Consider the following 288,358-nt stretch of genomic DNA (forward strand, 5'->3'; position numbering starts at 1 on the left):
TACGAAAGAAGTAATTAGGGATTTGGGGACCCACGTAAATAGTAATCTCTCCTTTGATAATCACGTTGCCAAAGTGGTTAGGAAGACCTTCTATATAGCCCACCTTATCACAAAAGGGTTCGCATCTAGATCAAGAGAGGTCATTGTGCCCCTCTACTCATCACTCATCAGGCCCATAATTGAATACAATGCCCCTTTTGGGATGTACCTTACCTGACACCTGCAGCAACTGAAGAGACCCCAAAAGTACCTCACCAAGAGGATCATGGGCCACAAACAGATGTCCTATGCAGCCCGACTAAAGAAACTCCAGCTCTACTCAGTTGCTTACCGCCTACTCAGAGGCAATCTATGCCTGACGTACAAAGCCATGTCTAACCCAGAATTAATGGACATGCTCCACCTCAAAAAATCCAAATCCCTTAGAGCTACACGCTCCAGGGACTAAAACCTCAGCACAAAAATAAATAGAACATCCTGGAGGGACAGATTCATTTCCCAGAGGCTCCCCTCACTCTGGAATAGAATCCCAATTCATGTTAGACATAGCCCCTCACTGACCCTCTTCAAGCGAAATCTGGATGCGTGGATGGGAAATCGTAAATTCACCCCTGGGATCTCTTCTGTGTTTCTGCTTGACAGAGGCACAGTAAACTAATCCTAAAGGGCTACCTTCTGTGACCTACTATACAGAGGCACAGTAGGCTAATCTAATAGGGAGGCGAAAGCCAAATACACTCTGGCTAAGCTTATAAATGGCCTAGGGCAGATAGCCTAGTATCTACCTATGAACCTATGAACCTATAATAGTATTACTTGTGTTATACACCTTATGCATTGTTTTGCAAATAGTATTACTTGTATTATACACCTTATACATTGATTGATTTTAGCTGTTCGAAGGCAAATGTCCTGCATCCAAGGACTCAATCATCGTGTAGCTCACATAGGCTGCCTCTCATGCTGTAACTCAAATAATGAGATCCGGTGAGCTGCTGCAGCCATGCAGAGAGACTAGAGATGCTACACCTTGTCTGAACATGTTATTTGGCTTTGACTAAGGTAAATGTGTCTGCTGTGAGGAGGGACTGAGAAGGGCTGTGGGAGTAGTTTTTGGTTTTAGGCAGTGATTAGAAAGGGAATTTTATTTCAGGAAGTGGCAGGAAAATTTAGGGTTAGGGAGCATGAGGGATGTTTTAAATTTAGGGAAGAGGAGGAGGAGTGGAGTTTTAATTTTAAGAAGCAATCAGGGACCTTATAAGGAGGGAGAATGGAATTTTGGGTTTAGCGAAGAGGGAAAAAATTAGGGTAGCGAGTGACCTACCCTAAATTTAGGATGGGTCAGGGAGTCTCACTGTTAGGTTTAGGCAGAAAAGATTCAGGTTAAGGTTAGGGATTGGGTGGGAAATAGGGTCAGAGTTAGGGCACCGGTCAGTTGGGACGGTGATGGATGTGCCATGTGATTAAGTAGGATTAGGCTGGTAGGAGTTAGGACATTTACTGTTTAGAATAGGTGTACTGTGAGCTACTGGCATGCAAACACTTATAGTAGATCCATTTCTACTACCTTATGCCCTGAGTATCAGCCTACTTTTTGCATTATTTTTGCTCTAGTTGTATTCAGATTTTAGCAAAGTTAAATAAAACCTGCTGTAACCATTAAGATCAAAGTTAAATAAAACCTGCTGTAGCCATTAAGGTATCAGTCAAGTTAATTAAAACCTACCTTAACCACTGACCTTTGGTAGCCTTCAGCCTGGTAACCATTTGAAATGTCAGGACTCACATCAATGAGTCCTGAAATATGGAGATTAAAAGGCTGAAAGAACAGACTTACATATAGGAAGTCCAAGATGCCATTTCTTGGCATATTCCTCTTTCTCTGAGGTATTGTGATTTTGGAGTTGGTATATATAATTCCACCTGTTGTGGGGGGAGGGGCTTGCCCCCATGCAAAAAGAAGTTTAAAGGAGAAGAGCAATTTTTGAGATTTCTTCTTCTGTGTTGTCAATCATTTTTTTTTTGGCTTGTTTGCACTCAGCATTTTGACTGCCGACATTTCGGTAAGGAACCATTCAGTCTATGCATCGAGTATGGAAACTGAGTCTGTTTTCCCTTTCCTTAACTATCCTTTTAGTACAAAAATTATTGTGCGGTGTAGTAACTGTCTAATGTTTCTTAATAAGCAACTATTATTAGAGCAACATGATAACATTTGGGGATAAAAAAGTATCTACACAACCAAGAAGTCACCCTTTCACTCATATTGGCCAAAGCCTTTGCTACCTCTATAGTGCAAAATTCCAATCTAATGGACATCTCAACAAAGCAAAAAAACCTTCACAAGATCTCAGTCTTGACTATATCAGGTTACTTTACTTAATGCAATGTCTAAATAATAGATTGCCTAATTTCAAGCCTCTCTTGTAACTTCAGCCTATAGAAGTGATGTCATTTCAAAGCTAATACTCATTCTGTGTCAGGGTTTGGTGCCTAGCAGACTTTCAGAACTGCAGTTAGCTGCTTTGTGTCTCAATATTTGTCTAAGACATTATTGCCTTCAGACTAATTCTCTGTGGCACTCAAACACAACTTATTGAAGTTTCAATCAGGCTAAACAAAGTAAATTACCACTTCATAGCCTGCTATTGATCACCTTCCATATAACCTGATGGCATGAAAAGTTTCTAAATGTGCTACCTGAATTACCAATAAATCACAATACATTTAAGGTGGGGATTTCCATTATCTAGCTATTAATTAGAAGGCGTACACTACCAGAGGTAAGTATACTCAGTGATTATTTAACATAATATCTGTAAACCCTGCGGAACAAATAATCAGCTCTCCCACCAGGGTTCTGATATTTTTGATTTTGTCCAAATGCATAACCGTCTTCTGCACCCCACCTGTTGTATTTACATCCTTGATCAAATCCAGTCACACAGCAGTGGTCTTCTCTGTGAAAACTACAAATACCTTTGTGAGTAACCTAAACAAATAAAATAAAATAATAATAAGAAAGAAAAAGACTAAATGTGAAGATCAAACTGCAATCTCTCCTTTAAAGGACTCTATCAAAAATCAGTAAAGTGCTTAAGATCTCCACTTAAAGACCAAAGCTAAACACAAATTGAAAATAGTACCATAAAAATGGTACTTACAAACTGCTCTTCAGCTATGCTAAGATACTAAAAAACAACTCCCCAAAATGCTCTGAGCTAATAAGCAATGTCAGCACCCACTCCATCCCAAAGTCTGTTGTCAGCATACTAGTAGTTAAATTTAGTGTTAATTTCACAATGGATACCATAATAGAAATTCTACAAAACCCTGAGCCCCAATCTCTCCAAGGGCTACCATTCATCATATCATAACTATCCTCACCAAAGCCAAAAAAGGTCCCCAAAAATTCCTTGATTTATAATTACTAGTATCAAGTATGTGTATCAGGGGATCTTCCAAGCCTTTTCATTCTATGCCTCTCCACTGAGTACATTTGTAAAACATGACAAATGACTTTTGTAATGCCCTAATAGTAAGGCAGCTATGTTTCTAACCCTGGTAGGTAAAGACCCAGTAGTACAAGTAGAGATTGAAAAACCCAATTGCTCTATCCACTCATCAATTTGGCTTCAACAAGGATAAGTCATTCCTACACATCCAGGTAAACTTCTTCAAAATGGTAATGGAAGCTATGGATGATGGCCATGCACTTCACAAAGCACATATTAATCAGGCTAAAGCACTGGACACAGCAAACTGACTGCCATACAGAAAACATACAACTAAAATGGCTGGATTTAGCACAGAACATAAGAAAGTGGCCAGTGGTATCCCTTGGCCTCCATGATGGGACATCTCCTATTCAATAGCTACTTCTCTGATATTCTCTGTCTAGATGTTTCTGTCTGTGGCTTCCATCAGAGGCACTAGTGGTTTTGCAGCAGCATGTCTAACCATTTTGGTATAGTCCCATATAAAACAAGATAACTCTTACTTGCCTCTGTTTCCTCAACTTCATCACCATCTATTAAAATGTAAACAAGAAACACATGTTGTATGTTCCCAGGTGTCTGTTTTAATAAGCATTTTTATAGTACATTTTGTCTTGAGCTTATTAATAGATATATGCAGCTGATCTTTTATTTTGCTTTGTCCTAGTACAAAAGTCATTCATATGAGAAGCCTTTAGTGGATGAATACAGCTAGTAGACACTCATATTTTTGAAACTACTATGTACCCAAGAGAGCAGCAACATTTTCCATATAGTCTATGTTCACTGAAAGAGGAAAAGCTATGAGAAAGCAGATACATCTGACATTTAGACAGTGATGACAAGATTCTTTTGCCTAGCTAAAGGTGGTATTTCTCCTCTTTAGCAAAATGTGACTACACATTATACTGAAGATTTTAAAACCAGTTAGAGAAAAATGGTTTCTTTAATGTACTAATATAAGAAAGTCAAGCAATATGTCTGACAAACATTTCTGAATTAAACATAATTAAGACAGATGACATTTAGTTTCAAAGCAGTTTATAATTTTAAGATACAGCATAAGAGGATTTTATACATTTTGGTTACAATGTGTTTCTGTTCTATAAGGCAAAATAAATGTAATTACTTAAGGATCTAGAATAGCAAGATGGTGATCTGTTTTTCAAACCATACCGGAATAAATATTAGTGTTTGAATGGAATTCAAAACTGAATTTCCTTGCAGGTAAAGGGGTCCATGATGATTAGTCAATATGCACACGTATCATGCTGCAGGACATTGCAAATATAATATCTTAAGTCATACAGTAATGAAAGTACACAAAGTTGCAACACAAAATGTTGACACAATACAAAAAAATATTTTTTGAGGAGCTGTTCCCCCCCAACATGGTGTATCTGCACCACACCAATAAACTTTAGACATGCTACTTCCAAGGTTCCACAAACTGAATGAAAGTGGAGCATTTAGCTCTTGTACCCCCAACATGAGAGATCTTTCCCCACACCAAAGCACTCTTAATATAGTACCTCCAAATTCATACTACCTCAAAGAAAGTAAAATATTTTTAAAAAGTCAGATTCACCTCTTCCTTTTTCTATGACCTTGCTATCTCAGTTATATTATAATGTAATATTATATTCAACAACAAATCACTGTCATACTGAGAGATCAACAATATAATAAAGCAAAAGTGATTGTATAGCTATGGAAATTCAAGTGTCAATAAAGTAGTGGATGACAACCCTTAGAGAAAATGGACAAACCCTTTCATACTCAGATATAGGGAGCTTTTCTTCATGTGTTCCATTTCCATTGACTATACAATGCACTCAGGCTCTGTAGTGAAGTGGTTAAGGTGTTGGTTTTATAATATAAAGATTCTAAGTTCAAGCCTTCCTCTCATATTACATCCCTTCTGTAACACATGTAGTCAGAGGGGTTGTGTTACTTGTTGATCTCTGTCTGTATTTGATTTTGCATTGGAGTTATTCATTTGAGGTTTGATTACTTCCATTTTTCATCTTTACTCTTATATTATGTGTCGTGTTTTAGTTTTTTTGTTCTTTTTGGAGTTTTAAGAAGTCTTGGCTAGGGTCAGGTAGAAAATAAATCTTTTGCAGACAGTAAATAAAATCCAGCTAATTATTTGGAGGAGCTGGGAAGTAGCATTCTTCATTTAACCACTGTAGTGCTGTGTGACTTTTTGTTCTCTGCTTGACTATTGCGGATCTCTGTCTGCAGTTGATTTTTCCTACCATCCCATCCTACTCCTGTTGTGCTTTTCAACTAGATGGCTTTTGAGTTGCCTACCCATGCAATAAATTTGACTTTGGATACTCCTCCTGGTATCATCTCATCAGCTCATTCTACTGAGCACTGAGAGCTCAACTGGGAAGCCCCCTGCCCCACATCTCTTAAACTTGAATTATTTATTGTTTCTTACCTTTCCACTTATTAAAAATGCACTGTATTCATCTGCTTTAACTGCATTTGTGCTTATTCCTACTCTACCTATCTTTTTGCTGCATGTACTTAAAGTGATCAGTTGTATTTAATCAGCTGCATTATTGCACTTACTAGTATCCTGATTACAATAAAACTGTTATTCTAAACCTCTTAGTTTTGATTTATGTGCTTGGGTCCCAAACTAATTATCTCACATTAGGAAGGTTTGAGATCTACACTCTTGTGGCAGGAGAGGTAGCTTAAAACCTTCTGAGTTGGGAATTGCCAGCTGAAGCTTATTGTCTCTGTTATTTTAAAAGTGCCTTTATTCTGCTTTAAGCACTTGGGCTCCAAACCAGTTATTTTACAGTAAGAAGATTTGTGGTCTACACTCATGTGGGAGGAGAGGGTAACCTCCAACCTTCTGAGCTGGGAATTGCTGGTGAAGACCTATTGTGCCTGTTATTCTAAGTGTCTTTGTTCTGGATTATGCACTTGGGCTCCAAACCAGCTATTTTACATTGGGAAGGTTTGTGGTCTGAAAAAAAATATGAACAGCAAACAAACTCCAGAATACCAAAGCAACCAGAAACAGAGACCAAAGAGTAAAGCCCAGCCTTTATTCCAAATGAGACAAGCACTTTTGTCTCAATTATATCCAAAACAAGACTTCATCAAATCTAGAATATCATAAGCACAAAATAAATAATGACAAATGATCACATGTCAATGATTAACATAAAACACAATAAGGGTAATAAGGACGAATACAAAGTATATGATTAAAGAATTCTTAAAAAAATCTAAACAATATTATAAAACATACAAGTAATTCACAAAGACATTTTAAATTCATCTCTTTAATGATTTAAGCTTTAAAAGGCATCCAGTGGATGCCAAATCATTAATACCAGGCCAACCTGCAGCATTAAAATGTAATATCTAAAACAATTCTTGTTTATTCAAAAATAAAGACCAAGGGCCACCCCTAATGTTATGAGCATCTTGTTTGATAACAAAAATGTTAAAACAGTGTTCTGTATATTTGGGAAGATGTTAGAAAAATGCATTTGTAGCTTTTTTCTTTTTAATTTCATACTTGTGTGCATACATCCTGTCTCTTAACCTTCACTCTGTCTTATCAATATAAAAAGCTGAACATTGTTGACACAGTGCAGTGCATACAATATCCCCAGTATTACAATTAAACTTACCTCTCATCTTGAAAGAAAAAATATTGGTATCAAAATGTTCAAATAACAAAATATATTTACAAAATGGTGCATTGTTTCTCCACTCATGGTGCTTTTTGGATTTACAAAAAGGGCACCACTGACATTTATTCACAGAATTGCCAGAACTCACCATGTGTACTGAGCCCTGTTCAATTAGATTCATAAAACGGGGGCCTTTTTTATACACAAAAGTGTTTTTTTTTCCCCTAGTTTTTTTCTTAATATTCAATCCCCATTTAATAGGGCCCAATTATTTATAATAATATTCCAAACTATACAACTATCACTACTGAAGCTGGTAATAAAGGAAGTTGTAAAGTTCCTTTTGTCAACTTGATCTAAAAATAAGTGACGGACTGATGTCATTTGCATAACATCAGACTGAGGGCAGGTTTCAGCAGCTAAAATGCGGGTAAAATAATAATTCTGTCTCTTTCATACAATGGATATAATTGAGATGAAAGTGCTTATCTCTTTTGGAATAAAGGTTGGGCTTTACTCTTTGGTCTTTGATTCGGGCTGCTTTGGTATTCTGAAGAAGGTTTGTGGTCGCCAATCTTGAGGCAGGAGAAGATAGCCTACACTCTTCTGAGTTGGGAATTGCTAGTGTAAGTCTTATTGTGCCTTTATTTGATTGGCTAGAGGGCTAGCTTTTTCAAAATCTGAATCTATCCTTGAGACATTTGGCCACGTTTGGTGAAAACATTACTTGAGATGAAGAGTGTTGTTGGTTTCAGCTAAATTCTACAAAAGCTAAGACTTACATTATCATATCCACTGTTTTAAGACTTGTTTTTTTGCTGCATTAATTGCCTCTTTTTGTGCTGAATATCTATATTTTTTACCTTTTTTACAGACTTTAGTTAGAAATTTATTGGTTCCACTTCAGTGAGAGTACATAGTCCTGAGTCATTTTTTGGCCTGGGATTGCATAAAGAAAAGAAGACTGCTTTGTTTTTGATTGGCTAGTAGGGCAGAGCCTATCACAGTGTAAGTTTCCCTTAAAATGACCTTACATTCTAGACAGATTTTATCTACTAGAACATCTAGTATGCACATAGCTGAACATTGCTCAAGTTCCTTGACCTGTTCAGTATTTAAATTTCCGTCACTCCTCTCTAGTAGATCAGTAGCTATGGATATGGGCTTCTAGACCCTCTCTGTAACCAGTCTGGTTGAGATGGATATTCTGAGGCAATCGCCTTATGTACACTGGCAACCAACTTATATTTAATAAAACAGATAACGTATGTGAGAGGTATAAATACACTTTAACTCTGGAGGCAAAACTCTCTCATACAACCAAAACTAATCCTATAGTGACTGTCAGCAACACTTGCACCATGCCTACTGTACAGGGTAAAGAGCCTACACATAAAACTACTTATGCTGACGCAATTACAGGTAACCTTCCCAAATCACTAAACTCCCCTGCACAACACAATCAAAAAAGGTCCTCAGCCATCACTTAAATACTCTGTTAAATCACCACCCACAGCTCCACACAGTAGCACTGTAGCCAATGCCTCTACTGCTAAGCTCTTAAGGCACACCAGTACACAACCAAATTTCCTCGACATTAGTGATTCTGTAGTGAGGGAACACCAATATCCCTTTTATAAGATTGAGTAAGGAAACCATCACAGTTAACTGCCTTACCAGGGCTATGATCCATCAAGCACATAAGCGCTCAGGTCATTGAACCACAGGTACCAGTATGACTCTGTCACAGTCCATGTAGGTGTTAATGACCTGAGACATACGTCCCTTGATCATATGAAGTGAGACATGATCAAGATCACTGATTATGTGTCCTAGGCAGGCTTGAGCCTATCACTGAGCAGCATATGACCTTCTCCAAGGATAATACCACATTCCCCAATGAAAATGATTGATTTTAACAATTGGCTTAGCTTCTAGGTCATTTCAGTGGGCTACAATATCTGATGGCCTGGGAGGACATGGTTAACAGACCACGCTGCTTTGCCAGTGATGGTCTGCACTTATCTCCTCTAGGCTTTCAGATATTGTCAAAAACCATTTCCACGTCTAAACCTCCATAGTGCTTTTTTAGGCAATGTCAAACTGATAAACCTCTCAAATTAATTGAACATACAAAAGAATATCTGAGGGTGGTGTTGCTCAAGTCTTTACAAAAATCTCCACTCCTTGCAAGCCTTTCTCCCTGCAAAGTGTAAACATCTGTATAGTAACACAAACAGGGTTTAAAGTTGGGAAGAGTGCCCCATCAGTGTAAAAATATAATGCCTTTCACACCTCTGACCAGCTACTGCAAAGGGGAGAACTAAAGGTGATGGAGTCTCCGTCTATATTAAAAAAAACTCCCATCCAGACTAGTTAAAGTGTATGACCCACTGGAACTAGCACATGTGCAAGTCACCATAAGCAGGTTCTCATAACATATCCTTGTAAGCTATAGGTTCCCCTCCATGTCCCAGGAAACCCATGCTACCAGTCTCAATGTACTAGACTCCCTCACCATTCAACTCAATATGATCTTTATGGGGGATCTCAACTACCCCTCTATAGACTGAGAATCCTACACCACTTCTAATGCACAATCCAATTGATTCCTAAATGCCATTAATACCAACAACCTAGAGCAGATGGTCTATTCTCCTACCAGGGGTACAAATGTCCTTGACCTTGTACTCGTGAACATGGGAGAGCAATGTTCCTCACCCAATGTAATGTCCTTGTTTGTCAGATCTGGCCATAAGGCAGCATTGCTGGAAATAAAAATTAAATTTGTGGACCCATTGAAACCAAAAAAACTTTAGGAACTATTCCAATGCTAACCTCTCTCTACTAAGTGACACCTTGGCTAGATTCAAAGCACCCCCAAACCCAATAAACACTATAGCATATGCTGAGCTATTTAAAAAATTCCTGTACAACTATATCAATAGCTGTACAGAGTAAGTTGTGCCCAGTCATATTAAGAGTAAGACAAACTTAAAAGACAAGCCACCCTGGTGGAATCATGATATCAATCTGTTATACAACAAAAGAGAAAAAATCTTGGTCGACCACAGGAGGAACAAAACCCAACATACTAAACGTCCCCTGACCAATCTAAACAAGCAGCTAAGAGGGTTAATTAATTCTTCAAAGGTTAATTTGAAGAAAAAAATAGCTTTTCAGGAAAGGACAACCACAAAGTTTTCTAAGCAAAATCACAAAATGAACAATGTATAGGGAAAAACAACAAACAGAGTCATGAAGGAGAGTGCCACCAGTTTAATCCATCCTGATACCTCGGCTTATCGCCTTCAAGGCCCTTGAAGGTGATAAGCCAAGGTATCAGGATGGATTAAAGTGGTGGCACTCACCTTTGTGACTCTGTTTGTTTTTCTACAGCTATGTCCGTAACCTTAAGGGAAATATGTAACAATGTGAAGAACTTATTGTAAATGGTATCACCCACACTGAACCAGAGGCCATTGCTCCCTACCCTGATAGTCCAAAGGAAAGACTACATACCACAATTCCCCCCAACCATTACTAGGGAATAGGTCATCAATCCGCATTCTAAGGCCTCTCTAGTCCACTTGAATCACTTTTCAATTGGAGCCTACAGTCAGGTTTTGTGTCCAAGGAATGGATGATGGCTACAGTCATTCCCCTTCACAAAGGAGGTACACCCACCAATCCGAGTAAATACAGGCCCATAAGTCTGACCAGCCTCATATGTAAGGCCATGGGAAGAATCATCACGGACATGATAAATGAGGACATAGATAACCTGCAAATGCTGGACCCATCACAGTTCAGCTTGTTAAAGGAAGGTCATACCTATTAAATCTAGTGGACATCTTTAAGAGAGTCACCAAAGCAATGGATGAGGGCAAAACTGTACACACAGCTTACCTCGACTTGGCCAGGGCTTTTGATACAATACTCCACTCAGAAATTATAGACAAGCTCAGTAAATTAGGTAGAAACCCTTTTATCACCCATTGGATAGCCATCTGGCTCACTGATAGGACGCAGGAGGTCAAAATAAGTGAAGCCACCTCCACCAAGAGGCCAATCACTAGCTGAGTCCCTCAGGGCTCAGTACTGGGCCTGCTTCTTTTTGACATCTACTTCTCTGAAGCAGAAGCAAATGTTGAGGGTTTATGATTGACAAAAGTTTGCACAATTGCAAACTGGGGGTTATCATCGACTCCCCCACAGACACTAGCATTTTTCAAGAAGGCCATTCTCTATCAAATGGTGCCATGGTCTTAAATTTAGTGCTAATAAATCCATAATTGTACCCTTTGGGAAAACAACCATCCCAGCTAATTACCATGTTGATAATACTTCCCTAAGAGTTGACCCAGTGCTCAGGGATCTGGATATGCACATGGACAGTAGCCTTACCTTTGACTATGGTCAAAGTGGAATGAAATCCTTTTACATTGTGCAACTTACAAGTAAGGGCATGGCATCTACGTCAAAAGAGGTCATTATCTCACTATACCCTGCTCTTCTCAGACTGATCATAGAGTACAATGCTCCCTTTGTTATGTACCTGGCCAGGCATATGCAGCAACTAGAGCAGCCTAAGAAGTACTTTACAAAAAGAATGCAGGGCTAACAAACCTGCCATATGAGGGACACCTTACAGCTCTTTCCCTCTACTCAGTCTCCAATAGATTGCTGAGGTGTGATCTATGCCTGGCTTACAAGGCATCCACAAACCCAACACTTATTAATCTCATGCAAATTTATAAGTGAAACAGTGCCAGAAATACAAGGTCTATGGATCTGAAATTTGTCTGTGACTTAAACAAAATATGCCAGAGAGACAGATATGTATCCCAGAGAGTGCCCCGCCTATGGAACAGGCTTGTCATCCATGTGATGTTGAGTTCATTTGTTATCCAATTTAAGCACAAGCAGTGGATGGAGAATAGGAAATTTACACCAGGCCTGACACCCATGTCCTTTATGGACCAAGGTAGCTTATAAATGCCTGCCGTCAGTGTCCAGTTTGGAAACAGGATGTCATTATTCTTTTGGTAAAACCTGACTAGGCTTAGAAAACACCCCACCAGGTCATTAGCCTAGTAACAATCTATGAATCTACTAATCAAAGCATCTGAGCCATGTTGCCATTTATACCTTACCAGTATCCACTCGTAGATCTTTTATTCTTTTTCAAGGTGTGATTGGCCTATCATACCTAGGGTAATTTTATGAGTACCCATCCAGTTGTTTAATTCCTTCTTAACAGAAAACAGTGTGTCACATTGCTTGATTTAGAGAGGAAGTTTATTCCAGAGAAGCAGTCACTGCATAACAAATATATCTCTCATCATGATTTGCTTATTTGCTAAAGCAGGGTCATATGTCTGGATCTAGTCTTGACTGGACTGTTTGATTTATAGAAGAATAAGAGGTCTTGGCCTGACAGATCCCTAACAAAACAGAAATCAATGTACAGATTGCTCTAATGAGTCTGTAGGATACTGAATACAGGGAAAGGCCTACAACCTCTCTTGATAGATCAGGTCCTTTGGTCCCATTATCTTTTGTGTCATGCACCTTGAGGGTTTCTCTCTAAGTGTTGATACATTTAGTAAAATTTACTTCAAAGACATCATAATTTTCTGTAATGAGCCTGATCAGTGCAGAATATAGAAGGGTTGCAATTTGTTTAAACCAAGAAGAAATTCCCTTTGTGATCAGTTGTGCTGGACAGAAGGATTTCCTGACCATTGTTGCAACATGATGGTCAAAGGAGAGGAAATTATCTACTCATGTTCCAAGGTCTCTCTCAGCATCATCATTTTGGAGTGAGGTACTTTCTACACTACAAGCTGGGCAGAGAGTTGGTTTGCCAAATGCAACAAAGTTGCATTTATTATCAATTATTTGTGCGTCTATATCATGTTGTTGAAAGACTAAAATGTCGGATGGCAATATGATCATAAATGCCATACATCTAAACTGTTCTTATGGGGGGCTGCACCCCCCCACACACACCCCTCACTAATTATATATACCAACTCCATGATCGCAATACATTGAGGAAAGAGCAAATTTCCTGATCATCACTGTACCACGATCCCGCAACAACACTCTCGATGTACGGCATTTACGATATTATTGCCGTTCGACATTTTCAAAATTCGATAACATGAAGTAGACCCATTATTTGTAGCCCATTTTTAGCACACTATCTATTAGCACGTGTAAGTTCACTTTATAGATTCTACATATCAGAAGGGGATTCAAGTATAACATCCAATTTGCAATCATCAACAAACGTGGTAACCAGAGAACAGCAAAGGTCATAGCATGGAACCCTGTAGTACCACACTGGCTACTTTCATGCTCTGTAAAGACACTTCTGATACCCTTGCAGTACTAATTAAGAAAATCCTTACTTAATGTCTTTTAAAGGCAATGAAATTACAATTACAAGATGTTCGGGATGAAGAAAATAATGCAGTTATTCAATTTCTTTCCAGTAATATATTATCTAAACAGGAATTATAAATGCACATTTAAAATGGCTTTTAGTACAGTATTTGAAACTGACGGCCAACATCCATTTTTGGTGGTCTGGTGTAGCTATTTAGGACACAATTTCTGTTGGCTCCATTCTCTTTTATAAAAGTTTGTGGGCACTTTGACCTTTCAGATAACAATCTCAATATGTTTACTGCAATTCCAAGCTCTAAGAGACTGACCACAGAAAAATGAAACTGAGTCATGTTGAATTTTTTGCATAAAAAAGTGAAATATGAATTACATTACATGTGCATCTCACTTCTGCACAAATTAGCATGTCACAAATGCAAGCAGAGTTTGTGTTTGATGACTTTCTGTCGAGGAACAAAAGTGTCATGGTCCTTGCATCGATAAAAGTACAATTACCCAGGTTCCAACAACTGATTAAAAACATTAATCCTGTGTGCTTGGTCTAGTAAGGAAACGTTGCATACTTCAATGTCACAATTAACTACTAGTTAGCTTTTATCCCCCCTGACATCCTAACACTGAACTTATTATTTGTGCAAGGGAAGCAGGTGATTTCTTATTCTTCTTGATATCAGAAAGTAACCTTTGTTTCACATAATATTGTAATGTGTTTGTGGGAGTTAACTAATCACATCAAGATTATTATGCAAGCATTTATAACATAAACACTTACATGTTCATTAATGTATTATTTGTACCCTCCCAGGCTAAGCGTTAAAATGGAGACCTGTGATCAGTGGTATACTCAAGTTATCAAATGTAAATAAATACATACGTACATACATACATAAACACCTACGTATGTGCAAACATATATCGGGACAATTTTCAGTGGGTGAGAATTAATGTATTTACTGATAAAATGCTACATCAAAGTTCTTTAAATGAGATCATTCATAGGGCTGTTATTAGTCTTGTATGATCCTTGTATGATTTGGAGATGTTATTGCAATACACAACTAAAGCCACAAAATGCTCCCTGTGCAGTGTCACAGCTGAGTGCCTCCAACATTTTGTGTTAGTTCTGTCCTATGGCTGTTCTGTTCTATAAAATTATTATAGTATTATGAACAAAACACATCAGTGTGGAGGTATACTCCGTTTATTTTGCCATATATACATATATTGGAAGCAGATATTTTCCAGCTCTTATAACAGGTCTGTGTCTGAATTTATTTTGAAACTGTACAAGCCACAACTCACAATTTGCATGTGTTCATGATTTAAATGGCTGAATAATACACAATTCCGTGTGCATTCTGGGTTTTATTCTGTTTTTTTTTTCTCTCATACAGACATGATTCAAAAATCAGTAACGTCTGTGAGAGCTTTCCCTTACTTTCAACAAAACAAATTTATTTTGATCTGTGATTCTACATCTGGGAATACTTTGGAAACTATATAAATATAAACTTTTATTTCCTGAATTTACCTGCCAAAGACATTACAGTTGCAAACAGGATCATTTGTCCTTTTGGTATTTTGTTTTTGGCCTTCTTGTCTTTACATGATGTCATAACCCTTGGCATGTTATATAGTAATCCATTACTTGGGCGGCAACTGGGATTCTTAAATCATGGTTAGGAAATTAATAAAAAAGAATCTTGGCTCCTACTTAACCAAATTTATTTCATGCTACTGCCACAAGAGAAATATTCATTTCATTCACTCATTTCTGATACCTACTTTACCACACTAAGGGTGATGGGGGAGCTGGAGTACTGCTTAGCACTCTATAGGCTAAAGCAGAGAATTAGTCCTGGTCTAGATGCCAGTCTATCATAAATAGCAGAAGTACTTGATTAAAAATAACAAACCATGTATGTACATAGTAATATACACATCATACTAAAAAATGCATGTTTCATATTCAACATTCTCTTAATGTCTCTAACAGTGAGTTAACGGTTATACCATTTGACTACATCATATATGATGTTCATTGTGCATCTCATATTATTGCATGTGGTCTGCCAACAGGGACTGAACTTCATCTATGGGTTTTCATTGAGATTAGATTTCAGAGATCTGGGAAAATATATATGTATAGCTTTGTATAGGTTTGCGCAGATCTGAAAGTATTCAACATAATCATAATACAAGAAATTTTCAAAAATTCAATACAAAAATAATCAACATAATCATTATGATAAACATCTAAACAATATGCAGAAAGTAATATACAGGTGGTTAACATGAGATAATGATACACATTTAAGTATCATGCATGTTGCAATTGTAGAACTTTATCATGTATGTGACACTGCCAGCCCAGCTGTCTGGAATTTTGTAAATAATTCTATGTCATTTGTGCATATTAATATGATTCATATGCTTGTATTACAAATGTAAGAGAACTATATGCTATGTGTATATTAAATTATTGGTGCAGAAGTGTGTGTTGAACAGGGTTTGTACAGTACTGAGCTTCAAGGATGTGTCCACAGTGTTCCCTACTGGAAAAGAACAGAAATGTATATAAACTATATACCTGTGCAAATGTATGTTTTAATAGTAGAAGCTGGAACATGCAGAGCTAACTTACAAAAATTCAAGAAAATAAGTTGAAATTGTTTTATGATTGTGTTATCTCCTAGTTTCAGTGAAACAGACACAATATCTAGAGCTAGAGGTTTTTCTATTGTCTCAGAGAGAAGTAATTACTATGTCTAAAATGTAAAAGTGTTTGTTTTACGATGTATAGTTCTTAGCAAACATCTGAGAGATATGTATTTTTAACACAGAGATATTAGTTTTTGTTAGCCTGGGAACTGAAGGCAGGTGACAAAGAGTGGTGTCATCCAAGCTGACCCAGGAGTAATGTTTGATAGTAATTTGAGAGCTCTCTCAGAGACAGACTATGTGCATTTTATATTTTGTCTTTGACCTGGAAAGATCCATCATCAGTATTTTTGTCTGTGTGTTATATGTAAATAAGACTTAGGGCATAGTAGCTGTCTTAGATATAGATAGGAATAAAGCAAATATTAGTTTAGAGGTTTTATATATTTATTTGAGACTGTCCTGCAATGTTGTTTTAAAATATTTCCTGTGATTCTGAACTCTGTAGTTACTGTGTTGGCTGAGTATTGTCTTGTTCTTTTATTATTCATTATTAAATATATTTAAACCTATCTTTGTGGCTGATATTTGTGAGACATATTTAAACTCTTAGAGTACTTGCGTTAGTACGTGGTGACACTGTACATTCCCCCCTAAATAGCCTTGCTCTTGGTCACACTTACCATTTGGATAATAGTGACATTACACAGTAGGATTGGTCTCCCTTTGGGAAGGGCGTTAAAGTAGCTGATAAGGAGTTCTGGTGACAGTGATAACTACCTTATAGTCTGGGCATAAGGGGGCATAGCTAGTAAGCCTTTGCCAACCTTTCCCAGGTCTGTGTTTGTGTATAACCCAAATCTCAAAGTGTGTATATGTGTCAGCTACTTGAGCAGGGACATGAAAAACTGATTGGACAGAGAGAGTGTTGGGAGGACTCAACTTGGGACCCTGGTTCTCTATAACTATGCCAGTGGGCAGTCTTATTGAGGATCTGCAGAAAGAGGGAAAACCAGCCCCAGACTGAGTGTGATCTCTGTGTGCTTTTAAGGGAAATTGTACTTTACTGTGTGTGTACTTGTCATCCTCCCATTGTGTATGCCCCTTACTTTTGCCAGTGGTGAGGATTGAGGCTCCTTCATTACTGGGCCAGTGCAGGGGTGTCACAATGTAAAGCACCATTTGCAGTTAATATCAGAAAAGAATTCGTTTTTTATTAAGTTAGTTTAGGTCTTGACAGTTACAAAGAAACAGTACACAACACAAATCATACTACAATAACATTATGACAACTTATATTCACTTAAATACCAGACACCCAAGTCAGCTGCAAAATGTTCACTGCCAAATCACCAGTAGAAGCAAAGATCTCAAATTAGCATTCTTTAGTATTGCCAATAATAAATAAAGAAAGAAATGATTCACTACTGAAATTTGGTTAACATTGGGAAAAGCTACAAATATTATCTATCATTGAAGCATGGCTTATGGATACATTCAGTCCACTGTTTTACATTTGTTCTAATTACATGACATATAGTGACATGAGATGATAGAAGACTGGGGGAGAGGGTACTTATTAGACTTAGAAACAATACACTAAACGTAACAAAATTACTACTGCTAACATGCAGAATGTCAAAAGCTCTAATAGGGTTTGTTTCACTTTTTTAGTAGGAAAATAACCTCTCCCTCTTTGATCTCAGCAATGGAAAAAGTTATTAAAGTGTGCTGTTACACTTCTTATGCATCTGTCTTTTCTACTTCATTCATTTCTGGGTATACTCCTGATGTTAAAGCTGCAAGTAGTTTGAAACTAAAACAAAAATGGCATGTTTTTTGATGTTTTTAGTTTCACTATCGACTCAGTTTTTTTTTCTTATAACCAGACTCATGAAATGATGCTAACTTATACACTGGCTATGAATTACATATAGCAGCAAAGCATGATTAGTAATCAACAGCTGCATACTGCTTTAGCAGAACAGCTACTTATTACTATATAGCTTCACAAATAAATCATCATATGTGTTCATTTTCAATGTAGGATGCTTCACTTGACAGACATAGTGGACAGTTTGCCTTACTAGGGTAGAAATCTCAACTATTCTTACACTTAGCATAGAGAAAAGTAACTTATACAAAAACACAGGTAGTGAGGCATTATGGGTTCAGTCTTTCAAGATTTCATGTCAGGAGTTTTCTGCTTCAAAAAAATTTTAAAGGGACATCCTTATAAATAAAATTAATTATAAAAATAGCACACTTCTTGCATCAAACATTGGTCAATTTGATATTGTACATGGTCGGAGGATTACTCCCATCTCTAAGGGTTTGTTATCTGAGTAAACACTTTAAGCAAAACTTCCCTTCTGGTTCCGTCCAAAAACTCTGATTCTGCTAGGAGACTTTAGTAGTAATGTTTCAGGCTCAAAAATCACTCTGCTGGACAATGCTTACTGTAACAGGGTCTAAACTGAAGAGTCAAGCAAGCAACTAGGCTAGAAAAACTGATTGGAAATCACACAATCCTGGATCTCATTATAACTAATGAAGCAAAGAAATGTGTATAGATAAAAGTCCTTCCAAGTAACCTCAGTGACCACTGTCCTATAATTTCACCATACTCATATAAGACACCAACAAAGCCATCACATATAGAAATGGAGAGACTAATCTCAGAATAATAGCAAGACACCCCTGAAATCCTAAAAAACAGTTGATTGTTTAATTCTTTATTCTGAACACAATCTAGGCATAGCATGAACACAATCTAAGCATAGCATGAGTCTGCTTTACCAATCCACTTTCACTGATATGAAACTCACTATTCAATTTAATACGAAGGCATGTTGGGGACAAATGTGCCACTGATAACCTTTTTTTCTAATAAAATTAATGACGTAAATAGATGCTTTATGAAAACTCTAGAAGCAAAATCTAGACAATGACATAACCCAGTAAAGGTACTTGGAATGTAGAATGAAATCTAAAGTAGTGAAAAATTCAGCTAAGGCCATGTACCTTAGAAAAAGTCAAGAAACACTCTTCCTAAAACACTTCTGGCATACAATAAAATGACTAACCAGCCAAATCACTGACAAAAGCTACATAGGTAAAGCTTCATAGGTATTCCTTCATCTCAAAGCAATGATAACTACTTCTCTACAAATTATTAAAAAAATGCTTTTCATAACCAGTTGACATCTCAGTCTGAAAGAGATTGGGACACCCCCCGCCCAAGTGCAGTGCCACTTTCTATTTTAAAGAACTTAGAGTTAAAGAAACTAAAGAACAGCTATTGAAAAAAAATGGCAACATCCTTTACAGCAAAAGTCCATATATGCATCTTCAGACTTTCCCTAACAATTAGTATAGTCTCTTCCCTATTCAAGCATCCTATCATTATCCCCCTGCTTAAACTATCATCCCACAAAGAATACAAGGGCTTTGATGAAAATATTTACAAAATGCTAAATAAACAACAAATAGGCAATACAAACAGTTATGAACCACTCTATGACTAACATCATGTGTTTCAAAAATGCTTTCATTACCATGACCCCATTATTTACTGCCAGGAAATATTATATACTCTAGTATGAACAATGTACTTCTTACAGGAGGTGCTCTTTACTGAATTGACAAGAGCCTTCAAAACTGTTAACCTCAATTTATGCAAACTCAGCACTCATTTTTGGTCAAAATATTGTACAAAGGTTTAAAGGCTAGCTCGAAAACAGAACATTTTAGGTTTATATTCACAACACATTCTCTGAAACTGGTATACTCAGCATACGGGTGCCACAAGGGACCGTGTATGGTCTTTTAATATTCTCTCTCTCTCTCTCTCTCTATTAACAATATTCCCCTGGATCTCTCTCTCTCAACTCAGCTTAGTTATGTATGATTATATCAACTTATTTTTTTACTTCAATAAAAAATAACATCCATAAGCTACAAGAAAATCTACAAAGTAAATTCTTAAATCTTTGCGGTTGGACCAACAGCAAACAGCTTATCATCAACCCCAATAACTTATCATCAACTGACTAAATCTAGCTCAGTGATGTTCAACTTCTTCTTCTTCTTCTTCTTCTTCTTTCGGCTTTATCCCGGTTAGGGGTCGCCACAGCGGATCACCTGTCCGCACATTGAATGGCAGTGGAGTTTTACGGTGTTGAGTTGCCAGCCCGGCGCCCAACCTTCCACAGAAGGCACACTCACGCACACCTAAGGCCAATTTAGAGTGTCCAATCCACCTGCAGCATGTCTTTGGGATGTGGGAGGAAACCGGAGCACCCGGAGGAAACCCACGCGACCACAGGGAGGACATGCAGACTCCGCACAGAAGGCACCCCAGCCGAGGATCGAACCGGAGCTCAGTGATGTTCAACACTGATCATAAATTGGCAAAGCTTCCACCACCAGCTGAGAGAAACAGTAACTCAGTCAATGCTCTAAAGAGCATCACATTGCAGAAGTATGTAGGGTTCACTTCTGACCCCACACTATCCTTCAGCCATCACGCTGAGGCTGCTGCATGAGAATAATAACATAGTTAAATCTTAGCTGACATGGTTGCTATCCCCCCCACACACACACACACACACACACACATACACACATGGCTTGGCAAGTCATAGCCAAAAATGTTCCCATACCCTAAATGCAGTGTAGGCTGCCTCTACTGTCACTACGTTCTGTTAATAACAACGTGAAACTCCAAGTAGTAGAAAATAAAATCTGCCTTCTTTTAATTTACTGGATTTAAATGGCTCCCTGAACATACCAGGTCCATGGTTATTCTGAATACATTGATCTTTAAAATTGTAAATCTACAGAAATTCTCCCCTAAGGGCAACTTTAACCATTAAGGACCCAAGTTACACACTTACAGACAACAGTGAAAATGCAATCTCCATAATAAGACAATGATTGAAAACCACAGTAAGTAAAAGAGTTTTTGCAAAACTAGATCCTGCCTCATGGGACCATTTTCCAATACAAAAAAGATCTCAATAAATAAAGCATTAAGAGCAAAATGAGATGTCTTCTAATTGATTGCTATTATGATGCTGGATAACTGCTCCCAAGATGTGTAAGTTTGTAGCTGTGCTCCTGCAAAATTTTTCATTTCACTTTCGTTGGTGTTGCACATATTGTAAATCATGTAAAGAGCCATTTGTATATTTTTATTGTTTTACTGCCTTTTCATTATAGATTCTATTATATATTATAACTCAATCTTGAACTGTTCATTTTTGACTGAATATTCTTCAATACGGAATTTCCTAAACTTTACTGTTTTCAGTTATGTACTGTGCTGTTTGTTATTCAATTGTTTTTATGTATTGTATACTGTTGCCCAACTTGAGTATGGCTTATGGCTGAAAAGGCTCAGTGGACTAGCATACCAACCTGCTTCACAAATTGCAGTTAAATAAGTTTTGCTGTTAATTCTTCATTAGCTGAAATCCACACAGTATGCATCAGGAAACTGAGGGAATCCAATCTAAATATACAGACTGAAGCTCATTGCCATCTGATGGCTTTAGCTTCCTGCTTTAACACTGACTAGACCATTAACTAACTGCCATTGTATATTGCTAATTTCACCAGTATATAACTGTAAAGTGCATCATTCTGACACTAATGACTGGAAGTTTTTCTTGTACTTGTTAGTACAGCTTGCGATGGCACCATAACTGTTACAATGACTAGAATCTTGGGATATCAATAAATTGCCAAAATCTCTGCAAAACTCTGTTGAAAGTATCGATTTAGGATATTTAGGAACATATTAATCCTTTAGTGCAGCGTTTCAGTTAGCTGCTGGATTTACCTTCAAACCAATTTACAGGCTGGTTGCAGGCCACCTTGAGAAAAAGCTTCCTATGTCATGTTCTTTAGCATGCACTTCAACTTGTAGACAGGTAAGCCACTCAAGAGTTCAAATGCATGTTTAGAAGCAGCAGGGAAGCAGATGTACGTTTATGTAGCTCTTGTCTATGGAAATCTCTACCACAGCAGATTGCACAACTCATGTTCGTCGAAAATTTTAACAGGTATGTTCGAACTCTTCTTTTCAGAAAACCAACTTATTTCATTGTACTGATGTTGCTTTCATGTTTCCTGACACTTTTGTTAATGTTTTTCTGTTATATTGGAGTGTAATCATGTTTTCACAAATTTTAAAGGAGCCCTGCTAGCACGCTGCTACTGACTCCTTAAATTTTACAGGTAAATTATCTGGATGCTGTAGCATGCAACTGTGATGCTTTAGGGAAAGGGGTCTGGAATGCAGGAAGCTAAATAGATCTGAAATTGATGAATCTGTGCTTTGCCTTGAGGAATGCTATCAACAAATTCACAGCAGATGCACTACTTCTGTAACAGGCTGTCTCCAGAGATCGAACTGACCTCTTCAACTCACATCTCATATGCATTGCATGAAGCTAGTTCATCAGGTCTAGATACATTAAACAGAAATCAAAATGCTCTTAGCACAAAAGGCCTCCTTCCTTGTCACCCACCAATGAATTTATATAAACTGTTAAAATTCTGCAGGCCTTCTGTATCCTGACCTCAGCAGGTTTTATTTAGTAGAACAATTCAATGCAAATGTATTTCTTGGGAACCTTTACACTGCTCCCTATGCTCCATGTGCTACAAATGCCACTATTTACTAGATGAAAATAAGTATTAAGGATTAAGTAGAGTGTTCCAAAGATCCAGAACTATTTGCCTATATTGATTATGTCCTCTTTGAGTGGGATTTTACTATAACTGCATTTTAAGAAGAATATGTGATAACTTAGATATGGAAAACCAGGAGTGGATAGAAAAATAAAGAGGTTTCATAAAACTTATCAGGAATATTATGTGGCTCAAGTACACTTTTCTTTTAATAATAATGATAATAATAATAATTATTATAATAACAAAAATAATTATTATTATAATAATAACAATAATAAAAGGTATAACATACTTACTTGAACATATAGCTGTATCCCTTGAAAGTTCTACTACAATGGAATGTTTAGAAAACTGGCTCTCTTATTTCTAGCCTGATTCATGGCTGATATAGCACACCAGACCAGAAAAGAAACCTAATACATAAAAAAATTAGCATCTGCAAAAGCTTTAAAGATGTTGGCCATCCTTGGCACAGATAAGTGTGTGTGTGTGTGTGTGTGTGCGTGTGTGTGTGTGTGTGTGTGTGTGTGTGTGTGTGTGTGTGTGTGTGTGTGTGTGTGTGTGTGTATATATATATATATATATATATATATATATATATATATATATATATATATATATTCACAGACAATGAGAGAGTGGGAAACAATCCTGTCCATGTATATATATGTATATATATATATATATATATATATATATATATATATATGCAGAGAGGTGGATGTACACAGATAGACAGGCAGACAGACATATTTTATATAAATAGACAAAGATGCCATCGTATTCTAAATTGCATATAGTTAGATTGAAGATGTGAAAGCAAATATTCTGAAATATTCTGGTATACCTTTTGACTTCCAGAATAGCCTTCACTGTAGATACTACATAAAGGAAGGAAAGATACTATTCACATATGATTCTTTTATGCTGTGAGTAGTATATTTTCAAAATTAGAAACAAAAAGAGCATTATAAAATGGTACTTTTCCCTTCTAGGGCATCTTTGGAAGTGCGATACAAATTCTCAGAAACCATAACTTATAGAATGCTGGCAACGCAGATTGCTTATTGGCTTAGTTAGTTAATTAGTTAATTAATTACTTAAATGTACTTATTAATTTGGTAGAACACTGTTCCACATGCACATTTTTTAGTCTCAGCACCTCTAGTTAAATATGTCACTAATAATATGGTTATAAAAGACTTATGCTGTTTTTATAGCTCTGTGCGGATTTTACTGCTTGGTACATAGGTAAGATCCAGAGATTCACCTGTAACTTTTCTTCTTCAACAGGAGTTGTGGATAGTTATATTACTTAGCTTCTACACGTTGTGAGTCTTCCACACAAAATCAAGTTATAAACACAAAGTAGAGTGATTATATGTAGTATGATTATATCTAGAATCACAAATGCTAAGTGTTAACACAGTCTTTCTGCACAAAGTCACATTTAAAAAGGCATCAAGAATGTTCAAAGTGTTTCAGTGGAATTTGTATTTCAAAGTATTTTCCAAATTCTATTTTTAATAAAATTTCAAACAGCATTCAGAATCTCACAGCTGTTTAAGTTAAACACATTATGAGCAACAGTTTGTTTATCTAAGTGTGATATATTGTAAGCCAGAGTTTTGATGATGCTTGTTTATAGAGATATGGTGAATGATGAGCAACATGTAATTCATTAAAGTGTATTTCATTTACCCAGGCTGTGATAGGCTGATATAAAGTAATTACTAATGCTGTCCATTTTATTTTCAGCAATATCTCTTGGTAAAACAGCCTACATTAGACAAATGTACAATGCACTGATTAAGCACATACACAGGAATTCAATAATCCCTATATGGTCATTTTTCACCATGTGCACACCGTGGAGCGATGTGCACATTGGTGTGGACAGCTTTAGATTCAGTAAGCACCGTGTAGAGGCGCGCACTCCTACATACAAATTACAACATAAGCAGTTGAATTGCATGATAATCAACCAATCATAACTGTGAAGTGATTTGACAAGCTATAAATCAACTGTGGAGAGTCCGTGTTGTTTTTTCTTTTGAACTTCAAAACCTTTGAATGCAGCCACAGAAAGGAGTCTGCATGGACAGAATGTTAGGGGCTACTGCTGCTTTGATTCATTTGTATGTTCTATAGGCCAGAGCCAATGCTGCTGCTGACAATAAGCCTAGGCTGAGATGGAGAAGAGTTTTCAGGCCCCATTTAACATTTCACAACCTACATATAGTGGAAATTGTAGAGTACTACAGGGTAGATAGGGGCACACTACAGGAACTCTGTGACCTCTGCCGTCCTCAACTCAGAGCCAGAGCCAGCAAAGGAGAACCCATCCCAGTGGAGACAAAGACATGTGTAGCACTTAGAATCTTAGCTACAGGTACCTTTTAGAAACCAACAGGCGACACACTGGGGGTGTCACAGGCATCAGCATCTGGGATCCTGCACCAGTTCCGTCCTGAATGCTATGCTCCAATATAACAGTGACCACATATAATTTCCCTGTAGGTCTGAGGAGAGAGCCAGAAATATGCAAGAGTTCTACTGAGTAGCACACTACCCTGAAGTTCTGGGTGCCATACATTGCACATACATAGAAATTAAGGCATCACCCAGAGAACAGAGTAGGCTCTATATAAGCAGGAAGGGCTACCACTCTATCAACTGCCATGTCGTGTGTAATGCCAAGGGAATCATCTTGAACGTATTTGCTGGCAGCAAAGGCAGTTACCACAACTCACATATCTGGCACACATCCCAACTGTACCAAATGTTTGCTAAGGGGGATATCCCACAAGATCATTTACTGTGGGACGCAGGCTATGCACTGGAACTATGGCTGATGACACCCATCAGAAATGCACACACACCAACAGAAGAATTCCATAATAAGGCACATCCACAAACCAGAAATATCATAGAGCATGTATTTGGGCTCCTGAAGTCACAGTTCCAGTGCCTAGATACATCTGGGGGGAGCCCTGCTGTACAATCCATGGACATGTACAGAAATATTCACAGTATGTGCCATGCTACACAACATAATCTTAAGGAAACAGCTTCAGCAGAATCATCAGTGGGAAGGAGCACACATCCCACCATAGTCGCCACAGCCACAGGCAGATGAGAAGTCAGAGGGGGAACCACCACTAGCTGTGGGTGTAAGCAAATGTATGCATGCTCAGTATGCCCTTGTACTGGCTAAAAGACAATGCATAGCACACTCACTCTCCACCTAGTGGCCTAAAACCTTCCTCCTGCTCACATACATATAGTAACACCGATGCCGGGCAACTCACATAACCTTTACCTCCCCATGCATTGGCTGTGTACTACTTGCATTAGACAAAGTCAGTCAAGAACTGAAATGGTGGCAACTGCTGCAGTTACAAGGTAAGTCCTGAACTTGGAGTGTATTGTTTAATAATATGAATGTGTGGCATATCCTTATATTTGATTACTTGGTCCAGTAAGCAAGTAAAAGGTGGGATATTTGAACAGAACATACCTCAACATGTGACAGCAGAGACTTATTTGGCTTATATGCATGCATTACTAAGTAGTAGGCTTCAGGCATCAAAGATTCACAGTCATACCTCTCAAAAGTACTGATTATCACTGCATGCCCTTAGTTTAGCAACATATGTTTCTACTGGAAAATCATTAATGAGAGAAGTTAGAAAGTAATGATACATATTGCAGTTTCTGACTTCACAACCTTCACAAGATCATTCACTATAAAGTTGGGAAATTTGACAGGGACAGCTCATGCTATAGGACTGCAGGACAGCAGCCCCCCAGCTGTAAAAGTAAAGAAAAAAACAGCTGTAAAACAAATGCGAGTCCCGGAACTTTACACATGCACACTCGCAGCATTTCCCAATAACTGGACTGCTAGTGAACCAGTCCAGAGCATGCACATTGAATCTGGACTGCTGCTGACACAGTCCATATTAGGAAGAAAGCCTTAAACAGCAGAGATCCCAGAAGTCTATGCAGTTACAACTGCATAGACTGTAAGGGGATCAGACTGCAATGTCTGCAGGCTGGGTAGCAGCTTGCTCTTGCAGGAAGGAGAAGGACTTTGCTCTCACAGATCAGATGGACAAACTTGCCGCAATGGAGCTAGAGGGAAAGGACTTTGCCTCACAGAGCAGATTGACAAACTTGCAGCACTGGAGCTGTGGTCTTATCAATGGATGGATGAACTTGCAGCTGGTCTGTTATCTACTCAGGTAGGGTGTGTGTGTATGTGTGAAATGCCCCAGTTAAATATACCTGGTGGCTAGACAACTCAGGAAATATACTGGTGGCTAGACTCAAACCCTGCACCTTGGGAGCAGGTTGCAAGAGCTTGAACTCCCTACCCACCACCACTTGTGAAATTTCTGCCTCATATATTTGTTCTTTTGAAATTAAATAATGACAAGCATTTGAATTTCAGACTTTATATTCTTCAGAAAGTACATGGTAACACAAAACCTTTTATTCTACAAATTTTCTGTTTATAAAATCAATATTTGAAATTTGTCCCTATTTCTGGGGCTGAATTCCTCCATTTTTGGCTCTGTCCAGGTTTTTTGTGCTAAGAGGTTGAGAGCTATGGTGAGAACTGAATTCACTGAATGTGTTTGGGAGCTGTATTCCCCCAATATTGGCTTTGTCTAGGTGTTTTGTGCTAAGAGGTTGAGAGCTATGGTGAGAACTGAATCCACTAAATGATAGCCATTTAAGTTTCAGTCCACCTGTCTTTCAAGGAACAGTTGGTTTGGCATAATGGTATGTTGCTCTGACTGTAGTGCACAGGGTTCTGGGTTCAAGTCTTGGCAGTGAAATGCATGGTAGTAATACAGCATTTATTCTAGCAACTTTCCAAGATTATACAAGTAATGTTTAAAATGTGTCCCTAGTTTTGGGACTTTTGCCCCACCCCCCCATAAATGTTGTCTTTTTCCAGATTTCTAGTGCTTCAAAGTTGAAAGGTACAGTTGAGTGTCAAGTGGATTTTACAAGGATCTGAGAGCTTGAAGAGAAATTTAATGCTGGTTATGCTGATCCTGCTTGTATTGTTAACAGTAAAACAGGTAATGTACTTGCTTTTGATGCAGAAGGCTGTGGGTTCTACTCCCACAGTATATAGATGCGTTGCTGATTCTATACTTTGTTGTACTTTAAAAAGGGTGGATGCTGCAGTCCTGAGAATGTCCTCTTTGGTGGAGATACCTAGTAATGATGAACCTGTTGTCAGTTTGCCATCCATTCCCTATTGCAATATTACTAGCTTATCATTTTTTCAATGTAACATAGGAAATTTATTCCTCAATGGCAACAGGCACTTTATTTGCTAGCAGCATCCTCTTCATTAGTTACAGATCTCTTTAATGCGGAATTATTTAGATGACTTTTACTTCTGCAGAGGTTGTGCATATTTACTGATACTGGTGTATTGTAGATGTTTGAGTAGACTTTTATGATGGAAATGTTCTAAACTGGGCAGTTTTGTCATTATTGGTGCATGCATTTTGTTTCATTGTTTACTGGAAAAATGTTCAAAACAATAAATGGAAAATGCTGTCTAACAGCTGTACTGTATTATACAAGGAATATAGTTTAATACAATCAGGAAGGTGTATCAAAGAACACATGTGTTTCCTGTGCAAGGGGCCTATGACATGAAAACAGCCCAAAGTTAATCTTTATTTGCCACTGGCCAGATGAATTTTCTTTGAATGTGGGTTTCAATGCTGTTTCAATGAATGTGAGTTTCAAGGGCAGAGAAGTTTTAATGCTAAGTTTATTTTCATTGTGAGACTGCATTGCTTTCTTTAGCAGATGTCTATTAGTGTTTGTGTTGTAAAATGTAAAAACTTTTAAATGAAATCCAAATCATCATAGTAGTAAAGCAGAATGCACATTACAGTGTTTATGGTAAATAGGGCGAAATAGCCAAGTAATGGGCAATTGGAATAGCTGCAGCAGGAAGGCCCCATTTGACCATGATTTTGTGAGGGGGGGAAGGGTGGCAAAATCAGACACCCCGGCTTAACTATACATCTTAACTGTCCAGATTTTTGCAGAATGAATAGATTTTTGTTTCTTATTTTTGGTTTGTTACTCATAAAATTTGTGGTTTTCTTGCAAATCATTTAAGAATGAAGTCATTAAATAATGATAGACATTGAGTTTCAGACTTCACACTCTTCAGAAAAATGCATGGTAAAGCAAGAACTCTTGTTCTGTCAACTGTCTAAGTTTATACAAGAGCAATTTTAGTACTGTTTGTATGTTCTCCCAATATATTTGGCCTTGTCCAGATTTCCTGAGTTAAGATGATGAGAGGTACACACAAATAAATCACTTTATAGAATTAGGTATATCCAAACCTCTCAATGGTCCCTGATTTTGGCTCAAGATGTTGCTCTCCCCCTAATAATCCCTCCACAAAATGGCAAATTTGGAAGAAAACATGGAGGGTTTACAATTAATAAATAATTGTAACAATCAGAGTTATAGATTATTTTTAATTTCAGAAATGCAAGTAGAGTCTCTTTTTTGTCAGCTGCTCAAGTTAACAGTACCAATATTAAAAAAGTGTCCCTTCTTTGACAGGTTCCCAGCTGTATTGTATGGCTATTTTATATTTTTGCATCACATTTTGGTCCTTTTCTCATAAAATTGTGGTTTTCTGGCAAATTAGTGGCAAATCATTAAAGATTATAGTTAGAAAATAATGACAGACATTTCAGTTTCAGATTTCATACCCTTCAGAAAATTCATACTAATGCAGGACCTACTTATTCTATTATCTTTCTAAGTTTATAAGAGCAATATTTAAACATTTTCCTTATTTTTGGGCCTTTGCCCCACTTCTGTTTATGGCTTTGTCCAGATTTCTTGCTCTGAGGCTGAAAGGAATGACAAATGTGTCAGGGCCATCACCGTCAGCCAGAGACATTTCAAATTGTGACATACTTGTTGCACCCCACTCCCCCACGTAGTGACTCTGGATCTGTCCAAGCAAGGCAAGGAGCAGTTATGCAGTGTAAGTGTGCAGAGTATCCACCCATCCAAGGTAGACACAAGTACTACAGTGGCTTTTCATCTGTCCTTGATTTTGCAGAATGTCCTGGTTTCCTGTCATATTTTATATTGTTGATTTATGCTTCTTCTTCAGAAAATGCATGTTGTTGCAGTGCCTGTTGCTCTGCGTTTAAGTAGCAATGCTTTAATGACAATCATGTAAGCTTGTCTGAGACTGTAAGATGCAAGTATGCAAGTAAGCTTTAATAAGCATACTGTTAAAGAATTACCAACATTGAAAGCATTTTTGTTGTTGCCACGCAGACAATATTTACATAACTAGATAGCGTATAAGCCTTAGGTATTGAAATGCATATGACAGTATTTGTAATAAAGGACAGGATTACAGTATTTTCAGAAGCTCATTACATTTGTTGGAGACTTGCAGTCATCTTTGCATGCTTTACCTGTAAACTAAACAGAATGCCGATCTATCATGTGTGGTCCATAGCCTGTGCAGTAATCCTTTAAGTCATTTTTCTTGAGCTTGTTTCTTGCTTGCCGTTCATTTTTACTTTGATCATGTTTTCCCCATAAAACAAGTAGATAGTTGTCAGGCAGCAGGTCATTTTTGGAAAAGAAACATTTTTACAAGTGGGGGTATCACAGAGATTGCTACTTTCAGCATGTTACTTGGTACTTTTATAAAACTGTATATCAATTATAATTAGAACTGCAGTTCAAGGATAAGTGGTTTGAGTTGAGTGCTGCTTGTTTTTTATACTTGATTTTGACTGGCATTCCAGTAATGTATTTAAAAAGTAATTTATTTTTGTCATGCCTCGCAACCTTTTTGTTTCCATCTAGATATTAAGCAAGCTGTCATGTAGCCAGTGCACTGAAATATTTTTTTCTTCTACAATTCATTTGTCTTGATATCAACCATTTGTCACACATAGTTAGGGTCTGTGTTCCACACTTGCCACTTAAGAGGTTGAAACCTATGACCATAGCAGCGTATTTAATTAAAGTCCCATTTTTTGAAGTTGTTAGCATAGCCCCACCCCCTTCTAGATGGCCACCCCTTCCCATTGGCCCCACCCATTCAGATGTCTCCTGCAGCCCCCCCCTTTGATTTGAAGTCACCAGCCCCCACTGAAATTTGATGCTATCAGCTGTCTGACTTTCCATGGCCAATCTATGTCAAAGGCACAATTAACAGTTCAACACCACAAATGCAGATATACCAAACACTAAGTTAGCTATGAACCCATGAGCATCAGGCACAAAGCTTATGTATCCCTGAATCAAAAAATAGAAAACAGGATATGGCACAGTTCTCATCACTTTCACAGGGTGTTGTGTGTGTGGGGGGGATAGGTTGAGACAAAGGATTGGTGAGTGTGTGTGATTAAGAAAGAGAAGCAGACAGACAGTTAGATATACCAACAAATGGGCCAGTGAGACAAAATGAGTAACTGTTGTGTGTGTGTGTCTGTACAGGTTCTTCAGGTGACATTAGTGTGTGAGTGTCTACCTCTTGGTATGTCGGACAGGTGTGAGCTGTTCATGGTAGAGGTGGCAGTTCATCATCATCATCCTAACTACAAGAACTGGCTCTACCAGGAGTTGCACTAGTATAACCACTACAACAATCAGATGCAGTGCTGCTACCTGAATGTGACTGATGTCTGCTAGATGAGCTCCCTTCATGGGGATGCCCAGGACCATGACCCCATGGCTTGCTATGTTTGGGTGTGGACAACACATCCACTGACAGAGCAGTGGAAGTACTGCCACTATCTGAGCATGATCGGGCATGGCCATGTTTGCTAACAGCTGATGATGTGGGTCACATATGCCCACAACCACAAAGATGCCATTCCCCTCTCAGCAGATGTGCCATCACAGACAATGCTTGTTCTATGACATACACCCCTACTTCCATCACAGATATCCCTTGTTCCAATGTGTCATTCATCAGATCCATTGAATCGGCAACATGGTGGATGCAGTCATGCATGTCAGACTGTGCAGCATCTACTCCCCTGAGCATTTGTCCAGAGTATCTATGGGACTGTGCCTGTGCCTCTTTGATGGCCCTAAACATATGTTGAGTGGCATGGGAAGAGATACCTGCACCAGATGGAGGAGGGATAGCAGCCCCCTTCTAAGCACCCCTATCAACCCTCCTGCATGACATCTCATCATCACTTTGGCTATGGCCAGACTCAACAGGCATTGAAGCTGAACTAGCTACACTTCTCTGATCAAGGGCCTTGCCCTCCACCTGTACAATATATGTGGCCTCAGTGGAATGGGTAGGCATAGGCCTACTGGCTGTGTTAGATGGAAGTGAAGGGGATGCCTGTATGTCAACCTCAGTATCAGATTCAACCTCTACACCCCCAAATGTTCCTCAGTTTGGCCACTGTGATCATCAGAGTCTGGTGATACACTGACATCAGGTGGCAGAGGGCCACACTCCCACTGTCATGATCACCTGTGATAAAAAGCACCAAACACATGAATACACTAATACCTACACTACTATACTGCAATATATGCTAACAAAGTAACAGTGATGCCACTATTGTAATCAGTACAGCAATATACACAACAGGCCTGACATCAACAGCACATGCTAAATATTTCTTTAAATTGCTCAGCAGTACTGACATAAAAATGGTTGGTTACCATCTATCAAAGACATTCTCCTCTATAATCCAGATGATCCTGGAAGTAGTTAAGCAGGAGGTAAAAGCAACATCATCACTATAAACAGTAACACTCGGGGTAATACCTTTACCCCTTTATATGTCCATTAAGCATACTTTCAACAAGAACATGGCTTTCAACTGAAACTTAACCTAATAACTGTAGCAATCTTTAATACCCCCCCAAATACATGTGACACAGAAATAATGTATTCATTGCAATTGTTTTACTATACACCAATCTTCAATTGTTGAGATGCAAAACCTACCTGGAAGCTCCTCCTGGGAGTCCTTGCTGTCTCTGACACTGTTGCTCCCACATCCAGGACATGCTGCACTACACTCTCTTGTGAGATGGCTGGATCCCTGATATTGGCCAGGAACTCTTCATTAGGTGTTAGTGGTGGTTGCTTAGCAGGCCTTCCCCTGGTAACCATGTGGTCATGGCCTACTGCAATTGCTCTCCTCCATGCAGATGTAATCATGTCAGTGGCCCTGTGGTGCACCTGCTCATATGACCTGCCATGGCCCACCATGGCATTCAGATCAGAAATATCTGTTGCCAAATTTGTATCTGACATACCATATCTCCCCATCCCCTTTCCAGCAGAAAAGCACCATGTTGCCTAAAGGCATCCATAATGACTTGGTTCTCAGCATCGGTGATGGAGGGTCTCCGAGGACTGGCACTCCTGGATGGCATACTCCTATGTGTCTTAAAAGAGAACAGAAGGATAATACACATAAATATTGGATAATTGATTCCAGATAAAACAGAAGAGGTAGCCACTCAGTATTACCCCCTGTAGAAACATACTGCTGTCTACAGATGTGAAATGCAAACAACAGGCAGGATGAAAAACTAGGAGAGTAACAAGAGCAACATATCCTTGTTTTGTCATAACAGAAACTCACCTTTGTTTCCCCAACAAAAGTTCAAGCTATCCTTATTCATGCCATAATAATAACTCATCTTTTCTCCTCCTCCCACAAAAGAACAGTCTATCTTTGCTCTCCCGAAAAGAACAGGAAATTGATACATTTTTCTAACAAACCATCTTTAAAATGCTAAATGTGCTATTAAAGGAACTGTCCCTGAAACATTTGTACATATTTATCACACAGCATTCCATTTTCATGTATTGGCAATCATGTACACCTCCAAAATGGCTTGGCAAACATGTGCATGCCATCAGTATACTTCTAACTAATTCATACAGATAAAACTGTAAAAGCCTTCACTTCAGGTTGGTGTTAAATAGATTCCAGCATATGTAGTATGACAACAAAATGCAAATATACCTTCTCAAGTGTAGTAATCCTTTGTGCACATATATCCCAAAGTAATAGCCTCTGTTCAGTTTTCTGGAGATAAACAAGTCTCCTCAACCTTAGTTTGTCTATCTACATGCTTGCCTTTTTATATGGGGTAGATTCAGGGTTGTTAACATGGTGAAGATTCAAATGAGATGTGAACTCATTAGAATTGCTAAATCCCAAAAAAATGGATCCATGTAGGAGATGTAAACATAGTGCAGGCACTCCCTCAGTGTTTGTTGTTAATGGATTGCAACTGTGAATGATTAGTGGTTGGGAGAAGGAAACATAACAGTACTGCAAGCTAACTTATTTCTTCTGGGTGAGTCAGGTTAGATTTACAAAGTGTTAGATATAAGGCTGGAAATGTAAGTAAGCAGCACACAAGTAACATGTTGTGTTCCTTAACATACAATATACCCTTACTTTGTTGGCAACTGCATATGACATTATTATCAGTTAAAATTCTCTCACATTTTAAGGGCAATGATATAGAATGCCTTATGCACTGCATGTCTCAGATTACTGCTCAGATAAATGAAGAATGGCCAACAAACATGGAAATGTAAGGCAGAGGTTTATATCTGCAAGCAATAATCATGACAGGTTGTGTGATCACTAGGTGCACTACATCCAAAACTAATATATGTGCAATAACACTTGTATGATTTAACATCAGTGTAAATGCTGTTGTAGTTGATTGTGTGCATATTGATTTAAGTTCTTTGCTCCAAAGCTGTTTGTGTGGCAAAGAGGGATAAGGCACCCATCCTGTGTTCTAAAGGTGCATTGAAGTGTGAGTTCAAATCCAGACCTATGTGGAAATATCTCATGTGTGCTAACAGTTTGTACTCTGTACATTATAGACTGATAGTCTTCATTTCAACTACCTCTTTCTTTTCATTTTTTTTATTTGACAGTATTTGATGAATGAGACACTTAGCACAAACATGAGAAATGGAGAAAAATGAATGTCAGATTTGGCTATACTCATCTGGTTTGCAAGAAGCACAGCAATGCACAAACTGGACAAGTGGACAACCCAGGAAGCGGACAGGACCCAGACAACTAAAAATTGAAACCAGATGCATTCAAGTAATACCATTGGACATAGCACAAACTGTGAAGCGACATTGTGCTGTGGTTAACAACAAGACCTTAAGAATGATTATAAAATAGGAAATCTCATGTAACTATTCCTGTGGCAGCAGGTATAACTATAAGGCTGGAATTCAGATGGCTCTGGGTTTTAATACAAGCTGTGCAAACTTTGTTTTACTGTTGTCACATTGCAGTTTATAGCAATAAACTGCAACATAGACAACTGTTTTCTCAACCTTTATGTGGCAACAGGTATAAATGTAAGACTGCCATACACATGGTTCTGGGTTCAAATGCAGCCTCTGCCATGCACTTTTGCTGTTTTTCTACTTTCCATTATTGTCACTATCACTTATAATATTTTACATAATGGAGCTGATATGAATTATACCAGTGAGGGCTAACATACTAGTACTGTATCAGTTATTTCAGTATATAGCTATGTATTATCACATATATTATCAGATGTATGACTGTGGGTATACTGTGTACTATATTCCTGTAAGGATATTCCTGTTATCAGGATTGGCATGGTGTTCACATCTGGCTAGCATGCACACACATACACACACACACACACACACACACACACACACACACACACACACACACACACGTAATGTCTCACTGCTTTGCAATTTTGCACTTTGATTACCATTGCACAAACATGGTGTTTGGTGGTGTGCACTGTGTTTGCACAATGGTAAGCAGAGCATAACAGTTTCAAACAGTGTGCACACTCCCAGTAAGTGCAATAATAGGAACCGGTGGGAATCTGTCACTGTCCATTTTTCTTGATCCTTGGTAGACATGGCAGGCTTTGGTTGAGAAGGTGTCAGGTTTAGGGCACAGAGATGGGGTGTCCAGGAGTCCAAGATTTTTATTGGACTCCAAGTTAAGCACCACAGTGACCAGCTCCTGCAGGGGGACTCTTCTGGCTCCCAGTATGTCAGGAGCTTGGGATAGTTTAGCCTGGGCTGTATCCAGTGCCATCGGTATCCTGTACACCGGTGAACAATGTAGGCATCATTATAATGACCTATGGAACAGGACGAGGGATACTCTTGATCACTGGATAAAGGAAAATGAAATTTCGGATATCCCAAAGCTGTGTAGGTATACACTACAGGAAGTACTTTTGAGACTTAAAAGCTGAATATAGGAAAGACTGGTATACATGATGGTATTCTGGTCTGTTCTGTTTTTCTAAAGCTGCTATGGCCTGCAAGATGAATGTGCGAACCCATGGGGCTAGGCTGGTGAGGATGAGGGAAGCATGTGGTATATATATGCAGTAGAAGAGTACTGTTATTGTATCATTAAAAGTTAAAGATAATGGTTTTGGTATTTTATAGACTTGTATCACATTGAGCATGCATATCTCAACTGTAAAAGCAAGTATGCATACATTAGTTTGCAACATAAACCAAAACCAAAAGTGCACTATTAGACTTTAGTCAGAAGTTGTGGGGACAAATACCACACTTCCCAACTATTCAATACAGTTAAATTATTCAATTATATATAACTAAATTAAAGCCTCTATACCAGTGGCACAAATGCCCATGGACATGTCAAGGAGTACTTTCTGCAATCTGTAGTATAGTGTGCATCTGTTAGGAGTTGGTAGTCTTAAAGGTAAAAGTTATCTGTTAGGAGATGTTAGTCTTAAAAGCAAAGGTTAAAATAATAAAATAAAATAATTGTATTAATGCATTCAGTGTAACATATGAAGGTAGTAATGTTATCTCTTGTTTTAATCTCACCACAACCCTTATCACTGTTTTTTATTTATATTTTATTATTTTATATATATATATATATATATATATATATATATATTTTTTTTTTTTTTTTTAATTTTATTACGTGTTGTCAAAATGTGTTCATGTCATCCATGTGTACCACATTACTGAATGCTCCACAGCACACTGAGGTAGGCCTGCCCACAGTATCTGACTGCCCCCCTCCACCAGCTTTAGCACCATTGCCCAGCATGTCTGAGACCCGACCTGGCAACACCATCAGTTTACTATCATATTGTCGAGTGCACATTGCTTGACTCTGCATATGAGTGACTTTTGTCAGCAAATCCCGTAATGCCAAACAGTCAAAATGTCACAAAAACACTGAAATCAACATTTCCAGCCACTCTACACCCCAAAACAAGTGCTAACATGGGTCAAAAGGGGAACGGGATTTTGTGATTCACAATTTTGGGATGTTGCCACACTCCTTTCATACATAGTCGCTCGACCATCCACCTGGTCAACATTATGATGGTAAACCACACCATTTCTGCTGCCCCTGCACTACCAGTCCCTTCAGGTAGTCCTGCCTTGGTGTCTCGTCCAGTGGTTCCCTAAAGGAGCAGTAGCAGACGTGGTGATTTTATCACCAGCACCAGGTTGCCAGGGATGTTGCATAGGCTAGTGTGCTGCACTGTTGGTACACATCTATGCCAGCTGGAGAGGCTGATTTCCCTCATTTTGCAGAGTACCAGGAGGAGGAGAAGGCAACATCAAGCACTCTAGTCATCTGTGGACTGAGGTGACAGTAATGACATCCCAGTGGGTGAGGACTCGATTCCCACTGTCACCCAGCTTGATGACCATGGGTTCTTAATTTTCCCACCCTCACCCCAGTCATGGTGTCCCCCAGCCTTTTGTGTTCATCACCATTCTTATCTCTTGTCTTGTTTGTCTTGTCTGTCTGCAATTGCTTCCTCACCTACCCAACTTACCTGACCTAGACATACCTATGTCTCTTCCCCAACATTTCTCTCTCTCTCAAAAAAAAAAATGGGTGCATGATATGATGGCATGACTTATGATGTGCATAATATAGGTATTCAATACCACTATGGACACTTGGTGGTCAAAGTTCAGATTGCTATCTGCATGTATTCCCAGTGCTTGCATCACTGGGTTTCTGCATAGCAGGACTGCTGTCAATGCTGTGGTTAACATGGAATTCTACTTTTCAGACAGACAACATTACAAACTCACATTTCTGCATTTATTTGTAGATTGTGTGCCTTTGTCACTATTCAGTTATGTGTGTTAGTTCCTCCTGTACTATGTTATCACCAATGGTGGACTCAATGATTGCACACAATATGCAAGAATTAGCAAACTTGGTAAACCAAATGGCATATACTTTAGCTTGCAATGTAGAAAAATAGAGTTCAAAGAATGAAGGGCCAAGCATAGATCCCTTGGGTTTGCCAATGATGAATGGTCTAATGGTACAGGTTGATTCACCAGCTGACACTTGATGTGTTCTGTTAGTGAGCCATTTTGTTACCCAATAACTGTCATAAAGCTGAATTCCCAGCTTAAAGGTTTTCTCACTGATACCTGTGTGAAGAATTATGCCAAAACCCTAGGCCAGATCACGACAGGCATTATTCACTTTCTTACCTTCATCTAGCCCTATCACACTGAATCACTGGGCTGTGACAACATCAAAAATCACATATAGTGTGACTCGGTACAGACACCTTCTTGATACAATTGAAAACACAGTTCAGCACACCCTCCACACAACCTATGTTGCCATACAAGGGCATACATCAACATCCATCTATCTGAGTTGCGGGGACAGCACCTATGCATGCATATATAGAGAACTCCAGGCTCTCCTCAACCATGTGGTAGACCAACATGTCATCATGGACCTCTTCTACAAGTACACTAGTAATATTTCAGGTGTTTGAAACAGACTGTGTGAGTTATTAATGCTACATCAAGTGTGTTACAGCTGCTAGATGTCCTCAGAGAGGTCATCGAGTGAATGCATAATAACAACAGCATCATCTTGTGGAACTTGACCAGGTCAAGGCATTTGATACAAATCTACACTGAGGTATTAAATAAACACTGTCATATATGGCCATAAACAGCAATATCACCAAATGGGTAGACCAGTGTATTACATATGTGGTATCTCACTATGTTGAAATGTGTGACATGCCCTAAATCACAGGTCCAGTGATCAGGTCGATACATCAGAGTTGTGTGCTAGGCCCTATCCTGCCCATTGGTTAAGGGATGGACATCATAGATGACATATACATGTGTGTCCAAACAGCTGCATTAAGGACTACAGACTGTGGGCAATTGCTGACTCCAACTGTGAAATTAGTATAATGCAGACAGTATTAACACATACCAAACACTGCTGCCTCATCCATGACAACACAAAAACATGGAGGGATTCGTTGAATCAGGAAAGAAACACATCACCCAAGTATAATGTAGATATCACAGCCTATAATCAGACCAATAGATATGTAACCCATGTCATGGAGTAGATAGTAGTTGGTACATCCACCAGCATGTTGTCAGAGTGCTGGCTAATCCCTTGAATGTAACACAAGTAGTGGGTATGTGAAGGATATGCACATCAGAGGCCATAATACCTTCATGGTTCCCAGTCTTCATCATACCAACATCTGTGTACAATGCACCCTTCTTCATGTACACCCTACACACCTTCCAGTGATGTGTAACTGAAGAGTGCCACCTTTGTCATAGTGCACTGTCACACAGCGTATTGGCCATACCTTGGTATTGTTTCTGTGGAATATACATGACTGATGGTGCGGAACATCAATCAAGTTGTAATGCCACATGCATGTTTGCTACCTGCTCTGCCTATGCACACACTACATACATAGGTGTTTGACAACATTAATTGTGTGTATATCACTAGTGACAGTGTGGACTGTACTATATATATATATATATATATATATATATATATATATATATATATATATATATATACATATATATATATATATATATATATATATATATGGATCTACTTGACATGGTCGACATTTCACAATGTCAAAATTCATATGGCTGAGACCATATGATCGACATTCGAAATGTTGACCATGTTGTTGTTGTACAAGTAAAAAATAAAAAACACAAAAAAACTTACCTTCACACTGCTATATATATATATATATATATATATATATATTTGTATATATATATATATATATATATATATATATATATATATCCTTGATGGAGTTGCTGCATATCCGTAAGTCAAACTCCACTCGAGCAACCTGCAAACAAGGCCTCAACCTGGTCTGTAACACTAATAGAAATTGTTGACAGGATAAATTTGTATCCCAAAGACTTTACCATTTGTGGAATAGACTCTGTCTCCATGTCAAGCAGAGTAACTCTGTAGCCCTCTTTAAGAGGAACCTGGATGACTGGATTGAAAATAGAAAACACACCCCTGGGATCTACTGAACACAGGAAACAAGTGCAACATTTTGGAAACATGGGCAAAATTCTTGGCTAGGCTTATAAGGGCCTCTGGGCCAATAGCACAGTATCATACTATGAACATATATATATGTAGTGTGACAAAGCGAGATACTGCCAGCACAGCTATCTGAAATTTTGTAAAGAATTATATATCATTTGTGAATATCAACATGATTCATATAAGATGCGTGTGTTACAACTGTATTAGAACTGTATGTCATGTGTATATCAAACAGACGTGTTGAAAAGGGTCTTTGCAAAGTGCTTGAAATTTGTCTACAGTGTGCCCTACTGGAATAGAACAGAAATGTACATGCACTATTGTAACTGTTTAAATGTATATATTTTAACAGTGGAAACTGGAACATATGGGGGATAACTTCAGTCCACCAAAATGTCAGAAAATAGCTGAAATTAAATTACTTTGTGGCTATACAATAAAAGATGATATCTTTCAGTTTCAATGCAGCAAGAACACACAATGTCTAAAACTAAGGAGCTTTCTGTATTGTCTTGGAAGTGGTTTATTGTTTTCTTACTTCCAGCATCTGCCAAAGATCTGAGGAAAAGCCATTGTCTATGTATTTGTATAGGTAGATGCTAAATGCTACCAGCTGTTATCAGTGGTTGTTTTGGGCCTGGGAACTAGGAGTCAGATGACAAGACATTGTCACTCTGCAAGCTATCCAACCGTAATACTTGAGATATTAATTTAAGAATTATCAGATAGAGACCCAGCATTCTGTAGTCTGTCTTTGACATGAAAACAACTAGAAGATCTATTCATCACATTTGCCTTGCTCTGATGAAGTAAGTTTCTAAGGCATAGTAATTCTCTTACATACACTCAGGAATATAGCAAAGTTTAGTTTAGATATTTTTCTTTCTTTATTTGACACTGTCCTGCAATATTGTTTTAAATACTTCAAGAAGTGTCCCAGACACCGAATGAAGCAACCAATGATTAAAAGTAGATACTGTCCAAAAGAAATATACATTGGTCACACACAGCTATAAAAATCCTTTAATATAGAAACAAACAAACAGAGTGAGTGCTTTCACTGAGTCAATCCATTTCATCAGACTAATACAAAACACCATGAGACATTTCATTAAAAAGGCTCAAGAGTCCAAATGCACCAATCAAATAAAAACATAAATCAAATCCACATACTGCTTAGAGACAAACCATACATATGAAATACATAACACTATATTTAAAATACACTGATAAAATAAATTGTCAAAGATGTAATATATGAATAGACATAAAAATATTTAACTAATAACTTAATGTTTAAGGGGTCTAGTCCTTAAGAAGGGTTTTAATGACACCATACTATTTAAACCTGGTGGTTTATCAGCTTGAAGTTGAATGATCTACTTTTGCTCTTCAGCCTCAGTCCGATTTTTAAAGTTACCCACTCTCTTGTTCTCAGACACTATCTGTAAAATGAAAAAAATTGAATTTATGTAAAGGACCATCTCTACTTACATGCATAGCTATTGCGTTATTTTCTTTTACATTTTTAATATCCCTTTGATGTTCCAAGATTCTGTCTTTGGAAAGGTGATTCATCTTACCAATGTAGAAGGCATAACATACTTTGCAAAAACCAAAATACACAACATTCTCAGAGCAGTAATCTGCATATCATGTAGCCTCAAACTTAAACCCTGTATGGGGATGCATAAACTGCCTCCCTGTATAAATGGAGGAACATGCCATACATCTCCTACAAGTACAGGTGCCTATTCTATGAGACATCATGTGCTTTTGGGCATCCACTGCCTTGTAACATAGATGTTTTTTCAGTGATCTATTCTTCTTAAAAGAAAAGGAAGGTATGTCACTTATCTTTCCATCCAGTTCTTTCACCATAGAGAGAATATCCCAATTGCTCTTAATGACCTCACAGACTATTTGTATGTTGCTAGCAAAGGTCAAAGGCATTCTAATCATACCATCTTGCCTACCCTTAATATCACACAGAATACTTTCACTGTTTTCATCAGGTCTAGATACTAGTACCTGTCCATCATTATAATATGGTCATCTCCCTTGTCCCTCCCTCCATGCCATTCCAATCTGTCTATCTATATCTTGTTCTTTATAGCCCTTCTCCATAAATTCATTTTTTATTGAAAGTAAAGCCTCATGTAAAAGTTCATCATCATTATAAAGGCACATGATTCGAAAAATCTGCCCCTTCAATACATTCTGTTTAGTATGCTTAGGATGCATACTTCCATTGTGTAAAACATTATGTTTCCTGACTGGTTTCCTATATAGGGAAGTAGAGAGTATGCCAACTGCATCTCTTTTAACCCTAACATCAAGAAATTCAATCTCATATAAAGAGTACTTACATGTAAACCTAAGAAAATTTGTAACAGTATTGAGATAATGTAAGAACTCATTCAGGCTTTGCTCAGTGCCTTGCACAAAATAAAAATGTTGTCTGCAAATCTTTTATACCATTTGATGGAGTTAATAAAGCCATTGCCAGAAAGAACAAAATTCATCTCCCATTGTGCTAGAGAAAGGTTGGCATAGCTATTGGCACATGCTGTGCCCATAGCCATGCCAACTCTCTGTATGTAATATTCATCGTTAAACATACAAACATTGTTGTCTAGAATGATCTCCTGCAATGCACATAACAGTCTGACTTTCCTAGGGCACATATTTTTGTCAATTAGTAGTTCTCAAATGTTTTCTATCCCCCAAGTATTGGGAATTACAGTGAACAGTGAGTCAATGTCAAGAGTCACAAACCAACAAGGGCTATCTAATTATTATACTTGCATTCCTAACTCACTTAAAAATTCTTGGTATCTTTAAGAACAGTGACACAATCATTTAACACAGGGTGCAGGTTCTTTTCTACAAAAATGGAGATGGGCTCAGTTACCCACCCCCTACCCAACACAATTGGATGCATTGGGGGATTAAGCAGGTCTTTATGCACTTTGGGTAGACCGTATATTATAGGCATGGTGGGAGAATCAACCTTAAAATAGTCAAACAGAGAATCTGATATCATACCAGTTAAAAGTAAATCAAATACAAAAAATTGTGTTCTAGCAATAACTGCATTAACTGTCTGTAAAGTTATACATTCATAGGTATTACCATCTTGCACAAATTTCATTATACCTGCTATGTGCAAATCTCTATCTAGGATGACAATACTCCCTCCTTTATTGGCAGGGTGTATTTCAATGCATGTCAGTCCTTTAAGTTTGTATAGAGCCTGTTGTTCCACTGCAGTTAAATTGTGGAATATAATACTGTTGTTCTCAACAAATTTGTTCCTAATTTGTTTTTCACACACATACACAAATAAATCAATTACTGCATTACTAGGTGGGATAAACACACTAGGTTTCTTAAAGGCATTGTATTCATATAAGTCCCCTTGAAACATAGCTTTCAATGTTAACGTTCTTCCAAATAACTTAAGATCCTTCAGTACATCAACTAATTCTGCTCTTTGTGCCAGAACGAAACTCAACCCTCTATTTAACAGTCTCAAATACATTTCAGTTAAAGGAAAAATGGAAATGTTAAAAACTAAATCTGTTTGGCCCTGCTTTCCAGTCCTAGTGTGCTCGTCCATGCTGTGTGGGTGTCGTATCTTTCCGTTGGTAATTCAGCTCCTGGACCTCCCTCAAACAGGTAAAGGATTCTGTAATAAAAATTTTCGTTGTGATGAAGAAGCACCAACAGCCCCTTGTTGTACATTGTTAAATCCTGTCCGCATCATCGGAGCTTGTTTATGTTTTACTCCTGGTAGGGCATCATTACTTGAATGGCATGTATCTATGTCTTGGCCACATTTGAATGTGGTTGCTGAAATTTCTTCTGGCTTATTGATTGCCTTCAATGAATCATCTAATGTATTAGGAGCATCCCCCAATGATGGTATGGCTGTCTCAATAGGAGGGACAGCTGGTCCAATGGTTAAGTTCGTATCAGTGTTGCTCAGCCCATTTCCTGGTACTCGCCAAACTCCCTCTGCATTATGTGTTTCTCTAGACCACGAAAACACATTCCCTGTTCGAAAATCATTCAAATCCCTATGTATTTTCCTGGTTTTAGTGATAGAAAGTCTTTGCTGATACAGATAAATATTCTGATGTAGACTGTCAAGTTTGTCCCCATAGATGTCTACATTATAATTGTCATATATATCATTCTGTATACGGTAAATCTCACTGAGAAGATCGCTCTCCTCATGCTGGAAGAAATCAATAAACAGCTGCATATATTTTGTGCTGCATTCCAAATTGAGCATTTGCCAGTGCCAAAGTAGGTTTGGAAATGTTTGGCCATAACTTGGCATAGGCAATACTCTGAGCCCTTTCGGTACGATGTTAAATTTGAGGGAGGCTTCAAAGTGGAAGCGCTGCCACTGCAGACGCTTGTACTTGTAAAGTTTATTCTCCAACATATGGAATTCTTTTAAAAAATGTTCATACTGATTATAATCCACTGTCACCATACCTTGCTGAACCTGTAAGTCCTCGGTTAGCAGTGGATTAGCTTGCAGGTTTAAAAGGGAATCTAACAGTTCGGTCATCCTCTTCCCATTCGTAGCTGTAGCAGCTCGCATGTTATCAATAAAAATCTCAGCTCACTGAGTCTCATCTATTCCTTCAGCCATGTTCAGTGGGGGATAAAAGAGCAAAAGTGCAAAACAAGAAGTGTCCCAGACACTGAATGAAGCAACCAATGATAAAAAGTAGATACTGTCCAAAAGAAATATACGTTGGTCACACACGGCTATAAAAATCCTTTAATGTAGAAACAAACAAACAGCATGAGCGCTTTCATGGAGTCAATCCGCTTCTTCAGACTAATACAAAATACCATGAGACATCTCATTAAAAAGGCTCAAGAGTTCAAATGCACCAATCATATAAAAACATAAATCAAATCCACATACTGCTTAGAGACAAACTATGAAATAAATAACATATTTAAAATACATTGATAAAACAAATTGTCAAAAATGTAATATATGAACAGACATAAAATAATTAACTAATAACTTAATGTTTAAGGGGTCTAGTCCTTAAGAAAGGTTTTAATGGCACCATACTATTTAAACCTGGTGGTTTATCAGCTTGAAGTTGAATGATCCACTTTTGCTCTTCAGCCTCAGTCCGATTTTTAAAGTTACACCCTCTCTTGTTGTCAGGCACTATCTGCAAAATAAAAAAAACTTGAATTTATGTAAAGGACCCTCTCTACTTACATGCATAGCTAATGCGTTATTTTCTTTTACATTTTTAATATCCCTGAGATGTTCCAGGATTCTGACTTTGAAAAGACGATTCATCTTACCTACATAGAAGACATAGCATACTGTGCAAAAACCAAAATACACAACATTCTCAGTACGGCAATCCGCATAGAATGTAACCTCCAACTTAAACCCTGTATGGGGATGCATAAACTGCCTCCCTGTATAAATGGAGGAACATGCCATACATCTCCTACAAGTATAGGTGCCTAATCTATCAGACGTCATGTGCTTTTGGCGATCCACTACCTTGTAACAAAGATGATTTTTCAGCGACCTATTCTTCTTAAAAGAAAAGGAAGGTGTGTCACTTATCTTTCCATCCAGTTCTTTCACCATAGAGAGAATATCCCATTTACTCTTAATGACCTCACAAACTATCTGTATGTTGCTAGCAACCTTCAAACACTGGACCCCACCCAGTTTGGGTTTGTGAAGGGACGATCTTGTCTCCTGAACCTGATTGACTTCTTTGAATCAGTCTCCAGAGCCATGGACAAGGGTAAGGTGGTCCACACAGCCTATCTAGACCTTGCCAAGGCCTTTGATACCATCCCCCACTCTGGAATCATAGATAAACTTACTAAGTTGGGCATTAATCCCTATGTCACCCAATGGGTTGCTAAATGGCTTACTGATAGAACCCACACTGTAAAAGTAGCCGACTCCAAATCCAGCTCTAGACAAGTGACAAGTGGAGTACCTCAGGGTTCAGTCCTGGGGCCGCTCTTGTTTGGCATCTACTTCTCTGAAGTACAGGTCAACACTAAGGGACTCTGGCTAACAAAGTTTGCAGATGACTGCAAACTGGGAGCCATTATTGAATCCCCAAATGATGTGGATACTCTACAAAAGGGCCTTACAGAAACAGATGCTTGGTGCCAGAGCCATGGGCTCAAGCTCAGTGCCAAGAAATGTATTGTTATCCCCTTTGGGAAAAAACATGTATCCATGAATTACCATATAGATGGCAGTACACTAAACACAGAAAGTGTGATAAGAGACTTAGGGACACAGGTGGACAGTGGTCTCACCTTCGATAACCACATCGCCACAACAGTCAGGAAATCCTTCTATGTGGCACACCTCATCACGAAGGGCTTTTCATCCAGAAAAAAGGAGGTCATTGTCCTACTGTACTCATCCCTCATTAGACCCATTATAGAATACAACGCCCCATTTGGTATGTACCTCTCAAGACATCTGCAACAACTGGAAAGGCCTCAGAAATACCTCACTAAAAGAATCACAGGCCTAAAGCAGATGCCCTACGCTGACCGCCTTAAAAAACTCCAGCTAAACTCTGTCGCATATCGTCTACTCAGAGGCGATCTCTGCTTAACATACAAAGCCATGTCAAACCCAGAGCTGTTGGACATGCTACACTTAAAGAAATCCCAATCCCTCAGAGCTACACGCTCCAGAGATCTAAACCTCGTCATCACAATAAACAAAACATGCTGGAGGGATAGGTTCCTGACCCAGAGACTCCCAGACTCTGGAATAGATTGCCCATACATGTCAAGCAGAGTGCCTCTTTGGACCTCTTCAAGAGGAACCTTGATGATTGGATGGGAGAAAGGAAATTCACCCCAGGGATCACGTCAGTCGCCCTGCTAGACAGGGGTCCAGGGAAGTAAATAATGTGGGAAGAAATAGACAGGGAATTGTTATGGCTAGGCTTGTATAGGCCCTAGGGCTGATAGCCTAGTACCAACCTATGAACCTATGAACCTATGAACCTATGAGCAAAGGTCAAAGGCATTCTAATCGTACCATCTTGCCTACACTTAATATCACACAGAATACTTTGACTGCTTTCATCAGGTCTAGATACTAGAACCTGTCCATCATTATAATATGGTCGACATCTCCTTTGTCTCTCCCTCCATGCCATTCCAATCTGTCTATCTATATCTTGTTCTGTATAGCTCCTCTCCATAAATTCCTTCTTTATTGAAAGTAAAGCCTCATGTAAGAATTCATCATCATTATAAAGGCGCATGATTCAAAAAATCTGCCCCTTTAATACATTCTGTTTAGTATGCTTAGGATGTGTAAAACATTATTTTTCCTGACTGGTTTCCTATATAGGAAAGTAGTGAGTACGCCAACTGCATCTCTTTTAACCCTAACATCAAGAAATTCAATCTCGTATAAAGAGTACTTACATGTAAATCTAAGAAAATTAGGAACAGTACTGAGATAATGTAAGAACTCATTCAGGCTTTGCTCAGTGCCCTTCCACAAAAGAAAAATGTTGTCCACAAATCTTTTATACCATTTGATGGAGTCAATAAAGCCATTGCCAGAAAGAACAAAATTTGTCTCCCATTGTACTAGGGAAAGGTTGGCGTAGCTATTGGCACATGCTGTGTCCATAGTTATGCCAACTTTCTGTATGTAATATTCATCATTAAACATACAAACATTGTTGTCTAGAATGATCTCCTGCAATGCACATAACAGTCTGATTTTCCTAGGGCACATATTTTTGTCAGTTAGTAGTTCTCGAATGTTTTCTATCCCCCAAATATTGGGGATTACAGTGAATAGTGACTCAATGTCAAGAGTCACAAACCAACAAGGGCTATCTAACAATTGTACTTGCATACCTAACTCACTTAAAAAAATCTTGGTATCTTTAAGAACAGTGACACAATCATTTAACACAGGGTGCAGGTTCTTTTCTACAAAAATGGAGATGGGCTCAGTTACCCACCCCCTACCCAACACAATTGGATGCATTGGGGGATTAAGCAGGTCTTTATGCACTTTGGGTAGACCGTATATTATAGGGATGGTGGGAGAATCACCCTTAAAATATTCAAACAGAGAATCTGATATCATACCAGTTAAAAGTAATTCAAAGACAAAAAAATGTGTTCTATCAATAACTGCATTAACTGTCTGTAAAGTTATACATTCATAGGTATTACCATTTTGCACAAGCTTCATCATACCTGCTACGTACATATCTCCATCTAGGATGACAATACCCCCTCCTTTATTGGCAGGCTGTATTTCAATGCATGTCAGACCTTTAAGTTCATAGAGAACCTGTTGTTCCACTGCAGTTAAATTATGGAACATAGTACTGTTGTTCTCAGCAAATTTGTCCCTAATTTGTTTTTCACACACGTCCACAAATAAATCAATGACTGGATTACTAGGTGGGATAAACACACTAGGTTTCTTAAAGGCATTGTATTCATATAAGTCCCCTTGAAACATAGCTTTCAATGTTAACGTTCTTTCAAATAGTTTCATTCCGGCACAAAGAGCGGAATTAGTTGATGTACTGAAGGATCTTAAGTTATTTGGAAGAATGTTAACATTGACATTTAACTGCACTGGAACAACAGGCTCTCTATGAACTTAAAGGTATGACATGCACTGAAATAGACCCTGCCGATAAAGGAGGGGGTATTGTCATCCTAGATAGATATTTGTACGTAGCAGGTATGATGAAACTTGTGCAGATGGTAATACCTATGTATCTATAACTTTACAGACAGTTAATGCGGTTATTGATAGAACACATTTTTTTTGTCTTTGATTTACTTTTAACTGGTATGATATCAGATTCTCTGAATATTTTAAGGTTGATTCTCCCACCATCGCTATAATATACGGTCTACCAAAAGATCATAAAGACCTACTTAATCCCCCCATGCATCCAATTGTGTTGGGTAGGGGAAGGGTAACTGAGCCCCTCTCCATTTTTGTAGAAAAGAACCTGCACGCTGTGTTAAATGATTGTGTCACTGTTATTAAAGATACCAAAAAATTTTTAAAGTGAGTTAGATATGCAAGTCAATTGTTAGATAGCCCTTGTTGGTTTGTGACTCTTGACATTGAGTCACTTTTCACTGTAATCCCCAATACTTGGGGGATAGAAAACATTTGAAAACTACTAACTGACAAAGATATGTGCCCTAGGAAAATCAGACTGTTATGTGCATTGCAGGAGATCATTCTAGACAACAATGTTTGTATGTTTAATGATGAATATCACATACAGAAAGCTGGCATAGCTATGGGCACAGCATGTGCCAATAGCTACGCCAACCTTTCTATAGTACAATGGGAGAAGAATTTTGTTCTTTCTGGCAATGGCTTTATTGACTCCATCAAATGGTATAAAAGATTTGTGGATGACATTTTTCTTTTGTGGCAGGGCACTGAGCAAAGCCAGAATGAGTTATTACATTATCTCAGTACTGTTACTAATTTTCTTAGGTTTACACGTAAGTACTCTTTATACGAGATTGAATTTCTTGATGTTAGGGTTAAAAGAGATGCAGTTGGCGTACTCACTACTACCCTATATAGGAAACCAGTCAGGAAAAATAATGTTTTACACAATGGAAGTATGCATCATAAGCATACTAAACAGAATGTATTGAAGGGGCAGATTTTTTGAATCCTGTGTCTTTATAATGATGATGAACTCTTACATGAGGCTTTGCTTTCAATGAAGAAGGAATTTATGGAGAGGAGCTATAAAGAACGAGATATAGATAGACAGACTGGAATGGCATGGAGGGAGAGACAAAGGAGTTGTCGACCATATTATAATGATGGACAGGTTCTAGTATCTAGGCCTGATGAAAACAGTGAAAGTATTCTGTGTGATATTAAGGGTAGGCAAGATAGTACGATTAGAATGCCTTTGACCTTTGCTAGCAACATACAGGTAGTCTGTGAGGTCATTAAGAGCAATTAGGATATTTTCTCTATGGTGAAAGAACTGGATGGAAAGATAAGTGACACACCCTCCTTTTCTTTTAAGAAGAATAGATCACTGAAAAAAACATCTATGTTACAAGGCAGTGGATGCCCAAAAGCATATGATATCTGATAGAATAGGCACTTATACTTGTAGGAGATGTATGGCATGTTCCTCCATTTATACAGGGAGGCAGTTTATGCATCCCCATACAGGGTTTAAGTTTGAGGCTACATTCTATGCGGATTGCTGCACTGAGAATGTGGTGTATTTTGGTTTTTGCACAGTATGCTATATCTTCTATGTAGGTAAGACGAATCGTCTTTTCAAAGATAGAATCCTGGAAAATCTCAGGGATATTAACAATGTAAAAGAAAATAATGCATTAGCTATGCATGTAAGTACAGAGGGTCCTTTACATAAATTCAAGTTTTTTATTTTTACAGATAGTGCCTGAGAACAAGAGAGGGGGGTAACTTTAAAAATCGGACTGAGACTGAAGAGCAAAAGTGGATCATTTAACTTCAAGCTGATAAAACACCAGGTTTAAATAGTATGGTGTCATTAAAACCTTTCTTAAGGACTAGACCCCTTAAATATTAAGTTATTAGTTAATTATTTTTATGTCTATTCATATATTACATCTTTGACAATTTGTTTTATCAGTGCATTTTAAATATGTTATTTATGTCATATGTATGGTTTGTTTCTAAGCAGTATGTGGATTTGATTTATGTTTTTATTTGATTGATGCATTTTGACTCTTGAGCCTTTTTAATGAGATGTCTCATGGTGTTTTGTATTAGTCTGAAGAAGTATATATATATATATATATGTATATATATATATATTTAGTAGTGTCTTTTTCTTTTATTTATTATTAATTATATTTAAACCTTTCATTGTGGCTGATCTGTGTAGAGATATTTAAGTTCTGAGAGTACTTGCATATTTATTAGGTGACATTGTGTAGGCCACTCCTAATAGCCTTGTTTTGGTTAACTATCATTTGCATTAATATTATTCAGTATATTGGCTGCCCCTGGAAGGGCTTTAAGGTAGCTGGCAGGAGTGACTGGTGGCAGTGAAAACTACCTTATAGTCTGGGCAGAAGGGGGTATAACTAGCAAACCTGTGCCAGCCTTTCCCATGTGTGCATGTCAATCAAACCTCAAAGGGTCTGTGTGTCTACTATTTGGGCAGGGACACAAAGTACTGGCTGGACCGAGTGAGTGCTGGAAATCTTGGCTTGGTCACTCGGCTTAGCTCTCAACTCTATAGCTGTAGCAGTGGGGAGTCTTATTGGGGATCTGGAGAAAGAGGGAGAAACCAGCCCAGACTGATTGTGGTCTCTGTGTCCTCTTAAGGGGAAATTGCACTTGATGCAGAGAGCTGAATCTGGAAATAGTGTGTGTGTACTTGTCATCCTCCCAGTGTACGTCCCCCACTGTTGCCAGTGGTGAGGATTGAGGCTCCTTGATTAATGGTCCAATGGTGGAGCATCACATATATATGTATCTATATATATATTTATATATATATATATATATATATATATATATATATATATATATATATATATATATATATATATACATATATATATATATATATATATATATATATATATATATATATACATACACACACACACACACACACACACACACACACACACACACACACACACACACACACACACACATATATATATGTATATATATATATATATATATATATATATATATATATATATATATATATATATATATATATATAAATATCTATATGGGTTCCCTACCTTAGAGCGAAAGCTCGGAAGATCGACACTGACATCACCAATGCCAGAAGACTGATGGAGCAGATAACTGACAACTTGGAATCCCAAAAGCAAAAACAACGACACAGGAAATGTGTGAGCATGACTAGGTTAGTGTGCGATAGTGAGGGATTTAGGGTTAGGGTGCGTGTAAGGTGTGTGTGCAATAGTGAGGGATTTAGGGTTAGGGTGCATGTAAGGTAAGTGTGCGATAGTGAAGGACTTGAGGGTTGGGGCGGATTAAGTGAGTTAGGGTTAGTGTGCGGGTAAGGTAAGTGACGATAGTGAGGGACTTGAGGTTTAGGGGTGGATTAAGTGAGTTAGGGTTAGGGTTGCTGGTAAGGTAAGTGTGCGATAGTGATGGACCTTAGGGTTAGGGTTTGGGTTAAGGTTATTGCATAGATAGTTGTGTGTAAGGTGTAGTGTAGGTTTTCAGGTTGTTGGTGTGCTTGTGTTGTGTGTGTGATGTGTGGAACAGCGAACGTTTTGTTTTGTTAGCTGTCGGTATTGTGGTTTGTCGGGCATGTGAGCGTTCGTGTTTTTGTGGTTTCATTCTTGTGGTGTCAGTGTTGTGGACTGTTGGTCTAACGTAGTAGACCCATATATATATATATATATATATATATATATATATATATATATATATATATATATATGGATCTAGGACATTTGATCGAAAGAGCAAACGTCCGAATCAATTTAGGGAGAGCATACTTACACGAAAGTGCTTTTCACCAAAGAAGCACTTTCCCATAAGTATGCCTGTTGCTGACATCATACTATGGTGCGGATAAGGGAAAATTCCCTTTTCCTCAATGTAGTGCGGTCTCGGAGGGAGAATATTAAAGTAGGGGGTGTGGGGTTCACAGCCCCCCACATGGGGGGGGGGTGCAGGTGGCGAAACCTCCTTGCAGAAACATAAATGTAGTGTTTTTTTTTAACACTCTTTAACGAAAGCACTTTTTCAGTGAAAGCACTTTCATTAAAGTGTGTTCGGTGGTTATGGATTCAGACGTTTGATCTTTCGATCAAACATCCTAGATCCATATATATATATATATATATATATATATATATATATATATATATATATTTATATACTTAAATATTTATTTTACATTTGTTAACCAGGAAAGTCTGACTTAGAATGAGCCAATTTTCAGTGAAGGTCCATGGAGAAACCCTCCATATGCATGTTTTGTAACATGTAGGGAAACCGGAGCACCTGGAGGAAACCCACATGAATGCAGGGAGGACATGCAGACTCCGCACAGAAGGCACCCCAGCCGAGATTCAAACTGGAGAATCTCTTGCTGTGAGGTGACAATGCTACTGCTGAACCACTGCACAGATATAGATATAGATGTATATAGATAGATAAATATATATGCCATGCAAACTAGGCAACTAGCCTGCATTGCCATACTGTTGCAGACAGGTATAGCAGTGTCTCTCCTAACACTTCCTGCAGGTATTGCAGCACGAGGACAGTGTGCATGGTCACCTTATCACCCTCACAGAGTGTGGATGTTATCATAATAGTTGGTCGTGTGTGTGTGTGTGTGTGTGTGTGTGTGTGTGTGTGTGTGTGTGTGTGTGTGTGTGTGTGTGTGTGTGTGTGTGTGTGTGTGTGTGTGTGCAGTCTCTTCTCTTATCACTCTAAATCACATATGTTATGTCAGAGGCATAGGATTAGTGGTGGTATGATTCTGATATTGTCCACAATTTTGGTTGGTTCTTGTAATGTTTTCAAAGATCTTTTACCTGTGGCCACCTGGCTGAAGACCTCTGCTGTGAGTACACTCATATTCAGGCATTTTGGTTTGCACAACTTCACGGTGTACACCTTACACCTATTGTATGTCACATCCCTGATAGATGTCCTCTGCATTATTCATGTAAGGATGCTTATCTCACTCAAGTATCTTCCCCATTGTTATGTCACTTTCTGTGACAGTCACTAACAACACATTTTCACTGTGAAGGACATACTGTACCAAACAGATATGTGATTGGTGTTGCTGCTACAACCATATTCCATTGACATGCCCTCCACTGCTGTACATGAGGGAGTTTCACTTGTCCTCTTTCCATGGGTTCATTCCTACAATTCATCTGTGTGTCCCTATTCAATATACATGCTTCCCCTAACTGATCATTTTACATGGCAGTCTACATCCTGTTACAGATCATTAACAGAGCTCCAGTACCGAATGCCAGGAATGGGCTATCACAATACTCTGCACTGTAGGTACACTGTCCTATACTGTGTTTGGACCATATACTTCACATTCATACCGCTCAACTATCCATACTGTATATTCCCAGGATGTCTAGATGTTTTTCTTATCAGATTTGTGGCTTTCTGCCTTGTCACTGGGATGATCTCTGGAGTGATGTGACTCAGTATTACATACATTTGAGTGCATACCTCTCAGCTGTCCTGATTTGTGCAGAATGTCCAGTTTCAGTCACATATTTCTGATCTTTTCCTCATAGCATTTTTGTTTCTGGAAAATCATTGGCATTCCAACTAATGTCTGATTTTTGAGTTTCAAACCTCATGCTCAACAGAAAGTTCATGCTAATGTACAATGTATCTATTCTGCCAACCATCTAAGTTTGGAAGTGCAATATTACAAAATTGTCCTGTTTTGGTATTTTGTCCCCCCACTATGTATGCCTTTGTCCACATATGTTGCTCAAAGGGGATAACAGGTATTTTAAGTTTAATTCTATTACATATCTATGTGACATCTATGGCAAATATATCCTTATTTCTGATTAAATGTCCCCAAATTATGTTGGCCTTTGTGGAAATATGTTGCACTAATAGATTCACAGCATACCTCTCAAGTGTACAAATCTAATTTTTGCAGGATGTCCATATTTTTGGAACATTTCTCCTAAAATTGTGATTTTCTACAAATCACTGACAAATTATTGAAGGTTGAAGTCAGAAAATAATGACAGATATTTGAGTTTCAGGCTTCCTACCATTCAGAAAATTCATGTTAATGCAAAACATATTATTCAGTCAATTTTCTACATTTGTAAGAGCAATATTTTAAAAAAGACTCCCTTTATTTGGCCTTTTGTCCCCCCAATATTGATGTCTTTGTCCAGATTTCTTGCTCTTAGATGTTGAGAGGTATGATTCACAGCTGTCTATGAAGTCCTGGTGGTCATTGTTGCATTCTCCACAAATTTGCCAACCATAGGTGCTCTGCTTTCAGCAAAATTGTATCTGCATTCGCTTACATGGTTTTCTGTCTGGCAACACTGTTGCTGGCCATGAAACCTAACTTAGACACATCGCATTCGCCGGGGAGCATTTAAACCATAATTTTGCTGTTAATATCTCAGACATACAATAATGTCTGAGAAGTGTATGAACTCAGCTGAGGTAGGCTTTCTGACAAATTACAGTGTTCAGCAGTAAGAAACTAGAAAATTTAGAAAAAGTAAAAGATTTAAAATGCAGTCTACTAACCTAACCAGATTAGTAAAGTAAGAATTGAGAATTGCAACTTGTAGAAATAGCTCTTAGTTTTAAATATAGTAAATGAATTGTAAAGGGGACTTGAAATGACACGGAACAGTCTGAAATTATCTGGTTTATAAATCAAGGGGGAAACATGCCTATACAGGGACCCCAGGTCACATAAAAGGCTAGAGGAATATATAAACAGTTCCATCTAGATGCTGCAGAAGAACAGTGTGATGCAAAGCCCAGTTGTTTTTTCTAGTAAGGAGATGATTTTCATATTAACAGGTTACATAGGCAGCACAATCAGAAGACTAATGAGCCAGTCATGGAAAACTTTAAAAAAATGGTACAGGGAGTATTCACCTGAAAAACTTAGGAGTTCTGATGAGACACACATTTTCTGAAAGAAGATAACTAAGATAATATAATTAACTGTCTAGATAAGAAAAATCAGCCCTTGACTATAAAGTGAGAAAAGACTATTTGTCATCAGTTTTGTGCAGTACATTTGCTCTCACTACATATTTAAATCCTCATTCTTTTCTTTTCTTTTGTATGATTTTTTTTACCCCTGTGCCTACTAAACACCAAGCCCCCTAGTCTTATATTATGCTATCTGAGGAGGCTGTCAGCCAGCAGACATCAAGGCGCTTTGTGCTCTGATAAACATCCCTGTAAACAGATAATGTTTCATTTTGTGGCCTAGCCACACCCAAACATCACTGCAAAGGCCACCTATGTCCCTTGATTCATGAATGCATCCTCTTGAAATGTGCTAAGAGTTTTATCACTACTGGCTTTGGTGGCTACACCCACATCTTCCTGGTGCCTACTTCATGCATCATGACAGGCCTCAGTTCTCCAGATGGGGCCCTGCTATTAGAGTACTAATATTAGTCTGGAGGAAACCATACTTTCCTACACCCCAGGTTGGGATCACCAATCCTCTCATCTTCTGCCATCAAATATCCAAACCACTAGTAGAACTCAGATCACCTGAGTTGTAGTCAGGTATTTATCCCTGTGTACTGCTGTCACCATACTTCTCAACCTCTTAGCACAAGAAATCTGAAAAAAAGCCAAAAATAATGGCGGGGACAAAACCCCCCCAAAATAGGTATAGATTTTCAATATTGCTCTTATAAGCTTAAAACACTTTTAGAATAACAGGATTTGTGCTTGCATGCAGTTTCTGAAGGATATGAAATCTGACACTCAATTGTATATCATTACTTAGTGACTTCAACTGTCAGTGATTTGCCAGAAAAACACAACTTTTATGAGGAACAGATCAAAAGTATGAAGCAAAAATCTGGACAGTTGGGGGATTTGACTGTCAGAGCCTTAAATCCTCATCCTTTTGTAAATGCATTCATGTTAACTGCTTTTAAAGCTATTTCAGTAGTATGATATTGTCCCAGCATGTTGCTGTCTGGTTTAACATTTGCTTTGTGGCCAGAAGAAACCAATATCTTCTTTCCTTAGATCAGCTTGAATAGCTTTTTGGTTCTGGTTAGTGGGTAAAATTCATAAACATGATATAGACTAGTTAAGTAAGATAAACAGAATGATTGAAGTTTTGACACAATGCAAAGAAAGACTAGGAAGCCTATCACATAAGAATTCACCATAAGTAAAGAAATACTGCATGGTTAAGATGAGAGTTATTATAATTCAAAAAAGAACAAGAAGCTATAGGCTTTTATTATATAATGTAGAGTGAATACCAGTTACTTTACCAATCAATGTCACATCCAAATAATCATGCAATTAGATATTTCATAAGTAAAGACCAGAGGGAAAGTATTATTTAGAATTCTTTGAAAAAAATCATAAACCCCCTATAGTCTCTGACCCCACCCCACACTGAAATACACTGAAATAGTTAATCACCTATATATAGTAGGCAAACACATTATTTTTTAAGAAAGTATGAGTGTGCATACATCCTCTCACATAGCCCCATCATTAAATTTGCCTAAATAGATAAATCACTAATATTAACAACTATGTAGTATCCTTGTTGCCTACCTTGGTACTCTGCTGCCCTCAAGTTGCCACTCTCTGTTCGGGAAACACAAGTTAAGCACACATCAAGATGGCTATGTTGCAAAAACATGCATACACTTCTAATTGCTCCCCAAATGTTCCAGGTTAAACATATTTTCAGAGAGTATATTAAATAGTATCACTTGTCTATCTGCCCCTCCCAAGCTTATATCAATTCTTCAGTCTCTAGCTCCTCCGCTTTCCCTCTTATGCTGTCTGCTTCCAAGGCTGACATCTGTAAGACATTTTTTAATTTATAGATATGTGTAGTATAACTCCATCCTACAATTATTTACCTAATTCGTGTTTACCAATGCAGGACTGTTATTTCTTTTCCTTCCTTCTCCCTCTTTCTCTCTAGTAGGGTGTAAAGGAGTTACATGGTTCACTGGAAACATCCCTAAAGCATACACACAGTAGGCTCATCCAAAAGGCAGCCTGAATGCACTCAATCCACCCACCATTTATTTAGGACTAGCATTGTATCGCCTCTGCCCTTGTGCTTTAAGTAAGTGTTTGAGGTATCCAATATTTCTGCATATGTTTTAGCCTGCACAATGACTAGTCTGAAGACAAGTGCTTCAGTGTCCTGGTCTGTAAGCAACAACCTTATAGTCTGTAAACCCTCCTCCACTGACATCCTGCTGGTCAGCTTTTACTCTTTACATCCCAACAGACACTAACATTTACTTATACTGCTCTTACTCAAACTATTTTTTTCTGTTATATTTACTTCACTTCTTCTAGACTTGGTACTCCCATTATTTATATCTGCCTGTCTTGTCTTTCTTCAGTGGAACTGCATGCCTAGAAGAAGTCACTCTTGCCCCCCCCCCCTCTGCTTTCTTATTTCTCCTTGCCAGGAACAGTTATTAAACCACTTTCAGCTCTGAGCTAGTATTTGTACACAGTCACTATTGACTCAGTGCACTCAACTCTGGCTCTTTAGTGTGTTTTTATGTTTATTTTTTTATAGACTTGTCCCTCCAAGCAAATAGATATGTATGTAACAGTAAAGTCTGCAGTTTGAACACCAGTCTGTGTGCTTTATTTTTATGTAAATTTTAACTATTATAACAGCCTAAAACAAAGAACTTTGTCCACTATAATAGTTCCATTTTCTTAGACCACACCAGTCCCACTGGTACTTTCTTCCTCAACTGCACTCAGTTGATTGTTTCTGTTGTCCTCTGTCTCCCTTCCTTAAGTTTTTTTCTACTTTGCCCCAGCTGCTTGTGTAACTAATATCAGTTCTCCTTACCACTGGACAGTTATTCAGTTAAGTAATTTTTTTTATAATTATATATCACCATTAGTCAGGTCAAGGAGATATTGGACTAACTCTACTACTAAAACTGCGTCCTACAGCAACAAACTCAAGACTTTCATCTTCTAGCATAGAGGCCTTTTAAACTGCATTATTCCTTTTACTTATCTCTCTCAGCAGATTTGTGGCTGTTTAAGTTCAGTCACTGATTGCTTTTCTCTATCCCTTTGCCAAGTGTTCAACCCACTTCATTCACCTTTGCTAATGATTGTGCTCACTCCACTCCTCTATCCTACCCCCAATTCCAACCTACCCCCTCTTACTCTACAATTAAACTTCCATAGCACCAGCCACATATTCCTCAAACCAATAATATTGGTTCCCTCCAGAAGAAAAACAATCAGTAAAATTACTCCCAGTAGTAACACCCACTCTAGTTTACCAAGCAACACTCTCTCCCAAACTGTCCTACTCTTAGCCCTCTGTGACTATCACATTTCATCTCTTCTACCAACCCAGTACCCTCCTAACATTTCTAATCCTAATTTACAAGAAAGATAAAACCCAAGTTAAATAAGATGCCCCAACTCAGATTATTTTACTATTCCTCCTCACTCTACTAGCCTTCATCATCAATTATCAAATCCACCTCCTTCAAATACTTAGGACTTCAAACAAATCCTGATAAAGAATATCAACATCTACCTAGCCTATCTTCATCCATAACGTCCTATATCTACAAACCACATGTGATTTATCTATAAATATCTCAAACCTACCTGTACAACAGGGTGTTCCACTCAAAACTGGTAATCTAGTTCAATTTAGGGGGTGAAGGAACAGTCAGCATGAAAAGTTCAAAATATAAAGTGTATTTATTTAACCATTTAAAAATAAAAAAATAACCAGGATTAAGCACGTTCGTATTTCTCAAGAGATTTCATCAGAATAACAAGTATACAGTTTCCCTCCCTCCCTTTATATCTTCACTGAAATTAGTGTGAACTTAAAAACAAAATTAGGCATTACAATTTTAAAGGAACACACAAAAACTCTGTGCCTCCCCAGAATTACAAAAGAGCTTCAAACATTACTTATGTGACTTATAAAGTGTTAAAAATCCTTTAAAAACAGTTTCAATGTTTTAAACATAGTAATAAAAATGAAAATGTGAAAATGTAAACAAATATAAATAAAAATAAAAACTAGGTTACAACTCAAATTTCTTAAAATTACTTGAGAAGAAAAAAAATCCAGGGCTATGCATGATCTTAAAATTCTAAAAGCACTATTAAAAGACATACACACATATAAAAATGCTTCAGTTAAAATAATTTAAAACCAAATTCATATTTTCATGACTCTAAGCTTCAGTGCTAGTTGAAAAGCAGTGTTGTCATCCAGACCAGACCGGAGGGGGAGTTACTTCTTTATACTGAAGGAAATTTTCCCAATTGTCTCCTAGAGATTCTTTCAACAATTTCAATAATTCCGAATAAAAATATGTTGCTATTATTACAAGTTTCTCTCAAATACAATCACTTCCTGTTGTCACAGAAATTGCTGCTGTCAAAGGAGAGCTTAGCAAACTGATTGAGTTCCTTACACAAACATGCAACAGAATTATTAACGGAGACACCCTCCTTATGGGATGCCAGCAGAATTATTAATGCAGATGAGCATGAAGCAGACAGGCAAATGAACGAGTGTAATTTTTGTGCTGGTGTAACCCCTCAAAGTAAGAGGAATACAAAAGAGAACAATGGTTGGCGGTATGAATGCAATCGAACATTCGACTGTGCAAACCAATAGAAGCCATGTTAAAGGTACTATAAATAATTTTAATACTTTTGCTGGGGATACTATCAGTTTTTAATTAATTCAGTGAAGATATATAGTGAGGAGGAGAAGCTGTACACTTGTCATTCTGATGAAATCTCCTGAGAGAGAAAAAAACACTTAGTCCTGGTTATTTATTTATTTTTATTTTTAAATGGTTAAGGTTGGAAGGCAAAGACAGAAAGATAAAGAAAATTGTCAGACACCCTTCACAAGGGATGCCAGCAACAACCTGCTCACCAATCTACAGGACATTAAAGGCTGATGGAAGGAGTATTTCCAGCAGATTCTGAATGAAGAAAACCTCACAAAAGCTATACTGTCCCAGAAAAGCCTATGATCAGATAAGAAGAGGAGCCCACCTTAGAAGACATAAGAATAGCACTAAGGAAAATGAAGTCAGGGAAAGTGGCAGGCTCAGACAAGGTCATAGCAGATATGATAAAGATGCTGCATGAGATAGGGGAGAAATGCCTCCTAAGGGTACTCATAGCAGTGTGGACAGAAAGGTATATCTCAGATGACTGAAGAATAAGAATACTAGTGACAGTGTTCAAGAATAAACAGGACATTCACAACTGTGGGCAGTACAGTGGCATCAAACTCCTATTACATTGCATGAAAGTACTGGAGAAGGTGATTGACAAATGGATATGCAGAGTAGTAGAAAGTAAGAAGGGAAATGAGCAGTTCAGATTCAGATCAGGGTGCAGCACAACTGATCCTATGTTTGCAGTGAGACAAATGGTTGAGAAGACGCTAGAGATGAGAAAAGAGTCCATCTGGGCATTCCTAGACTAGGAGAAAGAATATGACAAGCTCCTAAGAAAGCTGATTTGGGCAGTACTGCAGTGGTTCTAAGTCCCAGAAACATTGATAGAAGTAGTGTAGGCTATGTACAAGGACCCAATGACTCAAATACGGACAGTGTTCAGCCAAACAGAGGGGTTAGCAGTGAGACTGGGTGCGCACCAGGGTTCAACACTGAGCCCACTGCTGTTCATACTGGTGATGGACTACATTAGCAAACAGGCTGGAGGGGGATAGATCAACAAATTTGATTTATGCAGACAATGTGACATTACAGACAGACTCTGAACAACAACTTCAGCAAAGGATAAGGGAATGGAATGCAAGACAGAAGGCTCATTGAATGAAACTAAGCAAAGATAACACAGTGGTAATGGCAACAAACTGGGGAAATCAGAAGAATATGAGAATTGAGATAGAAGGGAAGATAGTGGAACAGGTAAATAGCTTCAAGTATCTGAGAGGGGTGGTTCAGGTCAAAGCTAGAATAAGAGGGACTGCTGCCAATTGGCATAGAGTCTCAGGTTTAGTCTGTGACAGAAGAATGCCAAAGAAGCTGAAAAGTAAGGTTTACATGAGAGTGGTGCAACCAATACTACCGTATGGTACAGAAACCTGGGCAGTAAAGGCATAGTGGATGAGGAATCTATAGGTGATGGAAATGAAATGCCTGAGAAGGGTAGTAGGATGCACACTGTGGGACAGATGAAGAAATGAGTAGCTCCAATTGTTGAAAAGATCAAAGAGAACAGATCATGGTGGTTCAGACACTTGTACAGAAAAGCAGAGGACAACCTGGTGAAGAAGATTTGGGACAGACAGGAAGAAGGTAAGAGGAAATTAGGACATCCAGCATAGAGGTGGATGGACTGTGTGAAAGAAGATCTGCGACAGTCAGATATGAGTGTCCAAGAAGGCAGGAGTGTGATATTGAATTGAAAGAGATGGTAACAGTTAACATGATACCCCAACCCTATGAAGAAAAAAAAAATGAGAAAAACAGGACTGATGATGATGATGATTTTAAATGGTTAAATAAATACAGTTTATATTTTGAACTTCTTTATGCTGCCTGCTCCTTTATCCACTCATTTTAAGTTTTTTTCAAAACTTTGTATCCAAATTTAAGATCAAATGCCAAACCAAGACAAAAATATAATTGTCCACACTCTTCCCTCTGTAAAATATCAATGCAGAAAATTGGCAGAGATATTTACCCCAACCCAGGTCCCACTATTCATAAAACCATCACTTCCAACCCCAAAATTTACCAGTCACCTAATACCTTTCAAAAAAAAAACCCAAGCACACCTTACTAAATATGAACCTAAGATGTATATGCAATAAAATCCATGACATACACATCTACCTTGCCACATTCACTCCTGATGTAGTCATAGCTACCAAAAACTGGTTAAAAAAAGAAATAAAGGATAATAAGATCAACCTTAGCAGGAAACAGTATACTGAGGTATGACAGACAAAACAAGTGTGCAGGTAGTGCAGCAATCATCTGAAAAAATTCCCTAACCATTACCTCACTCCCACAGGAAAGAAAAAGAAGCTGAAATGTACAGGATATGAAATGGGATGAAGTAATTGCTAGAGAGATTGAAACAAAGTTAAAAAAACTCTTAACTGGAAACCCGCAGGCCCAGATGCAGTACCTAACTTCTTGCTAAAAGTATTAACATCTTTATATGAAGATTTAGCCATGAGTAAGAACAATTTATATGCACACCCTGAACAGACACCAAACTGGTTAACAACAGGAAAAACAATACATTTACTTAAGAGTGAACCTGCAAGCTATCCTAAAAACTATAGACCAATAACTTGCCTTTCAACGACATATAAATTATACACTGGAACTGATGCAGATAGACTTTATAGTCATTTAGAAGAAAACTCATTCATGGCAGTAGAACAAAAGGGAAATAAAAGAAAGTCACATGGAACAAAGGATTATTTGTTGTTAAATAAAGTCATGGTGGAGAACTGTAATAGGAGAAGAATCTAAGTATGGTATGGATAGACTACAAAAAAATCATTTGACAATATCCCACATTCATGGATAAAAAAAGTGCTTAAAATGTATAAGATACATTATACACTGGTTGTTTACATTACAATGACCATGAAATTGTGACAAACCACTTTGCAGTTAAGCCATGATAAAGGACAAATTATTATTCCAGGGATAAAAATTCAAAGGGGGATATTCCAGGGTGACTCTTTGTCACAGCTATTAATTTGTCTTGCTCTTAAACCATTAAGCTGGCTACGTAATAGATTAGGTGATGGCTTCAATTTGGCTTCACAGAAAACAACAAAGTGAAAACACTTTTCATATTCTTTTTGTGGATGTTTTAAAACTGTATAGTTCATCAGATGAGGAACTAAAAGCACAACTGCAAGTGGTCAAAACTTTTTTAGATGATATAAGAATGTTATTTGGTCTTGCTAAATGTGCAAAATCTACCTTTAAAGCAGGAAAGCTGCAGCACCAAAAAAAGACATCAGTTTGGGACAGGAATGTGATATAAAACAAACTTGAACAAAAGGCAGTGGATAAATATTTGGAAATTGATGAACAATCAACAATAAAACATAAACAAATGTGAATAAAACGTAGTAAAGAATATTATAGAAGGCTAAAATTAATACTGAAAACAGCATTGGCATCTAGGAACAAAGTCCAAACTATAAATTTGCTCTTCCTGTCCTAACTTACAGTTTTGGAGTTATTGGCTGGCGCCAAATTGTGTTTAATCATTTGGACAGGAAAACAAGAAGGATGCTTCATGTTCATCAAAGGATGTATAAAAATCAGTGTATACCCAAAACTATATATTCCATGTTCTGAAGGAGGTATGGGCCTCCTTGAAATTGATTACATGTTGCAATCATAGGACTGCATACATATCTGCTGACCTCACAAGACCCAAATGTAGTAACATTTTAAAACTTGAGGAGAATAAGTTTAAGATGACTTCTATGGTTAGTTTAGCAAAAGCATATTGGTGTCAACTGGGAATGTAAAACAAACCAGAAGTACATAAGGCAGCAATTGAATGTGCCAAAAAACAAAAGAAAGAATATAAGGTGATGGAAGGCAAGAAATGTGGAAAATGCCTAAGTATAGTTGCAAGTACTGAAAACTCTTAGAACAATCTCATGTGGATCAAGATCGAAAACAGGAAAGGATAAGAAGAGGTGAATTTAAACCAAAAGACGAAAGGTTAATATTGGCGGCCCAAGATAGTGGATTATGTACACAATGCTTTACAAAGTCCATTGAACATGTGAGAAAAACAGATGAATGTATCTTTTGTAAAACAGAACTGGAAACAGATGCACACCTTGTTGCTGGTTGTGATATACTAATGGCAGAAGGACTGTATAATAAAAGGCATAATAATGTGGCAAGACTGTTGCATTGAGGATTATGCAAACATTATAATACTTAAGTAGCTGAAAAACATTGGAAACATGAAGCATTATAGACCATGATAAAGTTTATATCACATGGGATCACCCATTACCAACAGTTCAAAAAATAAATGTGAGAAAACCAGACATAGTAGTCCATGAAAAGAAGACAAAATTAGCATCGATCATTGAAATTGCTAAACCCAGTGACTACAATGTCTTATTTACAGAGAAACAGAAAGTCATAAAATACAAGGATTTGCGGGCATAAATGAGGGCAATGTGGAAATAGGATACCCAGACAGTTCCAGTAGTAGTAGGAGAATGTACAATCGTACTTTGGTATGTTACCGATACATGTAACTCCATAAGAATTGCAGAAGGAGTCAATACTGGGCACAATGCAGGTGCTGCGAAGAGCACTTCTAGCTAACATCAAGGATTGAAACAATACTAATTTCATGAACTTTAATCATACGTTAACTTAGGAATCGGGTCCATTCCCATCATGGTATTGGAAACCTAAAAACTTGGAGAAATTAAAAAGAAAAATACCCAAAATTTAACAATGCTGAACTTCTAATAACACTCCTAAAAATCGACAATAGGTAAACTCTATGTTTAACAGTCATATATGTATACCACCAGAGAATAACACTAATACTGCTGAAAACATCCTGTACTGGATATCCAAACAAATTAACCATGAAACTATAATACTTGGAGACTTAAATATAGACATCATAGCAACTCTAGCAGGGGTGCTTTTCCAGTATTTATTTGTTTATTTTTTTGTTGTAAAGAAAGTTTCTTTAAAATGTGTTGAATGCAAGCAGGGACAACTGAAAGTAAGACAACCTGTGAGAAAACTGAAGAAAAAAAGTAATATGGATGGTGGAGGTAAGGCCAAGAAGGGGGCACTGGGTGGGGCAGCAGGGGTGCTTTGGAACCCTTTTGCCTAGGGCACTAGTTGACAAAAGGTTGGCCCTGCCTCTGAGATAGCATAAGTGACCACATACAAACATATGCCATTAAAACTCACCATAAACTAGATAAATATATATATATATATATATATATATATATATATATATATATATATATATATATATATATATATATATATATATATATATATAAATATATATATATGGGTCCCCTTCACATGGTCAACTTTTCAGAAAGTCGACTTTCATATGGCCGAGACCATATGATTGACTTTTGAAAAAGCCGACCATGGGGAATCGCTATCTCCATACTGTGCAGAATGGGAAAATTCCTTCTTCCACACTGTAGTGCGATCTCGGAGTTGGTATATTTATGTTACGGGGGTGTGGGGGTGGATCCCCCCATGTGGAGTGCAGGAGGGCTTGCCTCCCTGCTAACAGTTGAAATGTGTTTGTTGTGTGTTTTGTGTTTATTTTACATGGTCGGCTTTTTGAAAGTTGATCATATGGTCTTGGCCATATGAAAGTCACCTTTTTGAAAAGTCAACCATTTAAAGTAGACCTATACACACACACACACATATATATATATATATATATATATATATATATATATATATATATATATATATATAAAATATGAAATACAACCAATTTCAGTTAATATATTTTCAATGAAACACTAAAATAATATAACTGGATTGTACTTAGAACAATGCTGCTAAATACTTCTGTAGAACACTTTAATAACATATTCTTATAGACCTTAAATAATCTAGCACCAGTATATAATAAAAGAGTGAAGTCCAACTCCACACCATATCTAACAAAAGAAACCAAAAACTCAGGATAAAAAGGATAAAGCCCAGAAAATATATAAAAATAGAACTCAAAATTCCTTCCAGCAATTTAGACATCTTGCAAAACTCCATGTCAAACATGGCACACAAACATACTATTGAAAAAATGGAAAAGTGCTTGACCCAAGACTTCACAATGAGCCCCAAACACAGTCCAAAATCAATCAAAAACAGTTTAATAGAAATTTATCCAAAAAAAAAAAATCAGAGTTAAGCACTGTCATCTCTCCACTAAAACTCAGGAACATCATCAGAATGGAGTAAAAAGGAAATGTCACCTTTAAATAGTTGAGAGCATTAATTGATACATTAATTCACAACAACAGCGCCTCTACTTAAATTCAAGAATTATATAAAATGAAAAATAGCATAAAAAACATATAAAAATACATTTACAAATAAAATTTGTATGATGTATAAACATATAAACTCTCTAGTTTCAAGGATTTACTTTTTAATATCGGTGCTAGAGACAGAAACTCCTTAAGACCTGGGGCATTGGTGACGTTCAATTTTATAATCCAAAATATTTCTCTGAGTTCAATACTCAACTCCCACCAACTGCCCCTAGGACTTCTAGGAACAACTTCTAAAATACCAAACTTGAAATTCACAAAATCCTGACATGTTAATGTGTGCTTAAATAACATTTTTTATCATTTCCTGTCAAGATGGCATAATGGTGTTCATAAATTCTAGATTTTAGTGCCCTTTCCGTCTTGCCAACATAAAATTGTTGACAGGTTTGACAGATAGCTAAATACACTACACCTTTGCTGTTGCAGTTACCTTTTTGTAACCTAACAGGTCTGGACCTTCCTTGAACATAAACAGAGTCACTGTTTAAAATAAAGGCACACTGCTTACAGGCTCCACATTTTTTTGTTCCCGTTGTGCACAAAGGCCATTGTAAAATATTGTGCTCAACAAAATATTTGATGTTTCTACCTGTTTTAAAAATAAACTGTGGACCATCACCCAGTAAATTTAAAACGTCAGAATAAAGCTTAAAAATATTCCAGTGTTTCTTAATAATCGATTTTAAAACCTTATTCCCTTCACCATAAGGGATAATCATACTTGAACTAAAACCAGAATTTCATGTGGTAGCTGTAACATTAGAAATAGCCAAATCACTGCAAAAAAGGGGGATGTATTTATTTCCCCATAAATCAACATCTCCAGTGATTTCCGACAATAATTTGTCAGGATAACCCCTGGTCCTAAACATACCAGTAATCATTTCCATCTCCTTCAGAAACAATTCTTTTGTGGAACACATTCTCGCAGCCCTGATAATTTGCCCCCTGAATATATTCCACTTTTGTCGATAAGTGTGACAGCTGTGAAAGTCTAAGTAGGGATTAGAAAAAGTAGCTTTTCTAAATATACTTGAAGTGAATCCTGTTTTATCATTGTCCATGGAGATGACAACATCAAGAAAATTTATACTATATTATGAATGTTGTGAAGTGAAGGCGAAGAAAGGGGAATTCTCATTAATATAATCCATGAACTCCTTAGCTCTCCCTTCACCAATTTTCCAAATGATAAAAATGTCGTCCAGATAGCAGAAATAATCATACCAATCATTCTTAAAGGGGCTGTTAAAAACGTGTTTCTTTTCCCAGGCGTATAAGACTAAATTAGCGTAAATCGGGGCACACGTAGCTCCCATAGCCATGCCTTGGGTCTGTTTATAATATTCCCCTTCAAACAAAAAATAATTGTTAGAGAGAGTAATATCCATGGCTGACATGATGAAATTAATCATATTATTGCTGAAAAGAGTTAAATCCCTGATGGCCTCATGGAACAATTCTAAACCTTCTGTGTGTGGGATGGAGGTAAATAAATCCACCACATCCACTGTACTGAAGACCCCTTCTATAGAAAACCATTCCCTTTTAAACTTAGACAAAAAATCCCACGAATCAGATAATAAAGTCAACATCTTTAATTACATTTTTAACATTCTGTCAATAAAGACACTTAAAGAATATGTGCTACTGTATCTTGCAGAAATGATAACTCTAAAGGATAATTTTTCAACACAGTTATGCACCTTTGGAATGCCGAACGCCACAGGTGTAGTAGGATGTTGGACTGACAAAAAGTTTAAAAGGTCTTCAGAGATAGCTCCTTGAAATAAGGTGTCCTCAAGGAAAAGATAAATTTTTCTATGTGCTATTGCAACCTCGTTGATGGAAGCAACCTGATATTTATCTGTCTGTAAAAATTTTAATAAGTTGACTAACATAATCAATGTTATTAAAAAGGACAACACCCCCACCCTTATCCGGTTTCATAATCCTAATGGAGTTGTCTTGATGTAACTTGTCCATTAGGAAATGTTCTTCACTACTAAAACTGAAAAACTTCTTTGTTAACTTTGAAGGCCCATTAAAAGTACAGTGTATTTCAGTTTCACATGCTTTCTCAAAAGCAAATACTAGTGGGTGTAGAGGGGGGGTTGTAACAACTCTTCGTCTTCATACTACATAACTGTGTGGTGTCATTGTTTCTTTTAAACAAAATTTTAAAATTTAACTTCCTAGTATACAACTTAAAGTCGGTGATCATATCACATATATTCAACTTGAAACTAGGGACAAATTTGAAACGTTTCTTAAAAATAGAAAACATTGTGAGGTCAACATCGTGGTCTGTGTAATTAAAAATATTATAACCTTCATGTGTATGACAATTGCCAACAACTTTAATCCCTGAAGTGATATCCTTGGTTTTGCTCACCTGTAGTTGTTTTTGTAACCTCCTCTGTTCTTCCCCCTGTATACTCTGGGGGAATGTTGGTGCCCTCAAAAAAGTTTCTGTTTGTTCTGGTTCTCTATACATTCAGATCTCCTTAGAGGTGGATAGTTATTATCATAATTTACATTGGTGTCATTGAGTACCCGAAAATTATTGTCATACTCAGGAAGATTATCATCGTTCTGAAAAGAATCATTCTGATAGGTGTTAGTATGTGTCACACAAGCACCCCTTCTTTCATCAATGTTACCATTAGTTGTATAATCATTTTCAACAGATGTGAAATGTTTGGCTAAAAAATACACCTCCTTTTTGGAATAATCAACATCATCTCATAGTAACTTCCTACTCTTCCTTTCCAAATTCATACTAACATTTTTTTCAACCCTTACAAAAACATTTTCATAATACACCTTATTTGTGTTGAACAACAAATCATTCATCAACACGTTATTAAGTTTGTCAATTTCTTCAAACAAATTTTTGATATGCTTGTTGTTAATTTTAACAATATAGTCCATAAATTCTAGTCCAAAACAGTCAAACATTGCAAAAAGTTCCTCAATCTCACAATCGGCCTCAGTCATCCCGTTAGGGAACTTAAAGATTCTCAGCCCTTTAGGTACGTGTTTTCTCCTGATACTCTCTTGGAGAAACAAACTGTCACACTGGATATTACGTACCTTAAACAAAAGGGGCTCAAAATCCCTTAAGGAAGCATTGAAAGTTTTGAATTCGCATCCTACAAAACATTTAGCCTCGCCATTAGGAAATTGTATGTCTTTAGTAATCCATTCACGTAAGGAGGCAAAACAGTTAGCAGAAGTTAATTCACCTTCAGTCCCAGTATTAGAGCCAGATTTACTTGTCCCTGCCAAGTTAGCATGCAAATTCTGCATAATTGGAGCAAGGCTAGGTGCCGGTACGTCCATCCTTCTGGCGTCCAATGATCGATCAAGATTTTAGTGTTTTGAAGTGAATCCACTTTCCTGTTCAACTCCGATACTTGTTCTGAGAGGAATGCAATAACCCTGACTAAATCAAGCCAAAGAATAGCAGGAGTTTTGTCAAAAGTCAAAGATGATCCACCTTCCGAAGTAGAGCTAGTCTTGTCCATACTATTCAAAGACCAGTAGACTGTGTCAGCTGTGGAGTTCGGGAACCAAACGGAAAATAAACGAATAAAAATCCAAATAACCATTTGAAACAAGCACCGAAAAACGAACCAGTGAAAAAATAGAAAAGTGCTTCACCCAAGACTTCACAATGAGCCCCAAACCCAGTCCAAAATCAATCAAAACAGTTTAATAGAAATATATCCAAAAAACCTCAGAGTTAAGTGCTTTCATCCCTCCACAAAAACAGGGGCATCCTCAGAACTGAGTACAAAGGAAATGAAGTCACCTTAATTATTTGTTTATTTTTTTGTTGTAAAGAAAGTTGCTTTAAAATGTGTTGAATGCAAGCTGGGAAAACTGAAGAGTAAGACAACCTGTGAGAAAACTGAAGAAAAAAAATAATCTGGATGGTGGAGGTAAGACCAAGATGGGGGCACTGGGTGGTGCAGCAGGGGTGCTTTGGAGCCCTTTTGCCTAGAGCACTAGTTGACAAAAGGTTGGCCCTGCCTCTGACATAGCATAAGTGACCACATACAAACATATGCCATTAAAACTCACCATAAACTAGATAAACATATATATATATATATATATATATATATATATATATATATATATATATATATATATATATATATATATATATATATGTGTGTGTGTGTGTGTGTGTGTGTGTATATATATATATATATATATATATATATATATATATATATATATATATATATGGGTCCCCTTCACATGGTCGACTTTTCAGAAAGTCGACTTTCATATGGCCGAGATCATATGATCGACTTTCAAAAAGCAGACCACGGGGAATCACTATCTCCATACTATGCGGAATGGGAAAATTCCTTCTTCCACATTGTAGTACGAACTCGGAGTTGGTATATTTATGTTACGGGGGTGTGGGGGGTGGAGCCCCCCACAGGGGGTGTAGGGGGGCTTGCCTCCCTGCTAATAGTTGAAACGTAAGTGTTTGTTGTGTGTTTTGTGTTTATTTTACATGGTCGGCTTTTCGAAAGTTGATCATATGGTCTCGGCCATATGAAAGTCACCTTTGTGAAAAGTCGACCATGTAAAGTAGACCCATATATATATATATATATATATATATATATATATATATATATATATATATATATATATATATATATATGTGTGTGTGTGTGTGTGTGTGTGTGTGTGTGTGTATGGGTTCCATACACTAGATCGAATTTTCACTAATTCAAAATAGTGCATGGAATGCTCACTGCAGCGAAAATGCACTTAATTGAAAGTGCACTTACGCAAAGTTCAGTACAACGAACGGGTGTTGTACTGAACTTCTGTGCAATACTCATGGACCTTAGGGTTAGGGCATGGGTCATAGTAAGGGGATGGAAAGTAAAGGGACGTACCATGACCCGTGCCCTAACCCTAAGGTCCGTGATGACTGCAGCGCAGTGAAGGAAATAGCAATGTCCTCCACTATGGTGCGATAGTCACGAACCTTAGGGTTAGGTAATGGGTTAGGGTAAGGGGATAGCTTTACTAACTATCCCCTTACCCTAACCTGTGCCCTAACCCTAAGGTCCGTGACTATCGCACGATAGTGGAGGACATAGCTTGTTTTTTATGTCATCCACTCTACTGAGGTGTTTTCGGTGAAGTGCACTTATGCAAAAGTTCACTTTCATTAAAGTGAACGTTCGCAGAAGTGAGGCTTCCTATTACAAGTTCGAAGTAGTGAACTTTCGTTCTTGTAATAGGAATCCATATATATATATATATTATATTATATATATATTATATTATATATATATATATATATATATATATATATATATTATATATATATATATACATATATATATATATATATATAATTTAACCAATTTCAGTTAATATATTTTCAGTGAAACACTAAAATAATATAACTGGATTGTACTTAGAACAATGCTGATAAATACTTCTGTAGAACACTTTAATAACATATTCTTACAGACCTTAAATAATCTAGCACACAGTATATAATAAAAGAGTAAATTCCAATTCCACACCATATCTAAAAAAAGAAATCAAAAACTCAGGATAAAAAGGATAAAGCCCAACAAATATATAAAAATAGAACTCAAAATGCCTTCCAGCAATTTAGACATCTTGCAAAACTCCATGACAACCATAGCACACAAACATACTATACCAACCTACAAGACAGACATTAATATAACCCAAAATGTTTCTGGTCATCAATAATGAACGACTCCACCCTGGCAAACCACTCCCTCTCCAAAAGCAGACAATACAACAGACTCTTTCCCCAGAAAGTTCTAGTCCTACTTTATACAATCAATATTCTCTCTCTTAGACACTAATACATCTGGCCCCCTCTCTCTATCCATGTCCAAACAAACCCACCTACAGCTATTCAGTTTTAGTCCAGTACCCACCTTGAGCATAATGAAGTTGCTCATTAAACTAAAAAAAAACACTTCTGTAGCTGTAGACCAACTGCCATCAGATTACGTAAAACTGGCTACAACAGTCATATCATTCCATGTGTCCCTACTAACTAATAAGTCAACAGCAGAAAGAGATGCCTCCCATCACTGTGGAAAAATCCTATATTATACCACTGCACAGAAACAGCAGAGCTACAGAGTTTAATAACTATAGACCAGCAGCAGTTCTCTTCCCCCTCTCCAAAATATTAGAGAAATGCATCCATATGCAGCTGATGCAATATCTAACTTCAAATAACCTGCTCTCAAAAACACAACATGGCTTTAGTCCTCAGCACAGCACCACTCCTGCTCATTTTATCAATATAATAAACCAACAAAGAAACAATTTCCTGCTTTTGTCCACCATGTTAGACTTGTCAAAGGCATTTGATACTGTCTTGCACCAGCAACTGCTCATTCAAGTCATTTCAGTAGGACTTTCACAATTTTCCTTGTCATGGTTTCTTAGTTACTTATCTTGAAGACAACAAGCCATTAAATAGCAACAAACCTACTTGTTCTTTAAACCAGTTACTACAGGAGTCCTTCGGGGCTCTATCCTGGGTCCTATCCTATTTAATATATTTAATAACATCCACCCCTCCACTCACCATGCTAGTTTAGTTCAGCAGGCAGATAACTCAGCATTAGTATGTGCAGCCTCAACAATAAATAAGCTCCAAGACATTACCTACAAATCTTTCTCCTCTGTAGAAACCTGGCTCAAAGAATCAAACCTCCTACTCAACCCAGGAAAACTAAGTTAATGCTTTTACATCAAAAAGTTGCTTTTATATAAAGTCAGCAAATAATAATGTCATTAAAACTGTAACTCACTGTAAACTTAAAGACATTATAATAGATGACAATCTCAAATACGACCAGCATATACTGCACACCATTAAATCTGCACACCAGAAACTAGTCTGCCTTAATAGGATTAATGGATTTCTTAAAGATACTGCAAGAAAAACTGTAGCCACCACCTTCTAACTGCCAACTCTCTTATACGCCGCTCCTGTCCTAACAAATGCTACACAAAGAAAGAAACTTGTCTCCTGCTGCAATAAAGTAGCTAAATTTACCACCAACCTTTCTCATAAGACTCACCATTCATCATGATCATCTTCTTTTGGCTGTTCCCGTTAGGGGTCGCCACAGCAGATTACCTGTTTCCATTTCTTCCTGTCCTCTGCATCTTGTTCTGTAGCACCAACCACCTGCATGTCCTCTTTCACCACATCCATAAACCTTATCTTAGGCCTTCCTCTTTTCCTTTTACCTGGTAGCTTCATCCTTAGCATCTTTTTCCCAATATACTCAGCATCCCTCCTCAGCACATGTCCAAACCAACGTAATTGTGCCTCTCTGGCTTTATCTCCAAACCTTCCAACCTGGGCTGACCCTCTAATATACTTATTTCTAATCCTGTCCACCCTCGTCACACCCAGTGCAAATCTTAACATCTTTAATTCTGCCACATCCAGCTCAAATACCTGCCTTTTTGTCAATGCCACTGTCTCCAACCCATATAACATAGCTGGTCTCACTACCCTCTTGTAGACCTTCCCTTTCACTCTTACAGGTACTCGTCTGTCACAAAACTCATAAGACTCACTATTGTCATACCTTAAAACAATTAAACTGTCTTGAACTGCACAACTATCTAACACATTCACAACTAACTACAACACACAAACTCATTCATCATCTAGAAAATTGCCCTGCACTGCAAAAGTTATTACTGAACTACTGTCCAGAGAAGGACCTCCATTCTAGTAACAAATTCTTACTACTCACCAATAAGTCAAATAATGTTGCAGGAGTCTCCCTCTATTCCCAATACTCTCTGCAATAGTATCCCTACACAATATAAACTGTTTGACAGACTGAATAGTTTTAAATCACTGCTTAAACAACATCTTAACTAGTCCTGGTCCTGCACATGCTCATTTCCAGGTGAAGACGTTGTGCTCACTGTACAATACCCTTCAAATACTCTCCCTAAACAGAATATGCTCAACCTCTCACCGAAATGACTAAACAATTTTTATATATGACTGCTGCCTGTACAATGCACTAAGCTGCATGTGGGCTTTCTCTTTAGTAACTTCTACCTCTGTAAAATCTTAGAATGTATAAATGTAACTACTGTTTGTTTATAAATATAAACAGAAATGTAACAACTCTGTGTTTAACTGGAACCAAGTATAATGCAATGTCAACATACGGAGCTTTTCTCCCTGGGCCTCTACTGAAAATGGGAATTACCCAGTCAGACTTTCCCAGTAAACAAATACAAATAAATAAATAACTACATTTTCTTTGTGGTATTCTCTGAACAATGGGGCTGAGCCTGAAATAGGTCCAAATGAATGTGTGCTCTACCCTTGTAAAAATACTTCCATACACACACATATACAGACAGCTATTTAAATAAAGACGTACATACATGCAGGCATAAACAAATAAACAATAAATATTACATCAAATTCATGCACTCAAGCACAGAGACACACCTGCATTTATTTCCATGGTTGTGTGAGTGTGTGTATGTACATATCTGAATAAGTGTATGCATACCACAGCTGTCAGCAGTGCTACAGATGCTATGCCAGATTGCAGCACACATCCTGTTATGCTTTGTGCCATTACCTGGGAATCAGTTCTGAGCCTGTGCTCTTTATGCTCTATCCTGCTACAGGACACTTATCCTACCATACTATGTACTCTCCCTTATGTGTTCACTGGTAAGGAATGATGAGTGCATTTGGAGCACTATTCCCATATAAATCACATTGATCTTGCTTAGTGTGCTGTACATGTAACACAACACCTAATGACCACATGTAACACAACACCCAATGACCACATATAACACAACACCCAATGACCACATGTAACACAACACCCAATGACCACATGTAACACAACACCCAGTGACCACATGTAACACAACACCCAATGACCACATGTAACACAACACCCAGTGACCACATGTAACACAACACACAATGACCATTGCACTATGCACCTCATGATGCAATTCATGAATTATGCTGCAGCTACTGCAGAAATGAACATTCACGCTCTCGGTATCTAATACACTGCTACAGTGTGTTTATGAATCACAGTTTCCATTCCTTCCACCTTTTTAGGCTAATTTCTGCAACTTTCTGCATGAAGATGTCTCCTACATATACTTGTCTGCCTCAGTTAATTGTGTGCCACTACAAATAAAATAGAGTTAATGATCACACAGAGTCAGCCATCATGTGTGCATCCTTTACTTACTACATCATTTGTACATCTGCCATGACCATCAGGTATACCCATGTACATAAGAAAACATGTTATTAGTTCATGTCCTACAAGAACTCCTGATATGATGAAAAAATATTCTGATAATATCTCAGCAAAATTATCATTTCAGTGTATAAAGAGCATAGCATTTTCATAATAATAGATATTGTAGAACAAAGAGTATCACGTACATAAGCCATAGTGCCTCAAAACAGAATGTTTAAGAAAAATACATAGCAGACAATCATTCTCCCTGTGTCTTCAAAATACTAATAAAATATGCTATTTTGTATTTTCATTTATTTTAACATTTGCTTATTGAGAAAGTCCGACTGGTACAGAGCTCATTTTAAGTGGAGGCCTTGGGAAAAACATTCCAGTTTCATGTCTTTAGAATTATTTTTTATATATATTATTTAGAACTACTATCTCAGACATATTTTGTTGTTTTTCTCCTGAATGAATCAGTGATGGTATTCTCATAGCTTTAGACACGGATGTAATGGGGCAGTTTTAAGATGCCCTTCTACTGTTTCTAGACCATATTAATGGCAAGTAGTAGAAGTATAAGGTAGTATAACATCATTTGTGGCAAGTAATTTATCAAAAAGAAGTGTAATATTATTATTAGACTAGTACACAGGAAACTAGGCACCCCTTATCACTGTAAGAAGTTCCTTACCTCCATGGCACGAATAGATATTGCTAGAACACACCTCCTGTCCACACTAGTTTACGTATCTCTAGTACTTACTAACCTAAATAAAACTGACCTAAACAAACTTTCTACCTGTTATAACAAAATTGCAAGGTTCACAGCCTCTACCAAATCCTGCTCCCATCACTGCCAATTCCTAAAAATATTACACTGGCTTGAATTCCCCAATCTATTACACTATCACCAACTTAATCCTGACAACTAACTATTATACTATCCTGGCAAAATCCCTGCCCTGGCTGGCCTCCTTAACTTTTACATCTCAAACAGATTCCTATGACAGAGTAACAAAGCCCTGATCACTACTATCCCTTGCAAAAATAGCTCAGGCAATTCTCTCTTCTTACATGAAGTCGCAAAAATATGAAACACCCTGCTCCCTGACCGCAGAATGCAAAACCAAACTTTTGCATTCAAAAACCTCCTTAAAACCTACCTCTACAGCAACCATTTATGCAACTGCAATCCACCCCCCTGAATTCACACCAACTCCTTAACTGAACCTTTAAACAGTCCCTACTGTTACTCCCTTATGCTCTGGGTTTTTCACAAACTTGTCTACTAATCAATGATTACTGCACATAGTGTATATATTACTACAATCTGACAAACGCTTGTTACACTATCTTTTATATATGCCGAGTAAGTTTTCTGTATAACTTCATGTTTCTTATTATACTACTGTATAACTTTTTTTCATTTTCTTTTTATACTATATTAAACTTTGTAACTAATTATTGTCATTACTTTACTTAACTTTACTTTACTTTCTGTAATGTCTGGAGCTTTTCTCCCCAGAACTTTACTGAAAATGGACACCGGTTGTCCAGCTGGATTATTCTGGTAAATACATGTTAAATAAATAATAAAATAAATAATTATTATGGCAGAGTGGCCAGTTAGTCTAGCAGACTAAAGCAAGCAGCTCAGCAACAACCCGTGCTGTTCCCATGGCACAGGGTTTGATTCCTTCCACCTTCTTTTGCCTACTGTGTGACTGAGCAAATCACTTCATCTAGGTATGCTCCTTGGTTGCTCTGAAATGGGCATATCTGTCCAGTGGGCTTATCCTGCTTCCAAATAGGTAAAAGTAACAAAAACACTGTGTACAAATGTGTTTGAGTCCTTTATGTATGTTACTATTACTATTTGGTAAATAAAATCTAAAGCCAAGGACATTGAATTCTTTCATGTGTGCAGTACCTGATACATTTAGTGGTATAATTGTATTAATGGGATCAGTATTTCAGTGTAACACTGACAAAACATAATAAATATATTGAACCTTTGGATTCATAGCCAATAAAGTCATATTCTACTTTATTATGATTTTCATGAGCAGAAAATCTGCTGTGATAGGGATTCATAAGGGTTACGACAATGTAGATGAGAAAAAGGCTGAACACATCAGTCAAACAAGACTAAGCCTTAGCAAAGAATCAAATGTAACTACATGATGGCAGTGAAACATTACAAATTGTGACTTGTTCCTTCACTGTTTAATTATGCATTGATTTCACACATGCAAACAGCACTGCTGGCACCATACAGTTTCATCAAAAAGGTTGGTTGTGCATAAATTTCATTAAGCAAGTAACTGGAAAATCCTACTACAAGGTGATGTATTACTTACACAGGATTGCTGCATGCCCTGTTTAATCAGTTTGCAGGACAATTCTTTGGGGTAATTTTACTACATGCTTAAAACTGCAGCATTTACTCTTTAATCTAATTGTGATTTCACTTATATAATTTTGCACTGTTTGCTTATATGGTTTTAACATAAAAGCTAGAAATAATTGAAGCAACTGAAATGTATTTAACTGAAATGGAAAAATACATTAGTTCAGAGCTTATGAAGTTTACTTGCACTATTACATAGAGGTGCTTTTATTAATGCCATGTACACTATTTTCTTTGATTTTAAGAAGAAAAAGAACAACTTCATTTAAAGCAAAAAAATTGTGATTGCTAAGCAGATAAATCAGAGATTTTACTTCTTCTTCTTCTTCTTCTTTCGGCTGCTCCCATTAGGGGTCACCACAGCAGATCAACTGTTACCATTTCTTCCTGTCCTCTGCATCTTGCTCTGTCACACCAACCACCTGCATGTCCTCTTTCACCACATCCATAAACCTTATCTTAGGCCTCCCTCTTTTCCTGTTACCTGGCAGCTTCATCCTTAGCATCTTTTTCCCAATATACTCTGCATCCCTCCTCAGTACATGTCCAAACCAATGTAATCTTGCCTCTCTGGCTTTGTCTCCAAACCTTCCAACCTGGGCTGACCCTCTCATATACTTATTCCTAATCCTGTCCATCCTTGTGACATCCAGTGCAAATCTTAACATATTCAACTCTGCCACGTCAAGCTCTGACTCCTGCCTTTTTGTCAGTGCCACTGTCTCCATCCCATATAACATAGCTGGTCTCACTACCCTCTTGTAGACCTTCCCTTTCACTCTTACATGTACTCGTCTGTCACAAATCACTCCTGACACTCTTCTCCACCCACTCCATCCTGCCTGTACTCTCTTGTTCACCTCTCTTCCACACTCACCATTACTCTGTACTGTTGATCCCAAGTACTTAAACTCATCCACCTTTGCCACCTCTACTCCCTGCATGCTCACCATTCCTCTATCCTCCCTCTCATTCACACACATATATTCTGTCTTAATCCTGCTGACCTTCATTCCTCTTCTCTCTCTAGAGCATATCTCCACCTCTCCAGGGTCTCCTCCACCTGTTCCCTACTCTCACTACAGATCACAATGTCATCTGCAAACATCATAGTCCACAGGGACTCCTGTCTGATCTCGTCTGTCAACCTGTCTATCACTATTGCAAATAAAAAAGGGCTCAGAGTAGATCCTTGATGTAATCCCACCTCCACCTTAAACGCATCTGTCACTCCCACCGCAAACCTCACTGCTGTCACACTACCCTCGTACATATCCTGTACCACTCTTACATACTTCTCTGACACTCCCATCTTCCTCATACAATACCACAACTCCTCTCTAGACACCCTGTCATATGCTTTCTCTAAATCCACAAAGACACAATGCAACTCCTTCTGACCTTCTCTGTACTTCTCCATCAACACTCTCAGAGCAAACATCGCATCTGTAGTGCTCTTTCCTGGCATGAAACCATACTGCTGATCAGTAATCTTCACCTCCCTTCTTAACCTAGCTTCCTCTACTCTTTCCCATAACTTCATGCCTTGACTGATCAGTGTAATCCCTCTGTAGTTACTACAGCTCTGCACATCACCCTTATTCATAAAAATCGGTACCAAAACACTTTTTCTCCATTCCTCAGGCATCCTCTCACTTTCCAAGATTTCATTAAACAATCTAGTTAAAAACTCCACTGCCGTTTCACCTAAACACCTCCATGCTTCCACAGGTATGTCATCTGGACCAACAGCCTTTCCATTTTTCATCCTTTTCATAGCTATCCTTACTTCCTCCTTGCTAATCCACTGCACTTCATGATTCACTATCCACACATCATCCAACCTTCTCTCCCTCTCATTCTCTTCATTCATCAACCCCCTCAAAGTACTCTTTCTATCTGCTCAACACACACTCCTCACTTGTGAGTATGTTTCGCTAATTGGCCTTTATCACCCTTACCTGCTGCACATCTTTACTAGCTTGGTCCCTCTGTCTAGCCAATCGGTACAGGTCCTTTTCTCCCTCCTTAGTGTCCATCCTTTTATTTAAATCAGAGATTTTACAATCTGTGCAAATAAGACTGACCTGTATGTGTGATTGTACTAAGTAAACAGCTTTGTGGCCTGCACTGATTTGCTTAGAGCAATGAAACATATTTACTAAGCAGGCACATCAGAGATTTTGCAGTGCATACAGGACTGTGCTGGCCATTGTTTAAGTTTGCTTTTGGTTTACACATCCACTTTTATACAACTTGTTCTATGACCTTAATAGGAAGACAACCCATGTTTAAAATCATTCAGATCATAAACAGGATGTTTACTACAATAAGACAAGAAGACTGCCTTCATGTAAATTAATAAAATGTGTCATTAGGATCATAGGAAATGCTAGGCAATTGAGTAACAAGGCCAGTTAGACTTTGTCAATATCCACACTCATGCTATATCCCCCTTCTCAAGAAGGGTAAATCAAGTCAGTTGCAGAGTAAATTCTGGGTAAACATGCAATCAAACCCTAAAGGTGGTGACATCAGAAATCTCCTAGAATACAAAGAATTATGCTAACAAATTAGATTAAATGCCAGCCAACCACCAGGGTTGAATGATAATCTTTCTTTAAAAAATGTTTTAAAAATGAGTTTGTTTAATATTTGAAACATAGATTTCTTAGGCATTTCAGTCTTTTAAAGTTTCATTTTAATTAATTTTTGGAATTATTAGTATTATTTTATTTGTGTTTTGAACACTACATATCTTAGCAACACCTCTTATGTTAATGGATTTCATTAATTATTTAAAAGTGTAGTAATGCGACTTGCTTACTATTCATTACATGTGCTCTGTGATTGGTGTTTTTAAACTTTAAATAGCAGTTCTACCTTGTTATCCAATTTTACTCTGATGAAGTCCCATGTCTAAGTTAGTAAGGGGCAAAAATGCTTAATAAAGTGGATTGTTTGACAGTTTGTTTCCACCTGTTTTTTTGCTCCCGGCCCTAGTTCTTAGTCATGCAATCATCCCTGTTTAATTTGAAGGATGCTGGAGTATTACTTTGCTTAACTTGCAGGGGAAGTTTGTTCTACAGATAGGGCAGGCATTAAGTACCAAATATTTCTCACTAGTACATTTTATTTGTGTGCTGGTAGAGATTTAAATCCTAGTTTTCATATTAGTGGAGCCATTTAACTTGAAAAGATGCAGGAGGTTAAGGAGGATGGGGTCCTTAATGGCATGGAATGCAAGGCGTTGATAACCCCCAAAACAGCCTTTAAGAAACTGAGCTAAGAGACAGTACTTGAAGCATTTTCTCATAGCTCAGGGACTTCAGGCCAGCAACCTTCTTAGATAGGAGCTTCTTCAGCCTTTCACATTGCTTAATATGTCTAGAAATGTCCATCCCAAAGGGAATCTTGAACTCAACAATTTTTCTATTTAGGGCTACATAAAGAGGTATGATAACTTCTTTTGACCTAGATGATATGTTTTAGATATTAGTTATGCTTAATAAAGGATTTTCTGGCTATCAGTGCTACATGGGGATTGAAGAAGGAATTCTCAAACAAACAAGTTTCCTAAATTCCTGACTAACATTATCATTCTGGAGGGAGTTGTTGGTTGTATCGCATTATTAAGGGATTAATAATAGATGTTAATGTATTTGTGTGAAGGAAGTGAAGAAATCTGGCATGTTCCTTAAAGGTAAAGATCCCACCAGGAAGTAAAGAACATGGCATAGCCCAGTACACAAAGCATGGCTGATTGATGAAATGTACTACACTCCTTGTATAATGTTAATTGAACCAATCAAGACCATTAATTATAAGTGCTCGTTAAGTCCAGGAGGGAATAATCCCCCAAGTTTAATAATCCATTTCTTCACTTTTTTGTTCAAAATATCATGCCAGCCCATTTTGTTGTGTCTGCGAGCTCTAATTTTATCAATAATTATAAAATTAAAAAAAGCACTTGGATGTGAAAGAGTATGTTTATACAATGCATTGGTAACTTTGGCATTTCTGATTTCACTAAGATGCTCCCCCACCCTGAATTTTACAGGACGTAAGGTTTGCCCTACATAAAATGTTCGGCCCTCCTGGACTTAACGAGCACTTATAATTAATGGTCTTGATTGGTGCAATTAACATTATATTAGGAGTGTATTACATTTTATCAACTTGACACTGAGGAAGGCACTGTAATCATTTGCCGAAACCGGTTTGTTGTGCACTCATTTTATTTGATTGATATGTAGTTTGTACTACTAACAGATTAAAGTTATCTGGATGCTACAGCTGCTGGTCATATTTTTTCCTTTAGTCATCCTTGTTTGGGCCAAAAGTCAAAGAGATGCTAACCAGGTGTGAATAAGAAGGAAAAACTCTCTCTGCTGTAGGAGTCCATTTTTCTGTACCTTCAAGGTCTTATCCTAAAGGCCAGAAGAGGGGAAAGATGTGGTTCTGGAAATCTCAGAGAGTTTTTCAAGACACACATGGTGACTCTTCCCCCAGGGGCAGAGGGGGAAATACTAATGGAAGATGCCACCCACATGGCAGAGGGGGTCTGCACAATCAGGGTGACAGGGATTCTTTCTGTGGCAGGCCCTTTCAGCACTCCTGAGAGGAGGCCCATCTGTCCAGCTCTGGAGGCAGTCAGGGGAGGCTTATCTTTGTACCCAGAAGCCTGGCTAGAAATAACAAGAGACAGGTGGGTGCAAAGAATCATATCCAGAGGCTACTCTATACCCTTTTCTCTTCCCATCCCAAACATAAGGAAAACCCCAGACGTTCCACCCAGTCAGAGGGTTCAAGCATCCCTAGAAATTCAAAAGTTGCTAGAAAAAAAAGTCATCCAAAAGGTCCCCACAGACCAAATAGAATCCAGAACTTACTCAAGATTCCTTTTAGTGACAAATGGAACAGGGGATTTGAGACCGATTTTGGATCTCAGAAAACTAAACAAATCAGTGAAAAAGACCAAATTTGGGATGGTAACACTGCAGTCAATCCTTCTCTTTTAGAGAAAAGACAATTGGATGTGCTCTATAGAGCTCCAGATGGACAGTCCATCCAGAAGTCATTTGTGCTTCCAGCTGGGAGCCAGTCATTACCAGTTCAGAGCTTTGCCCTTTGGTCTCACTACAGCCCCCAGAGTGTTCACCAAATGTATAGCAGTAGTCACGGCTCACCTGAGACATCTAGGATTCCGAGTGTTTCTGTATATAGATGACTGACTCCTAACTGCCACCAACAAGCAACTACTACTGGAAGTGAGAGACACCACTTTATCTCTTTGCTCTTGCCTAGGAATCACGATAAACTAAAAAAATCTGCCTTGTTGCCATCGCAACATATCGTATTTATAGGAGCAGACTTAGACACTGTAAACATTATGGCAAAACTACCTGCAGAAAGAGTTTCAGTTCTCATGCAACAAGTCTTCATGCTTCTCTCCAAGACAAAAGTTCAGGCGAGAACAGTTTTAAAGGTCTTGGGAACCATGGCAGCAGCTATAAGTTTAGGTCCACTAGCATGCATGCACATGAGAATTCAACAATGGCTACTTACCACCCAGTGGTCTTTACAAGACCTACCCATGTCTTACCAGATTTTGTTAACAGAGTCATGCAAGAAGGACCTTTGCTGGTGGCTTCACTCCACCCATGCTACAGCAGGTCAACCCTTTCTTCCACCACAGCCGGTGGTAACAGTGACCACAGACACCTCCCAGATACAGTGTGGGAGCATTATCTGTGCAGGACAGTTGAAGGTACTTGGCAGGATCATGAGGCCCATTTGCATGTCAATGTCCTAGAGATAAGAGCAGTGCTTTTGATGTTGCAAGCACTCCAACACTCTCTCCTGTTAGGAACAGTTGCGATACAGACAGACAACATGTCAGTTGTTTGGTACATAAGCAAACAAGAAGGAACCAGGTCTTATCCCCTTTGTCGAGAGGCCCTCAGAGAATGGCAGTGGGCAATTTCCTCCCAATGCTTTCTCATAGCAATGCACATCCTGGGGAGATCCAACATGAGAGTAGACAAGCTCAGCAGAGCGATTCTCATGCCTCACGAGTGGTCCCTAAATCAAGAAGTAGTGGAGAGGATTTTCCACAAATGGGGCCAGCCTTGCTGTGACCTTTTTGCCACATCCATGAATGCCAAATGCAGCAACCATTTTGCCCTGATCCCTCCTCTGGGGGAGTCACCAAGGGATGCACTTGTACATGATTGGCCCTCGGGACTCATTTATACTTTCCCTTCCTTCCCTTTGATTCTCAAGGTTCTCCAGAAAGCCATCTCATTGGGAAGCAAGCTTATTCTCATTGCACCCTACTGGCCTCATCAGATTTGGTTCCCCATCCTTTGGCCTCATCTTCACAGGAGGAGCCATGGGTTCTGGACGCAGTTCTAGACCTTCTGACACATACGTCCGGAGCACTCCGTACTTCTCTTCAAACCCTCAAATTGACAGCTTGGCTGCTCCAATTCCCAAGATAGCCAGGCTGACTAATCTCCCTCATTCAGTCAAACATATCTTAATATCTTCTCATAAGGCTTCAACCAGAAGATTATATATCAGCAAATGGAAAAGGTTTTCTTCCTGGGCAATGACAAAACATATTGACCCTTTTTCTGCACTCATAACTGTTATTCTTGAATTTCTGGATAAATTGTTTAATTAAGGTGTGGCTGCAGCTACCATTCCTGTTCAACTAGCAGCTATATCTAATTTCCATATGAGCGATCTCGTCCCTAACCTTATGTCCCACAAACTTTGTAAAGCCTTTTTGAAGAGAACTGTTTTGTTAAGGCCTCCCATCAGAGCTCCTTTACCTCTATGGGACCTAAATGTTGTTCTGTCCTATTTGATCCTTCCCCCTTTTAAACCCATCTCATCTTGCAATTTAAAACTTTTAAGTTGGAAAACAGTTTTCTTGACTGCTATCCCTTCTGCTAGAAGAGTTTTAGAACTGCAAGCATTGTGCATCAAGCCTCCATATATGATTTTTCATGAAGACAGAGTCTCCCTCAGAACAAATCCATCATTTCTTCCAAATGTATGTTCAGAGTCAAACCTAAATCAGTCCATTGAGTTACCTGTTTCTTTCCCAAACCATGGGAACAAGGTAGAATATATGCTTCACCAGCTGAATGTACATAGACAATTGCGTTTTTACTTACATACAACAAAAACCTTCAGGAAATCTGATCACTTATTAGAGTCATTTTCAGAAGCAAAAAAAAGGTGCCCCCATTTTTAAGGTCACACTCTCGAAATGGCTCTCAGATTGTATAAGTTATATATAATATATCTATATATATATATATATATATATATATATATATATATATATATATATATATATATAAAATGACAAAGCTCTCTTATTTAGAGTCAAAGGCCATTCTACAAGAGCCATGGCAACCTCTTCTGCTTTTCGAGCTAGACTGACTCTTGATAGCATTTGTGCTGCAGCAACTTGGGCAACGCCTCATAGCTTTATCACTCATTACAAAGTTGATTTGGCCTCCAGGGACAGGGCCTCTTTTTAATCCACTGTCCTGGAAAATATACTCCCATGAGCCACCCAGGAAATATGATGCTAGGGACGGTGTCCCAACCACTAAGAAGGAAGGCGAGATAGGACAACATAACATAAAGAAGTTATGCACTTACCATAATGTCAATGTTTGTTGTCCATCTCGCCTTCATTTTTATATCCCACCCTCCTTCCCCCTACCTATGACTCCTGGAGAACAAAGAGGTTTTTTTCTTGCCAGCAGTGTCTCTGACCTTCTTCATTGTCTTCATATGATGATTGGATAATACCTAAGGTACCTATAATTATCAGAAAACAAGATCTAGGGAGTTGCATTAGAGCAGGATGGGATAGGGATACAGCCAAGTGCTAGTGGAAGACCTTGAGCTTCAGTAATGCAGCCAAGTTCTGAAGCCAACTGGTAAGAATGAAGGGGAGATGGACAACAAACATGGAAGGGTATGGTGAGTACATAACTTCTTTTTTCTTTTATAACCCATATGCTTCTAGAGATATGAACATTTGTTTGAAATGTAAGGACATAATTGGATTCTGTCAAAAGGTTTAGGCTCCACCCATTGGAAGTTACAGTGCAAACTTCCTGAGCTCCATTGGAGTGAATGAGATAATAAAATAACTAAATTTGCAGCAAACTATAATGACAGAACACACCACTACCCAGCCCTCGGGGAATTAAATTGGTTTGAACTACCACATCACCTAATTCTTTCTCAGCTGACTACTATACACTGATTTCTGTATAAGCCAAAAAATTGCACAACCATTAACAATTTAATACAGCACTACTTCCCCAGTAGAATTATACACTCTAGAGAAAAAAAAATCATTATTCACTGTAACCATATCATCTAATGCTGCAAGTGGATTCAAATATTGTAGCTAAACTATGGAACCACATCCCACTACCACTGAAATCCATTCAGAATATAAACTCATTTAAAATAAAACTAACACTTTACCTGTGAAATCAATGGATCTGCTCCTGTATATACCCAAGATAAATGCCACTGCAATCTTCAGTTTGCTGTATCATCAAACAATTTCTCTTCATTCAGAATCATATGCCCCACAAACAGTCTTCAGCATACCCGAATAGTTTTACTAGCATCTCCCAGTCATATACATAGTCTTGTGACACTGCTCACCCCTCACTTCTATATTTCTAGCATACTTATAATATACTTATAATATACTAATATAATTCCATACTTCTAATATAAGCCTTATGATATCTTTTTATGTAATTGTCACTGAACCTGCTTTACACCCCACTGCTTAACTAACATTTTCGGCCTTACCCAGTTCCTTCTGCCACCTCCATTTCTTTGAATTTCTAAGCACTGATCACATATTCTGCTATGACAAACCCACTAATGCACCTCTTCAGATGTTCAATATTCAACATCTATTAATGCATAAGTATCTTTTATACTGTAATAGTCAATTTTATTTCATATGAATGTAATGTAATTAGCAAATGAATGTGTAATTATTAATGTATATTATTTAACGTCTGTTCATGTACATTACTGAATGTCTGTTTAAAACTGTTTATTAGAGCTTTTCCCCACAGGCCTCTGCTAAAAAGTTGTTTTTTTTTTTACTAATCCCAGTTAGACAAACCTGGTAAAAAAACAAAAAACAAAATAAATAACCAAACTAACATTCCTGGTACTACACATGCTGCAGCAATGAGTAAATTATAGCAGATACATTGGCCTTCAGTCCATTCTGCAGATAATCCCTTCGTAGGATCTAATATTTAATATTTCCTACTGCCAATTCAGGGCAGGCTTTCTCTGTTAAACAGAAATGAATATCTGAGAAAAGCTTATTTTGGCTTACATGTGAATTTAAGTAAAAAGATCAAAGACAGAGAGCACACCTGGTCCAAAAACCAACCCTTCTGCACTAACAAAGGTAAACTAAATAGAGAGATACAAACAACAGTACTAATGCTTGAAATGAAGCATTCCTTAAGCACAATCAGGAGCAGCAACGTGGAAATTTTAAACCATTCTGGAAAGACATTAAGCAAATCAACAAAGGCAATGACAAAGGGTACGGGAAAAAGTGATCTTATTGATGACAGTTCTTCCCCCACCTACACAACCAAATAAGGTATTTAATATATCCACTGTATCATCAATCCTCCTACACCAGTATCTAGATTATCCATGTTTTTTCTTTTCTAAACCATCACCATAAAGTCAGTTGAAAACTTGCTATGAAATTTACATTGCAGCTACAATCTACACTTTCACTAGCTTTATCCTAGGCTGCAGGACGTTTGCCAGTTTTTTTTTTCTGATAGGACACTCACATTTTTAACCTTGACTTAACAATAAAATTGTTACACTAACTTTTAAGCCTTCTCTTGTAATACTCCTCCCCAAAGTATTTCACTCCACCTCAGTTAACAATTGTAGGCCTATAGCAAATGTTTGTCCACTGGGAAAAATCATTGAGAAAAATCAATGTATTGTAATTAGTTGAGGAAGGACTAGATGATGTGGTAGTTCTAGCCAGTTGTATTCCCTGAGGGCTAGATACAGTGTCATGAATGCCTTACACAAATTGGCTGAACAAGTATATCATAATATGGAAAAAGAAAACTGATAGTAGCAAAATTTTTAGACCTTAAATGTACATTTGAAAATATTGATCACGGTTTGTTTAGGAACAAGCTGAAAGACATTGCCATTAAGTTTGTTCCTGTAGTATTGCCATGGTTTGCTAGCTACTTGTCTAACAAAATGTTTACAGTTCACACAAATAACAAAAGCTCAGACTTTGGCAGTACCCCAAAAGATGTACCACAGGGATCTGTACATAGACCACTTTTGTTCTCACTTTTTATTGTAGATTGTATACTGTAGAGTGGTGACTTAATAACACTGAAAGCCTATAAAAATCCTAAATAACTTAACTCTGAGCTATAAAATGATTTCTCTGCTACTTGAAACTGGCTTTGTAGAAACAGATTAACTATTAGCAATATCAAGCTATGGACCAGGATTCACAGACAGACCTAACCATGAGTGGTAGGGCTGTAGCAAAAAGGATCTGTCAGAACAATCTTGGAAACCAGTGATTCAGAGACACACTGGCCACAATGAGGAAAGACCTCATTATGAGTTAATTTGCATGTCTCCGAATCACTCTGTGATTACCCCAAGCAGTAACTGTCCCTTTTCTGCTGCCTTTACAGTAATCACAGTTGGTATCTGATGCATTATATAATCACAAGTAACCCCCCTCATTAATTCCCCCACAAATATCCACACATCCAAATACACATTTACAACACACACACACACACACACACACACACACACACACACACACACACACACACACACCCACACACACACACTCACACATCCAAATGAACATTTATAACTCCAGCACATACATACGCAAACATATCTAAATGAACATTTATAACGCACACACACGCATGCACACACGCACACACACATTCCATCATACCTCTTACCTGTCCCTGTGTTTACTGAACACCACTGATATTGCCTCTTCTTTTTCCTTCGTACTTTGTAACTCACATATGATTGCAGTCAGTCAGTCAGTCAATAATGCCATTGATTATAGTTTTATTCTTCTGATTGTTCAGGAAATGCATCATGATGCAAGACTTGTTGCACTATTAACTTTTTAAGTGGATTAGAGAGATATGTGTAAAGACTCCCTGGTTTTGTCTAGTGTTCTTACCCCAGGCTTTGTCTACAAATCATGAATACAGCCTACATATACCACAGACGCTTACATGATGCCAGGCATTAGAGTTTGAAATGTTGTTTTATTCAGTAAATTCATCTTGATGCAAGGCCTGCTGCTCTAATCACTTTTTTAAGTGGCTTAGAGTAATATGCAATCTCTATTTCTGCATCAGATAATACCCCTATCTTCCCCATCACACACACCATATTACTAGGGGTCATTACTGACAATAATATGAAATTTGGCCAACACATAGCTCATACAATAACCAAAGTCAACAAAAAACGAGGTAATCTTTACAGATGTAAAAACTTCCTAACCAGCAACAGTGAAGTTACCCTAGCTCATACCCATCATCTCTCTACCTTATTGTATGCTTCTCCTGTCCTAATTAATCTAAACAAGATCAATTTAAACAAGCTATCAGTATGTTAAAACAAAATAGCAAAATTCACCACAAACTCCTCGTACCACACCCACCAGTGTCAAGCCCTAAAACAGCTTTCCTGGCTGGAACTCCCAAACACCTTAGCTCTAAACCAACTTCTTCCAGCTCACAAATGCTGTACCATCCTGACAAAACTCCAGCCTTACAAGACCTGATCACCCTCTACCCCAATAATGGAGAACGTAGATCCACCAACAAGGCACTAATCACAATCTCAAAAAGACATTACTGCCCTCTTGACTCCATGTATTCTGGCAACATTGCCAAGACTTAGAACTTCATACCACTGCAAATCAGGGGGCAACCTAACAAAACCATCTTCAAAAAACAGTTTATTTCCCACCTAAACAACTGCTGGACATGCAATTGCCTAACACCTGGCTGACATATTCTAACACCTTTCTCCTGCCCACTATCCAACCTCTTCTTTAAAATTCCCACAGATGCACTATATATGTTATCACAAGTTACTTACCATCTCACCACCACCTGCTCCCCACTATCCCATCTATACCCACTAACTCTGCCATAGACTAAGTTGAAAAGCTTTTCCTTAAAATGTCAATGAACCTCATATGAACTTGTCTATATTCTCTTCTTTTGACAAACTGGCTAGTATTTTTAGTTTTTCCTTTCTTCTCTTATTTTCATTATATCTTTAAGATTATTTGGCTAGTATTTTTTAGTTTTTCCTTTCTTGTCTTATCTTCCCTACATCTTCAAGATTATCTCTACTAAACATACTGTATGAACAACAATCATACGTTACTACCTGCTATACTTTTAATTGTATGTCTAAACTACTATGCTTATATAAATATCTTATGCAATCATAAGTTATCTGCTATATTTTATAACTGTATGTCTAAACCGCTATGCTCATGTAAATATCTTATATATAGCATGCTATCAATAATTGTTCTTGAGCTTTTCTCCCCGGGCCTCTGCTGAAAACAGACAGCTCTGTCGAGTTGGACCTCCCCGGTAAACAAATGTAAAATAAATAAATAATGCCCAACAGAGTGTGTGACCCCAGGAAGGGTGTTATTTGCACACAATAACATACATCCTGGAGGGCATTATTGCACTGAGAGAATGGGCTGCCTGTAAAATTGTTGTGTTTTACTTACTTATTTTTTTATTACTATATTATTTTTTTATATATTTTTGACGTAAAATGGTTCCTCCATCAAATGTGTTGAACTACAGCAGCATCTGTTGATGATGTTGGAATAAACATTTTACATCCAAAATATAACATTTTAAAAATATCCAGTATTTACTTTATTTTTTTGGTCCCTTACTCCTAAAAACATGCGGCTTGTTGCCAGTAATTGGAGATTGAAGTTATAGGTTCATAGGTTCATAGGTTCATACTAAGCTATCTGCCCGAGGGCATTTACAAGCCTAGCCCATAGTTTGTGGCTTACGCCACCCCTTTAGTATGGGGAACTATACCCATTATTTTGCTGTGCCTCTGTCGAGCAGTGACACTGAGGTAATCCCTGGGGTATATCTGCGATCTCCCATCCATTGGTCAAGATTTCTCTTGAACAAGGCCAGCGAGGTGCTCTGCCTCACATATACCGGGATTTTGTTCCACAGCATAGGGAGTCTTTGGGTGATGAATCTATCCCTCCAGCACGTCCTATTAATAGCCGTGTCGAGGTTTAAGTCTCCCGCCCTTGTGGCTCTGACGGATCTAGATTTTTTGAGGTGAAGCATATTCATCAAATCTGGGTTTGACATGGCCTTGTATGTCAGGCAAAGGTCACCTCTGAGCAAGCGGTGGCGACTGAATAGAGCTGGAGTTCTTTCAGTCGGGCAGCATAGGACAGATTTTTGAGACCCTTTATCCTTTTGGTGAGGAACTTTTGTGGCCTCTCCAGCTGCTGCAAGTGTCGGGTCAGATACATTCTGAATGGGGCATTGTACTCAATCATTGGTCTGATGAGTGATGAGTATAGGGAGACTATGACCTCCCTTGATCTAGATGTGAATCCCTTCATGATGAGGTGGGCAATGTAGAAGGTCTTCCTAACTACTTTAGCTACATGGGTGTCGAATGACAGGCTACTGTCAACCTGGGTCCCCAGGTCCCTGATAACTTCTTCTGTGCTCAGTGGATTGCTACCTATATGGTAGCTAGGGGTAACCTTGTTTTTCTCGAAGGGTATGACTATGCATTTTTTGGCATTTAACTTTAGGCCATGGCTCTGGCACCAGTTATCCGTTTCTGTGAGACCCTTCTGAAGGATATCTGTGTCAGATGTGTTTTCGACTCTGGCGCCCAGTTTGCAGTCATCTGCAAACTTTGTCAGCCATAACCCTCCTGTGTTTGCTTGTACTTCGGAAAAGTAGATGCCAAACAAGAGTGGGCCCAGGACTGAGCCCTGTGGGACACCACTTGTGACAGGCTTTGAGTCTGACATGGCGCCAGCAACTCTGACCCTGTGGGTCTGTCACTCAGCCAGTTTGCAACCCATCTTGTGATGTATGGGTTAACATTTAAGCTGATGAGTTTTTCAATGATACCCGAGTGGGGTATTGTATCGAAGGCCTTCGCCAGATCGAGGTAGGCTGTATGGACTGCCTTTCCCTCATCAATGGCTTTGGTGACTGTTTCGAAAAAGTCAACCAAGTTTAAAAGGGATGATCTGCCTTTGACAAAGCCAAACTGGGTTGGATCCAAAGTCTGCAAATTCCCTATGTCTTTATTTATGAGGTCCATTATGATCCTCTCCATGGCTTTGCAGATAAGGCTTGTCAAGCTAATGGGCCGGTAATTTCCAGGGTCGGTGGAGGCACCGCCTTTGTGAAGTGGGACCACAGTCACAGTGCGCCACTCCCTGGGTACGTATCCAGAGGTGAGACTATGATTAAACAGCTGTCCTAGCTGTGGGTTTAATTCCTCGTTGCGTTCGTGGAGCACACAGCCGGGGACACCATCAGGTCCCATGGATGCTGTGTTTTTTGCTTTGGAGAGAGCAGTTCACACTTGGGCATTAGAGATGTTTGGGGGGCTGCAATCGTTTGGTATAGATATCTCTCCTTTTGGGGGGGAGAAGTTTGCACTGAACCTGTCAGCCAGTATGTTGGCAATGTCTGTAGGATCAGTAATCTTCACATCATTTTGAACTAGTTCTGAGCATATCTGGGAGTTTCCTCCCAGGTTTCTAACATAGCTAAAGAAGGCCTTATGATTGTCTTTTGAGTCTTTAGCTATTTTTCTCTCAAAATTTGCTTTGGATGATTTTATGAGAGCTCTTAGTTTTTTACTTATAGTGATCAAAGGTGTCTTACCTTTTAAGGATTTTGCTCTATCTTGTAGTAGCTTCCTCCTTTTGTTGTAGAGTTTGTTTATGGCTGGGGTCCACCAGACTGGACTCTTGCCTTTGGTACAAAGAGTCTTTGTTTTGCTTGGGATTGCCTTATCCATGCAGTCCTGCAGGTGCTGGTAGAAGGCATTTGTAAGTGATTCAGCGGCTTGAATACTGTTTTCCGCCGGCTTGGGGGCCTTAAAGGAGACCACACTAGTCTTTAGAAGTGTGAAGTCAGCTTTCGAGAAGTTCTTTACTGTGGTCTTTTTTATTTCAGGTGGGGATGGGATGAGGACCTCCAGCGAGATTAGTTTGTGATCTGATCTCACCAGTGAGGGGTATACTTCCGGTGTTGAACATTGTGCTCCCATGTTCGTGATGATGAGATCAAGTATGTTTTCTCCTCTTGTGGGGATGGTGACTAGTTGTTCCATGGCATTTGAGTTTATGAATTCCAGGAACTTTTGGGCTAGGGTGTTTGGGCTCGAGTAGTGTTCCCAGTCTATATTAGGGTAATTGAAGTCACCTAGTATGATGGTGTTTGGAGATACATTTATCCCCTCCAGTGTTTTCAGGAAAGCCATGTGAGGTTCCTGAGTTTGTGAGGGTGGCCTGTAACATGCTACAATTTGCAGAGCAGTCTTGCCTATGGTTAATTGCACCTGGATGGTCTCCGATGCATCGTGCGTTGCCACCAATCTTAAGGTGTGGGTGTCCTTGATGAATATGGATACCCCCCCTCCTTTCTTGGTATTGTCCGGATTTTGGGGCCGGAACGCATGATATGAGGTAAAACCTGATAGTGCTGGGGTGCTCTCAGGAGCCTTGAACCAGGTTTCTGTCACAGCACAGACATCGATGTTCTCCATACTGAGAAGGGCCTCGAGTGCGTGCATTTTGAGATTTAGACTTCTGGCATTGAGCAGCATTACCCTTAGTTTTTCCTTTTTGTGTTCTAGGGAGGTAGGTTTAGAATTTGAGCCTTGCCTAAAAAAGGCACTATGGGGGTGGCAAGAGCCTTTGCCAATATCCAGAATCCCAGGGGTGACAGGTGCAAGCCTTCCCTTGCGAAGCAGCGTGGCTTGTCCAGCATGTCATCCCAGGCAGACAGACATTGGATCCCCTTTGAATGACACCAGAGTTTAAGCCAATTGTTAAAGCTGATCATCTTATCTCTGTATTGTGGCATCATTCTTGGTGAAGGTAGGATACTGCTCAAGGTCAGGGTCATACCTGCCTGGGCTACATAATCAGAGAGCTCCTCAATGTCTCTTTTCATGTAGTCCAAGGAGGTACGTCTCAGGTCGTTTACACCAGCGTGGACAATGACTGAGTCGTATTTGTACCTGCTGTTGAGAGACCTGAGTGCTTGCGTTATGTGGTGGATTCTAGCGCCCGACAGGCAGCTTACTGTAACTCTCTCCCTACTCAGTCTGGTGAGCGGGACGTCAGTGTGTCTGACTATGGAGTCACCAATGACTAGTGTGTCTGGCATTGTGTTTGGCCCTAAGGGCTGTGACTGTTTGACACTCTGACTGTGAGGTCTATGTGTTGCAGGTGTTGTGTTCTGAGGTGGTGGTTGTTTGGGTGTCTGCTTTGGTGGCCTCTGCTGTTTTGGTAGATTTTTGATCAGAGCCTCCGAGTATGTCTTTGTGTGTTTATGTGTATGATTTGAGGTTGTGATGGTACTATGTGAGGCTGGGTCTATAGTGTGTGTGGTAACCTTCTCCTCCTGTCTGGTCTTGCCAGTCCTATGTTGAGAGAGCTCAGCCTCCAGTTTGGCCGTATAGTTGCATCTCTCGCATGTATTTGTGTTTTGTGGGAGGAGGAGAGGGTTGTCTGTGTACATGAGGCAATTGTAACATTGCCTCAATATTCCCAGGTTCACCAGCTGAGCAGGAGAGGACACTAGCAACTGATCCCTCGACATGCTAGAAGGAATAGACAAAAAAACTTTAAAAGAGATTCCGGGGGGTGTGGGTGACCGAGAAATGGGGGGTTGCCTTTTTGGGGTACTATCTATGACAAGAGTGCTGTATCAAGGTGATAAGTACTGTAGGAGCAAGTGCTAGGTTTAACAGATAGAGAATAGTCTACTTGGAGTTATAGGATACGCTGATTAGATCAGTAGTATAGTTCGAGGAAGGTAGTTTTAAGGGAAAATTTGAAGAGTGGACTTTAGGTAGCCCGAATAGTTTAAACCTGCTTAACCGGCGCTGCCCTAGTGTGCAACAGTGGCAACTCCACGCTAAAGTGCGATAAAATGCGCTTTATAGCAGGGGGCTGGAAAAGACAGGAAATGACTCACTAAATGATGACATAGATTTCCTTCAGAAAATTCATGTGAACACAAATCCTTTTATTTAAGCAAATTTGTAATTTTATTAGAGCAATAATTAAAATATGTTCCTATTTTTGAGCCTTTCTTCCCCCTTTAATTTAAGCATTATACAGATTTATTCAAATGAAATGTCCAGAGGTATGTAAACCTCTTTATGGCTGCTGGTCCTGCTGCTGCCAGTGGTTGATCTCACTTACTTACTCTCTTTCTCTCTCTCTCAAACACACACACACACACACACACACACACACACACACACACACACACACACACACACACACACACCTCGGCTTCAGAAAATGCATGCTAACACAAATCCTAATATTCAAGTAACTTAGTGATTTTCTTACAGCAACTTAAAATATGCTCCTATCTTGATCCTTTATGCCCTGTTTATTTTAGGCTTATCCAGATATCTTGAGGGAAATGGTTGAGAAGTATATAAACCTCTTAACTGCTGCTGTTGCCAGGATCGCTAGATCACTCTCACTCTCACTCTTCACTCTCTCTTTCTCTCTCTCTCTCTCTCCCGCACACACATACACACACAGTCTCTTTTGTTTTTATGCATGCATTCACTCACACAAGCAAACATAAACACAAACACACACTGTGATGCCCACCATTGCTGCCAATAGGTGATGGCCACCAATATATGTCATCCTCATGCTGGGCCAGTAATCAAGGAGCCTGAATCCTTACCACTGACACTGCAAAGGGATGTGCACTTGGAGTACAAACGGATACACTCATTATTTTCAGATGTAGACCTCTCCTGCATCTAATATAATTTCCCTTAGGAGCACAGAGGGAACATACTCATCCCAGGGTCTGGATATCTCTATATATCTGTCTCCCTCCAGGAACCCAATAAGACTCCCCACTGCTACAGCTGTAGGGTTAGGTCCTCAACCAAGTGTCAAAGCAAAGTTCTCCAGCATCCCCTCTGTAAACCCAGTGCTTCATATCCCTGCCTCAAGTGGATGACACACACAAACACACACACACACACACACACACACACACTGAGAGGTTTGATTTGCACGCACACACACACACACACACACACACACACACACACACACACACACACACACACACACCAGGGAAAGGCTGGCACAGGTTTACTAGCTATGCCCCCTTTTGCCCAGATTAGTTATCACTGTCACCAGGCACTCCCTGGTCAGCAACTCCAAGGCCCTTAACAAATGGTGTCCAATTATACTGTGTAATATTAGTACTAATACAAATGGTAGTAGTTCACCAAGATGGCTAGGCCTTCTGGAGTGGCTCACACAGTGTCACCAAATAACTGTAAGTACTCAAAGGTTAGATGTTTATTACAAGGACAAGACACAATAAAAGTTTAAATATATTTAATAATAAATAATAAAAGAACCTAAAGATATTGAATATGTATTTACAGCAAACCACAGAGTTTAAATAACAGAAAATTTTGAAATTAACATTGATGGACAGACTTATACAAATAATTTTTATTTTATTTATTTCACATTTGTTGTCCGGGAATGCCCGACTAGGTTCCACAGAGCCTGCTTTCAGTGGAGGCCCGGGGAGAAATGCTCCAGATGCATGTTTTTGGAATGTGGGAGGAAACCGGAGTACCCAGAGGAAACCCACGCGAACACAGGGAGAACATGCAAACTCCACACAGAAGGCACCCCAGCCGAGAATCGAACCGGAGAACCTCTTGCTGTGAGGTGACAGCGTTAACTGCTGCACCACTGCGCCACCCGGTGTTAGCTTAGAGAGAAAAACACTCTCTAAACTAACACTTTCTAAACTAAGCTTCACTATATTCCTGACTGAATCTAAAATAATTACATTTCTATAGTCAAGTTACTTACTACTGCAAGGCAAGATGCTGTGGGTGAGGGTCTTTCTAGTCAGGCTTCCCAAACAGAATACTCTGACATTTCTCTTTATAATATCTAAAATATAATTACAAGAGGCCTGGCAGAATGATCTCATCTGATCACCTGACTCTAGGTTTTCCCAGTATTCCCCTTTGAAGCTAAGACAGGAATTTAGCACAGACTGCCACAATATGCATCCAAATGTTTATGGCAGTACCTGGGGTCTCCTGTCTTTTCACTGAGCTAAAGAACAAAGGCTCTTTCCCAGACCTATCATCTCTCGTCCTATTCAGCACTGTGGGGTACTGTTTTAATAGTTTAATAGCTCATACATTTCCCTTACTTTTCTTAAAGTTAACCTCTGATGTGCCAGTATCCTCTATAAAAACATATACATTTAATTCAGTTACAATAATGTATTTTAGCAGGGTGCACTGTTGATACATTTCAACACAAGCAAAGCTCACAAGTACATTTTCCGCAGAAGCATCTGTGCAAAATCAGTTTGATATACAAATAAAATACAGTTCTAATATATTTGTAACACAAGCATCTTGTATAAATCAGTTTGATATTCAAAGGACATATCATTCTTTACAGAAGACCATGCTGGCAGTTGTCCATATTATTGCAAACACACACACATTTTTTTTGTTTTATTTATATTTTTACACTGGCTAAACAGCAAAAGCACTGCTTAACGGATGTAAAACAATAGTTTAATCAATCTCTATCTCACTCTCATACATGCATATATAAACACACACACACACACACATATACACATACACACACACACTCACACACACACACACACACACACACACACACACACACACACACACACACACACACACACACACACACACACACACACGCACACACACTTTTTTATTTTAATTTTGTCTTTTTTATTTAACACTCGCTCAACAGTAAAAAAACTGTTTAGTGAGCATTACATACTGGTGGGCATTAGGTTTTTTCAGTCAAAGCTCTGTGGCAGCCTGGTATGCTGTTGTGAAGTGGTGGACTTGTTTTTCAGTGGGCATTACCTGTAGAGTAACACCCTGCTGGAGAGCATCTGTTCTCCAATCAGGGAGAGATTTACATGTTGCCCATTCTCTAAGTAGAAATAATCCCTAGAGTCTAGTGGCCTTACAAGTGTTTTGTGCTGAAAAACCTGCTGTTCTATCAGCTTTATGGTGATTAAAATAATGGAGACTACCCCTGGTATCTATTACCCCAATTATGTGCGCTGCTCATTAGTCAAGGGGAAGTTAAAAAATATGACAGCCCCCTCACACACACTCACACACACACACACACACACACACACACACACACACACACACACACACACACACACACACACACACACACACACACACACACACACACACACACACACGCACACACTCACCAGCAATACCTCTGTTAAACTCCTTGGCACTTACCTGTAATGTGATCTTATCCATAGCAAACTAAGTGGATGCTTGAGGAGGCTAGTGCTAATTTTTTTAGCCAGTAACCTCCATTTTCAAACATATTGTATGTTTTGCCCTCCACTTAGAAATAAGTTCTTTATTATAAACCCCCATAAACTTCAAGGAGACAGGAGAGCTACTAGTTGCAAAGAGGTCTATATCATTTCATCGAAGCCCCAATTTGCCAAACATATATTCATCGAACTTAAACCATTGAATACCATTTCAGTGAAGAATTATATTGCTGAAAACATTTCTCAGGGAAAAAAACTGCTTGGCTACCACAGTGATTGTAACACAAATTACATTATTTTAAACTGACCAAGTTTGAACCCCCAATTACATATTCCATCTACGTGATTGCACTACATTGTGGAAAAGGGCAAATTTGTTATAACAGCCAACTAGCTCCCTTTCCCAGGAAAAAAATTTGATGATGTAATCCTTCACTGAAATAGTATTCAATCCTTTAAGTATGATAAATAGACATTTGGTGAATGGAGCTTCAATGAAATGATAGGTACCCAATGCAAAGAAGTCCGTGCACCTTAGCTACCAAAGAGAAAGCATTTATAATGTTTGTCCTAGCATCTGGATGCTTTGCCATAAAATGTGAAGAACAGTATGAGTCTCCCAGTATTTCACAACCTGGAAAAATCTCACCTTGCAGATTGATACAAGTGTAGCTATCACAGGGATCCTGGTTAGGCCACGTATACAAATACTCCACTCTATATATATATATATATATATATATATATATATATATATATATATATTTACCCTTACAAGCTTCATCACTTGCTTACAACCCAGGAACTCATTCAATAAATGCTGATACAAGTTTGAAACTTTCTAAACATTTGTTTAATTAAGGCATATATTGGAGGATAACTGTAATTAACCATCATCATCATCATCATTCATTACTATGATTGCTTTCTTTTTGATGTAATTGTTAATGAATGATTTTATTATTTTTAAAATGTATTAAGGAATGTATGCTTATTTAGTGTAAATTAAATACTGAGGTAATAACTTCTTATGTATGTAGTTCAATACTGTGTATCTATATAACTTATTTTGTCTATACACACACAATCATACATACACACACACACACACACACACACACACACACTCACACACATACATATATATTTTTTATTTTATTTTTTTTTATAAGTAGTTAATATAAAATATATATATTTTATATATATATATATATATATATATATATATATATATATATATATATATATATATATATATATAAAATGGGTCTACTTTTTCTTATCAAAAAATGATTCTTTCAAAAAGAAAAAGTATGAGTCCAATTAAGCGAAAGTGCACTTAAAAGCACACTTTCATGACTACTGGTTCAATAAACCAGTAATATTAAAAACAAACACTTAAAAGTCATTTTTGCAGGGGTGGCAAGCTCCCCTTTCACCCCCACACCCCCGTTACTTTAGATATACTAACTCGGAGATCACACTACAGTGGGGAAACAGGTATATTTCCTTATCCCCACTGTAGTGTGAAGCGATGCTGCAGTGTTTTTTTTTTAATATTACAGGTACGTTGAACTAGTAGTCTCAAAAGGGCACTTTCGTTTAAGTATACTTTTGCTTAATTAGGCTTGTACTTTTTCTTTTCGAAAGAACGATCATTTCAATAAGAAAAAGTAGACCCTATATATATATATATATATATATATATATATATATATATATATATATATATATATATATATATATATATATATAGATATATATATATATATATATATATATATATCTATATATATATATATATATATATATATATATATATATATATATATATATATATATATATATATATATATATATATATATATATATTCACTTTTAAATGATGTAGGGTGTACATGGGAGCTTGCCCCCTGCAAACAGTCTCTTTTACTTTATTTTTTTTAACCTACTTTTAAATGTCAAGATTCTGAAATCTCGATGTTTCGGGTACGTTGTTTTAAAAGTCGAGATTTCGGAATTTCGACATTTAAAAGTAGACCCATATACATATATATATATATATATATATATATATATATATATATATGTATGTGTGTGTGTGTGTGTGTGTGAGTGCATGTATATATATATATATATATATATATATATATATATATATATATATATATGTTGCAAAAGCTCACCAAGACTCTGACTCAACTTGGTGTGAGGGAAAGGTTAGTTTGCTTTTGATTTCTTGCATTTTGTATTACTTTATTGCCTTCTTCCATTTTGTATACTGTGATTTGCTTTCCTTACACTGTGTTTTACTTGTATTCTGCTTTGAATTGCATATTAAAACTTGGAAAGAGACTACACCAATGTCTCTTGTGAGTCATACTTTAGAACAGGTCAATTAAGGAGTCACACAGAAGTCAGAACAGGTTGGTTAAGGTGAATTATCCATGAAATGAGGGGTGGAGCTAGTAACTAAACCTTCTCTTTATGAGGTAAAATAAAAGATTTCAAAGCTTTACTGAAAAAGCTCACCAAGACGCTGACACAACTTGCTATGAGGGAAACGTTAGTTTGCTTTTGATTTCTTGTATTTTGTATTACTTTATTGTCTTCTTCTATTTTGTATACTGTGATTTGTTTTCCTTACACTGTGTTTTACTTGTATTCTGCTTTGAATTGAATATTAAAACTTGGAAAGAGACTACACCAATGTCTCTTGTGAGTCATACTTTAGAACAGGTCAATTAAGGAGTCACACAGAAGTCAGAACAGGTTGGTTAAGGTGAATTATCCGTGAAATGAGGGGTGGAGCTAGTAACTAAACCTTCTCTTTATGAGGTAAAATAAAACATTTCAAAGCTTTACTGAAAAAGCTCACCAAGACGCTGACACAACTTGCTATGAGGGAAACGTTAGTTTGCTTTTGATTTCTTGTATTTTGTATTACTTTATTGTCTTCTTCTATTTTGTATACTGTGATTTGTTTTCCTTACACTGTGTTTTACTTGTATTCTGCTTTGAATTGCATATTAAAACTTGGAAAGAGAACACAGTTGTGTCTCTTGTGAGTCACACTTTAGAACAGATCAGGTAAGGAGTCACACAGAAGTCAGAACAGTTCAGTTAAACAAACAATAATGCCTGGCAGGGTGTGTTAATGTATAATTAATGCCTGCCCAGGGGTGTTATGAGGCCCTACTCTTAATCTTGTCTGGATGAAGAGTAAAACGTAAAGTGCTTTTTACAGGTGGCTGCCACATCTTGAAGGAATCACTGCCAATGTTGATACCAAGAAACTATATCAACAATGATTTCATGTAGAAAACAGCAATTAGAAAGTTCAGCTTCACCAGGATGAACTCATTCAGATGGCATTTTATCCAGTTAAAGCTTCACAATGTGTAGAAAAATCAAGTTTAATAGCAATATATAGCATATCCATCAGGTCTCCAATAGATGTTGTGCATTAGAGATATAGCATTAGAGTTTCTGGGAAGAAGCTATCAGTTTCTCCTGTTTATCACATCCTTCCTGCTATGACAAGATTGACAAATTGTTCTTGAGTCTACCAACCCCCTTTTAGATAACCTGTCTTAATGAGCTTCAAGCTTGAGCCACCTGATCTGTCTTAAATTGATAGCCTTAATCAGAGGGTCACCTGGACATGGAGTTAGTCTGGCTTCTGTGACTAGTGTTTTATCTAGCATTTTCATAGTTTTTATCCCACTTATGTTGCTGTTTTGCAGTGAGTATCAGAACACCTAAGAGAACAAAAACATATTACCTATATGGCTTAATTATGTTTCTGTCTCCCAGTGATCAGCTACATCATATTTTCATTATATTTTCACGTGTTCTTTTCTCACTGTAAATTTTTCTATTTTGCTAAGAATTACTCAGTCCATCTACTTCTGCTTACAATCAATGTCACTTTGCAATACATATTATCAATACAACATTTTTCAAAGCAGTTGCTGCTGAAGGAAAAAATGTAATTATTGATATGTTGGGCTCCAACACCATTATCTTTGGTTCAGAAAGAACAAGAAGATCATCTCTGGATTATCCAAGTGAAAGTTGGATTATTTGTGTTCCATTATACAGCCATGGAAGTTATCGCTGTTAAAATGAGATTCGTGCACTCCTGTTCCTCCAACCCTACATTCCTACTCTTAGAACATTGCTTATAACATTGTAAGACATGAAAAGCTATTCTTATCACTACTGGTCCTATAGAACTGTGTGCCACTTTTTCTACACGCCAGCCATATTAAACAGCTGCCCAGGTTGTTCGCCTATTGTAAGGCCTGTTGAAATATCAGTGATTAATTGTCACAAATTAAGTTTATTAGAACTCTTATTTTACTTTAATAATCTGCTTTTGGAGAAAATGACGTATGTAAAAATATAAATGTAATTCATAGGATCATAAGAAGTTACTAGGTTAATGGGTCTAGGCTCTTACATGCCTAGCCAAGTTCTAACCTTATTTCCATGATCAGCACCTATAGCCCCTGTCCAAGATGGACACAGGTGGAACCCTCCAGGGTGAATTTACATTTACCCATCCAATCGTCCAGACTGCGTTTGAAGAGGGACAATGAGGTGCTCTGTTTGACAAGAAGTAGGAGTCTGTTCCAAAGGTGTCATAACCTCTGGAAGACAATTTCTCCCTCCAGAATGTCACATGCCAGGTTAAGGTCTTTAGAACAAGTAACCTGTGTACCATTTGACTTGTGGATATGTAGCATTTCCAATAAAGCAGGGTCAAAGATTGCCTTATATGCAAGGCAGAGCTCACCTCTGAGTAATCTGTATGAAACAGAATAAAGTGGCAGTGATTTTGGATGATCCACATAGGACAAATGCTGAAAACCTTGACTGTTCCTTGTGAGGAATCTTTGTGGTATCTCCAATCGCTGAAGGTGCATACCAAAAGGGGCGGTATACTCAATTATTGGCCTGATGAGGGAAGAGTACAGGGAGCTTATAACTTCTTTTTTTTCTTGAGGCAATGCCCTTAATTATGTGATGAGCAATATAGAATGCCCTTCTTACCACTGTGGAGATATGGTAGTCAAAGGCAAGGTTGCTGTCAACCTGTGTGCCCAGGTCTCTCACCACTGAGTGCATAATTAAGGTGTTGGTATTGATGTTGTAGTTTTCAAGAACACTGTCCTTAATGAAAGGGATGATAATACATTTTTTTTGCATTGAGTTTAAGGCCATGACTTTGGCAATATTCATTTGTTTGTGTAAGACCCTCTTGTAGGATGTTGGCATCATTTGGAGTTTCAGTGACAGCTCCCAGTTTACAGTCATCAGCAAACTTTGTCAGCCACAGAACTTTAGCTTTTGCTTGTACTTAGAAGAAATAGATTCCAAACAGTTAAGGTGTTAGAACTTATCTCTGTGGAACACCACTGGTTACACATCTGCTGTTGGAGGTGTATTCCCCTATTTTGACTATATGGATTCTATCAGTGTGCCAGTTAATGACCCATCTAACTATATAAGGGTTGATATTTAGCTGGGTGAGTTGTCAATGATGCTTGAGTGGGGGATAGTGTCAAAATCCTTGGCTAAGTCTAGGTAGGCTGTATTCAGATTTCCCCTCATCCAGTGCCTTGGTAACTGTCTCAAAGAAGTCCACCAGGTTTAACAGGCATGATCGCCCTTTGACAAATCAAAACTGAGTTGGGTCAAGTGAATGGAGATTACCTATATCTTTGTTGATAAGGTCCATGATGATTTGCTCCATGGCCTTGCAGATAAGGCTATTCAGGCTAATAGGTGTATAGTTCCTGGGGTCAGTGGAAGCACCACCTTTATGCAAGGGAATAACAGTGGCTGTTTTCCATTCATCTGGATGAAGCCAGTGCTTAGACTATGATTGAAAAGAGTACCCAATGGTGTTTTTAATTTTTGTTAGAGCCCATGTAGAATGCAGTCTGGGATATTATCAGGTGCCATAGATGCTGTGTTTTTGGCCTTAGAGAGGACATTAATAACCTGCTCTTTAAAGATACAAGGTAGGAGACAGGTGATAGGGATGTCATGGGGTATGGGTGTCAGGGACAGGGGAGTGAAGGTTTCACAGAACCTGTCGGCCAACAGATTAGCTATGTCCACAGGGCCAGTATATGTGGTATCATTAACTACCAGTTTGGTACAAATCTGGGCCTTTCCTTTTAGGTTATTGATGTAATTTTATTGTGTATTTTTTTCTCTCTTTTGCTTTACCATTTTCTGCCCTTCTAACCCAGGATGTTATTCTTTCTTTATCCTAAGTTATAATTTCTGCGTCACTGCTTCTTCATACTTCTTGGCTGTGTAACAGCTGGTAGGAGTTGTGTAATTCCTGTTTGTTTTAATGCATCTAGTCTCTATCACAAGTGAGAAGGCCATTAAACATTTGGTACCTCATCTCTTACACTGATCCCACTGGATGACATCTGGATACCAGTGAATGTGGTATTTCTGTTTATTGTTATTCTCAAGATACTAGACACCTGAGAAAGAGATGTAAGTAATTCCTCTGCAACCACCCCATGAATGCATTTCCCTTGATCGTTCCTTATACTTGGCCTTACAGTCAAGTCTTCTCATAGTGCTGGGAAGTTCTAATTTTATTTGTTCCCTGATCTGTATACCTCAATAACCAACTGTCTAAATTCCCCTTCTGAATTATACCCAGTCATCTACTTTTTTCTTAATTTCCATTCAATTTTTAGTTAGTAAAATTAATAAGCATCCATACAGACCACTGGGGTACTCACAAAACATTTACTTATCAGAACGGCCTTTATGCATCTCCTGAACAGGACACAACAAGGAATAAACAAATAAAAATATATAGACAAATAAATAAACATGAACAGGATATTTATATATCTGTTACCTTAGTCATCCACCTTGTAGTCATTCATTCCAAACAGATTCATGTTGACTTGCCAAAGGAAATTTCAGATACAAAACAGTGAAATGAAATCACTGAAAGACACATTCAGTGAATCTCAAAGTATGTGTATATTTGTGTGTGTGTGTGTGTGTGTGTGTGTGTGTGTGTGTGTGTGTGTGTGTGTGTGTGTGTGTGTGTGTGTGTGCGTGTGTGCGTGTGTGTGTGTGTGTGTGTGTGTGTGTGTGTGTGTGTGTGTGTGTGTGTGTGTGTGTGTGTAGGAAAAGAAAACTAAAGTTTTCTGGCAAGATGGCATTTAATACAAACTACAGCTTCAAAGCTTTTTGTTGAACTGTTAATTTCGTACTATGAAGAGAACTTAACAAATGTTAAACAACAAGTAGATGATTGTTTAGAACTGGTACAAAAATATAATGAAATGGAAGAATTTAAGGGTTTGTTTAACAAATATATGGAAGACATGAATGTTTTTGAAAATGATGTAAAAACAAAAATCTTAAGAAGTTTAATAGAGATATGGGTGATGCTAAAAATGATAAAACCTATACCTGGAAACAATTTAAAAGAGCGGTGAGATTTAGAGACACTGATAAACCCAAATGAATCAAACGTAAGAGAAACAAGTCGATTCTAAATCCACTCATAGTATGGACAATTTTGAATCCAGTACATCTGAAATGTCTTCTAATGCATTGAGCACTGACACTGATTTGGAAGTAAGGTGCAATCACCTACACATAAGAGGGTAGACCTAGGGGGGGGGCCTTTAGAAGGGGTGGAAAGAAACATCGAAAGAGAGAACCTGAGAGTGAAGGAAGAAAGATTTGAGAGACTGGTGAAGGAGAAGTAAATGATGAAGGACTTATAGTAAATCTTATTGAATACCAGCTTAATGATGATGAGAAAGCTGTGTTAAATAAAGGATTTAACTATGTACCTTCTTTTTTTCTGTCTCAGCATGATATGTGTATGGATGTTAAAAGATTTTGTAGGAATTTGATTTTAAAGTACTTTTTTCATGCTAAAAGTGATTTTTCTGTTACTTCTGAATTTAGATTAAAAAAAGTAACTTTGTACCCCCTTATCATCAAAGGGTGAAGTAGTTTGAAGAAAGTGTACTATGTGAATTACATAAAAATCAAAATAATATTTTTAGACACCACGGTTGTAATTTGACAGTTAAAGAAAGGGTTGCTCTAAAAGGTCTAATGGAAAACAAAGATTTAGTTATACTTAAGGCAGATAAGGGTGGAACATTAGTAGTGTGGGATATTAAAGGTTATACCAATGAGGTTAAAAAACAGTTAGGTGATAACAGGTTTTATTTAAAACTTGTTTTAGATCCCACTGTTGACCTTAAATTTAATATTGATAATACCCTAAAAGATTATAAGTCTAGGGGTTTATTAATGACACTTTACTAAAAGAATTAATGGTGGATAACCCGAAATCTCAACTATTTTATATTTTACCAAAAATACATAAAAATATTTTTCCTCCCCCAGGTAGGCCTATAGTATCAGGAATTGGGTCTCTAACTGAGCCTATTTCAGCATACTTAGAATTATAGTTGAAACCATTATTAACCCTTATTAGATCCAGAATTAAAGATACAAGTTTTTGCAACTGATGGATTTTATAATGTTATCTGGTGACTGTTGTATTTGTACACTTGATGTACATTCACTGTACACTAGTATTCCTCATCATGGGGGAACAGAAGCAATTAAATATTGGTTGTCACAATCTGGACAATATTCTGTTGAACATTGTTCTTTTTTGATAGATCTGATCAAAATTGTGCTGGAGAATAATGTGCTCTTTTTTGGAAATTAATGTTATTTGCAGTTAAATGGAACTGCAATGGGTACTAAATTTGCACCAATATATGCAGATCTTTTCATGGGGTACTTGGAATGTAGTTTGATTTATGAAGATAGTGTTCCTTTTAAATCTAAATTGATAATGTGGTATCAATATCTTGATGATTGCTGAGCTATATGGTCCGGTTCTTCAAGTGACTGGAACACATTTGTTGATCATTTAAATTTCAATGTGTTTGACATAGGGCCAGATTCAGGAAGCCTCCGTGTAAGAGTTATAACTCTTACACGGAGGCTGCAGTTAAACTGTGTGATGTCAGCATGTCATGCATATGCATGAGGTGCATGAGGCATGCTGAATCACACTAGTAACTCTTACACGGTCCGTGTAAGAGAGTAGAAGCGTGTCTGTAGGCTAAGCCCTGCAAGCGGACACGCCCGGAAGACTAGAATGGCTGAAAGTAAACAGCCACGAGAAAGGCCATGAAAATGTGAATAAACACACTACACAACACATGCCCCGATAGACCATCACTGTATAAAGTGAAGAGATGTTATAAAATTAAATTAAAACCTTTTTTTTTTTTTAAACCCGTAAATGTTTGCTACTGTGTGCGCTCGTGTCGGGTGTGCTACTAAGCGCAATCACAGTCAGCAGTCAGTGGAAAAGGATATAAGAACTAAATATGCAAAGCAAGCCAAGAAATAATAGCTTAGCGGTAGAGTTGCCGGCCTAAGAGTAGGCAGGCAGGGTTCGAGCCCCTACAACAACCTTTTTTTTTTGTAAATAAGCACTAAAATGCCCCCTGACAGTATTGTACAAATGTAAATGTATTCCCTTTTGTAAAATGGAATGAAATAGAGCATATATTTTGAAGTAACATAATAATAAAAATAGTCAGAAATGTACTGATAGCTAAGCTGTTGTGAAACAGAGTGCCCGTAGCTGAGTAGTGTTTCAGAAGCTGCAAACTGCATGCCCGTTGCCAAGCTGCAGTTAGACAGACTGAAACTGTGTGCAATTAGCTTAACATGTGTGTCAGTAGCCAATTAGGATTTATCCCAGCGCACACCGTTTGCGCGGCGCTCCCACAAGCTAACTGCCAGTGCGCATGCGTTACCTCCGCGCAAACGAGCGCAGACCAGGTTTAAAGTGCTTAAAAGTGCTTTTGGCATGTTTGATTGACAGGTCCTCAACTCATTCCTGTCAGGAAAATGAAAAATCAGTTGCCAGATTCGAACCCAGGATACCATGCACTAGAGTCAAGGAACTAAACCACCAAGCCATGACAGCAATACCTAGAAATGCAGAAATAGCATATATATGGGATAAAACCCAGAATGGAGCATGAGAAAGCATTTTCAGTGAAGTAGATACAATTCCAAAACGGCCAATCAGAGAAATGTGCGTGAAAAGCGGCATATATAAGCCCCATAGGCGGGAATACACAGCATAACTGATTGTAGAACAGACTTGCAGTCAGCATGAGTGGAGTAGGTGAGGGACGTTGCTTTCGAGCACAGCGTTGGGGCGTTGTGGAGTCCAGATACATGGTCTGGCTCCTTGTCCATAATCACGAGGCCCAACTCATGCAGGGCCAGGTCTCATGGGGAGTATATAGGGCAGAGGCGTGGGACCAGTTGGCTCGTGATCTGACCAGTGCTACTGGCATTCCACGCACTGGTGAGCAGGTCCGTCACCACCATGCGGACCTGAAGAGACGCAAGCAGGACCAATTGAACCGTTGGATCCAGGAGGCCCGGCAAATGCCCAACGCCCCACTACTGAGTAAGTCACATTTTACTCATGTATGTAAGGATTTCAACCAGCTGATACCATGGAGATGTGTAGTCCAATATTATTCCCTTTGTATTACAGCTGCAGGTGTCCGCTCTGCGAATCGTGAGATGCACGCCAGAAGGCTGGTGCGGCTGCGCCACCATGCAGGTTAGTAACCCCACCCAGTACTTGTAAATAAATATTATTATGTACCATGTATCAGAACAGTGCAGTGTATTGATTAAAAGTAATATAATGTGCAAGCAGGAATTGAAAGTCTGCAGGTATGGCTGCAACAAGTTCATCAGTATGCAAGTGTAACTGGAAATATAATTGATAGAATTAAACAGTGCTGTAATACAGATGTCCCATCATTAATTAAATATACTGTAACCTGCAGTAGTCTCAAGAGTACAGCTTCAGAATCTGAGGTAGTCACATGTGAGATATATCCCTGTTCAAATGCTGAATCATGACAGAAGTGAGGCTGTTGGAAAGTGTTTGAATCACCACAGGTCTAATATGTGAACAAAGCCTAGAAGTACCAACCTGAACTGTGAAGTTGCAGAATGTGTGAGAGTGACAGAAAGGCTCATGTATGAATAAATAAAGTAGTAATAACCCCTGAATATATAAGCCTCAGTGTGTTTCTACAGAACTAAATGCATGTGGGAAGTACAAATTAACATCCCAAACTGATTTCAGTGTGTCTGAATCTGGAATGTCTAGCTCAAAATCTGTATATGGTGATAACAGTAAACAATTTGCAGATAGAATGAATGATTATCTGACAGACTAAACAGCCATAGTTGTCCCCTGTCCTGTCATCAAAGTGTAGCAGGATGATGTATCTGATCAAATTCAAAATAAGTAGGATAGTGATGTATGTGTAACAGGTGTAGCATGACAGTCAAATAAAGATTATTTTGAAACATCAGCCTCAACTTAATTGTGTACCTATGAGAAATGTGAATCAATGTGTAACATATGAATGTGTCATCACTTTCTATCCCCACCCAACCCTATAATTCCATATAACAACATCCACTAAATAATGGTATGTGAACATTTCATTAATCATGGACATTTGTCCGTTTCAAACATATATGCATGTCTGTTCGTGCATGTGCCCTGTTCATACCTGCAAATCTGATGGCCTGTTGCCATTAATCAACCCTGCATGTCGTTTGACTGTGTTTTGCTGTTCAAATAATGCATGTGATATTGATATGCCCCTTGTTCAATGGTGTTCATATCTGGGTGTTTGTTTGATGGGAATACCAATGCATGCTGTTACAACTAATCTGAATGGAATAAAATGCCACTAACCCAAACTAACATAACTACTCACAAACCTAGAACGCTTGGGAAGGCAGGTCCCAGCGGACCCACCTCTCCCACCTCAGCTGGCGACTGCACCTGGCACTAGTGCCCAGGCAAGACCCCCCTCCGGTGGCCCTGTGCCACCTTCGCGTGGAAGCGCTGCAGGGGATGGGGCCCGTCCCCCCTCTGCAAGTGTGGCCGGAGGGGTTCGTGCACTCACCCTCCAAGGTGTCCGGCCTGTGGTGCGTGGGGAGATCCAAGACACTGTTCTTGGACCCCTCGCCAGCTTGAGGCTCGTGTGGCACAGCTAACGGCCCGGCCATTGCCCGCCTACACAGCCCCCAGCACAGCCCGTCCTGGGCTGTGAAGGAACAGTGGCAACTGCCTATGGGTGGGGATATCAGTTCCACTGTTGCCATCTGTGGGCTCGTGCATCTCGGATATCCCAACCTCCGTCCCGTCAATTGTGTAACCCCCACGTGTGTCATACACCGTCCCTGTATGCGTCTTGTCTGTCTTGTCTGTTAACCTACCCAACCTACCTCCCCAGCTTTACCGACTTCCTTCACCTGTCATACCACTCTCACCTGTAAAAAAAAAAGGGCACTCTGTCCCACAAAAATTACGCCCCATACATAGCTGTCCATGTCGCACACATGTCCGCTGGACATCTAAACTATTAATTACAATTGGCTGTACAACAAATATTAATGTTGTCCTGACACCTCTCTCAGAGGTGGAAGGTTTCAAATGTCTCACCAAAATACATAGAAATATACAGCTGTTGCTGCAAAAGACATGGGCATCTATGGGCCTTACCTACACACTTCCTGCAAATCCCACGCTTCTTTCCCTACTGTCTTACCCTCTTTGTGACCCCTTTTTCAACACTTTCCTGTCACCCCTTTTTCTTTTCTTTCAAAGAAAATAGCACGGGTGTGCGCTTGTGTTAGCGGAGCTCACCGCCAGTGCGTCACGTGAGCTCCAGCAAAGCAGCATACCTGGTTTAAAGTGCTTAAAAGTGCCTTTATGGCACTTTGATTGACAGGTCCTGTACTCAGTTTGAAAGTTTGCTAAGAAAAATAAATTCCCACTGTCAGTCTCGAACCCAGGACCTTGGTAACATTAGTCTGTATGACCTACCACTAAGCCATGCCTGCTTTACAAGAGTACAGTGCTAAAATAAATATAACATGTAATAGTAGGAATCAGTATAAAGGCAATATAGGAGATGTACTATCCAAAGCATGTCAGGTAGAGTTGTAATGGCCAAATTACTGGATTCCCATACTAGTTCAGTGTGAACAGAAACAGCACTGCTACCTGTTAGCTTGTACATAATAATGTAAGCTAATGTACATATGTGAAGGTATGTATATCTACACATACATATATATAAATATATATTAATACATATGAAATATAATCGTAGGTCTCAGTAGCCATACACACTCACTACAGGAAAAAGTTAACATAATTGCTGCAACCTGAATCTGCAACACAGCCTGACCCCTGTGTGACCTACTTACCCTTCTAACTGCTTACAGGTGGCCTCAGCACTTTGATTGACAGGTTCTGTACTCAGTTGGAAAGTTTGCAAAGTAAAAAATTCCCACTGTCAGTCTCGAAACCAGGACCTAGGTAACATTAGTCTGTTTGACCTACCACTAAGCCATGCCTGCTTTGGAAGAACACACTGCTAAAATAAATATAACATGTAATAGTAGGAATCAGTATAAAGGTAATATAGGAGATGTACTATCCAAAGCATGTTTGGTAGAGTTTTAATGGCCAAATGACTGGATTCCCATACTAGTTCAGTGTGAGCAGAAACAGCCCTGCTACCTGTTAGCTTGTACATAATAATGTAAGGTAATGTACATATGTGAAGGTATGTATATCTACACATACATATATATAAATATATATTAATACATATGAAATATAGTTGTAGGTCTCAGTAGCCATACACACTCACTACAGGAAACAGTGAAGATATATGCAGCAACCAGAATCTGCAACACAGCCTGGCTCCTGTGAGACCTACTAAGCCCTTTAACTGCTTAAAGGTGCCTCCAGCACTGTGAATGATAGGCCCTATACTCAACTCAAAAGCAGAATATGAGCATACTAGTAGGCCCTACCACAAGACCATTGTAACACTAGTCTGTATGACCTACCACTAAGCCATGACTCTCATACAGGAATATAGTGCTAAATAAGTGGAACATGTAATAGTAGGAATGAAGATAAAGGCAATATAGTATGTCTACTACCCAAAGCATGTCAGGCAGACTTTTATAGTCCCAATTACTGGATTCCCATACTAGAGTAGTGGTAACGGAAACAGCCCTGCTAACTGTTAGCTTGTACCCAATAATGTCAGCTAATGTACATATATGAAAGTATGTATATGTACACAGATATATATATATATATATTTATATAGCAATACATATGACATATAGTTGTAGGTGTCAGTATGCATACACACTCACTACAGGGAACAGGCAAGATAAATGCAGCAACCTGAATCTACAACACAGCATGAAGCATGGGAGATGTACTAACCTTCACACTCACAGAACACTGTCAACAGCATACCAGCATGGTCCACGCCCTACAATTTGAAAGGGCAACGCCTATCTCACATACCCTTTTATAGCAGTGTCCTGAAATCACAGTGAGACATGCAATTAGTACACACCCAGCTGCTTGCAATTAGCAAATGCTGCCTTACAATTGGTGCAGAGGCCATCACATGGACCTATGCAGATACCTACAAAATTATTCAGTACCCACACTCCACTCATGCAATACAGTCATTGCACAAACCTAATGAGAAAGAGAGAGACAGAGAGAGAAGACAAAATATACAGACAGCCAACAGCAGCAGCAGCAGCAACAGCAGCAAAATTCAAGCAGCACGAGTGACACACAAAAGCTGCCACAAACACAGGTAATGCAAAGTAGCAGGTTAATCCTGTGTATACTGTGACACCTCCAAATGTATCATAGTTCACTATCTATAGGTATGTCCATGAGATAGGTTGTGTGTAGATAGTCATGAAATATAAACATATGTAATATTGTTGTACATGTGGGCCATAACTAACACTTCCATAGCTTAGAACACAAGGCCAGTTGTGCATATGATGCAGTAGTTCCCAGGGTCAGTAGAGGTTCCTCCTCATTGGTGTGGGACCACTGTGTATGTATGGCACTGTTCAGGTACATATCCTGTAGTATGGCCAGGGATTAATATCAGTCTGTCATGTGGTGCTATGTCCTCCAGGGGTGAATGTAGCACACATCCAGGGATACCATTTCGTAACAGTGATGATATGTGTTCTGCAATGATGAGGGTGGCTCTCACCTGGACATGTGAGAGGATAGGGAGGTTACAGTCATCTGGGATAACTAATAACACGTGTGTAGGACAATGGGGGTACCTGCACCTAAACTGTCTGCAACATTGTTGGCAATATCTGTGCATTTGGTGAATGTGAAGCATCTTAACACTGCAGACAACAGATGCCTTCCCATCATGTGAATCTGCCCTGTGCTGCAGTAGCCTCCTACTATTGTTATACAATATGCCTGTATCTGTAGTCCACTGGACAGGATTAATAAGTGGTGTGCAGTTGTTCTGGGTTAGATAACTGTGTGCACAGTACATGCAGTATGTGGGATGTCTGTGGTAAGCATATGCAAAGGTGCCCTGGGCAGATATCCCTGTATGAACCTATGGACCTATGTCTCTTTTTCACCATTGGCCCTATGTGCTGTCAATCACCAATGTAATCTCAATACTCCGGTAGCATGTGCAAAGGTCAGTTGTCAGTCACCTCTATGGTACAGTTGTGGGATATGTGTGTCATGTAGTAATGTCACAGCTGCCACATGTACACAGTCAACCCTATCCCCTACCCATTGATGTACATCACATGTATGAGATGGAAACACATGGCCAAACTGTAACAGCAACATACAAGTCAGTCAGATGCATGGACATATATGACTCAGTCATTGTCCATGCCACCACAGCTGATGTGGGATGTCGCTCACTGGGATACGTGATAGGGAACATGGAAGGGATCACTGAGCAAGTGACACAGGCTGGTAGACCCCTGACCTTGGTTGGCATCAGACCCTCACCAGGGATTCCGACAAATTACTGAATGCTAATGAATAAGTGTATCTACAACACCATAGCTGAATGGTTCTTAGCATGCAGTCACTGCATTGCTATGGAATACTGTCTTACCACTCCCACAAAGGTGAGAACATGCAGCTCCTGTACATTAACAACATGTAGACTTTATGCCCCAGAGCAGGTGTGCATCCCTCACTACTAGGCTGATAGCATCTACATCTCACACTGTATATACACATCCCACATGCAGCATCTGCACAGAAGACCACGGTCATAATGTTACCCTGTGCAAATACCATGTATTCACATGTGGCAGGCATCACACATGGTAACTATTGAAAGTCTCAGGTACATATGTGTATTTGGCACACACATACATCATGTGTTCATTGCCATAACCGTGTAATCAATGTCATGCATTATTGTGAGGGACAACCCACACACATGGGCATTCTGTGTGTGCACAACACACATGGCATGTCTGTAATCAAAAGCCATACATAATTGTGATATCGTTTAGAAATGGGTATGTGCATCCTGTAGTGTGTTTTCCCAGTTGCCAAAAGGGATGTTTCTTTCATACACACTTACCCCCCTTCACACACACTTGCCACCTGCTGGATTCAAACCCTACCTAACTATGTTATGACACTAGAGACGGACGCATTAGCACAGCGCGCTATTCGCATTACTGGGGCATGTTCTTTCCCCGATATACTTGTAGGGTGCTGACATCATCAGAGTTTAGAAAGTGGAATGATCATCCTGTGGTGTGTTTTCCCAGTTGCCAAAAGGGATGTTTCTTTCATACACACTTACACACACACTTAACCCCCCTTCACACACACTTGCCACCTGGTGGATTCAAACCCCTACCTAACTATGTTATGACACTAGAGACGGACGCATTAGCACAGCGCGCTATTCGGATTACTGAACGAATCCTTTTCTCCAATATACTTATAGGGTGCTTACATGATCAGTGTCTAGAAAGGGGGATGAGCATCCTCTGGTGTGTTTTCACATTTGCTAGGGGTAACATTTGGACCAAGTGTGTGAGCATGCCCAGTTCAGCCTTCCTGTGGCATGTTGTGTGAAAGATGTCTCATTTATCTAAGTGTGTGAGCATGCCCAGTGTGGGCTTTACATATGTTGAACTCTGCAGCCCATCACATTTGTGGATGAGTGTGACCTTCAACAAATACCTCCAGTTTATGGTTGTGTGTTCTGTGCCATGTTGTGTAGTTACTGTCCGAATGCTTTTGTGTGAACAAAACTGGGAGTATACTGTGCCTGCAGGTTTTGCATGGGATACTTTGCACACAATTGTCAACATCCGTTCATACTGACCTAACACTGTAGCACTGTCTAGTGTAGTGTTTCAGTACTTTCACTGTGGTGGTCAGTATCCTGGGCTTCAGTCCTATCACTGATTTACATTTTCATAGTGTGCACAACAGGCTGGTTAGGGTCCAGTTGTGCACATCTGCACAAAGGCAGTGCCTCTACAGACCCTGTTAATTGCTGCCCCATAAGCTTAACAAGTGTAGTCTGCAAATCTATGGAGAGGATCATAATTGAGCTCATAAACAAAGATATAGGGGACATGCAGACATTGTACCCATCCCATTTTGGCTTGGTCAGGGGCAGATCATGCCTTTTGTACTGTGTTGACATCTTCAAATTGGTCACTTAGGCCATTGTTGGGGAAAGGCAGTCCATACAGCCTACCTTGGCCTTGCTAACACTTTCAACACAATACCCCACTCAGGTATTGTGGAAAACCCTAACAACTGAAATGTAAACCCATATGTCACAAGATGGGTTGCAAACTGGCTTAAGGACGGGACCCACAGGGTTAGAGTTGCTGGCACTATGTTAGACTCCAGGCTGGTCACAGGTGGTGTCACACAGGGCTCAGTCCTTGGCCACCATTGTTTGTCATGTACTTCCCAGGAGTACAGGCCAACATGGGAGGGCTTTGGATGACAATGTTAGCAGATGACTGCACACTGGGCACCATAGTGGACAGTGCATCACACACAGATATCATTCAGAAGGGACTCACAGTAACTGATAGCTGGTGCCAGGGCCATGGCCTGAAGTCAGAGTGCACAACATGTGTAGACATACCCTTCAGGAAAAACAAGGTGACCCCAAGCTACCATATAGGTGGCAATCCTCTAAGCACAGAGGAGGTTATCATGGACCTGGGGACCCAGGTTGACATTCGCCATTCTTCTGAGACTCACATTGCTAAAGTGGCTAGGAAGACCTTCTACATTGCCCACCTGATAAGGATGGGATTCACATCCAGCTCTAGTGGGTCATTGTTCCCCTGTACTCTTCAGTTATCAGACCGGTGATCGAGTCAAATGCCCTATTGTGGCTGTATCTCACCCAACATCTGCAGCAATTGGAGACACCCTGACTGTCCCCACCTAAAGGATCAAGGAACCACAACAGCTGTCATATGCTGCCAGATTGAAGACACTCACACTCTATTCACTCACATACTGTCTGCTTAGAGGTGACATGTGCCTGACATGCGAGGCCATGTCCAAACAGGGATTAATGGACATGCTCCACCTCAGACTCAGAAGATCCACCTGAACCACTAGTGCAGGTGACTGACACCTTAGCAGGGATGTATGTTGGACATACAGGAGGGATGGAGTTATCACTCGGAGACTCCTATGCTGTGGAATACAATCCTGGTCCATTTGAGGCAGAGCACCTTGCTGGCTGTGTTCAAGAGGTATCTTGACCTAATGCTAGTCGGAGAATGTGTTTGTCCATCAACACATTGTGCGTAGTTTGACATGTCATATGTCTTGTTTAGTATACTGTGCCTCTGTCTACCTGTGACATAACATTGATACCCAGGGTAAACCTCCCATCTCCCATCCACTCATTAGGATTCCTGTTGCGGGGTCTCAACAAGTGTCTTTAGGGACAACCTGTACTGGTAGTTTACTCATGTGGGGGTGGCTTCTGTGTTTTGGATAATGCAGTACAGCCTGTCCTATATATGTCAGTGCTGGGGTTCAGGTCCCTCATGTGCATAGCTCCCTGACATTCAGATTGTACAAGGTGCAGCATGTGCATTGATTCCAGCTTGGACATGGCTTTCTACATCAGGCACAGCTTGCATCTGGGTGGACAGCATGGCAGTGTGTGGAGCTGCACTCTGTTTAATCAGACTACACATTACATGTGTTCCAGCTCTGTCATACTCCTGGTGAGGTACTGTTGTGGACTTTACAGGTGCTGGATGTGTGTGCATGAGGTACACCTACAGGGGCTGTTGTGGTCATTTCTACTGCTGATGAAAGATAACTGCAAAACCGGAATGACCTCCCCTTAGCTAGATGTCAGACAGCATGGACCATACAATCACAACTGGAAACAGGACCCTCTCCACAAAGGGAAAGTGTCCTGTCTGGTGGACCCCAGCCATAAACAAACTGTATGACAGATGAGGGTTACTAATGCAAGACAGAGCTACATCTCCAAAGGGAAGACAGCTGAGATCAGCACTAGTAGAAAGCTACATTATCTCATGAAGACATGCAAGGTCAACTTGGGGACATAAATCACCAAAGACAATGAAGGTAACCACACTGCTTTCTTCAGTTATGTCAGACACCTGGTTGTGAACCCTCGGATATGCTCAGAGTTGGTACACAACAACATATATTCCAGTGACCTGACAGATATTGGCAACATTCCGGCGGACAGCTTCAGTGCGATGTACCCCCTCCCTCACCCCCAAAACAAGATAGTTATCACTGCTGTATGTAACCTCACTGTCATCTTGGATGTCCATGTGAGAGCCACACTCAGCAAAGACAAGTACACAGCATCCATGGGACCTGCTGGTATCTCCAGTTGCATGCTATGTGAACTCCAGAAGGGGCTGGACCCATATATACAACTGCTAGTTAACCTTAGTCTTGCTACAGGATATGTACCTGAACACTGGCATACGGCAACAGTGGTCCCACTCCACAAGGGAGATGCCTCCACAGACCATGGCAACTACCACCACACAGGCTTAACCAGCCTTGTCTGCAAAGATATGGGAGGAGTCATGGAGCTCTTACACAGACACATTACTGACCTACAGACCCTTGTTCCCACCTAGTTCAGCTTTGTACAGGGCAGATCCTGCCTTTTGCACCTTTGCACCCGAAAAGTACCTACCATGAAGATCAGGGTTCTTCAACACATGTCATATGCTTCCGGAATAGAGGAAGTCCAGCTTTGTTCAGTGTCATACCGCATACTTACAGGTGACCTATGCCTGACATACAAGACCATGTCCAATCAGGATTTGGTAGACATGCTCCACTGCAAGCAATCCAAATCCACCAGAGCCATGAAAGCTGAGTATTTGAACCTCACCACATACATGTATAGGACATGCTGGAGGGACAGAGCCATAACTCAGAGGCATCTCACACTCTAGCAGAGTATCCCAGTTCATGTTTGACAGAGTCCCTCACTGACTCTCTTCAGGAGACATCTGGACAACTGCATATGAGACGGAGGCACAGACTAGACAGAGACACAGTCATGTTATTCAATTACGTAAGGGGTCATAATGTGTCACTACTAAGTCAGAGGCACAATATTCAGAATCTATTCTGTACACTTATTACCACTATAAGGGGTGGCAATAGCCACATCACTATGGCTAGGCTTATACATGCAGTAGGGCAGATAGCCTAGTATGAACCTGTGAACATAGGCCTGGGGCAGTTCCTGCTATTAGGGCAGTGGTCTGCAGCAAGCTATATAGTAGTAGTCGGTTTTAGCCATTGGTTTTTGACCATGGCTATTCCATGTTGCTTCTTGTTGTGGTACAAACATGGGTGTGTGGTTATCCATGCTATTTATTGCTAGTCACCCTCATTTTGTATCTTGTTCCATGTTTTTGCACATGTACATCACTGTATGACGTGCAGCTGTTTCCACAGGGTCATATGCGTGGATATGGATGTTAGTTGGGGTCCTCAGGTGTGCATATTGTACATGATATTACATTACTTAACACATGGCATTCATGCCTCAGGTGGTGCTGCAGGGCCACCTCTGTCGGATACACATACTACACTCCCTGTACGTTTGGAAGCAGGTTGTGTCATGTTAGGCATCCCTGTTACTGTATGAGTGAGTCAGAGCGGGTATCAGTCCCAGTGTTCCTACTGACCAAGCATATGTGCTATGCGTTGCCTCTTTGCCAAGGCCAGGTCATACTGGGCATGCCTCCTTCTTCATTTATGCTAACGAGTGCAGACCTGGTTTAAAGTGCTTAAAAGTGCCTTTATGGCACTTTGATTGACAGGTCTTGTACTCATTTTGAAAGTCTGGAGACAAAAATAAATTCCCACTGCCAGTCTCGAACCCAGGACCTTGGTAACATTAGTCTGTATGACCTACCACTAAGCCATGACAGCCATACAAAATCACTCTGCTAAAATAAATATAACAGTCAATAGTAGGAATTAGTATAAAGGCAATATAGGAGATGTACCATCAAAGCATGTGAGGTAAAGTTTTAATGGCCAAATCACTGGATTCCCATACTAACCTTCACACTCACAGAACACTGTCAACAGCATACCAGCATGGTCCACGCCCTACAATCTGAAAGCGCAACGCCAATCTCACATACCTTTTTATAGCAGTGTCCTGAAATCACAGTGAGACATGCAATCAACACACACCTGGCTGCATGCAATTAGCAAATGCTGCCTTACAATTGGTGCAGGGGCCATCACATGGACCTATGCAGATACCTACAAAAGTATTCAGTACCCACACTCCACTCATGCAATACAGTCATTGCACAAACCTAATGAGAAAGAGAGAGAGACAGAGAGAGAAGAGAAAATATACAGACAGCCAGCAGCAAAACCATGAGTAGCAAACAGCAAGCAGCAAGCAAGCACCACTGACACAGCAACAGCTGCCACAAACACAGGTAATGCAAAGTAGCAGGTTAATACTGTGTTTACTGTGACACCTCAAATGTATCATAGTTCACTATCTATAGCTCTGTCCATGAGATAGGTTTTGTGTGCATAGTCCTGAAATATATACATATGTAATATTGCTGTACATGTTGCCCATACGTGAAACTTCCGTAGCTTAGAACAGAAGGCCAGTTGTGCATATGATGCAGTAGATACCAGGGTCAGTAGAGGTTACTCCTCATTGGTGTGGGACCACTGTGTCTGTATGGCACTCTTCAGGTACACATCCTGTAGTATGGCCAGGGAGCAGTATTAGTCTGTAATGTGGTGCCATGTCCTCCAGGGGTGAATGTAGCACACATCCAGGGATACCATTCTGTAACAGTGATGCTATGTGTCCTGCAATGTTGAGGGTGGCCCTCACCTGGACATGTGAGAGGATAGGGAGGTTACAGTCATCTGTGATAACTAATTCCACTTGTGTAGGAGAATGGGGGGGGGGAATATCTGCACCTAAGCTGTCTGCAACAATATTGCCAATATCTCAAACATGTTTTCCATACGGAAATGCACACACAGTAACATCCCACATCCACACACTTGCCACATTCAGGCTTCAAAACACTATCTAGGTATATTCTGGTACATCTGCATGTTACAGTAGCATGTAGCACTATATTGAGTAGTGGCAGTTGTCTGTTGCCATGTTGTTTGGATAGAGTAAAAGGAGCATTTGTTTATCCTACTTTGTTTTGTGGACATTAGTTGAAGTGTAACCTTACATGCATCATTGGTACCAACACCTTCTGTGTTGTTGTTCTGTTTGTACAGGGTGCTGTCAACATCACTGTTTGTTAAGGGAAATGTGCACCCTGCAGTGCATAGCCCCATTTGGCAAAAGAGACATCCCACCCCCACCATTGTGCACACACACCAACCCCACCCACAGTAAAATGCATACTTTCCATTTGCAAGATCCAAACCCCTACCTAGATGTGTTATGACTCTAAAGGCAGACACATTAGCAGAGTGTGCTATTTGCATTAGTAGGAGCAATCTTTTCCAATGCTGTACTTAGAGGGTGCTGACATCATCTGTGTTTACGAAGAGGGATGTGCACCCTGTAGTGTGTTCTCCCAGTTGGCAAAAGGCACTTTCCCTTCACAGCGTTTTGCACACACACAAACCCCACTCATACTAACACACATACATTCCCTTTGCAGGATTCAAACCCCTACCTAACTATGTTATGACATTAGAGACGGACGTATTAGCAGAGCGCGTTATTCGCATTACTGGGAGATTTCATTTCAGTTGATCTACTTATAGGGTGCTGACATCATCAGTGTTTAGAAAGTGGAATGAGCTCCCTGTGGTGTGTTTCCACAGTTGCCAAAAGGGATGTACTTCTCATACACACACTTACCCCAATTCATACACACACATGCCACTTGCTGGATTCAAACCCCTACCTAACTATGTTATGACACTAGAGACGGCCGTATTAGCAGAGCGCGCTATTCGCATTACTGGGAGATTTCGTTTCAGTTCATCTACTTATAGGGTGCTGACATCATCAGTGTTTAGAAAGTGGAATGAGCTCCCTGTGGTGTGTTTCCACAGTTCCTATGCATCCAACTGTTAACCTTTTTTTGCGAAGTGTACTTAATGAGTTACATTTTCAGCACAGCCATGACATACCTATGTCCAACAACATGACTGTTGGTGAAAAATCTTGTTTAGAGGAACTTGTACGTAATAAAGATTTGGTAATTATCAACGCAGATAAAGGAGGGGCAGTGGTAGTGTTAGACTGGAGTGACTATGATATTGAAGCACATAAACAACTTAATGATGCGAAGTATTATACAAAAATGCCACTGGACCCCACCTCAGTATTTAAAAAGGATATTGATGATTTTCTGATGTGTAAGGATGCTATAATGCTATTTGTGTAGTTTTTATTAAACTACTTTTTGCTTCAACTTAGTCTACTTGCTGCTGGCTTACTTTTTCTTTTTGGGTGTTTCCACAGTTGCCAAAAGGGATGTTTTTCTCATACACACTTATACACACACTTACCCCCATTCACACACACACATGCCACTTGCTGGATTCAAACCCCTACCTAACTATGTTATGACACTAGAGACAGACGCATTAGCAGAGCGCGCTATTCGGATTACTGGGAGGTAGCATTTCTACTGATCTACTTATAGGGTGCTGACATCTTCATTGTTTGGAATGGGGAATGTGCATCCTGTGGTGTGTTTTCACAGTTGTTAAGAGAAACATTTGAACTAAGTGTGTGAGCATGCCCAGTTCAGCCTTCCCATGGCATGTTGTGTGAATGATGTCTCATTTATCAAAGTGTGTGAGCATGCCCAGTGTGAGCTTTCCATATGTTGAACTATGCAGCCCATCACAGTTGTGGATGAGTGTGAACTCCAAAAATAACTCCTGTTTAAGGTTGTGTGTTCTGTGACATGTTGTGTAGTTACTGTCCAGATGCTTCCTGTGAACACAACAGGGATTATACTGTGCCTGCAGGTTTTGCATGGGATACTTTGCATACAATTGTTAACATCCATTCCTACTGACCTAGCACTGTAGTACTGTATAGTGTAGTGGTTCAGTACTTTCACTGTGGTGGACAGTATCCTGGGCTTTAGTCCTATCACTGATTTACATTTCCATACTGTGTACAACAGCCTCTTTAGGGTCCAGTTGTGCACGTCTGCACAAAGGCAGTGCCTCTATGGACTCTGGTAATTACTGCCCCATAAGCTTAACAAGTGTAGTCTGCAAAGCTATGGAGAGGATCATAATGGAGCTCATAAAGAAAGATATGAGGGACATGCAGACATTGTACCTGTCCCAGTTTGTGTTGATCAAGGGCAAGTCATGCCTTTTGTACTTGGTTGACATTATCAAAACAGTAACTAAGGCCATTGATGAGGAAAGGCAGTCCATAGAGCCTACCTTGCCCTTGAAAACACTTTCAACGCAATACCCCACTCAGGTATTGTAGGAAACCCTACCAACAGAAATGTACACCCATATGTCACAAGATCAGGTTGCAAACTGTCTGACGGACAGGACCCACAGGGTTAGAGTTGCTGGCACTATGTCAGACACCAGGCCAGTCACATGTGGTCTCACACAGGGCTCAGTCCTTGGCCCCTATTGTTTGTTATCTACTTCTCAGAAGTACAGGCCAACATGGGAGGACTTTGGCTGACAAAGTTTGCAGATGACTGCACACTGGGTGCCATAGTGGACAGTGCATCAGACACGGATATCCTTCAGAAGGGACTCACGGACACTGATAGCTGGTGCCAGAGCCATGGCCTGAAGTCAACTTGCAAAACATGTGTAGTCATACCCTTCAGGGAAAGCAAGGTAACCCCAAGCTACCATATAGGTGGCAATCCTCTAAGCACAGAGGAGGTTATCATGGACCTGGGGACCCAGGTTGACAGTCACTGTTCTGATGACACTCACATTGCTAAAGTGGCTAGTAGGACCTTCTACATTGTCCACATGATCAGGAAGGGATCCACATCCAGATCTAGTGGGTCATTGTTCCCCTGTACTCTTCACTTATCGGACCGGTGATCTGGTACACTGCCTTATCTGGATGTATCTCGCCTGACATCTGCAGCAAGTGGAGAGACCCTGAATGTCCCCAACAAAGGATAAAGGGTCTCCAACATCTGTCATATGCTGCCAGATTGAAGACACTACAGCTCTATTCAGTCACATACTGTCTGCTTACAGGTGACATGTGCATGACATGCAAGCATGTCCAACCAGGGATTAATGGACATGCTCCACCTCAAAATCGTCAGATCCACCTGAACCACTAGTGCAAGTGACTTACACCATAGCAGGGATGTACATTGGACATGTTGGAGGGTGGATTTATCACTCGGAGACTCCTATGCTGTGGAATACAATCACGGTCCATGTGAGTCACAGCACCTTGCTGGCTCTGTTCAAGAGGTATCCTGACCTGTGGATGGGAAATCATAGGTTTACCCCGGGGATCGTCACTGTGTCACTGCTGGAGACAGGCACGTCCAACTAATGGGCACAGTACTGTTTCCATATAAGGGGTGGCGCAACCAGACTCTGGGCTAGGCTTAGAACTGCCTTGGGGCAGATAGCCTAGTATGAACCTATGAACCTATGAACCTATCTGACCATGTTGCATTATGTTCATATGTGAACTACTTACAACGGCCTAATCCAACATCAGTAGTGTATTCCACAACATGGGTGTACATTGGCAAACACTACCGATGTGCCCAAGGCCATTTCTAATGCTTATTGGATAGTGTGTTTGTCCATCAACACATCGTAAGTGCAGTTTGACATGACATATGTCTTGTTTTGTATACTGTGCCTCTGTCTACCTGTGACACAACATTGATACCCAGGGTATACCTACCATCTCCCATCCACTCGTTAGGATCCCTGTTGAGTAGAATCAATGAGTGACTCTATGGATAACCTGTACTGGTAGTTTACTCATGCGTGGGGTGGCTTCTGTGTTTTGGATAATGCAGTACAGCTTGTCCTATGTATGTCAGTGCTGGGGTTCAGGTCCCTCATGTGCATATCTCCCTGCCATTCACATTGTACAAGGTGCGGCATGTGCATTGCTGCCAGCTTGGACATGGCTTTCTACATCAGGCACAGCTTGTGTCTGGGTGGCCAGCATGGCAGTGTGTGGAGCTGAATTCTGTTTAATCAGGCGACACATTACATGTGTTCCAGCTCTTTGATACTCCTGGTGAGGTACTGTTGTGGACTTTACAGTTGCTGAATGTATCTGCTGAGGTACACTCCACAGGCGCTGTTGTGGTCATTTGTAATGCTGCTGAAAGATAACTGCAAAACCACAATGACCTCCCGTTAGCTAGATGTCATAACCCTCATGATTAGGTTGGTATACGGATTGTTTCTGTTAACCCTACAGCCACATTTTTGTCCAATGCAGGATATCTATCACCTTGTGTCCCTCATTCTGGCATTACATGTTAGGTATGTCATGGGTCGACACCTATGTGGGAATTGGTGGTCACTTACTGGATATCCACAGAGGCTGACTATACTGTTTTCACCATTTAACATGCTGACATGGCTATGGCACCAGTTGTCTGTTTCTATGTGGCCCTTTTATTGGATGCTTGTGTCAGCTGGTGTATCGGATATGTCAGGTGGCTTGTTGTCCTCTACAAACATGTTCCAGCACAGTCCTTACTTGTTGGCCTGTACCTATGGGGCATATATACCAGATGGTGAAGGTCCCAGGACCAAGCTTTGTGGGATGCCTGTTATATGTGGTTTGTAGTCTGACATGGCTGCTGCATGTCTGACCATGTCAGTTCTGTCGTTGGTCTGGTTTGCAACCCTCTCATGACATTGGGGTGTATATATCAGCTGGTGAGCAAATCTATCGGAACACATAGGGTATTGTACAGAAGGCTTTGCAAGGTCCAGCTACACTGTGTGGACCACATTGCCCTCATCACTGACTTCAAGTACTGTTTCAACTGAGTCACACATGTTTAGGGGTGGGGTCTGCACTTTGTAAACCCACACTGGGTAGGGTCGGGTGTCAATAGATCCACAATATCATTATGTCTGTGGTACATGCTGGTCCTTTCCATAGCTGTGCAGACCAAACCTCTCATGATTCTGTGGTGGTTGTTTTACTATCCATTCAGGAGACACCTTTGTTGAGAACACCCACTGTTGTTGTACACTGCTCTTTGGGTGCATTACCCTGTGGTAAGGGTGACATAATGTCAGGGAGGCGGCAGTCTGCTGGGGAAGGTATTTGGCATTATGGGGGGGGGTTTGCACTGCACATGTCAGGATGTATGTTGGCCATACCTGTGCGTGTCTGGTATGTTGTTTGTAATATCTGTGTGATCCGGAGCATATCCAGGAATCAACAACATGCTTACTACCATCATTTGCAACAGCCTTGGGGTTATCTGTAGTGCCCTGTACAATCTGTATCATAATGGGTTCATACTAGGCTACCCCCCTAGGGCATCTGTAAGCCTGCATGTCCATTTTGTTTGATGGATTCTGGGGAATTGTCTACACCTGTGTCAGTGCTAGTATGATACTAGGGGTATAGTGACAAACAGCTCAGAAGCTGACTTCACACTTCTTCGGACTGAGATGGTATCCATTAAGCCCACTGGGCCAGTGGAAACCACAACACACAATGGTGACTCCTGCACAGACACTTTCTACGGACATCTCCGAGTAAGCATGGACCATGCAATCACAAATGAGAATGAGACCCTCACCACCAAGGGAAAGTGGCCTGTCTGGTGGACCCCAGCCATAAACGAACTGTATAACAGATGAAGGATACTAATGCAAGACAGAGCTACATCTCCAGAATGTAAGGCAGCTGTGATCAGCAGTAGTAGAAAGCTACATTCTCACATAAAGACACCCAAGTTCAACTTGGGGACATAAATCACCACAGACGATGAAGGTAACCACACTGCTTTCTTCAGTTATGTCTGACGCCTGGGTGGGAACCCTCATATATGCTCAGATTTGGTACACAACAACTTATATTCCAGGGACCTGACAGATATTAGTGACACCCTGACAGACCAGTTCAGTGCAATGTACCCCCTCCCTCACCCCCAAAACATGATAGTTATCACAGCTGTATGTAACCTCACTGTCATCCTGGATGTCCATGTGAGAGCCGCAGTCAGCAAAGGCAGTACACAGCATCAATGGGACCTGATGGTATCCCCAGTTGCATGCTATGTGAACTACAGATGGAGCTAAACCTGTATATGCAGATGCTATTTAACCTTAGCCTTGCTACAGGATCTGTACCTGAACACTGGCGTACGGCAACAGTGGTCCCACTCCACAAAGGAGATGCCTCCACAGACCCTGGCAGCTCCCACCACACAAGCTTAAACAGCCTTGTCTGCAAAGCTTTGTGAAGGGTCATTATGGAGCTTCCACACAGAGACATTGGTGTCCTACAGACCCTTGATCCCACCCAATTCAGCTTTGTACAGGGCAGATCCTGCGTTTTGCACCAAGTTGACTACTTTGAAACTGTCAGTAGAGCCGTTGATGAGGGCTACACAGTACACACAACCTACCTGCGCTTGGCTAAGGCCTTTGACACAATACCCCACTCAGGCATCATAGACAAGCTCAACAGCTGAAATATAACACCATATGTCACAGCATAGGTTGCAAAATGGCTCAGAAACAGAACCCATAATGTCAACATTGCAGGTGCCTTGTCAGGTTCAAAGCCAGTCACAAGTGGTGTCCCACAAGGTTGTGTCCTGGGACCTCTCTTATTTGGTATTTACTTTTCAGATGTGAAAGCAAACATAGGAGGGTTGTGGCTGACAAAGTTTACAGATGACTGCAACCTGGGCACCATAGTGAATACATCAGCCAGCACACACATCCTACAGACTGCCGTCACACAGACAGATAGCTGGTGCTGGACTCATGGCCTGAAACTGACTGCAACTGATGTGTAGCCATCCCCTTTGGGAGGAACACAGTACCCACAGATCTGTACATAGACAGCAACCCAATGAGTACAGGAAACAAATCAGACAGCTGGGGACACATGTAGATAGTGACATCTCATTTGACACCCATGTTGCCAAAGTTGTTTGACAGACTTTCTATCTTGGCCACCTTATCATGGAGGGTATTCCATCCAGACCATAGGAGGTCATTGTACCACTATACTTCTCCCTTATCAGGCCCATGCTTGAATACAACGCCCCATTTGGTATGTACCTCAACCAGCACTTACAGCAGCTGGAGAGACCCCACAAGTACCTTACCATGAAGATCAGGGATCTACAACACGTCATATACTTCAAGAATAACTAAAAACAAGCTTTTTTCAGTGTCATACCACATACGTACAGGTGACCTATGCCTGACATACAAGACCATGTCCAATCAGGATTTGGTAGACATGCTCCACTGCAAGCAATCCACATCCACCAGAAACATGGGAGCTAAAGATTTGAACCTCAGCACATACATGTATAGGACATGCTGAAGGGACAGAGTCATAACTCAGAGGCATCTCAAACTCTAGCAGAGTATCCCAGTTCATGTTAGACAGAGTACCTCACTGACTCTCTTCAAGAGACATCTGGACAGCTGCATGTGGACAGGGGCACAGACTAGACAGAGGCATAGTCACATTATTCAATTATGTAAGGTGGTCATAATGTGTCACTACTAAGTCAGAGGCACAATATTTCGTATCTATGCAGTACACATATTACCACTATGAGGGGTGGCAATAGCAATATTCATCAAGGACACCCTCACCTCATGGTTGGTGGCAACACACGATGCATTGGACACCATCCGGTGCAATTAACCATAGGCAAGACTGCTCTGCAGTTTGTAGCATGTTACAGGCCATCCTCTGAAACTCAGGTACCTCACAGAGCTTTCATGAAAACAGTGGCGGGATACATGTACCTGCAAACACCATCACACTGGGTGATCCCAACTATCCAAATATAGACTGGGATCAGTACTACAGCCCCAACACTCTAGCCCACAGGTTCCTAGAGTTCATACACTCACATGCCATGGAAGAACTAGTCACCATCCCCACAAGAGGAGACAACATAGTAGATCTCATCATCACAAACATGGGCTCACAATGTTCAACACCAGAGGTATACCCATCATTGGTGAGATCAGATCATAACCTACTCTCAGTGGAAGTCCACATCCCACCCCCACCCCAGATAGAAAAGACCACAGTGCAGAACTTCTCAGAAGCCGACTACACACTTCTAATGACTGGTGTGGTCTCTTTCAAAGCCCCCAAGCCAGCAGACACCATTACCCAAGCCACTGTATCACTTACAACTGCCTTCTACCAGCACCTTCAGGACTGCATGGATGAGGCAATCCCAAACAAAACACAGATTCGTTGTACCAGAGGCAAGCGTCCAGTGTGGTGGACCTCAGCCATAAACAAGCACTACAACACAAGGAAGGAGGTACTACAAGATAGAGCGATATCCGTGGAAGGGTAGACACCCTGCTCAATATAGGTGAAACACTGAGTTCTCCCATGAAATCATCCAAGGCGAATATTGGGAGTAAACCCACTAAGGACTCACGGGACAACCATGAGGCCTTTTATACATCGTTACACACCTGGGAGGAAACTCCCAGATATGCTCAGAATAGGCTCAGAATGCTGTAAATATCACTGAACCTACAGACATTGCCAACATACTGGCTGACAGGTTCAGTGCAGATCTGTCTCCCCACCCCTCCACCACAACTGGAGAGATATGTATGAAAGAGGATTGTAGCCCCAAACATCTCAAATGCTCAGGTGGGAACTGCTCTATCCAAGGGAAAGAACGCAGCATCCATGGGACCAGATGGTGTCCCTGGTTTTGTGCTCCATGAACTCACTCAAGAATTAAACCCGCAGTCAGGGCAGCTGTTTGATCTTAGCCTCAACTCAGGATATGTTCCCAAGGAGTGGCATATGTCAATGGTGGACCCACTTCACATGGGCTGCCTCCACCAACCACGGAAACTACCATCCCATCAGCTTGACAAGCAGGGTCTGCTAAGCTATGGAGAAGATCATAATGGAAGTCATAGATGAGGACATAGGGGACTTGCAGACATTAGATCCAACCCAGTTAGGCTTTGTCGAGGGCAGATCATGCCTTTTAAACTTGGTTGACTGTTTCATAACAGACACCAAGGCCATTGACAAGGGCAAGGCACTCCACACAGCCTACCTTGACCTGGCAAAGGCTTTCAACACAATACCCCACTCGGGTATCATTGAAAACATCACCAGCTTAAATGTGAACCCATACATCACAAGATGGGTTGCAAACTGGCTACGTGACAGAACAGACAGGTTCAGACTTGCTGGTGCCATGTCACACTCCACAACTGTCACAAGTGGTGTCCCACAGGGCTCAGTCCTGGGCCCACTATTGCTCAGCATCTACTTTTCAGAAGTACAAGCAAACACAGCAGGATTATGGCTGACAAAGTTTGAAGATGACTGCAAACTGGGAACCATAGTTGGATACCCATCTGACACAGACATCCTTCAGAAGGGTGTCATAGACACGGATAACTGGTGCCAGAGCCATGGCCTTACATTAAACACTAAAGAATGCATAGCCATACCCTTTGGGAAGAACAAGGTTACCACTAGTTCCCATGTAGGTGGCAATCCTCTAAGCACACAGGAGGTTATCAGGGACCTGGGCACCCAGGTTGACAGTAACCTTTTGTTTGACACTCACGTTGCCAGGGTAGTTAGGTAGAACTTCTACATTGCCCACGTCATCATGCAGGGATTCACATCTAGATCCAGGGAGGTCATTGTTCCCCTGTACTCTTCACTCATCGGACCATTGATTGAGTGCAATGCCCCATTCAGCATGTATATGACCCGACACCTATGGCAATTGGATGGGCCCACAAATTCCTCGACAGGAGGAGAAAGGGTCTCAAACATATTTCTTATGCTGCCCAACTGAAGGAATTCCAGCTTGATTCCGTGACTTACCGTCTGCTCAGAGGTGACCTGTGCCTGACATCCAAGCCCATGTCCAAACCTGAGTTAATGTACACGCTTCACCTCAAGACCTCTACATCCATCAGAACTACAGTGGCAGGAGATTTAAACCTCAACACAGATATTAATAGGATGTGCTGGAGGGACAGATTCTTCAACCAGAGAGTCCCTATGCTGTGGAACAACATCCTGGTACATGTGAGGCTGAGTACCTCACTGGCTTTGTTCAAGTGAGATCTTAATCAATGGATGGGAGATTGCAGGTATGCCCCAGGGATAACCTCAGTATCACTGCTTGTCAGAGGCACAGCAATATAATGAGCAAATTATCCGTCAGAGTGAAGGCGGCAGACTCCACGGAACTCTGGTCTAGGCTTATAAATGCCCTAGGGCAGATAGCCTAGTATGAACCTGTGAACCTGTGAACATAGGCCTGGGGCAGTTCCTGCTATTAGGACAGTGGTCTGCAGCAAGCTATATAGTAGTAGTCAGTTTTAGCCATTGGTGTTTGACCATGGCTAATGCATGTTGCTTCTTGTTGTGGTAACAACAGGGGTGTGTGGTTATCCATGCCATTTATTGGTAGTCACCCTCATTTTGTATCTTGTTCCATGTTTTTGCACATGTACATCACTGTATGAGGTGTGACCCTGGTAGTGTCAGGGTGCTGATGTGCGCTTTGACCCTGTTTTCTATTACAGCACTGATATGTGCATTCCCTATACTGTGTGCATTTACACTGCACACATCTTGCTGTTTATACCTTTGGCATTGGGTAGCATTACATCTAGGTTCCTATCCCTTGTGATAGCTATGAGGTGGGTTTGGGTTTTTGTGGTTTATGATTGGTGAGGGTGGATGTTAGTCATGGTCCTCAGGTGTGCATATGATACATGGTGTTACATTACTTAACACATGGCATTCATGCCTCGGGTGGTGCTGCAGGGCTGCCTCTGTCGGATGCACATACTACACTCCCTGTACGTTTGGAAGCAGGTTGTGTCATGTTAGGCATCCCTGTTACTGTATGAGTGAGTCAGAGCGGGTATCAGTCCCAGTATTCCTACTGACCAAGCATATGTGCTATGCGTTGCCTCTTTGCCAAGGCCAGGGCATACTGGGCACACCTCCTTCTGCCTACTGGGACAAGGTCAGGTTGTTCCTCTTCCAAGTCACCCCCTGCCTGTGGTGGCCTTGGCAATGGTGGGGGGATGTTTGGCCCAGCCCTGTGCTGGTCCTGCTGCAGCTGTTTCCGCAGGATCATATTATGTAGCATAGCACATATCATGATCATTTGGGTACATGTAGTTGGTGTGTACTGCAAAGCTCCACCAGACGTGTCCAGACACCGGAACCGTGACTTGAGCAGCCCAAACACACGCTCTATGATATTACGTGTTTGTGCGTGTGCCTCATTATGGCGTTCCTGTTCGGGTGTGTGTGCATTTCTGATGGGTGTCATCAGCCACGGCTCAAGTGCATAACCAGCATCCCCCACTAGGTGTCCGTGTGGGAAGTCCCCATTGGCAAATGATTGGTACAGCTGCGTCAGATGCCAGATGTGGGAATCGTGGTAGCTCCCAGGGCAGCCAGCACACACATTCATTATTATGCCCTGGCCATCACACACGACCTGGCAGTTGATGGAGGGGTATCCCTTGCGGTTAATGTAGACTCTACTCCGCTCACCGGCTGGTGCCTTGATGCGTATGTGCGTGCAGTCTATTGCACCCAGCACCTCAGGGTATCCCGCTATTTGCTGGAAGAGACGCATATTGCTGGCCACAACCTCACGGTCATTAGGGACATATATATGATCACTGACATGTGGTGACATGGCATCCAGGAACTGGTGCAGTACCCTGGAGGCTGATGCCTGTGATATCCCCATCATATCGCCAGTTGGTCTCTGGAAGGTACCTGTTGCTAGTATTCTTAGGCCAACACATACCTTGGTTTCCACTGGGATGGGTTCCCCTCTGTTGGTTCTGTGTGTGAGGCGTGGCCTGCACAGCTCAACAATCTGCTGCAGGAGCTCTCTGTCCACTCTATAGCACTCTACTATCTCCAGCTCATGTAACCCATGGTAGGTGACCCTGGGCCTGTATACTCTTCTCCTTCTCCTCACTCTGGGTTGTCTGTCAGCATCTGCATTATCACCACCCTCAGCAATTCGCCTATGTCTGATTATAACAGCTATGGCAGCCCCTAGCATTTCTGCTCTGAGTTCAGCTTTTTTTCAGTTTTCAATTCTGATAGCTTAGTTTCTGGCAGTATCTCTTGTGAGAAACAGCCTGCACTGCTCTCTGTTGTGTTTTAAGTGCTGGGTTGGGTTTCTAGTCTGCCTGTGTAATTGCCTGCTTCCAATTGTTTCCACCAATTAACTCCAGCAGTATTCCCTGGCAGTTTCCCTGTATTTTGGTTGTTTCCTGCTTCCTCTCTGTTTCCTGAGGGGGAGCAATGTGCACACCAGCTTAAACACGCTCACAGTCACTTAAACGCGCGTACACATCCCTACACGGTGTTACACGCGCGCACACATCCTTACACGGTGTTAGCTAGGCTGATTCATGCTAAAACGCGCGCACACTGCCTTACACACGTGCACGCCCGCGCAAACCGTTGTAAACAGTTTGCAACACGCTCCCACATGTTGAACCTGCCTTACACTCGCGCACACGCGCGCATGCACGTATATCAAGAAACTTTGAGTGTAGGGATAGCGTATGCCCTCAATTTCTTCACTTTCCTAGTGTTCTGTTGGGACACACCTCCCTCCCTGATGTCTGTCTGTCATCTCTTACCTTACATTGCCCTCCAATCTGGTACATTTCTTTATATCCTTCCCCCCCATGATGTCACCTACCTCTTACTCTGTTCCTCCCCCTTCTCTAACTCTTACACTACTCAGAAAGTGCTCATTACCTATGTGGCAGTGTGATTCAGTATTGTAACCCTCATTTACATAGGATTGCCTAGTAATGCTTAGTTACATATCTTACACGGAGCTACCCCCGCTTGACAACCACTAACCAGAGGCCATATTGTTTTGCTCTGCAAGTCCCTCCATTGACATTTCATGTAATACATAAATCCCACAATTGTGGGCTTATAAGCTTCGGTTTTCAGTTTTAGGTAGCGCACCCGTTTGCGGGTGTGCGCTTCAGTTAAACACATAAATCCGTGAAAAAAAAAAAGTTATATAACTTTTTGCAACACTTTCATGCCAATGGCCACATATTTGGCCATTGGCATGCTTACTGTAACAAATGCACCCTTTATTTGGAGCTGACATAGCTCCGTTTTTAATTTTGCAGAAATGTACTCAGTTGTCAGCTGAGTACATTTCTGCAGCTAACACGTCCGTTACACGGACTGGTTTGGGCTTCGTGGATTGCTCACATACCTCATTTGCATATCTTGGAGCTGCAAATGAGGTATTGAGCATTTCCACGCCCACTCCGTGTAAGAGACGTGTTAGCTGTCTCTTACACGGAGATTTGGGCTGTTGCTGAATCAGGAGGCTTACACGGAGGCTTACACTACTCTTAAACTCCGTGTAAGCCTTCCTGAATCTGGCCCATAGTCTTTGCTGATAAGAAAGAAAAAATGGCTATTGATTTTTTTGATGTGCATGTAGTTAAGAATAAGGATGGTACTTTAAGTACAAGTTTATTTAGAAAAAACATTCACAAAAAATTAATTACTGAGGGCAGATAGTTGCCATCCAAAACATGTTATATCTAATATACCTAAAAATCAATTCCAAAGACTTAGACATATATGTAGTAATGAAGTAGAATTTAAGGAAGAGGTTAAACACATGGGGAATAGATTTAAACAAAGAGGATACAATAAAAACATTATAGATCAGGAGATACTGAAGGTATCCAGCATGAAAAGAAGTTTAAATTCTGAATCTGAGTTTCATGATAAGAACACTGGAAGAATAGTTCCTTTAAGGTTTATTACTACATTTGGAAATAATACCTATAAATTTTGAGGTATAATTAATAACTTTTGGCATATTTTGAAACAGGATCCATTTTTTGGTAGTTATCTTACGGAATATTGTAAATTTAGGTATAGAAGAGGTAGAAACATAGGGGAATCACTTTCATGGTATAAAAAAATGGAGTGTAAAAAAATAAAATTGGGTACCACAAGAAGGTGTAACCCTTATGGTAGATGTACATATTGTAAAATTATTCCTAAAACTAAATCTTTTACATCCATTAATATATCCAAGGTTTATGACATACAACATCTAATAACTTGTAGGACAGAATGGATAGTATATATGGCAGTATGTCAATGTGGGGCCTTTTATGTTGGCCAAACATCAAGATCTTTCAAAAGTAGAGTGGCACTGCATATAAGTGACATTAAATGTCAGTGGGTACGAAGTGCCCTATATAAACATAAAATGGATCATGTCACAGCACACTTTATATTTATAGGGATCGATACAATATGTAGCATTAATATGAGGGAGACTGAGAAACATTTATTGTTGGATAAAAATGAAAAAATGTGGATTTTGAATTTAGGAGCTTTATATAAACCTGGTTTAAATGAGTTTCTTTAAAAAGTAAGGTTTATGGGTGAATAAAACAAAAAGGTTACTAAGGATAGTGATATACATAGGTGTATATGTGTATTAATTGCATTAATGATATGATATTTGTATTTTTCTGTATATTTTTTCTGTACTTTTTATTTTTATTTATATATTGGTGCTAGTTTAGAATTTGGGCATGTCTCTTTAAGGGGGACATATTTAATGTTGTAATGAAGGCACTTGGTATAATCCACTGATGACACCTAAGAGGTGAAACCTGTTTTGAGTGTGCATTTTTACTGTCTGCAAGCTATTAAAGTTATTTGCTCCTTCTGCTGTATTTAGAGCTTATTTTTGGCTGATGGTGTTATGGTGCAGTGCTGGATTTACGTTTTTGTTTATATATATATATATATATATATATATATATATATATATATATATATAGGGTCTATTTTAAAAGACTGAATTAACACAACATCAAAATTTACAATATCAAGACAAGTATGTCATAATGGCAAAAGAACAAAACCTGACGGTGAATGTATGCAACCACCCCAACACCATTATTCTGTGAAAACTTTAAACAGAAACTCAACTAGTAACAAATAAGCAACATAGTCTGCAATATAAGACTGTTTTATACATGTACAATGTATAAATTCACATCCGTGTATAACCATAGTAAATACTGCAGTGAAATACTATAATTCAAGAAATTGTACATTGAAAAGATGCAGAGTAAATGAGTCACATCCCACCATCAAGTACTTTGTAATTATGCCTGACTTATTCTTGTCCAAATATGATGAAAAAGTGTTATTTATATTTCTGTAAATAGTACTAGTATACCATTTCAAACAGCATTGTGTATGTGTGCAATCAGACAGTGAAAGAACATCTTAATTTTGTAATGCATATAGTAAATACATATAGTGTTACCCAACCTGGTAAACGTCTATTTTATAGTACTCCCTGTATAATTAATCTCATGGTCATTTCCTCATCACTGCCAGTTTTAATTTTATAGTATGCACTGCTACTTAACAACCTCCCAAGTCATGTCTTAGAATTCTCCTTAAAGGGATTACGTGGTCCACATGCACAAGTGATACAGAGAATATCAATGCACTGCATGACAACAAACTTTCATACACAAAAGAAACCCTTCGCATTCATCCAGCAAGTCAGTATGAGCAGCTTGCCTTTCTAAGACTTTTGCATATTATACACAGAACCAAGGGTGGAGGTGTATGATATATAACATCAGCCAATCTTTCATGTAAGTACATAGCGCAAGCTATGAGCCGCTGGGATATTTCAGTTAATTTATAGCATTTACAAACTACTTCACATACCCTGTCACATGCAACATTTTGGGTTTCGTTCTTTTGACTTCTCATTCTTGTGCCTTTTTGGCATACTCGTGTTGATAATTGTAAGTTTCGAGGTTGTGGTAATTCAATCTTTTAAAGCAGACCCACACACACACACACACACACACACACACACACACACACACACACATATATATATCTATATATATATATATATATATATATATATATATATATGGATTCACTTCATAACATTGAAATATCAAAATACTGAAACTCAAAACACTGAAACCAAAATACTGAAAGCTCAAAATACTGAATACTCAAAATACTGAAACTCAAAATACTGAAAACACATATTATGCGTAAACTCAGCTTAAACAACATAAATCATAACAATTTCTACAAATATATGCAGGGGCAAGCCCCTGCAACCACCCTGCTAATTAAATATATCAACTCCAAGATTGCACATAGTGTAGTTAAGTGCAATCTTGGAGTAGATATATAATTAGCAGGGGTGGGGTGCAGGGGCTTGCCCCCTGCATATATTTGTAGAAATTGTTATGATTTATGTTGTTTGCTGAGTTTACAATATGTGTTTTCAATTTTGAGTATTCAGTATTTTGAGCTTTCAGTATTTTGGTCTTCAGTATTATGAAGTTTTGTCATTTTCAGTATTTTGAAGATTCAGTGTTATGAAGTGAATCCATATATATATATATATATATATATATATATATATATATATATATATATATATATACATATATATAGATGTACTTCATATGTTCGATGCTTCAGAATGCTAAAATTCATATGGCCGAGACCATATGATCAACATTCGAAATGTCGAACTTATGAAAAACAAAACAAAAATACAACAAACACTTACGTAAACACTGCTAGCAGGGGGCAAGCCCCTCCACACCCCCGTAACTTAAATATACCAACTCCAAGATCGCACTACAGTGCAGGAATGGAAATCTTTCTATTCCTCACTGTACGGAGATGCCAGTTCCACATTGTCGGCATTTCAGTGTCGATCATATGGTCTCGGCCATATGAATTTCACCATTTTGAAGTGTCGACAATGTGAAAGGGACTCATATACAGCATATATGTATATATATATATATATATATATATATATATATATATATATATATATATATAGGGGTGCTGGTACATGGGCATCCCCCATCCCCAAATGTATATATGCATTTCCATTGTCACAAAGCAGTAGGGAAAATGCATATTGAAGTACAGTGGCTTTGACTGAAATTATTTTGAGGTTTTGTGGTTTTGGCACTTGCTGAAAGTGCTTTCATGTACCTCTCTGGTTTCCCTCCAAGCAAACTCTTGGAATATTCAGTGAGTTTATAGATGTTACTTCCCATCTAATATCTGGAAACCTCCTCTAAAATTCTCCATACTCTATTATATTTAAGTTACCTCTTTTTTCTATCTTACCTCATAGCTTTTCTCCCATCACCTAGTCCTGCCTGTGTTTTTTCTTATTACACTTTGTTTATATGTATTCCTTTTCTTTTAAAAAATAAATTAATACCTGAATATCATAGTAAAAAACTCCATGCATCAGCTACTGACATGCCACAACCTTGACATACCACAACCTTGACATGCCATGACCTTGCCTCCCACTACTTCTCTAATACGTCTAATCTGTAATCCCCAACCTTTGTATTTTTTTTCTACCCATATATTCCCCATTCTCATATTCTATCCACTGTTCTTGTTCCTCACTATCTTCCATCTTCACCTTTTTATTCATAATATATTCCAAGAATTTTATCTACCAGTCTGCCATGAGCTATCCCAGTTGCCACACTTCATTCCCCATAAAAAATGATACACATAGGATTTCCACCAGGCTTCAGTTCCAAAAGTCATCTTCTCAGTATTTTGCAGTTTGCTTCTTCACCTAACCAGAATCAGATCTATCATTTATGCTATGTTGCTGGGGGGGGGGGGGAGCAAGAGGGGAGGTCTGCCCCGGGTGGTACTTTTTGTCACATCTACTGGCATTCTTCTTTAAGAACTCATGTCATGTCTCAGATGTCTGGTTCTTCTCATGCACATTAAACAATCCTTTAATGTTTATGGAACTGTAAGTGTTTTTCACTGCTTTGCTGAACTAGGGTGTATGTGTCAATCCCAGTTAACATTCACAGAACTGTAAGTATTATTCACTGCTTTGCTGAACTGGGGGGGGTGTGATCTCAGTTAACATTCACAGAAGTATGTGTGTGTAATGCCCCAGCTAGGGATACCTTGCGATTAGGGTTAATCAGGCTCAGACCCTGTACCCAATTCTCTACCCCTACCACAACTTGTAATTTAAGAAGTTTAGTCCATAACAGTTGAGATACCTGGTGGTTAGGGTAACTCAGGCTCAACCCTCGTACCTTAGGTACAAAAGTCTGAATTCTCTATCCCTACCACCACTTGTGATTCAAGAAAATGAGTCCATAGCTCTCAACTGTCCAGATTTCTACAGAATGTCTGGAAGTTTTGGCTCTTACTTTTGGTATGTTTCTCTTAAATTTTTTGGTTTTCTGTCACATCAGTGAGGACTGAATTCACTAAATAATGTCAACCATTTATTTCAGTCTTCCTATCTTTCAGGAAATGCATGATAACACAAACCATTTTATTCTAGCTACTGTCTAAGGTTATACAAGCAATGATTAAAATGTGTCCCTGGTTTTGGGCCTTTGCCCCCCCCCCCATACATTTTGACTTTTTCCAGATTTCTTGTGCTGAAAATTTGAGAGATATAGTTGAGTGTCAAGTGCATTTTACAAGGAGCTGAGAGCTTCAGGGGAAGACAAGTTTATTGCTGCTTAGGCCAAGTCATGCAATGTGCAACTGTTGTTTTAGCAAGTGATGTCATTATTGTGCTCAAGTCTTTACAAGCATTGTTAGTAGCACAACAGGTAGTATACTTGACTTTAATGCTGACAGATGTGGGTTCTACTCCCAGAGTACATATATGGATTGCTGATATTGTACTGTGTTGTACTTTAAAGGGGTGAATGTTACAGCCCTGAGAATGTCCTCTTTTGGAGGAAATACCTGCTAACTATAAACTTGTTATTAGTTTGCCAACCATTCCCTATTGCAGTATTACCAGCTTATCATTTTTTAATGTAACATAAGCATTTTATTCTTCAAGAGCAGCAGGCATTTTATTTGCAGATGAAACAATGACATATAAAGTTGTTTGTTAACAGCAACCTCTTCATTAGTTACAGATGCCTTTAATGTGGAAATATTTAGATGACTTTTATGTCTGCAGAGATTGTACATATTTACTGATATTGGTGGATTGTAATGACTTTTATGATGGAAATGTTCTGAATTGGGCAGTTTTGTCATTATTGGTTCATACTTTTTGTTTAATTGTTTTCTAGAAAAATGTTTAAATCAAATTTAAAACATGCTGTAACAAGTGTGCTGTATTATACAAGAAATATAATTTAACACACTCAGGAAGGTGAATGAAAGAACACGTGTGTTTGCATGGTCCTAAATATGTCTGCAAGGGGCCTATGATATGAAAACAGCCCAAAGGTAAACTTTATCTGCCACTGGCCAGATGCATTTTGTTTGAATGTGGGGTGGGTTTCAATGCTGTTTCAATTAATGTGAATTTCAAGGGCAGAGAAGTTTTAATGCTAAGTCTGTTTTCATTGTGAAACTGCATTGCTTTGTTTGGCAGATGTCTATCAGTGTTTGTGCTGTAAATTTTAAATTAAAAGTTTTTAAATTAAATTCAAATAATCATTGTAGAAGTAAAGCATAAAACTGTATGCACATTACAGTGTTTATGGTAAATGGAGAGAAATAGCCAAGTAATGGGACACTGGAATGGCTGCAGGGGGGAGGACTGTGTGTGAGTTTGTGAAGTGGGAGGGGTGCCATATTCAAAGACAGCCCTGGGTGGCACAAACTCTAGCTATGCCACTGATGCTACCCTGCACATATTCACCTTCAGCTATCCAAAACATTCAAAATCAACATTCCTTGTCCATCTTTTTCGGACATTTTTAATTTTACAGCTCTATCTTTGCCAAGTCACACAAACATTTGTATGACCCCACCACATACTGAGGTTATTTGCATCTCCAACAAGCATTTCCAGCAGCATCTCATTCAGCCACCCTTCTGTCTTTAATCTGATGTTTAGTAGACATTTGTGTAAGCCCACCACCGATTGACCATTCCCCCAGTTTTTTTTCAGATCTCCCACACTTCCTTGCAGATGTCCACCTCCTTGTAAATATCACTGTTCACAGTGCCACTAAGCCTTATAAATCATTTCCATTCTGCACATTCATTTTCCTTAAGATCCCAATGTATTTCAACAATCCCAGCCCAGCAATCCATGGTAACCATTTGGAATGTTGGGACTTCTAGACCAAGTCTCAAAATAGGGAGACTAAATTGCCGAACGAGTGGACTTACAGTTACTAATTCCAAGATGACATTTCTGGGACTATTCCCTTTTCTCCTGGGTATGGCAATCTCGAAGTTGGTATATATGTAAGTTCAGGGTGTGGGGGGAGCCTGACCCCCCCAACCACAAAAAGATGTTTAAAGGAAAAGAGCAATTTTCAAAATTTGCTCTTGTCCTGTGTTTTTGGACTTTTTTTGGCTTGTCAGCACTTGGCATTTTGAGTGCCAACATTTCAATAGGGAGCCATCCTTCCCTTTTTATCAGGTGACCATTGCACTTTTATTCCAGTCTGTCTCCCTTACTTCCGTGCTTTTTCCAGCACTCATTCCTATACACGATATTGCCTTTGCTATAGGGCAATTTCTGGATTATGATACACTGCAGGGTTAGTATTTACAGACCTTCCACTGTCCTGCTGCTAGTGACCAGTCATCTGCCCTTTTTCCTCTTACTCTGTGGTGATGTTGTTATACCAGTTAGTTTTTATTTCTTGAATGTGCAAAATTATAGGAAAAATTGATACTGGAAAATTTGCATATCAATATAAGGAAAAGTGGATTGGTTAATATCACACAGTATGACTACATACCAAACAAATCTACCTCTCCTTGTAATTGAGGCTTTTATGCAAAAGAAAATTTACAGGTACATGTGGTGTGCATGTGCTGGTAGATGTGGTCTGCACTGACTTTTCTCAAGACTTTGATGAAATCAGTTATAAAACCCGTATATTAAAACTGATAAACTTAGGGCTGAGATTATCTCTTGTCTCATAGATCCACAATCAGCTAACTATCCAGCTTTGGGCTGTATGAGATGGCATTCCACCAGAGTGATTTATGATCAGTTCAGAGCATACCTCAGTTCTTTCTTTAAGGAACATATCTACTTAATCTTTATTTACTCATCTGAACTTTAAAAAGGCTATCTTCTGAATCATGTACACAGGTGACATCAAGCTAGAGAAAATTATAGTAATTTAATAATGCATAATCAGCCTTCAAAAGGACATGCAAAATGTATTAGTTTAAGTGGGATAACAACATGAGTACAACAAATCAAACATATGTATTGCAGACCTCATAAGTTGTGCTGTTATTATTACATCAGTGGCCAAGGGTTTGAAGCAGTATCTACATTCAAAGATCTAGACAATCACTGAGGAAAAACTCAAGTTTGGGTAATTAGATAAATGACGTATATCATTGTGCCTTAAAATAAACGGTATATAAGTAGCTTTGTAAAATCCTATTGTAAAGATTTGGTAATTCAGTTATTTTTACCAACATAGTCAGGTCAAATCTGGATTACAGGTGTGCTGTGCGCTATCCATCTGGTAAAACCAATTACAAGATGTTGGTGAAACCTCAGAGAAGGATTAAAAAAATAAGACAGCTTAAGCTCTTTAATATATTGTGACAGACTTAGAAGCAAGCATTCATTGTCTACAGAAGACTCAGGAGATTTAATTTTGATGTCATTACAGCCAAGTGACATCTCCAGGCATTTCTGCAGTTACCTCCTACTGCACCTCTAGGCGTCAAATATTGCCTGTTCATATTTGCATTAATAATTCGAAAACAATGTTACATACAAGGTATCAGAATATTTTTATGTTGAAGCATACATTATGGCAAACACAATTGTATTGATATATGACTTCTATTAATTAGTATTGGTTAGAACTGTAAGGTGATAACTTCATTTTTCTAAAGGCTGAAGCCACAGCCACTGAAAGTTAAAGGTATATACTCCAAAGAGCTCTACTGGAGGGAATGAGTTAAGGTTAGGAAGGATGATCTCATGTTTCAGCAATTATGTTTAAGACCCTCAGAGATTCATTTGAGGATGGCATCCTGATGTATGTCACTGATCCCAAAACAGACCTGCAAGACAATTTGAAACTTGGGGAAATAACCTTCAATGAAAGAAAAACAAAAGTATGATTACAGATTATACACTTACCCATGAGTTGCTCCCGTCTTTCCCTCAAATTTAGAGCGATAAGGGATTGAAGAATTTGGGTGCATAGGTCAATCAGGATGTTAAGCAAGCAGCACAGGAAATGTGGAAAGAAATGGCCCAAAAGACCATAGCTAATTTAAGAAAATGGCTATGCTGTTCATGGAAGGGTATGATAAAATATAAGCAATCAAAATGTTTGTGGTTCATTTAATATTATATCTAGGCCATTCAAATTTTTATGAATGGGATGTGGGCTGTGGAATAAGTTACTGAAAGAAGTGAAGAGATTCTTCTGAGAAGAGAAAAGAGAGAAGGTCAAATGGGGAAAAAGTTGTCTTACCTGTGAAGACAGGAGTATTGGATATGCAGGATATAAAATTGTATTCCCAAACTACTTAGCTTAGAGTCATCTGTTTATTACAAATGGGGAATATCAGGGCAACTGGAAATAACTGTTTAGCCCCCAGCAGTCACTAGATAGTGTGACAAAAGGAGATACTGCCAGCACAGCTAGCTGGAATTTTGTAAATAATTATGTCATTGGTGAATATCGAAATGATTTATACAGGATGCTTGTGTTACAAATGTATTAGAATTGTATGCCATGTGTATATCAAACTGCTTGTACAGACATGTGTGTTGAAAACATATTTGCAAAGTGGTGTTTGAAATGTAATCAAAGTGTGCCCTACTGGAAGGGAAAAGAAATGTACATGCACTATTGTAACTGTTTAAATGTATATATTTTAACAGTGGAAACTGGAATACAGGAGGTTACTGTCCGTTAAGCAAACTTTAGAAACATAACTGAAATTAAATTACTCTATAGGCTACGCATTATAAAGAGGCAATCACTCATGTTTTCAATGTAGCCAGAGACACGTCTGTACTAGGAAGCTTTTTGTGTTGCCCTTGGGTCACTGGAGTGAACTAATTGCTACTTTGAAGCATGAAGGATGCAATTGTTTTACGACTTCCAGCAACTGCCCATAATCTGAGGAAAAGCCCTTCCGCAGGATTTACTAATCTTCCATGCAGGACTAGTCTAGTCCTGCATGGAAGTGGCAGTTTAGGAATAGGACGGCAGCGTGCCATGCATATTAATGAAGGCATGCTGCCTGACCTCCTAATCCTACACGGAGCGTGTATGAGTGCAGGGGGCGTGTCTGAGAGCAGAGCTCTCAGAATAAACATGTCCATGCAATATAGAACAGCAGAAAGTGGAAATAAATGAGCAAGGCTGCTCATAGGTGTCTGCATATCCCAACAAACAGTCCCCCATGTGTACAACAGCAACAGTACATATAAATAAACCTAAGAAAACCCATTACATTTATTGAAATCCGAGTACAGTTAACCGTAGGTGTGCGGGTGTGCCCATCGCTGACCTACGTTAAAGCAGCTTAAAAGGCTGAAGAGGATAACAAGGAAGATATATGCAAATGAAGCAGCACAGCAATAGTGTAGTGGGCAGAGCATCCACCTAACGAGCATGCATTCCCGGTTTGAGTCCCACTGCAGCACATACCATTTTCCATGTGAAATCCATATATGAACATTTTTTCATGTTGCTTGCTGTATAACCTACATGTGAACTGGAGTACTGCATTAAATGCACATGTGAAGTGTCAGTGTCATAATGAATAACGCACTAGTAAGCAGGTTTAAGCACAAATATATAAGCACTAGTAAGTGTGTTGAAGTGCGGTTGTGCGGGGGTAATCATTACCTACACAGATTAAGCAAAGTAGAAGCTAACTGATTGTAAGATACTGTAACCAGAAGTTGGCAGTGCATACCTCCACACAAACCCTCACAAACCCGCTTACAACTGCTTTAAAGTGCCTTAATCCCTCAGTATCCAACCACTGGAGTTCTGCACCACCAACAAAATAAGCAGCTCCTCCAAAGCTCAAACCAAGGACCCTGCACATGATAGACAATGGAATTTACCACTAAGCCAGACCAATACAAATAATGTCACTGTTGTCAGAAGCATATCCAGTCCAGTCATTAAACAGTATAGAGAATATATACTTACAGCTAGATGGACGTGTGTGTGCAAATATATCTAAACAGATACAACATATCTATAGATGTAGTCACACACACACACACACACACACACATATATATATATATATATATATATATATATATATATATTTGTCAGTGTGTATATTACTATAATTTCATTTTTTTATTTCTTTAATTTTTTTATGTTAACAGTATGTTGTGGAGCTTATCTCCCTGGGCCTCTACTGAAAATGGACATATATCCAGTTAGACTAGCCCAGTCAACAAATGTAAAATAAATAAATGTAAATATATATAAATATCCAGAGATATATACAAATATATGAACAGATATGCATGCAAATGCCGACAACTTCACATATATATGTCAACATCCATACGTCCACATACACAAAGCAAGTTACACATATGTATGCAGATAAATGTCCCCATAGGTATATACAGACATAGTTAGAAATATTTAAGCAAATATACACACCCAGAGAGGTATATATGGCCAGACATCTGTAGATAGCAATGGTAGATTAACAGACACATATATGTCCACATGCACTGTGAAAGGCCTTGACAGGCCCCAAGCAATATACGTCAAATACGAACTGGCATACCCCCCCCCCCACCCAGACAAACACATCTTCCCTGCAAAACACTACCAAGCTCAATGTAATGTACATGTGCCATTGAAATAGGGATTTAAATTAGCCCTCGGTCATGTTCAGATGTTGACATCATGTCCCCCTCTCCCCAACTCACTAGGCAGCCCAAGCAGTACAGGCCCATGCAACCAAGGCCATCCCGACCCATATATTCATTACCCACAGTTCCGCTTCCCTCCACCCACTGCACACATGCAGCCACCATCTCAACCCTGGTTACCGGCCCGTAGCTACCACACCACCACTTATTTCCCCCCTCCACACACACTCCCTCGGGGCCCATCCCATATGTTGTCTTGACCCAAGTATCCTAGGTCTGGCACACACTGTAGTCCATGTACATAGCCATGAGTACCTATGTAATTCTGGGTGTAGATGAAAGTTTTATACCCAATGTTCGGGCTGTCCCACATGGGATGAATGATTACCTGGTACTAACAATAGATGTCATGTGTGACTCTGTGTACACTAACAGATTTAGTTGTAGGTATTGCAAAGCATATGTGGCATGCAAGGTTGGCCAGTATGCACATGAAACAGTACGCAGCAATGACAGGCAACATGACAGGATATGTAGCTACATATGTAGAGGTATTTGTATGTATATATACCCATAACTACATGGATATATACCTCTTCCTCTCTGTAGTACAGATGTATACATGCATAGACAGACATATATATAGATACCCACATATAGATATATACATATGCAGACACCCATACATCCACATGTCATTATATATATATATATATATATATATATATATATATATATATATATATATATAGATATAGATATATATATATATATATATATATATATATATATATATATATATATATATATATATATCTGTGTATGTGTGTGTGTGTGTGTGTGTGTGTGTGTGTGTGTGTGTGTGTGTGTGTGTGTATGTAAATATACACAGATATATGGGTAGGATATGGTACAGCATGTTAAGACTTACATATGTTCACAGGCCATGCCAATGGGGGTGAGAGGCCCAATCAACAAACGTGTAACACGTAGCATCAACCCCACCCCCAGCTAGACAGGTGAAACATACAAACTCACAATAAAAGTATACAAACCACTGCTTCCCAGACTACAGGCAGGATACTACCAGTGGGAGAGACCCGCCATGTCTAACCTTGAAACAAAGACAAGAATGTATCTTGTGGGACAGCCCAAAAATTAAATGGCTATTCGGGCTTCCAGCCATTACACGGATAACCTATGGCAGGGCACGCATGTTCCCAGACTACAAGGTTGGGGAAGCCTGATGGCCCATGGGGTGAGACAACGTACATGATGGGTCCCGAGAAGTGGAGAGTGGGCAGTGTGTAGTTGTGTGTTTAGACCCGACCTACACCCGGAGTAAGGAAGAGTGCTGAAGAGGATGTTCGTAATGGGAACTATGGGTATGTAATTATGGGCCTAGCCGTGCAGGTGTTGGCTGGAGCAGTTCTGTGTGGACCACCCCAGGGATGTAAACAACAGTGTGCATTGGGCAGAGACAATGCCTAACAAGCAGCCACACCTGGTACGAGTCCCACTGCAGCAATGTTTAGTATACATGACAAAGGATGGTATAACCAGATGTGTTATTGCAAACCCACTAAATGACACCAAAGAACACATGGTCGCAACACCCCACTGCAGGCATGTAAGCCAGACTAATTGGCATCACAAGGTATTATTGCTGTTGTGACAACCATGCCCTGGCCCAGCAATCAAGGAGCCTCAATCCTCACCACCAACACCAGGGAAGTCATCTCCTAGAAGAGGAAAGGATAACTAATACACACAGTAAAGTACAATTTCCCTTAAGTGCACACAGAGATCACAGTCAGTCTGGGGCTGGTTGATTCCTTGCTCTCCAGATCCCCAGTAAGACTCCCCACTGGCACAGCTATAGGGTCGAGATCTCAGCCTAGCTGGTAAGCTAACCTCCAGTACCCTCTCTGTCCAACCAGTGCTTCATGTCCCTGCCCAGGTAGCTGACACACCACACACACTTTGAGATAAGTATTTATACAACTTCACAGACTCTCCTGGGAAAGGCTGACACAGATTCTCCAGCTGTGCCCCTTTACCCAGACTATATGGTAGTAATTACTGCCACCATCAGCTTAATAATTTATCAGCTACCCAAAGACCCTTGAAAGGGTGTCCAATTATTACTGTGCAATATTATTATCCAATTGGTAATGTGATTATTCAGTCTAAGGCTTATTAGAGTGGCCTATTACAGTAAACTCTATAAATATGCAATGTACTCTAGAGAATACTCTACACAAACTAGCCACAGGTAAAGGTTTTTAAAATATTTAATAATAAATAATTAAAACACAAGACAATGCCACTATACCACAGAGATATCTAAGAGTTCAGAGATCAAACAGAAACTTAAAACAATACAGTATGACAGGTCTGATGTCAAAGAAAAACACTTAATCTAACTTTCTAATCTTTAGCTATTCTTAAGAGAAAACACAGTGCTACAATCTTTTGTACATACATAAAGAGCAAGCAGTGCTGGGATTGATGGTCCAAGACAAATGTTTTTTAGTCTCTCACTGAACAATAGTTTTTAAAACACTAACAAACAGCTCTGCTAAGGCCCTCCCACATTACATCATTTTGACACTTAGTCTGGAGTTCCCAGGCAAACAAACTGCATTATTTATCAAGCTAACACCTGTTTAGGAAACTACAACAATAAAAGACATTTCACATGTATACTCTAACAATTATTCCTTAAATTAAGAGAATAGAAAGAATGTGTTCAGCCAGTCGCTTTGGCACCATTTTTTAGATAATTGTAACTTCAAAGAACATTTGAAATGCTTGGCTTGATTTTCCTTATAGCAGATGGCAATGTTGCAACAATCTTGAAGTTCACATTTTACAGTGTTTTCTTTCATTTAAAAACACAAGCCTGTATTTTACATTTATTTATACAAATAATACAAATATGTATCAAATTCTATTTGACTAGGTTGGCAGCCTTCGCCCATCTTTTCCCAATATTCACATCTCTTCCCCCCTGGAGAACGCAAGCTAGTTTTTCAAGTGACCCTTGAAAAATGCCGCTTGAGAGGGTTAGGTCTATCTGAGATTACCTCACCCCATTTCCTGTCTTGAGAGCCCATCTGCATTTGCATTGCTAATCCCACTGTGGTGCTGCACTGACATATCATATGCTTGCAACCCCAGGGTCCATCTTAGCAATTTGGCATTTTGCTGACTGGCTCTGTTTAACCGTATTAGAGGGTTGTGATCTGTCATTACAATTAATTTTCTTCCATACAGATAAGGCTGAAGTTTCTGCAATGCCCACACTATAGCTAGACATTCATTTTCTACAGCTGCATAGCATTCCTCCCTGGCTTGGAGCCTACGACTGAGATAAACCACTGGGTGCTCTTCTCCCTGTGAAGAAATCTGGCTAAGTACAGCCCCCATCACATGGTTCAAAGCTAGACTGGCTATCACAGGGGGTCCTCCCAAAACTTCTTTAAGCTTCTGAAATGCCTGCTCACATGCTGGAGTCCATACTACCTTATTTGGCCTGTTCTTCCTTGTCAGGGCTGTGAGGGGAGAGCTATGGTACTATAACTATGGATGAACTTTCTGTACTACCCTGCTGTTCCTAAGAATGCCCTCATCTGCTTTCTGGTAACAGGTGCAGGCCATGCCTGAATAGCTTCCACTTTGGCCGGTTCTGGCCTTATCTTACCACTCCCCACCCTATGTCGTAAGTAGAAGATCTCTGCCATACCCACCTGACATTTGCTCGGCTTAATGGTCAACCCTGCCCTCTTTAGTCTGCCCAGCACACCCCTGACATGCTGAAGGTGTTTTTGCCAGGAATGGCTGTAGATGGCAATATAATCTAGGTAAGCAAGGGCAAACCCTCCTGCTCCTGCTAGGATATGATCCACCAGCCTCTGGAAAGTCACTGTGGCATTCCTCATCCCAAAGGGCATCTTTGTGAACTCGTACAAGCCAAAAGGAGTCACAAAGACTAACTTCTCTCTAGCGCTGGGAGTCAAGGGCACCTGCCAGTAGCCCTTGGTAAGATCAATGGTTGTAAGATACTTAGCCCCACTCAGCTGCTCCAGGGTCTCATCTGTCCTAGGCATGGGGTAAGTATCCGACTCTGTGTGACTATTTAATTTCCGGTAATCCACACAGAACCTGGTGCTGCCATCCTTCATTGGCACCAACACCACTGGTGAGGCCCAGGGACTGTTGGGCTCTTGAATAACCCCTAGTTACAATATCTCCTGTACCTCCTCCCTCAGAGTCTGTTTGACTCTCTCAGGCACCCTATAAGGGGCCTGTCTAATAGGCCTTTGTGGTCCTGTATCCACCTGGTGCTGCACCATGTGGGTGCTCCCTGGTTTCCCAGTGAACATGTCCCGAAATTCCTGCAACACTGCTTGGATTAATTGAAGCTGGGTAGGAGATAGCCGCTGGGACATTGCTACCCATTCCACCAAGGTGTCAGCATGAGCCTCACTGAGGAGATCAGTCCCCAGATCTCCCACAGACTCCTCCTGCAATTCACTACAAACACTCAGCACAAGAGCCTCCCTATCATGGTAAGGTTTCATCATGTTAACATGGTACAATTTGTGCCCCTGCTGTCTGCCTAGCACTTCCACCATGTAGTTAACATCACTTACCTTTCTTACCACCTTGTAGGGTCCCTCCCAAGCTACTTGCAGCTTGTTGTGTCTGACAGGAATGAAAACCAGTACCTGCTGCACCACAGCATATTCTCTAGCTCGAGCATTCCTGTCATACCACACCTTTTTCTGTTGTTGGGCTTTCACCAGGTTCTCCTGGGCCAAGCCCATGAGTTCCCTGAGCCTTATCCTGAGGTTTAGGACGTATGCCACAACAGACTCCTTGTGAGACTCACACTCACCTTCCCACTCATCTCAAATTAAATCTAGAGGTCACCTCACCCTATGCCAATACAACAACTCAAAGGGTGAAAAACCCATGGATTCCTGGGGAACCTCTCTGTAAGCAAACAACAGATAGGGCAAATATTTCTCCCACTCCCTCTTAAACTGATCTGCAAATGCCCATAGCATAGACATGATTGTAGAGTTTAACCTTTCGACAAGACCATTAGTCTGGGGATGGTAGGGGGTGGTCTTCATGTGCTTCACCCCACAGGACTTCCACAGACAAGCCAGCAGGTCTAACATGAAATTCGCACCTTGGTCAGTCAGTATTTATTTTGGGAAACCTACCCTGCTGAAAATCTGTAACAAAGCATTTGCCACCTTCTCTGCCTCAATGGATGTCAAAGCCACTGCTTCAGGGTATTGTGTAGCATAATCCACTACCACTAGGATATAATTTTTCCCTGTAAAACTTGAGGGACTCAGAGGACCAACAATATCCATAGCTACCCTCTGAAATGGCTCCTCAATCACAGGCAGAGGCATCAAAAGAGCTCTCACCTCGTCTCCTGCCTTGCCTACCTTTTGGCACTGCTCACAGGTCCTGCAGTACCCTGTTACATCTCTGGAAATCCCAGGCCAATAGAAATTCTGCATAATATGCCTCTTTGTATGTTTTATGCCCATATGACCTGCAAAGGGAATATCATGGGCTATGGCTAGAAGTGCCAGATGGTAAGCTCTAGGCACTACTAACTGCTGTACTCTCTCACCTTCTAGCCCTCCCTCAGGGGTCCACTCTGTGTACAGTAACCCTTTGTCCCAGTATACAGATTTCCCCTTCTCTTGAGAATCAGGTGCCTCCCTAGCTACCTGCCTCAGGCCTTGCAATGTAGGGTCTGAGAGCTGAGCCTGTCTCAACCCTCTCCTTGCAACCCTTCCCAGCTCCCCTTCTACAGGAAGTCTGGCAACCTCTGACAGTGGTGCCTCATTGTCAGCCTGGGTACTACTACTCACCTCTACCTTTGCAGTTACCCTGCCCAAGGGAACATCAGTACCCACAAGCAGCTGTGGCTCACATTCAGTCTCACTACTGCAAAGTATCTCCCTCCCTGAAGTAACCACCTCAGCAGTCCTGGCTGCAAGTATGCAGTCTGTCTGGGTCTCCCCCAGGCTACCAAACCCACATGCTTGTCTCCTAGCCTCACTGAGTGTAACTGCATAAGTACATAGTACTGCCTCATCCAAATCCTTCCCTCTCAGGACATCTGCAGGATGGTAGTTCTGTACCCCTGTTGTCTTTGTCTCAAGACAACCTACTGTTGGTATTTTGTCTTTCCCACTTTCTGGCTCCCTCACCTTTGGTTCCCCACCTTGCCTCCATGGACATCTGTATGCCACATGGCCCCACTGGTTGCATTCATAACATTTCACCCTAGGTCCTGGACGTGTACCTGGACTAGTGGCTTCCCCTGCTACTGGTGGATTCTGTTGGGGCAGTCTGTGCTGCCCATCATGGGTTCCTTTAGACCCATGAGCAGTACTGGGGGTCACCTTCCTGTGCAGGGCTGCCCTGCTGATCAGGCATAGGTCTCCCTTCTTCCCCAACTCATCTGAAGTAGCACATTGTCTATCAGCTAACCAGATCCTCATGTCCTCAAGCAATGTGCTAAGGGCTTGTTCCCTCACCAAAAAGTCTGCCAGCCCTTCAAAAGTGGTGACCTGACATCCACTCACCCAGCTATGAAAATAAGTGCTCAGTTCAGCAACATAATCACATACATTTTCATCTGCCTTGTGTCTATGCTCACAAAACTTTTTCCTATACATTTCAGGTGTTAGCTTAAAACATTTTAAAAGACATTTCCTTACAGCAGTATAATCAAAACAGACAGAGTCAGGCATTTGTGATATACAAGTTACAGCTTTCCCATGGAATAAGGGGGTCAGGAACCATACCCAGAGCCTTTGGTCAACACTATACTGTTTGCATACCCTTTCAAACATGTGAATGAAACTATAAAAATTATCCCCCTCTTTAAATTGCGGAAGAAATTTACTGACCTGTTGTGCTTCTGGGGTCCAGTTACTCCGTTCACCATTACCTCCAAGACTCTGGCAAAGCGTCAGCATTTCCCTCTCATGCTTCCTCTGATGCTCCTTTTCTTCAGCTTCTATCTCCAAATGCCTGGCCTCGAACTCAAGTCTCTGTAGCTCCAGTGGGATTTTTAAGTCCACTGCAGAAAGGTTGAGCTGTCCATTCTCCGAGGATATTGTATTTCCACTGCCAGTCCAATTGTCCTTTACAGAAATGTTGAGCTGTCCATTCTCTGAGGATATTGTATCTCCACTGCCAGTCTGATTGTCCTCCTGGATGCTGTTTTCTGATGCAGCTGTAATGAAGGCTGCAATCAGGTCTGCCTTAGTCAGGTTTCCATGCACCAGTCCCGTAGCATGGCACATCTCCACCAGCTGGCTCCTTGTTAGCTTTCCATACTCCTGTGCTGACATACTGCCTGCTAATCCTGACTAACTAAGCTAACAAAAGGAATAGAACAATTGTGATCTGAACTCTGAGTATACATTGTGTGGCTGATTTAGAGTGCAAACCACTTTCAGAGATCACTGTACATAAGCTACAGGATTCACTCTACCCACACCACTGCCAAACACTTGTGAGGATATCTTATCCCAACCACTGCCACCACTAGGTTATGACCGTGTCCTGGCCAAGTAATCAAGGAGCCTCAATCCTCACCACCAACACCAGGGAGGTTGAATACACACAGTAAAGTACAATTTCCCTTAAGTGCACACAGAGATCACAGTCAGTCTGGGGCTGGTTGCTCCCTTGCTCTCCAGGTCCCCAATAAATCTCCCCACTGGCACAGCTACATGGTCCAGATCTCAGCCTAGCTGGCAAGCTAACCTCCAGTACCCTCTCTGTCCAACCAGTGCTTCGTGTCCCTGCCCAGGTAGCTGACACACCACACACACTTTGAGATAAGTATTTATACAACTTCACAGACTCTCCTGGGAAAGGCTGACACAGATTCTCCAGCTGTGCCCCTTTACCCAGACTATACGGTAGTAATTATTGCCAACACCAGCTTAATAATTTATCAGCTACCCAAAGGCCCTTGAAAGGGTGTCCAATTATTACTGTGCAAAATTATTAACCAATTGGTAATGTGACTATTCAGTCTAAGGCTTATTAGAGTGGCCTATTACGGTAAACTCTATAAATATGCAATGTACTCTAGAGCCTACTCTACAAAAAACAGCCACAGGTAAAGGTTTTTAAAATATTTAATAATAAATAATTAAAACACAAGACAATACTACTACACCACATAGATACCTAAGAGTTCAGAGATCACACAGAAACTTAAAACAATACAGGACAGGTCTGATGTCAAAGAAAAACACTTAATCTAACTTTCTAATCTTTAGCCATTCTTAAAAGAAAACACAGTGCTATACTCTTACTTACATACATAAAGAGTAAGCAGTGCTGGGGTTGATGGTCCAAGACAAATGCTTTTTAGTCTCTCACTGAACAATTTTTAAAACACTAACAAACAGCTCTGCTTAGGCCCTCCCAAATTACATCATTTTGACACTAAGTCTGGAGTTCCTAGGCCACAAACTGCATTATTTAGCAAGCTAACACATGCTCAGGAAACTACAACCATAAAAGACATTTCACATGTATACTCTAACAATTATTACTTAAATTAAGTGAATAGAAAGAATGTGTTAAGCCAGTCACTTTGGCACCATTTTTTAGATAATTGTAACTTCAAAGAACATTTGAAATACTTGGTTTGATTTTCCTTATAGGAGATGGCAATGTTGCAACAATCTTGAAGTTCACATTTTACAGTGTTTTCTTTCATTTAAAAACACAAGCCTGTATTTTACATTTATTTATAGAAATAATAGAATTATGTATCAAATTCTATTTGACTAGGCTGGCAGCCTTCACCCATCTTTCCCCAATCTTCACAGCTGTTCTCACCCCCACCCAGGGGTATGAGTGTCTAAACCTAACCCCAAATGCAGGGTATATACACAGCTGTCACTGTAGATGAAATGGCTAGCTGTGAACCTTCCCATCAGCCTTCTTGCACGTTCCTGGACATGTCTGCTACTATCAGCCCCTCTGTGTGGCCCAATAACACCACTTACCTATCGACCCCTGTTTCATGACTGGTAATCTTAACAGTCACAAGTAGGTGACAACCTCCTCACACTTATATTGGCAGAATCTGGAACCCCTAACCCACGTGTATTACCGCAGTTGTCCCACACAACACATGTAAATAACTCATGAAGGGAAACCTCAAGCATACTTGGATCACCACCTGCTCAGCACCTGGCAAAGTCCACCCCCTCAACTAACACTCCATACCCCTACACCAACTAGTGGCACCGACATCTCCAGTCCTGCCTCGCATACAAATACCAGCATCCTGCAAACCTGCACTACTGCTCCCCAACCAATCAGTCCACCGACCTACTATACAGTTAAAATGTCCCCCTCAACCTACCTACCTACCTACACCCTCACTATTCACATCTACTCTACAGCATAGGTATAGCATAACTAAACCTAACCTGAATACCTGAGTGTAACCTATCCAGAACTGCTAAACTGGAATCCTACTTCACCATACACTGACCTTCATCACCAGTCAAACCTAACATGTACACCTGACTTATAGCATGTATAATACCGACATGTTAATGAAGTAGCATGGGTGTATGTGGCAGCAAGCGGGATTACACACTGGTTAAGCAATGTGGAGGCCAACCCAGTGTAAGATGCCATAATCGGAGGTCAGCAAGTCTGAGTCTCCAGCACACCACCACATACCTGCCTACACTTCCCCCACAGTGCCTTAGGCACTCTGTAGGCAACAGCTCTCGTCGTGCCCAGTAACAAAATAATCAGCACTCCCAGGCCCCCCCCCCCCCCCACCCTGCACACTATAGTCCAAGTGAGTTACCATGAAGGCATGGCAGATATTCAGTCAGCTGCTGTTATCACTAACATATCATCCAGCACAGTCAGTCAACAATATAGGAAATGTATGTGATTATGTAGATTAATGCTAGCAAACTTGTGCACATTGCTCAATCACAGTATTCTGAGCAGTCTATGAGTATCAATGAACAGTGTCTGCCCACACATACTGTGAGAACAGTAGTCTTGCATAATACTAAAGAGAGGAATGAAAAACAGGGCACGTCATGGGGGCATGCTTCATCCGCACAACTGGGAGATGAGGCTGGTCTGGTATGTGAGCAAACTGCTGCATCTCAAACCCCTGTCAGGATGCTACCAGTGGGAGAAACAGTGTAGACCAGCAAAGTCTACTTGTGACACAGTAACAGGTCCATCCCTGGTGGGACGAACCAGAATTTGTGGGTCACAAGGATGTCTCCACCAATATCGGAGGAGGCTCAAGGAAAGTCTCAAATGTACGTGGACTAAACGGATGAATAGCCTGCAGAAGGTTGCATTGAGACAGTATAATGGAGGAGTACCGAGACGTGCAGAGAGGGAAATGTGTGGAGGTGTGGTATGGCAGGGCTAGCAACTGGAGAATGGATGGATCATGTGTATGTGGAGCTCAAGGGCTGAGGAAAGGGAGCATTGGTATGACATTAAGGTAGATATGTGCAAATGAAGCAGAATAGCAATAGTGTAGTGGGCAGAGTATCCACCTAATGAGCAGGCACTCCCGATTCGAGTCCCACTGCAGCATATTCTATTTTCCATGGGAAAACTGTATATCAACATCGTTGTGCTGTATAACCTACTAAATAACATTTATATTTGAACAGTGGTACTGCATTAAGTGCACATCCAAGTGCACAGCCCTCTCCAAAGCAAAAAACACTGCTTCAATGGGACCAGACGGTGTCCCGGGTTGCGTCCTACATGAACTCCAAGAAGAACTAAACCCTCACGTAAAACTGCTTTACTATCTCAGCCTCACTACAGGATATGTACCCAAAGAATGGTGTACAGCAACAGTGGTCCCACTATACAAAGGTGGTGCCTCAACGGACCCTGGTAACTATTGGCCCATAAGCCTAACTAGCCTTATCTGCAAGGCCATGGAGAGGATCATCATGGAACTCATAAACAAAAAAGGAAACTGTCAAAGTCCCAAAAACCAAAGAAAAAATGCACAGGACCTAAATACTTCGTCCGGAAAGTTTGCTATCTAACCACATACAATAAAATGTAGTTGCTGATGGAAAATGCAGCTTCAATAAGAAGTAAAAAATGCAAGTTTGCAGTCCAAGTAAAATCCAAAGGAAACGCTTTATTCACACACCTTCAAACACGAGCGCTTTCACCCGGTATTACCAGGCTTTATCAAGTGTGTCAAAAACATCTGCACATAGTGCTTTTAAAGTGCTTTACCTTAAAACTATTGGTTAATTAGTTAAAAGCATTAATTAACTAAATTGATCAACTTCTAGTTAGTTTTAAAGAAATGTGAAATACAATACATAAAATGCTTTGTTCATTTAGAAGTGCTCATATTCATTCACAACATTTTTAGTTACAGAGTTGATAGTTGTTTTATGCTGTTGCCGTAGTAATCTTTATTTATAAAATAGGTTTAAAACCACATAAATACGATGTGTATGTGCTTGTCAAGCCATAAAAATGTTAAAAAATTAAAAAATCCATTCCATCCCAAAGTGAAAACTATCAATTGATGTTCCTCTAAGGGCTTGTACCAAAAAAGATGTTATAGGTCCTATAGAGTGGGGATGCCTAAAACCTAACATTAACATATTGAATGTTAAAAATACTTATGCTGGGATAATAGATGTCTAGTTTGAAACAGAAAAGGAAAGAAAGATTTTTAAAACTGTCCTGTTAAATATCAAGGATATAAACTATGACCTTGACTTGTGGTATGTCAAATTTATAATGCATTTCTCTTGGCTTTAAGAATGCTGGCCAAACTTAAACTGTCGTTCAGACCTGGGTTCTTTGTGGCATTCAATCTTAATTGCCACATCAGTTCTCTGGTACTAAGTGTAGTTTCCCAGTCCCCTCCTCTCTGGTCTTGGATTACTTTCTCTAAGACAAAAAAATGAATGGACATGTTGGGACAAACCAAGGAATGTTTGAAAAAAGCATTTGTTTCTTTCTTACATTTAATGTCGTATAGATGCTCGTATATCCTTTGTTTCAGTGACCTTTCTGTTTTGCCCACATAAAATGATGTGCAAACCTTGCAAAAACCTAGGTATACCATGCCCGAAGAATAACAGGAGTAGTAGTCTCTGGCTGTCAAAGTGGTGTTGCGAGCAGAAATGTACACCTGGTTAGTGTCTGCAATGAAGGGGCACTGGTGGCATCTGCCGCAATGAAAGGTCCCTTTCTTTTTGGTGCTAAGGAGATGTTCTGACTTTTCTGTGATGCCCATATTTTGTTCAAAAATACCCTTCAAGTTGGTGTTCCTTTTTCTAATAAAGGAAATGTTGGTGGGGAAAATGTTAACAAATTCTTCATGAGAAGTAACCACAGGCCAGAAATTTTTAATAGTCTTTTCAATGAAAAATGCAGCTTCTGAGTATGTGTATACAAAATTGTTGCGGACATTAAGATCCGTAACTGCTTGGGTTCTAGGGAGAAGTGCTCCTGTACCTATTAATGGAGGAAAAAACTGGTCTCTTTTGACTAAAATCTCACTGAGGATGTCTTGAAAAAATGGAAGTGGGTAGCCTCTTTCTAAAAATAAAGTTCTAAGAAACTCAGTCTCCTCCAGAAATAAATCTGTGGTACTGCACATTCTGGAGGCTCGAACTAGTTGTCCCTTGATTATTCCTTTCTTGATATAAAGGGGATGCCCACTGTCAAAATGTAGAAAGGAGTTGGAGTATGTGTCTTTTCTAAAAACCTTAGAGAGAAAACCTTTCTCATTTGGGTTTTTTGTTAAATGAATGTCTAAGTAGTGTAAAGTTGTGTTACTTATTACATAGGTAAATTTGAGAAAATCAGTGGTGTTATTCAGGTTGTCTATGAATAGGAGAAACTGTTCTTCTGAACCCGCCCAAAGAATGCAGATATCATCAAGATATCTTTTGTAGAATCTGATGTGTTGTTTCCAGTTGGTGGAATGAATGTGTTCAGTTCCCACTTGTACAAAACTATATTTGCGTATGCACTAGCGCAAGGTGCGCCCACGGCTACTCCACTTTTTTGACAAAAAAATTCCCCGTTGAAATAAATAAAGTTGTTGGATAAGACTATAGTCATGAATTCTATGACTAGGTTAATTAAACCATTGTTCAAACCAGATTCTTTACTTAACATTTCACTAAACCATTGCATCCCTGTGCAATGAGGGATGCTGGGGAACAATTCGACTATGTCAATGGTTACCATGAACAAGTTTGAGTTGTCAATTTCCTGGTCCAAACAAGTTAAAAATTCCCAGGAATCTTTACAGACAAATCTTAACCTAGAGACATAGTTCTTTAAATGGAAGTCAGCAAATTTGCCAAAAGGTTCTGTTATGCTCCCTGCTCCTGCTACAGTCAGGCGGAATTTCAAAGGATCAACGCCTTTATGTACCTTAGGTATACCAAATAAAATAGGAGTTTTTGGTTTGGAAACGAATAAATAATTATAGGACTTTTCATCAATAGCACCTTGCATCAAAAGATCGTATATAGAATATTTTATGCTGGCAAGTGCAATGTTTAACTCATTGAGGGAGATGGATTCGTAGGTGTTAGTGTCTTGCAACAAATCATGGATGTAGTTTTCATAATCCAGTTGTTGCATTAATACTATCCCCCCTCCCTTGTCAGGTTTCATCACCTGAATCTTTTCCTTTTTTAGTTTGTCTATTATTAACAGTAGTCTTTGTGGAAAGTTAGAAGGATGCGATGCCTGTTTTCTACCAAGATTCTCTCTCCAAACATTCTCAATTAACTCTTCAAATATTTTTAAAGTGGGATGGGTGGGAGGGTTGAAAATGCTACTTCTGTTAAGCGAATGGTCATGTACAACCTGATTTTTAAAATGTGATGTTAAATTCAAGTTTCTAATAAATAATTTCAACTCAATCAGAAGCTTAGGGAGATAACTGGCTCTGTGGGGAACATAATGTAACCCTTTTGTAAACAATTCAAAAAAATGAGGAGTGATTTCTAACTCAGTGTAATTGTAAATAGTGAAATTGTCAATAGTCATAATTCTGCATATTCCTTGTTCTTCTTCAATGAAAAACTCTGAAGTGCTGTTTTGCAAAGTTCTGTTTCCACTGTTTAGTGTCTCTTCCCCCAAGCATTCTGTTGGAAATGATTTGTTTTCCCCTGTGGTCTGCCCTGGGGAACTTGAAAACCCTGTTGTGTGTTAACAGCACCTTTTTGTGCCAACCGCTCGCTTCTTCTAGGGATTTCAGGGTGGGAATAATCATAGTCATCATTTATAACTTGTGTTTCACTAGGGCCTAAATCATTAAAATTTGATCTTTGGCGCCCAGCTGATGCTGGATAAGCCCTACCCTCACTATATTTGATTAAATCCCTTTCTAACTTTTTAGCCTTTCTGTTTAATACTTTAAAACAATATGCATCAACTTCCTTAAATGTGTCGTCATATTTCTTTTTAAAACCATTAAATTTGTCATCTTTGATAATAACATCATGTAAACGTTTAACTCTTTTAAAATACTATTGCCTTTGTTAACATAATCATCCACCATCAGTTTTAACATTTCTAATCCAGTTTTATTAAACAGCTCCGTTAACTGAGAGTGCAGAAACGAGCCCATGTGAGCGTTGTTTGCGAACCGAAAACAATGCAACCCCTTGGGAACACGTTCTACTTTTATGCATTCTCTTAAATAGTTAATTTCAAGTTGTGAGTTCTTATATACGTAAAGTTTGTTTTTAAAAGCATCAAACTTGTTATCTAAATGCTCGAATTGAGCATTCACAGTACCTGTTGCAAAATGTGGTTGTTGTTCTGTCCACGCTTTAAAGTTAAAATTGTTGTCAATGCGAGAATCTAGGCAGTCATTTTTGCTGTTAGGCATGTTGCCCTGCAAAGAACCCATAAGATGATCCACAATAACCGGTTGTTTTGGCATAGATGTACCTCTCGGCTCTTTGTGATGATCTCCGTTACGCTCTCTCTCCTTATTGTGTTGTTGGTTACCAGGTAAGCCCGAAGAGTTGAAATTGTTGGCTTGAACCAAAGTTTTGTTGAGCTGAGCTAGGAGGGCAATGACTTGGTTGAATTCTTTCCTCGTCACCGGCGTGTCATCTGGTTCTTCCCTTAGCAAAAGGGGCGTGTCAGCAAAATCCAGAAAAGATAGGTCCTCAGCCATATCAGATAAACACGAAACTGTCAAAGTCCCAAAAACCAAAGAAAAAAATGCACAGGACCTAAATACTTAGTCCAGAAAGTTTGCTGTCTAACCACATACAATAAAATGTAGTTGCTGATGGAAAATGCAGCTTCAATAAGAAGTAAAAAATGCAAGTTTGCAGTCCAAGTAAAATCCAAAGGAAACGCTTTATTCACACACCTTCAAACACGAGCGCTTTCGCCCGGTATTACCAGGCTTTATCAAGTGTGTCAAAAACATCTGCACATAGTGCTTTTAAAGTGCTTTACCTTAAAACTATTGGTTAATTAGTTAAAAGCATTAATTAACTAAATTGATCAACTTCTAGTTAGTTTTAAAGACAAATGTGAAATACAATACATAAAATGCGTTGTACATTTAGAAGTGCTCATATTCATTCACAACATTTTTAGTTACAGAGTTGATAGTTGTTTTATGCTGTTGCCGTAGTAATCTTTATTTATAAAATAGGTTTAAAACCACATAAATACGATGTGTATGTGCTTGTCAAGCCATAAAAATGTTAAAAAATTAAAAAATCCATTCCATCCCAAAGTGAAAATTATCAATTGATGTTCCTCTAAGGGCTTGTACCAAAAAAGATGTTATAGGTCCTATAGAGTGGGGATGCCTAAAACCTAACATTAACATATTGAATGTTAAAAATACTTATGTTGGGATAATAGATGTCTAGTTTGAAACAGAAAAGGAAAGAAAGATTTTTAAAACTGTCCTGTTAAATATCAAGGATATAAACTATGACCTTGACTTGTGGTATGTCAAATTTATAATGCATTTCTCTTGGCTTTAAGAATGCTGGCCAAACTTAAACTGTCGTCCAGACCTGGGTTCTTTGTGGCATTCAATCTTAATTGCCACATCAGTTCTCTGGTACTAAGTGTAGTTTCCCAGTCCCCTCCTCTCTGGTCTTGGATTACTTTCTCTAAGACAAAAAAACAAATGGACATGTTGGGACAAACCAAGGAATGTTTGAAAAAAGCATTTGTTTCTTTCTTACATTTAATGGTCATAACTCATAAACAAAGACATTGGGGACTTACAGACACTAGATCCTACCCAATTCGGCTTTGTCAAGGGCAGATCCTGCCTCTTGAACCTGGTCGACTTTTTCAAAACAGTCACCAAGGCCATAGATGAAGGGAAGGTAGTCCACACAGCCTATCTGGAGCTTGCAAAGGCATTTGACACAATACCCCACTCGGGCAACATAGATAAGCTATCCAGCTTAAATATAAACCCCTATGTCACAAGATGGGTTGCTAACTGTCTCAAAAACAGAACCCAGAGAGTCAGAGTTGCCGGAGCCATGTCAGATTCAAAACCGGTTACAAGTGGTGTCCCACAAGGCTCTGTCCTGGGACCTCTCTTGTTTGGCATATACTTCTCTGAGGTACAGGCCAACGTGGGAGGACTATGGCTGGCCAAGTTCGCAGATGACTGCAAACTGGGTGCCATAATTGACTCTCCAGCTGACACGAACATCCTCCAAAAAGGTCTCACAGAGATGGATAACTGGTGCCAGAGCCATGGCCTAAAGCTAAATGCCAAAAAGTGTATAGTCATACCCTTTGGCAAAAACAAAGTGCCCACAAATTACCACATAGGTGGTAACCCATTAAGTACAGAAGAAGTAATTAGAGACTGGGGGACCCAAGTTGATAGCAATCTCTCCTTTGACAACCACATTGTCACAGTGGTCAGAAAGACCTTCTACATAGCCCACCTTATTACGAAAGGATTCACATCCAGATCAAGTGAGGTAATAGTGCCCCTTTATTCATCCCTCATCTGGCCCATCATAGAATACATTGCCCCTTTTGGGATGTACCTTACCTGACACCTGCAGCAACTAGAAAGACCCCAAAAGTACCTCAAAAAGAGGATCAAGGGACTCAAACAGATCCAATATGTTGCCCGGTTAAAAAAACTCCAGCTCTACTCAGTTGCATACCGCCTACTTCGAGGCGATCTATGCCTGACATTCAAAGCTATGTCCAACCCAGAATTAATGGACATGCTTCACCTCAGAAAATCTAAATCCCTTAGAACCACACACTTGAGGGACTTGAACCTCAGCACAGAAATAAATAGAACATGCTGGAGGGGCAGATTCATAACCCAGAGGCTCCCCTCACTCTGGAATAAAATCCCAGTCCATGTTAGGCAGAGCACCTCACTGGCTCTCTTCAAGAGGAATCTTGATGAGTGGATGGGAGATCGTAGGTTTACCCCAGGGATTACTTCTGTGTCACTACTAGACAGAGGCACAGTAAACTAACCTTAAAAAGGGCACAGCAAACTCAAATTAAAGGGTGGTGAAAGCCAAACACGTCGGGCTAGGCTTATAAATGCCCCAGGGCGGATAGCCTAGTATGAACCTATGAACCTATGAACCCATGAACCTATAATGAATAAGGCACTAGTAAGCAGGTTTAAGCACAAATAAGCAGTAGTTAGAATAAATAAGTACTAGTAAGCGTGTTTAACTGCATTTGCATGGAGGTAAGCATTGCCTGCACAGATCAAGCAAAGTAGAAGCTAACTGAGTGTAAGAAACTGTAACTGGAGGTTACCATTGTTTAGCTCCACACAAACCCATGCACACCCACTTACAACAGCTTTAAAGTGCTTTAATCACTCTGTACCCAATGGCCTGTGTTCTGCCCAACAACAAAATAAACAGCTTCTGCAAGGCTCAAACTCAGGACCCTGTACATCACAGGCACAGTAGTTAACTGCAAAGCCATCATAGCAATACATACAAATGAGGTACCAGCAAACTAATTCTCACCACAGAAAAATCAAACCAAACGTGAACTGAATCTATGTACAGTGTGATGTTGTATAACCTGCCACAGAACATAAATATGTGAATTGGAGTACTGCAGTAAGCATAGATCTGAGGTGTTATTATAGTAAAATGTAGAAGTCCCCAGGACCCCATACAGTGTATGTACACATGAAACACGGATACCAGAAAGAGATATAACCCGTAATGAATAATAAATCACTGCCAAAAGGAAAATATAGTGCTAATTAACTATTAAGCAATGCTAACCGCAGCACAGCTCAACTCAGTAAGTGTAAGCAATGTGTAGGAGAGCCAATTCAATCTGCCTAGTGGTATACCTCTTTAAGTACTGCCAACCATAGGTAAGCAGGTGTGCCCATAGCTTAGCTTTTTCAAACTGGCCAATCACAGAAAAGTGCGGGTAATTGGATGCATTTAAACCCCACAGGCTAGAATACTTCCTACTGCAGGCAGAATGGCTGGTGTGGGTCAAGGCACTCAATTTAGAGCACAGCGCTGGGGCATCCAGGAGTCACAATTGATGGTATGGCTCCTGGTAAAACACCATGAGCAGAGACTACTGCAGGGCCAATACCAGGGCTTGCAGTACAAAACAGAGGCCAGGGACAGTCTTGCCCGTGACCTCCCCACTGCCACAGGTATTCCCCAGACTGGTGAGCAGGTCAGGCACCACCATGCTGACCTGAAGCGGCAGAGGGGGGATGTACTGGAACAGTGGATCCAGGAGTCTTGGCAGATGCCTAATGCCCTAGTACTGAGTAAGTACTCATTCTACTAAGTAGGTAATAATTGTCTAGCTTGTGTATACTATGGATAGGTATGGCTAAATATCACTGTATTTCATTGACAGCTGCAGATGAGTGGGTTGTGAACCAGCAAGCCCATGATGCTAGGTTGCATCGGCTGTGTCGCAAGGCAGGTTAGTAATCATTCAGCATGTAATGTCATAACAAATAAATATAAGAGCCTTAGAAAGTGTTGTACCAGTAGAAATAAATGTGTAATATTTTGTGAATAAAGGTATAACCCCTGGAGTTCTTTTGTTTACTCTTCTGTCATATGTTGTTGAACTGCTGCATACTATAAATAGTACTGTTGTATTAAGCAGTGGTACCCACACTGTGGTATGCAGATAAATTGTGTATGAAGTTCAGTATAGCAATGTTGGAAGTGCCAAGTGGTCAGTAATATTGTACACGTGAGGGAGCCTTACACAGAAAACAGTAGAAAGCTTCACATCAATTCCCTGATAGCACAGTATACTGTGATGTTAACTGTACTGTGCTAGTAAGTTGTATGCATAATCATACCCCACAACTGTACAGATTTTGTTACAATGTTCAGATAGAAAGCTGTATGCATAACTACACCCAACAATTTTACAGAATTTGCTAGAAAGTTCAAATAGAAAGTTGTACGACTATTCATACCCCACAACTGTTCCGATCTGTACAGCATGTCTTGACCATTGGGTCATGTAATAATATATGTAAGGGACAGATCACTGCAGTGATTAAGAATGTTGTGAAAACTACAAGGATATATTAGTTGTTAATTGAATTCTCTCTCTCACCCCTACCATATGTGCAAAAATAACACAATGACACACCTCAACTAGTATGTGTACACTCCAGACTTATTTTGGGACATATGCCCTAATGGTTGATAAATATTCATATTTGTTTCTATGCATGTGCCATGTTAAAATACACTCATATTGGTGGCTTGTTGCCATCAATGAAACCTGCATGCTGTTGTAATAGCCACTGTTGTTCCATATATGCATGTGTTCTGCTTGCTCTGCAACTGTGTTACATCTGGAGTTTTGGGTTAATGGGAATACCTATGCATGCTGTTATAACTAATCCTGAATGCTGTTGACTATTACTAACCCATATCTGTCATAAACCTGCTACAACATAGCTCATATGGGAAGGCTGGTCCCAGTGGACCCACCTGTCCCACCTCAGCTGGCCATGGCACTGGGAACCAGCATGTCTGGGACCCAGCTTGGGACCTGCTCCTCTGTTGGCCCTGCGCCACCTTCGAGTGGAACCGCTGCAGGGGATGGGGCTCGCCCTCCCCAGAGCAGGCGTGGAGAGGAACATGTCACTCATCGTCAGGTCCTGGCCTTGGTGCATAGGGAGCTCGATATGAAGTTTCAAGACTGGCTACGCCAGCTTGAGGGCTGATTGGCACAATTAGAGGGTGAGCCTGCCCCTCCTACACAACCCTCAGCACAGCCACCTTTGGGGCGATGAAGGTATAGTGGTGGCTGCCCTTGGATGGGGACCTCAGTCCCACTGTTTCCATTTGGGAACTCATGGGCTTGAGACTTCCAAACACCCCTCCCCATCCAAGGTCCCCCCCCCACATGTGTCATATACCACCCCTGTATGCTGTCTTGTCTGTCTTGTCTGTCATCCTACCCAACTTATTCTCCCCGAGCATACCTACTCTCCTTCCCCAACATCCCACCCTCACCTTAAAAAAAGAAAAAAGGGCAATCTGTTCCCAAAAAAATCCCTAGCTATCTTGCCTACTGTCTTTCCCTCTTTGTGCCCTTTTTTCACCGCTTTCCTATCACCCCTTTTTCATTTCTTTTAACGAAATTAGGGCAGGGATGAGTGGGAGTAGGCACTTTTAAGCAGAATTAAGCGGGTTTCAGCCTGTTTGCATAGCGGTAAGCACTGCCTACACAGGTTAAGCAATATAGAAGCTAACTGACTGTAAGAAACTGTAACCGGCAGTTGGCAGTGCTTAGCTCCATGCATACCTGTGCAAAGCTGCTTACAGCTGCTTTAAAGTGCCTTAATCACTCTGTATCCAACGGCCCATGTTCTGCCCAGCAACAAAATAAGCTGCCTTTGCAAGTCTTGAACCTAAGACCCTACACTCCATACACAAAGTGATTTATCACTAAACCATAGCAGATATACATAGCCCTGATGTTTTCACAAACATATCATCCAGCACAATCAGTCAACAGTACAGAAAATGTAGTAATATCATACCACACAGCCTGTTAATGGAAGATGTCTGGACAAAGTGTGCCACAATGTGAGTACAAATAGGGATATATGTCAACTACTGCTCTAATACACTTAAATGTTGCTAGTTACACAGTTATATGCATTAGAACACATATGTCAAAGGAGATGAAGTCTGAAACAAAAGTGTCGGGACTAGTTACTGACTTCAATGCTGCGATCATCCATGTCAATTGCCAAGAGAATGAGGTACAGGCCAAAATATGGACCGAACATGCATGGACATATGGTCAAATATATATCTGCAAATGTAGACAGCTATATGTAGATATATATATATATATGACTCACAAATAATCATATAACATCAGTTGTATATAGATAGATAGATAAATATGTTCATATGTATATATATATATATATATATATATATATATATATATATATATATAGATATAGATACATATATAGATACATATATATAGCTATATGAGATATATATAAATATATATATATATATATATATATATATATATATATATATATATATATATATATATATATATATATATATATATATATATATATATATATATATATATATAGGTACATACACATATACACAGACAAAAGGTATTAGTAGCCATACATATGTATAAGTAGTATGGAAGTACTGGGTGCAAAGTATAGCCCTCAGTCACAAGCCCTGTAACTGGCACCTGTGAAATGTGTACTGTGGCAACCATTTCCACAAATGAGAATACTTACATTAAACATATACCCTCTCACAATTCAAAGGACATGACAAGACACACAGGCATGCATACACAGAAAACCTTTATTTGTGTACTATACAATAATGTATGCCAGTACTGACACCACATAAACTTTGAAATATGTATTCAGTGATGAATTCAAGACCCACACATAACAGTAGATGCAAGCAATGTGGATATATACCATACTATGCTGTCCAGGCCAAGGCCTTCAATTAGTACAACAGTAGACACAGGATTTGCCTTCAAGATAAGTAACAATCAACAATTACAGATGTAGTTCAGTAGCCTCCAATTACACCCTGTAGTCAAGCCCTAAAGGGAAATGTAGCACTTGTGGTAATGTCACAGTATCTTGTACATAGCATTGCTTAACCTAACATCTCACTATCATACTGAATGACCCTTGTCTTAACACTTATATCCCTGACAAGGTGTCACAGCCTAGGTTAATGGCATTGAACCCACACCCATAAAAGGATGTACAAGGGCAAGGAACACTGTGTACCACACACTGACCTCTGGAATGTACAAGGGCACATATGTGCTGTCCAGCTGTTGCCCCCATATATATGGACTTTGCCCAACAGTTGGTGTGGGAGTCCATGACATGACTGGGATGATAGCAGTAATGCTAGCAGTAAATAATGATAGACCATTAACTAACAACCCCTGTCTGTATCACAGCAGGACAAAGACTGACATATATGTGGAGGACAGAGGCAGGAACATAGGGCCATATTTGCATTACTGCTGCTACACACCCTGGAAATTGCTGGTGTTACAGGATTTGTTGCAACATACCCATATGCAGGAATAGGACATCGAAATACAAATGGATGTAGCCTTGTACTGATAACACTCAACAGACAGAATGCCACTGATATATCAGGGACAGTACTTGTGTGGTGCACAGACAAAACCTTACAGCCAGTCCTCTGGGTCTCATATGGATGGGCCCTCAGTTGAGAGCGAGACACAACATCACCATTGGCCCATAACACTACTCAGCCCCCCCCACACACACACACACACAAACACACCCACACGTTGTCAATTGTATGGCTCAGCCTAGGCCTCTGGCAAACCAACAACACACTCTGTGCATATGATGATACCTGTGCCACACCCTGTCATCTATAACATCGATACAGGAACAGGCTAACATAGTGCTGATGCACAGGGTGACTGTACAACAGTGTAGCAATGGAATGCTGTGTAGCATGTTGTCAGCAGCAAAGTGAAATGCTAACATCGTGTAAGGTGTAGCTGTGCAGCCATGATGCATTATAGCTGTAAGTGTAAATGTTGTACTGTTCTGATTGTGTTGTGGTAGTCCAGGTGCCACATGGCTGATGGGTGTAGTGGTTTCAGCAGGCCTTCTGCAGTGGGCACCAGTAAGGGTAGTGGGTGCTACACATGACATGGCTGGGTACAACACACAGAGCCTTTGGTTTGGATGTAGCACAGATACAAGACTGTACACATGGAAGTATGTCCCCATGCAGGTAACACATCTGTTGCCCATGTAATCCTACCAAGACAGGATAGGCACAACCACACATTGGTATAAATGCAGTCTGCTATTTGAATGACATTGAACATGCCATCAGCAAGGGTGTATGTCCCTTTCCCCACTCTGCTGTGATCCTCACCTCAGTAAATGGGTGTGCCAATGCCGGTGGCATAGTCCTACCCTTAGGAGGGTGTGAGGCACTCTACTACTGTGAATGGTGTAAACAGCAGCTAACCAACCTGATAACATACACTCTACAGTATTACTGACAGCTATGTGGGGGGGATAGACGCAACAGTAACTGCAATGATGGTGGATGTGTCCACAACAGTCACACTCAGTGAGTTATAGCAACCCCAGTATTACTGCACACCTCTACAGTGTGGAGGAGTGTATTAACATATTTATGACCTGTGAAGGACTGTATGTCCACGGGATGGTACCTGTGGGATGTTGGCATTTGCCAAGCAGTCCTGGGGGAAACATATTCTGTGAACGGAAGTAGATTCCTTAACATCTACACACATTGCTACATGTGGGATGGTGTACAAAAGCCTGCTATGATCTACATAGGCTGTGTGCACCTCCTAACCCTCATCTACAACTGTCAAGATTGTGTCAAGGAGGTATACCAGGTTCAGGTTGTATTCTCTGTCTTTGACAAGTCCAACATTGTCGAGGTCCAGGGTTTTAAGATTACCAGTGACACTGGCCATGGGTTCATTGTTGATATGATCCATGTCCCTGCAGACCAGGCTCATCAGGCTACTGGGTGGTAGTTCCCAGCTGACATGGTGGATTTGTGGTTGACCTTGCCAACACTGGTGAATACATTGTCAGCTGTAGGCCTGTTGGATCGTATGAGTGTTCCCAGCTATTACTGCGCCTGCCCAGGGGGTTCCCCCAAGCATGACACTTCACTTGACTGTATTGAATGATATGTTAGCAATGCCAGCCTGATATTCTACAGGTGGGATGGAGTACTGTTAACATGTACTGCCCTTGCCATGTAGGGTCCTGGTTATGGGATCTGCTAAGTCTGGCAGTGTATTGCAGGCCAGACGTGTTTGGCTGTGGGGGGGATATCTATCCGTGCCAGACGTATGTTGCTTGGGTCTTTTAAACTCATTACTGGTGCATGTGGACATATTTGTTTTGGTTATGTTCCCAATTTCATCTACAGATGTATGTTCATATATACCTATATAGATATATATGGTTTTACCTTTGAAAGGGAATCAATCATTTCTCCTCACGGCCCTTTCTGGGAATCAAAAGGACGAATCGGTCATTTCGTAGTACGCCGAAGTTCAAAACTCAGCAAATCGAAAAGCAGATTTGCTGAATTTTGAACTATAAGTTGGAATACATATCGTAATGCAGGGGGGCTGCACCCCCCTGCACCCCACACACCCCCCTACTTTAATATTCTAACTCTAAGATTGCACTACAGTGGGGAAAGGGACATTTTTCCCGATCCCCACTATAGTGCAATCCACACACAAAATGCCAAATCTGCAATGAGTGAATACATAGTGACATTCACTCGCTGCACATTCAATGCATTTATTCCAAGATTGTACAATGTTGAAAACCTACTTTCGACCTTTCAGTTTTCTGTGAAATGATCTTCTTCCTTTGAAAGGAGAGCCATATATATGCCTACATATATCTATATATATATATATATATATATATATATATATATATATATACATATATATATATATATATATATATATATATATATATATATATATATATATATATATATATATATTCCTGTATATATGTGGACATATGGATGTATACATATATATCTATAGATGTATACATATCTATGTATATATGTATATATTGGCATACATATAAGTATATATTTCTATATCTATATCTACATATATAGCTATGTTATATCCATTTAAATATATATATATATATATATATATATATATGGTTCTACCTGACTTCGTCGACAGCGCAGAAGACCGACATCGGAATCCGGAGCTCCAGAAGATCGAAAGTGAAGAAGACCGACGCGAATCGCGAGTGGCAGAACATCGACAATGCAGAAGACCGACACGGATGACAACACCGCCGAGGATGCCGACATGGGGAAAGGCTGTGTGAGTATGCGGTAGTGACGGACGTTAGGGTGCGAGGCAGGTAAGTGTGGAGATTGACGGTCTGTGGGGATAGGGGTGGGTTAAGTGAGTTAGGGTTAGGGAGCGATAGGGGTGGGTTAAGTGAGTTAGGGTTAGGGAGGCGATAGGGGTGGGTTAAGTGAGTTAGGGTTAGGGAGGCGATAGGGGTGGGTTAAGTGAGTTAGGGTTAGGGGGCGATAGGGCGGGTTAAGTGAGTTAGGGTTAGGGAGGTAGGTAAGTGCGATAGTGACGGACCTTAGGGTTAGGGTAAGGTTTAGTGTGGGCTTGTAAGGATTTTGGTGTGCTTGTGTTGTGTGTGTGGTTTGTGGAATGGGGATGTGTTTTGTTTTTAATAATTGTTATTGTGGTGTGTGCAGTGTATGGGGTTTCGTGTTTGTGTACCGTCGGTTATTTCGTTGTCGGTTATGTGTGGTTTCGTGTTTATGGACTGTCGAATATGTGGTGTCGGTGATGTGGTTGTCGGTGTTGTGTGGTTTCGGCTATGTCAGGTAGAACCATATATATATATATATATATATATATATATATACATACACACACACAGACATACATTTATAGTTTATTTTGTTGCTGGGCAGAACACAGGCTGTTGGATACAGAGTGATTAAGGCACTTTAAAGCAGTTTTAAGTGGTTTTGTGAATGGGCCATGTTCTGCCCAGCAACAAAGCAAACAGCTCCTGCAAGGATCTAACCAAGGACCCTGCAAACCATACACAAAGTGATTTACCACTAAGTCATGGCAGATATATGCAATCCTGATGTTTTCACAAACATATTATCCAGTCCAGTAATGCAATAGTACAGAGAATGTATACCATCATCTAGATGTATGTGTGGAAATATATGAATCTGTAAACAGATGCAACATATCTATATATGACATGTGTATATATATATATATGGTTCTACCTGACATAGTCGAAACCACACAACACCGACAACCACATCACCGACACCACATATTCGACAGTCCATAAACACGAAACCACACATAACCGACAACGAAATAACCGACGGTACAAACACAAACCCCATACACTGCACACCACAATAACAATTATTAAAACAAAACACATCCCCATTCCACAAACCACACACAACACAAGCACACCAAAATCTTACAAGCCCACACTAAACCTTACCTAACCCTAAGGTCCGTCACTATCGCACACTTACCTACCGCTCCTAACCTAACTCACTTAACCCGCCCTATAAACCCTAACCTAACTCACTTAACCCACCCCTATCGCTCCTAACCTAACTCACTTAACCCCACTATCGCCTCCTACCCTAACTCACTTAACCCACCCCTATCGCTCTAACCCTAACTCACTTAACCCACCCCTATCCCCACAGACCGTCAATCTCCACACTTACCTGCCTCGCACCCTAACGTCCGTCACTACCGCATACTCACACAGCCTTTCCCCATGTCGGCATCCTCGGCGTTGGTGTTGTCATCCGTCGTGTCGGTCTTCTGCATTGTCGATGTTCTGCCACTCGCGATTCGCGTCGGTCTTCTTCGTTTTCGATCTTCTGGAGCTCCGAATTCCGCTGTCGGTCTTCTGCGCTGTCGACGAAGTCAGGTAGAACCATATATATATATATATATATATATATATATATTTATATATCTATATATACATGTCATATATAGACATGTATGTGTATGGCCTTAGGAACATGTACGCTAATACAGAACCATGCAGTGGGGCAGCATGTAACATCAGATAGGAGGGGAGCTAGGACAATGACATCTACCGCAGTCTGTACTCAGGCTAAAGTACATATTAACAATACACACACTGCTGACATTCACCATAAGTGCACAGACCTCAGTACTGTACAGTCATCCACAGAATGTCCAGGTTATGTCATGAAATATAACCTCTACTGTACATAACATGTGTAGCAGTCTGATACATCACTGGTTTGTTATCAGATATGATGACACTAATTATGGTGTTGACAGATGTATAAAGGTTGACAGAGGTGTGGCTTGAAGCACATATTCAGGGCCAATATTGACATGTTGCTGTGATACCCTCATACATTTACTGCTGTAACAGGGTTTGTTGGAACATATGCCCTATGAGGGATATGAAGTCAGTATCTGTCATGGCCTTCACCATTTGCAGACTGAAATCCTCACACTACCTTCTGCAGTCCACAGATAGATTACCTGTGGTTAATACATAAAACCAAAGGCACACCACTGGCCAGTCTGCAGATGACCCTGCCAATGGGGATTCCTCATAAACATGGAACTGACAAAGTAGGTATTGCAACATGTACAATAGCCATATCCAGACAAGCACTGTTAAACCAACACTACTCCAATTGCAGTATAGCAGCACTTACAGTCTGTAGTCAGGTCAGGCACATCCCCCTCCAGTTTGTTGCCCTCTTTCCACAGTGTATGTTGTTAGAAGTAAATTCCATTCCATCTGAGATGCTGTTTGGCAAACAACACATCAAGTTTCTGCTCACAGTGAATGAAAAGGGTCAACGCCACCATGACGTTTCTAGATATTGGAGTGTGTTTCCATGCAATTGGCTATAGGAATGTTACTACATCTGTTCCACATACAATCAGCTTGGGGAGGGCTGCAATTCATGCAGAGGCCATCAGCTGATCCTGAGCATTACTTAAAATACACATGCTGTTGTCTAAGCATAGCAGGTGTGGGTCTCCACATCCACCAGAGAGGGGGTGGGAGAAGCAGACAGAGGCAAATACATGTCAGGGAGGGGCAGTAGAGTAAAACTGTAGCATGTTTGTGTCACACACCTACCAGTACAGGGTATCAAACCCCTGACAACTATGTAGTGCTATCACAGTTAGATGCAGTTATTGGATGTGCCACATGGCTTACCTGATGTGGAGCACTCAGAACATATATGTGATGGTGAGTACGGTATATATATATAAGGTAGGTGATGTACATGTTCCTGTCTGCATGAACAGCTGCCAGCTTCAACACAGCCACAGTCTCACAGTGATGCACACACATTGACACACTTGGCAGGGCCAGGAGTACAACTCATCAGTAGTGGGATTGCCACAATACATCACTATGCAGGTATCACATGCACCACATGGATCATATGGAGGTTGAAAGGGCAAAGATTATGAGGAGGTGTCAGACATTGGACAGCATGCTTCAGTATACCCATGGGCGTTGTAGTGAGTGTGGGTTTGGCCATACACACCATACAACACACACACAAACACACTGGGTGCCAGTACTGACATGCATGAGTACATGTCTGCACAGGTGTGTGGTGGTCAGCTGTGCCAGAAGGCTATACAAGGGTAGGTGATGGGTATACCTTGGCATCAGTTCACATGACAATGGTCTGCATTGTGGCTCAGGGCTATTGTTTCTGCATTTGCCCACACAAGGTGGGCATTGTATCCCCCATCCAGTCACTAGGGTGACTGTTGTGTGTGGCCAATGCTGTGCATTGCCTGCAATGTATGTGTTTCTTAGTCCATAACATGGATGGTGTCTAGGATGTGCACACCTCCCACATGCAAGTACAGTGACATGTGGAACTGTACCTGGGGTGTCTGGCCCATGTTGTGAACATGGATTATCATCAGATGTGCCAGTCTTGCCCACCTGTGGCAGGAACTGGTAATGGGCAGCAGCTTTACCCTGCACCTACATTGATAGCATGCTAACAGCATTTCCTGGTGTCAGTGGCATCTGTCCATACAGGGCATGTTGTCAGGCATGGTATGTCCATTGTGGGTCACATGTGAAGGCACCAAAGTTGGTGCAGGTGTCCATTGGGTAACATGGGGGAGGTGCACTGTCTGCATGTACGTGCATATTGGACAGATGGGCAAGGTGACATGCCCTCTGAAGCCCACTGCTATCACTCCATAGTCACTATCCATGGCCAATATGCAGTGTACTACCCATATATTGGCTGTTGCCTAGGTATGTGTGTGTATGACACATGAGTAGAGAATGTGATCTGGGTAACACTGGGGTTGCTAACTGTAATTGCCTGGCTTTGATGTCACATGTATGGGTATGGCGTTGCACCCCAGCCTCTCAGCTATTTTGCATCTGTTATCCCAGCATGGTTGACATTGTGATATATAGCAAGGCCGCCATATAAGAAATATGCAAAACCTGCTCCACATTGGCCACAGGTGTCACACACTCACAACCACCACTACACAGCTTATGGGCCTACAAACATACACACAAACACCTGTCATGTCTTGGAGTAGAACCCCTACCTAACTAGTTTATTACACTACAGCACTATGCAGTTATAGTAAGCACCACAGACATTACTGGAGTGTTCCTTCCCCAAAGGTGTATATCACAATGGATGACATCAGCAGGATTACCAAAGTAGGGCATTTCAAATGTACTGCGTGTGACTAGCCTATACTGCATTGCTCTGTACACAGACATTGGAACATGCATAAAACATCCAGAACTGCCACACTCCACAGTTACCGGATGTGCTACAACCTTCCCAGAGGTGTATTTCTAGGGTGGTGACATCAGCAGCCTTGGCAAAGTTGAGTATATGAATTATAAGGAGTGTGAGTACCCTATAAAGCATTGCTCTCTAAACAGTGACAGACAGACAGGCACACACACACAATTGCCATGTCTGGGATTGGAACACCTACCTAACTACTTTATCACACTACAGCATTACGCAGTTATAGCACATGTCACAGAGATTACTGGAGTGCTTCTTCCCCAAAGGTGTGCATCACATTGGATGACATCAGCAGCCTTGGCAAAGTTGAGTATATGAATTGTAAGGTGTGTGAGCAACCTAAAAAGCATTGCTCTCTACACAGGCAGAGACAGACAAACACGCACACAAACTCACATACTCACAGTTAAAAAAATCTGGGGTTAGAACACCTATCTAAGTGCTTTATCACACTACAGCAGTGCACAGTTACAGGACACACTACAGAGATTACTGGGCTACTACTATGCAGGCACACATGGGGTCATATGTCACAGGTATGTTTATACAGCTGCTAGATGACTACTTCCTTATACAGACATGTTGCACAGCTGGCAAGTGCACCACATAGTCTGTAATGCTGACAGATACTGATGGCTAGTATCTGCAGTGAGTGACATCTGCACATCATGTGTTTGGGGCCCTCTGACTGTGTGCTCTGTGGGACAGGCCTGGATGGCTCCTTGTCACAGTCACCCTCTTCCACACATCTATGTACATCTATATTTGGCTTTTTATAGTTTGTTGTCCTGACATATATGTCGGTATTCCTATCCACAGTGTGTGCAAGGCATGAGCAGTGCATACAGATGAGTGTCCGCAATGACAACTGCAACTGCCAGATATGTCTGGTCCACTGGTGTTTGCATTCATGGCCTTCATGTGTTTAAGTGTGTGAGCATGCCCAGTATGACCTTTCAGTATGTTGTTGACTGACATTGCCTTCATTTCTCTAAGTGTATGAGCATGCCCAGTATGGCCGTCTGTATTAAATGTGTGGATTGTGTCCAGGTAGTTTGTGCTGCAGTGCTGACCTTTGTGTTGTACACCAACCGGTAGCATGCTGTCTCTGCAGGGTATTCATCAATCATTCGGCTTTGACTGTTACTACATTTCTGCATAGTGGGGAGGAGGGCACACCTGACTATTTCTACATTTCTGCACAGGGTTGGGGGGCACACCTGACTGTTTTTACATTACTATGTAGGATGTGGGGGGCACACGTGACACTTGTACACATTTGCTATGACTGTACTGGTATGTCAGGTATGCCATTTCATTCTGTACTGCTAACTATCATGCTGACTAGAGGCATGCCAGTGTACTAGAGATCGTGCCTTTGGTTGCCCTACATATTATTGTCTGACTTCCTACCCTTCAGAACTAACATTCCACTGCCTTCCCTGCTGTGGTCTGTCTGTGTAGGCCTGGGGGGGAGGTTAACCATAGCCATCATTCAGAGGCCATGGCACAGGCTCTGCTTGGGTTTGTCTACACATGTCCTGCTGGCTGAGACTGTTGTTGGGTATGTGAACCATCCTGACTGGTATGTGTGGGTCATATGGACACACATGTCGCTGAGCACATTTCCTGCATTGGGTTTTGTCACCCTGTGTAATACTGGCTACTATGGAGACTCCAGTATGTGTTACAGATGTCATGGTGCCACTATGGGTGTCTACTGTCTGTTGCCATAACATTCGGCCACCCAATTCCCTTGCATGCTCACATCCATACCATAGCTACAGGTAACAACACATTCTACTCCATGCGGCAATTTGTAGGTTGATTGACTTACCTTGAGGGTGTGCCAGACCTGTGGATGGTGCTGGGGTGCTGCCAATGTCGGATGCACATAGTACACTCCCTATACATGGTTGAGCACAGGTAGTGTCATGTTTGGCATCCCTTTTACTGTATGTGCGAGTCAGAGAGAGGTGTCATTCCCTGGGTCCCTAATGTGTCAGTGCATATGCTATGTGTCGCCTCTTTGCCAAGGCCAGGGCATACTGAACACACCTCCTTCTGCCTACTGGGGCAGGCTCAGGTTGTTCCTCATCCGAGTCACTCTGTGCCTGTGCAGGCCTTGGCATTGGTGGGAGACTGTGTGGCCTACCCCATGCTGCTCCTGCTGCAGCTGTTTCCACAGGATCATATTGTGTAGCATAGCACATACCATAGCAATGTTGGTAGATGTAACTAGTGAATACTGCAAGGCTCCACCGGATGTGTCCAGATACTGGAACTGTGACCTGAGCATCCTAAACACATGATCTATTATATTTCTGGCCTGTGCGTGTGCCTCATTATGGCATTGCTGTACAGGTGTGTGTGCATTTCTGAAGGGTGTCATCAGCCATAGCTCCAGTGTGTACCCAGCATCCCCCACTAGGTGACCGTAGGGGATATCCACATTGGCAAAACCTCTGGTACAGCTGCATCAGATGCCATATGTGGGAATCGTCATAGCTTCCAGGGCAGCCAGCACACACATTCATTATAATGCCCTGGGCATCACATACGACCTGGCAGTTGATGGAGGGGATGCCTCTGCGGTTGATGTAGGCCATACCCTGCTCACAGGGGGGGCTGCTTTGATGTGTATGGGCGTACAGTCTATAGCACCCACCACCCCAGCGTATTCTGCTATTTGGTGGTCAACACCTCACGTGTGTTGAGGAAATATACATGCTCATTGGCATGTGTTGACATGGCATCCAGGAACTGGTGGAATACTCTGGATGCCGATGTCTGTGAGATCCCCATGATATCCCCAGTTGTGCTTTGGGAGGTACCTGTGGCTAGTATATCTAGGCCTACACACACCGTGCTATCCACTGGGATGGGTTCCCCTCGATCAGTTTGGTGTGTCAGGTGTGGCCGGCACAGCTCAACAATTTGCTGTAGGAGGCCTATGTCCACCCTATAGTGCTCCACTATCTCCTGCTCATGTATCCTCTGGTAGGTTACCCTGGGTCTGTACACTCTACTCTGTCTCCTCACTGTGGATTATTCGGCAGCATTGACATCTTCACCACCCTCAGCCTTTTGCACATGTTGTTCTATGTTGCCTGCTGCAGCCCTTCTCATTTTGTGGGTTTGTTTGTTAAAATTTCCCCACTTGTATACACTGGTGGTGTAGAGTGTGGGAAAAAACAGAGGGGAAGGTGTTTTCTTAGTTTATAGTAGTGTTCTGGGCCTGGCTGGTCTGCTGCCGGTGTAATTGGCTGATTCTGATGCATTTCACCTGCCAGCTATGCTAGTTCTTCTTGATTATCTTCCTACTGCTGTTTTCCCTTCCCATTGTCTTCCTGTTTAAGGCCAGGGGTGTGCTGTGCAAACAGAGTGCTCAAATGTGCACAGAGTTACCATTTCCTGGTTTACTTTTTTTTTCTTTACAACCCGATGCGTGGTGCGCACACCTGCTTGGCTTTGTGAAGAGTGCTATGCAGGTTTAGACACACACCCCCTGGCTTTGCTATGCTAAGCTAGGAGCAATCCCGAGCCACAGGGCTCCAATCCACTTACAGTATGCCTGACACACACACACCCATGATGTCACCTATATCTTAGTCTTGCACACAGCTATTTATACTCTTACACTGTTGGGACATGGCTCACATGCTGGGAAAAACTGGGATACACTATCCTTCCCCTCATTTGTATAGGATTGCCTGCTAATGCATAGTTACATGTCTCACACTGAGTCTCCCCTCTTGGCAATCATTACTCACTGGCCAGGCTGTCTTCTGCCTGCCATTGACTTGCATGGCAGAATACTGATTTTAGTTAGAATGCTTATCTTAGGTTTATTTTATTATTTTCCCCGATCCTGTTTGTGCGCCACTGCCCAATGCTTAAATAGCCGAGATCAGTGAAAAAAAAAGTTTTTTTATTTATTTTATTGTTTCAATGCCAATGGCCTTATATTTGGCCATTGGCATACTTCCTCAATGATATGCAGCCTTTATTTGGAGCTGTCATAGCTCCATTTCAGATTTTGCATAAATGTAATCGGTTACTAACCGAGTAGTTTTCTGGAGATAGCACTTGTCTTGTACAGACTATTGCAAGCTTCCTGGATTGCAAAATCACCTCATTTGCATGAATTTCTCCTGCAAATGAGGTGATTTGCATATCAGGGCTTAGTCCGTGGTTGATTAGTGCAGGGGCTCTCGTGCACGCCTCTGCAGGCTGTTCCTGTATCGCACGGCAGACATATTGCCTGTTAGGGCTCCTACACTAATCATGCATGCCATGCAGGGCATCGAGAATCCGGGGTCTTGTCTATATATTTTTTCAAGTAAATGCTAAATGCTGCCAGCTTCTAGTAATGTTTTTTTTTGCCTGGGAACTAGAAGTCAGATGACCAGAAATGTAATTCTGCAAGCTATCCCAGCAGTAATATTTTAGATATTAATTTGAGAAGTCTTCGTGAGATAGCGCTTTCTGCATTCTGTCTTGGACATGACAACAACAACAAGACCCATTCACCACACATCTACTTTGCTCTAATGAAGTAAGTTTCCAGGAAATAGTATAATTCTCTTAGATTCAGTCAGGAATATAGTGAAACTTAGTTTAGATGTTAATGTTTTTCTTTATATGTGTGAGCCTGTACTGCAATGTTATTTAAAATATTTTCTGTAGTTTTGAACTCTGATGTCACTGTGAATATATATTTAGTATTGTCTCTTTTTTTATTATTTATTATTAAATATATTTAAACATTTCATTGTGGCTGACCTATGTAGAGATATTTACCTTTTGAGAGTACTTGCGTATTTATTTGGTGAAAACTGCCATTAAACTACCATTTGTGTTAGTATTAATATTACACAGTAAGATTGGACACCCTTTGTTAAAGGCCTTAAAGTAGCCGATAAGGGGTGACTGGTGGTAGTGGAAACTACCTTATTGTCTGGGCAGAAGGAAGCATAGCTAGTAAACCTGTGCCAGCCTTTCCCAGGTGCGTGTGTGTGTGTGTGTGTGTGTGTGTGTGTGTGTGTGTGTGTGTGTGTGTGTGTGTGTGTGTGTGTGTGTGTGTGTGTGTGTGTGTGTGTGTGTGTGTGTGTGTGTGTGTGTGTGTAAAACAAATCTCCAAGACTGTGTGTATCAGCTACTTGGGCAGAGACACAAAGCACTAGTTGGACAGAGAGAGTGTTGGAGGACTTGGCTTGGAACACTGGCTAAGGACTCAACAACTCTATAGCTGTGCCACTGTAGAGTCTTACTGGGGATCTGGAGAAAGAGGGAGAAATGAGCCCTGGACTGACTGTTGTCTCTGTGTGCTCTGGGAAATTGCACTTGATGAAGATAGCTACATCCGGAAATACTGTATTTGCACCTATCATCCCAGTGAACATCCCCCACTGTTGCCAGTGGTGAGAATTGTGGCTCCTTGATTACTGGTCCAGTGGTGGGTCATCACAGACAGGATCAGCAAGCACTAGAAATGTGGAGGAGTCCGGAGAAACCTTGGCCACTGGGTGAAGCCTTGGGAACAGTATTTATAAGACTTAAGAAAATGTGAATTTTGCCTGTAGGTGTTGTTCCCTGAGTTAATACAGATGGAGCACATGCACGGACCTCCATAGTTAGACAGAGAAAAAGTACTAACCTTAGATTCTTTGGAACAGTTGGTGTCAGCAGGCGAATCAAAAAGCTGGCAAAACATCAGAACAATGTAACTTTGGTGATCAAGACTTCCTTGACTACTGTGGGTTAATCTCTGAATTTAGAGAGTATAAAAGACAGGTCCCTCATTCGGATAACAGATGTGGTGAGTATGTCTGTGGCTAGCTCACAAACTGCAATGAAAATTATGTTGCTTAGTAGACTATACAAACCACTTCTGGAGACAACATATCAAAGTAATTTATCCATAGTCTCAGGGTGGTCAAAGAGAGGCTTATGAGACTTATCTCAGAAGGACTTGTGAGAGATAGCTTTAGCCCCCAGATATTCAGCCAAGTCCAGGCATTTTAGAATATTTGCCTGAAAATGCCTCCACTGATATTTTTATGCATGAGATAGAATCAACAGGATTTTTTCCCAGGTATCAGGGAGTTTCAAGGCATATGCACCTCCTTAGCCAGGTACCAGGGAAAACATTTTCTGGAATTGCAGTGGCATACAAAACTTCAAGCAGGATTTAAATGAAGCAGTTTCAAAGATAGGGGAGGCAAGGTACATCTTAGTAAAGGAATGTTCTTGCTGAGTTGGGTGAGAAGTAGGGCAGTTAAATCGATGGGCACACTCCTCTCTTTATTAATGATAGTAGTAAAAGAAACAACAACTAAGTTATGGAAGAGCAAGTAATAAGCGGTTTTGTGTCAGTGATGAATGAGCTTAGGTTTATAGAAACAAGGGTTCAAGAGCAGGATAACAGTAAATTTGTGTTACACATGGCATTTATGGAATAGATATCTGGAAGAAAAACTAATGGTTTCCCTTCTATCTGGTGTTAGGTTTATGTGGTTTGCCTGAATAAATCTATGTAAATAGTTTCAAGCTGTTGCAGTATGCTATAAGTTACTGTTTTTATTATTAGGTTATATTTTTATGGTGCTAATAAAGGTTAAGGATAATCATTTTGGCTTAATTTTGAGAGCTTAAATAACAAATGATACAGTCTTTGAAGAAGTAGTTTGTGTTATCTACATGATCAGGGTCTATATCAGTTTGTCACAATGCAATTGCAGTGAACAGTGGCCCCTGGATTTACAAAGCCCTGTAGAACCTGCAGGATTACTCTAAGAGTTATTCTCGGCAATATGGCCGACGTGCGATCCAGGAACGAGCTCCCGGGACATGTACGTGAGCTCTTAGACTAATCCTGCATGGACTGAGCTCTTGCATGCAAATTACCCTCATTTGCAGGTGAAAACTATGCAAATGAGGGTAATATGCCATCTAGGAAACTGACACCTGTCTGTGCAGGACTAGTGCAGTGTGCAGAAATGTACTCGGTTAGCAACAGAGTACATTTCTGCAAACTGTAAAACAGAAATATGACAGCTCCAAATAAAGGCTGTATATCATTGAAGAAGCATGTCAGTGGCCAAGTAGAAGGCCATTGGCATTGCAAACTGTTTAAAAAAAATAAACAACTTTTATTTTTTTTTCGCCAATCTCGCCTGTTTAAGCATAGGGCAGCAGCGCACAAATGAGATCAGGGGGAAAATAATAAAATAAACCTAAAATAAACATTCTAACTAAAATTAGTATTCTGCCATGCAAGTCAATGGCAGGCAAAAGACAACCTGGCCAGTGAGTAATGGTTGCTAAGGGGGGAGGCTCAGTGTGGAACATGTAACTATGCATTAGCAGGCAATCCTATACAAATGAAGGAAAGGTTAGTGAATCCCAGATTTTCCCAGGGTGTGAGGCAGGTCCCAAGAGTGTAAGAGTATAAATAGCTGGGTGCAAGACTAGGATATAGGTGACATCATGAGGGGGTGTGTCAGGCATAGTGGACTGGAGACCTGTGGCTCGGGATTGCTCCTAGCTTAGCACAGCTAAGCTAGAAGTGTGTCTAAACCTGCCTAGCACTCTTTACAAAGTACAAGTGGGTGTGCATGCCGTGCACTGGGTTTTACAGGAAGAAAAAGGAAGTTAAACCAGGAAAAAGCAGCTCTGTGCACATTTGAGCACTCCGTTTGCATGGCGCACACACAGGCTTAAGCAGGGAGGCAATGGGAAGGGAAAACAGCAGTAGGAAGGTAATCAAGGAGAACTAGCTTAGCTGACAGGTGAAATGTATCAGAATCAGCCAATTGCACAGGCAACAGACCAGCCCAGCACACCACTATAAACTACGCAAACACCTTTCCCCCTTGGTTTTCCCAAAAACTTTGCACTACCAGTGTATACAGATGGGGAAACTTTACAAAACAAAAGCAAGAGAAAAATGTTAGGGGCTGCTTTTGCTATCATAAACCAGCATGTGCAAGAGGCTGAGGGTGATGAGGATGTGAATGCTGCTGAGCAACCCACAGTGAGGAGACGGAGAAGAGTGTATAGACCCAGGGTAACCTACCAAGGGCTACATGAGCTGGAGATAGTGGAGTACTATAGGGTGGATAGGGACCTCCTACAGCAAATTATTGAGCTGTGCCGGCCATGCCTGACACACAGAACTAACTGAGGGGAACCCATCCCAGTGGATACCAAGGTATGTGTAGGCCTAAGAATACTAGCCACAGATACCTTCCAAAGGCCAACTGGGGATATGATGGGTATTTCACAGGCATCAGCATCCAGGGTACTCCACCAGTTCCTGGATGCCATGTCAGCACATGTTGGTGAGCATATATATTTCCCCATCACCAGTGAGGCGTTGGTCAGCAATATGCATCTCTTCCACCAAATAGCAGAATACCCTGAGGCAGTGGGTGCAATAGACTGCACTCACATATGCATTAAAGCACCACCAGGTGAGTGAGGTAGGGTCTACATCAACCACAAGGGCTTACCCTCCATCAACTGCCAGGTCATGTGCGATGCCCAAGGCATAATAATGAATGTGTGTGCTGGCTGCTCTGGAAGCTACCACGATTCCCACATCTGGCATCTGACACAGCTGTGCCAGACATTTGCCAATGGAGACATCCCACAAGGTCACCTAGTGAAGGATACTGGATACGCACTGGAGCCATGGCTGATGACACCCATCAGAAATGCACACACACCTGAACAAGAAGTCCATAATGAGGCACACGCACAAACACGAATCATAATAGAGTGTGTGTTTGGGATGCTGAAGTCACGGTTCTGGTGACTGGACACATCGGGTGGAGCCTTGCAGTACTCACCAACTACATGTACCCAAATTGTCCTTGTATGTGCTATGCTACACAATATGATCCTGCGGAAACAGCTGCAGCAGGAACAGCATGGGGCAGAGCCACACAGCCCCCAACCAGTGCCAAGGCCTGCACAGGTGCAGAGTGACAGGTAGGAGGAACAACCTGAGCCTGCCCCAGTAGGCAGAAGGAGGCATGCCCAGTATGCCCTGGCCTTGGCAAAGAGGCAATGCATAGCACATGTACTGACACAGTAGGGACCCAGGGAATGACACCTCTCTCTGACTTGCACATACAGTAAAAGGGATGCCAAACATGACACTACCTGTGCTCAGCCATGTATAGGGAGTGTACTATGTGCATCTGACATAGACAGCCCTGCAGCACCACCCTCAATACTGGGACACCCACAAGGGAAGTGACTCACACATGCCAGTTGGGGGGGCACATACCCAACAACAGTCACAGCCAGCAGGATAGGTGTAGACAAACACAAACAAATACTGTACTATGGCCTCTGAATGAGCCCCATGGGTAACCCCTACCCCAGGCCTACACAGACAGACTACAGCAGGCCAGCCAGTTGGATGTAAGTTGTGAAGGCTAGGAAGTCAGAAACTAATATGTAGGTAGTTAAAGCTAATGTCTGTAAGTACGCTGGTATGCCTCTAGCCAGCATGATAGGTAAGACTACAGACTGAAATGGTGTACCCGACATACCAGTACAGTCCTAACAAATGTGTAAAAGTGTAAGGTGTGCCCCACCATCCTACGTACACTTATAGTAACAGACAGGTGTGCCCCCCACCTCTGTGTAGAAATGTAGAAACAGTCAAGTGTCCCCCCCCGACTATGCAAAAATGTAGCAACAGTCAATGCCAAATGGCCGATGTATACCCTGCAGACACAGAATGCTACCTGCCGCTGTACAGCATAAAGGTCAGCACCGCAGTATAAACTACCTGGACTTGATCCACACATGCAATATAGATGGCCATACTGGGCATGCTCACACACTTAAACACATGAAGGCCATGTCAGCAAACACCAGTGGACCAGACATATCTGGCAGTTGCAGTTGTTAGTGCAGACATATGTCAGTATGCACCACTCCTGCCTTGCACACACAGTGGATAGGAATACAGACGTATATGTAAGGAGAACACACTATAATAAGCCAAAGGTAGACAGACATAGATGTGTGGAAGAGGGTGACTGTGACAAGGAGCCATCTGAGCCTGTCCCACCCAGCACACAGGCAAAGGGATCCAAACATATGAGGTGCAGGTGTCACTCACTGCAGATATGAGCCACCAGTATCTGTAAGCATGACAGCATGTTGCACGTGCCAGCTGTGCAACATGACTGTACAAGGAAGTAGTCATCTAGTAGCTGTATACATGTACTTGTGGCATATGACCCTGTGTGTGCCAGCATTCGGCATGTCAACCCCTACATGAATGGGTTACGGCCCATGCACACACCGTCCTCCCCATAGCAGTATCTTGACAAGCCTGTTGAGGTCATCCAATGTGAAATTTACCTTTGGGAGAGCTGTAGCTCAGTAATCCCCATGGCATGTCCCATAACTGCATACTGCTGTAGTAATGAACTAGTTAAGTAGTAGTTCTAACACTAGACTTGCTGAGTGTGCATTTGTATGCGTGTCTCTCTGTCACTGACTGTGCAGAGAGAAATGCTTTTTAGGCTACTCACACTCTGTACAGTTCATATACACAACTTTGGCAAGGCTGCTGATGTCAATCACCTAGAAATACACCTCCGGAGAAATCATCACTCAGTGATTTTTGTAGCGTGTCCTGTAACTGCATACTGCTGCAGTGTGATAACATTGTTAGGTAGGTGTTCTAACCCCAGACCTGGCTTGTGTGTGTCTGACGGAATAGAGAGCAATGCTTTTTAGGCCACTCACACCCTGTACAATTCATATACTCAGCTTTGGTAAGGCTGCTGATGTCACTCACCTAGATATACACCTCTGGGGAGATCATAGCCTAGTAATCTCCGTAGTACATCCTGTAAGTGCATACTGCTGTAATGTGAAAATGTAGTTAGGCAGGTGTTCTATTTTGTGTGTGTGTGTGTGTGTGTGTGTGTGTGTGTGTGTGTGTGTGTGTGTGTGTGTGTGTGTGTGTGTGTGTGTGTCTGTCTGTCTGACTGAGTAGAAAGCAATGCTTTTTAGGCCACTCACACCCCATGCAATTCATATACTCAAATTTGGCAAGGCTGCTGATGTCACTCACCAAGAAATACACCTCTGGGGAAGTCATAGCCCAGTAATCTCTGTAATGCATCCTGTAACTGCGCACTGCTGTAGTGTGAGAGAGTAGTTAGGTAGGTGTTCTAACCCCAGACCTGGCTTGTGTGTGTCTGACTGAGTGGAGAGCAATGTTTGTTAGGCCACTCACACCCCGTACAATTCATATACTCAACTTTGGCAAGGCTGCTGATGTCACTCACCTAGAAATACACCTCTGGGGAAATCATAGCCTAGTAATCTCTGTAGTGTATCCTGTAACTGTGTACTGCTGTAGTGTAAGAAAGTAGTTAGTAAGTGTTCTAACTCCAGACTTGGAAACTGTGTGTAAATCTGCATGTCTCTGTCTATTTATGACTGAGTGATGAACAATGCTTTTTAGGTCACACACACTCCTTAGAATTCATATACCCAACGGTGGCAAGGCTGCTGGTGTCACGCACCTAGAAATACACCTCTGGGAAAGTCATAGCCCAGTAATGTCTGTAGCGTGTCCTGTAACTGTGTACTGCTGTAGTGTGATTTAGAACTGTGGTAGAGTTCCATCACCACCCATGGCAGTTCTGATTGTTTTGCGTGAGTTTCAATGTTTGTGTATGGAGCAATGCTTCGTAGGCTACTCACTTGCAGTACATTTTAAATGCTCTACTTTGCCAATCCTGCTGATGTCATTCATTGTGAAATACAACTTTGAGGAGGAAGCTTCCAGTAATTCCTGTGGTGTGACCTATAACTGTTCCATGTTGTAGTGTGATATAGGCCTTGATCAGAGGTTCTATACCCACACATGACAGTTGTGGATGTTTTGTGTGTCTCACTGTCTGTGTAGGTAACAATGCATTTTAGGCTAGTCACTCGCAGTACAGGTGAAATGCCCTACCTTGATAAACATGCTTATGTCACTGAGTGTGAAATACACCTTGGGGTAAGAACATCTCTAGTAATCCCTGTGGTGTGTCCTATAACAGCTCCATGCTGTAGTGTGATGTAGGCCTTTGTCAGGGGTGCTATGCCCACACATGACAGTTGTGGATGTTTTGTGTGTGTTTCACTGTCTGTGTAGGGAGCAATGCATTTTAGGCTAGTCATTTACAGTACAGGTGAAATGCCCTACTTTGGTAATCCTGCTGATGTCAGTCAATGTGAAATACACCTTTGGGAAAGACATGCTCCAGTAATGTCCATGGTGCATACTATAACTATGTAGTGCTGTTGTGCAATAAACTAATTAGGTAGGGGTTCAACTCCCAGACATGACAGGTGTGTGTGTGTGTGTCTGTGTGTGTAACTTGTATCTTATGGAAATGTGAATGCATGACACTTGTGGCCAATGTGGAGGGGGTTTGATTATTACTTTTATGGTGGCCCTACTATATACCACAATGTCAACCATACAGGGATAACAGATGTAAATTAGCTGGGAGGCTGGGGTGCAAAGCCATACCCATACATGTGACATCAAAGCCAGCCAATCCAAATAAGCAACCCCACTATAACCCAGAGCAGACACTCAACCCATGTGTCATACCCACACACATGCCTAGGCAACAGCCAATATGTGGGTAGTACACTAATATTGGCCATTGATAGTAACTATGCAGTGATAGCACTGGGCTACAGAGGGCATGTCACCCTGCCCATCTGTCCAATATGCACATACATGCAGACAGTGCACTTCCACCATGTTCCCCAATGGACACCTGCACAACCTGTGGTGCCTTCACATGTGACTCACAATGGACATACCATGCCTGACAACATGCCCTGTATGGACAGATGACACTGACATCAGGGAATGCTGTTGGCATGCTATCAATGTAGGTGAAGGGTAAACCTACTACTCATTACCAGTTTCTGCCACAGGTGGGCAAGAATGGCACATTTGATGATAATCTGTGTTCACAACATGGGCCATACACCCCACCCCAGGTACAGTTCCACATGTCACTGTACATGCATGTGGGAGGTGTGCACATCCCAGTCACCATCCATGTCATGGACTAAGGGACACATAATGGCATGTGGTGTACAGCATTGACCACAACCAGTACTCACCCAGCTGACTGGATGGGGATGCAATACCCACCTGTGTGGGCAAATGCAGTAACTACAGGCCTGAGCCACAATGCAGACCGTTGTCATGTGACCTGATGCCATGGTATACTCATTGCCTACCCTTGTATAGCCTGCTGGCACAGTTGACCACCCCACACCTGTGTAGACATGCACCCATGCATGTCAGAACTAGCACCCTGTGTGTTCATGTGTTTGTTGTATGGTGCATATGTCCATATCCACAATCACTACAACCCCCCAGGGCATACTGAAGCATGCTGTCTGATGTCTGACATCTCCTCATACTATTTGCCCATATGGCCTCCGTATGACCTGTGTGGTGCATGTGATACCTGCACATTGATGTGTTGTGGCAATCCCACTACTGATGAGTTGCACTCCTGGACCTGCCAAGTGTGTCAATGTGTGTGCGTCCCTGTGTGAGTGTGCCTGTATTGATGCTGGCACCTGTCCATGCAGATAGGCATGTGTATGACACCTACAGTATATCTACCATATCCCTGTTGCAGATGTCACTCACCCTCTCATATATGTTCTGAGTGGTCCACATCAGGTAACCCATGTGGTGCATCCAATAACTGCATCGAACTATGATAACACTGCATAATTGTTGGGGGTTTGATACCCAGTGCTGGTAGGTGTGTGACACAAACATGCTTCAGTTTTACCCAACCTGACATGTATCTGCCTCTGTCTACCTCCCCCACTCCCTCTCTGGGGGATGTGGAGACCCACACCTGCCTTGCTTAGGCAGCAGCATGTGTATTTTACGTGATGCTCATGATCAGCTGATGGCCTCTGCATGAATTGCAGCCCTCCCCTACCTGATTGCATGTGGAACAGCTGTAGTAACAATCCCATAGCCAATTGCAAGGAAACACACTCCAATGTCTAGGAACATCATGGTGGTGTTGGGCCTTTGCAGTCACTGTGAGCAAGAATTAGATCTGATGTTTGGCAAACAGCATCCCAGATGGATTGGGGATTTACCTCTAACAACATACAATGTGGAAAGAGTGCAACAAACAGGAGGGGGATGTGCCTGACCTGACTACAGACTGTAAGTGCTGCTATACTGCATTTGGAGTAATGGTGGTTTAACAGTGTTTGGATATGCCTGTCGTACATGTCACAATACCTCCCATGTCAGTTCCATGTATATGAGGAATCCCCATGAATCCCCATCTGCAGGGTCATCTGCAGACTGGGCAGTGTTGTGCCTATGGTTTCATGTGTTAGCCACAGTGCATCAATCTGTGGAATGCAGAAGGTACTGTGAGGATTGCAGTCTGTAGATGTTGAAGGCAGTGACAGTTACTGACTTCATATCCCTCATAGGACATATGTTGCAACAAGCCCTGTTACAATGGAAAATATATGAGGTTATCACAGAAACATGTCTATACTGGCCCTGTGCATGTGCTGTCAGCCACACCTCTGTCAACCTTTGTACATATGGCATGCATGAAGTGGTGCATATGTGCTGTACACCATGAATACTGTCGTCATATCTGAAAACAAGCCAGTGATATATCAAATTGCTATACATGTCATGTACAGTAGTGGTTATATTTCATGACATAATCTGGATATTCTGTGGAGGTTTGTATAGTACTGAGGTCTGTGTAATGATGGTGAATGTCGGCAGTGTGTGTATTGTTAATATGTACTTCAGCCTGTGTACAGACTGTGGTAGATATTGTTCTAGCTCCCCTTCTATCAGATGTTACATGCTGCCCCACTGTATGGTACTGTTTTGCCGTACATGTTTGTAGGGTCATACACACTTGTCCCATACCACAGACAGCCATCATAACAAACTGTATAGCAACCCAGTATATGTAGGGTTATTCTGTGAGTGGCACATATGAGGATGGTGTAGAACAGATAGTCCATATACTGTAATATTATGCTATCTTACCATATGTGGCTGTGGCTGTGTTCACATTGGTTGTGGTTATGCACTGTCACACAGGTGTATCATACCCTGTGCTGTGACATGGTTGTGCCTGCTATATGTGCATGTTCATGTGGATTCCCCCATATGAGATGTAGGCCAGTGTTGAGCCAGTCTGCCTGTAGCCTGCACAGTGCATTGTTACATGCCTAGCAGATTAGTGTACTTAACCAGTGGGATGTTATGTGCAGATACTTGTCAGATGTACTGCTGCTGGGCCTCCCTTAAATGACATGTATGTCAGACAGAGCAGTGGGATGCTTTACAGATGTATGTCAATATCTAGTGGGGGTACGTGTCCATGGCACCCCTGTGCCAGCAGTCATTATGTGTCAGGCCAGATAGGAGTGTGTGAATCCAACACTTATGGTGCCAAATGTATACCAGTCATTATGTGTTATACCCATCTACATGACTGTCTACATCCATATTGTCAGGCCTGGTACACATGTGGTGCACTAAGGTATTATGTGTATACCTCTGGACTGTACAGGGTGTGTCTGAAGTTCCACATATAGTGGCCAATATCTCTGCTGCACTCCACAGGGGCATTACATGCTAGCAGTGGTACCTTACAATGATTTCCTTAGGATGTCTGTCAGTAGCCAATGGCACACATGTTATAAGCAGATGTCAGCATCCACATGCACCATGTCTGTGAAGACAATCCCAATGACAGTAGCAACAGTCTAGTAATATACCTGCTATACATACCTGTCATCCCCTTGCACTACGACTTTGGGACTGTAGGGGCTGGTGTATGGATACACTCCATGTCCAGGACATATGGTGGAAATATATGTACATATACTTATCCAGATAGCCATATATATATATATATATATATATATATATATATATATATATATATATATATAATTACACGTGTACTACATTGAATTACCATTCTCATGGCAACTACCCACTAAAAATCCCTACAGCATGTGGGCATGGTCCCTTTACATTCCCTGTGTGATGGACATCCTTCCTGTCTGTGGGCATCAGTGATACAGGCAGCAGATAGCAATACCTCTTTACAGGAGAGCCTGCACACTCAGAGCGGCCACATATTTGTAGGAGGATCAGGAACTACAGACAGACTGTGGGTAGAGTTGTGTAATGCTTTACATAATACTGGTGTTACAGGGTGTGTGTGTGTACATACTATTGTACCTTGGAATGCAGTCTGTCTGCATAGCTCACTACTGTGGGCCTAACCTCTTGTTGAACAGAGGTATGCCTATCATGTGTTGTCCGTCCACCACACAGATCCTGTGTAAGATATTACACTGGCAGTTTGTGTGTTACGTGCTATCAGTATATGGCTAAATCCATGTCTATATCTAATCTCAATTCCCTGATTAAGGGTATGTCGCAGACTTTGCACATATATCATGCTCTTGGGAGTTGTTCTGTAGTGGGCTATGAGTATATCACACTGCCATTGCTGCCATTAGTCCACTGCTGTTGTATCCCCACACATACAGTGGGGCTGGGGCCATATATGTGTGGGCATCACCTACACAACACATGTGCGCCCTTATGCACTGCAGAGGCCAGTGTACGTAACAGTGGTATATGAGCTTGTATTATTGAGTCTAGGTGGGGAGCACCATAAATGACCTAGGCTGTTACAAAATGTGGGGGTAACAGGGGTGAGCTGCCACAAAGTATATGGATGTACAGTGCCATATACTCCACCTATACTGACATTACTTACATGACTTGTGGAAGTGCAAGCCTACTGCCTCCTGCCATACAGACGTTTCTGTGTGTTATGCCTTGTTATGTACCGGGTACAACCAATTTGATCACAAAACGTCTTTATCTCCTACGGAGTTTGTACTGAGTGTAAATAGAGGCAGCTGAACTACACACCTGCAGTACATACTGTTGATTGTGTGGTGCCCTGTGGCCCAGTCTGTCTGCACTATTGTACATTCTGAAGGGCTTGGCCTGGACAGCAACAGTTGTTAATCTTTCCAGACTACTGTATTAGTGTAACTGTTTCACAGCTGCAGTACTCCGTTTATATAGTTGTCAGTATTTGAACAGCTATATGATAAGGCATATAGAACTGTTATAGTACACAATTAAAGGGTTCCCATTTCTGCAAACCTGTGTGTGGTGTCTTTCCTATGACCTTTTTATGGGTATATGTTGCAGGCAACAATTGACATTAGTATGTGTCGCCCATACAGTGTGCAGTTGTTTAGATGCTAACTGTAGGCATAGTGGCTGTTCCTCCATATTGTGAGCACCTCCAACATATGTATCTTGCTATACATATATCTGCGTGTGTATGTGTATTCACATGTATATATATATATATATATATATATATATATATATATATATATATCTGTATCTGCATATATGTGTCTGTGTATCTGTATCCTAGGGACGTTGATGGCTTCCACATATTACATGTCCTATGGGAGGCAGACTGTACTTGGTAGTGTATTGCAGGGCACATGTGTTTGGCTGTGGGGGGGATGCCTATTCATACAAGACATATAGTGTGCGTTGCCTCTCTACCCCATTAATGGTGCATGTGGACATAGGTGTATTTGTTAATCTGCAATTGCTCTCTACAGATGTATGGCCATATATACCTATATATATATATATATATATATATATATATATATATATATATATATATATATATATATATATATCTGCTAACAGATATATAAGTATTTGTGCATAGATAGTGATATATATGTATATAGAGTTAGTAAAACAACATATATATTTATATATATGTATATCTATACATATATGGGTATGTTGTATCTGTTAAGGTTGCAATATAGTTACACACGCAGACAGCTAGATGTTGGTATACATTCTCTGTACTATTGCATGACAGGACTGGCTGATATGTTTCTGAAACATTAAATATCTGTGTAGCTGTCATGGCTTAGTGGTACATCACTTTGTCCCGGGTGTGCAGGACTCTTGGTTTGAGCTTTGCAAGAGCTGTTTATTTTGTTGCTGGGCGGAACATGGCCCATTGGATAGAGAGTGATTAAGGCACCTTAAAGCAGCTGTAAGCTTGTTTGCGTGGGTTTGAGCGGAGCTAAGCACTGCCTACACAGGTTAAGCAATTTAGAAGCTAACTGAGTGTATGAAAACATAACTGGAGGTTAGCAGTGCTTACTGTCATGCAAACCCATGCAAACCTGCTTACAACTGCTTTAAAGTGCCTTACTCACTCTGTATCCAACAGGCTGTGTCCTGCCCAGCAACAAAATAAATAGCTCCTGCAAGGCTGGAAACCAGAACCCTGCACACCATACACAAAGTGATTTTCCACTAAGCCATGGCAAATAGGCATAATCATGATATTTTCACATACATATCATCCAGTCCAGGTATACAACACTACAGGGAATGTATTCCGCCATGTAGATGTATTTTTGTGTGTATATATATTCATCTTTAAATGGATATAACATAGGTTTAGGTTTAGGTTTAGGTTTAGGTTTAGGTTTAGGTTTATACTAGGCTATCTGCCCCAAGGCATTTATAAGCCTAGTCCAAATTTTTGTGGCTTACGCCACCCCTTATATGAAAAAATACTGTGCCCATTAGTTTGTTGTGCCTCTGTCCAGCAGTGACACAGAGATGATTCCCGGGGTAAACCTACGATCTCCCATCCACAGGTCAAGATTTCTCTTGAACAGAGCCAGCGAATTGCTCTGCCTCACATGGACCGGGACTCTATTCCACAGCATAGGGAGTCTCTGAGTGATAAATCTATCCCTCCAGCACATCCTATTTATATCCGTGCTAAGGTTTAAGTCGCTTGCTCTAGTGGTTTTGGTGGATTTGGATTTTTTGAGGTGGAGCATGTCCATTAATTCTGGGTTGGACAAGGCCTTGTATGTCAGGCACATGTCACCTCTGAGCAGACGGTATGCGACTAAATAGAGCTGGAGTTTCTTCAATCTGGCAGCATATGACAGATTTTGGAGTCCCTTTATCCTTTTGGTGAGGAACTTTTGAGGTCTCTCCAATTGCTGCAGATGTCGGGCGAGATACATCCCGAATGGGGCATTGTACTCGATCATTGGTCTGATAAGTGAAGAGTACAGGGGAACAATGACCTCACTAGATCTGGATGTGAATCCCTTCATGATCAGGTGGGCAATGAAAAAGGTCTTTCTAACCACTTTAGCAATGTGAGTGTCAAAAGAAAGGCCACTGTCAACCTGGGTCCCCAGGTCCCTGATAACCTCTTCTGTGCTTAGTGGATTGCCACCTATATGGTAGCTTGGGGTTACCTTGTTTTTCCCGAAGGGTATGACTCTACATTTTTTGGCGTTTAACTTCAGGCCATGGCTCTGGCACCAGCTATCTATTTCCGTGAGTCCCTTCTGAAGGATATCCGTGTCCGATGCACTTTCCACTATGGCGCCCAGTTTGCAGTCATCTGCAAACTTTGTCAGCCAAAGTCCTCCCATGTTGGCCTGTACTTCTGAGAAGTAGATGACGAACAATAGGTGGCCAAGAACCGAGCCCTGTGGGACACCACTTGTGACCGGCTTGGAGTCTGACATAGCGCCAGCAACTCTAACCCTGTGGGTTCTGTCCTTAAGCCAGTTTGCAACCCATCTTGTGACATATGGGTTTACATTTAAGCTGGTAAGTTTTTCTACAATACCCAAGTGGGGTATTGTGTCGAAAGCCTTTGCAAGGTCAAGGTAGGCTGTATGGACTGCCTTTCCCTCATCAATGGCCTTGGTGACTGTTTCGAAGAAGTCGACCAAGTTCAAAAGGCATGATCTTCCTTGACGAAGCCAAACTGGGTCGGGTCCAATGTCTGCAAGTCCCTATATCTTTGTTTATGAGCTCCATTATGATCCTCTCCATAGCTTTGCAGACTAGACTTGTTAAGCTTATGGGGCGGTAATTACCAGGGTCCGTAGAGGCACTGCCTTTGTGGAGTGGGACCACAGTTGCCCTACGCCACTCCTTGGGCATGTATCCTGTGGTAAGGCTGAGATTAAACAGCTGCCTTATGTATGTTTAATTCCTCATTTAGCTCGTGTAGCACACAGCCGGGGACACCATCCGGTCCCATTGATGCTGTGTTTTAGCTTTAGAGAGAGCAGCTTTCACCTGCGCATTTGATATGTCTGGGAGGCTACACTCCGCTGGGATAGTTATCTCTCCTTTAGGGGGGGAGAGGGGGGTGAAGTTTGCACTGAACCTGTCTGCCAGTATGTTGGCAATGTCTGTGGGTTCAGTGATTTTTGTATCATTTTGGACTAATTCTGAGCATATCTGGGAGTTTCCACACAGGTTCCTAACATAGCTGAAAAAGACCTTGTGATTGTCCTTTGAATCCATGGCAATTTTTCTCTCAAAACTGGCCTTAGTTGATTTTATGAGTGCTCGTATTTTTTTACTAATAATGATCAGGGGTGACTTCCCTTTTATGGATTTTGTTCTATCATGTAATAGCTTTCTCCTCTTATTGTAAAGTTTGTTAATGGCTGGGGTCCACCAGATTGGATGTTTGCCCTTTGTGGAAAGAGTCTTGGTTTTATTTGGGATTGCCTGATACATGCAGTCCTGGAGGTGTACATAGAAGGCATTTGTAAGGGCTTCCGCAGCTTGGGTTGTGGTTTCCACTGGCTCAGGGGCCTTGAAGGCCCTACATATCTATATATGTAGATATAGGGACAGAAATATATATATATATATATATATATATATATATATATATATATATATATATATATATATATATATATACATATACTTAAGCCAATAAATACATATATACATAGATATGCATGCATCCATAGATATATATGTATACATCCACATGTCTACATATATACAGCACTAGGAATGCATTTATATCAGCATATATATGGCTCACCTTTCAAAGGGAGAAATCCATGTGTCCGAAAGCTGGAAGGCCAAAAGTATGTTATCAACATTACACAATCTTGCAATACATGCATCGATTGTGCAATGAGCGAATGTCACTATGCATTCGCTCATTGCATATTAGGAAATTTGGTTGGGGATGGCACTATAGTGAGGATAGGGAATATTTGCCTATCCCCACTGTAGTGCACACTAGGAGTTAGTATATCACAGTAGGGGGGTTGTGGGGGTCCCAACACCCCAGATGAGGGGTGCAGGGGGGCATGCCCCCCGGCATTAAGATATGTATTCCAATTTGCAGTTTGAGAGTCAGTGAAGGTGCCTTTAGAACTGCTGTGTTTTGAACTGTGGTGCAGTAAGAAATGACGGGTTTGCCCTTTCGGTTTGCAAAAAGGGCCGTTCAAAGGAATGATTGTCTCCCTGTCAAAGGTGAACACATATATATCAATATAGGTATATATAGACATACATCTGTAGATGGAACTAGGAACATAACCACAACATATATGTCCACATGCACCATAGATGGGTTTGAGAGACCCAAACAACATACATCTGGCACGGATAGGTACCCCCCCCCAGCCAAACACATCTGGCCTGTAATACGATACCAGTCTTAGCAGATCCCATAAGCAAGACCCTACATGACAAGGCCAATACATGTTAACAGTACTCCATCTCACCTGTGGGATGTCAGGCTGGCATTACTAACATATCATGCAGTACAGTCAAGTGACATGTCATGCTTGGGGGAACCCCCTGGGAGGTGCAGTAAGTAGCTGGGATCCTTCATATGATCCAATAGGCCTACACCTGACAATGGATTCACCAATGTTGGCAGGGACGACCAGAAATCCACCATGTCAGTTGGGAACTACCACCCAGTAGCCTGATGACCCTGATCTGCAGGGACATGGAACATATCAACAATGAACCCATGGCCAATGTCACTGGTAATCTTAACACATGGGACCTCGCCAATGTTGGACTTATCAAAGGCAGAGAATACAACCTGCACCTGGTATACCTCCTTTACCCAATCATGACAGGTGTAGATGAGGGTTAGGAGGTGCACAATGCCTATGTAGATCATAGCAGGCTTTTGTACACCATCCCACATGTAAGAATATGTGTAGTTGTTAAGGGATCTACCTCCGTTCACAAAATATGTTTCCACCAGGACTGCTTGGCATATGCCAACATTCCACAGGTGTCATCCCGTGGACATACATTCCTTCGCAGGTCATAGATGTGTTAATGTCCTCCTCCAAACTGTTGAGGTGTGTAGCACTACTGGGGTTGTTATAACTCACTGGGTGTGGCTGTTGTGGACACAACCGCCATTATTGCAGTTGCTGTTGCATCTATCCCCCCACATAGCTGTCTGTAATACTGTACAGTGTATGTAATCAGGTTGTTAGTTGTTGTTTACACAATTCACAGTAGTTAATTGCCTAACATCCTCCTAAGTGTAGGGCTATGCCACCGGCATTGGCACACACATGTTACTTAGGTGAGGATCGCAGTAGAGTGGGGAGAGGGACATACACCCTGCTGTTAGCATGTTCAATGTTATCCACATTGCAGACTGCATATATAGCACTGTGTGGTTGTGCCTATCCTGTCTTAGTGGGATTACATGTGCAACAGATGTGTTACCTGCATGGGGACATACCTCCATGTGTAAAGTCTTGTACCTGTACTGCATCCAAACCAAAGGTTCTGTGTGTTGTACCCAGCCATGGCATGTGTACCACCCACTACACTTACTGGTGCCCACTGTAGAAGGCCTGCTGACACCACTACACCCATCAGCCATGTGATATATGGACAAACAAAACACAATCAGAAGAGATACTGGTGACAACAATACAGCATTGTTAATTACAGCTATGATGCATCATGGCTGCACAGCTACACCTTCCAAGATATGAGCATTTCAATTTACTGCTGACAACATGCTACACATCATTCCATTGCTACACTGTTGTACAGTCACCCTGTGCATTAGCACCATGTTAGCCTGTCCCTGCATCGATGTTACAGATGTCAGAGAGTGGCACAGGTATCATCATATGCACAGGGTGTGTTGTTGGTTTGCCAGAAGCCTAGGCTGAGCCATACAATTGACAACATGTATGTGTGTATGAGGGGGCTGAGTACTGTTATGGGCCACTGATGATGTTGTGTGTGCAGGTATGTGGTTGCTCTAGGTTCATTGTTTATGTGTGTGTGGCTGCATGCACACAGTTCCTCCATGTGACTGCCCTATACAGGGAATTGTGAGACAGCTGCAGACCGTACCTGGCAGGGTTTGCAGTTCACCATCTCTGGCCATGGACACGGGACCTCTGCCCGACAGGGGTGCTACAGGCAGTACCAGGTACAAAGCCAGACCGAGTACTGTCCAACGAGTTTGACAGATGTCCACTGGATCCAGCTCCCTCCTGGGACTGGCCAGGGTCATGTGCATGTGGTCTGCTATGACGGTCTGTGGACAGCACCCTCCCCACAGTGCTGGGGCTGGTAATGCCACTACGGGAGCGGCTGTGACTGGTTGGATGTTCACAGTGACCTCCAGCTGCTGGTGTTGCTGGCATATGTCCACGTGGCCGTCACAACCATCCTGTCCTGTCCTGACACATGGACATGACATTGTGGATGAGATCCAATGTCTCACCCCACCGTCTATCCATGACCTCAGTGAAATTATAGATAGCACCTGCTAGGTCAGGGATGCTGTCAGTTATAGAGATGTGATGAGCCCTATGTGCCCTTAGACCCTGCCTGGAGTACTGTTCCATCTGTGCCTGTGCCTCCATGACAGTCTGGAACATGATTGTGGTTGACATAGATGTGGCATGTCTGCCAGGGGCATGATGACCAGCAGTGCTCCGATGAGCACCCCTGAACATCTGCCTATGTGGTACCCTGCCAGACATCTGGCTATGGCTGCTGTGTCCTGACACACATGCCATAGATACCAAACTGTCCTGGCCAATGCCAACCGTAGGCTGTCCCTCAGCTAAGGCCAACAGTGATGAGGTATGTAGAGGCAATGTGACTGTGTGCGTGGATGGGGTAGATATGTGTGGGTTGTCAATTGGTGGCCCAGCGGCAGCCCCTGATGACCCTTCCTGTGCCTCAACACACCTATCCTCATGGTCACTGTCTGTAACAGTGACATCAGATTCCCTGTGGGGTGACCCAGCCCCACCTCTCCACCTGTCAGGGGAAAACAGGGAATAGACTGCAAGACTTCTACATCACCGCTAAACAGTACACACACACACACACACACACACACACACACACACACACACACGTGTGTGTGTGTGTGTGTGTGTGTGTGTGTGTGTGTGTGTGTGTGTGTGTGCAGACATGGCCACACACACAGACATACACACATGCAGTCGACATACATGGCAACCCATACACTCCACCAGACAGCTCTCACACTCCCATAACACACACAATAGCAGGCGATGGTGCATATAGTATCACACACAAACCTGTAATTACACACATTTCAGCATGCAGGACATGTGGCGCTCAACAGCATGCAGTGCAACTGTAGTCAGTCCCCGTTACCAACATTATACATGGCTCTGATGCATGGCCTCTGTTAGTAGGTGATGGCCCTCCCCCTGGAACTCACTGTACCCATGTCCACAACATTGCTGTGTATCTGTTCAGCACCCTGGCATGTACTGTGCACCATACCCCACAGGTGTACACAGCATGGCAGGATGTGTATCTGTGTGTCAGTTGTGTTTCCGCTGTTGCTCACAGCCTCTGTGTGCTTCTGGGTCACATGTGGGCACGTGTTTAGTGAATGCTTGATGTGTATTCACATATTTCATCATCAGTGGTGCATGTATGAGTGATAAACTACCATTAGACCAACCACAGACACAATGTACTGTACTTATGGTGAGTGTAGAGGCCATTATTGACCATGATTGAGCCCTGGCTGATGTTGCCTGTGGTACACATAGGCTCATAGGTGAATACTGGTCTATTGGTCCTCGGGCCTACATAAGCCTAGCCACAGGGGTTCCCAGCTATGCACCACCCACTAATGTTATTCTCCTGTGCCCCTGTCAGGCTGTGGCACAGACATACTACCCAGGGTGAATTCCCCATTTCCCATCCAATTGCCAAATGTTTCTGTAAAGAGGGCCAATGAGTAGCATTGCCTGACATGTATGGGTAGTCCATTCCAGAGTGTGGGGATTCCCCAGGACAGGGTCCTATCCCTCCAATATGTTCTGTGTAATGTGTTGATGAGGTTTAGGACCCTGGAGCATGTGTTAGCAGAGGGTGTGGGATGGCTTCATGTGTAGCATGTTCAACTGCTCTGTGTATGACATAGCTGTGTAAGTTGAGCAGGTGTCAGCTGTGCCTGGGCAATGTGCACTGGAGTGTAGCCACAGTTGTCTGAAATAGACTGTGCATTGCATGTGTTTGAGGCTGGTAGTTCCATTAGTGAGGGGTGTGCTCTGTCAGTGCAAATGTACAGCATGCATTATGGGTAGGTGTGTTAGATGTCTACATGGCCTACACTTTAGCTATGACATGCACAGTGAATTGCCAAGTATAACTTTAAACCATACTCATAGGCATCTGTCCGCTGCCTTGCTGGTATCCCAGAGGTACCTACATTGAGAGGGGATAGAGTTGAAGTCAGTGGCCACAGCTGTGACATTGCTACGGGGTGGCTGAAATATTACAGTACAACAACAGCTGAAGTCCACAGTACTACAGATTATGCATTACTGCTTATCAGTACTACACAGCAACAGACCCCACATCTCACATATGCATGATCTACCTGTACAGATGCATACACTACAGTAGTCTACTGATATGCCCTGGAACCTTACCTGCATGCTCCATGTCTGGTGTGTGTGTAGCACCCGTCTCCATGACTGTATAAGTCTGTAGCTCTTGTGGGCTTGCAGGTGCTACCAGGCTCATGAGCAGCTCCTTCACTCTGCTGAGGGGGGAATGGATGTTATGCCCCCCCCCGTTGCAAGGTGATCACCCCGCATGGCAGTGACACGGTGACATACTTGGCGGAGCAGGTCACTACAATGGTGGTGGACCTGCTCATATGTACGGCTGTGCATTCCCACCTCAATCACCCTGTGGACCACATCATTCCACATGGCTGTTCTCTCCTGCTGGCCCTGGCTTGTCTGTGAGAGCAACAGCTGGTAGTTGTGGATGATGCTGGTGATTATAATTTCCTCCTCAGCGGCACTGTAAGTAGGATTCTTCGGGTGTGCCATACACCCTGAAAGACATAATGATGGAAATATGTCTGAACAACTCATATGTCAAGTTTACCATAATACAATACACATATCAGTCTCCCACCACCATATCAGCTCCAACATAATGTTCACACAATGCTAGTGGTATGTGTCCAGTATGTGTGCCATTGGGTCATATATTGTATTGTACAACACTTTCTGTTATGTGTTTATAGACATGCTCCTTGTGGGGACACTAGAGTTGCTGGGCTCTTACAGGGCATTTCACCTGCATGCCATTGTCACTGCCACTATGTTTCCACATATGCATGTGGTAGGCCTGCTATGTGATTGCTACACATCTGCCATTCTGTGATATTGGGGATATCTATGCATGCTGTTGGACATGTTCTGGGATTGCGTGGACTATTACAGCCCACATATATTCCATGACAGTTACACCAGTATGTGTAGGGGATATTTGCCAGCAGGAACACCACTCCAACCTAATGTGCACATGTTACCAGTCCACATCTCATCTGTGACCCACCATGGAACCTCATTATCTACTGTTCCATCACTACCTTCATGTGGAACCACCCCAGGGGATGGTATCCCCTCCATGAAACACACACAGACATATATCTGTCACCCAGTTAGGATGACGATCTTGTGCATAGGGAGCTCCATAGAGACGTGGGGTATGTGCTACATCACCTGGAGGCATACAGTACACATACACAAGGTTCGAAATGCATGTCCCTCCTGCCCAGCGCATAGCCCAGGCACCTTTATGTCCATGTAGATGCTGTCGTGACTGTCCATGGGTGGGCCCCATGTTTCCTTTGTTCCCATGTGGGGTCTCACTGGCCTCCACATTCCAGCTATAACTACCTGTCCACAGTGTTTAACCACCACATGTCATATACCAGCCCTGTATGCTGTCTTGTTTGTCACCCAACCAGACCTCCATACCAATATGTGCCTAATACCCTTCACCAAAATATATATCCCACCATCTCATACAATTGCGATGTGTTCCCAACATGGGTTATACACCACATTCCACACTCCACACTCCATCTTGCAGCCATGTACTGGTGTGTAGGTATGTTGTGTATTGATGTGTGATGTTCTCTCACACATGTCATGACAGGGGACATGTATTGACATATATATATATATATATATATATATATATATATATATATATATATATATATATATGTATATATATATATATATATATATATATGTGTGTGTGTGTGTGTGTGTGTGTGTGTAGACATACACACACACACATATATATATATATATATATATATATATATATATATATATATATATATATATATATATATATATATCTGTCTGTGCACATATATATATATATATATATATATATATATATATATATATATATATGGTTCTACCTGACATAGTCGAAACCACACAACACCGACAACCACATCACCGACACCACATATTCGACAGTCCATAAACACGAAACCACACATAACCGACAACGAAATAACCGACGGTACACAAACACGAAACCCCATACACTGCACACACCACAATCACAATTAAAACAAAACACATCCCCATTCCACAAACCACACACACAACACAAGCACACCAAAATCCTTACAAGCCCACACTAAACCTTACCCTAACCCTAAGGTCCGTCACTATCGCACACTTACCTACCCGCTCCCTAACCCTAACTCACTTAACCGGCCCTATCGCCTCCTAACCCTAACTCACTTAACCCACCCCTATCGCCTCCCTAACCCTAACTCACTTAACCCACCCCTATCGCTCCTAACCTAACTCACTTAACCCACCCCTATCGCTCCCTAACCTAACTCACTTAACCACCCTATCCCCACAGACCGTCAATCTCCACACTTACCTGCCTCGCACCCTAACGTCCGTCACTACCGCATACTCACACAGCCTTTCCCCATGTCGGCATCCTCGGCGTTGGTGTTGTCATCCGTCGTGTCGGTCTTCTGCATTGTCGATGTTCTGCCACTCGCGATTCGCGTCGGTCTTCTTCGTTTTCGGTCTTCTGGAGCTCCGAATTCCGCTGTCGGTCTTCTGCGCTGTCGACGAAGTCAGGTAGAACCATATATATATATATACACACGTGTGTGTGTATATATATATATACATATGTGTATATATGTATAGATAGCATTTAGTGTGGTTTATATACCTATATAAATGTATAACTGTCCGAGGATCTGTAAACATACACATCTGTGAATATGTATCACACATATATATATCTGTATGTGGGGTGCATATGAACATCTAAACCACACTCATGTACGATCTTTACTTCACAGCTGAACTGTTCTGCCTTGCTGCAACACAGACAGGTGTCACATGTGAACACAGACTAACATTAGGGGGTATATATGGTGACAAACTTTAGATTAGCATATTATACTACTATTGCATATTGCTACACTTCAACATGGCTGTCCTGCAGGTAGTGTGGTCTCTCATCCATATGTCTATCATGGCAGTATTAATACCCACACCAGCCATTGGCCACAGTAATTTACAGAACACAGATATCATGGGTCACATCTTTGCCATTCACTGTTGGTCTGCACATTTGACAGATATGTCCCACTGCCCACAGGGACTGACACTACTGTCCAGTGCAGTTTTTGAGCAGAAAATCATTACAGGAACAAACACTGATGGCACATATACATCCTTTCACAGTATACATCCTATTATTCTATGCCATATACTACATGCCAGTAAATGCATATCTGTTTCACATACCTGTTATGTTTTTTCCACTGTAACACAACCCTGAGCTTTGTGACCTATCTTGAAAGTTTTCTCTCTCTCTCTGTCAGTCTCTCCAGTAGAGTGATTGAGCTGGTTTGAATAGATTGCAGCATGCTTTTGTTGATATTGCACATAATCAGGTGGTGGCCTCTGCACCAGTCAGTGTCCACCAGTTGCTAATTGCATGCAGCCTGCTGTGTAGTACTTCCAATAACCACTGTCATGGCAACCCTATACTATAAATTGCTGCCTTCTGTGGGCATTGACCCTTCACCTTTACAGTATGGATGACATCCTTCCTGTGTGTGGATATCAGCGTTACAGACAGCAGGTAGCAATACCTCTTACAGCAGAACCTGCAGACACAGGTCAAATCCACATTTGGGTAGGGTTCCAGACCTACAGATAGCATAAGTAGCATTGTTGTGTGCAATGTATCTTGCTGTTCTTACATTGTTTCTGTGTACATGGTACTTTTTCATGGAATGTTGTCTGTCTGCATAGCTCTCAACTGTGGGCCTACCCATATGATACCAGGGGGATTTGCTGTTAGGTTTTGTATGTGCATTACACAGGTATTGTCCCAGATATATCTATGGAATTCTGTCTGTTGAGTGCTATTAGTCCATGGCTACATCCATTTGTATTTCAATGTCATATCCCTACATAAGGGTATGCAGCAACAAATCCTGTAACACCAGCAATTTCCAGGATGTGTAACAGCAATAATGCAAATAAGGGCCTATGTTCCTGCCTCTGTCCTCCACATATATGCCAGTCTTTGCCCTGCTGTGATACAGGAAGGGTTGTTAGGTAATGGCCTATCATTATTTACTGGTAGCATTACCGCTATCATCCCAGTCATGTCATGGACTCCCACACCAACTGTTGGGTCAAATCCATATAGATGGGGGAAACAGCTGGAGAACACATATGTGCCCTTGTACATTCCAGAGGTAAGTGTGTGGTACACAGTGTTTCTTGCCCTTGTGCAGCCTTTTATGGGGGGGGGCTTCTATGCCATTAACATAGGCTATGGCACCTTTTCAAGGATATAACTGTTAAGAAAAAGAGAGGGGTTGTTAAAGGCCAAATTGTGCGTGCCTCTCGAATGTGTTCAGAAGATAACAGCTTTAAAGATGAATGTGGCCTTTTAGCGGGTATGTTTAAAAATAGAGGATACCCTAGTAGACTGGTTAATCGAGTTATTAATGAAGTAGAATTGAAAAGAAAAAATGGTCTATTGGGCCCTATTTTTAAGGCAGATAATGGAATGTCAGTAGTAGATACTATAAATGGATTAACTTTAGGCGACGATCTTATCCATACAGATGGGAGACAAGTTAATATTAATAGTAATGATAATAAAACTAAGGTTAACTACAACATCAGTTTTCTTACTCAATATAATGAACTGGCAGTGGATACCCGTCGTATATTGAATAATAACTGGGAGTTTTTAATACAGAGTCTACATTTAAACAACAATTTAGGAAGGAAACCAGTAGTAGTATATAGAAAGGCGCCTTCATTAAAAACACTACTCAAATCCCCTCTTAGAACATATAGGGCTAATAAAGGCATGTTTAAATGTGGGCGTTGTGCTTATTGCAAGTACATTAAAACAGGAACTACTTTCTCCATTAGAGGAGTGAGATATTACATTAACCAAAGATGCGATTGTTTCACTCAAGGCGTAGTGTACCTTGCCACCTGTACACTATGCCCTGCCTTCTATTTTGGAAAAACCGAACGCCATTTGAAACAACGCATCTATGAGCATATGTATGCAATCTCAAAAGGAGTTATAACGAATGCATTAGCAAAACATATTATGGAAAACAACAATCATAGTTTCTTGTTCAATGTGGTTCAAAAAATAGACATTAACCCTAGGGGTGGGCCATGGCACCTTAAATTGGAAGAAAGTGAGTTGCTATGGCAACTTAAAACAAATGCCTACGCCCACCCAGGGATTAATGGGGCGTGTTCTATTAAATGCCTCTTAAAGCAAAAAGCTCTTAATAGGTAAATTTATAGTTATATTTATATGTATATTTACATTTTATCAATTTATTTATTTTTATTTTTATTTCTATTCTTTAAGCTTGTATAACCTTGATACAAGGGTGTATTTTTTCACTCAACCCGCTGAATTTATTATGAATTTATTGTGAATTTATTATGAATTCATTATAAATTTATTATGAATTTATTATGAATTTATTATGTATTTACTATTATTAATTTATTTTTATTTTTTACTTTTTCTTTTTATATTTTATATTGCATAATATAGTAGAGAATGGAGTTCTTGATACACTAGTTTTTACTAGGAGTATTTTCTCTAAGTGAACACCTTATATTTAGCTGCGTTTTTAAAAAGGTTTGAATGAATGTGAATGTATATGTTAATTAGTTAATTGTTTAATTGATAGATTGTTTAGTAATTTAATTAAAATTAAACAATTATTAGGGTATGTGAGTATACTTAAACTCACAAGAGGTTTCAGTGTTACTTGTCTGAAGAAGTGTATGTATTCCTGTACACGAAAACGTTTACAAGTAAAGGTTCTTGGATTTATCTTGTGGCTGTGTTCTGTTGGACTCACTTATTGTTTTCACAGTGTTTAGAACTTTTTGAAGTTTTGTTAAGAAAAAGGTCATTCTGTGTGATAGTGAGATGTTAGGTTAAGCAATGTTATGCACAAGATACTGTGACATTAACACAAGTGCTACTTTCCCCCCTAGGGCTTGACTACAGGGTGTAATTGGAGGCTGCTGAACTACATCTGTAATTGTTGATTGTTATGTATCCTGAAGGCAAATCCTGTTTCTACTGTTGTACTAATTGAAGGCCTTGGCCTGGACAGCATAGTATGGTATATATACACATTGCTTGCATCTATTGTTTTGTGTGGGCCTTGCATTCATGGCTGATTACATATTTCAAACCTTATGTGGTGTCTGGCATACATTATTGTATAGTACACAAATCAAGGTTGTCTGTGTATGCATACCTGTGTGTCATGTCATGTCCTTTGAATTGTTGGTGGGTATATGTTTAATGTCAGTATTCTCATTTGTGGGAATGGTTGCCATACTACACATTACACAGGTGCCAGTTGAAGGGCTTGTGGCTGAGGTATATACTTTGCACCCAGTACTTCCACGCTACTTCTACATATGTATGGCTACTGATACCGTTTGTGTGTGTGTATATGTGTATGTACCTCTATATATACATATATATATATATATATATATATATATATATATATATCATATGGCTATATCTATATATATGTATCTATAGATATATACATCTGTATATATATATTTATATATATATATATATATATATATATACATACATACATATGAACATATGTATGTATCTATATACAATTGATGTTACATGATTATTTGTGAGTCATACATTAATATATATATCTACATATAGCTGTCCATCTGTCTACACTTACAGATATATATCTGTCCATATGTGTATGCATGTTCGGTTCATATTTTGGCCTGTTCCTCATTCACTTGGCAATTGTCATGGATGATCACAGCACTGAAGTCAGTAACTAGTGGCAATACTTTTGTGTTTCAGACTTCATCTCCTTCTACATGTGTTCTAATACATATAACTGTGTAACTAGTAACATTTTAAGTGTATCAGAGCATTAGTTAACATATATCCCTATTTGCACCCACAGTGTGGCATACTTTGTCCAGACTTCTTGCATTAACAGGTTATGTGGTGTGCTAATAATACATTTCCTGTACTGTTGACTGATTGTGCTGCATGATATGTTTGTGAAAACTTCAGGCTGTATATATCTGCCATGGTTTAGTAGTAAATCACTTTGTGTATTGAGTGCAGGGTCTTGGGTTCGAGCCTTGAAGAGGCAGTTTATTTTGTTGCTGGGCAGAACAAGGGATGTTGGCTACAGAGTGATTAAGGCACATTTAAGCAGTTGTAAGCGGGTTTGCACTGATTTGTGCGATGGTAAGCACTGCCAACCTCCGCTTATGTTTTCTTACAGTCAGTTAGCTTCAAATCTCTCAACCTGTGTAGGGATAGCTTACCCCCGCACAAACCCACTTACCGCTGCTTAACAGTGCTTACTACCGCTTACCCCTGCGCTAATCCTTTAAAAGAAAAGAAAAAGGGGTTGAAAGGACAGTGGTGAAAAATGGGGCACCAAGAGGGAAAGGCAGTAAGGAAAATAGCTAGGCATGTGCAGGAAGGGTATAGGAAAGGGCCATAGCTGCCCATTTCTTCTACAGCAACAACTGTGCATATACACTATATTTGCAGGTACATTTGGATCCTCAACCCTTGGGAGATGGGTGCAGGACAACATATATTCATTGTGATGCCACTTAGACCAGATTATATGCGTCCAGTGGACACATGTGAAATGGACAGCTATGTATGGGGCAAGATTTTTTTGTGGGAACAGATTGCCCTTTTTTTGTGAGAGTGTGATGTTGGGGAGGGGTAGTAGGTATATTTGGGGAGGTAGGTTAGGTAGGTTAACAGACAAGACACACAAGACACATACAGGCTGGTATATGTCACACTTAGGGGGTAAACACCTTGGACAGGGAGGGGTGTTTGGAAGTCACAAGCCTATGAGCCCCCAACTGGAAACAGTGGTACTGAGGTCCCCACCCATGGGCAGTTACCACTGCACCTTCACGGCCCTGAAGGTGGCTGTGCTGGAGGCTGTGTAGGAGGGGCAGGCTGACCCTCTAATAGTGACACTCGGCCCTCAAGCTGGTATAGCCACTCTCGATATTCCAGATCGAGCTCCTTATGCACCATGGCCCGGACCTGTTGATGGGTGACAGGTTCCCCTCCATGCCCATTCCGAGGAGGGGGCGAGCCCCATCCCCTGCAGCGGGTCCACCTGAAGGTGGCACAGGGCCCACGGAGGAGGAGGTCTCAGGCTGGGCCCCAGATGTGTTGGTGCCTGGTGCCATGGCCAGCTGAGATGGGACAGGTGGGTCCACTGGGACCTGCCTTCCCATATGAGCTGTGTTGTCACAGGTTTATGACAGATATGGGTTAGTAACTGTTAACAGCATTCAGGATTAGCTATAACAGCATGCATGGGTATTCCCATTAACCCAACACATCATATTTAACACAGATACTGAGCAAGAAGAACACATGCATATATGGAACAACAGTGGCCATTGCAGGAGCATGCAGGTTTCATTGATGGCAACAGGCCACCAATATGGGTGTATTTTCACATGGCACATGCATAGAAACAAATGTGAATATTTATAAACCATTAGGACATATGTCCCAACAAAAGTTTGGAGTGTACACAAACCAGTCAAGGAGTGTCATTGGGTTATTATGCACATATGGTAGGGGTAAGAGAGAGAGTTCAATTAACAACTAATATATCCTTGTAGTTTTCACAACATTCTTAGTCACTGCAGTGGTCATTCCCTTATATGTATTATTACACTACACAATGGCCTTATATTGTACACTTGTATGTTTATAAATTATTATATACGTGACCTGTGTCTTACATACAGGCATGACAGGCTGTAGGTGTTAATGCAACATATGTTGAGAATTGCTGTCACACACTTTGGGTGAGGTGCTAGAATGACAGGTTTGTTTCCATATACATTCTCTGACTATGTACACGTTTGAATATCAGTTACATGTCATTGACAGCTGCCGACAATTCTTGAAACATCACAATGGATTTTCAGGGGAGCAGGGTACCAAGCTGGTGATATGGGCCATTTATCGGGACATGCTGAATAGATTGGAGGGTATGAATATGCATACAACTTACAGTTTGAACATTCTAGCAAATTATGTACTGTTGTTAGGTGTAAGTAAGCATACAGCTTTGTATCTGAACATTGTATCAAAATCTGCATAGTTGTGGGGTATGATTATGCATACAACTTAGTAGCACTCCCAGGATTCAAACCCCTGCTGTGTGTGACAAAATAGTATAGCTATCGTCACAGTACACTGTGCTATCAGGGAATTGATGTAAAGTTTTAGACTGTTTTCTATCTAAGTCTCCCTAACTTGTACAATATAATTGACCTCTTGGCAATTCCAGCATTGTTATGCAGGACTTCATGCCCATTTTATCTGCATACCACAGTGTTTGTGACACTGCTTAAGATACAACATTACTATTTATAGTATGGAACAGATTGCCAACATATGAGAGAAGAGTAAACTGAAGCACTCCAGGGGTTATACCTTCATTCACAGACTATTACACATTTATTTCTATTGGTACAACACTTTCTATAGCTCTTATATTTATTTGTTATGACAGTACATGCAGACTGATTACTAACCTACCTCGCGATGCAGCCTTTGTAGCCTAGCATCATGGGTTTGCTGGTTCGCAACCCGCTCATCTGCAGCTGTCAGAGAAATGCAGTGATATTTCGCCATACCTATCCATAGTATACACAAGCTAGGCAATTATTTACCACTTAGTAGAATGAGTACTTACTCATTCCTGGGGCATTAGGCATCTGCCGAGAATCCTGGATCCACTGTTACAGTACATCCCCCCTCCACCGCTTCAGGTCAGCATGGTGGTACCTGACCTGCTTACCAGTCTGGGGGATACCTGTGGCAGTGGTGAGGTCATGGGCGAGACTGTCCCAGGCCTCCATTTTATACTGTGAGCCCTGGTACAGGCCCTGCAGTAGTCTCTGTTCATGGTACTTTACAAGGAACCATACCATGATTTTTGACTCCTGGATGCCCCAGCTCTGCACTCTAAATTGAGTGCCTTCACCCACACCAACCATTCTGCCTGCAGTAGGAAGCTACAACCAGTTATGGTTAGTATTCTCACGTGTGAGGTTTAAATACAGCCATTTTCCTGCACTTCCCCATGATTGGCCAGTTTTGAAAAGGCTAAGCTATGGGCAGACCTGCTTACATGAGGTTGGAACTGCTTAAAAAGGTATACCACTAGGCAGATTGAATTGGCTCTCCTACACATGCTTACACTTACTAACTTGAGCTGTGCTGTGGTTAACATTGCTGAATAGTTAATTAGCATTATATTTGCCATTTGGCAATTATTTATTCTTCAATAAAGGTTATATATGTGTCTGGTATCCGTGATTCATGTGTACATACACTGTATGGGGACCTAAGGGCTTCTACACTTTATTGCAATGACACCTCAAATCTATGCTTACTGCAGTACTCCAGTTCACATATTTATGTTCTGTGGCAGGTTATCCAACATCCCACTGTACATAGATTTAGTTCACGTTTGGTTTGATTTTTCTGTGGTGAGGATTAGTTTGCTGATACCTCATTCATATCTATTGCTATGATGGTTTGGTGGTTGACTACTGTGACTATAGTGTGCAGGATCCTGAGTTTGTGCCTTGCAGAGTCAGTTTAATTTTTTGCTAGGCAGAACAAGGGCCATTGGATACAGTGTGATTAAGGTACTTTTGAGCAGTTGTAATCGGGTTTGCACGGGGGTAAGCACTGCCTACACAGGTTAAGCAATTTGGAGACTTATTATGTGTAGGACACTGTAACCGGAAATTATCAGTGCTTACCTTCGCGCAAACCCACGCACACGGCCATAAACTTGCTTACTAGTGCTGACATGCTTACTACTGCTTCTTGCTGCTTAACCTAACTACTGCTTTATGCATAATGATACTGACACCTCACATGTGCATTTCCTGCAGTACTCTAGGTTATATATATATATATATATATATATATATATATATATATATATATATATATGTGTGTGTGTGTGTGTGTGTGTGTGTTCATTTGAGGCAGCAGTACTCCATTTCATATACATATGTTATTCCATGGGTTATGCAACATACATATTACTCATAACGTGCTTTGCCATGGGAAATGGTATGTCTCAGTTACCTTCCTGTTCCCCCCTCCTTTCTCACTTACATCCATGGGGTGGTCCCATTAGAATGGGTCCGTCCAACCTTGGCACACTTTGGCCCATAATGTCTTACCCATCATTCCCTCCACCCCCTCCCTCCTCCACATCAATCATCCTTCCTACAGGTTCCATCCGAATCTCACCACACCACTATGCATTGCCCACTTTCCACTTCTCAGGACCCATCACGTAAGTTGTCTCACCCCATGGATTTTCAGGGTTCCCACACATTCAGTCTGCGAACATACAGATCCTTCTTTGCTTACCTGTAAGGCATGATATGTTACCCTGAGGACTCTTTTTAGCAGAATTTTTGGGGTCGTCCTGCTAGGGATGAACATGCTTTTGTTTAAGATTAGACTTTGCAGGTTGACACTGTTTCTCCCACTGGTAATATCCTGACAGTAGTCTGGGTAACAGTATTGTGCAATGCTTAGTGGTGCTTAATATTCGATTTGCATGATATTTTCCTTTTGGCATTAATGTCTTCTTCATTACATGTTATATATGTGTCTTGTATCCTTGATTCATGTGTACATACACTGTATGCGGTCCTGGGAACTTCAACACTTTATTGCAATAACACCTCACATCTGGACTTACTGCAGTACTCCAGTTCACATATTTATGTTCTGTGGCAGGTTATCCAACATCACACTGTACATAGATTCAGTTCACATGTTTGGTTTGATTTTCCTGTGGTGAGAATTAGTTTGCTGATACCTCATGCACATCTCTTGCTATGTTGGCTTAGTTGTTAACTACTGTGACTATAGTGTACAGGGTCCTGAGTTTGAGCTATGCAGAGACAGTTTATTTTGTTGCTAGGCAGAACATGGGCCCTTGGATCCAGAGTGATTAAGACACTTTAAAGCAGTTGTAAGCGAGTATGCATGGGTTTGAACAACGGTAAGCACTGATAACCTCCGGTTACAGTTTCTCACACTCAGTTAGCTTCTACTTTGCTTAATCTATGTAGGCAATGCTTACCCCATGCAAACATACTTAGACACGCTTACTACAGCTTCTTTGTGTTTAAACCTGCTTACTAGTGCCTTATTCATTATGACACCGACACTTCACATGTGCATTTCATGCAGTGCTCCAGTTCACATTTAAATGTTATTATGTGGGTTATACAGCAAAAAGATGTAAATATATGTTCATATACAGTTTTCACATGGAAAATGATATGTGCTGCAGTGGGACTCGAACCAGGAATGCCTGTTCGTTAGGCGGATGCTTTAACCACTACACTATTACTGTGCTGCTTTATTGGCATGTATATTCCTTGTTATCCTCTTCAGCCTTTTCAGCTGCTTTAACCGTAGCTAAGCAATGTGCAAACACGTGCATCTACAGTTAGCTGTACTCAGGGTTTAAAAAAAATAAATACAAGGGTTTCTTCATTTTATTTCAATGTACTGTTGCTGTTGAACACATGGGGACTGTTGGTGGGGATATGTGGGCACCTATGAGCGGTTTCGCTCATTTATTTACACTTTTTTCTGTTTTACATTGCAGGGGCATGTTTATTCATGCCCCCTGCACTCGTTCACACTCAGTGTAGGATTTGGAGCTCAGGCAGCATGCCTTCATTAATATGCATGGTGCACTGCCGTCCTCCTCTTAAACTTCTGCTTACTTGCAGGACTAATTTAGGCCTGCATGGCAGATTAGTAAATCTGGGGGTGGATCGTCGACACATATTCAGGGAAAATCTACAGAGAGCAAGTAAATACTTGTCCTACAGCACAACGGACCGACATCTATGGAAATCGAACCCACTCAAAGTTGTTATATATACCAACTCCTAGATCATACTATAGTGGAGAAAAGGGCAAGGTTGTGCTGTAGGGCAAGTACTTACTTGCCCTTGTCAAATCCAGTGAATCGCTGAAATGATTTTTGCTGAATAAGGGTCAATGATCCAGTGTTTGCTGCAATTGCATTGTGATGAACTGATATAGACCCCATAATCAATATGACATTTTGTTGTATATCAAATGTGTATCATATACACGAAAGGCATAAGTCAAATGGTTGAACTTGGAATAAAGTTTTCTTAAAAAAAAAAAAAAATACCTGAAGAGATAGGTTCATAGGTTCATAGCTAGATACTAGGCTATTGGCCCTAGGGCCTATATAAGCCTAGCCAAAAAGGTACCCTGGCATTCACCACCCAAGAAAATTATTTTCCTGTGCCTCTGCTGAGCAGAGCTTCAGAACTGGTCCCCGAGTTGAATTTTCTATTTCCCATCAAATCAAGAGTTTTGTTGAAGAGAGCTAATGAGGTGCTTTGTTTGATATAGATAGGTAGTTTGTTCCAGAGTATGGGAAATCTCTGGTACAGGAATCTATTCCTCCAGCTTGTTCTGTTTATTGTGATGACAAGGTTTATGTCCCTAGGGAGTGTAGCTTGGAGGGATTGTGATTTCTTTAAGTAGAGCATGTCCAACAGCTCTGGGTTTGACAGAGCTTTGTATGTTAGGCAGAGATCGCCTTCGAGTAGGCGATATGCAACAGAGTAAAGCAGGAGTTTTTTGAGAAGGTCTGCATAGGGCATCTGTTTGAGGCCAGTAATCTTTGTGTGGTATTTCTGCAGCCTTTCCAGTTATTGTAGATGTCTTTTGAGGTACATACCAAAAGGGGCATTGTACTTTATAATGGGTCTAATAAGTGACGATTAGAGGGGAACAATGACCCCTTTTTTCCTGGATGAGAAACCTTTTGTGATGTGGTGTGCCATGTAGAAGGATTTACTGCCTACTGTGGCGATGTGATTATCAAAGGAGAGACTACTATCCACCTGTGTCCCAAGGTCTTTTATCACACTTTCGGTGTTAAGTAGACTACCGCCTATGCGGCAGTTCATGGTTACAGAGTTTTTACCAAAGAGGATGACAATGCACTTTTTGGCATTGAGCTTGAGGCCATGGTCATAGATTATTAAGGCATTTTATACAAAGCAAGGCCACAGCAAAATGGTTTTGTAACAGTAGTCAGTTCCTGGAATATGTTACCTGATAGCAGTAAGAACATAGAGACAGTTGATATTTTCAAAACTATTTTGGATGATTTAAGGTGAAACAAGGTTTACTGTTTGTCAACATTCCTAAGACTGTCCTAGCAACAGAAGCATGTTTTCTACATCCACTCTCCTAGTGATCATGTATATAGGTTCATAGGTAGGTACTAGGCTATCGGACCAAGGGCCTACGTAAGCCTAGCCAACAAGGTTCCCTGGCTTACGCCACCCAAGAAAGTTAATTTCCTGTGCCCCTGTTGAGCAGAGACACAGAAGTGATCCCTGGGGTGTATTTCCTATTTCCCATCCACTTATCAAGATTTTTCTTGAAGAGTGCCAATGAAGAACTTTGCTTGACATAGATGGGTAGCCTGTTCCAGAGTATGGGAAGTCTCTGGGACAGGAATCGATCCCTCCAGCATGTCCTGCTTATTGTGGTGACACGTTTTAGGTCCCTAGAGCATGTAGCTCAGAGGGATTGGGATTTCTTTAGGTGTAGCATGTCCAACAGCTCTGGGTTTGACATAGCTTCATATGTTAGGCAGAGATCACCTTGGAGTAGGTGATATTCTACGGAGTAAAGCTGGAGTTGTTTGAGACAGTCAGTGTAGGGCATTTGTTTGAGGCCAGTAATCCTCTTTGTGAGGTACTTCTGTGGCCTTTCCAGCTGCTGCAGATGTCTTGTGAGGTACATTCCAAAAGGGGCATTGTACTTTATAATGGGTCTAATGAATGTGAAGTAGAGGGGAACAATGACCTCTTTTTTCCTGGATGAGAACCCTTTTATGATGAGGTGTGCCACATAGAAGGACTTCCTGACTACTGTGGCGATGTGACAATCAAAGGCGAGACTACTGTCCACCTGGGTCCCAAGGTCTCTTATCACACATTCGGTGTTAAGTAGATTGCTGCCTATGTGGTTGTTCATGGGTACAGAGTTTTTTCCAAAGGGGATGACACTGCACATTTTGGCATTGAGCTTGAGGCCATGGCTCTGACACTAGGCATCTGTCTCAGTGAGGCCCTTCTGTAGGATGTCCACATCATTTGGGGACTTGACTATGGCTCCTAGTTTGCAGTCATCTGTGAACTTTGTTAGCCAGAGGCCTTATGTGTTAGCCTGTACTTCAGAGAAGTAGATACCAAACAGGAGAGGTCCCAGGACTGAACCCTGCATTACTCCACTTGTCACTGGTTTGAGGTCAGATTTGGAGTTTGCAACTTTTACAGTGTGGGTTCTGTCAGTAAGCCAGTTGGCAACCCATCTTGTGACATAGGGATTTATACCTAGTTTAATGAGTTTAGCTATAATTCCAGAATAGGGGATGGTGTCGAAAGCCTTGGCGCGGTCAAGATAGGCTGTGTGAACCACCTTACCCTCATCTATGGCTTTTGTGACTGCCTGAAAGAAGTCAATCAGATTTAGGAGACATGATCTGCTTTTCACAAACCTGAACTGGGTGGGATCCAGAGTTTGGAGGTTACCAATGTCTTTGTTTATGAGTTCCATGATGATACGTTCATGGCCTTGCAGACCAGGCTTGTCAGGCTAATAGTGCGATAGTTCCTGGGATCAGTGGTGGCTCCCACTTTGTGGAGTGGGATAACTGTTGCTGTGTGCCATTCTGTGGGCACAAAGCCTGATGAGAGGCTATTATTGAACATGGTGCTTAAGTGGGGAGCCAGTTCGCTCTAAAGTTCATGTAAAACGCAGCCTGGGATGTTGTCCGGTTGCTGTGTTTTTTGCTTTAGAGAGTGCAGCTTTTACCTGCATAGTTGTGATTGCAGGGACTCTGCATTCTTCCTGTATAGATATGGGCTCTTTAGGGGGTGAGGGGGGGGAGGGTAAAGTTAGCATTGACCCTATCTGCCAGGATGTTTGGCAATATCAATTGGTTCTGTAATTTTCGTGCCATTGTGCTGTAACTCAGAGCAGATCTGGGTGTTGTCATCGAGATTCTTGGCATAGCTATAGAATGCTTTGTGGTTGTCCTTAGAATTAGTGGCGATTTTGTTTTTGTAGCTAGCTTTGGAGGATCTTATAAAGGATCTCAGCTTTTTACTGAGGCTGATCAGGGAGCTCCTCCACTCATGGGATTTTACTCTCTTTTGCAACAGTTTCTTCCTTCTGTTGTACAGTTTGTTTATGGCAGGGGACCACCAGATTGGCTTCCTTTTTTTGGAGGATAGCATCCTGGTTCTGTTTGGGATAGCACAATCCATGCACTCGTTTAAGTGCTTATAGGATTCAGCAGTTGTAACTGTATTGTCCATCTGCATGGATGTCATGATGTTTACCACTTCTGTCTTAAGAAGCATGAAGTTGGCTTTGGAGAAATTGTTTACCGTGGTTTCCTTAATGGGGGGTGGGGGTGGGATGTGAATATCAAGGGTGATTAGCTTACGGTCGGATCAGACCAATGAGGCGTTGACTTCAAGTGTGGAACACCAGTCACTCACGTTGGTAATGACTAGGTCTAGGATATTGTTGCCCCTGGTGGGGGTGTGGATAAGTTGATCCATGGCATTGGAGTTTATGAATTCCAGAAAGCGTTGAGCTAGGGAGTTGGTACATGAGTAGTTTTCCCAGTTAATGGTGGGGTAGTTGAAGTCGCCCATTATTAGAGTGCTTGGTTGAACCCTAATATTTTCCAGTACATCAAGAAAAGAGGATTGGGAATCCTGGTGGCATGGTGGGGGATCTGTAGCAAGCTATGATTTGGATTGCAGTTTAGCCCAGAGTTAGTTGCACTTGGATAACCTTGGATGCATTATGCTGAGCAACTAGCCTGGAGGTGTGGATATCCTCAATGAATATGGACACATCTCCGCCTTTGGTGTTTCAGTACAGGTTACATGGCCGGAAAGTGTGGTATGAGTTATATCCTAGTAGTGCAGGGGTGCTCTCTGGAGCCTTGAACCAGGTCTTAGTCACTGCACAGATATCGATGTTCTCCATTTTAAGGAGTGCCTTGAGTGAGTGCATTTTGAGATTTAGACTTCTAGCATTGAGTAGCATTATCCTCAGTTTTTGCTTGCCTGTTCCTGTCATGGTGGTGAATTTGTCATTTGAACCTTGCCTAAAAAAGACACTATAGGGGTGTCAAGAGCCTTAGCCAGTATCCGGAATCCCAGGGGCAACAGGTGCAGGCCATCTGTGGCAAAGCATTGTGGTCTGCCGACCATGTCATCCCAAGCAGACAGATACTGGATCTCCTTAGAATGACACCAGAAGCTTAGCCAATTGTTGACGTCAATCATTTTGTCCTTGTACTGTGGTATCATTCTGAGCGATGGCAGTATGCTACTCTGGGCTAGGGTCATACTTGCCTGGGCTACAAGATCGGAGAGCTCTTCCATGTCTCTTTTCATGTAGTACAGGGAGGTACATCTTAGGTCATTCACACCATCAAGGACAATGACAGAATCATATTTGTACTTGTAGTGGAGTGACCTGAGTGCATGGGTTATGTGGCGGATCCTGGCAGCTGACAGTAACCTTCTCCTTGTTTAGTCGGGTCAGTGGGACATCAGTGTGCCTGACTATAGAGTCACCTATGACTAGTGTGTTGGGTACATTGTTTTGCCTTATTGGCTGTGGTTGAGTGTCACACTGAGTCTGTGGGCTATGTGTCATTTGGGTTGTGTTGGGGGATGGATGTTGCTTGCGTTTCTGCTTTGGAGGTCTCTGTTGCTTAGACAGATTATTATTGAGAGCCTCCGTGAATGTTTTTGTGTTACTATGTGTGGATTTTGGTGGTGTAGATTTAGTGAGATTATGTGATGAGTGTGGTATGGTGCAAATGTTTACCTTCTCCTCTTGACTGTCAAGTTCAGTCTTGGTGGAGATAGCTTTACCTCCAGTTTGGCTAGATAAGTGCATCTCTCACAGGTTGTAGTGTTGGGTGGTAGGAGGAGAGAGGGTTGTCTGTGTACATGAGGCAATTTCTACATTGCCTCAAGATTCCCAAATTCATCAGATAGACAGGACACTGGGAGCTGACCCTTGGACATGCCTGAATAAAAAACAATTTTCCTCTAGATAAGTGAGGAAAGTGAGTACAAAAACTGTTTTGCTCTAGGTAATGAGGAAGGTTGAGTGTTGTAGTAATTAGTAGCTTATTTAGTGCTTACAAGTCCTGAACAAGTGCTGAGCACGACTAAGCAAATTTAAGTGCTAAAACTAAGAATCTGTATCTGCACTAGACGAGTTACAGGACAGAAACAAGTGCAAATGCAGGCTTTCAAATCAGAAAGTTGAGAGAGATGGAAAAGATTGCCCAAATGGCCAATAACTACAATTTCTGGACCAGAACCACTCCTTATGTGGTAGACAGGTTACCTAGTGCTTACCACTCCCACTGATAAGCGTTTAGGCTTCCCTCCAACACAGAAAGGCTTGGGGGGGCTCAGAAGCTTACATACAGTCCTGGATACAGTAAATCTGTATCTGGAACACCAGTTACAGGAAAGGTAGGAAACAGGCTTATATTTTTTTTTTTACAGAAAAGTAGCTAAAACAGCAGTAAAAACAATTCACATGCAGTGTAAGCTAGCACACTTGAGTATGTAGCAATATTAGACCAAACACAATTTAAAAAATGCAATTAGATTAAAAAGGACTAAAAGCAAGTGCAGAAGGAGTTTATTAGGTAGACTGTGGTAAAGAAATGGGGCTGGGTGTGTGTCCCAGATCAAATCTACAATGGGGCAGGCAACTGCAAAAGCCACCAAATTTAAACTACAAGCCAAAAATAGGGATGGTGGGTGGGACAAAACAGTTTCAGCAGAGATCTGAAAAACTATAAGCAACAATTAACAGTACAAACTAAAACCAAAAAAATATACTTAGCTCTGTATATTTCCAGCTAGATTGAAAAACATTTTCTCAGAACACAGGTTCCAGCACTGAAATGCAGGCTGTTACTAACAGGTCTAATTTTATGCAAGTGATCCTTGAGTTAGATAACACACAAGTTGTAAAAAACAGTTATACCAACTGAAGACACAGCAGAAAATAGGGGGAGGTGGGGAAAACAGTTTCAGCAGAGATCTGAAAACTATAAGCAACAATTAACAGTACAAACTCTAAAACCAAAAAAATATACTCGGCTCTGTATATTTCCCGATAGAATGAAAAGCAGTCTCTTAGAACACAGGTTCCAGCAATGGTCATATCACTTTGGTTTACTATATCACATCCATTCACAGTCCCCCAAATACATCTCCTCAAACTCAGATGCACAGAAATTATCTGAAACAACACAAAAATGACTTTCTCTGCCAAAATACAAAGAAGAAACACGTTTGCATGAAAGCATGTAATAGCTACATAGAAAGAAAAAGTTAGTCCCACATTGTGAGTGAACTACAGTAGCTCAGAGATAGAGCATTGATATAAAGAGAAGCATTTGCCATTGATAAATGTTGGCTTACACCACAATCATATTTTAGGATTTTGTTCTAGGTGAACTCCTGAAGAAAAGGAAAATCACTTTTCATACTGAGATGGGAAGGAGTGGGTTAGTGGTCAGCATAGCATGTTTATTTTCAGGTATTGACCAGTTACTTATTAAATAGTCAATTATATTGGTTTCACAAGCCTGTTAGAAGAGTGACTTTACCTTAGCAAAGCAGTTTATGAGTGTACTAGTGCAGGGAATAATGTGTTGCAAATTGTAGGGAATGGCTCCCCATCATCCCACATGAAGTGCAGGAAGGTACAGTTTGATTTGAGTAAATAATAATAAAAAGTCATGTCTGAGTTCATACATGTAGAAAAACATTTCTGGAGCAAGATGTCCTCATTTTACAATGCTACAAATTTCAGTAAATGCGTGACTGATTCCTGTTATGCAATGCGCTCTGTAAATGTGTTAAATAAATAAATAAATGCATAACTAAATTCCACCATAGGGTGGTTGTCATGAGTAATACTTGGATTTTCCCTAAAGGCAGTCCAATACGTTTATATTTTTACTGTTTTTTCTTTCATATCATTTTCTGTATTGAAAAACAAATTGCAGTTCAAACTGCACACATTTCTGATTACTGATTGGATCCTTCCGTACAGAAGACGCATGTTGTAAACTCAAGAAAGGGAGCAGGATTCATGTTAGCAGTTTGAATTTGTTGCTATAGTCACATCTTAAAATGAGCAGAACTTCTGATTTTCTCTTGAATGCCTTTAAATTCTTTGAGGCATACTTATCAAAGGATACTACAACCATGAACAATGCAATATATATTATGGTGTATTGTGCATATTATTAACTGCTGCTTTCAATAGCATGCTTCATTCTGTACCAGACTTGAGAGCACCCCTTTTATCTGTGCTAATAAATTGAAAGTTGTGCTGTAGAAACCTCCTTTAGTGCTGAAAACAGCTTAATACATTGTGTATGTCCTACTATTTGTCTAAGCACACTTGTATCTTGTTACAATTTTTTAAAAGACATGTGACTATTTCTGTACTACTAAAGGTTCCATTTCTAACTTTATGGCACCTCTGATTCAGCACTTGTTATTGTGGTGGTGCTGCGGTAGCGTTGTCGCCTCACAGTAAGAAGTCCTGTTCGATTCTCAGCTAGAGTGTCTTCTGTGTGGTGACATGTGTGAATGGGCGTACCTTCGTTGAAGGTTGTGTGTCAGAGCTGGCAACTTGGCATGTAAAAATCTACTGCCAATCATTAGCAGACCGTAGTTCCGCTGTGGTGACCCTTAACCAGGAAAAGCCAAAAGACACAACAACCAAAATAGAAATTACTTGTGTAGAGCAACAAGTTTTCCTGACCTCCCTGTGCATGTTTTTTTCAGACTGCTTGATTTCAAAAGACATGCAAATGCCCATAGTTGTGTATACTTTGTGCATGTGTATGTTTATGCGTATATGTCTTTGTGTGTGTGTGTGTGTGTGTGTGTGTGTGTGTGTGTGTGTGTGTGTGTGTGTGTGTGTGTGTGTGTGTGTGTGTATGTGTGTGTGTGTTTATGTCTGTGCATGCATGCATGAATGCATCCCATAGTGACTGGCATTCTATCTTGAAATGGTTTCTGTGCCTTGCAACCTTTAAGAGTTGAAATAGACTCTTGGTCTCCCACAATCCTGAATTGCATAAAGTGAGTAATCAGAGAATGCATGCATGAATTAGTGATTGAATACTTATTTAATAAAAAAAAAAAAAAAAAAAAAAAAAACAAGATTCTGTACATGCTATTATTTTTACATTGTGTTAACTAAAATTTCTCCCTGTGACTTTGGGCTCAACAAAACGTTTTCTTGTGTTCTGCAAAATTTATTATTGAACAATATTGTAATGAGTTAAATCAGTTATTTTTTTTTCTGAAATATGTCCTTATTGTTAATTTTAAAGCTTGAAAAACTGACCACAGGGAGCAGTGCGCATTGCGTAATGACGATGCATGTATTGTGCATAGAAGCACGAAAGCAAATACAATGGAAATGCATATATGTCTCATTGCAGGTATCAAGGATCACTTGGTCACCATGGAAACAATTTTCTTCTTGTCTTGTTTTTACTTGGATCTTGAGTCAGTTTCTGCATGATACAACTTCACGAGAGTCAAGATAACTGTGCAACATTTAATTTTGCAATGCATATCTCTTGCATGAGTGCAATGTTTATTGTATTTATACTCAGCACCTTTAATCCTCAAATAAAGTCTGTGCAGTTGTAGTTTAGCAACTAAGGACATCAGTTACTAAAACAAGCAGAGCTGCTGCAGCTTATAACAGTGGTGCAGTGCCACATCTTTCTTTACCCAGAGAAGGCCTAACCCACCTAACCCTGGAACTACTGGCTGAATACTTATTCTGTAATTAACTGGTTGCATTCAGATTCTGAGCTGATATCTGCTACTTAACCTAACCTAAAGCCTGAATTGCAGCCTTGCATTGTTGCAGTAGTTTTGTGCTATGCAATACATTTGTTTTATCAAGTGGTGAAGTTATAACATTTGTTATATCTACATTTGCACTTAAGGTGTAGGTGAAGTGTATATCTTGTCTTAGTAAGGATGAATTACTCTACTGTAACTACAAAGAACTGCTTTTGTTTCTCAATTCATGCAGTTTGCAAGTAGCAATTAATTTGCTACCTAGCTACTATGAATGACTGCTCACAGTGGTTTCATTTTAAAACTAATTATTCTGTTTCTTAGTCAAAGTTACTGAGTCACCAGATTAGCTTGATTGATTTGATCATTTATTTAATCTATTGCCTGAAACTTCATGCTTGTAATATTGTTGACCCTCCTTGGTGAATAAATGCCCATTTGCTTTCCGAATCATTCAGATATGTAAATAAAAAGCTGAACATCCTGTCCTGATACCTGCAGTTACTCCCTGCAGCCAACTCATACTGATTCCTGCTGCTTTAGTAACAATGACAGTATAAATAACAGATGAATCACAATTACAAAGGGTGGCTGCTCTGCGGACAAATTGTACATCTTTGTTTAGGCATCATAATCATCCGATCATTATATAACCCTTCTAGCTACTTGTTTTTTCAGCAGGGGTAAAAGTCATAAGTTCATAGGTGTGTACTAGGCTAATGGCCCTGGAGCCTTTACAAGCCTAGCCCATAGAAGTGCCCTGGCATCGTGCTGCCCGACGTTAGTTCCCAGTGCCTCTATCATGAAGAGCCACTGGAGTGATCCCCGGGGTGAACTTTCTATTTCCCATCCACTCATCAAGAATTCTATTGAAGAGGGCCAGTAAGGTGCTCTGCTTGACATGTATGAGAATTCTATTCCAGAGCATGGGCAGTCTCTGGGTTATGAACCTGTCCCTCCAGCATGTTCTGTTGATTGTGATAATGAGGTTGAGGTCTCTGGAGCATGTGGTGTGGAGGGATTGGGATTTCATTAGATGTTGCATTTCTAACAGAGCTGGGTCAGACATGGCTTTGTAAGTCAAGCAGAGATCACGTCTTAGCATACGATATGAGACAGAGAATCGCTGGAGTTTTTTTAGTCTGTTCATGTAAGACATGCGTTTAAGGCTTAGGATCCTCTTCGTGAGATACTTTTGTGGCCTTTCCAGCTGTTGCATGTGTCTAGTGTGGTAAATGCCAAATGTGGCATTATACTTGATGATTGGCCTAATGAGGTAAGAGTAGCGAAAGATGATGAACTCTTTCTTCCTGGATGCAAAACCCTTTGTAATGAGATGTGCCACATAGAAGGACTTTCTGACCACAGTGGCAATGTGGTGGTCAAAGGAGAGGTTGCTGTCCCTAGATCTCTTATAACGTCTTCAGTGTTCAGTGGACTCCCATCGATGTGGTAATTAGTGTGACTGAGTTTTTCCCAAAGGAGCTGACAACACATTTTTTGGTATTAAGCTTAAGGCCATAGTTTTGACACCAGTCATTGGGGTCAGTGAGGCTTTTCTGTAGGATGTCTAAATCTCTTGTGGAGTTAATAATGGCTCCCAGCTTGCAGTCATCTGTGAACTTAGTCAGCCAGAGTCCCTCCATGGTAGCCTGGACTTCTGAGAAGTAGATGCAAAACAGGAGAGGGCCCAGGACCAATCCCTGTGGGACTCCACTCGTGACTGGTTGGCAGTCTGACTTGGAGTCCACTACTTTCACACTGTGTGTTCTATCTGTGAGCCAGGTTGTAACCCACCTAGTGATATAGGAGTTGATGCCTAGTTGATGAGTTTATCAATAATTCCTGAGTGGGGAATGGTATCATAGGCCTTGGCCAGATCGAGGTAGGCTGTATGAACTGCCTTGCCCTCATCTACAGCTCTGGTGACTGACTCAAGGAACTCAACCAGGTTGAGCAGGCATGATCTACCTTTCACAAAACCAGACTGCATGAGATCTAGAGTTTGGAGATTCCTTATATCCTTGTTAATTAGGTCCATGATGATGCGCTCCATAGCCTTACATATCAAACTCATCAGACTAATGGGGCGATAATTCCCAGGGTCTGTAGTCACTCCCCCTTTATGGAGATGGATGACTGTAGCAGTGTGCCATTCGGTAGGGACAAAGCTTGAGCTGAGGCTGTGATTGAACAGGGCACACAGAAGTGGTGCCAGTTCACTTTGTAATTCACGTAGAACACAGCCAGGGGTATTATTAGGTCCATTGGAAGCTGTATTCTTGCCCTTGGACAATGCAGCTTTCACCTATGCTGCAGTAATGCTGGGTGCCTGGCATTCCTTTGATATTGTAATTGGTCCTTTAGGGGGGTGAGAGGGGTAAAGTTGGCACTAAATCTGTTGGACAGTATGTTTGCAATATCTGTTGGCTCAGTATAGGATGTATCATTGTGCAGTAACTCAGAGCAAACCTGGGTATTGCCGTGGAGATTCATGATATAACTATAGAAGGCTTTGTGATTGTTTTTAGTTTCTTCCACAATTCTGCCTTCATAGCTGGCTTTAGAGATTTTGATGAGGGATCTCAACTTTTTGTTGAGGCTAATAAGGGAGTTTTTCCAGTCTTGGGACTTCACCTTTTTCTGCAACAGTTTCTTCCTTCTGTTGTAGAGTTTATTGATGGCAGGGGACCACCAGTTTGTTTTTTTCTTGGAGGAGAGCATCTTGGTTCTGTTGTGTATGACTAGTTCCATGCATTTATATACGTGTTCGTACAGTGCATTGGTGTATGATTCGGCTGTCGTGCATCTAGTTTCCATTGACACTGGTGCCATGAAGTTAGCCACCTCTGTTTTTAGGAGCCTAAAGTCAGCTTTGGAGAAGTTTTTCATGGTGGTTACCTTTGCGGGGGGGGGGGGGGTCGGGGGGTGAGATGTGGATTTCCATGGTAATAAGTTTGTGGTCGATCTAACCAGGGAGGAATTGATTATTGGTGTAGAGCAATGGTTGCCCTTGTTAGGAATAACCAGGTCAAGGATGTTGCTTCCTCATTGCTGTTTCACTTGCCCCTTAGGACTCAGGATCACTGAGGGTCATTAAGTTGCACAGCATTCATGGTTTCTTTCCATACGTTTCTTTTTTTGGATCAGTACTTAATACCAATAAGACAAACCTGTTGATGCACATTAGTGTGTGGCTTTTGCATGGATTCCACCCATAACAACAGTACTTGTCTTCTCTGCTTCAAAACTTGATTGCCCCTCAAATGTACCTGCTTATTTATTTTCTATTAATAGTTTTAGGCAACATGCAGCTCAAGAAAACGGCTGATTTTATTATGTAAGATGAAATTGTGTAGTGCAATTTTTAAAGAACCATTGAAAGATACACACAGATGTTTTTTTTTTTTTTTTTTTACTAATGCAGCTGCAGAAGGAAAAAGAAAAGCATAATCCATGCACTGCCCATATAACCTTGGATAAAGCAATATACAGCATTCATTAAAAAGGCCAGACGGATAAAACCTATGATAATATGACAATGAGTGCTGCTTTTTTCCATACGTTTATTGGTGGCTTCTAGGCTACTGCCCCAAGAGCCATTTTTAAGCCTAACCAAGCTTGCCCTAAATTTACCATACTGCTGTTGACATGTGTCAAGTGTCAATAAACCAAGAAATTTTACACTTAATATAGGCTTGTACACATCAAGCATTCACAGACTGGCCCTGGCCATTAGAGACAGAGGTGCCAAATCTTGGGTAAATTTGTAATTTTCCATCCTTTGGTCCAAAATACATTTGAATGGGGTTAGGGATAAACTTTGTTTCACACGGGTGATAAGCCTGTTCCAGAGAAGGGGTAATTTTTGACGCACATACCTATCCCTCCAGCATGCCCTGTTTATGTCCCAGAAGAGGTTTTGATCCTTTGATTGGATACTTCTGATGCTATTTGTTTTGCAGATGTGCAATAAATCCACCAGTGTGGGATCAGATGATGCTTTGTAGGCTAGGCATAGTCACACAGCAGTCTGAAGGACACCAAGTTTAGGAATAAGGCTTTGAGATGGTCTGCAGAGGATTTGTTGTTTAGTTCCTGTATTCCTTTTTGTGAGTAATCTCTATCGTCTCTAAAGCTATTTTAAGTGCCTGGTCAAGTACATGCCAAAAGGTGTGCTGTACTTGATGACTGGTCTGATGATAGCTGAGTACAGTGGAACAATGACCTCCTTGGACCTAGATGCCATGTTCTTAATTATAAGTTGTGCAAAGCAGAATGATTTTCTCAACCAGACATGTGGTGGTCAAAAGCTAGGTTACTGTTAACATGCATTCTCAGATCCTTGACCTCTGAGTCTACTTTCAGGGGTATATTATCAATGTAGTCATTTCCATGGAAGTATATCTTTCCAAATGATACTATTATGTCTTTTTTACATTAAGTTTAAGTCCATAGTTCTGGCAGCAGTTATTTGTCTCTGTCAGGCACTCTTAAAGGGTATCTGTGTCTTTAGGAGATTCAATGACCACACTTAGTTTGCAGCCATCTGCAGACTTGGTCATCTAAGCTATCCTTATGATAATGTGAAAGCAAACTCCAATGTTTTGCTATGAAAATATGTAATGCATACAGAGAGACAGATACAAAGAGAGAGGGAGACAGATAGATTGTAGAACATATGCCTGAAAGCTATCACAGCCACCCTATTTATTTACATGCAAATCACACTGCATGTGAAGGAACAATTAAGCTACTTAGCAAAGTGATCTGATAACATTTCTGCAGAAAATATGCCTTTGATATTGAAGATGATTGCCTTCTCCAAAACAATGTCACTCAGAAGTTGCTTACTCCTGGGTGGAATACTTTAGCCAGCATGGCCAAGCAGAAAACTGACACTGACACAGACTGATAGAGGGTGAATCAGTGTATTAGCTGGCACATAAACTATCAAAAACATATATAATAAAATAAGTAAACAAATATGCTGCTTGGTGTTTCTTAGTGAGATGCCAGTCTCTTAGCAAGAGCAACATAATTCTCTGCAATTTGCATTGAATGAACATGCATGACCAAAGACAAGTACTTATTGAGGCATTCATTCTCAAGCAACTAAAAATATATAAAGAAGAAGCCCACCTTCAGGAAGATAAAGACAAAGCATTTGTGCTCAACTCTCATGTACATTATGCAACTCCTTTTGGTGTCAGGGAAATTAGCTTGGTTATAGATATGAATGTGCTTCAGTATTTAAAAGAAGAAAATAAAGCATAGGTTTCCATTAATAAGATAATAAAAATGGTAGAGTAGATAAAACTGTAGGCATTGTATTATGGTTGATAAGGAAAGGAATAACATCAGACATTTAATATATTAAGAAAGGGAATGTGAGATATGCTTGAAGATTTGTTAAGAATGATGCATTTAAGGAATATCAAATGGCATACTAATATGAATACAATTTATGCCTGAAAAAAGCTTCAATTATGCTTTAATTCTCTAAATATAAACTGCCTTTTGGCTTTTCCCAGTTAGGGGTCACCACAGAGGAACTCCGTCCGGTCTGCTAATGATTGGCAGTGAATTTTTACTGAGTCGAGTTGCCAGCCCGGCGCCCAACCTTCAAAGAAGGCACACCCACACATGCTCACACCTACCTACATGTCTTTAAATTCACTCGACTGTGGGGAGGACATGCAGACTCCGCACAGAAGGCGCACCAGCCGAGAATCGAACTGGAGAGCCTCTTGCTGTGAGGTGACAACGCTAATTATCTAAATATGTTGATCTTAAATAAAGTGCCTCCTACTCTTTTTGAAAAGTGCTATGAGATATTTTATATTTACATGAGGCAGTAGTGACCTCGTTTTAACATTTCATGTAAAGCACGGATAATAATACATTTTTAAAACTAGTGTAATAATACTAATAGCAGATTAATAAATATACCCAAATAAAACATAATAATAAATTATAAATTGTAAATAATTTGTTTAGAAAATCTAAAGATGATCATTAAGAAAAGAAGCTTCATTCTGCAGCTAGCCAAGCAGTTTTTGCAATAGTAAAAATGCAGACAATGTCTGAGATCTGTAGTGCTGACTAGCTAAAACATATTTTCAGAAACAAAAGAATGTCAAAAGAAATAAGAAAAAAATACAGAAAACTATGACCCTCCATCAGCAAAGATTAAAGAGTAATGCCTGCATACACATAATACAGCAGACATGGGTCAGTAGAAATTCTCATATCTCATTTCTCATAAATTGCTGGGTTTTTAGGTTTGTGACATTACTGCGGTACTTCAGCCAAGATGAAAACTAGCTAGTGAACAAATTGTTCTTAGGGAATATAGCTTTCTTTATCCCCTTCTGTTATAAATTTACTATTCAGAATTTGATTTCCTCACATCTATTTAGAAGTGAATATGAAACAGCAATCAAAAGTATTTTTCCATTTCTAAATATGTCTCTGTAATGTAATTGCTTATATTACCACGTCATGTCTTCTTTGGTTTATAGCGTTAGCACTGGTCTCCAAGAATATCAACAGATAATGCAGATTTTGACTAATTCCTATTGAAATGTTATTTTGTTTTAATTCTTCTGTGTTTTGTAATGGAATGCAATGTCCTCTGTTACTGCCAGTAACTCAGAGAAAACACGAAAGTGAAAAAAAAAATCCAAGTTCCAATGCACAAAACCAGTGAAAGCTTGCCAGTTCCCTATTCACAGATTAGAAACAGTATCTGGGCCTGAGTTTCTGAAAGTGTGTAGGAATGTAAGACAAATCTCGGTTTTATGTTAATGACTTTTCTGAGGAGGACCTTGCTTCAGTTTGCATGCATTTTCTGACATCTAGTGGCCAATAGGAGTATAGCCATAGGGTGACGTTTCTTTGCACTTTGAATATAGCAATGTAGGACTTGTGACAAATTCTAATCCAATACATCTGCTTAAAACTAATAATGTCATTGATTGTACTTGTAAAGCAGTGACATGGTTTCCTCAAAGTTGTTAATTTGTTTAAAAATATAACATTTGTTATAATTTATTTTCTGTCAGGACTATGCCAGTCTCATATTTGGATGTTTGACCTTTTATCAGAAAGTGACCAAATGTAATTAATAATATGCCAAAATATGTGCATAAGAAATTATTTCCTATATGAAAATGTACAACAAATAAGTCCACTTTAAATGGATTTCCATTACCTTCAAATGTCTTACAAGTTGAACACTGAATGTTTATATGTACAGTCTGTCTCCAGCTGGAGAAGCCCTTAAACAATATTACAGTTCAGGCAAGCACTGCAGGAGAATATGGTATAAACCTGTAATGTTATGTTTCAGAACCTGCTGCCATCATGCTTCTAAATTCACCATGATTTTTAAGGACATCCTAATTTTGGTAAAAAATTTGCTCGCTCCAAAAAAATGTTGCTCTGTCCCTCAGTCCCTATTAAAACTGACATTTTTAGATGAAAAGGTGGTAGATTCGTCATAACAAATCATGACAATAATTAATTATAAACTTCTTTTACATCAGAAAATGCATGTTAATTCACTTTCATTTTTTCTGTTAGCATCTTGTGTTAATAGTACTAATAGTTTAAAAAATGTCCCTGATAATTTCTGGATTTGTCCTTCATTCTAGAAGTAATAGGATGAGAGCTGTGCTAACCATAGCTAGCAAGGCACTGTACCTCTCTGTCAAAGCTGCCTGCACATATACTCAGTACTTTCAGTAACACAGACTAGATAATTCATTTTCATAGGAGGACCCCTCAAACAATGTCAGTTATGAAAATTAAGTCTCTGTTTGCAGCTTATTCCAACAACTTCAAAAGCATTGTTTAGTAAACATTTGATATCCCGAGACTTATTAGTGTGAGTCCCAGAACAGTGAGACTGAATGACTGAAATTGTAGACTTCTATGTATTAAGTTTGACATCAGGATATTCCATTTTCTTCGCTACATGGCAATCGTAGAGGTGGTACGTGTAATCTCAGAGGTGTGGGGAGCTTGCCCCTCACATCAAAGGGAGCATATAGCTCCCCCCACACAAAAAGAAAAAAACTTTAAAGGAGAGCAGCAATGTTTGATATTTAATGTTTTCTGTATTTTCAATTTTTTTTTTTAAAATTCTGGGATTCACTCATCACCTCCATATCATCCATGATGTTCTATTTATATAGGGCCATTTACAGCAGGCAGGGTACATACTAATTAATATATGTGAGCCCACATAATCCAGTTGTGCAAATAATCTAAAGGCCTTTGCCAATCAGTGTGTTACATTTATAAATAAATGTTGTATACCAGATTCCTTTAAATACTTACAAAAGTCTGCATTGTGCTGTAGTGTTGCGTAGTAGAAAAGTACCATTAATGAACAAAGCATCAGCATTGGTGTTATTTTAGCACCTGTGCTCCCATTGTATGGTGATGGGGCCTGCTGCATGCCTCTATTTCTCTGGGCCAGCAGTGTCTCTGAGTGTTCTTTTAGCACCTGTGCTCCTATTGTATGGTGATGGGGCCTGCTGCATGCCTCTACTTCTCAGGGCCAGCATTGTCTCTGGGTGTGTTGTTAGCACCTGTGCTCCCATTGTAGCTCAGCTTCTCCAAATAAGCAGGTCATACTGACAGCACATGCTCTATGCATTAGGAAATGCAGTATGCAGTGACATGCTACTACACAAGTTGATACATAGTCTGGTCTATGATTTATTGTATAGACTACAGTATTATGGTGACCCACTACTATACAAATGTATGCTAGACTTTTTTATGAATAAAAGCTAAAGTTCTGAGGTATCCTAAGTGTAATCTGACACTTTGGGACTCCTGTTCACTGGTGTCTTTGTGGTGTAACAGTGCTTCCATTATGCCACACAGCTTTTGGCGATTACTGTTTTAATGGTTACACTGCTCTAAGCTTTACAAATGCATAGCCATTGTGTAAGGTCTGTACTAAGAGGTCTGGCATGTTTCATGAATCAATTCCAGTAACTCTGCAGCAAAACACTTAAGACATTTTTAAACAACACATATACTGAGAAATGTATTGAGCATTATTGCAATGTTTGCCTACTTAGAATTAAGGCAATATTCAGGTTCCGTATTGAATGTACAGCATTAACTTTTCATTAGAACCACAACATCAATCCTGTCAGTAGTTACTATCTTCCTACAAAGAGTGGTTGAAACAGAAAAGCAGCAAAAAAGCAGATCAGACTGTGTAGAACCCTTCTGTGAATACTACTGTAGCACATTTTAATAGGATGTATTTACTTCATCTGTTTGGTATTCCACTATTGTATTTATTTACCCATTTCTATACCTGCTATGGCATTCCAGGTTTCTGAATACACTAACACTATATTGTACAGGAAATATTTTGCAAGATTTCTGCTTAGCATTTACTTTCCTACTGTGAGCACATGGGTGCAGTTTAATATATCACTGTACTTAGATGTACTTAAGGCATCTCAATCTCTTAGAGCAAGAAATCTGGACAAAGCCATAAATAATGGGGGCAAAGGCCCAAAAATAGGAACAAATTTTAAATATTGCTTTTACAAACTTAGAAAGTTAATAGAATAACAGGTTTTGCATTAGCATGAATTTTCAGAAGGGTGTGAAATCTGAAGCTAGAATGTCTGTCATTATTTTCTGACTTCATTCCTCAATGATTTGCCAGTAAAACCATAATTTTATGAAAAATAGACAAAAATTTCAGGCAAAAATCTGGACATTCTGCAAAAATCTAAACAGTTGTGAGACAGTTTCTCAATTGAGAGACGAATGTATGGTTAGAAGAAACCAAATTCCTGTCAAGCATTTTGAGGGCATTTTAGCTGTAGTCAGGTATGAACCATTCAGTTTATACTCCTCTGTTTGTTCCTGAAGCCCACACTTAACTTAAAAGATCAAAGCAAGGTTAGGGTCTTCCATGTACTACAGCTATTCAGTGAATAAAAAGGGAGTGCTCTTTCTGACTGCTTTGTAAATATACCGAGTTTTGCAGAATATTTTTCAGTGGGTTTCATGAAATGTGTGTAATAATGAATCTTTTATCTATATAAGCTTAATTATAAGCCGTGCTATAGTAATTGTTCTGATTAGAAGGGACAACAGTACTTCTATTGCAAATGTTGGACAAGACGAAATCATTAAGTTAAACAAAGTAAGCTATCCAATTATAGACAGAAAATAGTATAATTAGCAATATAAACAAAACAAGCAGACGTTAGCTATTTATATTCCAAAGAAGGCTGCATCCATACATAATGCAATATGTGCTTTTGCCACTCCACAGAGTAGAAACTTTATATTCTCTGCCTTTTCCATGTACAAAAGAAATGTATATCCTGAAGCGGCGGTTGACAAATAAGCTGGCTATAAAACAAACGCAGTCCTGATTCTAGTAAGATATTCCTGCTTTTGTACTGGAGTATGATACAGAAAATGTGATTCCATAACTATGTAGGGACTAGAATGGCGATACTGTAGGATTTAAAACCTCTGGCACCTTAGTGATAAAATGCAGATAATGTAATAATTATTGTGATCATTTGCATGCATGCAAAAAGGTATGATAATGAATATGAGAAATGATTTCTAAGATTCAAATATTCTAAAGCAAATTAATGCATAGCATTTTTAGCCCAAAGACAGAAAAATGTGTTTACTCTGTTATTTTCATTTTTTTCTCATTATCCCACGGCTACTAACAAGCCATCATTGCTATAATATCAGCCGGCATTGCACAGGAAGTAATGGTATCGTAGGAATCCAAAGGACACAGAAGGATATTATTAAGAAACAGAGAGGAATAGTCACTAAATGAGAGAGAAAAGGAACAGGAAAAGGTAGACTGCTGCAATGTGACTACATCAGCAGTAATCTCTTTAGGTTTATAGTTCTAGGGCTAGAAAGTCACTTGTAGGCAGGTGGCTGGCCTAATGGTTAGGGTGTTTGCCTTCCAAGCACAAGGTGCAGGGTTTAAGTCTCACAAGGGGTAACTGGCTAAGCTTGCAAAGGCAGTTAGCCTACTACTAACCTGTAATGTGTTTTCAGTTACTGTAGGCTTATTTTCTTTATTTTTTTCCACATCTCTTCACTTTCTAACTTTCTGTAATATTCTTGCACTCAGTGGATAATGATTCTTCAGAGGTGTGCTGGTCAACTGCTTATTCCTGAGTAAACGAATGGTGCTTAAACATAAGAAGCACAGGTCACAGCTTGGAAACATTAGAAACAGGAAAAGTATTTATCTGGAAATAAAATACAATAAAACCATTTTTACCACCAAAATAATGTTAGCTTGCAACCTTTAACATCTGATAGTATTTTTTTATATTTATTTTATTTTTATCTATAATCCACCATGAAAATAACCAATGGGGGACACAGGAGAAGTACAGAAGATAATTTGGTGAGGTTTGATATACATATTTGGAGCATTCTTGGACTTCCTCTTGCAGATTTAGATTTGCAGAAGTTTTCATTCTGCTGTCAGACTACAGTAGCTTCACATGTACAGATTGGAGCAAATGACACTCCTTACAAGTTAAGTGATACAGTAGACTCCCTCTTATCCGGTTTTGCTGGGATCGGACCTTAGGCTGGATAAACGAATGGCTGGTTAATCAGAAAAAGCATACAAAATAGCATTTATAGGTCATAAATCAGCTAGAATAACAGGATCTGTGTTAATATGCATTTTTCTAATGAATATGAAATTTAAAACTCAAATTAAATCCACAACCAGAAGTAAAAAAGCAAACAAATGCAACCATGACTAGGAACCAACACTAAAACAAAAAAAAAGTTTATTGTCTCTAGCACCTCGGCTATAATACATCCTTCAAGGATTCTAAAACTCAAATGCCTGTCATTATTTAGCCCAGAGGAGGCAGAAGTGTTGTTCTTCTCTGTTGTCTTTTGCTAGAGCTACAGCAGAAATTTGATGGCCAGTTAGAGAGGCTGAATAAGAGGGAGTCTACTGTATCTTTTTTCTCTCCTCAGCCATCTTTAAGTCTAACTGAAGCCATGGCCAGATGTTAGAGGCCAGCAGCTGCTTGGCTTTAGAAAAGGGCAGATTGACAGGTAACACAAACCAGGCTAGACCATTGAGAATGACATGCACATTATAAGCACCACAGGGTAAATCATTCATGTGCCCTCATCATGCAGAGTAAGGGAGTCTTACAAAAATAAACATAGTGACTGAAATTAATGAGGGGAATATGTAACACACAAAGGAGCCAAGCTACACACGGTTATTCAGGGTCAGGTCAGTGCACTGTGGCATTAATTGCATTCTGGTCAACTGCTTGTGAACAGCATGACCTGGGTATGAGACAAGGTGATAGGCATGACTTTAGTTAAGGGCTAGAGACAGGATATTTAAAACATTTACACATGAAAATGATTCCATCATTAAGACACTGCATCCTATCAAGGGTGGCCTGAAAAAAGACAAGCACTAAATTACCAACTATTTTAAATTCCAGTGGTGGCCTCCAAAAATCTCATTTCCTTTAAACAGCAAAAGAAAAATATCATGCAGAAGAGGAAGCAAAGGCAGCTGCTTGTCAACATATGTATTTTGTATACATTTTCTCTGCCAAGTATAAATGGGAATATTCCCTGATGAAAACTGCAGTACAACTTTTAATGAATTAAGCACACATATGTATTTGTAGTAGTAAAGACTATTAACTTTTGCACTAATTAAACTTTTGAAATTCTGTACCTTCAGTAAATGAAAAGTAGATAGCTCCTGTGCTGCTATAAATTCCTGTGCAGGTACCAGTACTATTTCAAAAACACAAAGACTGGACGCAAGTTCAATTAGTGATTTTCATAAGAAAATGGTGTACAAAGTTTACTTCACATACAATACTGCCTAGGTTGTACTATAGAATGCTGACATCCCGAAAGTCAACATTCAAAAGAATGGAAAAAATACCTGAAATTCAAAAGGGTGAAAACTCATTTTTTTCTTGTTTGGCAAGCTCTCCACCCCAAACTTATTCCACTATCGTACCAATTCGAAAAAGGAAGAAATCTCCCTGAAGAAGTAAATCATTGCCTTCGCACAATTAGAAATTGCACCGGCAATGATTTCCTTTGTGTAAAAGTATTTGGTCTTATGCCATTCATCTCAAGCATGTTTAGGGAATCTCACTTTCTAACCCAGAAATGCTATCCTTGTCCATAGTTAACAGTCCACCTGCATATTGTAGAAGAGGACATTAGTGCAAAAAAGCATAGACCAGAAACAATGGGGTTGTTGCCCAGGGCAAAATGCAAATATTGGTGCCTACTGAGCCATATGTTTCTAATGCAGTGCTCCCAAAAGCCTGAGTGGCAACCTTCACTCGTCTTGTGTATCTGAATAAGACGAGGAGGCTTGGGTGTTCATTTAAGTAGTTTATTACACATAAACACATCAGGATGGATGGCAGGAACATTAAACTTAAATGAGTTAAGTAAATGACTGACTACTACACTCATACATGCCTTCACTCTGGCTGCTCACTCAAAATGGCACTCTTGCTTGCACGTGCTCAGTACTTATATGCACGTACCCACTGACGGGAATGCTTCTTATAGGTATATCACACACTCTGATCTACATCCTCCCTCTTTGCTAAACTGCCTCACATTGACAATGACATTTGAATAGGCATACAGATTATACAGGCAATAATAATTAAAACAACATTCATGTCCAGGTTATCATGTATCTGGAACTAGGTCTGGAAATACGACCTGATCTCGTAATGTAATAGTTAGGACTGGGGTTAGCAATGGGGATTCACTGGGGAATGTTCTTCTTCAGGACTTTCAGGGATATTCTCAGGAACAGGGATAGCTGGCGGAATGTCCTCTGCAACAGGAACATTGGACAAGTCACTCTGAAAATTAGAGTCTTTATTACAGACAAGATGCTGTAACATTGGCCCGGACATCCATATTCCACCCAAATTCCATTCCCTGCGATTCCATGATGTATGATCTTGGTTCTTCACACAACTTTTCACAAGTCCAGTCTGATCAAATCCTTTTGTTATCTGCATCCTCACTATCTCCTCTGATAAGTTTGCTGGTTTTATCATAGCAGGATTTCTGCAACAAATGCTTTTTCAGGAGTTGGACTTTTACTGCTTTGTTGTTATTGATATATGAAACTAATAAATTCTTACTGACTTATAATGCGGCTCTGGTTTATCTCGACATAAGTCTGTGGGCAGTTGAGCCAATTATATTATCATGAGGAATGTGTCTGAGATTAAGAAAGTTTAAAAAAAAACATTGGTACTGTCACATTTGGATCTCTCTAATAGCTGTTTTGCACTTTGAACTGCACATTCAGCCAAGCTGTTTGACTGTGGGTATTCAGGACTATTCATAATATGAACAAAGTCCCACGTTTCAGCAAATTTTTTTAACTGCTGACTTGTAAATTGTGCAAAATTGTCAGAAATGACTCTGTGCGTACTACCATGTACAGAAAAATGTCTCTTCACCTTAGTAATGACAGTACTGGACATTAGGTGCGGAAGTAGGTCAGTCTCAAACCAGTCTGAATAAGAGTCTACTAATACCAAGTAATGTTGACCATTCCAATCGAAGATATTTGTGGCTAATGTAGACCAAGGTAGTTCAGGAATCCAGCTTAACTGAAGTGGTTCTTTTTGTTGATGCGGTTTGGCACTATTATATACAAAACAAGATGAAAGTACTTTCTCAATATCTCTTGATATAGAAGGCCAAAATGCTAGACTTCTCGCCCTTCTTTTGGTAGAATCAGTTCCTGGGTGGCCATGATACAAGACCTTAATATACTCTTGTTGTAAGGATTTTGGAACAATCACTTTTGCACCTTCCATGATAATCCCATTGTCTGACAAAATCTAATCTCTGTAGGGAAAATATTGCTGCACATCTACTGGTAAACAAGATTGTTTTAAAGGCCATCCTTGTCTTATAAAGTTGTTTGAGCTTTTGGAGAATCGGATCTGAAGCTGTGTGAGTTCTAAGCTCATCAAGATGTGTGGAAGAAAAATTTTTCACTTCCATGACTTCAAAATCAGGTTGCTCATTCTCACTCTGTTCTGTGTTTTTTACTGGGCGATCTGGATAAGGTATCAGCAAGATAATGAAGTTTGCCTTTTGTGTAAACAAGATTGAAATTTTACTTTTGCAATTTGAGCATCATGCATTGCAGTTTTGCAGGAGCTGTGTGCATTGGTTTTCTCAAAATAGTGAGTAGAGGTTGGTGGTCAGTTTTGATCTGGATAGGTCAGCCACAAATATAATCATGGAACTTTGAACATAGAAACACAATTACCAAGAGCTCTTTTTCAATCTGGGCAAACTGCATCTTGCTTTGGGTAAGAGTTCTCAATGCATAGACTACTGGCCTACCCTCTCGAAGAATGATTGCTCCAAGACCAAACTTAGAAGCATCACCGGAAGGAGTAACTGGTTTGTGAACATCATAGCATCTTAAAGTAGATGGACTAGAAATTTTCTGTTTCAAGACATCAAATACTTTTTGGTGTTGTTCTGACCAGGATACACATTAGATCTTTGCATGTCAGCTCTCTGAGCAGTGCTGAAAGTTGACTCAAATCTGGAATGAATTTGCCTAAATAGTTGACCATGCCAAGAAAACACTGTAGGGCTTGGACATTGTCTGGAGCTGGCATCTCAAGAATTGCAGTTTGCTTGGAAGGATCTGGATGTAAGCCTAAAATGGTAAACAAATGACCCACATAAGTAACTTCTCGTAACCTGAATTCACATTTCTGAGGATTCAGCTTAAGATTCACTTCACAAGCTCTTTCCAAAACATTCTTGAGGTTTCTATCATGTTCGACTTCACCATTGCCTCCTACAAGAACATCATCTACTATTCTAGCACATACATAGCCAGAAAAAAATTCTTCCATTGCACGCTGAAAGACTTCACTGGTCGAATTTATTCCGAATGGCATTCTCAGAAATATGTACCTTCCAAATGGTCTACTGAATGTGATTAGGGTTAGCAATGAAGATTTTCAATCAAGCAAAATATGCCAAAATGAACATTTTGCATCTAAGACAGAAAAAACACTTGCATTAGGCATCGGGGAGCAACTTCCTCGACTGTGAGCATAGGATGATTATATCTTTTTAGTGGTTTGTTCAAATCTCCTGGATCAATACATATTCTGATATCATCTGAGTTTTTCTTATAAGCCACTACCATGGAAGATGCCCATTTAGTTGGTTCTTCTACTGGACAAATTACTCCTAGCTGCACCATTTTGTCTAGCTCAGCTTTGACTCTGTTCTGCATAGCTACTGAAATTTTCCATGCTGGTCTGATAACAGGGCTGACCCCATGGTTTAACTTCGCGGAGTACACAATTGGGAGATTGCCTAGTTTGTCTTCAAAAATATCAGCATACTCAGAAAAAATAGTTTGGGCGAAATTTGAACTGTTCCCATTCATGCTGACATGGTGGACTTCTTTGTTAAATGAAAGCAGTCTCATTATCAAACTGTCTCTGAGGCCTAATAATGACTGCACATGTCTCTTGACTATGTACAATTACAAGTCATAGCTGTTACCAGCACAGTAAAATGAAAGCACTACTGAGCCTTCGTTTTGAATTTCATCACCACCATAGGCAACGAGTTTTGCACACTTTGCCAAATCAAGTTGTTCGCCAGGTTTTACTCTAGCAAATGTTTCTGCTGACATAACATTACACTTTGAACTATCTATTTGAGTACCCAGATCTCTTAGCTCTCTGACCACTGGATCTACTCTTAAGGGATGATATAAATACTGTAATTTACAGAGGTATTTGATTTCCCAAAGGGTATTATTCTGCACCTCTTCACATTTAGTTTAAGGTCATGGCTCTGACACCAATCATTAGTCTGCATCAGACCATCCTGTAGGATATCAACATCATTTGGGAAGTCAATGATTGCCCCCAGCTTACAGTAATCAGCAACTTGGTCAGCCAAAGGCCATCTACATTTGCCTTGACATTTGAGAAGTATACTCCAAACAGGAGGGGGCCCAGCACTGATCCTCATGGCACTCCACTGGTAACTGGCCTCTTGCTAGATGTGGACTCCCCACTCTAACAACTTGTGTCTGATCCATGAGCCATTTGGCTATCCATCTGATGATGTAGAGGTTTATGCCCAATTTTCTGAATTTATCTGTAATACATGAGTGGGGTATTGTGTCAAATTCCTTGGCCAGGTCAAAGTAGGTGGTATGCACTGTCTTAACCTCATCCATGGCCTTAGTGACCTTCTCAAAGAAGTCCACCAGATTGAGCAGGCAGGGCCTGCCCTTGACAAATCTGAACTGGTTTGGGTCTAGAGTCTGGAGATTTCCTATGTTGTTGTTAATCATGTCCATGATTATCCTTTCCATAGCCTTCATATGAGGCTAGTCAGACTTATACATTGGTAGCTTCCTGGGTCAGTTGATGGTCTCTCCATGTGCAGAGGGATGGCTGGTGCTGTCCTCCTCTCTACTGGGACAAAGCCTGTCTAGATAGTGTGGTTATATAGACAGCCAAGCGGGTCTGACAGGTCATGTTTCAAGCTATTTGATATGCATTTTGGGATTCCATCAGGGTCTATTGATGCCATTGTTTCTCACTTTAGAAAGTGCAGTGACAACATGTTCTTTTATGACAAAAGGCAAAGGAATGATAGGTAGTGCCATCTGCAGCCAGCTTAGCACATTGTTGAGTGTTTCTTGTAAGATTTTGGGCATAATTAAAAATACTTTGTGGTTATCTTTTGCTTGGGAGGCTATTTTGGTCTCATATTTAGCTTTTGAAGACTTGACTAATTTCCTGATTTGCCTGTCAGACTAATGAGGGATTTTTTTTTTCTGTTGTGCTCCCTTCCATTTATTTCTAGACAGAAATTACTTCCTTCTGTTGGGTCCACCAGGGTGGCTTGTTTTTCTGGCTAGACCTGGGTTTAGTTTGGTCAGGTACTGCAGTTTCTATGCAGTTGTTTAATGGCTCGGCAGGGCATTTGTGTATACTTCTGCATAGGCTTCCATTTTTTCAGGGTTGGGGAGCTTTATGCTTTCCTATGGTATTACCTAATAGGAGGTAATTTGCCTTTGAAAAATTCTTTAGGGTTTTAGGATTTGATGGTGGTACAACCATTATATTTATTTCAAAGGAGACTGATTTATGATACAATCTTATCAATGAGGACATTATACTGCACTCCACCCATTTTTGTGAGCACTATGTCAAGGATATATGAGTTTCTAATTGGAGTGCAGGCCAGCTATTCCAGAGCATTTGCAGTGAAAAAGTGGGTGATTTTGCGTATGATCAGCTGGACATAGAGTAGCTCAAGCGAGTCACCCTGCTTGACCATTCTAGAGGTGTGCTTGCTTTTTATGTAAATGGCGACACTTTTTCCTTTCATTTTTTCAGAGAGTGGTCTGAATGTGTGTTAGGCATTGTAACCTTGCAATGCGTGGGTGCTTTCTGCAAATTTGAATCATGTCTCTGCAACTGCACAGGTGTCAGCATTCTCCAGGGCAAAGAGAGCTTCCAGGAGGTCCAGTTTCTTGTTAAGGCTCCTAGCATTGAGTAGTAGTAGCTTCAGCTTGGTGTAGTATCTTCAGAACCTCCAGCTACCTGCTGTGGAAATAGAATCAATACCCTTCTGTACCTAACACAAGTGTGCTACGTGTTGAGCTACTGAAAATGCAGTTGATGGGTGGCAGGCTTAGAGGGAAAAAGCATGTAGAAAAACAAGCTTGTTTCTAATCAAAAACTGAAAAGAAACAAACTGTCGTTCCACCACTGAAAATGCATACATTACTGTGAATAGTCTAGAGACATGTAGGAATGTATGATACAAAATGGAGACAATGATTTCTAGCCATCTAAACACTGTATTCATTGTGAACATTTCAATGTCTGCTATCAAATAAATAACTAGTCACAAATCCACAAATATGTACCCAGCAGTTCACAGACCTCTTTTTCAGGAACCATCTAACATTACTTTATGTGACATAATTTTGACCTACCCACCTTCACCTTCATCAAATTGACATCTGTCATGGGTCTCATGCAGATGTTAGTCCAACTATTATTCCCAAGGTTCACGTATCAAAAGTCTTTTATTTGTTTTATGTCGGTAGATGAAATAATTTGGTCTCCATACCATTAACTAAGTCTAGAGATTCACTTGAAAGACAGCCTCCAATCTCTTTGCTTCTGTTTATTTATTTTTCCTTGAATGGGGGGAGGGGGTTGCTAAGCATGGCATTGTGTTTTCCAAATCCAGTTCCCCAGGAGGTGTCACAGGTGTGAGGGCTTACGTGTATGTGTCAATTTGTCTGTCTTTCTGTTTTTCACTCTGATGGGTACATTTATGAGTCTTTCCAAATGATTCCTGATTTAATGCTCATTAGTCTATGCTAAAACAAAATAAACATATACTGTGACACTGCTCTGAATTGGACTGCCTTATGTTAAGCATACAGTTAAAGTTATTTAAGGGTAATATTACCAGGATCTTTGTTTTAAAGTTATTCTTTATGATATTGAGAGACTGATATATCTTTTGCTTTTAGAAAATATGCTACTGCTTATCAATTTACTTAAAAATGACACATTTGTTCAAATAACCATATTTTATGTCCTGTCTGTCACTGTGATCAATCATTTGTGATTACCTTCTGACGATGTTCATTCTAATGTTGAACAGTATTGGTATACTTTAATTTTCATAGCAAATGGCAATTTAGCATACTTCTCAACAGTCCAGATTTTTGTAGACATTTTGTAGAATGTCCAGATGTTTGCCTCATATTGTTGCTCTGTTTCTCATAAAAATTTTCAGGAAAATCAATGACAGACCATTGAGGACTTGAAGACAGTTTTCAGACTGCATACTTTTCAGAAAATACATGCTGATGCAAAACCTGTTATTGTATCAACTTCCTAAGTTTGTAAGAGAAAATGTTTAAAAATGTCCTTATTTTTTGGGACTTTGTTCTCCCATAATTTATGCCTTTGTCCAGATTTCTTGCTCTAAGAGGTTGAGAGGTATGCAGTTCAATAAACTCAGCAGCATTTACTATAAAAATCCATGAAAAATGAATGCACTGAGTTAAAGAAATATTTTCTTTAAATTTTATGTCTGAATGATAACATATACCCCAGGATTCACTAATCTTCCGTGTAAGACTAAATTAGTCTTACACGGAAGAGTCAGTCTAAGAGTAAGACGGCAGCGCACCATGCATATTAATGAGGGCACGTTGCCTCAACTCTAAAAGTAACACTGAGCATGGACGAGTGTAGGGGGCGTGTCGGACTGCCGATCAGTCCAAAAATCCATAACCCTGCAAGTATGAAGCACGGGAAATGTCTAGTTACATGAGCGAGTCCGCTCACATGTGTACATTCTAACACTAAACTCCCCCATATTGTAATCCCCATACAAATACAAAAAGTAAAACAAATATTTAATTTTTTCATTTCAGATATAGCTGCCCGTATTTGCACGTGTCTGCGCGGGTTTGCCCATTGCTTAGCTACAGTTAGCAGTTTAGACACCGAAGAGGATAATAAGAAAAATATATGAAAATTAAGCAAAATAGCAATAGCATATGGGTTAGAGCCTTCACACAAAGTGAAGGAATTCCCGGTTCGAGTCCCACCACTACACTTTTCATTTTCTGTTGGAAATCTGTATACAAAAATATTTCCTGACATGTATTATTTAAAGTTTTGTAAAAAGCATTGAAATGTTATATGTAGTAGTGAACGAATTTTATAAATATATAAATATATATATATATATATATATATATATATATATATATATATATATATATAGGAAGGTGAAATAGTTATGCATACGGATGCATGAGTAAATTATTTTAAGCAATGTAAAGCACTGCTAAGCACATTGTACCAGTATTGAGCATATTTATATTTAATTGCTCGTAGCTGAGCACTATGTTAACTAGCGCAATGTCTTTGCCCGGAGCTGCGCATCGCACAAACTAGCGCAAACAGAACATGTTTGTGCGTAGCTATGCACCGCGCTAACCAGCACAACATCAGGCAATGTCGAGCAACATCGGGTAACATCAGGCAACGTCGAGCAATGCTGAGCAACGTCGGGCAAAGTTGAGCAAAGTCAGCTAAACATGGCCACACCTCCTTCACTGTACCTTAACCATTGAGGTCTGGCCAATAGGAAAATAGAAAACAGTGACAGGGCTCAAACTCGGGATACTGTGCACTATAGTCACAGTACATAACCACTAAGCCATGACAGCATTTCATAACCATGCACTTTCAACAGACACATATCTATCAAAGGAATATCAAACATTGCTGACATCAGCTAAGCAGGTGTGCCTACAGCTGAGTTTTTTCCAAACTGGCCAATCACAAATAAGTGTGGGAAATGAGGCATATTTAAGCTCCACAGGTGGGAATACTTGCCATAACTGGTTGTAGCTCCCTGAAGCAGTCAGCATGGCCATCGTTGGAGAAGGCACTCGATTTTGAGCGCAACGTTGGGGCATTGAGGAGACCAAAGTAATAGTTTGGCTCCTTGTCCACAATCACGAGGAAAGACTCCTGCGGGGCCAGTACCAGGGCACCCAATACAAAACAGAGGCCTGGAACTTTCTAGCTCGTGATCTCACCAGTGCCACTGGCGTTCTTCGGACTGGTGAGCAGGTCAGGCACCATTACTCTGACCTGAAGCGATGCAAGGAGGATCAACTGGACCAGTGGATCCAGGAGACCCGTGGGATGGCAAATGCCCCAGTACTGAGTAAGTAGCCATTGTATTAGGTATTTAAGAATTGCTATTCTTGTCTATACTATGGATAGGTATGTCTCATTAGCACTCCATTTACTTCACAGCTGCAGGTGTCCGGGCTATGAATCAGCAAGCCCATGAAGATAGGCTGCAAAGGCTGCGTCACCAGGCAGGTTAGTAATTATTCTGCATGTACTGTTATATAAAATAAATGAGAGAGCCTTCAAAAAAGTGTTTGAACCCAATAAATAAAGGTGTAATAATTCTTTAATAAAGGTATAATTCCTGGAGTGCGTCTGTGTGATTTTCTTTGATATGTTGTTGTACTGTTGCATTTTAGAAATAGTACTGTTGTATTAAGCAGTGTTAGTTAACCCACACTTGGGTAGGCCCATATAAAGTGGATGAAGGGAGTGCAAGTAGCTTTTATGCATATTTACAGCCCTTAACTGTTGGTTCATGCCCAGCATGTACAGGTTAATCTGGCACATGAGTAGCTTGGTATTGTGTGCCCCAGAAATGTCAGTGTGCTGCCAGAAATCTAGGGAGCTGTTAACATATAACTGATAATTTCACCTGAACATATCTAGATAATTATATGAAAGTAGAGCTGTCAGTGTACCATCACAACAGTAGTGTGTGTGAGCAACTCTCAAAATATGTAGCAGTAACATCTGCATCCTGGACAGTTTGTATGTCAGATACAACTCATGTATATAATGATCTAGCAAAATTCAATTGCACAATAGAAGGATATTTGGTAGTGTAATAATACATGTAAGGGACATATAACTGCAGTTAATAGGAATGTAGTGTAAACTAGAAGGATATATAAGTTGTTCATTGAGCTATCTTTTCCACCCTACTGTATGTGCATAAAAAATGCAATTCCACACCTCAATGGGTATGTCTAATCTCAAAACATTTGTTGGGACATATGTCCTACTGGTTTATAAATATTTGCATTAATTTCTATGCATGTGCCCTGTTCAAATACAACAATATTGGTGGCCTGTTGACATCAATTACACCTGCATGCTGTTGTAATGTCCACTATTGTTTTATATTATGCATGTGTTATGCTTGCTTTTCAACTGTTGAAACTCTGGTGTGTTGGGTTAATGGGAATACTTCTGCATGATGTTATAACTAACTGGGAATGCTGTTGACTGTTACTAACCCATATCTTTATTAAATTCTCCAAAACATAATTCATATGTGAAGGCCGGTCCCAGCGGACCCACCTGTCCCACCTCAGCTGACCATGGCACCTGGCACCAGCAGGTTCGGTGCCCAGCCTGGAACCTCCTTCTCCGTTGGCCTTGTGCCACCTTCAGGTGGAAGCACTGCAGGGGATAGGGCTTGGCTCCCCCATGCAAGCATGGGCAGAGGAGGGCCACCTATCACCCTTCGAACAGTCCGGGCTGTAATGCGTAGAGAGATTGAGCGTTCTGTTGCAGAACCTCTATGCCAGCTCGAGGCACAAGTGGCACAACTCCCAGGTCAGCCTGCCCCTCCTACACAGCCCCCATCACAGCCACCCTCTGGGCTGTGAAGGTGCAGTGGTGACTGCCCATGGGTGGGGATCTCAGTTCCACTGTTGCCATCTGTGGGCTCATGGGCTTGCGATTTCCAAACATCCCTCCCCGTTAATGCTGTTCACCCAGCACATGTGTCATATTCTGCCCCTGTATGCATCTTGTTTGTCTTGTCTGTTTACCTCCCCAACCTACCTCCCCAAATATATCTACTTCCCCTACCCCACATTCCACTCTCACCTGAAAAAAAAAGGGCAATCTGCTCCCAAAAAAAAAATTACGCCACATACATAGCTGCCCATTTTACACACATGTCCCCTGGACACATAAAATGTAATTTAACTGGCATTACAACATACTTTGTTGTCCTCACCCCTCTCTCAGGGGTTGAAGGTTTCATATTTACCTCCAAATGTATTCCATATTCACAGCTGTTGCTGTTAAAGAAATGGGAAGCTATGGACCTTCCCTGCACCTGTCGTCTTTCCCTCTTTGTGCCCCTTTTTCACCACTTTCCTATCTCCCCATTTTCTTTTCTTTCAAAGAAATGAGCGCGGGGGTTAGCGGGAGTAAGCACTATTAAGCAGTAGTTAGCGGGTTTGCGTGAGTGTGCCCATGTTTGCGCTTAGCTAAGCATTGCTAAGCATCGCACAAACCCGCGCAAACCCGCTTATAACTGCTTAAAAGTGCCTTAGTCACTCTGTATGTGAGGGCCCTTATTCTGCTCAGCAGCAAAATAAAACACCTCTGTTAGTCTCGAACCTGGGACCTTGTACACACTACACTACATGAAATACCACTAAGCCACAGGAGATGTGCAACAAGTTGGTGCTGAAATAAATATATCACGCATCAGAATGAGTGAATGTAAAGGAAAAATAGGAATGCCATACCACACAACTTGTTCTGTGGATCTTTACCAACAGTTGTTGTGGGATTACATTACATGACTGTGATAAGAGAAGCAGCCATTCTAGCAGGAAATAATGTTATACCATCACTTTACAAACCCCACACAGTATCACAGCAGGACAAACACTGGCATATCTGTTTAGAGCAGAGGTCATACCTCCCATCTCCCTAATTTTCAGGGATGTCCCTGATTTTGAAACAAATTTTAGCTCTGTCCCTCTGAATCCCTCCAAAAACTACTGACTTTAGCCAGAAAGGTGGTGAATTACACGTAATGAGTAATGACAATAATTAAGAGTTAGATACTTCATTTACTTCAGAAAAGATGTATTAATCCATATGCTCTGGTTTTCTCAAAGTCTCAACTTAATGGCACTAATATTTTTATAATAATACTAATAATAATACTTTTCCCTGAGTGTGCTCAAATATGTACCTGAGTGTTTGAGAGGTCTGGCAGAGGCAGAAACACAGAGGCATAGCAGCCTTTCTGCTGTTACACATTGTGCAAATAGCTTTGGAAGGCGTTCCTGAAGCATATCCTTATGTAGGAATACAACACTGAAATACAAAAGGATGTAGCCATGTACTGGTAGCAACCAACTGTAACAATGCCATTGTTCTATTGCTGAAAAGACCTGTGTGGTGCACAGACAAAGAATAACAGGCTAATTTCTGGCTATCATGTGGATAGGTCCACAGTTGGGAATTATGCAGACAGACTACTTGCCTTGATAAACTAACATGTACACAGCAACCTTGTAAGTCCAGCAAGATAAAATTCACACAATAATACGTTCACTCTCTGTACTTCTGCACCCCTACCCAAATGTAGAATATACCTGTGTGTGCAGGATCTACCATGGATGTAGGTAAGCATACTCACAGTACTGACACGTGTCCAGTTTTTCTGAGCAGCTTGTGCTAATGTCAACACTAAAAAAGCACAAACTGTTTAGAACTGAGTAAATGAATATTCACAGTATAACAGTTCACAAACAATTCTTGTGCCAAAGGAATACATCTCAATAACTAGTTTTGTATGGCAGTTAATTGTAAAATTTGAAAAGAAAGTACATCCTCCCATGTAGCTTGTGTTAGTAATTTTAGGGGTCAGTACATTTCTACACTGACAAGTGTGTACTGGAAGCAGCAACATTTAGGTCTGAGTACAAAATGTAAATCACTGGCAACACCCCTGGCTTCTGATATAAGAACTATACCAACCTTCTGTCTTAAACAATGATGTTCACAGCAAACAAGGATGATCTCCATCTTGGAAAGCTGAAAGGGCCATGCCTACCTGAGTTAGCAATTTATAGTACTGGGTTGCTATGACAGTGATTACTGCAATTACTACACAGCAGGCTGCATGCAATTAGCAAATGGTGTCCACTAATTGATGCAGAGGCCATCACATGCTCATGTACAAATACCTACAAAAGCAGGCTGCAATCGCTGCCAACAAATTCAATCACTCTATTGCAGAGACTGACAGAGAGAGAGAGAGAGAGAGAGACAGAGAAAAGGAAAAAGAAAAAGAAATAATACCATATCATACAAAGGAAAGGTATGTGACACATATGTATTTACTGGCATGTAGTAGATGTTTTGGAAGAGTAGTCTACATAATGTGAACCATTCATATGTGGCAGCAGTACTTATCTATGCACAGATGTCCTGTTTAACTACTGCTATGGACAATACAGTGTGTACCTGTGGGCAGTGGGACATACCTGTGAAATGTGTAGCTCAGCATTAAATGTCAAACATCTGATCCATGTTATCTGTGTTCTGTACAGTAGTGTGGCCAATGGCTGTTGGGGGGATTAGTGTTGCCATCATATAAACATGGGTGTGACAGAGCAACACAAGCATGATAGTCATATTAAAGTGTAGCTTAGCATTGGCAACTGCTGTAGCAGTCTAGTATGCTTATCTAGCATTTGTAGCTATATATACCCCCTCTAATGTTAGCGTGTGTTCACATGTGACACCTGTTGGTGTTGCAGCAAGACCCAACAGTTCAGCTGTGAGGTCCAGGGACTTACAACAGTGTGGACCTTGTGTGTGTATGCCTCACACATACGGAGAAATATATATGTGTCATATATATTCACATCTGTATATGTGCATAGAGCAGGGGACATATTGCAACTGTTTATGAAGGGTGGAAATATATATGTTGGTGAAGGTTAGTATGCGCATATTTGTATGTAGGTTTAAGTGTGTGACGAACAAGACAGCATACAGTGCTGGAGTATGACATGTGGTAGTTAAACAGTGTGGGTGGTTTGTTCAGTTTGCAATGTTGAAGCCAGTGAGGCCTGCTAAAGCTACCTGGGCTGTGAACACTTTCAATGCATTTATCACAAGACTGTGCAATATTATTACATTACTGTACACCTCACATCCTTTGTATAATTGATATTCCCACTATTAAAGGTGAAATGTATATCTGCCTACATATATATGTATATGTACACCAATGGATGTGTATATGTGTATATATATATATATATATATATATAGAGAGAGAGAGAGAGTCATATATACTCATACATGCCTACATCTACTTGTTGCAATAGATTCTCTGTACTGTTGACTGACTGTGATGGTCAATGTGTTTGTGAATGTGTCAATGATATGTATTTGTGGAATAGCTTAGTGGGAAACTGTTTATGTCATGGTATTATGGATCCTTGCTTTGATCCCAGCAAAAGCTGTGTATTCTGTTGCTAGGCAGAAAAAGTGCTAGGGCATACAGTGTGATTAAGTCCCTTGCTTTTAACTGGGGTGTGTCATTGGAGGCTAAAGCACTACATCTATGATTATTGATTGGTACTGATGTTGAATCCAAATCCTGTGTGTACTGTAGTACTACCTGAAGCTCTGGGCCTGTACAGCAAAGTATGGTGTATGTCCACATTGCTTGCATCTACTGTTTTGTGTGGTCCCTGTATTCATCATAGATTACATTCCCCAAGATTAATGTTTTGTAGGCACTGACATACAGTACTGTATAGTATACACGTAAAGCTTCTCTGGGTTGCCATACCTTTGTGTCCTGTAATTATGTCTGATGTGCGTGTGGGTATGTCTGTAACATGTCCTCTCTCATATGTGTGGCAAAACATATAACTGCATATCTAGCAACATTTATAGTGGACTACAGCAGTATGCAACCTATATTCCCAATTGTGCACATATTTTGGCCACAGGTTTGCCATTAACAAGTTGTGTGGTATAATAGTAATATTTATTGGTCCTTACACTCATTGTGATGGATGACATATTTCTTTACACATCAGCTTGATGTATATCTGTTGTGGGTAGGTGGTGCATTGTGTTGCATACAGTGTGCCAGGTACTCTTGCATAGTCTTATATAGTGATTTTATTTTGTTGCTGTGCGGAACATGGTTCATTAGATAGAGTGAGCCAGGCACTTTCAAGCAGTTGTGGGGTGAGCAGTGATAAGTGGTAGTTAAAGTGTTTCACTCCCAGTTAGCTAATAGGTTGCTATATATGGCAATTCAGTGATATCTGTACTGTATAATGTTAAATGTGCCATATGACTTGCTCAGACATATTTTTTCTTTATGTCTTCCAGGGATCATGGCACATCACATTAATCCCAACTATAGTAATGCTGAAGATGAGATCATTACTAGCTGTATGATTCAGCACTACAGTCTAATGTTCTCACGAACCAGCCAGAATCATCAGGAGCACACTGCAATGTGGCAAGATGTTGTCCAGAGGGTCAATGAAGTAGGCCTGCATAACCGGACATATGAGCAGGTATGCCACCACTGCAGTGATCTACTCAGACATGTCCATCAGCATGCTTCGGAGACAATAGCTTGCAACAGGAGGTGGTGTTAATATCCATCCCCCCTCACCAGAGTGGAGGAGCTGCTCCTGAGCCTCATGGCACCTGCCCAACAACAACAGCAGCAGACATACACCATGATGGAGGTTGGAGCCACCCAGCAACCACACATGGAGCATGCAGGTAACATGGCATATCTGTAGACTACTGTTATCTGTATTGGTAGATCATGCATATGTGAGATGTGGAGTGTGAAGTAAGAAGATGTGGAGCCTGTTGTTGTGCAATACTGATCATTTGGAACATAATCTGTAGGCCTGTGAATGTAAACTGTTGTTCTACTGTAAGATTGCAAACACACAGTAGCAATGCCACAGTTGTGGCCACTGACAAACTGTCTCATCTCTATGTATGTCCTTCTGGGGTGATATCAAGGCAGCGGACAGATGCTGGTGAGTGTGTTCTACATTTATTACTGTAAATAAAAAGTGCATGTCATAGTTAAGGTGTAGGCCATGTACACATGTAACACACCTACCCATAATGCATGCTGTGCATGTTTGGTGTAAGACCACGCACATCCCACTAATGTGATTACCTGCCTCAAACACATGCAATACCCAGATCATTTCAAACAAATGTGGCTACACTGTAGTGACCATTGGATAGGCAAAGCTGATACTCAACATGCACACAACATACACAACTATGTCATACACAGAGCATTTTAACATGCTACACATAAAGGATTCACAAACCCTCTGTAAAGACACACTCCAGTATGCAAAATTTCATCCACACATTACACATGATATACCTGAGGGATAGAGGCCTATCATGGGGCATTTAAACACTCTGCAACACACTACACATTCATGTCAGGGAATGCTCCTTATTTGGCCTCCTTACAAACCCATGTAACAACTGGTTGTAAAATGGTGAATGTAGCCAAGGTAGTACATTTCCAGTACAGCATGATTAGTGCTGGTTTGGGAAATATTTGTAGCCTTGAGTGACCACATGATGCTTCATAATGACAGCCTATGGTACTATACCCCATCCAGTTATTGTAACCACAGTACTACACATAGCTTTCATTGCTATACACCTCAATGTTGCATGTGTGCAAACATATGCACCTCTAAACAATATGCATACCAATCACCATTTGCACAACTGACACATATATGTTTTGTGAGGCTATTGGGTGGCTAGGTCATATGACACACATTGGGTATGTGTAATGCTTAAATATGCAGTTGTGTTTTAGCATGCCATGTCATGGATGATACTGGCATGTCCACGATATGATCTACACTCACCATAACTACTGTACATTGGGTATGTGGACGAATGGTATTCCATCAATTATACATGCACCACTGATGATGTTGTGTGAATACACATCGTGCATGCGCTAAAACTGTGTCCACAATTATTTGCTAAAGACACAGAGGCTGTAATCAGCATTGGATACCTATCTGACACACAGATGCACATCCAGCCATGGTATGTAGACCTGTGAGTTATGGTGCACAGTACATTACAGAGTTTTGAATACTTGCACAGCAATGTTGTGTCCATGGATGCATTGCATTCCAGGGGGAGGCCAGTCACCTAATAATAAAACACATGCATCAAAGCCATGTATAGTGTTAGTAACAAGGACTGTCTACACTTGCATTGCATGCTGTTGTGCAACACATGTCCTGCATGCTGACATGTGTGATATGACTGTTTTGCTTATGATACTGTACCCGACCATCACCTGCTATTGTGTATGTTCTGAGATTGCTGGTGTTGTGTGTGTGTGTGTGTGTGTGTGTGTGTGTGTGTGTGTGTGTGTGTGTGTGTGTGTGTGTGTCTCTCTGCTTTAGGGAGGAGTGTATTTGTGTGTGTGCATGTGTGCATGTGTGCACGTGTGCAGGTATACATGTCTGCACTTGTGCAAGTGTGCATGTGTGCACGTGTGCATGTGTGCATGTGCTCATGTGTGCATGTGCATGTGTGCATGTGTGCATGTGCATGTGTGCATGTGTGCATGTGGTCTGACATCATGTTCAGGTCTTAAAGTATGTTTCCTGTTTTCCTCGCACAGGTGCTGAGGTGGGACTGGTTCAGTACAGCAGGGAACCTGATGTCACTAAGACAGACAGTGATCATGAAGCTAGGTGTGTTGAGGCACAGGCAGGTTTGTCAGGGTCTGTTGTTGGGCCACCAATTGGCAGTACACAAGTCTCCACCCCATCCATGCACACAGTCATACTGCCTGTACATCCATCATCACCATTGCCCTTAGCTGAGGGACAGTGTACGGTTGGCACTGGCCAGGACAGTGTGGTATCTATGGCACATGTATCAGGACACAGCAGCCATAGCCAGATGTCTGGAATGGTACCACATAGGCAGATGCCCAGGGGTTCTCGTCAGAGCACTGCTGGTCATCATGCTCCTGGCAGACATGCCACAACTCTTTCAACAATACGCATGTTCCAGGCTGTCATGGAGGCACAGGCATGAATGGAGCGGTACACCAGACAGGGACTAAGTGCACAGAGGGCTCATAACACCTCTGTAAATGACAGTATCCATGACCTAGCAGGTACCATACGTAATTACACTGGGGTCATTGATAGACATTGGGGTGAGACATTGGATGTCCTACACAATGTCATGGCCATGTGTCAGGACAGTGCTGGACAGTTGAGACATCGACGTGGATGTATGCCAGCAACATCAGTAGCTGGAGGTCGCCGTGGACGTCCAGCAAGTCACAGCCATTCCCGTAGTACCAGTACCAGACCCAGCAATGTTGGGGGGGGCTGTCCATAGACCGTCCTAGAAGACCACATGCACGTGGCTCTGGCCAGTCCCAGCAGGGACCTGGATCCAGTAGACATATGTCAACCTCTGAGGATAGTACCCAGTCTGGATTAGTACCCGATACTGTCTGTAGCACCCCTGCCAGGCACAGGTCCCATATCCATGGCTAGAGACGGTGATCTGTAAAGCCTGCTAGGTAAAGCCTGTAGCTGTCCCACAAATCCCCGTATATGGCAGCCACATGGTGGAACTGTGTGCATGCAGACACACACACATAAACCAGAAACCTAGGCAAACACATACCTGCACACATTACATCAACATTGGCCCATAACAGTACTCATAGCCCTCACACACACACTCACACACACATGTCAATTGTATGGCTCAGTGTAGGCCTTTGGCAAACCAGCAACACACCGTGTGCATATGATGAAACCTGTGCCACCTCCTGTCATCTGTAACATTGATGCAGGAACAGGCTAACATGGTGCTGATGCACAGGGTGACTTTGATAAAGTATAGCAATGGTTGAATGTGTAGCATGTTGTCAGCAGTAAAGTGTAATGATATCCCTGAAGGTGAAGCTGAGCAGGCATGATGCATTAAAGCTGTAATTAGCAATGTTGTATTGTTTCCACCAGTGTTTATTCCAACTGTGTTTTGTTTGCTCATGTGCCACTTGGCTGATGTGTGTAGTTGTGTCAGCATGTGTTATACAGTGGACAGTAAGTGTGGGGTGTGTGCAGCACAGGTTTGCAGGTGTACATTTGTGAACATGGTGAAGGTGCACTGTCTGCATGTACATGCATATTGGACACATGGGCAGGGTGACATGCCCTATATTGGCCAGTGTTAACACTTCATAGTTTCTGTTGGTGGCCAGTATGCATTGTACTACACATGTTTTGGAACTTGAGTACGCATGTGTGTGTATGACATGGGTTGACACTGTGCTGTGGGTGATGCTGTTGTTCCTATCTGTCATTGGTTTGCATTACTAAGGTTAACAGTGTCCCAGCTGCATAATCCTGTATTAATGCACACTGTTCACCTACAGGGTTGCATGGACTGTGCTATCACAAACACAAGAAATTCTCACTTATACAGTAAACGTGCATTAGTCTCATGGACCTCTGCCAGAAACTAAATATATAATAGAAGGTGTGATGTTATACCAAAAAAGATTTACATACCAACAAGGGATAACCTCTCTGGTCAGTATCATTTGGAAAATTCAATCCTTCAATAAACATACAAGGTAAGCTTCAAAATACAAAATGGCAATGATTCCAAATACAACACTAAAGCTGCCTTTACTGTTGTTCATAATCTACAGGGGAAATCTCAGATTGGGTCACAGTTAATGTAAATGGTCACAAAGTACACTTATCTGACTGATATTACCAATTCCTTGTCAGACAGTTTGAATGCAGATTTCACCACCCTGTCGCTATACAAGAGCCACATTTCCAGACCTGCAGAACGTAATATATGATGATTCACAGACACTCTAGTTAAAACATCTCTTTAACAAGGTCCACACCACAGTGGCAATGGTAGTGGACAGTGTCCCTGGCTGTGTCATACACAAACTAACATATGAAGTCACCACTCACCTAAACGCTCTGTCCAGATGGAGCCTCTATACAGGTTACATACATGTGGAATGACATACGGTAATGGTGTTCACAGTCCACATGCGTTGAGCTACAATGTCTTCTTCTACTTTCAGATGCTCCCATTAGGGGTCACCACAGTACATCATCTGTTTCCATGTCTTCCTGCCCTCTGCATCTTGCACTGTCACACCATCCACCTGCATGTCCTCTCTCACCACAGCCATAAACCTCATCTTAGGCATTCCTCTTTTCCTGTTACCTGGCGGCTTCATCCTTAGCATCTATTTCACAATATACTCTGCATCCCTCCTCAGCACATCTACAAACCAACTTAATCCTGCCTATCTGGCATGGACTACTAACCTTCAAACCTGGCTGGACCCTCTAATATACTTATTCTTAAACCTGTCCACCATCGTCACACCCAGTGCAAATGTTAACATAAATTGATTAAGGGTAGAACTACAACAGGTCCTGGAAACTCTCACCCTATAAGCCAGACCAATGTTATCTGGAAGGCTATGGAGCACAACATTATGGAACTCATTAACAGAGACATTATGAACCTGAAAACACTGCACCATACCCACTTAGGTTCTCTAAAGTCCAGATCATGGCTCCTACACCTAGTTGACTTCAAGCCAGTCAACAAGGCTATAGGTGAGGGAGGGGAGGTCAACACAGCCAATCTATAGCTCACCAGCAAATCATACCCACCCCACATACTGGTATTACACATAACCTCAACAGACTGACCATAAACGATTGTTAGATGATGGCTTGACAACTGACACACAGATGTAGGACACACAGTAACATTTGCAGCCTCCATGTATTATTCTATGCCAGTATCAAGTGGTATTCACCTGCACTCAGTCCTGGGACCACTCCTGTTTGGCATATAGCTTTCTTAGGTACAAGCAAACACAGTAGGGATATGTCTGCCCACATTTGATGAAAATGCATACTGTGGGCTATACTTTATTCTCCAGATGACACACACATCCTCCAAAAGGGTATCATACAGATGGATACCTGATGTCAAACTCATGCTGTAATGCTATAAGCCTAAGAAAGTATAGTTATCCACTTTCAGAAAACAAAGTATCCCCAGAGTACCACATAGGTAGTATCCCCCAAAATGTGGAACAGGTACTAATGTATACATAGAGCCATGTGCTAAGTCATCTCTCCTTTGATAATCACATTACCAAAGGGTTTTGGAAATCCCTCTGTGGAGCACATAAGCAATAAAGGGTTTGCATGCAGATCCACAGAGGTTGTTGCACAGCTATAATGATTAGTCATCTTTGCCAGACTTTGCTTGCTTTGCAACAGGTTTCAAATATACCTCAAGCATAAAGCCTCACTCACACTCTTCAATAGAAACCGTGATGAGTGGATGTGAAACGGAAGCCATAGCCCAGGGATCACTGCAGTGGCTAAGCTTGTCACAAGCATACAGAAGTGACCTAAGGTCTGGAAAGTGCCAGCATGCTCTGGCAAAGATAACACATGTGTTCATGGAGAAAGCAGAGTACCCACCTATGAAATACTTGAGGTCACATGTATGTATATGGATTTGCCCCACAGCTACCTTACATGTGTAATGCACATACAGTTGTCATTGTGAGATGTCATACACTATAAAAATCAAAACCCAATCCATATTGGCCAACAGTGTCACACACCTGGAGCACAAATACACATTCAGCAAGTGCGAGATTCAAACTCTTTTTTATCTACATTATGATACCACCGCAATACACATTTACACAACATGCTATACACATTACTGGGATTTCACCTTTCCACAGGTATATTTGTAGGATGGTGACATCATTGGACTTGATAAAGATGAGTATACCACTTTTAAGATGTTTGAGTAGTCTCCAAAAAGGTTGCTCTTCCGCAGGGAGACACACATACACACAGTTGGCAAGTGCAGGATTCAAACCCCTATCAAAGCATATTATGATACTACAGCAATATACGTTTACACACATTACTGTAATGTCACCTTTCCACAGGTCTATTTGTAGGATGGTGACATCATCTGACTTGACAAAGATGAGTATACCACTTTGAAGGTGTTTGAATAGTCTCCAAAAAGGTTGCTCTTCGCCAGGAAGACACACATACACAGTTGTCAAGTGCAGGATTCAAACCCCTAACTAACTGCATTATGATACTACAGCAGTATACATTTTCACAACATGCTGTACATACTACTGGGATTTCATCTTTCCACAGATCTATTTGTAGGATGGTGACATCATCGGACTTGACAACATTATGATACTACGGCAGTATGCCACTTTTAAGGTGTTTGAGTAGTCTCCAAAACGGTAGTTCTTCCCCAGGGAGACGCACACCGTTGGCAAGTGCAGGATTCAAACCCCTACCAAATTACATTATGATAATACAGTAGTATGCATTTACACAACACGCTCTACACATTATTGGGATTTCATCTTTCCACAGGTCTACTTGTAGGATGGTGACATCATCGGACTTGACAAAGATGAGTATACCACTTTTAAGGTGCTTGAGTAGTCTCCAAAAAGGTTGCACCTGCCCAGGGAGACACACATATACACACACACACACAGTTGGCAAATGTAGGATTCAAACCCCTACCTAACTGCATTGACACTGTAGCAGTATGTATGCACATGACACACTATACACATTACAGAGCTTTCATCTTTCCACAGGTCTACTTGTAGGATGGTGACATCATCAGACTTGACAAAGATGAGTATACCCCTTTTAAGGTGCTTGAGTAGTCTCCAAAAAGGCTACATTGCCCCAGGGAGACACACATACACAGCTGGCAAGTACATGATTCAAACCCCTAACTAACAATATTAGGATACTATAGCAACACACATTTACACAATGTACTATACACATTATTGGGATTGTATTTTTCCACAGGTCTACTTGTAGGATAGTGACATCATCAGATTTGACAAAGATGAATATACTACTTTTAAGGTGTTTGAGTAGTCTCCAAATCAGTTGTTTCCCTGCAGGGAGACACACATACCACACACAGACGACAAGTGCAGGAATCAAACCCCTACCTAACTACGGCACTATGCATTGACATGACACGCTATACACATTACTAGAATTTTACCATTCCACAGGTCTACTTGTAGGATGGTGACATCATCAGACTTGACAAAGGTGAGTGTACCACTTTTAAGGTGTTTGAGTAGTCTCCAAAAAGGTTGCTCTCCCCTAGGGAGACACACATAGATGGCAAATGCAGGAATCTAACCCCTATCTAGCTACATTATAACACTATAGCGCTAGACATTTATACAACGCGCTATACACATGACTGGGATTTCATTTTTCCACAGGTCTACTTGTAGGATGGTGACATCATCGGATTTGACAAAGATGAGTATACCACTTTTAAGGTGTTTGAGTAGTCTCCGAAAAGGTTGTTCTTCCCCAGGGAGACACACATACACAGTTGGCAAGTATATAGTATATATATATATATATATATATATATATATATATATATATATATATATATATATATAAAGATTAGATATAGATATATAGATAGATATATATGTATATATAGGGTCTATATTATTAATTCGAACCCAGAATTGTCCGAATGATGAAACTTCGAACTGGGAAGTTCGAAGTTTCAAAATAGCGAAGCCATGGAACACCAAATTTTTTCCCAGGGAAAATATTTGGTCGGCTGCTTTCATGGCTTTGCTATTTCCTCCACTGTGGTGCGATCTCGGAGTTGGTATATTTAAGTAGGGGGTGTTGGGGGGTGAAGCCCCCCACATTAGGAAGAGTTTGAAGTGTTTGTTTTTTTTTTTCCATTTTGTATCTGAACAGCATTTGTTTTCCCTGGGAGAAAAATCGCTGTTCTGAGACTTCGAAGTTCTTGTATTTTGAACTTCCGGTTTCGATATTTACATAGTCGAACTTATGACAGTTCAACTATGTGATATAGACCTTCTATATAGATATAGATATATACATATAGTGGATATAAAAACTGTACACCCCCCTGCTAAAATGCCAGGTTTTGGTGATTTGAAAAATGAGACCACAATAAATCATTTTAAAACTTTTCCTACCTTTAATGTAACCTATAACCTGCACAATTCAATTGAAAAACAAATCTGTTAGGGGAAAAATATAAAAAATAAAAAAAACATACAATAAGCTGGTTGCATAAGTGTGCACACCCTTAAACTAATACTTTGTTGAAGCACCTTTTGATTTAATTACAACATTCAGTCTTCTTGGGTAGGAGTCTATTAGCATGGCACATCTTAACTTGACAATATTTGCCCACTCTTCCTTACAAAAGTGCTCTAAATCTGTTAGATTGAGAGGACATCTCTTGTACACAGCCCTCTTCAGGTCACCCCACAGATTTTCTATTGGATTTAGGTCTGGGCTCTGACTGGGCCATTCCAAAACTTTAATTTTCTTCTGGTGAAGCCTTTCTTTTGTTGATTTGGATGTATACTTGGGGTCATTGTCATGTTGAAAGGTGAAATTCTTCTTCATCTTCAGCTTTCTAGCAGATGCTTGAAGGTTTTGTGCCAAAAGTGACTGGTATTTGGAACTGTTCATAATTCCCTCCACCTTGACTAGAAGCCCCAGTTTCAGTTGAAGAAAAGTAACCCCAAAGCATGATACTGCCACCAACATGCTTCACTGTGGGGGTCGTGTTCTTTTGGTGATGCAAAGTGTTGATTTTGCGCCAAACGTACCTTTTGGAATTGTGGCCAAAAAGGTCAACCTCAGTCTCATCAGACCATAACACATTTTCCCACATGCTTTTGGGGAGACTTGATGTATTGTTTTGTAAATTTTAGCTGGGTCTGGATGTTTTTTCTGAAAAGGATTCCATCTTGCAATCCTACCCCATAGTCCAGACATATGCAGAATATGGGAGAGTGTTGATACATGTAGTACACAACCAGTACTTGCCAGAAATTCATGTAGCTCCTTCAGTGTTGCTGTAGGTCTCTTGGCAGCCTCCCTGACCAGTTTTCATCTTGTCTTTTCATCAATTTTGGAGGGACATCCAGTTCTTTGCAACGTCATTGTTGTCCCATATTTTCTCCACTTTTTGATGTTGCATGGTATATCCAATGCTGTGGAAATTTTTTGTACCCTTCTCCTGACTGATACCTTTTAACAATGAGATCCCTTTGATGCTTTGTAAGCTGTCTGCGAACCATGGCTTTTGCTGCAGCAGGCAACTGAGTAAATGTCAGGAAAATCCTACTAGGATAGCTAAATTTTATTTGGGGTTAATCAGAGTCTCTTTAATTGATGGCAGGTGTGTACACAAGAAGAATGAATGCTGTAATTAAATCAAAAGGTGCTTCAACAAAGTATTAGATTAAGGGTGTGCACACTTATGCAACCAGCTTATTGTATGTTTTTTATTTTTTATATTTTTCCTCTAACAGATTTGTTTGTTTTTCAGTAGAATTGTACAGGTTATAGGTCACATTAAAGATGGGAAAAGTTGTGAAATTATTTATTGTGGTCTTATTTTTTTATATCACAAAAACCTGGCATTTTAACAGAGGTGTGTACACTTTTTATATCCACTCTATGTATATGTACATATAGGTGTACTAGAAATGATGAAGGATAAGATCAACAGCAAAATATCTAAATTTATAAACATCTAAATATAAAATAATGACAATATTTAACCACAAATAACATGCCTACTAATTACATATACCAACTCTGAGGTCACACAACAATGAGGAAAGGACATAAACCCTTTGATTTTGTTAATATTTTGTGTTTAGATGTTTTTGAGTTTACTTCTGAGTTGTGTAAACACAAAATATCTAAAAATGTCATTTGAAACTCATTTAATCCAATCACAATTGATGGAAAACTGTAGTAGAATTAATGTCGGTGTGGTTTACAGTGTTAGAAGAGTGAAAATTAAAAGACGAATTAGTCTAGTGCACCATTTGTACCTTGCTAATGCCCACCCACATGTTGTACCACAGTTTGTACAAGTGTTTGTTTATGCATTCGCAGTGATTCACTCTGTATGGTGTTTTCTCTTTTCTCTGCAGTTGTATGACCATGGAGTTTGTATATTTAAGTAAGGGGAGTACTGGGAGGAATTAAATAAAAAACTTGTGGAAGAGTATTTGTTGTATAGGAAATTTTAGATGAAATATGATTTGATTAAATTTGTTTAGATATTTTGAGATAGATTTAAAGTTTCTTACAAGAAACATAATACTCCTGTGTATGTGTGTGTGTCTATATATATAAACACAGATAGATAGACAGATAGATAGATATGCATGTATATGATATATAGATAAATATGCATATATACTACATATGGGTTTGTGTAAATTGATCAAACATTGTTTGGATGACACTTCTCTCCACTCACTTTGGTTAACAGAAAGTTGGTTGAAATCGGTGGGGTTAGATTGCTATAATACTTTTATCCAGTATTGCGTGATCTCAGAACTGAAATATTTAAGTTGTATGAGGTGTAGGGGCAGTAACCTATACATAGTGTCTGTGTGGGAATGCATTTGTCTTAGTGTTTTGTGCTTTTTTGCTTCTTGTGTCATTAATTTCTGGATTTGGGGTTTGATTTCTCTAAAAAAAAGTGTCAACAAAGCAGCAGTTGACTATTTTATGTTAATATATATATTCAAGAAAAAGGGAAAACTAATTGTTCAGAACAATATATGGCATGCTAAAATAGACTGTTGTCATAAATACTAATGTAAAATTCATGTTAAAGATACCCTTGCAGTCTTATTTAAGACAAGAAAACAAGATTCAAGCTGGAATTACTTTGTTTAAATCACAGTTTATTAAGTACAAATAAAAGATGAACACTTTCACTCGTCAGAGCTTTGTCCATTCATACTGTTTAGTCTAAAGCTGAACATGTTGAATCACAGATCATCACACCTAAAATACTGAATCACAGAACACCAAACAATTAAAAAAAAAACTGAAAACTTTGTTTATTTATTTATTTTTGTAGAGGGCTCAATCTCCTCACTAACCCCGCTAAAGATATATACTAACTTCAAGACAACTACAATGGGGAAAGGGCAAATTCCATGATCCCTACCATTTTGTGATCTCACATAACATTTCCTGCTTTTTATCAATAGGTCGATGCTTAGTGCTTCAGCCTTTCCAGTGTCATCATTTCTGGTTAAGCATTTAAATATTTCAATGAAGTTATGGGCTCCTGTATATCTATATCTATATATCGATCTACTTCACATGGTCGACATTTCAGAATGTTGAAGACCATATGGCCAAGATCATATGATCAACATTCGAAATGTCAACCATGGAATTAAAAAAAAAAAAAAAAAAAAAAAAACACATCAACAACTTACCTTCACGCTGCAAGCACCCCCTACACCCCCCCACCGGAACTTAAATATACCAACTCTGAGATCGCACTACAGTGTGGAAAATGGAAATCTTTCCATTCCACACTGTACAGAGATGCCAGTTCCACATGGTCGACCTTTTGAATGTCGATCATTTAGTCTCGGCCATATGGTCTTCGACATTCTGAAATGCTGAGTATGTGAAGGGGTCCCCTATATCCATATCTATAGCTATATCTAAAGCTATAGCTATATATAAATATATACACATAGCTCTGATATAGATACAAATATAGATACAGATATAGATTAGATTAGATATAGATATAGAACTAGATATATATGTATATATATATATATATATATATATATATATATATATATATATATATGGGTCTACTTCTATTCGCTGACAGCCCATTTCACTGAAACCCATTTGGTTGACAGCTCATTTCATTGACAAACATTCTGAGGAGGGCTGCCCCCACCCCAATGTGGGGGCTGTGCCCCACCCCCCCAACTATATATAACAACTCCACAGTCGCACAACAGTGGGGAGGGGGGCAAAACCCAGGTTTTTGCCTTGAATCCTTTTGTCAATGAAATGAGCTGTCAACCAAATGGGTTTCAGTGAAATGGGCTGTCAGCGAATAGAAGTAGACCCATATATATATATATATATATATATATATATATATATATATATATATATATCAAACACCGGTAACCAGCACACAAAAGAAGAAACTATCCAAAAATATGTATTTAACTCATCAGTGATAAACCACAACAAATTTTTCCCCAGATTTAATAAACTCCATGTAGGAATAGTGCAAGCCCTACACAGAGTGCACCGTGGCCATGTCTGCAGCTCCCCCTTGTAGTGCCCCTTGCATATTAATGAAGGTGTGTTACTGAGGGGGAGCCGTGTACATATTTACTGAATCAGTGTAGGGGGTGTGTTAGATTGCTCGGGGATGTGCAACACACCCCCTGCACTGTCAAAGTGCTGGACGGCACTAAAATATTAATAAATGTATTTACTTGGCCAGTTCTGCAATGTATATGTAGGATGTGTGTTACATTGTCTGTAACACACCCCCTGTAGTGTCAGAGTGCTGGATGACACTGATGTTAAATATGAAAATGTAATTTTTCCTTTTTTTTCCCTTGTCTTTGTGCGGTGGAGCATTTAGCAATAAACACATGCCAGACATCTAAAAATACAAACCAGATGCTTTTAATTTTAATGGCAAAGGTCAAGTTTAAGCCTAGCTGAGCAGGTTTGTGCAGTACAGCGCTGCGTTCAGCTATGTGTAAATGTAACCGAAACTGTATAGAAATGTATAGCTGAAATCCTCACATCTATGTTAGCTGAATGGTTAAAGTTATGGCCTTGTGTGTAGTAGGTGCACAGTTCAAACACCCAGACAGGCCATTCAGCTTTTGCATCAGATAGCATTAATATATAAATATATATATATATATATAGATATATATATATATATTTTTTATTATTTTTTTTTTTATCGACATAGTTATTGATATGCATTAACTGGGTTAGTGCCAGCTGGTCCAGAATCCCATTTGCACTAGAGTTACGAGGAGAAAAGTTGCAATTAGACACAAGTGTCCACTACATTATAGTCACACCCCAAGATAACATAATTAAAATAATGTAGGGTTAGGTCATGTAAAGTAGAATACATACACATAATAATAAAGTATCAATAATGAACAATTAATTTCAATATATATTTTTTCTTTTTAAAAAAATCTTATTTTCCCATAGCTAAGCTCTGCTAAGCACTGCTAAGGAAAGCCAAGCAATGCTTAAGCAGGACCTGTTTTAGCAGTACTTAGCAGCATGCAGCTCTGCTTAGCTGGTTTGAGCACTGCTAAGCAATCCCAATTTAAGCAGTCCTTAGCTCAGCTAAGTGGGTTTGCGTGGTGATAAGTGGAGCTAAGCATTTTCAAAAACGGCCAATAGCAGCAAAGGATAGAAAAACAGCCTTATTTAAACTGAACAGATGGGAATACAGCCATAACCAGTTGGAGTTTGATCATTGCAAGAGCTATGGCTGGAGTAGAGAGGGTGCGTGCTTCTAGGTGCAGCACTGGAGCATTTTGGAATCCAGGGCCACGATTGGGCTCCTTCTTAAAGACCATGATGCCCAGCTGCTGCAGGGCAAGGTCCAGGGGACAAAATACAAATCAGAGGTCTGGGACTGGCTGCCACGCGACCTCACAACTGCAACTTCCATCCCCGCACTGGTGAGCAGGTGCGTCACCATTATGATGACCTGAAGCATAGGAAGGTGGACCTCTTGGCCCAGAGGAGCCAAGATGGTCAGGATGGCAATGACCCAGAAGTTTGTAAGTACAGCAATCATTGATTTACCATATTCTAGTATGAATATCTGATAGACAGGTATACATAATGGTGTGTTTCCCTCCCACAGCTGCAGAGGAGAGGGCTTGCAACTTGGAAGCCAATGCAGGGGACCTAGCGAAGATGTGCCGACAGTATGGTGAGTGCAGATATACAGTATCTTGCAATATATAGTAATATAAATAAGAAGGAGTACAGTAGTAACTGCCAGTAGGTATATTCTGTTCTGAGTGTAATGCAATGAATGTGTTCATAGACCTGGACTGATATAACTGAGTAATGCCAGGTACAGTTCAATATAGATGAAAGTATGAAATATGCTATTGTTAAGGAAAGAAAGCTAATTCTGCATCAATAATGTGTAGGAATGACATGTGTGCACTGTATTAATACAAAGGATCTGGTAAAAAAGTACACTGGTATTCAAATTGTGAAGGGAATACATGAAATTCAGTCATGATCTACAGGAAAAACAGTACAACTTCAGTCAGACTTGTGAAGGAAATAAAGTTAGTATTGAATATGCTGTGAAATAACAGCTGTCTTTCAATGCATGCATTATTTAAACTGTAAAACAATAAAGATTAACAGATGTATTTAATTCACTGTGTCATGTTACCCTCAAAGATTTCTTCTGCCGATTGTAGTGTGTATTCTGGGCTGTTGTTGAAGAAATGCAATATTACAGGTGATGCAAAGTGACCACGGGTATAACACCATAAGGTAACCGAAGGTTGGCTGATAAAGAACTGCTATACTAAAGTGTAGATGTGGAGCTATACTACAGGATATAATGCAATATGATATTTGTGCTGCACTAAGATCTGAACCTTGAATAGTAATGTCTAAGGTATTATAGTGTGTTTCCTTCAGGATTGTCTTGTGTTAGCCTTTTCATTTCAGCTATATGCATTCCTGAATGTAGTTATGCTGATGCAGGCAAGTATGAAACTGTAATAGCTGTAGGCTGCAAATATGCCATCTGCAACTGTATATGGATCTGGTAGGCAACCAACCACCCCAATATGGTCTGCACAAATCACACATATTCCCATCGACTAGGGGTTAAATGTATCTGCCTGCATTCCAAGTAGTAATACACAGTTCACCTACTATCTGTCATGCATGAATCTCATGCATGTGTGTTCCAAGTATCACTGCAGTCTTGTGTGACACTCTATCTACATTATGAGGTCAGAATGTGTTACCAGGTGAGCTCTAGGCACATATAAGTCAAGCAACACACAGTTGTGTTTCAGTAGCACACTCGACTGGGATTCAAATCCAGGGGCAAGTGCTATTATATATTTATAGAAACAGACATGTACTACTGAATATTTATAGAATCAGTTATGTATTCCTAACAGATGTTCTCCTCACAAGAATTACAGGTAAATAAATGTCTGTAGTAGCTGTATGAACTGTATACTAATTTCTGTGTCCAGATGTTCTAGTGTGTGAACAGCATTGCTCAACAAGGTGATAACACTCCATTAAATAAAACGTCAGAAGTACACTACTATTCCAACATAATAAGACAAATTAAATGTTCTACAGTTGGTACAGCTGTATGGCTGGGGCATCTGTGAAAGTCTGATGATAGTCTAACCCGATGACTACCAATGACAGCAGGAAAGGTATAAACTCCCTGTACTGTGCACGATACATGTCTCTCAAGTGTCACACTGTTATGGATAGTGATCACTGTTTCCAATAATCTTAGGCACAAATATAAGCCCAGCTGAAGTATGCCAGTTGCACACTCACACTACATCAGTGCAGGGAACACCTTGGTAGTCATATATGATGCCCTGACATGTCAGGGGACTATTACATGTCAGGAGACTATTACATGTCATATATGTTCCCCTGACATGTAATAGTCCCCTGTAGTTATGTACCTGTAGTTCTTACAGCTTGGCCCATAATATTCCAAGTGAACAGCTTCAGAGGTATGTGCATGCTACAGAAGCTAAAGGTTCATAGGTATTTACTAGGCTAATGACCACAAAGACCTTTTTAAGCCTAGTCATGCATCCCAAATCTCTGATAAGTGTAAGCATGGGCCTGGGAGATAAACCATTTACTGGTTATCTGTTTGCATCAGAGGCATAGGTGCAAAACCAGGGATGAATTCCTGGTTTTCCATCCAACTGTCTAAGCTGCACTTGAATTGGATTAGGGAGGACCTCTGCTTCACATGGATGGGGAGCCTGTTCCATAGACAGGGTAGTCTCTGGGATACATACCTATCTCTCCAGCAGGTCCTATTTATATCACAGGCAAGGTTTGCGTCTTTAGAATGGGTAATTCTGATGCTGTTTGTTTTGTGGATATGCAGGAGGTCCATCAGAGTGGGGTCTGACAATGCCTTATATGCCAGGCATAGGTCTTTCCTCAAAAGCCTTTAGGAGACAGAATACAGGGATAGGGCCTTGAGGAATTCTGCATAGGACATATTACTTATGCTCTGTATTCTTTTAGTGAGGAACCTCTGTATACGTTCCAGTTGTTGGATATGCTTGGTTGGGTACATACCAGAGGGGGCATTGTACTCAATGATAAGCCTGATGAATGCCGAATGCAGTGGAACAATGACTTCCTTGGACTTAGATGCCATGCCTTTGTTTCAAAGTTGCACAACATAGAATGATTTTCTCACCACTGTAGACACGTGATGATCAAAGCCTAGATTATTATCTATGTGTGTCCCTAAGTCCCTGACTACTGGGTCAACTCTAAGGGGTGTGTTGTCAATATGATAGTTACCAGGGATGGATGACTTCCTAAAGGATACTATTATGCATTTCTTGACATTTAGTTTTAGTCCATGGCTCTGACACCAGTTGTTTGTCTGTGTCAGTCCCTCCTGGAGAACATTTGTGTCAGTGTGAGATTCAATGACAGCTCCTAATTTGCAATTATCTGCAAATTTAGTCAGCCAGAGACCACTGGCATTGGCCTTGACTTCTGGGAAGTATATGCTAAAAAGGAGTGGTCCAAGGACTGATCCCTGAGGGACTCAATTGGCCTCTTTGTAGAGGTGGATTCCACAATTCTAACTTCCTGGGTCCTGTTGTGAGACAGCTGTCTATCCACTGGGTGACATATGGGCACTTCTACACATAAAGTAAGGGCAGAGCTGCAGAGTATTGAGCAGTACTGTTGTGAAAAATATAGCCTATAAAAGTTTGTAATGGATTGTCTTTCTCCCCCCCACCCCTTATCTGCATCACAAATTATTACTGTTATACTACAGTTATGGTACCATTTTACATATGTTGTTCTCAAAACCTAATGTCGGGCCTTGTGTTGTATTATTGGTAATATATTACAATGGTTGCATGCTAACATACCTTGTTGAAATTCAACTGTTGTTGGAGTTTTGCCATAACTGTTGCAGGCATGCTGTTACAATATTGACTGTTATTCCAATTATGCCTGTGTTCTGTATGCTATGCATTTCAATTGTTCTGGATTAATTGAAACACCTATTGGTGCTGTTACAACTAATGTTTAAATGTTCTGTTCATGACTAACCTATACACTTTGAAAAACTTCAACGCCATAGCACAAATGGGGTAGGCTGGTTCCTGGCACCTATCCTGCCTCATCTGGCTGTGGCACTTGGTCCCACCGCATCTGGGAACCGACCTGGAGCTTTCCTCTCTGCTGGCCTTGTACTATCCATGGGTGGAACCACCTCAGGGGATGGGGCCCATCCCCCCCAGGTGCAGGCTCGGAGAGGAGGTCATCACCCACCAATCAGTTCCCAGGTATGGCACTCACCAATCAGTTCCCAGGTATGGTGCACAGGGTCATCCAGCATGATTTGGATGACAGACTGTGCCAGATCAAGGGTAGACTGGCACACCTTGAGGAGCAGGCCAGCCCCGGTGCCCAGCCCCCAGGACAGCCACCTTTGGGGCCGTGAATGGGCAGTGGTGACTGCCCATAGGTGGGGAGCTCAGTCCCACTGTGGCCATCTGGGAGCACTTGGTCCTCCATTTCTCAAACACCCTCCCCCTCCAAGGTGTTTACCTGCTCATGAGTCAGACACCTACCCTGTCTGCTGTCTTGTCTGAATTGTTTGTCTGCAAATGCAACATTACCTATTCAACTTATCTCCCCAAATGTACCTACAACCCTTTCCCAACATCCCACTCTCACCTAAAAAAAATAAAATGGGCATCTGTCCCCAACAAAAAATATCACCCCATACATAGCTATCCCTTTTGCCCCCACATCCAGTGCCATCAATCAATCATCCCAGCAATTAATCAACAAAGTTGTATCGCCCACACTCCTCCCTGTGGGGTGTGAGGTTTCAAATTCCAAATTGTCAACAACATGCACAGCTGTTGCTGTCTAAACTATGGTCCTTTCCAACACCTGTCCTGCACATCCCTACATGCCTCTCATATTGTTTTTCTCCCTGCTTTCCCCCATTTCACCACTTTCCTTTTTTTTTTTTTTGGAAATAGCATGGGTTTAAGCAGGAGTACGCACTGATTAACATCACGGTGCGTTGTGCAAACCCGAGCAAATCAGCTTAATACTGCTCAAAGCTGCTTTAATTCCCTCATTTGTTTCTGACACTGTTATCCACATCAATAAAATAATCACCCATTCTAAGTCTCAATCCCAGGACCCTGTAAATCACAGCATAGTGTATTAGCTGTCGAGACCAACTCAGCTTTGGAAAATAACTCATGTTTTTAGAAATATATCATGCATTACAGTGATGTCACATCAGCAGCAAATTTACATCCTTCTCAGGTATTGAACCCAGGACCATGTCAGCTACAGCATATTGCACTAGGCCAACTCAGCTCTGGAGAATGACTTGTATTTTTACAAACATATCCTGATTGCCAGTGGCACACTACATAAAATGGAATAAATGGTAGCATATTTGGGCCTGTGATGCAGACACCGAACCAGTACACAGCCAAATAAATGTTGATAGATGTACGGGAGGCCTACGATACCAGTTTATTACTGACAACTGCACAAACTGTTGCATAATGTCCACAGCTGTGCCTCCTACTTATGGCATGGTTGTCATAAATCTATTCTGTGTGCTGAAGTACTGGCAAGTCAGTAAAGATTAAGGTTACAAAATCATGACAGATAGGTCAGTGACACACAACATACTCATCTAAATACATAAGTTCTTGCCAGTCCTTTGTAACACATTGTATGCATGCACTTAAGTCTTGCAACTACACCTGCCATAATAAGGACTCAGTAGCTCTATTACAGTCCTAGCATGTGTCACATCTGGACACCCACAGTCTTGGCCACCAGTCCAGTCTATTGGACAACAACTACATGCTTGTGAATACAACATTGGAATAATTCAGCCCTGCAATGTCCAGAACTGGTTGCTGCTAATGCAGTCACTGCCACCCACAGTAGGATGTCAAAGGCCTGGAGGGTGGGGCACATGTCACAAATATGAATGTGTGCCCAAAATCTCCCCTAATACTCTCTGGATGGCAATATTACTTACTATATTTGCCAGAGACACATGCCTCACCTGGACTGGTATGGCTACCCTCACCCTTGTCGTGCTGTGACACAAGAGCTGACTGCTCACTCACTGACATATACAGCTTGCTGCCCCAAATGTCTTCACAATCCCCAGTATGACTCCTGGCCAGAATGCAGCAGCTGCAGCCTGATACACATGCAGCAGTATGTTCAGCTACCTGCTACAGACCTAATATACCTCCCAAACACCTAGAACAGGGCATCCACACAACACCATCCATAAAGGGTTGGGGAGATGTTGAGGTGATAGGGACATGTGTCACAGTCTCCCCTAGAAACATACCCAGCTGATAGACCATTATAAACTGCAGCAGCATGTACATTCAGATAAAAATGATGTATGACACTCACATCTGCCTGTCTCCTTACTGAGCCCAACACACATTGTTAAACAGTAAATTGACACAGAATCAAAAGTCTGTTAACAATGACCAAACATAGCATGCAACACTGTGGACATACCACATCAATCCAAACAGTGAACAGTGTTTCTACCTAACCTCTGTGATGCTGTAGTTCCTGGCTAATGAAAACCCAGCTGTTCTGGATGCTGTTAGCAAGTGGGAGCCACACATTGATGCACTGGCCATCACCTGTTCATGAGCATTGCCTACAAAAGGCAAGCTGATGCCTATGGTCAACAAGTCTGTGACTTTCTTCATGAAGACAGGCTCTGATTTCCAAGGAAAACTATCACTGGATTTTTGCTCACAGAGGAGTACAGCACTATACCAGGTATGTCAATGAATGCATGAATGTAAATATTGTAAATAGTCTATTTTCCCTATACTCCCCTCCCTTAATTTGGACTTATACTGCCATAACAAGACTAAGATACTATGTAACCATTGAACTACTCATGTCGTCACATGATTCAGATTCTATGTAATCAATGCAATACATCATGTCTCTGATTTGTAATGTAATTGTATCTTTAAATATTTTATTTTAATTTGTTGTATCTTAATATTTATTAATATTATCTATGTAATGTGGAGCTTTTCTCTCCGGGCCACCACTAAAAATGGGCTCCTGAGCCCAGTGGACCTCCCCGGTCATCAAACTGAAATAAATAATAAATAAATGCTATAGAATTAATCAGGTAATGGAAAGCAAATGGGGAGATGCAATCACGGGAAACAGGAATTTCAACAGTAGGTCTTAACAACATATCTTGGAATGACATGTTGCTGTTAGTCTGCTGTCCAGCACCTACAGTCTTCCCTGTTGGCTCTGTCTGCAGTGACATTGATCACAGCTCTGGCTCTTGAGTCCCCCCCCCAACTATGGTCAGCTCACATACGAATGATACTGGATTATCTGTTATACAATAGTGACAGTAACTACTGGTGGATACATCTGCCATATCACATCCTGTACTGTCACTGAGCCCCTCTCAGATTGTGACTGTCATACAGGGTTAGTTCAAAGATTATTCAGGTGTCCTTCACTGTTCCTGGCATACTCTGGCTAAGCCACTGTGTATTCCACACCTGTATCTCATTGCCTGACAGCCGTGGCTAGCATACCTGGTGAGCCCTGCAGCAGGACAGCAGGTTATAGGCAGTAGTAGTTGGGGGGGGGGGCAGGGTCTGCCTGAGCAACACTGTGTACATATTGAGCATACAATGTTAGTGAATGACCACATTACCAGATATTAATGTACCATTACTGTGTTCTGGGGGGTCTGTCATGTCACAGACACATTCCTCACAATCTGGGGACAACCATTACATATAGTCCAATTGGTTTCCAGACATTCACATTTGTTTGACAAGGGGTCTATAAATATCAGGCACATGTATGAATTCCACAAACATCTGGGTACTGCAAATGTCAGACACCAACGAGGAAGAGACCCTACATCACATATGCATTGCTCTCAGTTATTGTGTAGCACAGATGTTGCTGGATTGTCCACATGCACTTGTAGTACCACTCACCTATTTGTTGAATGTTGGCAGAATGACATCGTACTGTAATATTGCCCATAGGGGACACACCACAGTTGATGACAGTGATGGGTGTGGGCACATAACACAGTCTGTCACAGCACACAGGCCATAACTAGTATACCTAGGACCATGCAAGATTACTAAGCTATGGGCCCTGATCCCCCATATACCTAGGCCAGATGTTAGGCCATGTGTATGCAAGGCAGCACCTGATGCCCCAGTCCAACAAGGACATAGGTGATATCCCAAGGGTGGATGTGCAGATAACCATCCAGTTATCCAGGTTCTACCTCCACAGGTGTAAATAGCTACCTTGCCTGACGTGGACAGGATGACCATTCCACAGCAGAGTGAGTGTGTGGGACACACATCTGAGCCATCAACAAGCACAGTTGATGTCACACACCAGGTTGAGCACATGTGTGTGTGGCAATAGAGTGGGGTATGAGTTGCACTTGTGCAGCAGTCCCATCAATATGGACTCCATGATTGTCTTGCATGCCAGACAGCAGTCACCTCTGAGTAGTATGTATGAAACATGGTAGAGAGTTGTCTTATAGCCTATCTGTGTTTAGTAGATGTTTGAGGCCCTAGTATTCCCTGGTGGGGAACCTCTGTAATGTCCACAGCTGCTGCATGTGATGTTCTATGTGAATGGAGAGCGGGGCATTATACACAATAATGGCCCTCAATAAGGGAAATACAGGAATGTTAGGACCCCATGTCCCTGGATGACATACCCTTATGTATGATGTGGACCATGTAGAAGGTTTACCTTACAATGGAAGCAACATGGTGGTGTGTCATGTTGCCATTGACCTGTGTTCACAGATCCCTCATGACTGATTGCATGCGTAGGATGTTGTTACTACTGTGATAATATGTGGGGACATCACTCTCCCTAAAGGGCTTGACACTGCATTTCCTGGTATGTGGATTAAGGCCATATTTCTGGCACCAGTCATGTATCTGCATGAGACCCTCTTAGGCAGATGTCCACATCACCAGGGAATTCAGTAACAGCACACAGTATCAGTCATCTACAGACATGGTCGGCCATAGGCCAATGGCTGTGCCCTGCACCTGAGAAGTGTACATCACACATAACAGAGGCCCAAACGCAGAACAACAGGTTACACCACTAGTTATGAGTGAACTTCTGAAGGTGGATTCCCCTCTGTGAATTAGGTTGGACATATCAGCGTGCCAGTGTGCTAACCCAATGGTAACATATGGTGTGATGCATACTTGGGAGCGTATATCCATTATGGCTAAGTGGGTTATACTCTCAAACACTTTGTCCAGGTCAAGGTAGACAGTATGCACTGTCACCCCCCCCCCCCATTCATGGCTTTGGTGACTGTGCCATTGAGGTCAAACGTGTGTAACAGACATGATCTCTTCCTTGACAAAGCCTTACTGTGCATGATGGTGTGTGTGGATGTTGTCAATGTCCTTGTTAATGAGGTTCACTATAAACTGTGCTATGGCCTTGCAAAGCAACCTAGTTAGTCTGTTGGGTGTACAATGTAAAAGATTGGTGGATGCCCCACCTTAGTGTAAAGGGGTGACAGTGGTTGTCCTTCACATGGCTGGGACAAAGGCAGTAGTCAGGCCTCCTTTGAAACAATGCCTTACGGTGTTGCAAGGTTATGCTTGGGGTCATGTAGGATGCATCCTGTGATGTGATAGGCTCCCATGGGGCAATTATGCCTTTACTTACACATGGCAGTGGTGACCTGTTCCCTACACATAGGAGATGGGGGCAGGTACTGTGGACATCCTGATGTACTGATTAGGAAACAGGGGATGAAGCCTACACTTACTCTGTCAGGCATCATGTATGCTATACCTACAGCGGTGGTATTGCTGATGTGCTTGACCACCACAACTGAGCAGATGCAAGTGCCTCCTGTGATGCAGACATATGTGGAGAATGAGAGATGATTGTCTGTAGTGAATGTTGACAATGTGGGCACTGGGTTTTCTGTGCAGGTTTCCAGGAGTGATCCCATTCGCTTGTTCACACTACAGAGACATTGCTCTAAAATGGGCATCTGCTCCTACTTTGTCTCAGACAGTGGTATGTCATCCCTGAGATAGACACTTATTTATTGCAGATGTTCACCAGACAGGTGTATGTATCTTTACAGTGGATGATGTAGTCCTGTTGGGCATACTTGACTCCATGCATCTATACAAATGCACATATAGCACTTGTGTGTATGTGTGGATATTAATTCCAGTCCCTATACACGGATTGGGGGCTGTGAAGCTGTGTATACCATCCCCCAGGAGGTTGTATACCATGTTGGAGGTGTATGTATGTCTGACCATAGCTACAATGTTACTGTGGGAGATGGTGACTGCAAATGTGAATGCATGATGGTTGCTTTGCCATAGAGGATGACTTTGTAGGTATGCTGAAGTGGTAACCCGTGTTTGTAATATCAACTCCAACACACCTTCACCTCATGAGGGGGTAGCCCCTAGCTGCACTGATGTGTTTGCAATTCCACTATTGATGCCTTTCTGGCCATTTGTGTGCTGGCATTGTATGTGTACTAATGTATGCTTGGGTCCTTCAAGTGACCCAGGATCAGGGTGCACACCAAAATCACACTACAGTTGATGAGATCCATATAGGCAAAATAAGCTTCCTGGTCACATGTGATGGCTGGTAGCTAGCTATGATTTGAATAGATGTGATGGCAATAGTGAACTCCCCCTGCAGTATCCCCTGTGCATCTTACTGCCTGTACAGCATGGAGGCGTGTATGTGCCTCATATCTATTGAAACCCCATGTCCCATGGCATTTCTATCCACACTTTGGGGTATGACTGTATGATATGATGGTTGACCAGATAAGGCTGGAGTACTGTCTGCAGCTTTGAACCATGTGTGTGTATGACTGCACAGATGTCAGCATTTTCCAGGGTAAGAATGCTTGCATTGAGGGCAGAGTCACGTGTAGACTCCTAGCATTTAGCAGCATGGCCTTCAATGTGTGCTAAGTTGACAGTTGTATGTTGGTAGGAATAATTTCACCATTATTCCTAATGAAGGCACTATGGAGGTGGCGAGAACCATTGCCAGATGCCTGAAGGCCAGTTGAGACAGATGGAGGCCATCTCTGGCAAAGCAAGGTGGTCTGTTGACCATATCATCCCAGGCTCACAGGTACTGGAACCCCCAGGAATATCTCAGGATAAAAGGCCACATGGTAAAGTCAATCATTTCCTGAATGTATTGCAGCATCAGTCTGGGTGACAGTGGAATGCTGCATAAGGCTAGGGACATACCTGCCTAGGACACATACTTAGTATGCTCAATCATGTCTCACTCCATATAGTCCAGGGACGTACAATTCAGGTGAGGCGCACCAATATAGACTGTGGCAGACTCATGACAGTACCTGCTGCTGAGAGACACAAATGCATATGCAATATGGCAGATTCTGTCACCTGACACACAAGTAGCTGTGACCCTCCACATATACAGCCAAGTGTGAGGCACATCAGTGTATCTCACAATGGAGTCTCCTATGTGTAATATGTTTGACATGTGGTGATGCCTGCATGGCTGTGGGACACAGGTGTGTGGCCATGTATGGTATGTGCTGTGTAGGGCTGTGACATTCACATATGGCTTTGCCTCGGCAGTTCCTTTGTTTGTGGATGCGAATGTGGAGGACCTCTGCATATGTATGCATGTGTGTGTGTGTTGTGTAGGTGTGGGTGGTGTGTGAGGTGTACTGATTATGTTTGCAACCTCTAAAGAGCACTGAAACACAACCAAAAATGAGTGTGCATGGCCGCCTTGGTATGCACAAATGTGGAGCATGTGATTGGTTTCACAAAATTAAAATAGAGGATACATTTACTGTGAAAAATTTTGAATATTCCATCAGAGGGAAGTATAATTGCTCTTCAATAGCAATAGTATATGTGGCTATTTGTGACTCATGTCCTGTGCTTTACATAGGTAAAACCGAAAGGAAATTTAGCCACAGAATCTATGAACATGAGTATGCTATTAAAAAGAAAAATCTGAATAATGCTTTGGCCAGACATATTCAGGACAATGTTAAGCACAATTTTAGGTTCATGGCCATAGACCATGTAGACATTAATGACAAAATACCATGGGGGGCATATTTAGAACTAAAAGAACTAAAATGGCAGATTTACCTACAGGCTGATAGGTGGCCAGGCATTAATGAAAGAACTTCAATTACCCCGGTGTTAAAGTTGAAAGCCATCCAAAGAAATAAAATTGTAGAAGAAGTATAACATATAGCATAAAATTCAGTGCCTTTTTGACATCTGGCATGGGTTTTAGTGGACTCACTGTTAAGTGTTGATTCATATTTGCTTATAATATACAGCAATAGTAAAGGAATTTTATGTTTTTCCCAATTGTATTGCAGTTTTAATATATTGTTACTATTTTACATATTTATACATTTTTACATATTCACTGTCAGGCATGGAAACTGTGGGGTTAATTTTATTTAAGTTTTCACCCAATCAGATGAAGTGAAGCATTACTCAAGTGTTTGACTAGTATTACTTTGTTGTCTGATGAAGTTTACACTGTCTAAATGAAAGAGTTTATGTGTTTCATTTTATTTTACAATAAATTGAAGTTTTTATTTGTGATGGAATCCTGGTGTTGCTTTCAGTTTTGAGCTACTGCCTTCCATTTTATGTGTGTTTACAACCTGTTTGGGGACAGATATGCAGGCTTGACAGTAAGAGAGCATGGACTGTAGGTTCCTAATGTCATTGCATCTCTCCCACAGTGTGTTCCTTGCTGATATTTGTGAATGGTTGTCCATCTTTGTACATGAGGCAGGTGCTACACTATGCCAGGACACACATAACCGGACTTGCAGGGGAAACTGTAGGACATTGTCCAGCCATATAGTCCGGAATCTGGGGGATGAAGGCCAGGGAGACTTAAGGGGTGGGCCTATAGCCCAGGTGCTTAATACAACAGTAGGAGGCTGACACCACTGCATACAATGTAGACAGACTATAAACAAGCAGTAATAGGTGCAACAGGACAATGCATTTGAACACCTTATAGGACATGCAGCAAGTAGCAGGAAACATCAGGATTAGGAGGGCAATGCATGATGTGTCATTATGTTGCTGATAGCCATATACATACTGTGGTGATAGATGGTGGGGTATGATGTGAGAGTTAACGGTGGGTAGTGGTGGCAAATGTAGATGTGCAGGCTGTGTACATGATGGTGAGCAAGGTATGAGGCCCTGCGATGTGTTCCCCTCTTCATGTCTTTCAGGTGGGATGTACCAGTGTAGGAATCCACCTTTCTCAGAAGCAGAGCCCGCCACCATAATTGATGCCCTGAGACTCCATCATCAGGTGCTGTTGTCAAGGAGTTGCCATAACCAGCAAGAACATGCTGCACTGTGGGAAGACCTTGTGGAATTGGTTAATCATGTGGGGCAGCATGACAGGAGCTATGAGCAGGTCTGACACATGGCCACTGATCTCATACATCATGTACGGCCAAGGGCTGCAGCTGTGGACAGGGACTGTGTTGCCACAGGTGGAGAGCCTGCTACACAACAACCACTCTCAGCCACAGAGGAGTTCCTGGCAAACCTGGGTTCAGCCACTGGCTTATAGGAATCAATAAGACTATATGTCATGGAGGTGGGTGGCACAGCTTCTACAGTCGAGGAGCATCCAGTTAAGCCTCCAGTTGTCATTGTGTTAATACTGTAGCATTCACAGTGACATGCTTTGCTTACCAGTACACATATGTCAGTTCAGTCTGCATTTGTTGGGGGGGGGGGGTTGTAATGCACATGTGAGCCACACATATTATAAATGTCAGCAATGTGGGTAGTATCATAGTTTATACTGTATATGTTAATATATGCACATATTATCCTGCAAAATTGCCACATTTGTGTCTGCTGACAATATTTCTCACATACATATCCATAGATTCCTCTGGTGTGGTCAGAGTCCATCATGCTGTAGCCATTGAGTGTGGAACTGTTTTGTTATGGCAAATCTATACCCTAGGCATGTTAAGAGCTGCCAGTTTCCGATGGACACAACTGTTAAGCCTAGCCATATTGCAATATTTGCATGTTCACTTGTGAAAGGGCTCACTACAGTGCATTACAATGGTAATCACAGTAGCATATTTGCAGGAGCTGTAACATATTAGCACATATTTTTGTGAAGGTGTGGCCAATCTAATATATAGGGGTGCATTATTATTGTGGAAACAGGTGCACTGTGTTTTAGGTGAAAGTCCAGCACAAACACTGACATGTCACTTATCTCACAAGTGTGTAGTACTAGCAATATTAACTGGACAACACTGCACTGCATATTGTTAAGGGCCTGTCTTGTGTGTGTCTGTTGTGGACTGCTTGTGTGTTGTGCATGGCATCAGTCATAATGTGTTATCTGTATAATGCATTTGTGGCATCTCACCTGTATGTGTGTTATACCTCTCAACTGTCCCTGATTTCCAGGGAGGTCTCTGGTTTTGACTCCAAAATGTAGCTCTGTCCCTCTCAAACCCTCCTAAATCCGGTGAGTCTTAGAGGAAAAGTGGTGAGTTATACACAAGAAATAATAGCACTGAGTAACAGTTATGCTCGTCTTTGATATTACAAAATGTATAGTAATTAACATTCTTTTATTCTGCCAATATCTCAAGTTAGTAGTATTAATATTTGAAAAATGTCCCTGATTGTCACTGATTTTTTTCTGGGTTTGTCACTAATTCTGTTTAAATATATCCCTGATTATTTGAGAGCTATGGTGTGAGTGTGTGTGTGTGTGTGTGTGTGTGTGTGTGTGTGTGTGTGTGTGTGTGTGTGTGTGTGTGTGTGTGCGCGTGCGCGTGTGCGTGTGTGCGTGTGTGTGTGTGTGTGTGTGTGTGTGTGTGTGTGTGTGTGTGTGTGTGTGTGCGTGTGACAATGGGGGTTGGTGTGTGTGCCCCTGACAACCTGATGTCAGAATCTCATCGGACTATGACGATGATGATGGTCATAGTGAGGCACAAGTGGGATTGTTGGGGGCTGAATCTGTCCCATTGGTTGACATCCCACTTCTTCCCCCAATGTCTCCACACACAATCAGTATGCCCATACATACCCCAATCCCCAGCAGCCACAGATGTTGGACAGTCAGAGGGTGGTGGCATTGAATAGGAGAGTGTGACAACTATGGCATCTGTCAATGTAATCAGTAGTCATAGCCAGAGAGTTGGTGAGATCCCACACAGGCAGATGGTGGAGGTGCTCGAAGATAATAATAACGACATTTGAGTTTCAGACTTCATACCATTCAGAAAATGCATGCTAATGCAAAAGCTGTTAATCTGTCAACTTTCTAAGATTGTAAGAGCAAGATTTCAAAACTGTCCCTCTTTTGGGGCTTTTGGCCCATATTTATGTATGGCTTTGTACAGATTTTGTGTAATAATAGGTTGAGAGGTATGTAGGGGACTCCAACATTCACATCCATGCATCTGTTCTATGACTCCTCTATTTGTAAGTCCCTCACATAGTGCACTGGGTTTAGCTGTCTTGGGGCCTACTACATATTCTGGGTCATCCAGTATTTGGCAGAAAGTCCCTGTTGTCCCACATAGCTGTCAGTTACATGCAGCAATACCATACATATGCTACCACCGTCTTCTACCCCATTCATTTGTTGTTAAGAAGAGTGACTTACCTTGTGCCTGCAGCAGTTGAGAGACAATGCTTCAGGGCTGAGTCTGTTTGATGCATGCAGTACACAGCATATACATGGTAAGGTACAGGTAGTGTGATGTTGCTGGCATCCTTTTTACTGTGTATGTGAATCGGAGTGAGGTGTCAGTCCCTGGGTCCAAAGGTTGTCAGTGCATGTGCTATGCATTGCCTCTTTGCCAAAGCCAGGGTGTACTGGGCATGCCTATGTCTGCCTACAGGAACAGGACCAGGGGGTTCCTCCTCCAAGTCCACCTGTGCCTGCGGGGACCTTGGCAATGGTGGGGGACTGTGTGTCCCTTCACTCTAATGTTCCTGCCACAGCTGTTTCCACAGGTTCATATTGTGTAGCATGGCACATACTATGAACATATGTACACATGTGGCAGGAGAATACTGCAGGGCTCCACCAGATATGTCAAGGCAGCAGAACCATGACTTCAGCAGCCCAGACACATGCTCTATGATGTTCCTAGTTTGTGCGTGTGCTTCATTATGGCATTCCTCAGTTGGTGTTTGTGCATTTCTGATGGGTGTCATCATCCATAGTTCGAATGCATGGCCAGCATCCCCCCAGTAGATAGCCATATGGGATATCCCCCCTTGCAAATGTCTGGTACAACTGTGATGCATGCCATATGTGGGAGTTGTGATAACTGCCAGAGCTGCTAGCACACACATTCATGATAATGCCCTGGGCATTGCACATGACCTAGCAGTTGATGGAGTGATAGCCCTTGCAGTTGACATACACTCTACCTTCCTCACCGGGTGATGCATTGATGTGCACATGAGTACAGTCTATTTCACCCAGTACCTCTGTGTAGTGTGCTACATGGTGGGAGAGATACATATTGCTGGTCCTCTCATCAGGGGTGCTGGGGAAATAAATGTGCTCACTGGCATGTGTTAGCATGACATCCAGGAACTGGTGGAGCACTCTGGATGCGGATGCCTGTGAGACCCCATGATGTCCCCAGTAGGTCTTTGGAAAGTGCCTGTAGCTAGTATTCTTAAGGCTACACATACCTTTGTTTCCACTGGGGTGGGTTCCACTCTGTTGGCTCTTGGTCTGAGGTGAGGGCAGCAGAGCTCTGTGAGTTCCTGTAGTATGCCCCTGTCCACACTGTAGTGTTCTACTATCTCCAGCTCATGTAGCCCCTGAAAGGTTACCCTGGGCCTGAACACTCTTCTCCTCCTCAGTCTGGGCCTATCATCAGCATCATCATCATCACTGACCTCAGACTCTAATGCACACAGATGTAGCATAGGAGCAGCAGTTCCTATCATTTTGTCAGTTAAAATTCCCAAGTGTGTACTCCAATGGTGCAGAGTATGTGGAAACAATCAGACTGAAGGGTGTATGCTTACTTTATACTGGTGTGCTGCAGATGCAGCTTGTGTGATTGGCTGATTATGATACATTCCACCTGCCAGGAATAGCATTGAGGAGCTTGAATGGGCGAGTGTCAGTGGAGCAGGGCTTATCAGTCTTTTATACTTGATTGGCTTTCCCAGGCTATTTCCTTTTATTTATTTTTTTTTTTCAATTTCTTCCACTGCTAAGCCCAGCTTTAAATTTCATATTTTACACTTTTTTTGCAAAATAGCATGTTTGTGCATTGCTGCATGCCACTTAAATGTGGCATATGTATTAAAAAAAGTTAATTTTTTTATATATCACATTACTTTTTTTTTTAACTCAATGGCCATAGTTTTGGCCATTTGCATGCCTACTGTGCAATATACAATCTTTTATTTGGGCTGTTACAGCCCCTGTTTAAATTTTATACACCGGTACACAGTTTGTAACCAAATAAATGTTTTATGCTAACACAGCACCTACATGGGTGCCTTTCTGCTTGCTGAATCAGAAAAATCACCTAATTTGCATGGTTTTCATCAGCGTATGAGGTGATTTGCATTCCGCGTACACCTCCATGTCCTCACGGTCACGCCCCCAGCTCTGTTTCCTGGATCGCTTGGTGGCCATATTTTGTGTTCAGGCCGCTACACTATTCCTACACAGAGAATTGCTCCATGTAGGGTTAATTGAATTACCCCTTGTCTTTTACTGTTTCACACAGCTTCATTGGTACTAAAATTTAAAACTAATCACATGATTATATACTACATTGGTCTTTCTCATAGTCAGTCTAATAGTAATGATTTAAAGAACCAGACATATAGTACATAGCATATTGGATGAATTGTGAAACATTCTCATACATGCACATTTAACTGATTTAATCTTGTTTCAAATAATGCAATTTGTGGGGATAATCTATCTGTCTTCTTTTAACAATTCTATTGAGCAAGAATTTAAGGTTAATTGACCATAGCACAACTGATACCAAGAAAAAAGAAAAACATGGCATTTGAGAACAAAAGCAATGTTTGTATAGTGTACTGTGATTTCCATTCACCTGATATGACTACGTTGTAATGTAATGCACTCAAGAAAACATTGACAGTGTTTATTCTGCATGAAATGAGAGACAGATGCACTGTATTTAATAAGTAACCAGTTTGTATCACATTTCAAAAGTTGCCGGATGTCAAAAATGCCCCTTGAATTATTTTCTTTTCATGGAGAACTGGTGAAATGGGTACATCTACAATGTCCTCACCTATCCACTCAGGCCCTTTACCCCACATAAAATAATCTATGCACTTATGATTCTCATGTGTGTGTGTGTGTGTGTGTGTGTGTGTGTGTGTGTGCGTGTGTGTAAAATACGGTACCTGTAATAAATTTTGAGATCAGAATAGTTATCTCCCCAAAATGATTTGAACTAAGCTACATATACTGCATTTATCCTAGACACATATGGTATATGATGTAGTTTCCATCTGTCATTCCCTGAACCTTATTAACTTTACTTGTCTTCTTAGGTTGATATGTATCTAGATCTATTCATTATATTCCATGTCATGTATTGGTATTGTTTTCATTTAGGAAATTCCCACTATTCTTTATTTTGTCTGTTTATACACATATGACCTTAACATTTCGTTATGCATATCCATTGTTCCTGTAATTTCCTGTTTACAGGCCTACACCATAAAAATGGCAAATATATTATATTATACTTGTACAGGGATGTCAATTTGGAAGTGTGATGGGGCAAGAAATTATCAGCAGGATTGTTTTACACTGTAATGGCAGTTGACAGTTTCTTGCCTGCTATAAATCAGCACCCTTCCCATATGACATATATATTTATCCAATGGGGAGTGAAATAGAGCGATAAAATGCTACGAATGATAGGCATATAGAAGAGTAAAAATCTGAGGTTAAAGAAAAGTCCTTTTAGAAAAAGGGTGTACAGCTACTCAGCTGGATTTTGGAGAAATGAAGCTGACCTTTGTGAGTGATATAGGGATGCACCAGATGGAGAGATCAGATTTTATGTAAAGTAGAAAGAGAGAGAGAGAGACAGAGATAATAGACACAGTGAGAGATGGAGCGGGAGAGAGTGAGAGTGAGGGAGAGAGGGAATATTTTTTCATAACAGTGTACTCTTAGAGTTTTCCTTCAAGCTGAAAACAGTTGCATAAAAAGCTGGTATACTTTACATGCAGATGTCTAGATACAGCCCAGATACTGATCAGCTGTGTCCAGGACTGTTTGTAAGCTCCTGAGTCCCCAAACCTTTATGTGTTGGAGGGAAGCATTCTAGCTTATCAGTGGGAGTGGTAAGCACTAGGTAGCTTATCTACCACATAAGGAGTGGTTTCTGCACCAGAAATTGTAGTTATTGGCCATTTGGGCAGTTTTTCCATCTCTTTCCACTCTTCTGGTTTAAAAGTCTGTTGTTGAGCTTGTTTTCCACTTCTCCTGTAACTGGTCTAGTCTAGATACAGATTTGTTGTATCCAAGACTGTTTGTAAGCTTCTGAGCCCTCCTAGCCTTTCTGTGTTGGAGGGAAGCCTTCTAGCTTATCAATGGGAGTGGTAAGTACTAGGCAGCCTATCTACTACAAGAGAAGTGGTCTTTTGCCCAGAAATTGTAGTACTGGCTGTTTGGGCAGTTTTTCCATCTCTCTCAACTTTTTTATTTAAAAGCCCACATTTGCACTTGTTACCCACCTTTCCTGTAACTAGTCTAGTCCAGAAACAGACTTGCTGTATCCAGGACTGTTGTAAGCTTCTGAGTGGTGCCAAAGTCTGCTTTTTAACTTTTCCCTTAGATCTACTAGTTATTTCCTCTCCTGCACTTATACTAGCTTATCAGTCTAACACTTTACAAGACATCTTGTAGCAATTATAGTCATACACAAAAGTGCTACCAGTACTAAACCTTCTACAAGGAAACAGATCCAGTACTTATTATCAATGCCCACCCCTCCAGGCATGTCTAAAGGTCAGTTCTCTGTGCTTTCTCCAATTAACCTAGTGAACTTGGGAATCCTGAGGCAATGTAGCAACTGCATCATGCACACCGACAACCCTCTCCCCTTACCTCCCAACACTCAAGAGTTGTGGGAGATGCACTTATATATCCAAAATGGAAGCCACGCACTCTCCAGCCAAGACTGGAATAACTGGTCAAGAGGAGAAGGTCAACACATGCACCACACCACATGGAACACATAGCCCTCCAGAACACACACCAGCACTGCCTTCACATAAAAACACAAACCACATACCCACCTTCGTGAAGGCTCTCAGTAAAAATCTACCCAAGCAGCAGAGGCCTTCAAGGGAGAAACGCACTCGACCACCACAACACAACACTAATCATGAGACACATAACTCTCCTAAACAGTGTGCCACTCAAACAAAGACCCTAAGACAAAACAGCATGCCCAACACACTAGTCATAGATGATGTGATAGTGAGGCACACTGATGTCCTGCTCACTAGGTTGAATAAGGAGAAAGTAACAGTCAGTTGCCTGTCAGGTGCCAGGATCCACCACATAACTCACGCACTAGGGTCCCTTAGCAACAGGTACAAATATGACTCTGTCGTTGTACATGTGGGTGTGAATGATCTGGACTACATGAAAAGAGACATGGAGAAGCTCTTGGATTATGTAGCCCAGGTGGGTATGACCCTAGCCCTGAGAAGCATCCTATCATCACCCAGAATGATACCACAGTACAAGCAGAAAATTATTGATTTCAAC

The sequence above is a fragment of the Protopterus annectens genome, chromosome 1.part0 (assembly GCF_019279795.1).
Source record: "Protopterus annectens isolate FY-2018-M chromosome 1.part0, PAN1.0, whole genome shotgun sequence".
NCBI classification, from domain to species: domain Eukaryota; kingdom Metazoa; phylum Chordata; order Ceratodontiformes; family Protopteridae; genus Protopterus; species Protopterus annectens.